This window comes from Amia ocellicauda, chromosome 1, assembly GCF_036373705.1.
Source record: "Amia ocellicauda isolate fAmiCal2 chromosome 1, fAmiCal2.hap1, whole genome shotgun sequence".
NCBI classification, from domain to species: Eukaryota; Metazoa; Chordata; class Actinopteri; order Amiiformes; family Amiidae; genus Amia; species Amia ocellicauda.
This window is the reverse complement of record NC_089850.1, coordinates 36,563,557-36,851,914: the sequence shown is the minus strand read 5'-3', so window position 1 is coordinate 36,851,914 and position 288,358 is coordinate 36,563,557. Positions and strand designations below refer to the sequence as shown.

The 288,358-nt window shown below is 41.4% G+C and overlaps 5 protein-coding genes across 14 annotated transcripts; 1 reads left to right on the top strand and 4 right to left on the bottom strand.

The window, feature by feature from the left end:
• Window positions 1-6,795: 6,795 nt before the first annotated feature.
• LOC136759057 (potassium channel subfamily K member 17) lies at window positions 6,796-17,704 on the bottom strand. Its single transcript, XM_066713872.1, has 6 exons — window positions 16,463-17,704; window positions 15,374-15,488; window positions 13,079-13,245; window positions 12,608-12,776; window positions 11,939-12,183; window positions 6,796-7,011 (listed from the first exon to the last, which is right to left on the bottom strand). Exons 1-6 carry the CDS (start codon window positions 16,694-16,696, stop codon window positions 6,796-6,798), a joined length of 1,146 nt encoding a protein of 381 aa, XP_066569969.1. The 5' UTR covers window positions 16,697-17,704.
• Window positions 17,705-17,832: 128 nt separating this feature from the next.
• Window positions 17,833-22,739, bottom strand: LOC136749283 (potassium channel subfamily K member 16-like). 2 transcript variants are annotated; one of them, XM_066703423.1, is made up of 5 exons: window positions 21,867-22,728; window positions 20,344-20,458; window positions 19,887-20,053; window positions 19,445-19,613; window positions 17,833-19,202 (listed from the first exon to the last, which is right to left on the bottom strand). In XM_066703423.1, the coding sequence occupies exons 1-5, from the start codon at window positions 22,077-22,079 to the stop codon at window positions 18,979-18,981; spliced, it is 888 nt and encodes a 295-aa protein (XP_066559520.1). In that variant the 5' UTR covers window positions 22,080-22,728; the 3' UTR covers window positions 17,833-18,978. The 2 variants fall into 2 exon arrangements, with proteins under 2 accessions (XP_066559520.1, XP_066559529.1); XM_066703432.1 differs by having other exon boundaries at window positions 18,996-19,202; window positions 19,449-19,613; window positions 21,867-22,739.
• Window positions 22,740-25,525: 2,786 nt separating this feature from the next.
• kif6 (kinesin family member 6) lies at window positions 25,526-127,119 on the bottom strand. Of its 3 annotated transcripts, XM_066703395.1 has the most exons (23): window positions 126,954-127,119; window positions 123,473-123,582; window positions 123,047-123,121; window positions 113,674-113,821; window positions 113,359-113,468; window positions 108,093-108,222; window positions 104,283-104,489; window positions 103,702-103,845; window positions 103,471-103,557; window positions 94,216-94,319; window positions 91,287-91,392; window positions 86,232-86,382; window positions 79,874-80,092; window positions 65,458-65,560; window positions 63,477-63,532; window positions 42,954-43,004; window positions 38,603-38,687; window positions 37,736-37,871; window positions 34,419-34,513; window positions 31,779-31,865; window positions 31,349-31,441; window positions 30,850-30,947; window positions 25,526-27,166 (listed from the first exon to the last, which is right to left on the bottom strand). In XM_066703395.1, exons 1-23 carry the CDS (start codon window positions 127,011-127,013, stop codon window positions 27,150-27,152), a joined length of 2,472 nt encoding a protein of 823 aa, XP_066559492.1. In that variant the 5' UTR covers window positions 127,014-127,119; the 3' UTR covers window positions 25,526-27,149. The 3 variants fall into 3 exon arrangements, with proteins under 3 accessions (XP_066559492.1, XP_066559509.1, XP_066559500.1); XM_066703412.1 differs by lacking the exon at window positions 31,779-31,865; XM_066703403.1 differs by lacking the exon at window positions 42,954-43,004.
• A 16,287-nt stretch (window positions 127,120-143,406) lies between these two features.
• daam2 (dishevelled associated activator of morphogenesis 2) lies at window positions 143,407-248,803 on the top strand. 6 transcript variants are annotated; one of them, XM_066703365.1, is made up of 26 exons: window positions 143,407-143,518; window positions 182,829-183,031; window positions 190,982-191,071; window positions 199,170-199,244; window positions 203,574-203,668; window positions 212,766-213,099; window positions 214,056-214,166; window positions 214,467-214,570; window positions 215,063-215,129; window positions 215,620-215,737; window positions 216,284-216,422; window positions 218,276-218,334; window positions 218,902-219,086; window positions 219,195-219,548; window positions 220,620-220,727; window positions 221,652-221,681; window positions 223,335-223,441; window positions 224,216-224,300; window positions 224,672-224,778; window positions 225,433-225,521; window positions 227,379-227,547; window positions 227,831-227,938; window positions 228,568-228,628; window positions 230,510-230,641; window positions 239,471-239,641; window positions 241,034-248,803. In XM_066703365.1, the coding sequence occupies exons 2-26, from the start codon at window positions 182,864-182,866 to the stop codon at window positions 241,250-241,252; spliced, it is 3,285 nt and encodes a 1,094-aa protein (XP_066559462.1). In that variant the 5' UTR covers window positions 143,407-143,518; window positions 182,829-182,863; the 3' UTR covers window positions 241,253-248,803. The 6 variants fall into 6 exon arrangements, with proteins under 6 accessions (XP_066559462.1, XP_066559453.1, XP_066559443.1 ...); XM_066703356.1 differs by having other exon boundaries at window positions 221,649-221,681; XM_066703346.1 differs by having other exon boundaries at window positions 219,192-219,548.
• A 1,512-nt stretch (window positions 248,804-250,315) lies between these two features.
• mocs1 (molybdenum cofactor synthesis 1) lies at window positions 250,316-283,794 on the bottom strand. 2 transcript variants are annotated; one of them, XM_066703313.1, is made up of 11 exons: window positions 283,445-283,794; window positions 273,136-273,271; window positions 272,107-272,274; window positions 264,848-265,012; window positions 263,288-263,349; window positions 262,537-262,648; window positions 261,534-261,646; window positions 261,147-261,257; window positions 260,834-260,954; window positions 259,225-259,272; window positions 250,316-254,561 (listed from the first exon to the last, which is right to left on the bottom strand). In XM_066703313.1, exons 1-11 carry the CDS (start codon window positions 283,736-283,738, stop codon window positions 253,183-253,185), a joined length of 2,709 nt encoding a protein of 902 aa, XP_066559410.1. In that variant the 5' UTR covers window positions 283,739-283,794; the 3' UTR covers window positions 250,316-253,182. The 2 variants fall into 2 exon arrangements, with proteins under 2 accessions (XP_066559410.1, XP_066559420.1); XM_066703323.1 differs by having other exon boundaries at window positions 254,425-254,561; window positions 259,210-259,272.
• Between the last annotated feature and the right edge of the window lie 4,564 nt (window positions 283,795-288,358).

Sequence of the window (288,358 nt, the reverse complement as noted above, 5' to 3'; positions counted from 1 at the left end):
TCTTTCTAAAAAGTTTGAATTAATGTCATCGCATGGTGTGCAGTTGAAAAGGCCAGTGGAAAAATTCCAACAGTTTATCCAACTGTAAATTCCTGGAGTTTGGTCACACTTTCAATCAACAAGTGAATGGCATCATTTCAGTCGGTTGACGACTTAATATCAAAAAACTCTGAGCCAATTATCTTTTACAGAAACAAACAAGCAGCCCTCAGTGTGACCAATTCAGACTCCCTGTAACAAAATAAAGGTCATCTTTAATAACATACTCATCATATGAGGAACACCAGAAGGTCTGCACATCCATTTAAACATGACAAATCAACAAATCATGGCTCATACACTGCTGTAGGGAATAACCGCTGTGATTGAATAAAAACTACAATCTTCAAATTTTTTTGTAATTCCAGAGATATTCCAGAGTCCCAGTTTCATGTCAATGTAAAAATATGTTTTATACTACATGATAAATGTACAGAATTTCTATTTTTTTATTTATTTGATAACACAACTTTATGATTGTATGCTTTCTTCATATGGAGATCCATCAATCAGGCACGGAAATGGTTCCATTTGTTTCAGGTTTTGAGTGCTTGTGGAGAATTGTGGTGAGACTGTACACTGTATTGATTTTGTATTACTGCACTTTAGTAATGCTTGTGTAAACTGTAAGTCACCCTGGACAAGGGCATCTGCCAATAAATAATAATAATAATAATACACTTTAATTCACATTACGCTCCCACTTCACATAAATATGCAAAATCTCTAAACCCCAAACCTGGAGGGAATTTTAATTTATATATTTACTTTAAGGTTTTATTTACTATTGGTTTGAAAATAGTATTTTTTTATTGCGTTGGGGATCAATTAAATGCTTCAAATGTTGTATTATGTGTTTACAGCATCTTGGTGTAGGAATGCTATTTGTGGAGCATGTCGTGAATGCTTAGTAACAGAGTAAACCAATTTGCTCCTGGCTTGTTGGACGTCAATGTCATGTGGTGAGCAAGTTGGGCTGAATGAATGTGGACCACAGGAAAGAACAGTGCTGGTTTTGTTTTGTAGTTGTTTAATTAAGAAACATTCACTGTCATATTGAACTTAAGGAATTTCGTCTTGTGACATTAATTAAAAAGGTTTATTAAGGTTTTCCAGAAAGGTTAGTTACTCCAAGAACAAACTTTGCATTGTGGAGGAATGAGATTTATTACAATTACAAATAGGACCACTGTGAATATGCCATCCCAAATAATATTGTCTTTGTGTAGCTGTGCAGCATGTCCTTCAATGTATGCAAAGCAACATGGTCACAATGCATGAATACAATTGAACTGCCCTCTAGTGTGCATTGTCCTTGCAAGGTCTCAGTTGTATCTGAACACCACATTTCATTCAAACCTGCAATTCTCATGTTTGGCTAGAGCAACTAACATTATAGGCACCCTATATAACCAGTTAAAAGGTTATCAAAGGCAATGAACAGATAGCATAAGGTTATCAAAATACATTTGTATCACAAAGCAAGAGATTTGTTTCCATCCAACCTCTTTTTGATCTCAATGTTTATCATGAATGCTTCTAAACAGATGTATTTTCAACACCCTTGTTTGCGGTCAGATCAAGTTTCCTCTCATGCACTCCTGGCCTCCCTAGGCCTTCCCATTCCCTTTTTTTCAGAAAATATCTGTTCCTCCTATCATAACAAAACAGACAGCTTTCATCGAGACACGCGATCAGTGCGTTTCACAATCACCTTGCTTCACAGCATATCTCTGAGAGGTCAAGGCTGAGCAGCAGAGTGCTCAGGAAGATGAAAGATGATGCAAATCAGACAGAGAAAAATAGCGCATGAGCGAACTTCACTCACGTAGTTGACTGTTTGTTTTTCGTCAGGTTTCACTGTTCCCTGCCAGCTGTGTTATTGTGAGTTAGCTGCGGTTATTCCGCAGTGATGAAACACTTCAAATTGGGTGTGTTTGTTGACCTTGACGATAGCTGGCCAAAACACACGTGACTTAAGAGCAGACCCCTGATTTTCTCCCCATTGCTGTAGCGTCCTCCCTTTCTAAACACTGTTTGGTTGTGGTATGAGTGGCCCGGGTTCTTGATTCTGCAGCATGTGTCTTAAATCTCACCTGTAACTGTAAACCCCTCCAGTCCCTCCAAAACTCTGCTCCTCTTCTTCAGAACCTCCACTGGCTAACTATTGCCACAGGTATCCAGTTCAATCAATCCCTATGCCTGTCTATCACTCTCTTTATCTCCCTACACTCACTGTTGTCCTCACTAATCTGTTGGCCATTCCCTGTTCATGTCATCCCCTGTGCCAATTACTCAATTTCCTGGCCTCCAGTGTCAGACTCCACCACCTCTGACCACTATCCAATACCTCCTGAAAACCTTTAAAACGTCCCCTATACAACTGGCATTGCAGGATTCTATTATGCAACCCACAAAGTGTTATCAGCAGTCGAGCCCTACTCAGCACTGCCCAATAGGAACGACGATCACCTTTCATTAGTTAGTTTTAGATACATACGCTTGTTTTTGTTTTTCAAGTCTATAGCATTCCCGCACACTATTATTATTTTAGGTGCATTTCCTTCACTGTATAACTCTAAGAGCAAAGAGACACAGTTTCCTCAATTGCAGTTAGATGAGAAAACCATCTCAATCAAGTTTGTTGTCAATGCCTAAGTTTACCAAGTGACATTGAAGAATGGGACCTATATTAGAACTTCATATCATTAAGGATTTATATAGGTGTCTGGTAATATGAAATATTATTACCTTCTTATAAGGAAGACAGCTTGATTTTAATATGTCTGTAGTTTAAAAAAATGCATTCTAGAGCTTAATATTTAATTAAGAAATAGTAAAGATCTAAATGCTTTCAATACCCAGATATGAGTTACACAGCTTGGACTTCAACACCATTGTTTTTTACTTTCCTCCTTCTGAATCATTACAAATTAAGATCCAGCTTTTTTCTTCAAAAAACACATTTTAAAAGCAGCGAGGATCCTTATTAGAAGGGAAATATGTTGCATATTTCCACCTGACAAAGTTATTTTCATTACCCAATGGGATAACTAACCCGTTGTCAAAAGAAGCATTTGTGATGTGACTTTAGCAGCTGGAAAGAGACAGATCAGGTTCACTAGGTGCACTAGGATGCACTATTACTACAATTGCAATCTGGGTAACTGACCCCACCTGCCTGTCCAGAGCGACAAAACTTTATTTGCCTCTTCACCACAGTGTCTGTCTGTGGAAGGGGCCGGATAGGGATCACTGGGCTGTTATTGGTCAGACCTCCAACCTTCAATCCAATGAAGAAACAGAGTAATCATCCAACAGGCAAACAAAACAGCCCAGTGATGAAATGTGCAGTCTGTTTGCCAGGCCTCGCAGCTACATGCTACCAGCTGTAGAAACCACCACGGCAAAGTCCTACATTCCTGGTGCAGAATTAGGGCACTACACCCATCCAGGAGCAAAGGCTAACCTACAGAAAGAGCACATGCATTTCAGGTCACTGCTATAAAACCTCGTGCAGTGCTATTATTTACCGCATGGACTGATAGCAAACTCATTATGCTGTGCTATTATGGTTATTGCATTCATTATCATTATCCACATTCAGTGAGAGAGTTAACCTCTCTTAAACTGATGTTGCTTACCCTGCATTTTGGTTTCACAGACCCAAATTAACACCTGTCACGGACTGCTCAGTGTTATTAGCAGAGTAGCTTTAATCAAGGTCTGTGAAACTGTAACACTTGCAGACCAACTATCCCCAAGTTCACCACCAGATGTCGCTCTTGCCACAGTGTCTTCAGTCTCTCCGCTCAGATCTACATTTCCAATTATCTGATTATTCAATTATCATCCCTGTTATTTACTCATCAAACACACCCGTTTCACATTACCCTGCTCATTATCTATAGTACTTAATCCCCTTTGTTTCAAACACCACTTGCTTAGTCACTGTCACTGTAGCTACTTTTCTGACGTTCCAGACCTGTGTTTTGCTTTCTAGTTATCGACCCTTGCTTTCTCTGTTTTGACCATCGCTTCTCGGATCTCCTGCTCTAACGTGTTTGCCTAATCGCCTGACCTCCTGCCTGTTTTACTGACACCACCTTTAGCCTGACCTCCATTGTTCCTGTTGCCGGCCCAAGACCCTGTACTCTTAATGACTGCGCTGTTCTGCTCTGCGCTTGGGTTCTTACCTCCTGTCCCCAGCCGGAGTAACAGAAGACGTAGCCCAAACATGGACCCAGCAGAGAACCCGAACTGTCACGAGACTCTGTCTGTCCAGTCTGCACTCTTATGGGCTCACGACCAAATGCTCAAAGAAATTGAGCAGACCTTGGATACGCTTGTGAAGTCTTGTTGAGCTCCTCTCCATCCTCTCCTCCGGTTGCACCGGCTGCTGTGGAAGCAGCACCAACCGCAGCGGCTCGTCTGGTCCTGCTAGCTTTCCCAGAAAAAAACGACGGTTCCCCAGAGCAATGCGAAGGCTTCCTGCTTCAGTGCTCATAGCTCTTTGCTCACCAGCCTACCTCCTTTCCTGATGACACGGCTACAATCTCCTTGCTGGAAAGCCATTCCAGTGGGCATCGGCTGTGTGGTCGCAACAAGGAGAGATAACCCGATCCCTGTCATCTTTCCTTGCATATTTTAAGGACCTCTTCAATCATGTAGCCGGAGGGAAAGATGCAGGGGAACAACTCCTAGTCCTTCGCCAAGGTGCTTCTTCGGTAACTGATTACGCGCTCAAGTTTCACTCCCTAGCAGCTAGAAGCGGATGGGGTGATTGTGCCCTGATCTCTGTGTTTCGCCTAGGTCTTCAGCCGGAACTGCAGTTGGAGATGGCCTGCCGTGATGAAGCCCTTGGTCTCGAGCCACTCATTCACTTCGCAGTTCAACCTGGACAATCTGATGAGGGCTCGAGGAAAGCACCCCACTGCCAAAGTCTCGCAACCACCCATCAAATCCAGTCCACCTCTCCAACCCGTTGCTGTCCAGGAACCAATACATATTGGTCGTACACGCCTACGATTTGATTTATCACTATCACGGAATGAGTTGCTTAATTTGGGCATGTGTGTGAACAAGCAAACACCTGCAGTTAGTTGATTTAGAACTCGTTAACAACATCCAAGCCAAAGATTGGAAAACGCCTGTGGTTGGATAACTGGGGGGAAAGGGTGGGGGATCTTTGCCTTTTTAGTAGAGGAGCTTCAAACCAGAGGAGCTTTTCCAGATCATCAGGGACACACACACCCAGGGACACATGGAAATTGGGCTTCAAGGCATTAAAAACGGAAAACAGGAGACACTTCTTCACACAGAGAGTCGTCACCATCTGGAACAAACTCCTCAGTGATGTGGTAGAAGCTGAAAATTTGGTAACATTTAAAATCAGACTGGATAGGATCCTTGCATCACTTAGTTATTAATGGACACCAAATGAGCACGATGGGTCGAATGGCCTCCTCTCGTTTGTAAACTTTATTATGTTCTTATGTCCTTAAGAGAGCACATGAAAGGGAGACTTAGAGGAAAGCTTGTGGAGCAAATAGGCAGTGAACAGGCAGCGCAAACTGGAGCAGAACTTGCGGGAAAGGCTCAGAGGAGAGCTTACGGTGGAGGAGCCAGAGAAGACAAGGAGGCTAGTGTGAGCAGGGGAAAATGAGCGCGGATCATTGAGCAGAGGACGAAAAGAGAGGGAAGGAAAGGGAAACGGAATGTAAGAGGAACAAAACGTGCAAAAATAAAATGCCAGCAACATCTAGGGGAGGAGACGGAGGTTGTAGGACGGCAGATCAGTGAACTTGAAATCCACACAGGAAGTAACACAGGTTCTTTTATCCTCTTTTGTCCCCTGTTTTTACCCACAAAAATATTGAGTTTAAGTCACTGCTTTCCTAGCTTTTTTTATGGTTTGATTGTTAGTATTTTAAACTTTCGACTTTTATCTATTTTAACCTCTTAATATCTGGCTTTTATTCTAAAGAGTAACATTTTATAGTTGGGGAAATAAGGACGAGGAAGCGTGAGGCAAGGTTAATTAATATATAGGATTTTGCAATTTTTTGCTTTTTTATATAGCTACTGGAGACGCAGGATCAGACCATTAGGCTGCAGAGCTCAAGGACGTGAACCCTCCCCTGGCAGCCCTGAAAGGTGATCCTGGTCCTGCAGCAGACAACATTTTTTTCCTTTTTGTTTTTATTTGCTACTTTACACCCTAGCAAATTAGTGGGTGTATTTTAAGTTGTTGGTTTTATGTGCCAGTTTTTAAATGATTGTTACGGGTTTAAATTCATAACAATCAATTTATTCCGGGTTGCCTGCGACAGAAGACGAAGGTGGACCCTCATCGCAGACCAGCTCCCATGTATCAACCTGGAGACGAAATATGGCTCTCCACTCAGGACATTAAACTTAGGCTTCTGTCTAAGAAGTTTATAGACAAGTGTCTTGGGTCCTAGTGCCCCTAACCACTAGGTGGCGTAATTGGCTACACATACTTTGCTGGGTGTATCCCATGACACCCATCACACTTGCCCCAAACATTCCAGAGGCCCCCCGCAAACTCAAGTTATTACTGGACTCTGTCCTTCTCTCTCGCTCTCTCTCTTGCAATGTTGCCTTCATGCCCAATTGTGGTGGGGTTTCATCAACCAAACCACAGTAACTCACCTTGCAGTTCCTCTCTTTCCTTGTATTCCTCCCCTACGAATGAATGCCATTAATAATCAACCCATCGGTTCTGCTCATGTTTTACAGAAAACTGTCCCTGTCAGTCTCCAGGTTGGCCTCCTCCACACTGAAAAACTGGAGCTCTTTGTCATTGATTCTCCAGGGGCTGATGTCATCCTCGGACTCCCGTGGCTGGCTTTTCACAACCCGAATCATTCCTAGACAGACAGTGAACTTATTTCCTGGGGTCACCAATGCTTCTCCCGCTGCCGAGCTACCCATGTTGAGAATCCGCTTCTTTCCACACCCGTGGACATTGCCTCAGAATACCACTGGCTACCACCTCATCGTTCATGGGACTGCGCTATTGACTTCCTTCCAGGAACCTCTCCAGATTTATCCTCTCTCACTCCCGGAAACTCAGGCTATGGAGGATTATATTAAGGAGGCTTTGGAATTGGGCATCATTCCTCCCTCTACGTCACCTGCAGCAGCAAGCTTCTTTTTCGTGTCTAAAAAGGACAGCGGTCTTTGGCTGTGCATTGATTATAGAGGACTTAATTTACTCACGGTGAAGTACCGATACTCCTTGCCATTTGTCATATCTTACATCGATGACATCCTAATTTACTCTACAACCTTCACCGAGCATGTTTCCCATGTACATCAAGTTCTTCAGTGTTTGTTGCAGAACGAACTGTATGTGAAGGCTGAAAAGTGTGAATTTCATCAACAACGCATCAAATTCTTGGGTTACATAATTGATATGGACCCCTCAATTCTCAGCAAGCTCAGTAGGCACTATTTTTCACTAGGTTCCAGTTTACTCTTACCTACCGGGCCAGATCAAAGAATAGAAAGGCAGATGTTCTTTCATGACAGTTTGACAGCCAGACGACCCCTATTTCCACAGAACCAGTCCTGGTTTCCTCCTGCATAGTGGCTCCTGTGGAATGGAACATTATGGACTGGACTCATAACACGCTCTCTTCCGAGCCCACTCCGTCCGATTGTCCTGCCGACCACACCTTTGTTCCGACCTCCGTTCGATCTCAAGTGCTACACTGGCTCCATTCCTCGCCCGCCACAAGTCATCCTGGAGTACAACGCACTGTAACCCTGTTCCAACAGAAGTTCTGGTGGCCCTCATTGGTCACAGATGTCACATGCTTTGTCACAGCTTGTCTGTCAGTCCCGTGCCCAGTCCAAATCATCTCACCAGCTTCCTGTTGGTCTCCTTGTGCCTCTTCTCGAACATGGTCTCACATCGCCATCAATTTTCTAACTGATCTCCCCAACTCTCAAGGTTTCCCCACCAGTCATCGTGGTCATCGTGGATTGCTTCTCAAAATCTTGCCTGCTAATTCCACTAAAGGGACTGCCCACAGCTCTTGAAACAGCTGAATTCCTTTTCCACCACATTTTCTGGATCTATGGATTACCAGAACACATCGTATCAGACCCGAGGTCCCCAGTTTACTTCCAAGGTCTGGTCTGCATTCTTCAAATCACTGAATATAACTGTCAGTCTCTCCTCAGGCTAGCACCCACAGTCAAACAGCCAAACTGAGCATCTAAATCAGGAGATTGGATGATACCTACAGACTTATTGGCAGATTGGAGCAGGTACTTACCATGGGCAGAATATGTCCCGAACTTTTTAACAAGTTCCTCTACAGGCCTTTCTCCATTCCAGTGTGTCCTAGGTTATTAGCCATCTCTTTTCCCATGGCCTGAGTAGACCACCGACTTCCCTGCTGTGGATGACTGGTTCCACCACAGCGTAGCGGTCTGGCAAACTACTCATACACGTCTCCTTCCGAGCCATACACCGACAGAAGACGCAGGCAGACCCTCATTGCAGACCAGCTCCCATGTATCAACCTGGAGACGAGGTATGGCTCTCCACTTGGGACATTACAGTTAGGCTTCCGTATAAGAAACTGAGCCCCCGATATATAGGTCCTTTCAAGATCCTCAAACAAATTAGTCATGTGTCCTACCATTTATTCCTCCCATTGGATAGCCCCCACTTTTCATGTGTCCCTGTTAAAGTCTTTTTCTGGTCTATCTGACGATTTAACTGAAACAAATACCTGAAACCATTTAGTGACATTTGTATTCTGAAAAGTTACAACCATCTGATGGAGTATTCGTCTGTGTGTGTCCTTTGTGAGGTGGGGCTGAGGCAGTGCATTTACATTCATTGGAAGAATTTGTATTAAAATATTTGCCAGTAACCTTTTCTTCCTGGTAGGCCGCCCGGTGCGCTGTGTACACAGCTTTACTGACATGTCATTATGATCTGGAGGCTTGGGAAAGCACAGCCAATGGTATCAATCGGGAAAGAAAAGCAAAATGTAGTCAAACCTGATAAACGTGAAAACAAATGAAGCAGAGCATGTGAAAAGTCTCAGGCAGAGTCACAATGGGCTGGTGAGCAAACAGGTGCACGTTCAGCTGGTTTATTTGAATGGTTTTGCCTTAAGCTTAACCCCCCCCCCCCAATACCTGGATAATACATTGCTAACAGGATAACAATCAAAACATATCAGGTCAGGAGCATGACTGTCTAATAAAGAAGCACAGGGCAGCAGTTTATTGGCTCAAGGCCTCGTCACAGTTTATTAATCAACAATTCAAGTAAATTAAAAAACTGGTAGGTAAATAATTACAATAAAATCAAGCTTATACAATTATAAGCTTATATATGTTTTATGTTAATTAAGTAGAACTATTAACTAATGAATGAATTAACTAATAAATCCACAGCCAACCTGGGCTAATGTATTTGCAGTGACAATATGTCCTAATGTTTATATGACCAGATCTTTGATTCATCCTCTCTTCCTCTGCCCAACATGCTGCTAACAGTGAGTTACAGAGTAAGCTTACATTTGTTACATTTCTGGAAACAAACAAATACACAAACAACACATTATGAATATGAATATTATATAGCCATTGGTTGTCTACAAGTCACAGATATTGCATTAAATATAATAAGTGATAATCAGTGAATCCAACAGTAATATCCATTTAAATGAATATTCATAAAATTCTACAATAAAAGGACAAAAAGACAACACAAATACAGCCAATAGAGCATACTGTGCTTTATTCATATTATGTTTCTGACTGAATTTTCAGCTGTTCTGTCACAGAGCTGTAAAAGTAATCTCTGCTTTCCTGTTAGGACTGTTCTGTGCTCAAGCATTTATAATCAGCTTTTCCATTTAGAAAACTTTTCCATGGGTCTCTGAGGAAGAGCGTTGAAGGGAAGTGTGCTTCATTTCCCCAGCCACAGATGACCCCTGCTGGCTACAGAAATGTGTGTGTATGCATAATGACACGGACTTCCAACCTGCTGATGCTGAATTTTCATCATAGCAGGATTAAAGCATGTCCATCTCTGGGGCAGTTGCTTCTTGGTTTGAGTCCAGGCTGACGATAATAAATAAGCTAGATTAATTAGTTACAACCCATCACTATGGATGTAGTGTACTTCACCTTAACTACAGTTTTGGATCTCTACTTATTAACATTTTATTCCTATCTTTAGACTTCTCTCTGAGATCTTGTTCTCTCTCTGTAGTCTACTGATTGTAATGGGAGAGTGTGTATGGTCTGTATCTTTTAAGCACGTCCGAGACTGTGTCAGGGAGTTCTTTGTATGTGTCCATTGCTGACATAAATTGTTATTAAATAAAATTAAATATAATAAATAGCATATGCCTGTAATAACTGAAAACAACTAACTAAGTTGCAATGGAAGAAAGTTCGTCACTTGTCTTTGGTTGTACTGTTGCTGTTTTGCTATTGGTTTATATCACCATCTAGTGGTCAATGACTTTTTCCAGAGATTTTCAATGTATCCAGTGCCTGCACAGTCAAACTGAATTTCTGATTATATATTGTTAAAACTCCCCATTGAGGAAGTATTTTCAATATAAAAACAAAATAAAATAGAAGATGAAATAGGAATTTATTTCAGATAAAATAACTATACTGGTCAATCGCCCAACGAAAAATCTAACTACTATTGTTTGAGTAACAGAAGTTCAGTGGATGTTTATGTCTATTTTTAAATGTAACAGCCATAATTCAAAATTTTAACCTACACATAATTTAACTAGGTAATCAATCTCTTAGTAACCAGAAAAAAGATAACCACCAATACATTTTTTTTCAAGGATTTCCCTTAGTTATCACAATAATAATAGCAATTAAGAAAAGGAGAATGATTGACATTTGAAGGTATTGATTGACAATAACCACAGTGGTGATTCAAGCTCACAATCTATACCAGGTTGGGAAATTTTCAAAGGTTTGTTTTTGAGGGCAGAATGTCAACATGAAATCCAGTTTAAAAAATCATCAGCTTCATATTCACCATTATGATTTTGTTTCTATCTCTTGCTCCTATGTTGTTAGATTGGCTCCTTTAAAGATCTATAATGACTTTCAGAAAACAACGTGCACATTTTTCTGCTTTGAAACTCTCCCCCAGAGAGTGCTTATGGGTACATTGTAAAACATGTGCAAGTTGGAATAGCAGTGATAATAACGAAGGGGGAGATCCCTAGTTTTCCGAGTTGAGCTCAGCGTCAGGCCTTGAGTCTACCATTCCTTCACAAGTTGTCCTCCTGCACGTCTGGTTCTTCAGTTTTCCTGAAGCAGATCACAAAAGAGGTGATTGTAAACGGAGCAGTGAGACAGCAGTCTGGATTCAACAGATTAATGAATAGCCTGTTAGAGCTATCAATAAAAACATATTCCCTTTATCTGGGACTCTTATTGTAGTAAATGTTTATTTACATTGGTTTCTTTCTCTGCTCTAGGAAAACTGATGTGCAGATACATCTGATGCCATCCAATCCTGCTAATGCATGACGTGGCCCTTAAGAATGCAGTAATAACATAACGTCATGACAGGACGGTCACACCTCATTGTGGTTTTTGATCCACAGCTGGTGGGTGTGAAATGCAAGGGTGTGCAACTCCAGTGCTAGAGAGAGTCATACTGTGCATTCAGATTTACATTTCACCCAGGCTCTTTACCATTTACTTAAGCATCTTATATGCCTAAATGTAGGCCTTTTTCACAACATGTTTCAGTTTGGTATCTGATGATTATTCACAGAGACCTGTAAACCCAGCTGTAAATATACATTGGGGACCATTAGAAACTGGTTTCATCCCAACCTCTCTCCTTACAACTCACACTTTTTACTTCTTGTTGGGTGTTAATGCAATCTCCTGTCTGAGTGTCTTCAACCTCTGTTCCTGACTGCTCTGTCATTTCTTTGTCTTTCCGGTTGTTCTGCCTGTCCTTCACATAAGCGTTGAATTTCTCCAGCATGTTCATGCCGTGATTGATGACCAGGGCCAGCCAGGCCAGGCCAAAGAAGATCCAGGCAGCAAGGATGTCAGCGTACCATTCAGGGTAGTTGAGTTTAGGGTTATTGACTGGAGACGGACACGGTGAAGGGGTTTATAGGATCAGAAAACAAAAAGATTACCATTGACGACAATCAAGTGTCAAGTGTCATTAAATATGTACAACTCGGCTCACATCGACTCAACTCGATAACACACAGGTCTGTCACCTTATCATAAACTGCACTTATATTATATATAGGCTCTTCAGACCATCTTTGTCATTGGATGGTCCAATAACTTCTCCAAGCTATGTTCTAAAGGATGTACCAAAGAAGCAGCTTAAACAATGAGGCTGGGAAGTGTATTCCAGAGCCCACAAACTCTGTGTGCAAAGATATGCGTCTCCTTTTTTTTTTTTTAATGAGATATGTAGAGCAACATATCCAAACCGCAAAAGTGCCTCACAGCAAAGAAAAATCATCTGGCTGTTGGAGGAAGCAGAAGCACATACCTGCGACATAGTCTCCAAAGCCAATGGTGCTGAGAGTGATGAAGCAGTAGTACATCGCCTCAGGGTAACTCCAGCCCTCATACTGACGAAACAGCAGCATCGGCACCACAAAGAATATCACCATGCCCGTCGAAATGGAGAGCGTGTGAATCACACACTGAGTGGTTCTCTGTAGGGGTGGAGAGTCACTGTCAGTGGTATTCATTCACCAAGGCTGCAGAATTAAACCATGAAGCGAAACTGAAACACACAATATTATTACTGTTTAATGTTTATGAGGATGAAGGAATGGATATCTATTAGTTTGCAGAATTACATTATTTTGCTTTGTATTTGAACATACTATATATCAGAGATTTAAAACTGAATACCTCCCCGCCAATGTTCACTCATTATCATGCACAGGCAGTGATGCTGAATAGAATAACTGGGGCCTCTCATTTTAAAGCTATGAGATATCACTTGGCTCACCCTGTAGTTGATCTTGCTGGCAATGAAGTCGCAGACAATTTCCTCTATGGCGATCATGTACTTCCCAATTCGATTCAAAACCACTAAATTGAGGGGGATCCCAAACAAGGCGAATAAGACACAGAAGATCTGACCACTCACTGTGCTGGGGCTCATGTTTCCATAACCTTCAGAGGACACAGAGGAAAGCAAATGTGAGTGCGCGTCCATCCAATCCACTGGCGGTTAAAACACCTGGACAATGTTTGCGAAATACCTAAGAAAGGATGGATTTGCATCGACTGTTGAGTATTTATTGACATTCTCAAAATAAGGATCTAAATAAATGCTACAGAGAAGATTGTTTTGTTAAGATTGTCCAGGTGTTCCCGCCATTTATATATGCAGAGATCAAGCAAAAGCCATTTAAAGGTCAAATTCAAATTCTTAAACTGAATTGAAATAACAATACAGAAATAAAAAAAATACACCAAATGACATCATGCACAGCAATTTAAACAAAACTGAAATAATGCATGAATGAATGTTTTCACAGAAAGTGAAAGTCGTTCTGTGTTTTGTCCCCATATAAGAAAATAAGAAAATAAGAAAGTTTTCAAACAAGTGGAGGCCGTTCGACCCATCGTGCTCATTTGGTGTCCATTAACTAAGTGATCCAAGGATCCTATCCAGTCTTTTTTTAAATGTTCCCAAATTGTCACTTCAACCACATCGCTGGGGAGTTTGTTCAGATTGTGACGACTCTCTGTGTGCAGAAGTGTCTCATCTTTTCCGTCTTGAATGCCTTGAAGCCCAATTTCCATTTGTGTCCACGGGTGCATGTGTCCCTGCTAATCTGGAAAAGCTAGTCTCCTCTGTTCCAGGGTGAAAAGGTTCAGGTCCCTCAGTCTCTCAGTAGGACATTCCCTTCAGACCTGGAATAAGTCTGGTTGCTCTCCTCTGAACTGCCTCTAGAGCTGCGATATCTTTCTTGAAGTGTGGAGCCCAGAACTGTCCACAGTATCCAGATGAGCTCTAACTAGTACATTGTACAGTCTGAACATCACTGCTCTTGTTCTCAATTCTACACTTTTGACAATATACCCTAACATCCTGTTTGCCTTTTTTATTGCTTCCCCACATTGTTTGGATGGAGAAAGTGAGGAGTCCACATAGACTCCTAGGTCTTTCTCATGCATTACTTCATCTAGTTCTATTCCTCCCATGTAGTGTAATTATAGTGGACATTTTTGTTACCTGCATGTAATACCTTGCGCTTGTCCACATTGAATTTCAACTGCCAGGTGTCGGCCCACAACTGAATATTATCTAAGTCCCTTTGAATAACCTGTGCTGCCGAGATTGTATCTGCTGAGCCACCTATTTTTGTATCACCTGCAAATTTGACAAGTTTGCTAACTATCCCAGAGTCCAGATCATTAATATAGATTAGAAAAAGCAAAGGCCCTAATACTGATCCCTGTGGAACTCCACTAACAACCTCACTCCAGTTAGAAGCAACTCCTCTAATCGACACCCTCTGTTTCCTATACATCAACCAGTTCATAATCCATCTACTTACATTACCCTGAATGCCTACAGCTTCCAATTTGAGGATCAGTCTTTGGTGCAGAACCAGTGAGTAAATTGAAAATACTGGCTGACTGCAGAATAGAATCTAATTTCTTCCATTACATTTTGGTTCTTTGACATGACTTTCAGTGCAGTGGATTCTTGCAGTGGTTTCCAGTCCATGCTGAGTTAAAGCCAGGTCTATTCCATAATGCATCAACTATCATGCTTTACCACAGATGTGGATGGGATTAACATTTCATTGTAGGCCACTCCTTATATTGTGTATATGAACCATTCCTCCTCCAGAACCCATAAACACAGTGTAAATATCCAGTTGGCCCAGAGTACATCATACATGTGACATGCACAGTCTTCAGTATCCACATCCATATCCAGCCCTACTGCAGTTGGAGTCTAATCCTCTTTGTTGCAGCATGTCAGCTGAAGGCTGTGAGAACAATGTGGAGATCAACACGAGAGACTAGAGTGCTGTTTCCTGTAGTCCAACTTAACAAGCCTTGTTCCTCTCTCTTAAATAACACTCTGTAGAATAACCTTTCTTACCTGTGTTAGAAATCCATTTCAAATTGAGAAACACCTTTTACATTTTACTCAAAAACCTGCACACGTCCCATCGTAATGGATCCCGGGCCAGGAGGTATACAGCTGACCCAGAGTAAGGGGTCCACTAATAGCGTGTTATGTTTGCAACAGGTGTGTCAGCCCCAAGCTCAGCCTCACCGATAGTGGTGACCACAGTCGCAGCAAACACGGCAGAGCTGGTGAACTTCCAGAAGCCATCAACCGTGTGATTCCCATTGGGGCTGATCCCATTCTTACTGGCCTGAAGGAGGACCTGGCAGGAGGACACAACACAACACACACACACACACACACACACACATATATATATAGACTGATGAATATGGGATGACAGTCAGCTGTTTCCTTTTATACTTGTTTACACGTCTGTTTTTTTTTTGTCTTCCTCAAAGCCAACATGCTGCTGCACTGCTTCTGTCTCTGCTAAGTGTTCTAGCAAAAATTGCCTTCTGAAAAGGCTTCTCAGAGCTGAACAATACGAGAATGACTGGATGAATCATATAAGGGATACCCCAAGCAGTTTACAGCTGCAGCCGCAGTCAAGGGACATGATCTAGCTGGTGCTGAATGCTAGTTTGCTGAATGCTGTGTGAGATAAACATTTGCTGAAACAGGCTCTGATCAATCTGTTGGGGAGGAGAGAGTGGTTTAAGGTCCCACTGCTGGGGCGTAGTGCAAATGTTTTTAATGCAGCAAAAGGACAAAAGGGTGAAAACAACACTTGTCGAGGCAGCAGGTGGGATGTTCTCGTCAAAGTGTTAAAGTTTTAAAGCAGTACTCTGCTACATACATTCAGTGCCAGTAGTTTACACATTAATACAATACATTGATTTATGTAACATTAAATATATATTATGCCAATAGTAAACAAACTCTTTTAAGACTAAAATTGAAATATTATTGAAATAAAAATGGGTTTAGAGATTATAACATTAATGAAGAAATTACCAGTTAAATACAAAACCAGTTAACAGCCTTAAATTACAAACTCAAAGTAAACAATGAACTAAGAAACAATGACTTCCTCCTTTTATCACTATCCAGAAATGTATTTAATCATAAAGCCACTAAAATACTAAATTTTGAACCATTTCAAAGCTTAAAAAATAAACAGCGTCAGAGTTGTTACGGCATTACAGTCAATCAAACCAAAGAGAATCAGAAGTGACCTCTGTAACAATTCTGATAAAGAGCAGACCGTTCCACCAAGTCAGATTCCACTCTTACCTCGGCAAAGCTTTCAATTGAATCCCGGTCAATGCAAGAATACTTATTCAACATCTCATTTTTCTTCTTTTGCAGATTCATTACGCTCTGGTTGTAAACGTTTCCTTCCAGCTTCCAAAAGATTGCCCCGCCAGCCATCACATAAGCCACGTAGATAATGCCAAGTAGCAGGATGGATGGAAGTCTAATCTGGGAGCATTTCTCAAATAGCCTCCCACAAAAAAGCCCAAACATGTTAGTGCTAACCAGGGTTTGGGGTGTCTCCGGTGTAAGGGATTGAGGAGAGTGCTGTACTGATTTATCTGATGAACTACAGCAGTCAAATTTGCCCCACCACGTGAGGAAACTATATTTCCAAAGGCTTTACATCTATGCAAATACAGTAAAAACTGGGGAAAATAATGGAGATTGATGGGTATTTGATGTATTTTTGGCATATCAGTAGACGGTTTCTGACTTGGTATATGTGCACCTCATGTTTCAGACACACACACAAGAAAAAGAGTATGTTATTGTATTGTATGTTATAAATGTGTAATTACACATTAAGAGAATGCATATTGCACATTTAGTGGCTAAATGCAACTCCTTAAATATTACTGAATGTATACAAGAACATACTTTGAAAAACATTTACTAAGAAAAGGTAATGCAACATGCTGTAAAAGCCTCCGGAGACTAAGCCAATATTTTAATCTCTCATTTATCAGACGTGCTTCCTGCATGTAGTGGTTGATCAGCAAGCCATTATTTCCTCATTACCGCCCCTGTCCACATTGGGGGGCCGCACACGTTATAGCTGCCTGTTGGTCGGGACACTGTGACTTGATTAATGGTCCTAGAGTGTTTATTCTAGATATTGTATCATTTCCCGTTGCTCTACTTGATTATTGATTCAACATGAACCAACATGGCAACAAACAAACTAGGGGACAGGTTTGGGTGGAGGTAAGGTTAGTACGTACAATAAAGACAGATTACTGTGGAAAACTACGGTGTTCGGGGCAAGAAGCTACTTCCCTGGAATTTTGTGAAGCTGTAAATCTGCCATGTCATACAGGAAGGTAACCAACAAGATCATATATTTCATCACATTAGTAATTGCGACGTACCCACAATGTCATTACTACACAAATACACACATGGCTCTGTGCACTAGCACTGTCATTAATCATTTGGATGTAGTACCTATATGGACCACTGATAGAGTCAGAATAGATGTTTAAATATGTATTGTGTAGTATACATTCATGTCAAATATGGGTGTGCCATGTAGGAGTGTCTAGTCTAGGAAAGGCCTTTCAACTTTAACCTCAAACTCAGAGCTCACTCAAACCGAACAACAAATAGGAGGCCTTGAACAACACAGATTCCACTTTCTCCCTGTTTTAATTTGTTTTTATAGCACAAATACAGCACAACAGTCCTTCCTTTTAAGAATTTGGATTTCAAGCATAGCTATTTAAATATAGTTGTGTCTGAAATCAAATGCGTAAACACAATCAGGTGCAAATGGACCAAATCAGAACCCCGGCATCATCAGTGAAATATGCCGTAATTCATGGCAGATTTCTATTGGGCAGAAGCATGAGACTTGTCAAACAAAAATACATTACATATTACAAAGTTTTGATTTGGTCTGGGCCTATAGCTGTCCTACAGTCTCAGAGGCCCTAACACAGCACCATGCCAACTCTCATGCCAGCATGGAAATAGGTAGGAGGAACGGTAAAGCAAACACATCAACAGGAAATTAGATTTGCCTACATCTAAATGAGGTGCAGAACGCATATATACACTACAGGTGTTCAAGTATATAACTGATTGTTAGAATAATTTTATCAACTCTTGGAATCATGTTAGGGTATCCAGGTTAGGGTAACAAAAAGCGGTTTACTAAAATCACAAATATGTTTTCAGTGCCCACTGTTTTTTTAATGATAATATAATTGTATTGTTTATATATTTATGTTTTGGTTGTTGTTTCAATTTTGGAATAAAGTTGGATAAACATCTAAGTACACAATACAAGGAGTTACAATCTGTAGATAGTTTCAATTGGACACTAGACATTTGCACAAATAGTTGGCAGCCTTTCATGCATACATTTACATACATATATAACTCACTTCTAAAAAGATTGATACTGTATGCATACAGTACAGCAGAACATGTGTGTGTAGACATTTATATATATACACACACAGTATATATACTGTAAATACTCTATATCATGTAATTATGTAAATCAAATACACCGTTTTCATAGAGCATTGAGCTAGGTTAATTTTATAGTCACAGTGTAAGATCTGTGCAACAGTGCCTTTGTCTTTTGCTGCAAATCCCAGGAGGTGCCATGTGACAGTGTGATACATTGTCATGCTGTGTGTTGACAGTATCAGCCTTTGCCCCTGAAATGTAGGGCACCCATGACATCACTCTATTACTAACAAAACCATTTACAAATCACATTTAAAGACTCTAGCCCAGAGGGATCCTGCCTTCTGGGCTGCCCCTCAGATTGCCTGCTGGATGGTTCTCTGCTCCCGGATCTTGCTTTGCTTGGTCTGTGCCCCCTCCTCTGGTGGGGGCTGGCAGGCAATGTGCTTCAGCTGAAAAAGCCGCTCCATCATGCCGGCACCCAGGTTAAACAGCAAGGCCAGCCAGGCTAGGCCGAAGATGATCCATACGCCAGCCAGGCTACGGTATATGGAGATGTAGTGCTTCTCTGGATCTGTCCCTGAACAGCAAAGACAACAGACATCAATTCCACTTCACATCAGCACTGATAACATATCACAGTAAAAACAGCTCCTTACAGCTCTTGTTTATAGATTTGATATTTGCATGAATACATCTGTTTGAGCAGAGGCCGCACACCAGAGTCTCCTCACAGTGGACTGCTGGCAGATCTGCTGGGGCTCTCTGAGTACCAGAGTCTGCAACCCCCAAATCACCCCCCACCTTGTGTTCAGGTCATACCTACGACATAATCCCCGAATCCGATGGTGCTGAGTGTTATGAAGGCATAATAGAAGCCCTCCCCATAGGTCCAGCCCTCCACGTAGCTGAAGATGACTGGGGGGAAGACCAGGAACATCAGGGTGCCCATCACCAGAAAGGAGGACATGGTCAGGATCCGCACTGTCTGCTGGAGTGGGAGGGAGACATGTCAGCAGCCATGACTGCCACAGTCCAGCTTGGCACAGCACTGCTAGGCGAGTGGCGGCGATTACTGTGGTATCCTCACAGAAATCAGGTAAAAGCAAATTAATTCATGAAAGAAAGAATGAAAAAGAAGAGGGAAGAAGAAAAATAAATGGGAGATAGAAGAAATGAAGAGAGATGAGGAAGAAAAAGAGATGTGAAAACAGAAAGAAAAGTGCCGTGTCATGGTGTGCGGGTATCTGGGGTCAGGTGGTACCTCATGCTGTCCAGTGATGAGCACGCTCCTCTCCAATCGACCCAGGTGTGCAGTCAGGCCCTTGCCCAGCTGGTTGAGGAAGGCCAGGTTGAGTGGGATCCCACACAGGGCGTAGAACACACAGAACACCTGGCCAGACACCGTGCTGGGGGACAGGTTCCCATAGCCTGCAACAACACCACAGTCAGACTGACCCTCCACACAAACCCCTACTGTCCTATAGCCTAGTAAAACCACAGTGAAGCCCCACATAACACTTTGGAGTGTGTCTGCTATTTGTGTTGTGGTCTTCACTAGGAGGAGTCTTGCATCACATCAGAAGTCGTGGTCATGTAGGCCAGGAACCACATCTACACTACTGAGGCCTCAGCATCAAGGTCTCAATACACTGAGTGTATGTGCAACCATACCAAACAACACAGCTATTGGAAACAAAGGGCTTGAGGGTCAGACTTGCCTATAGTGGTGATAACGGTGCCAGCGAAGAAGAAGGAGCTGCTGAAGTCCCAGTTGCTGGGGTTGGTGGAGTTCCCTGAGGGATTCACCCCCTTCTCCCAGGCATCCAGGATCACCTGGCCAGGGAAGGGGACGAGGGCCATAGTGAATCATCACACTCATTCATTCAACACAGGCCACTTCCCAGCACACACAGTGTAAAATAAAATAAGACACGCCATTCATCAAGGGAAGAACTGAAGATAAGCACTTCACAGACTCCTGATTCAAGAGACTTCAAGTATTCAAGTACTTTAATAACACTAAATAACTCAGAGATAAGGCTCATAATCCATGTAAACCCCTCAGTGTATCACACTCTGAAGGGTTATTAGCACTTCAGATGAAAAAATGAAAAGAAAAATACTACAAAACAAGACGTCCTCCACTAATTGGCTCTCAGGAGACAGGGATGGATCACCAACTGTCACCACTGGCAGCTTTTATTTTTACTAGAAAATGCTTATGAAAAGAGACTATAGGAAAACTGTTCGCTTGGCAAATCTGGGGGGAAAAAAGCTTATAATATAATGTCACAATGCCATACTGTTCTTAAAAAGTACCTGTGTTTTTTAATTGAAAATGAGCATACATACACATATCACAATAATAATAATGATAAATACATTAATAATAATAATAATAATGTTATTATTATTACTAAACATATGTGTTTGATTACATTAATAATAATAATAATAATAATAATAATAATAATAATAATAATAATAATAATAATAATGTCTGGTTTTACAGATTGATGACCTGTAAAACTTATCTGATCAATCATCTACAGAAATAGCTGAAATATTTTAATTGTATTTTCTTTTTTTTCCTTTTTATTTGTATTCTAATCCTTATTCTATATTCTTATTGCACAGAGTATTGACAGCATAGACACAGTGCGATAAGACAAAAATCAATGGCATCAAGTTTTCTGGAGTTTCAATGAAACAGTGTTATCGCCAGAGCAAACATATCAATAATTTCTATGGAAAACTGCATTGATTTCCCGTACCTTGCTAAATTGAATTAGAGAATCCAAAATGGTTTGTAGTACTGCATACTGTTATTTATAGCTTTCCGTTTTCATCCGAGATCATTTCTGATTGCTTTGAATTTATATTATATGGTTTATTTATTTCCTCCCCTGCCCCCACACCCGGACAGTTTCTGCTGTTCAAATTAGGTCTCACGTCTCTTATTTGAGTTTTTGGTTTGCTTTTCGTAAGTGATAATTTAGGATTGCAGAATTCAATAAAAATAACAATTACAGTGTGCTATAATCATAGTTAAAATTAAGATGGATCTGGAATCAGTTATTACTCTTTCCTTTCCACTGATCTCATCATACTCACCCTGAGCAGATAAAGGACAAACCCAGTTTAAAGCAACTGTTCTCTGACTATATATTTTGTACAGTTTTGTAAAAGTCTAATAACAACAACAATAACAACAACAGTGAACTCCCACACAGTACAGTACCTGCACAAACCTCTCCAGAGCCGGCCCATCCAGACAGCTGTAGTTTTTGAGGAATTTGAGCTTCTCCAGCTGAAAATGGTCCCGGTTCTGGCTCTCTGCCGCTCTCTCCAGGATCTGGAAGATGGTAGCGCCGATGAGCAGGTACAGGGAGTAGCTGAGGACCAGCAGGCCCGTCCAGCTGACTCGAATGCTGCCCACCTGGAAGCGAGCCATGACCCCTCCGAGGGGGATGCACCACTGGGCTGAAGCACTGAGTGGGGCTCCTCTGCTGGCTGCTGGTGAGGAGGGTTGCTCTTGGTGGAGCAAGACCAGTCCAGAGGAGCACAGCTGGACCTGCAGAATGGCTGCCCTCAGGCTAGCAGTTGTCAAAGGCCGACTGAATTGTAGGAAAGACTTGGGCACAGGAAGGACAGAAAGACACCTTTTTCTGTGCCATCTTCTCCTGCTTCGAGAACCCGTCGCTCCCACAGCAGATGACAATGCTATGCAATTGAATTTCCTGTCTTAAAAAATAAAAACAAAAACAAACAAACACACAGATCTGCACCCTTTTGTACTGCTGTTTTGTTGTTGAGGTATAGAAATATACATACAAAAAAAAACCGCTGCAGACCTCAGGCAAAGAACTCATCTCCACACACCGCAATGAGCTTCCCGTCGAGCTGCTCTATGTGCAACATTGTGGCCACCACTGCACGGGCTTCGCTGGGAGAGATGAGCCACAGCCTTCCCTGGTCTCTAGTCTAAACTCGGCTGGCTACAGAGTGCCAGGCTGCTTCTGAACAGGAGGTGATACCTCAGACAGCTCCCTCCCTGCTCGACTGCTGACCCCCACCCCTCTGCTTACCTCACTAATAAGCAGGCTCAGCCGTTGTCAGCAGAACACAAGTTAATATTTCACCAGCCATTTACATGCACCCACAAGGCACAGGATGCAAGTGTTTTGATTATTATTATCATCACTATCCTCGTTTAATCTTCCAATCATTTTTCAACTAGTTTAAGTAAAATAAAAAAGACAAAGACGAAAGACATGAAAAACCTTGGAAGAGGAGCAGAGGAAAAAAACAATGAATGATGTCGGCGTATCACTCTATCACTAAACAAATAACATTTTAACATTTTAAATGTGGCATTGGAGAGAATCTGGGTTTGATTTTCACAGTTTCCAGGACATTCTGAGCTTTTTCTTGAGATTTAGATTTAGTCACACCAGAATAAAATATAAGATACTGCTAAGTATTAGTATTAAAAAACAAAGGTCTAAACTGTTTAATGCCTGGATGCTCTCATGTTTGCACTCGGTCACACAGATGACTTGCTGATGTTCTCCAGTACTGCCTGACTAATCCCTCAAAAAGCACTGAGGCATAGAGTACCTTGGGTCTCAGTAAAGCAGTGATGCGTGTTAAAATCCAATTCATCCATCACAGAGCTCTGTAATGTCCAACACGATTAATGCACTCAGGGAGCGAGAAGAACACTCTGGCCCCTGTCTCGCTGAGAAAAAGGTCGACCTGGATGGCCTGAAGACAAGGACACAGACATTTTACTACAGTGGAGGTGCACAGTGAGTCAGACTGTTATTGAACAACACTTATTATTATTCTAAAAAAACAAATACAGTAATACTTCAATTAATGACTCCTCTCTGAGCGAGGTTTGGTTATCACGAAGTCGGAGCCAGACGTTTTGCAGATGGATAGTTTCAATTCAAAACACTAAAATAGGAACGATGCACTTCCCCTGTAAATGCAAACGAGTGGGCTGTGTCCCCATTATCTGAAGTCAATCAGAGAATGGAAGGGAAATCAGAGTACCTGCTAATGAAACTGAACAGAAATCGATCAAGTCACTGGGCGGAAAATTAGCCAAATCTGCAGTTTGATCCATTTAAAAATTGTCCCTTGATTACCAACAAACAGACTTAAGGAAATGTTATCAGTAGTAACACAAGATTGTGCCGAGTCAGGCTGAGTAGCAGATGTTGCATGCTCAATGACTAAGCTAACTCTGAGCAAATCTCCGCTCTGCTAAAGAAGCAACGAAGCCAAAGAAATAAAATGAAGCCCATCAGCACCCAGCTGTCCCTTCCTTTCCCCCGGCAGTCGATATGACTAGTCTGATATCTCCAGCCAGCTCAGAGCTAAATCAACTGGATTTGAAATCTCTTTTCCATGCAGAAATAAAATCTAAAAAAAAAATGCCCCACATATTTTGTCTCAAAAATCCAAAGAAACCAGCTTTGAAGAAACGTTAACACTCAGGATTAAACTCTGGTTAATTACCAACCACTATCAAATTGTATCTGGGATGGTGGAAGTCAGACAGGGTCAAGGCCTATTAATACTCTCAATCACTGTAGCAGCTGTCAAAACATCCTGGACAACACAGACTCACTTTTTACTTTTAACTCCTGTTATGTACACACTCTCCGTATCAAACTGAACAGTCTTCGCTGAGGATGAGATCCAGTGAGGAGTAGTGGTCAGGGCTCTGGCTTCCTCAGTGGGTTCAATCCCAGGTGTTGTACCCTTGAGCAAGGTGCATTAACTGGATTGCTTCGGTAAAAACCCAGCTTTACAAATGGATAAATAATGTGATATACTGTAAGTTGTCCTGAATAGGGGTGTCTGCTTAGAAATAAAATAAGCAGGGAGGTGGGACGCATATCCTAAACTCCTAGCACCTCACACACCTTTAGAAAAAATTCAGCCGCTCAGAAGACCGAGTTCTGCTCCCAATGCAAATTTCATTATTTAGCCAGACCAGCCTGTCTACATTTCATTAAACAAATCAGTCTACTGCAATGCAAACATTATATCTTCTTTGTACAAGCACCAGTCTTAAACTCAAAATGCAGTTTGTATATTGCTCATTTGTCCACTTCCATGCCTAGGTTTGAGCATCTTTAGATAAATGAATGGGATTGGTTATACAGAGTATCAGAGTTGGGTCCGGTTCCTTTTGTTCAATTATAATTCCCCTACAATCTAATCTAGTTCATTCTCATTTCAACTGCAATTCTGGAATTGATTTGGAATTTAATTGGAAGTGGTCACAAGACTGGCAGCTTTTAATTCAGTAGGAACTGTATTCTCACTACATTTCACTTATTTCCGAGGCAGAATGCAAGGTAAAACATTCACCATTGTACCACAATCCACAACACAAATCTCACCATATTTCTAAATCCAATACCACTGCACTAAAAATAATAATTTAACTAAACCACAAAATTATATTGCAAAGCACAACAGGCTGTAAACTTATGTTCTTAAGTTACACCTTTACTTTACTGTGAATGCTTACATGCTCAGGTTATTAATTGCACTAGACTGCTCTGAACTCTCTGCCACTGCTTTAATTGATCCAGGTCACTTTTGATGTATTTGCACTATTGATTTCTGCAAACTGTCCTCTTTCAGTTGGGCAAACAAAGCTTACAACTAGCACACAAGAAGAGATTAATTAGTGTAAAAATTATGCAATGAAAAATGAGAGGGAGCGCACAAAATGCCTGAGCCAAGAGGCATTTCTTCAGTTCATCAGCTTCTGCAGAGTGTTTCTGATGATACAAAATGGAATTTGTAAAGATCAAACACATACCAGATCACTTTTTTCTGAAGCACAGATTGTCAAAAGGAACATGGCCTTGATTTATAATTTGATTTAGATTACATTTATTTAGATTAAAACATTTAAAGATCCTTTTAAATCCTGAAAGACACCCAGGAATCATTTTGTGATGCCATCCTTCCTCTTTGCACCTTACTTCATTATGCGTTTTGACAAAGAAAGCCCATAGCAACAGCAATCAAATGCGAGTTTACCACAGATGTTTTGTACTTTGAACTTGGTTTCACTCTGGTTTTACCAAAGTTTTGTAGAAACCTCTGCACTGCAGTACATACAAACTTTTGACAGGTCCTTTTCAAACATGAATCATCTTGGAAAAAAGTGTTGGCCAAATAAAGTAATCAGTCAGTCAAACAGCAAATAAAAAACATACATAATTAAATCCTTTCCTCTGTTAAAGGGCATGCGAACTGAGTAGGCTAAGAACAAGCCAGCCAAAGAGTTCTGCTGTCTATTGAGACCTGACAGTGGTTTCTTGCTTTATTACATTTTGGCACATTTTCAGTAGAAAATAAAGAAACAAACAATAAAGCTTCAAGAGCTTTTTGTTGAGTGCCAGAGGCTACAGGGTGGATATTGCTGGAGACAGACAAATACAGTGGTGTTCACTGCAGTAAACTAAAGAGTAAACAGTGCTGCGAGGGGGCGAAGAGGGTGTCAGTACACAGTCCCCGAGCAGCCAAGCTGTGTCACTTCTCAGGATGGCACAGCAAGTTCCTGATTGCTGAAGGACAACAAGCTCGGCCAATCTTGAATGGCAGCTGTAATGACATGGCTGATTTCTCCTAGCAATGTTGATATGAAGGCGGGAGTTGAGGAAATAGAAACAGCATTGGCCTCTTGTGGCCTTCATTTGACTTTGAATTAATAGATGGAAATAAACAGTAACTGGGCATTTTTTCAGTGGCCTTTTTAGTGGCAACTCATAACCAGTACCAGATGAACATAATTAAAAGAAAGATTGGGTTGGCACCACCCATCTCGAGAGCTATTGATAAATCATTTTGTAAATATACATCTTGTTTGAAAGTTTTTTAATACATAAACATATATATCTTTTTGCAACATGTATTAATGACAGCTGTAAGCACTGGTCTCTGGACACTGCTGCAGTGCTGTTCTCGGCCTGTACACATCCCATGCAGGAGGGTGACAGGGAGATCTAACAGTACCCTGCATGGTACCGGAGCGTGCAACTCTTGGTTTTCAGTACTTCCAGCACTTTCCATAATCTGTATCGTCTGTTGATGCCAGACCTTTACTGCAGTGCGTCACCCAAGACTGGAAAAAGCACACCATACGAAAAAGGGAAACGCAGGGGAATAGGCAGAGACATCATTGATGATTGGTTGAAAACCTTTCATGATTTCCTGTCTTGGTCCACCCTGAGTGTGATGTAGCATCAGGTCACAACCCCCTGATGTTTTAACTCGAGGAGCAAGCAGATGAGGTGACATCTCTGCATAGGTCTTGACTCATCCCACACCACTCCTCTGGAGCTGCAGTCTTCTCCCTGCCGTGCCTCAGCCCAGGTCACTGAGTTCCTGGATGCGTCAGTGAGTTCGCCAGGGAAAGAGTGGAGTAGGGAAGGGACCAGGGCAGAACTCCAGGGAAGGGAGGGTTTTCCTGTTGGCATCTGAACTCTCATTTGTGGGCTATTCCTGAAGCACACCCAAAGAAACAAAACAAAAACAACATGTATTTATGCAAGACAATGCATACAAGGTTTTATTACAGGCTGTATTGATTTTATGTATGTGAAATGTGTCCACTGGTGTGAAATATGTCTTACTAAAACTACTGCCAGCACAAATAACACAGTAAAACTGCACTGTTACAAACGGCACTATTAAGGGAAAAAATGTAAGCATGTCTGCAAAATACTAGATTTTGATATTTTTCAACCTCTTTAAAATACTATCTCATAACTACTGAACTGAATTGAAACCGCAGCAAAATCTAAATTAACATGCTATCTCAGGATGTCTGGTATGTTTATATATTTAAATGAATCTCCTAAGGAAAGCTTTCATCTACCCAACTACTGACTAGACCCTAACATGGCCTTGGAGGGCTGGAAATACCCAGCACTGTTTTACAGATGCTGCTGACCTTGTTCTGATTGGGCACTCAAGAGTCACGCTTAAAGAATACTTATTGATTTTAAAACCTTTTAAGACTTTTAACAGTGTGCATGGAAACTCTGGACACTAAAAGAAGACGGACAATAAAAGCAGGCAGGGTGATGTAAACGTGTGGCAGCCCCGAATGGAAAAAGGAATCCCGAGGGAAATGAGAGCACATGAACTCTCAAAGCAGACGTGTGAGACACCTTACAAGGTAAGCCTGCTGCAGTGGCACCCTAGGATGCATGCATCAGATGTTTGCATATGTCAGGATTTCATGTGGCAAACTCCTGAACCTAAAGCACCCAACAAAGGCCTTCAGTGATCTTCACAACTGACTGGCTGACTGGGTGACTAACACTTGTTGGTTTGCTGAATTGTTTATCCCCACAGCATATGAAAGGATCTGCGATTACCACACACTTTGACACTTTACTCCTAGTATTAATCTGTGGCTGCTGAATTCAGTGATAAAGACAGGCTTGACTTCCTCTGATAGCTGCGAATCCTCAATCCTGGTCCGTGCCGAGCCCTTGTAGAGGCAGCCTGGCGAAAGCTACAGCGAACGCAAGCTAATGAAGTGATCGTGGCAGAGTGTCAGGGGTGTTTGCCCAGCGCTGCTAAGAATGACTGATTGCCCTCCTTCAGTGCAGGCTGACAGAGAAACTGTTTAAACAGCCGATTCTGGACCGGAGTGGAGATAATTCACTGCTCCCTCACTTTAAAAATAACACCATCTGTCTCTCTCTCACAGACACAGACAGACATACACACACACAGACTCACAGAAACACACGCACATACACAAACGGCAACACAGACACTCAAACAGAAACACACACACTAACACACATGGGCAAAAGACACACACCACACAGGCAAACATGGATGCTGGCACTGTGGTGCATGTAGTGGAAGACATCAAAGGCCCATGTACCACTAAGCAAACCTAGAGGCCATTAGAGGTGCCACGATAAGAGCCATTGCTCAATGTGTGTGTTCTCAAACATCATATGACAGAAAATGCTTCCTTGTCAAAACAGGATCCTTTGATGTTGAGGCTGTTGATTTACACAGGTAATGGTAAAAGCTCAGGTTTCCAAAGCCATTTCCCTGTGTGCCACGACTGACCTGCTGTTGAACCCACAGTGGAGAGAGATTTCCACAGACCAAGAATTTTATCTTTTGCATCCCACTGTCCATCAGAAAAGTATGTCTGTCAGCAGGCGTTTTAACACAACTGTGGTCCACAGCAAATAAAGGACAGTTCATTTTTACAATATTCTATGAAAGGAAGAATAAAAAATTAAATAGAATTAAACTAACTCAATTTTAAAACCCAATGGTAAATGCATGGCAACAGTAGCAAAAATAAAGCAAGTGTCACTCTGTGGGTCCTGCACTGTAGATACAGGTGGTGAGCTTCCACAGCACAGTATCATGTTAGCATGGCAGCCTGAAGTGAAAGCTGTTTAACATCTCAATGTTGCATAATAAGAAAGGCATTTTCTAACTCATGAATGGCTAGTGTCACATATTGGATCAGAGAGGAGGTGTCTCCCTTGTTATATACGTACTGAAATAAAGTAACAAAAACTACTGCCACTGCTAATACGAAACAAAAACTACTGTCCCTAACAACTGTTTCTGTTCTCCTTACAGTCTGCTGCCACTGGATCTTTCCCTCTCTGCACCTAATACTAATTCTGAGCATGCAGAGAGGCATAGTTACTTCATATATACATTTATAAGATTATTTAATCTGTGACTGTCCTTCTTCCTGCAGCACAGTGTGCTAATTCATGTCTGTGCTGGTTATATGTAACGATGTTGTTAAAAAAATAACAATTCTGCAATGTATCAATTATGGGATGTTTTTGTAGTCCCATTTTCCAAAGCATGCTGGATTGGTTTGTAAGTCCCACCGGCATGCAGAGATGCCACATTTACCTTCATGATACAAACGTAGGCTTGAACTGGTTTTAGTTAGAGATGTATTTAAAATATCTGTAAAATGTGAACAAGCCAGCAGACAAACCAGGGTGACAATGCTACATCAAATGTGTGAATATTCTATTGAACTCTTATATAATATATAGGATTGTTTCAAGAAAAACAAACAAGCTGGTTTTAATTGCAGAAAGACAAACACTACACAATACTCCTATGCTATTAATTGCAGTATTGAAAGGCGTTTATTACCCAAGTCTCTTGCACCTATAACTGAAAAGAGCTGGATCTCTGTGTATCAGCTGTTAGGTATGCTGTTAAACTCCAGTCACCTTGGACACTTAAGACAGCTTCAACACTCGACTGTAAAACACAGTGATGCATTGTCCCTTTGCCTTAGCCGCTGTTTACTTCTTACAAACAGCTTCACACACCCAAATTTCAATATATATTTCACTTAAGAATTAAAAAGAAGTGAAAAGAAAACAAACACATGAAAAAAAGAAGGCTCATTTAAATTATTTAAGCAAATTATCGAGACAAATTGGCTCTAAAAAAAAAAAAAAAGGTCAGCCAGGGGTGACTAGGAAATGGATGATTGGTCTTTATGGGGCAGGCAGCTCTCTTCTGTTATATTCAGTGCAGTGTTTGCCACACTGAAATACGAATATCGCTATTACAGCTTACAGCAGCAGCCCCTCGCCTGTGCATGCGATAGGGAAATTGTTAGTGGTGATGACATTAAAAACCAGCTATTGGATTCCAACAAGAAAGACAAGTCAACTGAAGTAATTGCCAAAAACATTAAAACATCTCCACTGGTCAAGAATAAAACCAAAGCTGATGAAAAGCTGATAATATGTCATTCAATGTGCTGTGAAGATTAAAATGGCTGTAACAAATGTCAGTAGTTAAGTTAAAGACATGCTGACAGATTGCTGCAGCAGGAGGCCAGCTGGGCTAACAAGGGCCCATTACCTCTATATTCCACTAGAGGGAGGGCTTTAGCAGTTAATGATAAAACCGCATTGCTTTGGGGTTTTTATGGTAAGATTTTAACTGGTTTAATCACAGAATCTGCAACAGAACACTACAAGGCTACTCCCTCCTCAGTTACCTAACAGTCTTATTGATACATGTATTAGTTTAATCTATTGGTTGAATCCATGGGTCAACCCCAGATGTTCTGTGACAGTTTTACACTACCCTGTTACACCACCAGGAGTACCGGACTGACAGGCTGGAGTGGATGCCGGACACAAGCTTACCTAATTTCTGCATCAGCGTCTGCCTGGCCCTGTAGAAGCCCAGGATGTCGGCGTCAACCTGCTCGTCTCCAGTCAGGGGGATGGAGGAGCCCAGAGCCCTGTTGGGCAAGGAGAGGGGAGTTTGCAGAAATCACTCACACACATGCGCTTGTCTGATCCTGACAATAACTTACGTCACTGTTCAAGAGCCCCCTGCAACCAGGATGTGTGAAGGCACTGAAGCCAGTTTCTTTCTTAAAAGCAGTGAGTATTTTAACAGACAGGACCCACAACACCAGGGATCACTTAACAATCCTCCTGCCAGCCTCCACATCTTCAATTTAAAAAGCGTCCTTGAAATCCAAGTCCCATAATCATTTCCCCCATCAATTACTGCTGCCTCTCCATTTCCACCCCTCTCTGAGAGGCACACAAGGACTCTAGTGTGTTGTGCCATGACATCACTGTGGAGACGCATTGTGCTGTATAGTGCGCTATAATGAACGTGTGACAGCATTACCTCAGCTCTGATGACTGTGAAGAAGTCCTGCTGTCCAAATTGCTTCTGTTCTCTGACTCTCTAGATGCAGAAGGCAGATGTGGTTTAAAGTTTCTAAAACAAACAAGAAAAAAATGATAACAAGTTTTAAAAAACAAGGAAGGAAGACACTGATGGTAGTTATTCTAGCACTATTTTCATTATCATTTGCCTGCTGCGTATTTGCTCATGTGATTTATTGGATGTTGCTCAAGCTCCAAATTAATCTAATTAAGAGCTGGTGGTCAAAACATCATCCACTGCAGGTCATATCTCACCAGTGCAGTGCTTTAGCCATTTCCTTTCCCCCGGAGATGCCCTTGTCTCGGAGATCTCCGAGCTCTCTCAGCTGCAGGGGGAGGTGAGGGGGTGTGAGTTTAAGCCCTGGTAATACCCAGTGTAAGAGCCTCACCTCAGATCTTGGGCAGAGGTGTAGGTCCCTGTGTCTCCCCTCCATAAAGACTCTCTCTCAGGGCCAGCTCTGGCTACTAGGGGCTCCCTGAATGACACATTAGCACAAAACAGGGCACAGTCACTGGAGAGAGCCCAGTGTGATCAATGACTAGAAGACTTGTGTGATGCAGAATCCCTTCATCCAAAAGAAACCCTGTCAAGGCCAGTGGTGCTCGGTCAGCACCAGAGGGCAGCAGTGAGCTGAGGACTACTGCTCTCCAGTTCCTCTCTTGCCAATTATAAAGGTGGTGAAGTGAAACATTTTCACAAGGCTCTCGAGAGCTCCAGCTGTAGGGGCCAGGACTGCAATAAAAACAATTTGTGGTGGTCTCACCATAGCCCCCCCTGGAAATTATTCCACATCATAAAACCACTGTGTGTTTCAAGAGTGGCTAGATGGAGGCAGGGAAGTTGGGGCTACTGGGGGGGGGGGGGGGGGTTGGGGTGTGTGCGGTGGTGGGATTCAGACTAGCTCTGAGCTCTGCTACATCGACTCCATTGTGTAAGTGAGTTTTTATAACCTATTTATACACCCTGGCAGTGAGAATTACAGGGCCACATGGACACTCTTAATACAAAACAAGAAAGACAGAAAGAATCAGCATATACTATTGGTTCATATTTTTTAATTTTGAAAATGTATTAACCTTCTCAATAGAAAATACAGTGGGGGGAACATTCTGTCACACAGCACGATTTGTGCATCATCTTCTGTTTTTGTCCATTCAGTCCAAATAACCCCTCCTGACATAGTCATGGTTGCTATGTGCTTTTCGTTGCTATCATTTTGATGTGTGGCTGTGTGTTTGGGGTCATTACCATGCTGGAAAATGAACCCTTCAAGTCACTTTACAAATATATGCACTATATATATTGCTACTGTTTTGGCAGATGGGAAGATTAAATAATAAGCTTTGCAGGCATAACATGGAAAAGGGAAGCTATAGATCGAGGCAAGTGGAAACATCTTGGCGAGGCTTCCATCAGACAGGGGATCAAGATAGGCTGCTGTTATTATTGATATATATTATAGAGAGAGAGAGAGAGAGAGAGAGAGAGAGAGAGAGAGAGAGAGGGAGGAGAGATGGGCAAAAGAAGCTATAGAATGTATCCCAAGAGATGAAAAAATGACCTACAAGACCACATAAAATAGAAGAAGATGAAATAAGATTTGGTGGTGTGACCTGGGAAAGACACAAAAGTGGAAATATCTTGGGGGGGCATCATATCAAATACATATACATACATAAAATGCTAATGCTTAACTGATGGGATGACTGAATTTAATCAATTCAAAAGTATTTTGAATTTCAGAGAGAAGCTTTAAAATTCATCATGTTCTCCTGGAAGAAGCAGTGAGAGATGATACTGCCAGGAGCTTGTTCAGCTAAAGCGCTTCAGCAGACTCCTGGATGTCTTGGATGTCTTTATGGCCCAGTGGGGACTCCCCACTGATGGACTTTAGGATGTTTTTAGTGGCGCCCCCAGACTGAGACTACTCCTTCTTCTATTAGGAAAGCTGGAGGTGAGTGATCCATTGCATTAACAGCCATGATAAAATCATCACCCCAGGGCTGATTACGAGGCGCCAGGATGCCACCTATACAGTCTGCATGCTCTCAAGACACTGGCTTAATCACTTTGCTCAGGAAAGACACTGCAAACAGAGGACCGAGACTCCCTCACCAATTTCTCATTGAAACGTGATACTGAGTTTTGGATTAAAGTTACCTTGATTCCTTAGCCAGGCATTACACTGGACCTCTTTATAGTGCAAGGAAATTGCACATGAAGCAGTCATGGGGGTGGGGTCAGAGATAAAAGTGAATTTAAAAAACTGAACTTTGGCTGTATCAGTTTCTTTTGCCTTCTCTCCAACTTTAAATTAAAATATAAATAATATTATGATATATAATAAATATTATTTATTGGTATTATTTTGTTATTCGACTGTAACATTTGTCATATTCAACAAGGAACTGAAAAGTTAAGCCGTGTATAGGTTATATACCACAGAGCACTTAAACACAAAATACAGAATACAATACAACATTCATTTAGTTTTAGCTTACGGCTTTGACCGTAGCAGCAGCATTACTAGTGTTCAATACGAGCCCTCTCACTGCCTTTTAATTTTGGGACCCTAATCAGCTGACCAACCCCAGTCACAAAATGCCTCAGAGAACAGTTCAACGATTCTCACTTTGGAATTGGCCTGCCTGTGCCAAACTGATCATCTGAGGTGACCGAAAAGAAAATGAAAGATGCATGGATATTATCACCATTCTTTAGTTTGCCATTTTTTATTCTAAATGAAAACTATAACAGCAAAACAAAATATTAGAATTACTTGTACAGACTGCCACCTCGCATGCTCTATGGTAGACTTTACAATTTCACTGTGCTCTTTTTCTTTTCAGTGAAAACAGGTGTAAACGTAGACGAGTCATAAATGTTTTATTGAATGAGGACCCCTGTGTTGGACTGTGCTGAGCTATGTGAAATTATTCTGGTGAGTTCTGTACATGGAATAAATCTATGCTAAGGTAAATACAAGGTGGAGGAGAGAGGCCTGGCAGGGTGTCAATTCAGGGCTCACCTCATGAAGGGACCACTGCTCTGGGCTCCTGGAACATCCTGCTGACGGGTCAACCCTGACCTCTGACCTGCAGCTGAGTCTTCTGACCCTTGCTCCTGATGAAGAAGAAAAATGCATCAACAATGTCAAAGACTCACTCAGTGTCGGCAGTATCCTGGAAACATTATGTACCGGTATGGCATTTTCTACATTTCTAGTCGTCTCCTGTGATATTCTGAGTCCAGTTAGAATGTAGACTTGAATACTTAGGAAGTATTTTAAAGATCAGGTGTGTCTGAGTTTTGAAATGAAAGATAATGTTCAGGCTGCTGTCATTCTTCAGCGACGTTTAATTTTTGGAGTGGGAAAAAAGCAAAAATGAATACAGAATCTATAAACATTTGTACTAGTTCTTAACATAAGTAAATTCACACAAAAAATGTAAGGTTTCTGATTGTGAGTATCAATCAGGTGATATGGATACAACAACAATAAAACAAACAACAGTAGAAATAAACAGCACCAAGCTATTATGATGTGGTAACCAAATACCTTTAAATGCTTTTATTTTGACTGTAAAGGCCAAGGTGCCCTTGAGAAGCAAGGAAATGTAATCACTGATCTGCGGGACTGTAATCTTACGCTCCCCAACCTGTAGTAATAGTGGCGGAGCAAAATGCATGCAAATCGCTTGAATAGGAAGCTTTCTATCTGTCAGGAGCAGAAGCGCAAATTACAAAAGCCCCCTTAGACCTTTTCTTTTGCATTTATCGCTTTATGTAAATTCACGCATTGGACACCACGGTTGACTGACGCCTACATGAATAAAAATCATATCTTTAAAGCAACAGTGTGTAGCTTAATTTAGTCATTACTTGCGACACATTAAACTACATATCGTCCCAACTATCCCCACATACACGTAATACAGAGGGTTTTAACCTTCCTGTGGCACAGGAGGCTGTGAAACCTCTTACACAGAATAACTGATGGTTTACCCGCCCTGGACAGTTTCAGAACGTAGCACAAGAATTTCACAGCATAATTTCACAACTTGGGATGCAGGAGGCTTCCAGTCTTTAACACAAAAGACTGAATTCTCAATAAATAATCACGGTGCTATATGCTGTGCCAAAAACTTTCTTTACCAGGTAATGACATAGAAAGAGAAAATAAAGTGATGAAAATAAAATTAATGATATCATTCTGTTCCTATTCCACAGGCCTCTGCAGTCACTCCCCACCCTTGAGGCCCCCAGCTCTCCCCGGCCCTGGCACGGCGAGGCTGGCGGTAGGTACACAGGAGCTGCTAATGAGACGTGTTTAAAAAGCTGGATCGTGGCCCATCCATTTACTGTTCCAGTTTCAGACTCCCAGAGGTGTGAAACTGACAGGTGCTGTTTGACCTACAAGTCTCGGCCGAGCGTAGAAGGCTCTGCTTAATCCTCCATTCAATCACCGCCTCAGATACAGTTCCCCTCTCTCCTGACGGGTTCAGCAATCAGGGCTGATCATTTCCCATAATGTCTGGATTAACTACTGCTATAGCGTCTGTTCAGTGCCACATGCACCGCATGGCTTTCTGGGTAGTCTACTCTTAAAGAGCTTTTTCAGTTGGCAGGGAAAGTACCTGCTTAGCATGCAATTCCTTTCCAGCATATTAAACTTGTCTGAATGCAATTTATCTTTGTAGCATTAAAAGGAAGCAGTATTTTTCAGTTATTTTGCATTTGGTGAGGGTATCTTGAGCACATGGATATGATACAACACTCTAAATAACATGATCAAAATCTTAATATAACTTCAGCTTAAATGCAATAATGACATCATAAACAAGCCCCAAAAAGCCAAACCAGGATGTTTAATACAGTAGGAACTACTGTGTCCTAAAGCCTGGCTACAGTATGGAATGCAGTGTGTGTCTGAGTGGCTCAGTGTTTATAGGTTTGGGTTAAAGTGTAGCAGAGAAAACCAGAAAAGCATGTCACTGCTAAGATCAGGGTTTTCCCCAAAGTGCCTGAGTTTTTAACAGTTTAGAAGTTGCAACACACTGGAAAAGCAATATGGCCTCTGGTTTCACTGCAGGAATTGTTGGTGCTCTCACCCCTGGTCAATTGCTCATACGCTGAACAGAAACGTCAGAGCTCAATTTGTCATGCTGTGATTCACATCCTTTTCGGATAACCCCCCCAGCTGCTTATAAGAGTGACAATATAGAGCAGCAATCATGTGTGTTTGAAAGGATCAGCTCATACTTTGAAGATTGGCAATTTCCTCTGCTGTGTTTTAAAAATAGATATGTTTATGCCTTTCTGTTCCAATTTAACAGTAAGGCAAGCACTCCCAGCTGTACAGTTTGTGAGAAATAGTCAAGATAAAAACAACTGATATATCGGGAATTTCACAAATCAGAAGCCTGTGACTAAAAACATACTTATTCAATTTATATTATGGTTAAAGAAAAAATATAATATTGTTGTTTTTAGGAATATGTGCACATTGTATTTTCTTCCATGAACAACATGGGTTCAGGAGTGTTGTGAAAGTGTTGTTTCAGGGCAATGGTTACCAAATCCCAGTCCGCAGAGAGCCAGGACAAATAACTACAAATATAGTTAAAAACACATTTCACAATCAATTACATGTTTTAAGAACACTTCAAGGCACAGACTCCATCACATGCATTTTACCCCCATCCTGCGTTACTCTTGGCATGTTCAGTTCTCGTGTGCTTTTCTTTGCAGGTTGTGCTGAGCCCTGCTGAAAGACTTCTCGGGACAGAATAAGAGATACTCATTCTGAGAGTTGGGGAAGTATATTACTGTGATGGTCTTTGCAGTGTGCACATGTGTAAAAGACACTTACAGACACAAGCTGAGGTTTGAAGAAAGCAAGATTATCATCATTTCTTACAAAACATGATCTGTCCCTTTACATTGTATAAAGGCTTGCAAATATATTACAAAGTCAGACCAGGCCCTTCAGCTCTGCACTGTGCTGAGGGACTTTCTGAGCTGCACATGGAATAATCATTAATGGAAAAAAAAATGATTTAAATAATTAAGTCATAGAAAACAAGTAGAGTGAAGATGTTCCCTGTGGGAAAATGTATTATCGCCAATTCAGGCCGACAGCCACCGTGGCGTGCAGATTCAGGAGTGAGAATCCAGCTCGCTGGTGCAGGCCTGATTTGCTGTAATTCACCGTGAAAGAAGGGAGCAGAGTACAGGCAACACACACAGGACAGACGAGAGCTGGTTGAGGAGAGTACTGACATGCAGAGGTCGTGAGTGTGTGTGAGAGAGAATGGGAGGGGGCCGGGGGCAGATAGTTGATACCTGCAGCCTTGACGCCTCCTCAGACCACCACACTTCAAAGTCCTTCAGCAACTTCAATTTGCCTCTCTTCAGCAGCAGCTGCAAGTGTTCAATCTCAGTCTTCAGCCCCTTCAGTCGGCTGAAGGTAGCTTTAAAACTGGCAAGGAGGGGATTGGGAACAGAAACAAATTACACTGAGAAGTGCAGATCAGGAAAAATGGCAAAAGCAAGCACAAGTGTTTTTTTTTCATGTCCTCTTGCACTGGATAAAAATGTTTCTGAATGTAGAAGCAACCTGATTTGAGACATGTAACAGTCTGTTGTGTTGCAGTCCACTGTTTTAGCCTAGCATAGGTCATGCTTTGACATATAGGACAATGTTGACACTCTGGACAATACAGACTGGTACTTGTATCAAAGCGTTGCCTCAGGTATACCTTTGAGCGCCTGACCCACACAGACCTTCTGAAGCAAGTGCAAGTCATTTCACTTTGGATTCCTATTCATTTTTAAATTACCTCAGATGTTATACATGCAAAATTAGTTTTCAGCTACAACAGAAGAGACTTAACTGGTCCGCAGCTCTCTAGACACCCTAAACACAGACTGACTGCACAGTGTCGCAGCACTCATCACACTGAAGTGAGAATGCTAGCTTTCACTTGTCAACCACAGCGGTGCTGATTTCTCTTCAGTGGAGATGTCATCATGCCGGTAATGGGGTGCTTTGATGTCTACAAGCACACGGATGAGTGAGGTTTTGGATTAGTGCTCCTGCTGCTCCAGGATATTTGGAGAGTTCCAATGTTAACTGGCAATTGGACTTGGGATGTGAGGGAGGCGACAATGATGCTGAGAGCACCCGTCCACCCACCCACCCTTTCTCACCTCTTCTTTTCTTCTTCGATTTGCTGACGAAGCTGCTCCTCCACTGGGTCAGCTTCAGCCAGGTCTGCAGTGCTGTCTGCCACCCCTAGAGGGAGCACAACTGCCGCATTAGAGAAGTGCTACATGGAAAAGAAGAAAACGTGTCTTTTTGCGATTGTGATTGTGTGTCTGTGATAGTGTGTGTGTGTCTGTGATTGTGTCTGTGATTGTGACTGTGTGTGTGTCTGTGATTGTGATTGTGTGTCACAATTGTGATTGTGATTGTGTGTGGAAGGGAGGCTGAAAAGGTTCTTACTTTCTCAAGGTTCTTGACTTTCACACAAATGTATTACATTTGAAATTTTAAAATACGCAACCTATCAATATTGCAGAGCGACTGTATACTCCTTTAAAAAACACACCCAAAAACACTTAATAAAGCGCATTTTATCCGATTAGGCTTCCCAACCACATGTCTGGTTAGGGCACTTCATGAGAGAAATAAATATTCATATTTTTTAAAGTGAAAGCTGGGTTTGTGCCCTCATAAATATGATACCTCGACTATCTTTTTATAAGCAATTAATTTCTACTGCTCTGACTCACCAATCCCCTGTGTGACATGTCTGGAACAGAAAATGAACTCGGCATCTCAAACCCACGACAGAGCCTATAGACTTTCCAAAGAGACATGAAACCAAGATAATACGATGTGCAATGGGACAGCTAAGTGCCCTTCTGGACTTTTTAAAGGGTAAGGCTGTGAGTCTGGTGGCTGGGGAAAACGCATACAAATGCAGTCTACAGGTATGTTCAATTTCTCAGAGTGTAAGTGGAAAAGGTCTTGGTTTCCAAGCCATTCATTTTCTGAGTTGATCCCCTGATCAGACTGAAAATTTGGCGATACTGCAGGCTACATACTCCTTTGTTATTCCAGCCAAGATGTAGCTGTTCTTCACTGACTGTTTCTCTAGACACATGCAGGTTTGTGCAATGTGAACATTTATTCTACAAATGCACAGGGTCACTTTGAAGTGTTTTTCAATCCTTGCATCATTGTTGATGCTGATGTTGCTCTCTGTTTCTGTCTGTATTTTCCAGGATTGAGTCAAGTCTCCATGTAGCCTGCTTTGCTGTCCAAGTTTAAGTACAGACTGTGCACAGTACTTATACTTCTATACAGCGATACAAGAACACAATATTGAACCCATTAAAAGAAGTGTAGCTCACTTAGACCAACAAAAAGATACTGCATGAATGCCTTGATGAACTGTCTTCAAAACCTGGCTAGCAAACAAACCTGACTCTGGTCTTTGAGGACAGAACTTGGCCATCAAACAGTTTAAAATAACTTTACATTAATGTAATTTGGTTAACATGATCACTAATATTTATAAAAAACAAACAAACAGGTCTTCCTCTGCAGAAAAAAAAATAAAAAAAATCTTTGTGTAAGCCCTTGAGAGAAGCCACACTTTGTGCACAGTGATCTGTATTTACACAGTCCAAGGATCTGCACTCATAAGAAAAGCATTTAAATATATTTTGTCATGTTATTAGTTCTTGGAAGAAAATATTATGACTACTCTGAAATGTAAATTCAGTCAACACATTGATCAACATTCACAGAGTAAGGATTAAATAAGCTGCTGGGTGTTTTCTTTTGTGTTTAGTCACAGCTGCAGCAGATTTGTGCTAATATTATGTCTTCTCTCATTTAGAGCCCTGTTGGCAGAGATTTTGCACTTTACCACTTTGCTAAAAAGATTATTCTGCACCATGCTGGTGATAGTGCAAACGTTTTATTACAGGAAAACCTTTGTTCTTCGAAATAGATGTATATATTTTTAAAAGTGCGTTGTGTGCATTGTTTGTTAATTCAACACTAATGAATTCATTGGACATAATGGAGGTCCTGCAAACAATTAGACAGGAGGACTTTAGAATATAAGTAGCTTTTAACAACTAACAGCAATGGAAACAATGGCTTTATTGTTCAGTACCAGCAGCCTCAACATGATACTTAGAGAAATGCGCAGCCAGAAACGCAGTGTGAAATCCTCACAACAACACAGTTTGCCCTCTTTTAATTTAAAGTTGCAGAATCAGGTCAGGTGTAAAGCCGACTTAAAAAAAAAAAAGTTTCTACAACCTCTTCTCTTTACAATAATTTTGAAAGCCCTTCAAATGTATGTACATTGAACAGGAGGGCTACTATGAGTACAGTGTAAAACCCTGTCTGCAGGAAAGCTTCCAGCTGGACCAGGATGAATGTCCAACAAGCCACCTATGCTCAACCATTGTGTAAGGACTGTGATTGTTGCATTCCTCTGGGTAACACAGTGCTCGACTCTTTAAACCGCGCTATAAAACATAACACTGTCACAGTAAGAGATACACAGAGCGCAGAGGAAGATGAATGAACAGGACTTCACAACACAAACAGAGAGATCGGCACAGTGTCATACTGGCAGGGGATGGCGGACAGCTGTTGAAAAGCCTCAGAGAGAGAGTCCACACAATAAACTGTGTAGGGACTGGTCTTGCTGTGCATCCCTGTGGTTTTAAAATCTGTAGATATACAGCATGTTATACACACTGGTTTACAAGCCCATCACAAGGCAGATAGATATTTTATATGTTATGAATTATAACTAAGGTTGTGCACTTCAGGGCGTGCAGCTCAGACTCCCTCTGCTGTCACACTGAGCACAGAGACGCATTTGGTCATGCACGTCCCACAAGCAAAATATTGGGGTCAAAGACTGTACAGTAAGGATTCAAACTCACAAACACCAGTTCTATGCTGTGTGAAGTTAGGTCCATAACTATTTGGACAGTGACACAATGGTCATCATTTTGGCTCTGTACACCACCACAATGGATTTGAAATGCCCCAAGAACAAGCAGGAACTAAAGCCAGCTGCAGTAGAGGCCTGGCAGAGCATCACCAGGGAAGTAACCCAGCATCTGGTGATGTCGATGGGTTCCAGACTTCAGGCAGGTATTGAAACTCACAATTTAATTCATGATTATGTTAGTTTGTCCAAATACTTTTGAGCCCCTAAAATTGGGGGGACCACATATAAAAATGGGTGTAATTACTACACTGTTCACCCAAATTAGATGCAACCACCCTCAAATTAAAGATAAAAGGCTACATTTAAAGCTTGATTGTTTCCTTTCAAATCCAATGTGGTGGAGTACAGAGCCAAAATTATGAGTATTGTGTCACTGTCCGAATATTTATGGACCTAACTGTATATGTGTACACCCCAGACACACACACTCAGCACTCACACAACTACGGGGCCATTTGGAGAGTGCAATCACCCTAAGCAACATATCCATGTGATGTGGGAGGCAACCCACTTGGACACAGAGAGAACTTGCTAACTCCACACAGGTAGATACCAAAGACCGGAGCTGTGAGACAACCACATTACCACTCACCTTATCCTAAGCCCTAATTTCATTCATTAGTTTGATATTGCTGCACAATTTTGCAAAATTATTACAAATAATGCTCTTAAAATATAACCAGAATGAACCCAAATCCTATTCAACACCAACATTTGAAAGCTAGGCCCATACAAATCTACACATGATTCAGGATATGTGGACGACATTTTGACAACGACAAAGACGTGATGAGGAGTGTTAGTGACTGGCTACACAATGAGAGCCAGTGATCTGCTGTTCAGATCGGTATTCAGTCCCATTACATAAAAACATAAGAACATAAGAAAGTTTACAAACGAGAGGAGGCCATTCGACCCACTGTGCTCGTTTGGTGTTACAAACGAGTTACAGTTTGCTAGGTTTGCAGCTGTTAAATTTTCCCCACTGCAGTCATATGTTCTTTTCAGGGATTATTACAGTGAAAAGGGCGGGAAACACTACCAATACAATGGCATATGGTTTATTTTACAATATGGTTTGGTTCCAGTTACTGCTTTCATTAAAAGTCTGCCAAGGAATGCAACAGCCTTTTTCATCATACCTCTGTATCATCACTTAATTTGAATCCTTTACTACTGTAGAGTTATGAGTCGTTACATTATTATGGCCAGTTGAAAAAATACAGTTCTGTCATCATTAGTACTTTCAAAATATCAGGGATATAATTCCACTCAATATGAATTACAGGGTTATCAAGGTCTGCATGGGACACAAGGAAGTACACACTTCATTCACAGTGCAAAATAGGAACCAGAGGCCCTTGAACAACTTCATTAAATAATACATCTTTTTTATACAATATGTTAAGAAACTGTGTGCAACACACTTAAACTGAAGGCATATTGAAGAAAAAAATCGAAGATACTAAGATTAGAATTAAGATGATTTATGTACCCTGTTTGGAACTCACCGTGAGCCACTCTGCGCATTCTGCGCTGCTCTAGTTGCCCCTTCAACTCATCTGTGAGACAGAAAGAGAGACAGAGAATGAGAGAGGGAAATATTAGGGCTGTGAATGTGGTAGATCTGACTGACACTGTCATATTAAAATGGGCAAACAAAAAAAAATAAAAAATAAAAATGTAATTATACGAATACCCCCACTGTGCTTCTCTACCCACAGTATGAATACCAGCCATTTTTGCATGACTGTACTGAAACTTTTATTTGGTATTTCTTATGATGAAAAAGAAAGAAAGAAAGAAAGAAATCGCTTTGAAGACCAAATCAAAACTTTGACCTACCCACAAATGGCAAAGTATAAACCCATACCCTATCACAGTTTATTTCACTTTCAGAGGACACTTTGTAGTCAATAAAAATGACATAGGGTACAAGTTTGTACTTTATCTGCTCTAAACCACTGAGTCTGCCATTCACCTTGGACAAGAAAGCTTTGATTTATTTAAAAATGGTGCAGAAGAATATAACTAGCAATGTTGACGCAGATACAGAGGTAAAGTAGAGGCATGTCTGACTGATGTGGGTCTGCACTAGACTGGAGGAGCTGAAATAACACAGTGATAAAAACATCTGGGCAGTTTATAGCTTAATTACTGGAATGCACATTTACACACTGCTGAACAATCACATCAGTCTCCCAGTAGCAAAGGTGTTTAATCATTTAGTTGGAAGCTTTAAGATCCTAAAGCTTTCAGCAGCGCACTGATCTATGGACACATCAGTCAAGCTGCAGTGTTGCTTGGAAGGAAATTTATCTTACCTTAGTAATATAAAAAGCTGAATATAATCTCTAAAGTGTTTGCAAATTAGTTTTAATCTTTGTCTGTTTCCCATGTGCCAGCGAAGTAGAGAATTGCTGCCAGCAGCTATTTCAGCAATGGGCATGCAATGTCTACCACTGGTCTAGCTGCTACACTGCATCCTCTTAAGGGTCTCCTCTCCAAAAACTGGAAACCACTCATCCCAAGAGGCAGGGAAACATTAAGGGTGAAAGAGAATAAAGGAGCGATGCGACTGGCAGGCCCAGGCCGTTGGAGAAGAAGCTGGGAAGTTGTGACTGCGTGCAGCACGCTGTCAGTCCCGCTGTGATGGATTGGTTTTTGTTGGCGGCCGCTTATGGGAAGGATCCAGGTCTCGGAGGTATGGAAAAGCCATGAAACAGAAAGAAAAAAGAAAGAGCGAAAGGAGAAATGTGCCAGCACCCACCCCTTCACACACACCCCCAACCTATCTTCAAAAGCCAGTGTACACAGTTTGACCCCTCTGTGAGGAAAAGAAAACTGGCACCAAAAAATATTCTGGTATGTATAACTTTTGATTGGTTAATGCTCATGTTATCCCTTAATTTCAAGCACCATCTTACAGTATTATCTGAGTAATTCCTGGCATTACTGAATGTGGGCACCCATAATCCTCTTAGTAACCTCTCATTTTAGCATCTCCTTGAGATTGACTAGGTACAGAGTGATGTATATATAAAACATAGCAATAAATAAATGCTATAGGTCCCCAAGCTTTAAACAGACCCGGACAAACTAGCATTCGGCATATTTCAGTTTTACCACACTGCTTCTTTCCATCGAGATTAAGCTTTTAAGCACACAGAGTAATGCATATACTGTAACTAGCGCTAGCGCAGATATTACCACTACTACTATTATTTATTTACTTCTTAGCAGATGCACTTAACCATTCAAATATTAACCATAACATGTTTTGTACCATATAAAAATTAAATTGTGAACATGTTAAAGCAAACTCAATCGCAGAGCTAATTGGACCCCCTATGACTGTTTAATACACACACACCCCTCTCTCCCTTAAGAATCCAAATACTCCTCCATGTGGAAACCCCCCTACCCCCCCACCATTTGTCAGATTTTCCGGAAGGATAAAGTTCTGTGCCCAGAATATTTAGTAAGATCTGGAACCCTGCAGTCCAGAGACCTAGATGTGTTTCCAGGAAGAATGATCCAAAGTAAGTGTGTTGAAAAGGTTTGGCAGTACATGTTTTTGTTCCTTATAATATGGCAAGCTATGGCTAAGACACCAGATACAAACTGGGGGTTGATTCCACATACAGAAAAACAGCATATTGTACACATAGGGCACACTTGCATCATAAATATTAAGACACTTCATTTAAATTTTTGTTTGATTGTACAAAAAGCTCTTGACTGGAAGAGACAACAGAGAAAATCCACTTGCCAAATGTCTGTAAATACAGCAGTGATAAGTAAGACATCTGCTTTGTTTGTTTATTTCAAAGAATTACTTTATTAGAATGAAAACGTGAAGTGGCTATTATTGTAACAAAGTGATTCAAGGATGATTTAAGTCCCATTATCATTTATATAGGCAGAGATAAGCACTTAACAGCAGTTCGTTTTGTAGGTAGAACTAGACAACAAAGTGCTCTTCATAGTCGACTGTTTCCAAAGACCAGCAATGTATCTACTTCACTGAACACGGCACAGAATCCATGCAAAAGGTAAAACGGTTAAAGAGGACAGTTAAGTGGTGGCTGCTTTCAGATGCTGAACATTTGAACATTAAATACTCTTGACAGCTCTTAGAAAAGTGAATCTCATCCTGCAGTGCTCAGGGGCAGGAAGTCCAGAACCAGTTTCCAGTTCAGAGGGTTCCCAATAGAGGGTCTAGCACTGAAGTAGTGGTTCAGTCAGACATGACACATGGACAAGGCATTTAGAGCTCTTCTGAAGTCCCAGGTTCATCGCATCTCGCACACATTTAAAACTGAGTAAGAGGAATAAGCTGATAGGAGGTGGTAAACACAGAGAGCTTCCCTATGAAGAGGTACTGCAGCGATGTCAGAAAGGTCCAGCGAGAATAGACAGGATACAGGGAACGACCTGGTGAAGCTGATAGATTACTGCGATGGCTTGCAGATGCTGAAGTGATGGATTTATGGTGCTGCTGTTGGCGGAAGGGAGTCCCACGTCTGTGTCATTATTATGACTATTGCATGAGGACCAAATCAATTAGATCTTCACTGGGGAGAGACAAGGGGGATGGGGGCATTCAAAACAGAGCAGCAAAAGTCCTGTGAACGGTTAAAGTTTGTAGCCCAGATCCCCCTAATGTATAGAGTAATGGATTGCTGACAATTGGTAACAGGACTGGGATGCAACAAAGGGGGTCACAGCAGGACATTTATTTTATTAATTTACTTTTCTTGATTTAAATGTATAGCCGTACTGAAAAGAAATAAAACCAACACACCATTTTAAGATTCAAGCATCTGATCATTAATGTTTTAGTTTTAGATTCCTTGGTTTTCTACATATTTGCTGCGTTGCATTTTTGCCACTCATTGAGAGGTGTGGAATGATGGCATGTTTTGGGGCGAACACTGGGCATTCTAAACTTTGAAAGTTGTAATAGTCAGCAATATAAACAAGAACACTGGTGGCTGGTGACTTTTTTGACAGATAAGGCACGTATCAGGGAAAAAAAAAAAAACGGACTACAGGTTAATTGCATTTAATAGGCCTATGTGTTTCAATGAGTATCAATACACTAAAACCAAAATGTTTTTTCTTTTGAATTAAGGTTATTTAACTGCACAATAATAATAATAAAAACAAAAACAACAACATGAAGTATAAACAGTAGCCATAATATCTGCATTAATTGAAAAACACAACACAAGCACTTTAAGCACAGATTACAGATTTGCTTAAAAAACTAAAAAGGGATGTAAAATAAAGACTAAAACAACGTATATACTGCCCATTCAATTTATACTCATTAGTTGCAAGGAACACATATAAAAAGACAACCTAAATATTGCAGAATTAATTTAACAACAACAACAAAAAGTGTGATGCCGTATGCCTACCTTACCTGTACTGAAGGTCGGTTTGCATTTTTTTTTTTTTAGTAAAACGTGCAATAACATTATGTAGGGAAACCTCATTCCTTAGTTCTGCTCCTGTGATGAGCTGTTGAAAGTGGCACTTCTTGACAGACTTTTCCAGTCACAGTACAGAATTATTTTTTGGTTGACAAGCAAACATGACCAGCAGTATAATTTGTTAGTCACGGTGCGACTTGTGTTTATGTACCCCATACCAGGACACCTGAAACTGCCTGGATTGTTTCCTGTCTTTCTTAAAAATGTCCAGCACAGGTTTTATTCTGCCCTCCTTCACAAAGACACACCTCTCTTTGTCAGATCTTAAAAACCACACTGTTTTAACTCACTCACAATGTCGTTCTGTACAGAATTCATTTTAAATGTAAAATAAATACAGAAAAAACAAATATATTCTTAACCACAAAACTGACACATTCAAGTTCAACTCTTGGTTGGTGAGGCTTAGTGCCTCATGTCCTGTTTCTAGCCTCACATTAAAAAAAAAGTATGTTCTGCACTCTGGTGCTGCGCTTCCGGGTTTCACAATAAGCTAAAAAGGGCTGCAGGTATGTGCGCAGTGTTTATATTAATGTAATAGGTTAAATAAACAACCTTTGAACCACTTTCAATTGGAGAAATAACAAGTGAACTTGCAAGACACTGTACAAAAGCCAGACTGTCAGAATCCCTGACACAACCCTGCTGCTCCTGCAAGTCTCTGCAGCAGAACAATAACACAGACAGGTGAAAAAATAAATACACACAAATGTGTGTATATATATATATACACACACAAACACATATATATATAGTCAAAATGTATGGTCAATTGAATAACTCTGGGCTGGGCAGCATTCGTTGAGGTTAAAGAAACATTGCCAAGTACTCAGCTTTCAGGTAGACGCATGGCTTTTCACTGGTAGCTTCTTGACACTACATACACTAGCAAAATACAGCACTGCAATATAGACACTGCGCAGTTCAATCAAGTCTCATTTTCTGTTTTCTTATAGGATGATGGAATTCTTACGATTTACGGTTCCAAATTCTAGACAGGAATAATCAAACAAGCCAGATGTTTACACAATAGTCCAAGAATGCACGGCATGTGTTCTGTTAGAAATAATGAAAACAAAGATAAATCTGCACAACATTTCAAAGTAGAAGAATTTTCCTCAAGTTCAGTTTCATATCTGGTTCATTTTTCCATCTTTTCATTTTTTGCTTGTTTAAGAACGTGTTCTGTTGCACTCGCTGCTAAATATGGTCTGACGCAGCTATCTTCTAAGTGGCTGGAATGCACCGTTTGCTTTACTTAAGTCCTTAGGCATTGTGAACCCCACCAAATTGTTTACATTGAACCTCCAAAACTAGCAGACCGTTTTCTGCAAACGCTTTATAATTTGGAGAACTTAATCGCCGGCTCCTTGAGACTATGAACAAATGTAAGCTTCTTCTTCATAAACACTGAAGCTCCCCAGACATATTACAAGTGTTTGCATGCTCCCCATATTCATCTTCATCCAATAATGTACACAAACATGGCTGGAAATAAAACGGTTAGGGAAACTAAAATGGTTCATATAGAGGTCTAGGATTCCTTTTAACCAGAGAACAATCTGGATAAGCTTCCTATAACAAAGCTGTTATACTACATATGCATTATGCATTTGTACATTGCTAGAAAAATATAGTGCATTATAGTGAGAAAGGTCATCATTTAGTCATCTGGGTGAATATTCTTCACCACAAAGATACCTTAAAGGGTACACTGGGAAGAAACATAGAATGGAACCAATACAAGATCCAGTACTGATTTAGTCAATTCCTGTTTAGCTGGTCTGGTGTGCACTCAGCTATATCTATTAATATCTTATTTTTTTAGTTCCTGGATTTTTTATATATTTTATAAATCCTTCTTTCACAGTGAATCAAGGTCTTATCTGATAATCATATTGTTTAGTTACTATTTCACATTACAAATCATACATTTAAAACATGTCCTAGGAATGCATTGGGCAAGTCCTTCAGTTTACAGTAGAGCTACAATTCATTTCTGTCTCAGAACACAGCACAGAGCGTTGTTTTGAGTGTAGGACCCCAGATCACTCCAAGGACTGGGGCCTCAAAGTCCCATGCTACAAGTGCACAAGTACACAATATAAACTACACAATAGAAGTTAAAACTTTATAACAACTGTTTACACGAAAATATAGACAATGGTTTTCTGTTATGTAATGTACTGGTCTAACATCCAGTGTGAGGGAACTGAACTCTTACCGGAAGGAGAAGAAATCACTTCCTCAAAATTCCTTTGCTATTTTCCAGCTCAGCAAGTCCACCTCATCCACACAAGGCTCAATTAATTCAAAGTGGCGAAGTGTTGCTATTTGGGAAGTTATTTTTTCCCCCTCTTAATTTTAAGTTGCTTCTCGTTTGATTTCTCTTTTGGTTTGAGTCTGGCTATAAAGGTGCAAGAGAGCAGTTAACTAAGGTTAACTTCTACCTATGCAAAAGGTTTTCTCATCCTTCCATAGATGCAGTGACAACAGACTGGTAGAGGAAGGATTGGGTGTTACAAGCCTCCCATGGTTTGTGGGGAAATCAATGAGCCTTAAGCAATCAGTGACATAACATAGACTGCCCTTACAACGAGCTATACGGGCAGAGACCAGCTTAGATAAAGCCGGGTGGTGTGTTGGAAGAAACAAAAGTTGAGATGGGACAAGGGGAGCTCTAGTGAAAGAATATTAGGATCAATAAACCTTTATATGATTTATCATATATGTTTTTTGAGCTATAAAGGTTTATTGATCATTTATAAATGGAATTATTCATGGTTCATAACTGTTTTATGAATTATTTAACAATCATTTATTAATGACACCGTAATATAAAGTGTCTTTAATGGTGATATGATTCTAAGGTTGTGGAGTAGGAGTAAGAGTGAACCAAAACTCACTGTGAAATGATAACACTGTATCCCATGTCGGTCATGAATGGTGTTCTTAGATTTTGAGTTTCCATACTGATTATACACCTGAAATTAAGGATGGCTTGGTTGAGTTCAGAACAATTTCTCTTGCAATAACAGCTCTTAACTGCTGAATTCAGTCTACTGACATCTACCACAGCTGCCTTCAAAACTTTATTTTTGTATGCATTGTTTTCTCAACTAATGCAAGACAAACAGACAAATAAGTATATTTGGTATCAACATTACCACACTTGTGCTAATCCACAGCAGATGTAATTATTTTGTTTTCCCAACTTGAGAGGTGGTTGTTTTTCTAAAGCAGTACAAAGCAAAACAGCAATGTTAAAATCCTTGATTGTGGCAGAGTGCTATCTAATTATTCCTATGTCTCTGATTAGCGTCCTCCTCTGAGTGACAGAAGTAAAACAGTCCTTAAGGCACACGGACTGCAAGTAGCCATTTGTGGGCTCCATCTTTAAGCTTCAGTTTATCTGCTGAGTCCACAGCTTGGCATGCATTGAATATGTGCAGCAAGGAGAGGATTTATTTCTCTGCCGCCCTGACAGGCCCCGAGCCAGAAAAAGTTTCCAGGAGAAGTGCTCTTGATTCCAGGACTATATATTTTTTCACAACACAGTTCATCCCTAATGTTTTAGGATACTTTTTATAAATGATTGGTTTCGAATGAAAAAAAGCCTCAACAAATATTTGCAAATGCCTGGGGCCAAGAAGTTAAATGTGATCAGCCACATTAATCTGCAGTAGGACCGCAAATCGCTCCAGGATAGAAGGCAGGAATAAAAAATAAAAAAGCAGAAATGAAAAAGCCTGTATTTCACAGGCAGCAGTGGCTGCATTTGTATTATTATTATTATTATTATTATTATTATTATTATTATTCCCTTTCCCTTTATTAGTATTATGTTTCCCCCTGAAGTCTTCATAGTGGTGTAATACTGTAGACATTAGATGTGCATGGTAAATTGAGGCCAATGTCCCGCACTGTATACTAATTGAGCTTGTTTTCACCATGCTCTCCTTGTGTTTAATACACTATAGTATGGCACAGCCCTTGGGAGTCTGTACTTAGAACATTTGAAATGCTATCAAAGTATAAAGCAGTACAGCACAGAGAAAAGGATAGTAAAACTGCAGGAGATCACAATGGCAGCATGGCAGGTTTGCATAAAATGTAAAGGAAACCCATGTCTGAAACTGTGAAATTACCATGTAGCGTTAGAATGTAAACTTTCATCAGGGGTCATTTGTCTTCCAGAGTTCAACAGCTGCTGCTGTCTGTGGTACAAAGAGAAGGAGATCATTGCTTCTCCTCAATGGCAGTCATGAAACTGAGAGGAGCTGAGATGCTACACCTCATGCAAACGATAGGTTGCGTATGCAACCGTGGTTATCTGAGAAAATAAGCACTGCCCAAGGGGGAGGGGTTTTCAGAGCGCATCACTGGAACGTATCAAAGACATTTGTCTATCAAAGCTGCCATCGGCACTCAAACAGGACCCGTCTGCTTCCTGTTTGTATAAAAGGTGACGTCTGCACAAAGACTTCCTCTTTTTGCGGGGGACCTAGAACTCCCACGCGACCTTACAACCCTTGGGCAGTGCTTCTTTTCTCAGATAACCACGGTTGCTTACAGAACCTATCGTTATCTTTCGAGTTAGAAGCACTGCCCAAGGGGGAGGGGTTACAGTATAATCAAACTGTCGCAAGAGAGGAGGCAGTGAGCTGGTAAGAGAGCTTGCTCCGAGGCGTACCTACTAGGAGCCATACCACCATACCCTTGGGGCCACATCCGGGTTGCCCACATGTGAAGACCGGAGTCACGCTGAACTGGGAAGAAATAATGAATAGTGTATCCACGGGGCAACAAGAACCTTGTGCCTACCGCGAAGCCTAGTAATAGTGGCCTCCTTCTCTACTAGCAGGGCTAGGAGCGGGGTCAATACCAAGACCACAACATTTAAGCACAGGGTGCAGTCTCGCACCCTGTGCTCAACAAACAGCAGGCTAACTAGACTGGATAGCCACTGCTGGATAATTCAATGAATTAATGGAACAATATACACAGCGTGGCAACAAGACCTAACTCAAGTTCCTTCCGCTGGACACAGAAGCAGCGGCCCCCAGCTGCTGGCAAAGGAACTATATACATAGCAAGGTGCAACGTGCTCTCGCTAACAACAGGAGCAGTCGTCCACGCTCAACTTAATAAGGAGCAGACAAGCTCAACTGTCTATTCCAATGAACTATATACACAGTGGTGTGCAGGAACCAGCTCATGCAACACACGCAGGACACAGGAGCAAGTTACACACTGACGACCAGGACCTAGCGGCAACAGATGCTCTCCTGATGTCAATAAATCTACTATATACACAGCGGGGCACAAGAGTAAACTCAAAGCCTCCCGCTGAATACAGCAGCAGCGGCCCTCAGCACAGATAGCTTGCTAGGGTGGGGCCACAGGCCTGCTGACAAAGGAACTATGTACAATGGCGGGGTACAGGTATAAAAACACATGCACTCCCATCTACAGAATGAACTATATACAAGTCACAGTCCGGTAAGAAGGGAAAACGGTTCTGCATTGCTTTTCCCAAGAACACTCAACCGGGGCAGACAGGGATAGAAAAGCCAGGAGCCAGTGCCTGATAGGCTACTGAGGCTCAACTGAAACACCAGATCCCCAATAGAAGGAACTGGGATAGTCACGTCCAGCCTCTAGAACCGAATAAAGGTGTGCGGTGAGACCCAACTCGCAGCTGCATAGATGTCTGCCAGTGGGGAGCCTTGAAAAAGGGCCCACGACGTGGCTACACCTCGAGTCGAGTGGGCCACCAGGTGTTCAGGCACCAGGGCTCCAGCCGACTAGTAGGCTGTGATAATGGTGTCCACAATCCAGTGCAAGAGGTGCTGCTTTGAAAGCTCCTGGCCCAGCGTCCGTGCTCCATAGGACACAAGCAATTGGTCCAAACGCCGAATGTCCTTAGTGCACTCCAAATAGCACCTGAGAGCCCGCACCGAGCACAACAGGTGTAGCCTACTCTCCTCCTCCGAAGAGAACGGAGGAGGATGGAAAGCCATCAACTCAATAGGCCTGTTGATATAGAAAGGAGACAGCACTTTTGGGAGGAACGCAGGATTTAGGCCGAAGCGTAACCCTGGAACCATCTCCCGCAAAACAGACACACGCAGGGTGAACGGACAGGGCCTGTAACTCGCTCACGTGTTTTGCAGATGTGATTGCCAACAAAAACGCTGTCTTCAGTGACGCTAATCTGAGGTCAACTGACTGCAAGGGCTCAAACAGGAGGGAGCGCGGGTAGGCCTCAGCCTGTGCACACCTTTCAGAAACTGCGCCGGAGGCTCTCCATCAATCCTGACATGACATGAGGAGATGGCAGCCAAATAAACCTTGAGTGTGGACGGGGACTTGCCCTGGTCGAACAGCTCCTGCAGGAATTGCAGAATGACACCTACATGGCAATTAACTGGGTCATGAGACTTCTCCTGACACCAAGTTTTTGAAAAGTCCGCCAGCGGTAGGAGTACTGCGACCTCGTAGAGGGAGCTCTCGCCGACTGAATGGTAGCCACTACCACGTCTGACAGACCCCAAGCCATCAAGTAATCCCGCTCAGGGGCCAGGCCCAGAGCTGGAGCAGGCCTGGGCTGGGATGCCACAGTGTGCCCTGCACCTGAGATAGCAAGTCCACCCGCAGGGGAAGCTGCCAAGGCTCTCCACCCAAGAGGGAAACCAGGTCCACAAACCACAGTCTGCAGGGCCAGCGAGGCGCTACCAGCAGAACTGTCACTCGTTCCTGCATGATCTTCTCCAGAACCACTGAGAGAAGAAGAAATGGTGGGAATGCATAAAGGAGACAGCGCAGCCACATGTGGGTTTGCACGTCGATCCCCAGGGTCCCTGACTGATCCTGAAAAGAGAACCATAGGGGACAATTTGTGTGGTCCACCTCTGCCCTCCCATAGCAACTCCAAAGGTGGAGACGCCATTCCGACACCGGGGGGCCTCCCCAAGACAGGAGGTCCGCTGCCGTGTTGGAGATGCCCGGGAGGTGATGCCCGGCATCTGAGGCTGCATCCATAGAAGCAGATGACACACTAGCCGATATAGTGTGCGCAACCAGAGACCTCCCTGTCTGTTGATGTAGGCAACCTCCTGTGCTGTCTGCCCGCAATAAAACATGACTGCCCCGAAGGGCCAGCATGAAATGACGGAGACCGAGGAGCACAGCTCGTAATTCCAGGGCGTTGACATGGAGGGCCCTGACGGACTCCCCTGTCCATTGCAGATAGCTCCCCAACCCTACTTGGAGTCGTCTGTTGTCAAATTCACTCGGTAGCGGATTGGCCCCAAGGGCACACTGAGGTTTAAATTCGAAGGACTCCGCCACCAACGGCCTTCCAGCTCGCTTGAGTGACTGTGGCGAGGATGCATCGCATGGGACCTGAACCACCACTGGAGAGGCCTTAGATGAAGGAGGCCAAGGGGGAGGGTTTGGTACACAGCCGCTAGAAGGCCCAGCAGCCTCTGGCAAAGGGACACCCTGACGTGGGCACTCACCCGCGCAGGGTGAGCATCTTGAAACGCAACACCTTGAGGCGGTGATTCAGGTACCTCAGATCCAAGATGGGGCAGAAATCGCCATCTTTCTTGGGCACAAGGAAGTATGGGGAATAGAATCCCACATGCTGCCCCAGAGGGGGCACTTCGCAGATCATGCGTTTCTCCAAGAGAGCGGCGATTTCGATGCAAAGCGCCACAAACTGCAACGGGCCCCTGACTCCACACCACGCCTCTGAAGGGGGGTGGACAGGTCTGGAACTGTAGGGAGTATCCAACTGTTATAATCTGGCCCTGCAGGTTGTCTGTGGGCATGCCAGGTGCTATCAAAGCATGTATCACAGACAGAAAAGTAGTTCAGAAATAGAGAGACTGAATGCACATTTATGCTTTCCCTTTTGTCACTTTGCACAACGCATGACTTTTATCTGAGAGATGAAAATGGTACTCCCTATCGCTTTCCTGTTGTGCTCATTTAATACTGACTGTTTCTTTCCAGCTCAAATACAATCCCTTAGTTGCCACAAATAATTTGTTCCAAACATGAAAGGGTAAAAATCCTCCAAAATGAAAACCAGATGAGTCAATTCTATGTATTATTAATATCAAGCATATGGTTTCACAGGATTGGCCTAACCATAAGTATGTATTGTTCCTCAACTTCAATGTATCATAATTTCATTCAAACATGCATTAATAATTAAAAATAAACAAAACAAGACCAAATACAATGGTTAATAAAATACATATAGAGTACTGTGCAAAAGTAAGTAAAGTAAGAATGCTTTCAAAAATAGACATGTTAATAGATTATATTTATCAATTAACTAAATGCAAAGTGAGTGAACAGAAGAAAAATCTAAATCAAATCCATATTTGGTGTGACCATCCTTTGCCTTCAAAACTGCATCAATTCTTCTAGGTACACTTGCACAAAGTCAGGGATTTTGTAGACATATAGTCAGGTGTATGATTAAACAATTATACCAAACAGGTGCTAATGATCATCAATTCAATATGTAGGTTGAAACACAATCATTAACTGAAACAGAAACAGCTGTGTAGGAGGAATAAAACTGGGTGAGGAACAGCCAAACTCAGCTAACAAGGAGAGGTTGCTGAAGACAGTTTACTGTCAAAAGTCATACACCATGGCAAGACTGAGCACAGCAACAAGACACAAGGCAGTCATACTGCATCAGCAAGGTCTCTCCCAGGCAGCAATTTCAAGGCAGACAGGCGTTTCCAGATGTGCTGTCCAAGCTCTTTTGAAGAAGCACAAAGAAACGGGCAACATTGAGGACCATAAACGCAGTGGTTGGTCAAGGAAACTTACTGCAGCAGATGAAAGACGCATCATGCTTACTTCCCTTCGAAATCGGAAAATGTCCAGCAGTGCCATCAGCTCAGAATTGGTGGAAAACAGTGGGACCCTGGTACACCCATCTACTGTCCGGAGAAGACTGGTCAGAAGTGGCCTTCATGAAAGACTTGGGGGTCAAAAAGCCATACCTCCGACGTGGCAACAAGGCCAAGCGACTCAACTATACACGGAAACTCAGGAACTGGGGTGCAGAAAACTGACAGCAGGTGCTCTGGACTGATGAGTCAATTTGAAATATGTGGCTATAGCAGAAGGCAGTTTGTTCGCCGAAGGGATGGAGAGCGGTACACGAATGAGTGTCTGCAGGCAACAGTGAAGCGTGGTGGAGGTCCCTTGCAAGTTTGGGGCTGCATTTCTGCAAATGGAGTTGGGGATTTGGTCAGAATTAATGGTCTCCACAATGCTGAGAAGTAGAGGCAGATACTTATCCATCATGCAATACCATCAGGGAGGCATCTGATTGGCCCCAAATTTATTCTGCAGCATGACAACGACCCCAAACCTACAGCGACAGTCATTAAGAACTATCTTCAGCATAAAGAAGAACAAGGAGTCCTGGAAATGATGGTATAGCCCCCCTTGAAGTTCCTTCAAAAAATGTGTGCAAGTGTACCTAGAAGAATTGATGCTGTTTTGAAGGCAAAGGGTGGTCACACCAAATATTAATTTGATGTAGATTTTTCTTCTGTTCACTCACTGTGCATTTTGTTAATTGATAAATATAATCTGTTAACATGTCTATTTTTGAAAGCATTCTTACTTTACAGCATTTTTTCACACCTGCCTAAAACTTTTGCACAGTACTGCATATATACACGTTACTCTGCATAAGTAATAATCTAAAGCAGTGGAGATCAGCAATTGTCCTCTTTAAACACTGCACACAATCTTTGGTTCCTCTAGACATGGCCAAATCATTCACACATAATTTGCAGAGAAAACAAATGTTCCTTTTCCGATGGATAAATAATAAAGGGCTGACATTTTTTTGGGGCTGCATGTCCATACCATTTGTGTCAATTTTCAAGTTATCACTCATTCTTCCCTGGTACCGCAATTGCCTTTTTAATTTTGTAAACTCACGCCATCTTGAAATTGATGCATTGATATAGCATTCTTTCACGTTGATCGCCTGTGGGTTTGTCATGCGCTCAATGTGCATTCAGTTACTACACTCCAGCACGGCAACGTCACTTTTATGCCTTTGGTATTCTGTGTCATGGTGTTATCATATGTGAATATAGTAAAGCACAGAGACAGTCTGGTAAAACTAAGGCAAAGTATGGAAAAGGTGTGGCACATGTGCTTAAAATGGAGAGAAAGAGAGAAAGAGAAAGAGAGAAAGAAAGAGCACAATAAAAGCTCCCAATAGCTTTTACTTACCGGATTCAGATTTAACATGCTTTGTGTCCATAAGAGAAGAGAGCTTTGATATGATGGTGTTTGATTCGATGTACACTGTGCCCAGAGTTGTGTTTAAAAGGGGAAGCATTTTACACAATTTTTTTGGTGGTATCTTTACACTGTGGAAGGGTAACAATAATGTTAAGGTGTACAAAGCAAGTGCATTAAATTTGCTGAAGAGCTGTAAAATGCAGAGAAAGACTAATGCTTTTTTGGACCCCTCTTTGGCTGTGTAGTCTAACTTTCATTGTACAGTTCAAGCTTATGTTAATACTAACCTACAGGTGTGAAAATAATAATGTTACAACTACTAAGAAACAATTACAACTGTGCAGGATGAGACCAAACCTTAAAATAAAAAAACAGGTAACTAATTGTTTGGTGATGTGTCCTCCTAATTTGTGCTGAGGAAATGTCCTACATCTCCCACCAATGATAGGAAGAGATGATTTGGAAAACATTGGCTACTAGAACCCATGACAAGAAACAGACCAAACAAACTGGATATACGATGTATTGTGATTGACACCAAGATAGATTAAGAGATGAAATGCCCTTTTTTCCTGAAGCCCTCTCCTGTAGCTTCTCCAGCCCCATGTGTATTAAGCACACTGGAAGTCTGCAGCTGGAGAGCTAAGAGGTTAACAGATGTTCTGCGGGACACGAAGCCGTAAATCCCCCGACATCTGGAAAGAAGATTCGGCTCCTTGTTTCGATAGTCCCGTGTCCCTAATCCAGGGAAGGCAATACATCATGCAGCCTCTGACAAATATACCTGTTCCACCACTTTTGAAAGCGATTTGGAACAAGTATTGTCCAACAGGATTAAATTCCAAACTTTTAAACCTGCCAAACACAATATGAGAGCTCAGGACCAGGGAGTGGGAGAGGGGCGCGCTGTGGGGGGACATGATGTGTATATGCTTTAACTTTCTCTTGCTGCTCTCTCTCTCTCCTTCTTCTCTGTGCTTCTCCTCCATTCTTGGCCACTCTAAATCTCCATTAACAATTAGGCACACCACCCATGCCGTTGTCAGAAGCTTGTCAGAGATCAAAGCAGCCTCTGGTTTATTGAAGACTGCAGTTGAACCACAAAGAGAAGTGCTGCTTTGTTGGGACCGAGCAAAACCCGCTAACCCAACTGCACAACCCCTGATCTGTGGCTTCCTTTACTTTAAGACATGCAATAACACGGGGGCTTATTAAAAAGCATGACATGCACTTAAATCATCTGCACACGCCACTACCAAAATCCCAACTAATACCATTTTACCACACAGCATGACACATCTGAGAAAGGCAGATTGTGCTTTTAAGCTTAAATTGAGAGGTATGCTGGCTGAATCATGGCTTGTTGAAAATGTTATAAATGATTGGAAATTCGATGTTCAAAATGCGTGTCTTAAACTGGCATAAACAAGGCCAAAAAAGAGAAAGGTTAGATCAATGGACAACTATATATATTATGTAATCATAATGATACCATAGGTAAGATGTAGTGAATGGTTAGTTATAGTGATAATACAATTGCTAGGTTGCTGCTGCATCCGTGGTTTCCATGAAGGGCAACAGTTTTGGGGTATGACTAGAATCCCTTTACCTGCTAATGAACTTGGATCAAGCTTAGATGTAAAACACTCATTACATGCATTCATTCAATTAACCTAAGCAGCTACTGTAATATGCGCTCATTTGCCTTTTATGAATGGGAACTGTTCAGGGAGCCCTGCAGTGCAGTTGGAGGTTGTGTGCAGAGAGAGATGTGCCAGAACTGCAGTCTGTCACGGACGATTCTAGTCGCCTCCCAGTCCTCTGGCTCCAGTGAAAACCACTCAGGCCACTGGGCTGACATCATTTTATACATTTCTGAGCCTAATTACTAGCCTTAGATAATTCAGTTGTTAACTGGTTTGTATTTCTGGAAGAGAAAAAAATATGCTCAGTCGTTTCACGTTGGCATGATAAAAAAATCTAATTTAATTAAACATATGCTTTAATGTATGTGTATACAAAGTTTTTTAGATTTGTATCCTTGGAACTATCTGATACTGCACATTATCCACAGGCCAAATTATACAGGATCGCATGATGAAAGCATTCATTACTGCTTTTTTTCTGTTGTTATTGAATGTAGCATAGAGACATAATTAAATATACATATATCGAATTCCATTAAAGGAACTACACTTTTACTGATGCTTCTGGTCTTTGTTTGGACTTCAGGATAAACAGACCATAAAAACACTGACATATCTAGTCTCTAGGTGAATTATGTATTTATTCTTGGCTGGCTAAAGGCACTTACATGTACTGCAGTAAAGTATTCATGTGAAGGAGAAATATTCTTTCCAAGACTGCAAAACTAAAATGTTCACACTCAGCTCTCTCATACCCATGGTACATCAATAGAGACAGAAAATAGTGTCAGCACTATGAGGGCATACATATAGCTGAAAGGACACACGTTAGTCCTCACAATCCTTGTGAGACACTTGGTGATCTGGCTCATACTGTAAGTTAGTGGAACTGGGCTTCATTAGACACATTTTTGAGGCTGGTGCTCCTGAAGGCACCAAACAAAAAGATTAGGTTATAGAAGATTGGTATCTTTTATAAATACATGTCTTGGCTTGCAGCTCTAAACTGTGATCAATGATTTGGAGTACTTGTGTATGAGCTCTCCTTGGGAAAACTGCTGAGGATGGGTGAGGAGCACAACTTGATTTTCAATGGTGCACTGAGAAGCATGTACACACACATGCACACGCACACATACACATACACGCACATGCACCTGCACCTGCACCTGCAAACAGCTTACTAATTAGTGGCCTTTCTCTGTAGCATTTACCAAGACCTCTAGTTTGTACATAGTGGTTTGAATGACCTTATCCACAAGAACTATTTGTAGTTTTAAGCAGCACATAAAGCTTGCAAAAGCTCTCAGAATGATATTTAACCCATAGTACATCACTCTACCTTTACAACATGCAAACAATTTAATTCAAATCTACAATTAGTGTGAAAGTCTTTTTTTTTTTAATAGTATGACCTGGGGCACTCTGAGTGACAGAATTGGATAGTTTTAAAAAAAGATACTACAGTATAAAGCAATACATGAAATATATAATTGTTGTACATTATGGTGGTCCTGATTAAGAGAAAAAGTTTATAGGCAAAGCTGAGTGGGATATGATTAGATAACACTTAATTTCCTGAAATTACCCCTCAGGATATCACAGATTTAACCAAGCCACACATGGAGACAGTGGAATGAGTTAAAAACTAATAAAACAAACAGCAGCAATTAGAAAGGGCTCCTAATAAAATGCTAATTAGCAGCATATGTCCTTAATTACAGAGATGAGAAAGAGGGAAGGGGGACCAAAAGTGGCCCTAGGCCACAAGTCTTCGACATTCGGGGATGTTCCAAATCAGTTTACTAATTTGTGTTATATTAGCTCCACTTTTACTGAGCAAATTACACAACAACTTTGCAAACATGATAATATCACAGTACTTTCAAGATGGCAGTTCATTTCCATGGCTCTTCTTAGCATCCATCTCACCCACGCACATTTTTCTATTTGGCTCCGCCATTGCACTGTGCCAGGAATGATGGCTCCGTGGTCAGAGCCACTGAGATTCTGCAGCCTGTGCGCTGTGGCTGAGGGAGTGCCAGTGTGGAGAGGGTTATTGCAAAAGCACATTACCATAAGCAGACATGCATGTGTCCAGTGTCCTGTATGAAAATCTAGGACAGCAGGGCATAAGGCATGATGCTTGAGGGCTGCAGTGTGTATTTTATAGTTTGATGCCAAACACAAATGGCACAGTCGTGCAACCTTACAAAACAACACGCACAATATACATGCCTCCCAGTGATACTGTTTCACAAGATGGTTTCTCAGATCTGACAGGACAGACTTGATTTCTATAGCCCACAAACAGAAACTGCTATCTAAGACTAACATACTAGTTAAGGCAATGTGTTATTAATCTCACAATCCGCCAGAGTGCAATCTGGTACCTGGAGTTTAGGTATTAAGTGCTATAAGTGAGGTATATCACAATCTGTTAAAACCTTTGAAGTTGGGAATGTTCTGGTACTAGCAGAAATAGAATAAACATGTCCATTGTTCTCTTGAACTGAGTGAATCTCTTTTGTCTGTGACTTTTTGTTAATAGAAGTAGTTTGTTATGGATTGACATGATCAAGAAACTACTTGAAGTGATCAATTCAAGTACATTAACTCTATCATGAACAATGTCTCTGATTACATAAAATGCAAACAAGACCCATGGTGCCCTTGCCTCCTGCATGAGGTGTGACCTATTCTCAAGGTACAAACAATGGAGTAAGAAGGGCTGTGTGAATTGTTGGCTAGACTTTGGCATTTCAGTGTTCGATATGATAAAGAACATGGTTCCTCATTATTAGGGTTTTTCATGATATGTGACGGAGATTATCAGTTTCCAGAAACATAAGAAATGCAAGGGTTAACAATGTGGCTTCAACATTAAGTTTCTACATGTTTTAAATAACACGCCAGTGACTGACATGCCACTCTGTGTTGTAGAGCCATGCCGTGACATTTGCTGAATGTGACAGAGCCCTAGAATCGTCTGGCCGATAAACCTTACCTGACAGGGACAACGTTACAGAGAAAAAAAACTAAATGCAGATAGCCTATGGGATATTCATACCACAAAATAAAAAAAAAAACACTTGATTCAGGCCAATAAAAAGAGTGGCGGAAGAGAGATGCTTTTTCACTGCAATGGAAAAAAAAGGCCTGGAAACAATGAGGAATGCGCTGAAAAACAAAACCAAGGTACACTAAAGGGACAAATCCCAACATAGCAAATTGTACCAGCTTTATTCCTTCATTATCACAGCTTGCACTAGCTGTGGGGGGGTGTCTGGGGATTCAGACCACGTAAACATTGCACGACATGATGCATGTTTTCTATTAGGGTCATTACGATAATAGGACATTGTTAACAGCCAATTCTTTTTTCCCCCATCACAGTTTAGAGGATAAAAAAGGAGATGGCAAGAGAGTATTATTTGTATGAAATCACTCAAAACTCTGAACTAAATCCCAGGTTTACAAAGCATACACCTTATTTTTTTAAGAGAATTCTAGGTAGACAGAATGGTTCTGTCTGGAAGTTAGATTTTCTAACTTTCCTTTATGTCTCTTCTTCAGTTTTCTAACCTTTACCTGCCTGCTCAAGCCTATAACCTGGTGACAGTAAACTAAATGCAGTGCTTAATCAGTAACACAACACATATCAATAGTTGTGTACTAGGATAGGTTAGGTTAGGATTGGATTGGATAGGATAGAATAGGATCATTCTTCCTGAAACACTGTGTACCCTGTTACCCAATTGCCAATTCATTGAAGATCATTGATTCCCATTCAAGGTTTTGTTGAAGTGGTAAACTTTGAACTTCAGGCTTGGAAGTGCAGAATTAAAATCCACTGTTAAATCAAAGGTTTCTTAAAGTGTGAAACTCTAAAATCGAGCTGTGAGAGCTCTGAATGAATTGCCCGGAAGTTCCTTGATCAGATGGTGCGTAATCATGTTATGAATGAAGGAGAAATGAGGGGCAGCATCACAGGGGGCAGAGTAGTCTGCTGCAAATGTTTAAGAGTCAATTCTTTCCCCATATATTGATTACATTTACACATACATTACATTGTTTTTTCTTAACGTATTTCATAATGCATTAATGACTTGGTAATATATTACGTGCCTGAAAACAGACCCTGCTCCCGGCTCTAAACACTGAAATGTTATGAGGAGCCTCCTGCTGCTTTGTGAGCCTCTGAGCTGCAGCCTCCGGCAGGCAGAGGCAGAGACATGGGGGAGGTGCTCTGGAGGCTTGGATCCCTTTGGTCACTGACAGGAAGGCCTCCCTGTGTGCATGCGTGTGTGTCTGTGTGTGTGTGCAGGTGTGCTTTTACTATCAACCTCACCTGACACTTGGCATTTCCATGAGCAGCTCCAACAGCACGTGCAGGGGACTGCTGAAATAAGCTGTTGTCCTCATAAGCTACTGTTTAATTTTTTTTTTTACATGTGACTGAAAGTACACTGCCCGTGCGTTTCTTATGGGTTTAACCCACCAATTCTTTGTTGAAGATAAAGGTTGTTCTCAAGCCCCACTAATTTAGAGTGTCAGATGTGTGTCAGAAGGTAGAGGTACTCACTGACTTTACTCCTGGCCACATTCAGCTTCTTCCCGAGGGCTTTGGCTTCGGCAGTCCTGTCACAGAAAGACAACAGAGGTCAACCAATGGCACAACCACCACACGGTCATCTCTACAGTAATCTGTTACCACAGCACAGCTGGCTAAAGACTGGGGCATGTATCGCAAGTCGCCAATATGCAACTGATATGCGTGGAGACTTTACTTAACATAACAATGATAACAAAATATCAATACTAGTACTCATATTGTTTATTTTGATGTCCCCTATGCTCCCTTTCCCTCGGCCCTTGACTGTGACTTGACATCTTGTCTGCACGTTTCAGCTTTTACAATCAAGGATGTAAGATCTTATATATTGTTTACTGTATATCTTGTATACACTTGTGTAAATTGGAATTTGTAAAATGTATAATGCCTTGAACTGCACTATACTATCTTATATTTTGTAAGTCACCCTGGACAAGGGTGTCAGCTAATAAATAAATAATCAGTCATCTGCAACTGTAGGTAAATAAGATCTCCAGTATAAGGAGCTTCAGTGCAAACTTGCTTTTGTAAACTATAGGCTCAGGGCTCTAGTTATGGTAGAGTGTGTATTGTTATAGCACTTAATCATACATGTTGATAACTGCTTTAAAAATCAATAGTAACATCCCACATATGTAATTTAAACTTAAAAAAATGTAATTGCACAATTTTCCTGATGTATGTTCTTGTGTTGTTGGTTTGGAAAGCTTAGATTTTTTTTTTTTTTTTTTTTTTAAGGTCAGGACATCACACATTGTTTTATACAAATCAATCAACATCAGCATTTTTAAAACACGTCTATTAATAGCTGACATAATTGAGTATTTCTGCAAACTGCAGTATGCAACCAGTCCTAAAAACCTGACTGTGGGTGAGAGTATTTCAGTTCAGCCTCAAAACCCAACCAGTCTTTGAGGCTCCAGCAAACTTGATTCAATTAACGTAAAAGTTTTGGAGATTTGAACCCCAGCCGTCAGACACACACACAAAAAAATAAAAAATACTTGTTAGTCTGGACCTCATGTTGGCATGAGGTTTACAGCCTTCAGTCATATAGGGATTCACTTCGTAATAATGGTGTATTGCTTGAATGTGTCTAATTTATAGTTTTCTGACCAATGTATTTACTTTTCAGTGGGTAAACTACATTATAAGAATAAAATAATGGTATAAGATACCCTTATCATTTGGGGAACTCATATAAGACCAAATTAAAAAGGTCAATGACATAATCTATGCCATACTAATTCAGCTCCTGTGTGATCGTGTCCATGCTTCAGAAAAGTACAATGTGGCGCACGGGCAGAGAGTGAACAGGAAAACCGCACCCTGCAGGGGGCATGGAGGACAACCTCAGTGCTTTTCATGTCACAATTACGTGCAAACTTAAGAGTTCAGGACACTTAAATCATGTTGACATCAAAAGAAGCTCTAAAGAGGAAATGGGGGAAAAAAAGCATTATTACACCCTTGGAATTATGTACACGTATTCCTCCAAAAATGAGTATTCATTTGTTTTTTTCAGTTTTTTCACAGCAAGTGTGGTTTTGGTATCCCATGAGGAGAGAGTCAAGCCAGCCACAACTCCAGACAGCAGACCAGTCTTCGCTGGAAGCTATTCCATTCTCCCGCCCTCATGTGAGAATGTATCTAGCCTGGTTTGCCCTCTGCTCTCCATCCAATGGCCCAGCATCTCTTCTCTCTTCAAGGAGAATCTTCATGGGGGGTTTGAGTCTTTACTTGGTTTGTAAAACACTTTGTAGAACTGTAGAAATACTGTTACAAACAACTATAATCCCCCGAAGTTTGAATCTCCTCCTGAATCTCTTGGTGTAGTGGATTTGTCCCTTGTTTGGGCTAAGTGGATCAGGTGCTCAGAGCTCTGACCACACAGACAGATTTGGGCCACCCCCAATACACCTCCTCTTCCCCCTTGCGATGCCACTCTCACCTCTGTTTGAGCAGAGTCTTGTTGTCTTCATAAGTGACACTGTCCTCATGGTCCCTTCTGAATATCTCGAAAGCTTCCTGACGGCCCAGTGACATCTCCACTCCTACAGGTAGAAGAGGACAAAAGACCACTGCAGGGATGCTTTCAACCAACATCAATTTGAGACTAGACCTTATCATATGAAGAGGACATACCACAAGACATTAATGAGTAACAACATCTAGGTGATTCAGGGACCGTAGGAATAAACACATAAACCAATACATTTATAAATTTATAAAATTTATAAAACACCATGTTGTCTACAGCTCTGGAAATAAAAGTGTGGGACTTTATAAGCAGCCAAGGTAAATAATCAGGCTGAATAAGAAACAGGTTTCTTGTCTGATCTCAAAAATGCACAACTCACACCAAATCACGTCACGCAGAGCACATAAGCAGCCCCGGACGGCGTGTATGGAACAGCATCCTTCAATATACTGCTCCTGAACCAACGCAGACTAGGACCGACACTGTATGAAAGAACTAGATGAGCATCAAGAGTCTGAAAGTTCTCCTCTCATTCTTGATGCTCCTCTCCTCTCCTCCATTTTGTTTCTGCATTTGTTACCCAGCTGTCGCGCATGAGTTTGGCTACAGCTTCTTTGACTCACTCAGTTAATCCCAATCCTTCAATTCTCCCCTTAATGTTCACTATTCCTGATCCCTTCCCATGGAAAAGTCTGCTCTGTAGGAATGTGGTGCATCATACGGAGGCACTGACTCACTTGACGTAACAGACCAACCTCGGCACTTCCGACAGGACGTGGGCCGAAGCACAGAGAGACAAAACAGAGCAGAATAAAGGATGGCAATATTTATTTCTCCTTGTTTTTTTAAGGTTGCTTTTGCTTGGGGTTTCTTTATACAATGTCTAGTTGATGTAATGGTATTGATTAGCTACTAGAAACCAAACAAGGAAGATGGGCACAATGGCCTCCTGTTGTCTGTGACCATTCTTCTACTCTTATGCATGTCCACAAGCTAGTCTTTAAAGCAGGACTTTGACCTGTGATGACTTGACACATTCATCTTATCTTTCATTAAAAGAGACGTCAGTGACTCTGACAGTCCAAAGCTTACAGGATATTGTTTTACTCATGAATACATTAATTAACTCCCTAAAGTAATTAAGTAAAAAATGGTTCATTAAATTAATGCTGACCTTGGTTGAATGAATGCATCACAGCAGAAAATATCTGCATCGGTTGAAGAAAAAACAAACAAAAAAAACAAAAAAACACTGTGATATAGATTACTACCTTTTCATGGTTTCCTTGCTTCAGCATTTACACAACATGACGTGAAATTCAGACAGATCCAAAGCTTCATATATCGGCTCCCCAAGCCCCTTCTTAAACTCTAAAGATTTTAAATCAATCTGTTTCAGTAACGAAGCCTCCATAACGAAAGCCAAAAGATACATTAAAAAACAGATGGGAAAGGCACACACGGCCCACAACATAACTATCTTACATAAGATATTGACAGCCATAAGAATGATGATCATTATCTCCACAATGACATTCAACTTTTCATATGTAAGATACGGCTGGCCCACTTTCACTGCTCGCCTTAATGCTCTCAATTGTTTGAATGTCAAGCAACACGCTGGTAATAAACAGGAGCCCTTGGCGAATACATATACATGGTAAATAACTGCACTATTTCAAACATATTAACTGATTAACCTTGATATAGGAACTCACATTATGATTTTATCACAAGACCTTGTTCAATGAAGCCACTTTACAGGCAACGAAAGAACAGACAGGCTTGAGGATTAAGGACAGCCTTCACTTGGCCAAGCTTAGTGCTGAAGAGGCAGTACAGCACACTTTACAATCCCCTTGTTTGTCCTTCGTGATTCATCTAATTGTTCCAGAAACTTGATTTATTTACTTTGAATTATTTTAGCAGGGAAACCAGGACTATGGAAAGAAAGAAAGAAAGAAAACAAGAACAAAGGGCTCTGAGATAAAGCATGTCTTACTCCAGGCCCTCAGAGAAAAATAAGCAGGGCCAAAGCCATGGCTAATTATATTATAAATAATCAAGAGTGACACGCCGGAAAGGCAGATGCGTTTAAAAATATATACATTCAGCAGAAAAGGATCCCAGTTAATTTGAAGCCGCTGATGCATTTATTCTGTCTGTCTGTCTGGTGCATTGTTCATTTTGCTTCTCATGCTACATGACAAGCAACAGGCGTTCAGCGGTGCACTAAGTTATGATATACTGTGACAGGGCTGAAACATATTTATCAGTACTTTATAAACTTAACATGCAACACAGCCTCAGCGAGCCTCTCGGTTTTCAGGGACAGATAAACTACGATGAGACTTTTGACATGATTAACGAGGAGGATAAAGTCCTATTCCTATTATTTATTCATTTGGCTGATGTTTTTATCCAAGATGACTCACATTCAGGAACCCATTTACTTTAAACTTAGAGGGAGCTATAAAACCCTAGAGCAAATGTTAAACCGTTTAAAGAAAACAAGAAAAAAAAATGGAATACCACATAATGGATTAAGTCATAGTATGACATAAAATACAGTACAAGCTACACTAACAACAGCAAATGAGGTTCAGGACTGGTCTTCAATAGTGGGCAGTATGAAGTAGAGTTGTACAATATACTGATACAGCTGCAGTGAGCACTTTATGTGAAACTTAGTAATCAAATATATCTTAAAAATGTAGCATATTAGTTTCTTAAACTGACAGAGATCGTGACCTGCTTGCACAGTAGTCATTCAGGGTGTACTGCAACATTAATTACTTTTAATTTCCTGTTAAAAATATAATATTGAAGAAGATGGGAAAGAAAATAGGAATGGGGTTGAAGGTTTTCGAGGCAAAAGAGCAGAACAAAGTACACAACTGGAAAATGGCTGAAATATAAAGGTTAATCTTTATCTTCATGACAGCAGAAGAGAAACAAACTGAAAATAATTGGTCTGAAGGCACACTGAAATACTTCTTCAGGATAATCATGACAGAATACCCTTGAAGAAGACCTCAGAGATCTGGATGTTGGATAAAATAGGTCTATGCAGTAAGCTAGCCATTTCCTCTTTCTACTCTTGAACAATGGAAGGATGCAGGGAAAAGTAGGAAAACAAATATTGGGGATATTTGCTTACCAACAGCAGCCACCAACCACTCCCACTCAATTAATCTAAGCCTGGTTGAGCTGACCTTCCAACCCTCCAGACTCTTGGTTAAACATAATGTTGACATGAAAAGACTCTGTATATTGGGGTGGGGGGCACATCCTAGATAGAATCACTAAACTAATGATTTACAACTCTGGGAGATTCAAAGCTATATTCAAACCTACTGATTTCATCCCAAACAGGTGCAGAGATCTCCTTTACAAACTTGACTCACAATGATGTCCAACAATTGGGCACACTCTGAAGTCGAGTGCATGAGGAAGGTTATGCTAAGAACAGACAGAACAATTGGAAATTTGATCAAACTGATACATTGATGTAACGACCTTAGACTAAATTAAAGTATTTGAATGACAAACCATACAGAATTATAGCGGTTTCATGATTCTTGCCTTTTACAGAATTGGTTAGTCAGAAGAGGATTCATGAAAACTGCAAATAAAAACCTGACACTTGGAAGAAAACAACCTGACAGCTCTTTATTCTCCGGAGATTTCCTCTGCAGGCAAACAAATGCTTTCCGCATGGTTTGTCTGTCTCCTTTTGAAGCTAAAGCCTTTGTGGAATACAAGCAAGCACGCCACACCACAGTGTCCATGAGCCTACAAATATGCCTTTGAATGCATGTGCTTGTGCTGATCATTCTTCAGGGACAGCAGACTTCCTGCTTTCTAACATGTGTAAAGCTATTTGTGGCACATCTGGGCACATACAGAGAAGGAAAAACTGTAGTGCAAATCGAACAGGACTATGTTCAGCTTCAATGTTCCAACAGTCAAAAATTGTATTCATTTACAAAGTAAAACAATCATCTTCACTACCTTAAATAGAAATGTATTGTGTATGTTTTTTTTCTTATTATTGAAACATAGATGGCAGCTTATAGTCTCTAAAACCAAAATTTGAGGTGCACAGAGAAGGGAATGGTAAAACAAGGACATCCTCTGTGCCATCCACTTCTGGATTTCTGAAAAGGGAAGGATCATGTCCTTATAGAGGGAGCTGGGGAACATCAGGTGACCAGCAACATTCCTGAGGCTGAAACAAGTGGAACTTTTAAACAACGAGAACGTCGCTTCAATGGACAATTGTAAACTGCTGTGAGAGATCAGCCATATTCCCTGGGTGAAGGATGATCAGTCGAGTGCTGGTGAAACTCTCCTGAGTACTGGTTGAGATGGCAAACATGAAAAATGAATTAATCAATTAATAAATAAATGCAAGCACAGTGGGGGCTGAACAACCTTTTCTTGTTTTAGATTTTTCACTGTTAACATGTTCCAATGTTCATAATAAATAACACACATAACACATTTATAAATACATAGGTTTCCTAAAAATGAATAAGGAACAAGCTTCAGCTCCAGAAACTCAGACTGCCGTCTCCCGTCTTCCCCCCTCTCTCGTAACCCCGATGTCTCCCGGTGAAATTGCTGTCACATGTGAGGACTGAGAGACGCTGGCTCACCACACACTGTAGCCTCCTTCAATAAAAATACTTTCCCTGTGATCGCACTCTCACCGCCCGCGCACACAGCTGCGCCCACCATGGCTCCTGTAGCTCCTAAAGATCAGCCCTCACCATTAAGAGCAGCTCACCATTAAAGTCTTTAATGTGTCCTTCAGGGTATGAAACAAGGATATGGGTTGGACTAGTTAAGTGTTTTGCAGTTAATTTGACCCAGGGCTCTGTGTACCTTTGACACGGGTGTCTGAGTCATTCTTGTTTTGTTGCTGCTCCCACAAAGGCAGCCACAGTACCAGGCCACATTCTAGACCTTCAGTGTCACAACAACTGAACTGAGAGGCCCTTGAGAAATACATGACACCTTTTTGAATGTACCATTACATTCCACATGCTCTGGATATTTAATGAATTCCAGATTTCTCAGAACAGAATGTTTCTCTTCTGGACAGAAGAATCCTTTTCTTGTGACAGGTTATTTGTCATGGCAGAATTCAGGATGATTCCCAGGTCATTTCATTTATACATACAAAACAAAGAGACAAAAACAAAAACACCAAATACCATTCTGGGCTATTACTGATGATTCCTCCTAACCCATGAGTTTAATTACATTATATTGTTTTCTGAATCTACCTAAAATGTTGAACAACAGTGCCGATATTCTTTGCCAACAGACTAAATGTTTCCAAATCAACCAAAAGCAGTGTGCCAATGTTTGGATGAACGCCACCATTTTATAAATTGTATTAATTTTGTGATGGAATGCGGTAGAAGACCACAGTTTGAACCTGTGGGTGTTTAGTCTAGACATGACAAGGTTTATAATTGATCTTCTGTTGTTCTACAAGTAATGGATAGGCTTGTCAGTTCAGATCCCAGCTTCACCAAAGACAGAGAGGGTGAACATCTATTAACAATGTGGATGAACTCTAGGTGTTAGAGGCTGAAGTAGATCACCACTGAGGAGACACTGCTGGAGGGAGAGACTGAATTAAAGCAATCATTTGGGTGGAGAGACAGGCAGAGGTATCTGAAAACCAGTCATGTGCTTCACAAAGTGTATTAAATGACAATTAAACCAAAACAATATCAACTTATATATGTTTAAATATCCCTAAAGCCTAATTTACAGTGTGCAGCATTTCATTTCTAAGTCATATTCATCATCGGAGTTCAGATGGTGGTTCTCTCTGACAGGACAGCCTGTTCTGTCTCATAATGGCACACTTTTTGATTATGGACATGTGGTCACTACCACATCTGGGACAACATCTGGTTTGTGCCATTCGGCCTAGAAGCTATAAACAAACACAATTTGCAGAAAACAAAATGCGACTACGCTGTGCCGGGGGAAAACAACAACAAAAAAAAAAAAACAGCGAGTGAATTCAAACAGGATTAACTGCGGAGATCACAGACTGGGAGGAAAGAGTGACCAAGCAAGGATAAGACAGATTTAATTTGTGGGAGAAATATGTATACACTCCTCAAGAAAAAAAGATACCAGCCAAGATATTTTTATCCCACATCAAAGCTTTTAATCTGCAGTGAACATTTAAAAGAGAGTGTGCTGTGATTATAAAATGGCTTTGTGCTGATGCCTTTTGGAGACAATGCGGGTTGATGAAAAAGAGAAGAGCCTCTATTTTTTGGGGGGGTCAATACAGTAGCTGAGACATACTGCAGGGGTCTAGACAGTGCATGATGTAATGATTAGATCACCCATCTTTCTGGTGTATCGTATGTCATGTTTTCTATTTGGCAGACTGTATTCTAGAGGGCAGAATATAAACAAGGCATTTAAACATATTTTACAAAGATCTATGTTTAGTACTCAGGACCTGTTAATGAGTCTTTGTCACGAATGTGATAACATGTGGCACCATTAGACATGTAGACTTAAACAGAAAGGACACATATGATGACCGTGTGGTGTACATGGTTAGACCACACCTCTGGCCACCTGGTCCACACAAAAGAGTTACAGCTACGCCAAAAGCCCAGTCTCCTGATGCAGGGGGCTTGAACCCTCTTCCAGGTTTAGGGGAGGTCTACACAACAAGCCCTGATAGATGTTAGAAAACTGAAGGAAATCCATAGAACACTAAAAGCAATAAACTCAATGCCAGACAGTATTTATAACACCTATACAGTCACCTAGATGATAACCAGGGAGAAAGATACTGGAGTGAGAAATGGAAAGATCCTGAAATGACCTTGGAGTGTGCGAGATCATAAAAGTAAACTTTTTCCAAGGTCCGTTGGTCTTAACCCATTCATACCAGACCTCATATCTGAGCTGATATAAGAAGAGGCTGCAGAGATAGTCAATATAAACCATGTGCTAAAAGAAACTATTGCTGTGTGTGGTCAACACATGGAAATTAACAATCCTCAAAGCAAATGAGGTCAAGACCAGTCGATAGTACAAAGAGTAAGAAAAGAAAATTATTTAGTTCAAGTGAGACAATTGTGTGAGTGACTGTGTACTTAAATTAGTTAGTCTACATCTCCAATTTACTGTTATAATATGCGTTTAGTTTAGAGTCAAACGCCCAAATCCCCCGTTGACCCATGTATCTGATGTTTGTCTCATAGAAGCATTGCAGCAGGCTCTGAAAATGTATTTCTATAAAATATTACTACTTTCCAACCAGCTGTCTGCCTTCGTTCACTCAATGTGCTTCTGATCACTTTGAATATTGTATTTTACTGCAACAAACAGACTCTTTAAAGATCAATCCAAGTCCTTCTTAAAAAACGAAATGTTACTATTGGGAAACATTTTCCAAATATGAAAATCTCATGCTAAATATATATATTTTTTAATTAAAGATCCAATTCTAACAGCTGTTTTTGACGTGCAGATAGATACAGTATTGTATGTTGTATTTTTCACCTAAATGTAACACTTATGTTTGCGCAACCATTATATCTTAATAAGTATCATTCTCTCCCAATTAAAAAAGTAAATTAATCAAGATGTACATTCCATTGCTGAGGGAGTATTTATTATATGTCTGCCTTGAAAGCAATATAGTTGATTACAGGAAGCACAACACCAGAAATATGAATGATCTCGTGCAAGATAAACGCAAGGCATTTATTTTTTATAGAACATCTTGATTACAACCAGAGATTATTTAAGTAACAGTTCTTGCAAGAAATTAACCTAAACAATTGCAAGTGACTAAGACCTAGGAAATCAGCTCTGTTCCCTGTTAAAAACAGAACATTCCTGAAATATCTATCCACAAGGAACATTTCATCACATTACATTGTGTAAGCACAATTTGTGTCATAATGATCTCACTGATTCTTATTTGGCAAAGTACCTCTTCACGTTTCTGTTACTGTAGCAAATTCCTCATTTGAAACAGGACTGTTTTTTCCTTTTGCTTTCACAACTCTCCTAGGAACAACCACAGGCTTAAAGTGAACATAAATTGACAACTAAACTGATCAATAAAAATTATATTGTTTCAACACATTCCATTGCAAATGAGAACTAATGAATCATCTGAAAGAGGTACAATTTGTTCAGTTTTTTTTTTAAATTCCAGCCTTCTGGATGTGCCAGAAGAACATTGAGTATAATAGTGCTGTATAACAGAGAATTTGGGGCCCTTGTGGATATCTTTAAGTCTGAGTGCACTGTATAAAATAAATTATAGTATATTATAATAACCCTTTTTCCCCATAGATGTACCAGTTATGTTGTGGCTTGAGGGTATTTCATCTTGTGTAGTAATCATAATGCTTGCGATTACCAGTGCCCTTTATAAAAATTAGTCACTCTTAACTATGCTGATGTCACTATAATGATGTGCACGCTCACACAAATGCACAGAATATGATCCCTGCATGAAAACTAATGATCCACTCAAGTGCAGGTATATTATTATAGGTTGTAAAGTGAACAGTATGATGAGCAAAGGGTTGCTTTCAGAATGAACAAGTGGAACAAGAGCTGCTAGAGCACCTCAGCCTCCTAACATGTCTCAGCGAGTTGGAGTTGTCTGGGTTAACGGTTAGGGTGAAGGGATAGGGTTTTATGGTCAAAGCTTGGGTTTAGGGTTTTATGGTTAGGGTTTAGTGTTTGGGTTAGGGTTAAGATTAGGCTTAATACACAGAAGAAGTAGATAACAGATAATCATTTATCAACTTTCATGATTTCTTGGTGCCATTAAAGTTTGAAAATAATGGAATAGAGAAAAGCAAAACAGAAACCTGTTGGTCTTAATCCAGAGGCAATGCCCAACACACACACACACTCAACATCACGAGAGTCAAACTCAAGTCCTGGGCCACAATGTCTTATGTGTTTTGTCTCAAACTGGAATAACTAATTTCTAAATTAATATACATATTTTCCATGGCTTATATAAATTATTTAACTGTCACTTTACAGCTTGTAACTTAAACTACGCTGTTGAATTAACATATAGTACCAAGAAAATCTTTATCGAGCCTGGGGAGACTTTCTCCCAGAAATCAAATCAACTGTATCATTCTATTAGACCAATTATGTAGCCAAAAGCTAGGTTGGAGAGATAAAACAAAAAACAAAAAACACTGACACTTCCCACTCTACACAATATAAAAAATATAGTGAAAATGAGCATAGAAAGCTTTTGGCTCATTGTTATTAAATTGTGTGCTCAGGTAGTGGTGCAGAGAGAGTCTAGTGGGGCGTTAGAAGAGCTGGACTTTCCCTGCTGTCAAACACAAAGCGATCCAGCTGTTTTAGCTAACGCAGGATACAGCGTTAATCTGCAGGCAGACAATGTCAGTAAGCAGAGAAGGCCAGGTTTACTCTCAAAGGTCAAGCTCATTACGTGCATTACAGCAAATCCCCTTTGGAGCAGGAATGGTTCTTGTGCTGGAGTGATAAACTAGGCTGCTTCTCATTTGCAAGTGCCACGTGTTGCCTGTGCCACATGAACTGCATTTGTGAGATAAACCTTCAAACTTGTAAAATGCTGTGCTAAAAGCAGGGCAGCAGATGGAGGGAATGCGGAGACTTTATTATCATTATCCATACTATTATCATAGCTGCAGTATTTTCCATTTCATTAGGGACAACCTATAATTCAATCCATATGCACTTGATCTAATTGAAAAAAAAAAAAAACATTAAAAAAATATAGATAGATATACAACAACATTAAACTCCATCTTGTCCTTAATTATACAGTCTGGAAATGAATACAGTGCCAGGATTCCTGTATGCTCTGCTTACTGTCTCCATCAGATCATTACGCATCAAGCTCAAATGGAAGGGAAACGAATGGCTGTCTGAGGTCTGTCCTGATGGTACCTCCCAATGACCTGCTCAGTTCTGCAGAAAGGGCAGCACATGAATTGCCACTTCAGTGTGTCACAGAACAGGCTGGCCAAGGGGAACCAAGAATAACCCCACCTACAGACATTATTCCTACTGGCATATTTTAGGGCATTTTTGTGGCTCTCATTTAGTAACTAATGTTATTTACTCAGCTTGTTGTTTTTTTCCACTGTAGTTCATTTTTCAAGTGACCATAATCTATTGATCTCCTAACCCAAGCCAGCTGTCTTCTCACCCAGAGAGCCTCATCAAACAAGACTAAATCCAGCTTTCTCCACCTGCTCTCAGGGGATGTGCAGGACAACATCAGGTCTTTCCACTCACACAAACACATACAGATGCCAGCACTCATACAACACACAAAACACAACATCCATGAGCCTTTCAGAAAAACAGAAAGACTTTGCCTTTAAAAACAGGGGTCAGGGAAGGAATTCCAAAGAAACATTAAAGACCTTTCTTTCTTTCATTCATAATTAGTCTCTGTGATGCAAATCATTTCTTTTCAAATGAAAGACCAAAGAATCCAGAACAATATGTCATGCCAACCGTACTGGTTTCCTAAACTGTTGGCAGTTCACAGTGGAATCACAACACCGTGGAAAAAACAAAACAGCCTCCACTTTTCACTGGGAAAAAAATAGATACTTTTCACTTGACATGACAAAATACCAGTCTTAGTGGCCTCACTTATTTGCCCTTGCCCTTTACATACAGTAATGTTCGTGACTAAGTTTTTCTGCTGTATCTGAAACAGAAACATTGAAAACAGCAGTATTGTAGGTGCTTCAGTGGTTAGTGTTGGGCAGCAGAGTGTTTCAACTGTTTCAACTGCTCACTATTAAGAGAGTTGGGCTGTGGTGTGTTCAGTGAGAAAGTGCTGGGTGGCAGTTTGTTCAGTAGCTCAGCGGTCAGAGTGCTGGGCGTCAGTGTGTTCTATTCCCTCAATGGTCATATTACTGGGCTGCACTGCATTCAGTAGCTCAGTTAGGCCGAGGAGCTGCAGAGTAAATGGGGCCGAGCACATTTGAGGTTGAGTGAGCCAGGCTGAAGTGTGGAAGGCAGTGGGCTCCAGTATCCAGAGGTTGGCCTGCTGGTATGCAATTAAGAAAGCATTTGGTAGTTCAAGATGTTTGGGGACTGTTTAAGTCTGGAGAATGAGGTGGTGTGTGAAGAGGCTTCATGTTAGTGGAAGTTATATTTGGGCAAGCTATTTAAATAACATGTTTGCGTAAGTTAGTGCTGGCAGAGGGCTTGGCAAGACGATGAAAAGAGCCTAAGATTGTCCATGAGTATGGTAATAATTAAATCTGGTCATTCTGGGAATTTCAAAGTATTTTTATGAGAGGGAGAGAGGAGTGGGACAGTTACAAACAGAGATATTGTGACACGCTTCATTCACTTCGCTACTCAAACACAAACAAACAACAACAGAAAAATGTGAATATTTAAAAAAGCACTTCGCATAGTCAGCCACCACAGAATTAAACCAGGCTCTCTGCCCAGCCTCCTGACAGGCTCTCTGGAGCTGAGAACACACTCCTGACGGCAGGCCTTCAATAAAATCATAGTCTTGACAACCCTTTGAAGACAAAGCAGAGGTCATATATCCACCTTTCAAGCTATTCTTCAGGTCTGAAAGTATACAGATATAGAGAAGAAGAAAGAAAGTTCTCTATCCATTTCTGGATTTTTTCATGAAGACCATCGTAAATCATTAAACTGAAACATCCAGCAATTAAAGTGGCAAACTTCCTGCAGGATGTTACATTGAATAAAATTAATCAGGAATCAAGGGTCTAGGCATTCACTTTGTAACAATGTTTAAGGCTGTAAGAAACACAAACTGAACAATTAAAAGTTAAGTTAATTATAAATTAAATCAAGAATATATATATCAAGAATATGCGTATGAAGTACAAACTCAACAATGTGCTCTGTGTATTATCCTAATCATGCAAAGTCTCATTATGAATAAATAATAAATAATGATGCGCCTTGTTTTAGTTGTAAGCCACATACATATTAGTATAATCATTATTTGTTTGTCTGGCACCTTTATCCCAGGTGAGTTACACTCAATATTATCATGTAAGTTACAAAGCAAATTAAAACACAGCCCAAGATACAAGTACAACACATGGGGTAACAATTACAGTATGGCAGTCTTGAAAAGCCAGCACGTACCAGAACCACGAATTAAACTGATTAGTTGCAATGAAGGAAACAATTCTGAAAACATTCTTAGGATGGAGTGTTAATTCAGGATAGACAACGAAGGGGAATAAAATGTTTAAAATGTGTTTATTTTTCCTAAACTTATGCCCTGCTATGTCTGAAAGATGTGAGATTATTTTGTTCCAGTATTAGTCATACATCTGTCTTGTACATGCTCTCGTTTTTATTTATAATAAAAACAATGTCTATGGGATTAAACTCAATTAGCATCACTACTCTCATGTAACTAGCAAACATCGACTTTCCTTCCATATTCATGAATCAGGCTGTATGCTGCATTTGTTAGTGTTTAAACCCATGTGCTCCTGGGATGTACTTGGATGTTCAAAGGAAAATATGCTTGTGGTATCAGAAGAAATACCAGAACCAGCTATGAAAATATTTCTAAGTCAGTCATCCCCAAGTCCATAGCTACCTTAAATATTCCTTTCACAGCCTCTGCAGAACAATGTTGTTCCCTCTAGCCCCTAGAAAGAGGCATCAGGATCAGCAAATAAAGCTGCAAATTAAATCTGTGGGAGTGAAGAGGAAATCAAAGTGTCCAGAAGAATAACTGAATGGTAAACAAACAGAATTACTAGAATAGCACGGCCAGTTTCAGAACATTTCAGAATTCAAAAACATAAAAGAATATATAGAAGAGTATAAGAATTGGGAAAACAAGAACCAAGTATTATCTACAGTTTCCACTTTAATCTTTGTTAAATCTGTTTTTCTTTCTGGAACGTCTCTAAGAGGACAGAATATTGTGACAGTAACATTATTTATCCCATATGAAATAGTGTTCCCTTTATTACAATGATTGACACTCTAAAGACTGGATGCCATTCAAACATGTGTTTGTTTATTAATAGCCTCCCGGTTTTTCAGTGTTTCCAGTGTTGATCTAGGCATCATTAACCAACAATGTCTCGTCGGAGGGAAGAATGATAAAGCTGTGGTCCATGTGATAAAAACTCAGAGTGAGTCAGCTAAGGAAATGCTGGCTTTGATTATTATTATAATTGGATATATTATTATTGTTATTATTAGAGTTCAGGTTTGTCATCATGTGAAGTATGTGCAAAATCAAAAACAAAATAATTACAATGAAATTTGTGATAAATTATTTTTAAAATCACAGCTTTTTGGCGTGATGTTTTTGTTACACAAATCTATCGCAAACCTTACAGGCCCATTAAACTTTTATTCAGTTCATAACTTAAACAGATGTTATAATTACCCTATCGTTTTATCAAAATATCTCTGAGTGAAACACTGTGTAAACGCTGTTTTCCCAACTCTAATCCCAGTGCTGTGAAGGATTTGGTTTGTAGGGTCTTATGTTTATCCATAGAGAGCTCAAGACACTCTCTCAATCAGCAAGACTGTAACAGGCTGTCCTCACATTCTTGCTCTGAAAGATCACTTCATCACAGTACATTGATTGATTTATAGACTTTTAATTTCGCCCTTTTTGTATATATTGTGTAAAGTTACACTAGTTAAAAATTTTACGTTTTTCCGATTAAAATGTAAAATGCTATTTTTATGGCATAGCTCAACCAATTGAGCTCTTGAAGCTACCAGTTAATGTAGAGCTCCTTGGGAAAATGCCACAGCCGTGAGATTACAGCTCCCTGTGCGCCACTAAAAACAGTCCTGACAACACAGGGGACAGATAATGGGTTCCTGTAACACACAGTCACTCCAGCAATGCCGTGACTCAACTGATGGCATTTCTCACATTCCTCATACAATAAGGAACACCCTGACACTCCAAGTGGTTTAATTACTTATGTTAAGCAAACACAGATGCTTCACAAACTTACCCAAGTGTGAGGAAATCTAATGAGTGTGTTTTTGTTTTGCTTTGTTTGGTTGCTTAACCAACAAACATCAGGCAGGATATTTTTGCCATATTTTTTAAAGCTCTGTACTTTGGGTAAAGTGATGAAAACAATACACACATAAAACAAAAAATGCTGGCAATGTCACCATCTTCAGATTAGTGAAGGAATGTCCATTTCAAACCTTCAGACGTGGACATGAAAAAAGGCTAATGTTTTGTATATTCTTCCTTTGTTGTACTTTTGATACAACTACAAAAAAAAAAAGCTTCGACAAAATATCAAAATAACACGTGTATGTGTTGTATTACCTCTCCATCTGTGCACCGGCTCGGGGGGAGTGCTGTCCGAGGAGAGGCTGCCCCTGCTCTGGCTCAGACTGGGTGACCCCCCTGACCTGTCTGCGAGCTCCACCCCCGAGGAACGCAAGGAACTCTGGGAAAGCAACTCGCCATTGGAGAGGACAGCCAGCTGGGCTGATACATCCTGGACCCTCCTCTTCTCTTTCTTCAGCATGGTCACTAGGATCGCTGGGGGAGGGGGCAGGGTTAAGGAAATAAGGACAAGTAGAAGTAAAAAGGAATACAAAAATCTTGATCTATGGATTGTGTTGCAATGAATATGTATAGGGAATCCAGAATCTAACCTTTTTTACATTTGTATCTAGTTGCCCACAATGCTTCCTTGCTATGGAGGACTAAAGCACTGAGTATGGCCATCAAAAAACAACAACATACCAGAAAAAACAATCCAAAAAATATTAATACTTAAGAGTCTGACACCAACTGTACCTTGCACAATAAAACATAATGAGTTGGATCACAAATCATGTGAAAGGAAATGAGCCAGGGCGGCGAAGAACTTGCCAAGATTCCAGGACATCATAGCCTGCATACATGTCATTGCATGATAACAACACTGCACAGATCTCCAGTGTTCAGATACCAAACGCATATGTTGGAAGGACACCAACACTCTCTCCTGCAAACACAGCATCCAAAAGTTTCAGTCACATCAGAAGATTGAGGATTACTGAAGCCTAGAAGTGCCGAGTTCTCCAGCAGCTTTCATAAAAAATATTTAATTTTCATTTGTGTTACTGATTTTGAGACACAGAACACACACATTATTTTGGCAATAAGCCCTTCACTAGCTGTCCTTTTGCCCAAACTGCACAGAATCAAATTCACTCAGAGGATGAAACAGAATCTGAAAACACATGTCAACACTCCATAGGCCTACAGAATGCAGACAAGGGAAACATACAACAGTTCAAGAAACCCATAAGTGATCAGCCACATTCTAGTGTATTAATGTTTATATATATATATGGGAATAATGCTCCATGGGTGTCACTATTCCCTGTGGCACTGAGAGGCCAAGATGGACTGAAGAACATCTTCAAATACTCCTTCAGGTAGCTCTGCTCAAATGGGGTCATGAATGGGGCTTGACTCAATGAGCTCTGTGCAGGTTAATCAATAAGCAGCACCTATTGGTCTCAGTGAACAAGGTGTGGATCTCAAAAGACACCTTACTTGAGAGAAATACAGAGAAATAATACTTTATATACAGTGAGGGAAAAAAGTATTTGATCACCTGCTGATTTTGTACGTTTGCCCACTGACAAAGAAATGATCAGTCTATACATTTTAATGGTAGGTGTATTTTAACAGTAAGAGACAGAATAACAACAAAAAAATCCAGAAAAACACATTTGACCCCTTCGATTTAGTACTTGGTGGCAAAACCCTTGTTGGCAATCATAGAGGTCAGACGTTTCTTGTAGTTGGCCACCAGGTTTGCACACATCTCAGGAGGGATTTTGTCCCACTCCTCTTTGCAGATCCTCTCCAAGTCATTAAGGTTTCCAGGCTGACGTTTGGCAACTCAAACCTTCAGCTCCCTCCACAGATTTTCTATGGGATTAAGGTCGGGAGACTGGCTAGGCCACTCCAGGACCTTAATGTGCTTCTTCTCGAGCCACTCCTTTGTTGCCTTGGCTGTGTGTTTTGGGTCATTGTCATGCTGGAATACTCATCCACGACCCATTTTCAATGCCCTGGCTGAGGGAAGGAGGTTCTCACCCAAGATTTGACGGTACATGGCCCCGTCCATCGTCCCTTTGATGCGGTGCAGTTGTCCTGTCCCCTTAGCAGAAAAACACCCCCAAAGCATAATGTTTCCACCTCCATGTTTGACGGTGGGGATGGTGTTCTTGGGGTTATTCCTCCTCCTCCAAACACGGCGAGTTGAGTTGATGCCAAAGAGCTCGATTTTGGTCTCATCTGACCACAACACTTTCACCCAGTTCTCCTCTGAATCATTCAGATGTTCATTGGCAAACTTCAGACGGGCCTGTACATGTGCTTTCTTGAGCAAGGGGACCTTGCGGGCGCTGCAGGATTTCAGTCCTTCACGGCATAGTGTGTTACCAATTGTTTTCTTGGTGACTATGTTCCCAGCTGCCTTGAGATCATTAACAAGATCCTCCCGCGTAATTCTGGGCTGATTCCTCACCGTTCTCATGATCATTGAAACTCCACGAGGTGAGATCTTGCATGGAGCCCCAGACTGAGGGAGACTGACAGTTATTTTGTGTTTCTTCCATTTGCAAATAATCGCACCAACTGTTGCCACCTTCTCACCAAGCTGCTTGGCGATGGTCTTGTAGCCCATTCCAGCCTTGTGTAGGTCTACAATCTTGTCCCTGACATCCTTGGACAGCTCTTTGGTCTTGGCCATGGTGGAGAGTTTGGAATCTGATTGATTGATTGCTTCTGTGGACAGGTGTCTTTTATACAGGTAACGAGCTGAGATTAGGAGCACTCCCTTTAAGAGAGGGCTCCTAATCTCAGCTCGTTACCTGTATAAAAGACACCTGGGAGCCAGAAATCTTGCTGATTGATAGGGGATCAAATACTTATTTCCCTCATTAACATGCAAATCAATTTATAACTTTTTTGAAATGTGTTTTTCTGGATTTTGTTGTTGTTATTCTGTCTCTCACTGTTAAAATACAACTACCATTAAAATTATAGACTGATCATTTCTTTGTCAGTGGGCAAACATACAAAATCAGCAGGAGATCAAATACTTTTTTCCCTCACTGTATTAATATAACTCATAACAAGGTTAAAGAGTGTACAAGCCAAATAGGATATGGGAGGAAAAAATAAACTGGGAAATTTAGGTGGGGGGGAAGAAGTCTATGTTTTTTAACTGCCCATTTGAGTATTAAGAAGCAGACAATGCAGGTCAGGTAGGACATTCATGAGATTATAACGCCTTCAAAACGCCAATTGTTAGCATTTCTGCCCGATAGAAATCAGTGACCGAACAGGAAAAGGGTTTAATCAAGTAAAATATAGAGAAATACATTTCTCTTTTAGTGAGGTACACAGAGCTAAACCCTATTTTGTGCTTAGCAGTCAGTTTGAGTTTGTAGTTGAATTTATTAAAGGACCACAAAGGAGCTTGTGACAGGCACTGCCAATGCTAGTTAGTGCCAATTTAGTGGTTTGTGGTGAGGGTATAGATCTCTCCTTCACCACATTTCATTAGGGTGACCTGGAACAACTGTGAGAAACCAATTCCACTGATATTCCACCCTCCTGCTGTTCGCTATTTTAAAGGCATGACCACAAGACTGCCTGTAACCATTACCCGGATCACTGATAGCTGATCACATTTCTTTTAATGAGAATGTCATTAATCTTTGTTGTATTATTTAACCCAAGAAACTACTGATACACGGAATATGAACTCAATTACCGAGATTTAGCAAATTGTAGGATTTTAGAATTTATATCGAACTATTATTACTACTACATTTTTGGGACAAGTGCAAAAAAGAGGATTTATTTATTTTAATAGAAATATTATAATCAAGTTTAAATAAGAACAACACTGAGGGTTTAATTATTTTCACTGAGCATCTCTTCAGTTCTGCTGGGAGCTTTGTCACACTTCATTTAATACTTCCAGCAAGCAGCGAGAAGACAATAAATGAGGAAAGCAAACTCCCAATCCATAAAACAAGTTCTTGGTTTCTGACACATTTTTGATTAAGCTTTCCAAAATCAGACCCACGTCATGCTTGCCAAATATCTCATCACTTTGTTTCTGGGAAATAATTACCCTGCAGCAAAACAGGTACAAAAGTCCCAAGAAAGATTGTGTTCCCCTATCAATGTGTCTTTGTAAACGATAGCTTGATTTACAGCATCACAGCTTAAAAAATTAATGAGCAAATAAATAAATGAACAAACAAATTCTAGGGCATAGAGATCACCATGGGAAATCAACAATGTCCCCAGTGGCTGCCAGTATGAGTCTGTGGAGTTGGGTGTTGGTGGATCAATTGCCAATAACAAATTGAAGTATACAATGGGAAAAGAGTTTCAGATTTTAAGTTATTTAGAAAAACAGAAAAATACATAAATACAAACTAAACAATAATCATCATCACAAATATAACACACGTCCCTACAAAGTTTGGCTCAGTATTGCATATTCTCATGCCACTCGGATCCAACTCCTGAATAAAAGCGATCTTTCTTCTATTTGTTCCTCAAAGGTTAAATTCAGTTTGTCCTCTCTCACTCAATAACAACTGCACACCATCACTGGCATTGTCTCTTTCTTGAGACACTCCAACTACTCATGTGCTCTGCTCATGCCTGATGCTGGTCCGGTATTGTTGAAGCAGTCAAACAGCAAAACCTCTCGAGTTTGATGAAATGTGTACAGTTCGAATAAAGGGGCAAAACTCTTTGAGCCAAATGGCAATAGTGTAGTCAATAAACTGTGTCCGTTTATTATGATACATATTTTATCAGACGAGAACATTCCACCCACAGAAGCAAGTGGGTGAATTTTATCGTCAGTATGTCCCACAACAGCCGCAATGCCATAGGTAATTATGAGTGTGGGTGTAAGTCTAAGTTATTCCAAACAAATTGAGATTCATTCCTGAAACAAGCGGCGTCTGTGAGTGGAGTGAGTTTTCCCCAAGAACTGAAATGATTCCAGCACAGTATGCAGCTGTTAATACACTCTCTAACCGTGCATTTGGCTTCTCATACTTTGTAAAGGATTCTAGACTTATTCTGAGCAGTTTTTTAATCATAATTGCGTAAAAGTGTTGATCAGTTATAGTTGGGCCATTGTCCTAGTTGTTATCACTGTCTGATTTTGGCTGGCAGTATTATAGTCTCCACAGGAGGTTTTATAGTCAACAGTGGAGCCTGTGTGTAAAAGGAATGTCTTACTTTACCTCTGGACAACAACATTAATTGGAAAATGTACTTCAAATCATAAAAATTAAGGTGGCTGCTTGCAGTGCAAATGTGAACTGGCATCCATCAACCAACACTGTTCCAATAGAGTTAGGGCGACTGGGTGGTATTCGAATTTACAACTTGGCAGGTACATGAATTTTAAAAAGCCTCTTCCTGTCTTCTGTTTTTCAGTACTAATGTATGATGTGTTAAAAGTCCCTAACAGTTAAGGATTCCCTGGTGAAAGGTGTAACAGATTCCAGGTGAAACGAGCCCCTGGGAGGTTTCTGCAGCACAAATGAGATCCAAAGCTGGCACCTCTGTGGGTTTATGGAAGGCAAAGCTCTTTGGACAGTAAAGGGGCAAGGAGTTTAATAGAGTCAAAAAAGGAGCTCAATTAATGAGGTGCATTACAGCTAAAATCGTTAAATATTAGCCTAAAGCTAAGGTCACACAAGAAAATGTTTTGCCCGATTTGGCTGATACAAATTTCAAAATATTGATACCTACATTGCGATGATCATACTGTGGGATGGATATAGTCAGTGACTGTTGCTCAGCTCCAGCTCTCACAGCAGAGTATACAGGCTATTGCCCTCAGCTCCCCAGTCATGTCTTCACCCACTTTCTCCTCTTAATTTTGTGGTTGTCCGCACAGACGAACGCAAACAGCAACAGTGGCGAGCTCGATAGTCCAGGTCCATGTTTGTTTACTTTTTCTCTGGATGAATCACGCGTGTTTCTGTGAGATTTGGTGAGTTTCGAGGTCAAAGATCCCCACGACAAAGGATTCCAGCTCAGTCTTTAACTGTGTCCCCCCCTGTAGTGTGCACTCCTTCACAATGCAAAATACATACATTCGGTGAAAGACGGTCATTAAAGTTGAGCTTCCAAGAGTTCTCAAAATCGGGTCGGATTGTAGAAATAATGGTATGATCTCATGAGAGACAATTAAAGTTGACTGCACACAGAGGAACGTGGAGTTGAGTACTCAACAGAGTAAGCCAAAAATGATGGAACATACTGTATCTACCCTTCTCGTTTTAATAAGATGGAAGTGGTATTATTATTATTATTATTATTATCATTAGCCTGTCTACGAAATGTCATAGCCAGTGGTAAAATGATATGTTTGTATACTATGAGTCAAAGATAGGCTGTAATTTTGTCCCCAATTACATTTTTGTGGGTTGGTCATCATGCATTCTGGTCAAGGTGTAGGAAGGTCTTTGTGTAGTTGTCAAATATTATATTTTGAGTGTCCTAAGAGGATTTTAGAAGCCATTCTCTCCCTATATTGCGAGAGATATGTATTTGACCACAGGCACACTCACTATCTGCAGTAAAATAGATAAATGCTCGCTCAGCCAATGACAGAAAAGGATACAGATCTCTTTGTCTCTCTGCTGGAGCAGCTCTCTCAGTCTCCTCAGCTCCTCAGGCATGGGTCTGTCCAAGTCCTCTTGGTCTCCCAGGGGTGGGGGAGAGGGATGCTGGTCCCTTCCACCCTGACTGGACCTCCTCTCGGTCACCATCACCTATGACACACAGTACAATGGGGTGGACTATAACATAGTAAAGGGGAATTTGGATCTGTCTCTTGAACAATAGAGAGTTACCTAGGTGAATTACTCTACTGCTATACACTTTGGTTGAGACTGAAAACAACAGTCTCTTCTTTATACAAAGGGTTATCCAGCCATGTCATTAAACCAGACATTGTAGGATCCTTCAGAAAACAGCCTTATGAAATCCTTTAAAAAACTAGTTATTAGCATTCAACGAAATAAGCTACATTGGGCTAATAGGCCTCCTCTCATTTTCAACCTTCATTATGGTCTTAAGTTCAAAAGCATTCAGATTAATGTAATAAACTCTCTCCTTGAATTTAATTGTTGCATTTCATTTCAGAATGGGAGTAGATTTTAATAGGGCTGTTTTACTGATACACACTCAACAGATGGCGATAACCAATTGTTTGTTGTTGGTTAATCTGGGTAGGATCCCCAGGGACTGTAGATATCTGTAGATATATATTTATTGGTCTAAAACAACTTAGCATTACTTATTATCATGTTAATGAGTGATGCAACACACCACAGCCCTAACTCCATGGGTGCCAGTCTGAGCTCTGGGGTACACAGGAAGGAAGATTAAAGCCTTTTTTATTTGCCATAATCAAGACAATCCTGCAGTAAAAATATTTTGATTCAATACAGTTTAAAAAAGTGAAAGTAATCCAAAATAATAAGGCATGTTTCTGTGCTTTAATGTCTTGCACTCTTTGGTTAGTCTTATAAGTATGATCTGGGAGGGTTAATTTCATTCTGGAAAGGAAACTACTTTTCCTGCATCACATACATTACAACAGTTAACCATTACGCATTATAATATATATTATAATGTATATATAAAATAAAACTTTAAATAGAAGTGGTTGCACAGTGTCCAGGGTTATTTCTGACTTTAAGAATGGAAGTCCAGCTATAACACCCTAAAAGGTAGAGCTGACGGGCAGGGAATGAGGGTGGAGTGCAGGATGGTAGGTGTCGGAGAACCGCAAAGTGTGGCCCAGTTGGAGAAGGAGGGTGTGTGGGGCAGTGTCAGCAGAATTAATCGACATCCATGTACAGGCATGAGACCAAATTACTGTGACCTTGAGCAGGATAATAAATGTACTGTACATTTAGGAAGACAAAAAAATACTAAAAAATGAAAAATCTCCTAAATCATGTCGGATGTACAAACTGAGCATGCATGCTGGACAGAAGAATGTAAACTCAGAGGGAGATGGCTTAGCCACAGAAGTACAACAAACTTGAAGAGAGATAAACTGCCTCTCATTCAGACTCTGTATGGCTCCCGTCTGCTCCTCAGGAGATGGTTGCCTGTACAGGAGCCTATACCACCTCCACCCGCCTATACCACAGGCCCTCTGCCCTCTATCAACACTGAGAGGAAGAAGAGCAGCTGTGGCCAAGCGCTCTTTCAGCGCGGTGTTGAGGGCCCAGGGGCACAGGCGTACACCCTGCACACCACTCATTAAGGTATTCCAGTCCAAAATGTGCACTTGGTTTAACGGATTAAACACATACTCACACAGGATTGTACATTGAGACTGCCTTGCCAAACTGAAATTGCTAGATACATACATACATATACAGTGCCTTGCAAAAGTATTCAGACCCTGAAATTGCCCTAATGAGGACACAGTTCCCTTTCCATTGGCCTCCACCTGTGAACCATTAAAGTTGCTGTTACATTTTCTGGATAAAAACCCTACTGCCTGGTTGATTGGTCAGGCTGTGAATCTGAAGGAAAATTAAGACAAAAGAGCATTCTACAGAAGTTGAAGTAATACAAATGCATAGATTAGGAAAAGGGTACAAAATAATATCCATATCTCAGTGAGTACAGTTGAACCAATAATCAGGAACTGGAAGCTGTATCACACCACTCAGGCACTGCCAAGAAAAGGACATCCCTCAAAACTCAGGACTCAAACAAGACTTGTCAGAGAAGCCACAGAGAGGCCAATGGTCACTTTGAAGGAGCTGCAGAGGTCAGTGGCTGGGAGTGGTGCGATGGTGCACCAGTCAACCATATCAAGAGCTCTGCATAACACTGGCCATACCATACCATCTGACCACAAAACCTTTTCTCTCATCGCAGCTGGGTCACTCTCATGCTTTTAGATGGCTCTTTTTTGAGGAACAGCTTCTTCTGAATAAAATTTTGTACACTTTTACAAATCTATACATTTGTATGACTATCTTCAACTTCTGTAGAATGCTCTTCTGTCTGATCTTTCAACAGTGGGGTTTTTATCCAGAAAATTTTATTTTCAAAAGTTCACAAGTGGAGGCCAATGGTCAGGTGATTGTGTCCTTGTTAGGGAAATTTCTTTAATCCGTGTAAACTGGGAGCTTCCAGAGCACCGGGGTTGAATACTTATGCAGCAAATATAACCAATGTCACTTTACAATAATTGATTTTGAGTTTCAGTGTTTAAAAATAAAATATTAAACGGAAGGAAATTTTAATGTACCATTTGTAATTCAGTTATAGAGAACTGGTCAGATGTCTGAATGCTTTTGCAAGGCACTGTATATGCCAAAATTTAAGTTACTGCCTCACCACAAAATAAATGAAAATGGGTTTATGTTCCAGAAATATTTTCTTGTATTTCTGAAGAACATTATGTCTGGTTCAGCAGCATTCCTTTGAAATAATTATTAAATTCCGCTTTGATGATAACTTATCAGTGAAACACGGTTCTGGTTCATTCCCACACTCTGTACTGCATGGAAGTCATCAGCCAGTATGTTTATGCAAACTATAGATGAAACAATGAACAATGCCAGATTAGAAGTGGGGATAATATTGTTCATTTCTCTCCACTAGTTTAAATTAATCTGTCCCTGTTGTTGGGATTTGTTCTCTAGATTTATTTCCTAATCACAGCCTTGCTGCCTGTCCTTGTAAATGTTCCCTAAGTTACTGTTATGAGCCGCAGCCCCATGGCAACAATACGCCTCTCTAATAGCATATTCCGCCTAGCAAATTGTGGGTGCAGATTTTTGCTCCAGTGGAAAATACTGATTCACATGATCAATCTTTGAACTAACTATAGCTACTCTACCTATGCTTTTTTAATAATATAATTCAATTTCAAAACTCCTGTGACTTTCAGAAAATGGGTGTGCAAATTAACTGAAAGAAAAAAAGAGAAAATCACCATGCTTTTTTATTTTTGTGTTCTTAGTGTGAATAAACCCCCCAAATGCATAATGCTCAACTCCTTTACAAAACAGATTAATGTGCACTTGAACTCTGTAGTCAGAAGGGGGCAGTCTTTCCTCTAGAAAGCAGTGTTGGGCATGTCTTGCTGTGTTCAGGGGCTCTCAACTGACCTTCAGAAGACATTCTTAGCCAGGTGACAGTGTGGAGAGCAGAGAACACATTATACTGTCTGAGAAGACACAGTGTAAAAACCTAATTTCCCAGCTTAACCCTCAAATAAAGTAAAGGAAATAACATCTGAATAAAATAATAATGATAACTAGTGAACCCATTTGCAGGATTATCAAACGATTACTGAACCCATTTTCTTGTTGATTTTTCACTTCTGCTGCTATGTACTCCATAACCCCACATTACTCTTCCCATGAAGTTTTGTTTGAAGCATGTCTCTGAATATTTGTGTATTCATTTTTGTTGCAATCCTGAAGATGATAGAGAGCTGCACTTATAAATAGGCTGCAATGTATTTATCCCTTCAGCCTCCCATTACATAATTAAACTATTGGTCCTCAGCTGGTGTGGCCTAGTTAGGTCAACAGACTGGAGGGAGAGAACCTGCTGACAGTTGCCAGATTGCATACTTATCATATCTCATCTGCAGATATTGCCACAACACCAACAGGAGCCCACTGATAAAAGTCTGAAAATCAAAACAGATTTCTCCACTATAAACACAGCCACACTCTGCCTTAAAACCTTAGTTACTAACAGACTCCCTACCTCCCGTCCTCTGCAATTCCAGCTGTCAAGCTTCATGTGCTAATTATTATGATGAACGTAATCAAATGAAAGTCCCCCCCCCCAAAGATTCTCCAAATGATCTCAGACTCTGCTGAGTCAATGGAAAATGACTCAACTAGCAAACCACAATGTAATTCAGTTCAACAGGTAGACAATTTTGTTATACAGTACAGATTGTTTCCCCCTTCTTAAAGCACTGAAACGCAGGGCAAGGGTCTTGATAAACTCCCCTTTAAAAGACAAACAATTACTTTAATTCTGCATGTATTTAATTCCATGTTTCCTTTCATTGCATGGATGTTGAAACTAAACCCAATGTAATTTGACCTTATTTGAGTGACACTATCCAGACATGCAGTCACATTTCAAATGTGAACATTAACACAACATTAACTCTCAGTCTAAACATGAACGCAGAATTGTGTTTAAAAGACTGGACACAGACATTACTAAATAAACAAACAAAAAACAAGCAATCAACAAAAACAAAATGTAAATTAAACAGGCGTAAAGGCTTATCACTTTTGGAACGGACTATAATAGGTTTCTCTACATTCAGTTCTAAGACCAACCATATGAAAATGTGCAGCCCTGACAGATAATGGTACAAAACACCTAGGTAGAAACATCTGTGTCTAATAACTTGGCCTTGTGCATGATACTGGAACTGACACAGACAAGAAGTATATTATTAATAACTGGCACACAATCTCTGTGGAAATACATTTTAAAACATGGGTGACTTGGAGTGTGGAAGTATGAGAGCGGATTTAACTCAGGAGACCTCAGTTTATTTTGTCCCAGAGAACAGGTGGAGGGGATCCAAACTCTGTTGAGTGTAGGGGACTGGGGAGAGTGAATGACGGGTGGGGGCGGTGGCGATTGGAAAGGGGCTCACCTTGAGCAGTTGGAAGCAGTGACGGATCTTGCGCATGTCGGCCCCCAGGTCAAGGGTGGCATCGGGTTCTGGGTCCTTCAGGAATAGCTGAAGCTGCTCATCCAGCCTGGAGACACACAGACACAGGCACTGGCACAGACATCCACACTCCCTGTGTCAGCTGGAATCTTTCTTCTACTCGCTAGGTTGATTGCAAGGTTATTTAAATTGCAAATATGTATGACTATCAAATAAGTATTCAATATGCAATATGTACGTATTTATATATGTATGTATGTAAGTATGTATGTATGTATAAATACCCCTGCTATATTAAAAAGAGCAGCAGCAAACACTATGGAAATTTCCCATTTTGACAATGGTAATTATTAGTCTTCTGCATCTAATCTCTCATTTATGTCATCCATGCTGTATATATACACAATGGCAGATTTGTTGTCCTCAGGCTGAACAAAGTCAAAATATTATGGCATCCTTTTCCACAATGTGTTAAGAATTATCACTTTAGAGGGCCAGGCTTATTTCAGACTTCAGGGGGAGTCATGTTTTAATTTGAGTGGAATCAAAGAAAAACAAATGTACTTCAACAATGCTGAAATAGTTCTAATTCTTCTATTTGAGTGAAATATATAAAAAAACAGTACCCACATGTGTCTAATGGACCATTCTTTTACCAAATACTCAATAAATTAGAATACTTTGGCCTACTAATTGATTTAAAAGCATGAGGAGAACAAAGAGGAAGAGAAGGAGGAGAAGAGAAAAAAAAGAAAGGAAAAGGCAAATTTTAGCATCATCAACAACAAGTACACCAGAAAAGCTGGAGCAGGAGGTGGGTGGCGTTAGAGGTACATGTGGCGAAGGTAAAGTGATCATCAGACTGGCCTGCCAGGGCTGCTGTCCCGGGCCCCTCCCCCGGAGCCCCTCCTGGCACCCAGGCCCTGAGTGTGGGAGGGCTGTGATGGGGAATCAAGACGCAGCTGGCTCAGTCTTGGCCGTTGGGGACAACTTAGAGCGGGAGCAACTTTTTTCCTAAATAACCGTCAGGCCCTGATTGATGGTATTTATGCAGATCATCTACCAAGATCTGAATTGGAACGGATGTTTGTGATTTCTTTGTTGTATGTGTGTGTGTGTGTGTGTGCGGTGTTTCCTTTCTTTCCTTTCTTCTTTCTTTCTGTCTTTCTTGCAAGAGCAGGAAAGAGCACCTTTTGGCATTGTGTGGCTGATGAAAATTATGTTTTTTGATCTACCGACCCTCATCTGTACCAGCTATGCCCCACTGCCCTTGCGCCCCATTCTTACAGCTCCAGGATTACCAGTATAATCGAAAGGGGAGGCTTGTCCAGAGAAAACAGGGCAAGAGGAGAGAATATTCTGAAATCTAAAACGCCACACCCTGCTAGGAAGTGCAGCATATCCTGGGCTCCTTCTAAAGCCTCACTTCCTAGATTTGGGAAGAAGGGAGGTGTTTCACAGTACAATGGTGCAGGTGGTGGTGGGGGGACACAGATAAGCAGCCTTACTGGCCAAGGAAGGTCATTCAATGATGATAAAAAGATTAAACAATAAATCAACAATCAATGAGGTAATAAAAAAAAATTATACACAAATTAAGGATCAAAGGTGTCAACACATTTCTCATTTGTTAGAGGAGTAGCACAGGACATAGTATTGATCCATCTGAATCATGCATCATTTCTCATATAAACTGATCAGCCATAACATTATGACCACCTGCCTAATATTGTGTAGGTCCCCCTTTTGCCGCCAGAACAGCCCTGACCCGTCGAGGCATGGACTCCACTAGACCTCTGAAGGTGTGCTGTGGTATCTGGCACCAAGACATTAGCAGCAGATCCTTTAAGTCCTGTAAGTTGCGAGGTGGGGCCTCCATGGATCGGACTTGTTTGTCCAGCACATCCCATAGATGCTCGATTGGATTGAGATCTGGGGAATTTGGAGGCCAAGTAAACACCTTGAACTCGTGATTCATCAGACCAGGCCACCTTCTTCCATTGCTCTGTGGTCCAGTTCTGATGCTCACGTGCCCATTGTAGGCGCTTTCGGCAGTGGACAGGGGTCAGCATGGGCACCCTGACTGGTCTGCAGCTACGCAGCCCCATACGCAACAAACTGTGATGCACTGTGTGTTCTGACACCTTTCTATCAGAACCAGCATTCACTTTTTCAGCAATTTGAGCTACAGTAGCTCGTCTGTTGGATCGGACCACACTAGACTGGATAGGATCCTTGGATCACTTAGTTATTAATGGACACCAAACGAGCACGATGGGTCGAATGGCCTCCTCTCGTTTGTAAACTTTCTTATGTTCTTATGTCACCGGTTCACCGCTTTTCCTTCCTTGGACCACTTTTGATAGGTACTGACCACTGCAGACTGGGAACACCCCACAAGAGCTGCAGTTTTGCAGATGCTCTGACCCCGTCATCTAGCCATCACAATTTGGCCCTTGTCAAAATCGCTCAGATCCTTACGCTTGCCCATTTGTCCTGCTTCTAACACATCAACTTTGAGGACAAAATGTTCACTTGCTGCCTAATATATCCCACCCACTGACAGGTGCCACGATAACGAGATTATCAGTGTTATTCACTTCACCTGTCAGTGGTCATAATGTTATGGCTGATCGGTATATATTGCATCATGATACATACGTAACTACATAAGATAGCTATAATAAAAAAGGCCCTGCTATGTTCTTCTCAGTAACACTGTTTGGCCAGGTACTGATAACAAAACTAATCAGTGAGTAGTAGCAGGGAGGTCGTGGTAGCTCTCACAAAACAGAATTGAGAAATGTCTATTCAATGAGAATTTACTTTACAGATATGAAGGTAACCTTAATGCATATAACCTATGAACATTTATATACAGGCCAGCAGGATAGGTAAGGAGTTGCTGTACTTGTGGATCTCATCGTCTGTGAGCTGGTCAGCCCTCTGCTCCCCGGTCACCATGGCCAGCTCCTCTCTCAGGGCCTGGATCTCCCTCTTCAACTTCACAATCAACTGCAAACACAGCTGGAATTAGATGCTTTTCCTCCCCTGCCTCCCACTCTGCCAACTCCCTCCCTTTCCCTTCCTCCCCTGTCCTCTGCTTGAATTTATGTGTTCCTCCTTCTCCTAATCCTTCGCTCCTTCTCACTCTCCCCTTCCCCACCACTCCTTTTCCCCCCCCTCACTGTTTCTGCCTCCCTCAGTTCCTCCCTCTCTCTCTCCCTCTCAGTTTATTCACAGTTCTTTCAGGTTAGCCATCAGCATACAGATTAAAAGCAAATGCTTCAAATTTGTGGCAGCATTTAAAAATAGATTTCAGGAAGCTTCACAAATTCAAACCATCAGCGTAGAACCTGCTTCCAGCGGACGCAAATCCAGAAGCAGTCCATCTCTCTTACATACTGCTCTCCCAAAGCATCTGCCAACTATATGTATTATTTGATTTGCCTCTGGGATACTATCACTACAAGTACAGACAGACAGCCCTTGCTCCAACTGCTTTTATTCTCCTGGTGGTCTTCAACTGCAAGGCCACCAATACTCAGTAGTGGCCAGCACTGCTACTTTTCTCTGGAAATTATTGAGATGTTAAGGAGAGGTTGGTTAAAGAGGAAGGTCCTGCTAGAGACCCCATGGGGGACTGTGGTTGGTATGGCCACACTGAAGAAGGATTTTTCAGCAGAAAGAGAGCTTCAACATTTACTCACTTTGGGCCTGATTTTCATGATTTTATTAGAGCTATTGTAGCATATGTAAAGCTTCACTTTATTTCTCAGATTGGTTGAAAAAGTCCCCCAAAATATTAATTTGAGATTACTGTAAAATAAACTTAACATGAACTGTGGGGCTTACTCATGAGTAAACGATTTACCAACTTTGGAAAACCAGGCCCTTTCACTTAACAATATTACCAGGATTATTCAGTGAAAAGTCCTGATTTTCCAAATATATGTGGGAGAAGCTTCCCAGCAGTGAAGTGCTCCTTTCCAAGTCTCTGTGTCTTAAACAGAACACCTAATCTGACCACATATTGCTGTTGTACTTTTGAGATAAAACAGAATGCTTTTTCTTAAATTGTTGTAGGTTTTTCAAGATTATTATTATTCAGAAAAGTGGGATATGCAAAAGGAAAATTCTGGCTAGAGGCTGCTTTGACATCGCACTGACGGGAAAAACGGTTTCGACCACCCAGAAAACAAATGCGGCCTGGCAAACAAACCGAAGGCTGTGCCCGTTGTAGCAATGGCATACATCAGTGAAATAAAGAATCCAAAATTCTCCGCATCCCAAGACAACCTTCCACCCAGCAACAGGACTCTCCATCTAAAAACCCTTCATCGGCAGTTGCTAGTGAAGAGGCTGTAATGGTTTTCTGCAGCGACTAAGGTTTCTGTGGTGGGCTGGAGTTCCTGGAAGAAACCTGGGTTGGGCGATCAGCATTTTAAAGCAAGAAAACCACCACAGCAAACTAATCAGGATCTCACTGCAGCGAGCACAATCCCTCACGCCCTGCAGCTCCAGCAGGAGGAACTGTAATGGTTTGCTGGAAACCTGAGGACCGAGGGCTCAATCAGTAATTTTACACAAGACTTGTTGCCGATGAATGTGAACAGTAAAAACTTTGTGATGAAATGGTCACAGTGCAACCTATTGACCTCATGTTCATAAAGTATGGACACTACTCAACCATGCTTATTGGATATCAATTTCTAATTGAATGACCCCAAATCATTTCCATTCTCCTATTGTAATTTGAATACATTATTTAAACTCTTAAAAGTTTTCCTTCGCATTATAAGAGCCCCCATTGCAGTATCTATAAACAAGCTTTGCTTTACCTCTTAGACAAGTATTTACTGAGGGCACAGTGTGAGCAAATTAACATCTAATTATTAAGATAATAAAAAGGCCACATTTGAGACCGTAATGCAAATCAATTTCTTATTTAAACATTGCGCAAAGAACTGTGGTAGAGGCTGAAAAGCATGATAATATTTTCTTGGTGTCGAGATAGCAGATTAAATCGAGTAACACTGATATGTCTATACACAGGCAAGCACCTTCTGTTCACCTGCTATATTTACCCTAGTCCCCTTGACATTTGGAGTTGGTTCTTTTTTTGTCAGCATAAACAATCTTTATGTCAAGATGTCAAATCCAATGCATTACAGTAGTATACAGGATGTAACCCAGGATGTAACTTCCATCAGAGTAATTGTCAGGTCAAGTCAGCATATTGATGCTTCAAAGAGAGGCGCTGGCATTGAACCACAGGAGACTGAGCCCTCTGCAAGATCTCCAAACAACACACTGAGATACTAAACAGCAGGGGTCATAGGGGGCCAGGCAGCCAGAGTTGAACCTTAGCTTTAACAAATGTCTTAGAATAATGGAGACTCTATTTATTACCTTAGCACAGACCAAAATATGAAATTAACACTAACTACATTTGGCACATTTTCTGATTTAAAGGGGAACTCCACAGAAAATCCATATTTTCTCAGGTTATTCTATAAGTAGAGACATATTATGTGGAGTTTTTCATGTCCAGCTCATTCTATGTACCAGAAATCAGAGATCGAAAAATATGCTGTGATGTCACAAGGGTACTAACTCCAGAGCCAAAGTCTACCGTAGGACTCTAACCCTAACCTTAGCCCAGACCAAAATGTAGACCTAATTTAATAAGCCCTAGACTAATTTAGCATAATTGCTCCTAATATGCATCTTGTAAGATCACTTCTGATATCATCTGCATTTCTAATTATAATTTAGCTTCATCAAATTTTCTATTGCTGGACTTCTTTTTTCCCCGTTTTCTTTCTAACAATTTAAGCCTTATAGCATTTGACATAAATCCCTATGTGTGAGAATTATTCCAGTCTCTCCAACAGTTGTTTTACTATTAATATTTTTTGATGTTCTTTCCACTTCCTGGTGTCCATAATGTTCTTGAAACTACACTATCAAACATAACTTGACTCAGATCCCAGAAGACCTTTACTAGTCATTCATCATTCACTCTGAATCCAAAGAACTGCATAAACTGCACTTACAGACCTTCATTTTCACACAATCACTTTCCTGGCCTGGCTGACACAACAGCCTTTCTATATTTGGACGGTAAAGAAAATAGAGCCTGATGATTTAACTTCTGTGGTCACCACTAAACGAAACTGGAATCATGCAAAGCACTGAGTCTTTGCTGAAGCTGCAGAGCCAGTGGAAACAGGCAATTCAGATCCAGCACCCAAAGAAGAAACTAATTAGGCCTTTGACCGCCTTCCATAGGGTAATTAAGCCGTGATGAGTCCTGTGGCCGGCCACATGCTGTATGACAAGATGACATCAGAGAGTCCTCACACAGCATGTGTTCGGATGGCCCTGGATCCTGGGAAAGGAGCTCCAGCCACAATCTCCCACAGGGTGCAGGCGTTCCCCTCCACATCCTTTAGAAGCTAGCAATGACAAGTTCCTGCAATCCCTCGGTCCCGTTCAGTTACAGCCTCACGCGAAGTGTGCACAAGGTTGCCTACGCAGGATGAATGACTATCCACATTTTAAAAAGTCACTATAAATAATGAAAAATAACATAAATAATTTTCAATCAGGAGCATGAATTAGATGTGTGTAGTCCCACCTACAGTCATTTGATCTATTGTTATTTTTGAAGTGTTTTGGCCTTAACCCTATTTTCGCCCTAACAACAATCTGTACCAGAAGCCTAGACAACACTAAACATTTTAACTAGGCCCATACAAGTCTACACACAATTGAGTGAACGCAGAAAAATGCTATCCTGCATTTACTAGTTCCTCTAACTCTAAGCATTATTTTATCAATAAACTTGATTTTAGTGCAAAACAGCTTAATTAAAATAATACTTGTAACCATAAGACCATTTCTACCTCAATCTGTATCCACAGTGGAAACGTATCAAGTTTCTACATTTTCTGATTTAGAATTTTCTATTTTTTCTATTTTTTCTCAAACATCCAAATATACAGTTCATACATGCATGACAACTAAACTACAAAATCTTCACAATTTAGATTCTTAATTCAGCATTATGTTACTCATACACCCAAATCAAGCAGGAGTCATGTAGGAATTTAAAAATGTCAAGTTTCCATTCCCTAGCAGTATCATCTTTCTCAGAAACCAAGTGGCTGTGCTGGACTGGCTTTCTCAGGGAGCTGTACAGTTCCTCTGTTAAATCTCAGCTAACACACCTACCGCAAACAAGCGCACTGATACCGCCACTCTTTCCTGTGTAAATGTCTTTGGCAAGATGAACCTGCAGGAATTTTAAAACTGCGTTCCAAAACATTTTCTCTGGCTGGCTCTAATAGCTCAGTGTTTGGGTTGCAGGTATGTGCTAATAAGGCTGTCTGGTCGTCGGCACGGCAAAACTCCTGAGGCTCTCAGGACTGATGACCTCTGCAGAGGGCCTTGGGTGTTTGTGTGTTTTGGTGTGGGGGGGTATAGTTTATCCAGGGAGTTTATTCATTCCCTGGGCAAAGAAGGATGTGGGTATTCATGCAGATGCAGACATCCACAACACAGCTTTAGATGAGTCATGCAAGCACCTCCAGGTAATGACCAGAATGCAGACCACAAACAAACATGCATTCCTCTGGGTTGAGAGCAAGCTGACTCTGCAAAACAGGAGGAACTCTTCAAGCACTGATCTGAGCTGGCAGAGAAACTCTTATCTCACAGAAATGAACACACTGGGGTGACAAGCCCCTTTGAAACTGGTACATCATTCAGAGGAGTTAGGTATTTTTGCAATAGTTGTATTTTGTTGATCATGATTTAAATCAATGAATAAATCATAGGCCCCACGTATTATAGAATCACACAGGACGTAATAGTATAAAATGACATGTGGCAATCCTTGAAATGTCTAGGATTACAAGTATGTCTATCGAGGTCAAATCTGTGCGAGAACAAATTATATTTAAAATAACGAAGCACAATCAACGAGATCAGCAAATTTAAAGTGAAACAAAAACATTATTCAGTAAGAAAGATGATCAATACCACTGTGAGATCATTTGTGTGCATTTAGTTTCTGCCAGCTGGATTACGCATCTTTGTATTGTGTTTAGTCTTGAAGAATTACTTTAATTCTATTGTGTTGAATTTTTTAAGGATTGCAATGAGAAACGCTGTGGACCATCAGGCTGCAGTAGCTGCTGTCCATTATTTCCCTGCTAGACACCAAATCAAATAACATGAAGCCGCAGACTGTCTTTAAAACATTTTATAATGGTTTAAAACCGGGCACTGTCTGTCAGTTTAAGCCGTTATGCCCCAGACCATAAAACAGGACTGACAAAGATAACTCGGAACTGCTGTTGGAAAGCATATTGTTTTAATTGAATTCGGAAAGTAATGGAGATATGTTTTCTCTGCCTGAAAACAGTGGATGGATACCAATGAAGCTCTTCATCCACCCTGACAGCAAAGACGTGACAGTGAAAAGCAGTGACTTGCACAGACTGGCCATCCACGGCTGAGTGAGTTTTTCAGTCGTTCCAATCCACATCCTGTATACTAGAGGTTGGCGTACAGAGGCCTGTTAAATACTGGTTGTCTTGTTGAGGCTGGACTGAGACAACCGAAATGCATTTAGCCTGTGAGAAAATGAACATTGAACCAATGTTTTTAAAAGATGAGAGGCATAAAATGAATACATCATTTTTATATATAACCCTTTCCACTGCATGACTCTTTATAGAAGAGGATGTATCAATGCAACCTCAACTTTCAGCAGGACAGCACTCAAGAAAACTGAAAAAATCTTGAATAAGTTTACACCTACAGTGAGGGAAAAAAGTATTTGATCCCCTGCTGATTTTGTACGTTTGCCCACTGACAAAGAAATGATCAGTCTATAATTTTAATGGTAGGTGTATTTTAACAGTGAGAGACAGAATAACAACAAAAAAATCCAGAAAAACGCATTTCAAAAAAGTTATAAATTGATTTGCATGTTAATGAGGGAAAAAAGTATTTGACCCCTTCGACTTAGTACTTGGTGGCAAAACCAATGTTGGCAATCACAGAGGTCAGACGTTTCTTGTAGTTGGCCACCAGGTTTGCACACATCTCAGGAGGGATTTTGTCCCACTCCTCTTTGCAGATCCTCTCCAAGTCATTAAGGTTTCCAGGCTGACGTTTGGCAACTCGAACCTTCAGCTCCCTCCACAGATATTCTATGGGATTAAGGTCAGGAGACTGGCTAGGCCACTCCAGGACCTTAATGTGCTTCTTCTTAACCACTCCTTTGTTGCCTTGGCTGTGTGTTTTGGGTCATTGTCATGCTGGAATACCCATCCACGACCCATTTTCAATGCCCTGGCTGAGGGAAGGAGGTTCTCACCCAAGATTTGACGGTACATGGCCCCGTCCATCGTTCCTTTGATGCGGTGCAGTTGTCCTGTCCCCTTAGCAGAAAGACACCCCCAAAACATAATGTTTCCACCTCCATGATTGACGGTGGGGATGGTGTTCTTGGGGTCATTCCTCTTCCTCCAAACACAGCGAGTTGAGTTGATGCCAAAGAGCTCGATTTTGGTCTCATCTGACCACAACACTTTCACCCAGTTCTCCTCTGAATCATTCAGATGTTCATTGGCAAACTTCAGACGGGCCTGTACATGTGCGTTCTTGAGCAGGGGGGCCTTGCGGGCGCTGCAGGATTTCAGTCCTTCACGGCGTAGTGTGTTACCAATTGTTTTCTTGGTGACTATGGTCCCAGCTGTCTTGAAATCATTAACAAGATCCTCCCGTGTAGTTCTGGGCTGATTCCTCACCGTTCTCATGATCATTGAAACTCCACGAGGTGAGATCTTGCATGGAGCCCCAGACCGAGGGAGACTGACAGTAATTTTGTGTTTCTTCCATTTGCGAATAATCGCACCAACTGTTGTCACCTTCTCACCAAGCTGCTTGGCGATGGTCTTGTAGCCCATTCCAGCCTTGTGTAGGTCTACAGTCTTGTCCCTGACATCCTTGGACAGCTCTTTGGTCTTGGCCATGGTGGAGAGTTTGTAATCTGATTGATTGATTGCTTCTGTGGACAGGTGTCTTTTATACAGGTAACGAGCTGAGATTAGGAGTGCTCCTAATCTCAGCTCGTTACCTGTATAAAAGACACCTGGGAGCCAGAAATCTTGCCGATTGACAGGGGATCAAATACTTATTTCCCTCATTAACATGCAAATCAATTTATAACTTTTTTGAAATGCGTTTTTCTGGATTTTTTTGTTGTTATTCTGTCTCTCACTGTTACAATACACCTACCATTAAAATTATAGACTGATCATTTCTTTGTCAGTCGGCAAACGTACAAAATCAGCAGGGGATCAAATACTTTTTTCCCCTCACTGTATACTTGTTTAAGACTGTTGCATTAAGCACCTTAACTAAGTTAAGGAGTTAACGAGGAAATCTGCTACATTTAACACTTAAAGTGAATCAACATGCAACTAGCACCTGATCTTTGTAGTATGGAAATGATTACGGATTATGAAGAAATAACGAGTGAGAGAATAAGAAAAATAAATATGATTAACTTCTCCCCTCACACATGGTCCTTTGTATGCCCAGTAGATTTCTTGCTTTCAATTCAAGCCTGACACAGAATGAGTCATATCTAACCAGGCCACAGGCTAAAGACTTCCATTGTAAGTCCACATGTGTTGATCAGTCCAGCTCTAAGCTGGGGGCTGAGCCCAGGGGTGCAGGGCAGTGACCCACGAGGCTGGATCCAGCTCATTGACTCCAGGCCTGGCCAGGAACCAAGCAGCTACAACACAATGTAATGGAGGCCTTTCTGTGATCAGTCTGCAGGATTGTCTGCATCCCACTCTTGTATTATGGCGGTCCCTAGTTTTAATTGTAGACAGAGTGTACTGCATAAGGGCCTCTGACTCAACTGGTCGGCTATCAGTGCTGATCTCAAAACTATCGTTCCTGGAAAATCATAAAAATCTAATAGAATGACAACGAGTGTGAACAAACCCCAATATCAATAAAGTGCTGTTATTTATGCCAGAGGCGTTTCTAGACTTCAAGTTTTAGGTGGGCATCGAAATGGTGTCCAGGATTGGGGTGCCGACTGTGTTTTTTTCTGGTGTTAGAGCAGGGCGGGGGTTGCCGACAGTGTTTTGCAGAGTTACTTCTTCATTCACGGATTTTTTTGCTGTATTATTTTTAGGGGAACCGAGAGAAAATACAAGGGGCGGCTGACAGTGTTTTGTTGAACTGTTTGACCATGCCGTTTCTTCATAATCGTATTATTTTTGGGGGGCTGAGAGAAAATACAGGGGGGCTGAAGCCCCCCTAAATAGGGTCTAGCGACACCCCCGATTTATAAATGTCTCTGCTATAATAATGTGTCAGTAGCTGCATCGGTATTAGACTATACACTGACACACAATGAATCAGAAATGTTGCCTAGATAAACACAACAAAGACACCTTTGTTCACGATATAAACAACACATAGGACATTGTCCTAATTCGCTACAGAATCATCATGTTTCATAGGTCCCGCCTGGTCCACATTTCACACAGATCTTCTTCAGGGTGGTCATTTGGCTGATGAATTTCCTACTGTCACCTCAGGCAGTTGGGCGTTTGGAACATTGGCAAGAGCAGCAAATTATCTATTGAGGATTTGCCTTAATTCGCAGTGATGCATTTTTGATGAAGGAGTACAATCCAAATCAGCATCACAATATATCCTCATGACTACATCCGTTACATAATATCAATCTAAAAATAAGAACTGCAGGGAAATTTTCAGTGCTCCCTCAGTGTAGTACTTCAGCACTACTTCACTCTGCCCACAATCGTCTTTTTAATCAATTCTTATTTCCACTTTATGCTCTTCAAGCTCGAAGTCTTGTGACTCTGCTCCTTATGTGCTGCTGGAGGTTTTCTATACTGTACCATTAGGCTGTACTGTACATTTCTATTAGAACTCTTTGCACTACTCAGCATCTGCAATGCAATAATATCTTCTGCTCCTTGTACGTTTCTAACGCAATTTTGGTTTAGAATGCACGTCACCCTGGATATAGGCATCAGACACTTAAATGCAGGCACAAATCAGTACAATAAATAACTCTGATTATAATATGGCTCACCAGTCCTGTGTCCAGCTCCTCGTTGAGAAGGGCTTCATTCTTGATAAGTGCCACTCTCTGTGCAAATCGACAGGTGGAGATGGACTCCTGAGAGCAGACAGACAAGAGCGGCTGCATTAGGCATTGTGAGGCCATGGAAACTCTTTTCGATAGATTTAATCTGTGAGCAAAGGGGTTTGCAATATACACAAATACAATTTTTAATCAGCCCTTCTAAGTGCTGAGGCTCACGTCAAGGTTCCTCCTTTCCACCGACACCGTGGCGATCATGGTGGTCATGCAGTTGCCGCCCAGGCTGTCCCGCAGCACCGAGGTCATCATGGAGTTGCGGTATGGGATATGGGAGCGATTCTTCTCCGACAGAGCGATGATCACCTGGGGAAGAGAGGTGACAGCAAAACACCCTGCTCGTCACAAAAAACCTCTTCATTTCAACATGAGACAAAACACCATTTCCTGATTGTCCAAAGTTTTGAAAGGATTTACTAATGACTAAGTGCAGTACACACGTTTATTATACTACTGTAACATATTTACAGCTTGTAATACTCCATAAATGGTTAATTAATTTGGAAAAACTGCAAAATTAATAAAAAATGTAAATAAAACTGCTGTTCTCTCTCATAAGTAACTATTTTATCTTTTTAAAACTAGTAGGATATGGCTCAGTACAATAGAAACATATATATGGTGGCATGTTAGCACAGTGGGACTACTGGGACCCACACTTGTTCTTGAAAGTGAAGCTATAAAGATGGGAAGGAGTGAGATAGATGGTGAGAGAAACTCTTGGAAGAGCGTGGTTCTGGTACCTGCTCCAGGTAGTGTAAGGACAGGTTGATGTACTTGGCTTCGGTGAGGAGTTGCCCTCCCACCCCAGTCTTGCCAACGCGCTCAGAGCCAGCCAAGTCCACCAGGTGCAGTTTGGAGCGGCACACCGTGGAGGAATCCGGCTCCCGACTGGTCACGTGCACAGTGAAGATGCAGTGAGAGCGCGTGGATGCAATGTTCATCGGGGTCTGCCAGAGACACAGACATAGAGGGCAGTCAGAGAACAGTGGAGCACAGATATCCCCTTATCACAGAGCAATCTGACTTTTATATCATAAATATAATGTTTGACGCATATAAAAAGATACTCTGCCTCAGATCATGTTGCACTTATATGTTTTTGTCTACAAGATGATATCAGGAAGAAAGATAAAGGACCTCATCATCTGTGGCTGGGCTGTTTTACATCACCTTACAAAAAAGAAAAGTAAGGACAGTTTTGCCTTGTTTGGTGCCTCATATTTTGGTGGCAGAATGTTTTTTTTTTTTTTCAGGTCAGGTTTTGAGTTTATTTCAGTTTAAGGAGTATTAATTAATGAGGTACTTTATGTAAAATGTCACAGGCAGAGAAGCAAAGTGCAATAATTATGAATTAAAATAAAAACAAATGTCATACATAAAACTTCAGAAGATGAGGGGGGAGAGAGATTAATTACCTTAAAAAAGAAATTCAAGTAAAGACAAACAACAGACAATGGCGTGGGTTAGCAGGACCATTCGGTGTTTAGGACAGTGTTGCTGATGAAAGAGGACTGGCAGCATTGATGTGTCCTCATTGACTAACTGTCTCCTCTCTTACCTTCCAACAGTGCAGTGCAGTGCAGAGAGAGAGAGAGAGAGAGAGAGAGAGAGAGAGGAGGCTACTCTGTTCACACCTCGCCATCTCACAGCTGCAATGTGGCCAAAGAGAGACCGCTAACCAGAGAGACACTAACCTTGCACAACGCTGGAAGTAAAAGAAAGGATTGTACAGCTCCTGATGGCATTCATAGAGCAAAGCATCAACCTGTAGAGTTGAAATGAGGCACCTGCTCACACTGCATTTTCATCCATAACTTTGGGGGTAATGTCTCTGCTTCTTCCACAGCCAATTATGACAGAACATGAACACACCAGTAATACTAAGTATTACGTCACTACTGAAGCCTTTCAGCTGAATACACAGATGAGGCAGTAAGACTCACATGGTTGTTGAGTTAGCAATTAGAAATCCAAAGCCCCAGTTTAGCCTTTGAAACAGTGTGAACAACAATGTGTGAACAACAAAAGTCCCAGAAAACGCTAGAGATAACAAAATATTTAAACAGTCAACACGCTTCAAGCATGTGGGGATAGTTTGTGTTCCTTTTTTTCACGTTCTGAGTTTTTCTCTTCTGCCAGCGTCAGCTGTTCGGATTCCTTCCAACAATCGGAACCTGGGGAGCAGTTGATGAGCGCTACGAGCAGTTCAACTCTTTTACACTCACGCTTCAAGCACATGCAGATAATGGCTTTCAATTAGCTTTGGAAACACGTCCAGCTTCGGCTGACGATTCCAGTTGCCACGCGTTTCTTTATACGATGCATTGCAGTCTGAGTTGCGACTGGGCCACAGTCAAATCTCATCAAAACAGGAAGCTTTGCTATAAACTGAAATTTGGCTTTAGAAACAGTGTGTAAGGTGTCCCTTTGGAAGACCATATCTGGTGCTACAGACAGTCCACCTACAGGCCTGATTTTTTTCAATAAAGTCCAAAAAAAAAGACTACCTAATTTTCCCTGAGATTTCCTCTCTCATGTAATCACCTTCAAGGATCGGCGTCATGTACACATATGGTGAACTGAAAAACAAAGAAGTTTATTTTCCGTAGCTAAAAATATGTTGAGCACATAATCTGGGGGCATAGTCACACAAGGAAAGACATAAATACGGGCTGGCTGGCTGACTGACTCACAAGATACAAGAGACACATTAATAAGGGAGAGATGAAGTGCAGATCCAATTGGCGAGACTGATGCACAGACAATAGACTAACACAGACACAAGATAATACTGATATCAAGCTAAGCGGCTGATAGATGGATACTGATATATTAAAAAGGATCAGCAGGCCAAACACTAGAGAGAGACTTGGAGACAGAAAGAAATGCACAATAACTAACAGGCAAAGGCAGAGAAAAAGGCCATGTATGGTATAGTAAATGGTAAAAACCTCAAGCCCCAGAAAATCAGAGACACACTCTCCGCTCCTGCCTGCAACAAAGCAGAATGCTGACATCAGACCAAAGCTTTTTGTGTTGTTGTTTGTTTACTTATAAAAATCAGTCCCACAAAAAACACCAGTGGCCACACAAGATGAGGGACCCCCGGCTTGTGCCTGATCAGCACAGTATACACCATGGCAAGGGGTGTCCGCATAAACAATAGCAGCGTTTGTGCACAGGGGTTAGGGGGACAACAGCTGCACGGCATACAGCAGGGAAGTAAAAAAGAAAAAACGGGCACACGTGGGCGGCCAGAGGTAGCAAATCAAGGGGAAGCAGATCAAAGGTACACACATCGGTGAGCCAACTTCCTGTCCAGTAACAAACTCCAGCTAAAATCCGTAAAAAGCCTCTGTGTATTATGTCATGATCCCCATTTAGACTGAATGTGTCATCTTTCAGTCAAACATATGGTTATCATTGATTTATATAATGACAAAAAAAAAAGAAAGAAGAATCTTTTCTGCTCCAATAGTGCAAACATTTAGCGAAATGCTGCTCTGGGAAGAATCTGGCATTCTGATGCTCAATTAGGACAGTTAATTATACACTCGCTCCTTGGAAAGGCAGCAGGGATTACTGATGGATAACTATCCCAAGATAGGAATAACACTGCATCAGTATGTGCTGACCTTTTCCGAGCAAGCATCTTGGCCACCCAAAATTGGCGGCTCCTCCAGACTTGGAACAGAGGGCATGCTTCTAGAAATCACACCCCAGCTTACAGGAAAACAGTGCAGGATCAGGATAGTTCACAGGATGTCACACGTTGCCCACAAAACAGTGGGGCAGCCTGGATCAGGACCTTAATTTCACACGCAATTTCACAGCAGGAATCCAGCCTGATCTCCTTCAAAACCATACCATAGAGAAATTACTTGAAAAATGCTTTTGGCAATTATCATAACATAAGGTCAGACTTACACAGCTTTGTTGCAGAAATAAAGTTTTGTCCAGTGTTTTGTTTTTCTTTCCTAAAGGCAGTTAAATTCCTCTGAAGCATAGAGTCTATGTCAGAATAAAATGAGCAGCCTGACATAAGAGATGACATTGAGATTAATATGAAAGCGATAACACCAAGCATGAAACAGAGCAGATTCAAAGAGGACCTGATACAGATTATCATGCAGAAGGTTTATATTTATACCAAAAGCTGAAAAGGGTTGTAAAGAGACTGGATTGTTTCAGCCTGTTTGGGTAGTGCTCATTTGAATAATAACTCCATAGTTACAAAAAACTCCAAAAACCTATTAAAAAGTTACTGACTGTAAGTTTCTTTATCACTGCTCTCAAAATTAGGATTTCACCATTGCCTTATTCTACACGAATCACAGTGAAAGCCTGTGAAGTGTCTTAGATACACTATACTATGCTTTTTCTTTTAAGCAGTATCTCTACAACCAACAAGGCAAAGAAAATCCACTTTCTAACGAACACTGACTGCTAGATACTGTTCTTGTCTTACAACTGAACCCATAGGCTTTTGCTAGCTGTAAGCTCTCGCCACTGGGTGTCTCAGCTGCTGCCATCCTGCCCCGCCCTCTCACCTCATCAATCATGCGATTGGTGTCCCCCAGGAAAAGCAAGTTGAGAGCCTGTTCTTCATTGGCTACCTTCTGGATTGACAGATTCTTTAGATGAATGTTCTGATCCGGATCTTCCATGATGGTGACTTTCCTGAGAAAATCAAATACATGATGATTTATGACCTTTACACCAGACAATTAAAGATAGACAGCAACGAGTCAATCACATGCCAATCATAGCATGATGCATGACTACATTATAACTAGGGCCCTGGGACCTCTTTAGACCTTACTTTTCCATAAAAAGTGGTTCCAGTTACTCAGTGAACGTTCTTCCCTCGCTTCCAAGCCTAAGTGTCTCAGCACAGGAATCACAATGTCTAGTTTTAAATGCCATGCCTGTTACGGCTTTATTAGTCAGTTTTGCTTCTACCGTGGGTATCTATCTAACTCCCCAATCTTCTGAATTTGAAGTTTGAAGAGGAATGAGGAATGAACAGGTATGCATCTCTCCAGAGGCGTCTCCAAACCTCCAAAGCACTCAAACCAGTTTTGGCAATGAAAGTTACTGCAGTCACTGTCCCATCAGGCTGCTCTGCCCTGGCGGGTGTGTCACAGTGCCAGTGCAGTTGTTCGCACTCACTCAGGCCAACAGGAACCCAGGAACAGTGAAATTAAGGGCTTTGCAGTGCCAGGAATCTCGGCCATGCTGCGGCCCCAACTCCCACTCACACATACAGCCCAGCCAGGGATTTGGGCCTGTTTACATATGGCATAATAATACTGTGGTTTATTGCCGGTTTCATAACTGCCGTTCATTACACGTACACAAACACACATACATACACAAACGCGTGCAGATGCACTCCCACAAACACAAAGCTTTTGAATCACACTGTCGAAGTGTACAGGAACGGAACACATAAACAAACACAAGAGATGGGAAAAGTCTTTAGTCATTCATAGACATGTGGGGTGATATTCATAAAACAGTAGTGCAGCAGGAATCGAATGTTGGTGCTTTAACAGACAAGTGGAGACCTTTACACAATCTTCAAACAGTGTAAGAGAACACAGATTGATTCCATGAGCACAAAATAAGGAATAAGTACTTCAGGGGATTTGGGTGTCCACCCTTTATCTTTTTTTGGTTTCCTTATTGGGATTAATTTTATATATATATATATTTGTTATTGGCTTGGTTCTATTTCCACAAAATAAATAAACAACAATCAAAATGACCAATCTAAAAAGTATTTATGAGACCAAAATTAAAGGACTGTGACTGTACATATGGTTTGAGGACTTTATTGGGTGCATTTCTCTTTTGCTAAAGTGAAAAAACAAAAAACAGAAAAATCTAATTGGACCAAAAAGCTTCATGAATCTCCAAGACAGATACATTTCAAAGCAGAGTTAAATTTAATCATCTGGCAAGGGAAATTAACACTATTAGTGCATTTGGAGAAAGTCATCAGCCAAAATTTGGCTTCTATGTTTTAAACTACTGGAATGAACATGGGCTGGGCAATAACAGTAGAAGCAGTAGTGCTGCTCTTCCACCACAAGTCCCCTCTCCATAAAAACAAGAAAGGAAAAATAAAATATTCCACTTTTCTTGACAAAGAGTGAGGGAGAACGAGAGAAAGCCTGTCATCTCCAGTGGTTTGTCTGTGTGGTGACTTCTCCTTGAAACAAGAGTCAGGCCCACGTGGTGAGCAAGCATTGTCTATTTTGAGTAGTGTGTAATTTACAAGGCAGAGAGAGAAAGGGAGAGGGAGACAGCCTTGAAGACAGAGAGATACAGAAAGAAACTGAACACAGAGAGAAACAGAGAGAAATTGAGAGGGAGAAAGAGAAGGTGGAGAGGAAAAGAGAATAAAACAGAGGCCACATATTTTAGTAAAAGCTTCCAGTCTCTAGGACTTTTCTCTACCAATACACAATATGTTACTTTAATCCTGACCTAAGAGTTCCTAAGGCTGTGGTAAAAGGCAATAGCTGTCATGGGTTTCCGAAGTAAAGGGTAAGAGTGCATGGGGATGTCTGGAGACTGCAATGTCCACCGATGGTTAGGAGTCTCCAGTGGGAGGGTGGGATTTGTCTATTTTTGTCTAACAGCAGAGGTTCTTGGATATTTCCAGTTAAGAAGAATCGATTTCTCTAGGAAAGCAGTTGACATCAGTACCACAATTTGAAAATCAGCCAAGTGACACTTTTCCAGAGCTATTGTTGAATCCAACTGGCATGTTTTATTTTTTTATCAGCAACAAAAAAACACATTGCATGCTTTTTTAAGATGTTCTGTAAAGATTTTGTGATTTATGCATAAGTTGGTTACTAAGAATCCCTACTTCCAAAGAAAGGGATCCACAAGAATGACTTCATGACTTTCATGTAACCCCCAAAAAGAAAATTAGTCTGGCATAATTGCCAATAGTAAATGCTGAAGAATTGCAATTTTCTGGAAAAAAAAGGTTTAATTAAAATCAAAAACATAAACAGATTGAAAAATAACTGAAACAGATGACAGACATTCTGAAACAGCTCATTATGGGGTTTTTTCCATCTTCCTCTCAAAAAAGCAAGACTTGTGCAACACCAGCTGGAAGGTTTAGCGTTTCTACTGCCTCTAAAGCAAACACACTTGAATGGCTACAGATAGCTCTCAAGCTAACGAGCAGAGTCCCTCGCTTTCAATGAACCCAGGCTCTGACCACTGCAACAACACCCATCAATTACAGCCCAAGTGTTCTGGTTAAAACAAGACACCTTGGGATTGAAGGGATGCCATGTGTGTTCACTCAACCAAGGCAAGAAAACAACATAAGAAACAGCTCTGCATTGCACAGGCCAACTGTAATGTTTTCTGGAGGGTTTAAGGCCACCCTGTGCATAATAAATGAAGAAAGGAGAATTAAATACAGCCTTAAACAGAGACAACTGGATTCTTGTAGAAAACCTTAATTACCACACAGTTTTACAATTCATTCCTTTCCACAACTATGCACAAACATACAGATGTTGTGTGCAAATCCCTTCTGCAGTTGTTTAGACTGATGTTCAAGAGTTTGAAGGCCAGATATGGGAAACCATAAGACCTAATTCATAATCATTTAAGTAAACAGAGGCAGGTACAGAAGGTAACCGGAGAATTGTGAAAGTATAAATATATACTTGTATAAGTATATTCTTTCTCTTGAGGTTAGCCCACCCTACCCCAGCAGTACCAGCCTTTGAGGGATCCTGAACAGTTAGCTATGACACAGCCCAGATAAGCAGTGATGTTTGGACTATTTGTTGTACATTCATTACCACTATTAATGTGTCCTACATATTCTATATTGGCCTCTGATTCCCCAGCTCTACATACTCTTGTATGGGGAGTTTTGATGTCATGCTTCTTTGATCTCTTGTAGCCATGCAAATCTCAATGCGTGACTCCCATACAGTTATTATAACAAGAATCTTAAGCACATGCAGCAATGAGCCATAATTTGGACTCCACTATGCCATTTGTTTGGTTGCAATAGAAACTCCACAAGCTCTTCAACAGGTTGTTCAATGTATGACCCCCTTTGCTTTCACTGGTGCTGATTGTCTTCGGATGTCTGCAATGTTGTCAGCACATTCACAGCTCCAGGCAGCAGGCTGACTTAACTACTTCTAGTGGAGTACGAGTTTTCCCTTTTTGAGGAAAAGGGACCAGGACCCTTGAAAAAAAAAATGGTCAGGAAACTGCATTGTCCAGAATCCACTGCTCTGGCATTAGTAGTTGGGGGGGGCGGGGGTGCAGAGCCAGGCAGTATATATATAAGGTGGCTGTGGGGAACATAGTTATGCTGTTCTTCCTGTCTTAGAAAACAAAGAACTTTCCCAACATCGCCTGGGGTTGAATAAACAACCCCCTGCTTACAGTCAGGACACTCTGACGTTTTGATTTGTAGCTAATTAGCTGAGTTGTTTTGTGATTGTTTGTTGTTTTTCCATTTATTTTATTTGTGTACAAATGCGTGTGACTGTTGGAGACCAGCCTGAGCGCCAATTCCTGCACTCCCCTGCTCAATCAAGGCTCTCTAACAGGGGTGCCAATTCTTGCACTGCCCTAGCACTAGCCTGCTGCTCATTTCCAGGTGAGAAGGTTCTTATATTTTTAGTGTCAGGGTCATACATGATACAGGGTTAAATGGATTAAAACCAAAGAGCAAACTCCCAATCCACCCCAACACGGCAAAACTGGAAAAGAAAAATAGTTTTAAAAAAAGAAGAAACTAAAAATATAAAATGCTCGGCACAGCAGGAAGCAGGCGCCAAAGTGACAATCCCATCACTTGTTCACAACATGCCTGAACCACAGCAAGACACCAAATGCACAGAAAGGGAGGGAGAGGAAAAGAGAGAGTGAGAGCAAATGGCACTTTCACAGACAGATCGAGGAGAATTAAGGGGAAAATTACTGCTTAGAATCCAAGGAAGTCATTCTCCATTCCCCCTGTGGTTTCCTAGGTTTCTGATGAAAAATCCATTCATTTTATTTAATATATATTTGTTTTATTTAATTTATTTTTAGTTTGTGGGACTTTCACCAACCCTCCAGAACAGATACTCATACATAGAAGTAAGCGGCTGTACTTATCTACAAAACTGGTACAACAGATGAAATTGAAAAGAAAATGTACGAGTCATGAGTGACACTGTTTTGAGTTTAATTTGAGTTAATTAAGACCAATGTGTGAGACTGATGGATTTGGAACATAACACCATGGAAGATGTTTTACAATCAATGTTTCCAGACTCCTAAAACAAAACAAAACTTTTGGGATTGAAAATTAACAAAACTGAAGTGACCTGATGTAAAGGTATTTGGAATTACAAGTGTGTTACACAATGTTTATTAATGATTTAAAGCCTTTAAAACTAGTGTCTGTTGATGCCCTAAGGAGATGCTGATGTAACAATAAACACAAGTATACACCTCTGGAAAAAATTAAGAGACCACTGCAATTTGTTTCTTAAATCAGCATCAGCAGCCATTCCATTCTATTTATATTTTTTATTTGGAATTTGGGAGAAATGTTGTCAGTAGTTTATAGAATTAAACAAAAAATGATCCTTTTACCCAAACATACCTATAAATCGTAAAACCAGAGAAACTGATCATTTTGCAGTAGTCTCTTAATTTTCCCCAGAGCTGTATATTGATGGTGAGATATTGTCAATGTGGAATCTTATTCTTTATATGTGCCAAATGAGCTAAAAACAAGACAATAAAATAGGAGAAACTCACGGCAAGTCCTCCAAACGTGTGACCTCGTGTCTGGGGTCCAGCAGGTCATAGCCACACTCATTGTAGATTTCCAGGTAGGAAATGTGGGTGGTGTACACTTTACTGGTGTCCTGCTCAAAGGAAGAGAGAGACTGAGAAAGAGGGCGAGGGAAAGAGGAAGGACAGGGCTGCGACACTGTGAGCTACACTCCTCCATCTCATAGTGAAGGGAAGAGAAAGGTTGCATCAGGTAGAGATGGTCACTTTGCTGTCAGCAGTATGTTACAGCTGAGACAGAGTTGAACAAAGGCAGGGTGACGGCTGGGGCCCACCTACCATGCTGAAGTTGTGGTAGAGGTAGGAGAGTGTGCGGGGGACGATGCCACGGTCGCTGTAGCGCTCCGGCCCCCCTGTGATGGTGAAGGTCTTCCCGCTGCCCGTCTGGCCATAGGCAAAGATGGTGCCGTTGTACCCCGCCAACACACTGACAACGACAAGAGAAGCAAAGGTCCCAAAATAATTAATTCACAGTACACATTTAAAGATTTAATTTCAATTAGGTGCTCTTCTTTGTAAAGAATGGATGAATATGTCCACAAGACTATCAACAGATGTTTTATTGATTTTTTTTGTTTGTTTCCAATTAGTAGAATGCAAACACAATATATAACAAAAAAGGAGAGAAAACAAATAACAAGGTGCTTAGTTTCAGAGAAGCTTTAAAGGGATCACTGACAGGGCATTAGTGACTTGTCCATATCGTGTTTCTGATTCTGAGGTAAGCCAGGGTCAAAGGTGGTCAACCTTAGACCAATCCACTTGAGCTTCAATTAACATCCCAGTCTGAACACAGAGCAACACCCTGCACTGATGGATGGAGCAGCAGTGTCCAAACACTCATAACAACCCCACAGAGGCTGCGTCCACATTCTCCACTGACAACACTGGAAATGTCCGGCAATTCAAGACATTAAAATCACTACTTATAATGAAAGAAAAGAAAACCGGTGCATCACAGAATCTCTGTCCTGTAATCTGCTTTTCAGTTCCCTGGGTTTTACAGTATCTATTTTCCAAACTCAAGTGTGCAGAAGATGTGATCATTAATGAGCAGCAATAGAAAAGGCTAAAAATGCAGTGGCCCAGTGGAGTTACTTAAAACTTGTCATGAATCACTGTGCTCATGCGGACGCATTTTTGAGACATGAATGTGCTTATATTTATATGCTTGTTTGTTTGTTTGTTTTTTCTCCACTTGAAGAATGCAGGCTGCAGGCATTTTTAAGAATAAATGTTGGACAAGCTCTTAATTCTTCCATGTGCTGTGTGACTCCGTTCTATTGGAATTATTTTAGCAAATTCCCCCCGAGGACTACAGCCATAGTAACCGATGGAGACAGAGGGGTAGTCTTCATGGGGGGCTTCAGGAAAGGGGTGGGAGTTTGGCAAGAATGTGAAAAATAAGAATCATGAATAAAGTAAAAAAGATTTTGTTTTTCCCTGCGAGAGGAGTTTGAGGCTTGTTGTTTTGTCTGTTTTTACAAAACAACAAATTTACTTTGATACTTTGGTTGGGTACAACTGATTAAAGAGCTGGGGGAACAGACCTAGAGAAACATGCTCAGCTTCCACAGGTTTTACACTCTAAGCTTTTTAGCATATGAATATACAGATTACTTCCAAATTATTCAAACTGCACAAAATGTTTCAAGCTTTCTATCAGGGCAAATCTAAAATGAAGCATGAGAAATATGGAAAACTTGGTGTACCCGTATAGTCATGTACATGAAACGATAAGGAGGTCTATGTACTATATTCACAGTGTTTCACGGTGTTGTTAACTTTATCAACAACTATTAAAAGAATAAAGCAGGAAATGCTTTCAGTTCTGCTGATAGTCTCAGTAACCCAGTGTTTTTAGGCTACAGTGTTGTGGTTAGGGCTCTGACATTTAACTGCAGGGTGATGGGTTTATATCCTAGCCGAGACACTCAACCCAGATTGTTCCAGTAGAAGAAGAAAAAAATTTAACTGTAAAAATGGATACCCAATGTAAATCACTTTGAATAAAAGTGCCAGACAATAATAATAACCATCATCATAATAATAATATATTAACTGTGTGAGAGCGAGAGACATGGGGAGAGAGGCTTTGAGGCTGGATGGTAGAGAGGGTGTGTGTAGTCAGATTACCACCACAAACTTCACACAAAAACCCAAACCATAGCCATCACGTGAAACCAACAGTCAGAATAATTCAGTTTAGTAATCTTTTACAAGGGAACAACTAGCTCACATCTGCAAGACAGCTTTGCATATTAAAGGTCAGATCCAAACACAAATTAAATTAATTTTGGGCAAACAACCTCCTGCCTTTTAATACATGATTAAAAAATAATTAACCCCCCCCCCCCTAAATGTAAAAATGTATAAAAAGATTAAGAGGTATTAGGCATATGAGACAAACAGACTCAGAAACTCTGCTGCCAGCACGTACTTGTCTACCGGAAAGTCTGCAGTCATTCATAATTTAAATAAAAAGACAACCAAACAAGACTGCCAAACTAGAATCATGTGACGTTTTAATTGAAAACATTTAACAGAAAAAAAGGAAATTAAAAAAATATAAATATAAATAAATAAATAATGAAATAAACTTTTTCAAAGAGCCCCCGCAGCCAGTTTCAGGCAGGCCGAATAAAAGTGCTGCTTTTGATTAGTGGAGTGTGCAGCACGCAGAGAGCTGACACGGGGTCGGGCTGATTTTGAATGTCAGGGCTAATGATGCGGCCTGGATGGCGCTACTGAAGCCTGGGCGTTTTCCTGAAGCTTGTTCCTGTTTACAGCTCACTCTTCCTTGGGACTGGCACAGTACTGCACGGTAGCTGGCAGCTCCAGTCTGGGTGTTTTTCCATTTGCGTTTATAGAATATAGCAACCACATCGTGTCTGACTCCACACTGAGTCGTGGTGATATTAGGAAATGTTGTCAAGACTTGGAAAGGCCTGCATGCCAATTCAACTATATTTAACCGTTGTTTTTTTGTTTTAATGTAAATTGCATTTGTATCCTTCTGCCCAGTTTTGGTTATAGCTGTGCGAAAGCATCAATAGATTTAATTGTGCTATTCTAAACTCTTGGAATAGCACCACAGGAATTCACCAGGTTTGGGCATTGCTACTGCAGATAATTTTCAACTCATTACCACTTTAGAAAAACAAAAAGAGACACTGAATGTATTATATGTATGTTATTGTACCAGGGTTGCAGACAGAGTTAAATTAAGTTATTTTGCACTTTATTTTATATCTTTTGCCATCATATAATTGCCTTTAACAACTTCTCGATTCTAATTGGTTGATGTAACTTGAGCAAATGAGCTGCTACAGAAAAAATATTGAAATGTTGACTCAGTGCGGGAGAAGGGAAGAGACCAAGTGGGATGAACCAATTGTTACAATGTAGCATCTTTAATGAGTTTATAGAGGAATCAGAGAACCTGTCTTCCTTTCTCCAACATTGGCTCCAAGTATGATTGACTGTATGTGTGTTAAATTTCACCCTGTAGTGTGTTGGTAGTGAATCAGAAAATGAATAGAATCTGTTTGTTGGTGTTGTTTATTGTATATGTTAAATAATGGCACATTACACAAAAAAGTATTTACTTTTCATGCAAAATGTTTATTTTAAAATATCTGCTCTACGTTTCTACAAATAACTGGCAGTTTTGAGGGGAAACAAACTAATTCAGTAAATGAGAGGCGTACTTCAGCTAGAATTTCTATATATTTATTAAACCATTATATTTGATAAATTCTCAATATAGTCAGTGTATTTCATCATTTCAATTAGGTATAATATTTTTATTTGACTTGTTTCTTCATAAGAAAGGATTAAGACAATGTTGGAGAAGCAAATAGAAGCTGAACAATGTACAATTAACAGACATTACCATTAATTGTGTTTCGGCAACTCCAAAAGCTGTTTAAAGATTCCAGATGCCAGAACTACATTCCTAATCTTCAGCATCTGCAACTGCCACTACATCTTCTCGATCAGACATGTCTCAAGAGAAAGGAATACATGCTGCCCATATGAAACAGCATTCTGTGTCATGCTAGAGGAAAACACTAATGATGGAACTTAACCAGTGAGAGAATAACTGTCCATGAATGTTGTTATCTGAAGTCCAGAAATAAGCTCATCAGTTTTCGCAGAGGGCAGACCCAAACCGACCCTGAGGAGCAGTCTAGTCATGCACTGACTCACTGACCTGAGTGTTATTATAGCCCCTGGTGTAAAATAAGCAGAGGAATCTGACCACATAGGCAAGCTGGTAGCTGATATAACAACCAATGAGTATCCCTACAGTTCTAGAGTAGACATCTTTCTAGTATGAACTGTCCAGTCTGAGGTATAGCTCATTAAATCAAGAGATAGTGTGGGAATGACCAGTAAACGCTGAGTCAGAGAACAGTCTAAACAGCAGCCTTATTACTAACACAATGAGACCATTGGTCCACTCATGCAATGAACCACTTAAGCCGTTTAGCTTGGCCCAACTTCTCTGAGAAATTAAATGGAGGGAAAGATAGATTCCTTATACAACACATCCACAGCTTACCAAAAATAAGACGCACACTCATTATGACAAGGATATTTGTGATCCTATTATCACACAAGGAATAACAATTCTCCATTGCAGGGGGCTCCCACAGTACTGCTCACTTACAATAACATTTATGTTTCATAGAGAGGGCATCCATGTCCACTACGGAGAGGAATACAGACATTGGGGGACTGTTCTTAGACTACTATGTATTATTCAGTAATTAGTTTATTAATTGTATAATTGATTAAATGTTTTGTTACATTATTATTTACACACACATTTATACATACTATATTTATAAATGGAATTTCTTTCAATAGTAAATTTCACGAATACCCTGAGAGTGCACCAGAGCTGTAATTCACATCTTCTCTTTTTTCGTGAGACAGAGAGCAAGAGAGAGAGAGAGGAAATTAAGAGCTCTGTTCAGATAACAAGTCTATCTGATCTCAGGAAATTCCAAGAAAATGCCTCGGCTCCTAAATCTCCCAGTTGAGAACAAACCCTTCAAAACCCTCAACAGGGCAAACGTAAACTGGCTCACTTCTCCCAGATATCTCTTCCCTCCTGCCTGCGGATTGAATGTCAGGCACGTTAATTACCTTCCATCGCAATTAGATCCCCAGCACAGTTTCCACTGCGGGGCGAATGGAATGGAGATGCATCAGCCAGGCAAAACGATGGACTCAAACACAACCCCCTCCTATAAACACACACACACACACACACACACACACACACAAACACACAAACACACAAACACACAAACACACACACACACACACACAATCTCCAATTTATCAAAACATTCAGAGTCAATTAGATGTGTGTTTAGCTAATTTACCAGGGGTAAGTGCCTGGAAAAATCAGTTACAGTGCCTCGCAGGGAAGACTAGAGGCCTTTTCCTTCCGCTCAAGGAGACAGTAGTGGAGTGTTTAATTGGCACACATGCAATGCCTTGGCTCTGCTTCGTGCCCAGACCCCTTCGTCACAGTCACAGACAGGGAGTGGATTATTGCCCGAGGAGATCCTTCACAGAACGCAATGCTTAATCTGGATTGCCCCCCTCCCCCAGAAAACCCCAAGAAGAATCAAACAAATATGCCATCCTCCCCAGTGAGGTGAGCAGCTCTGCGTGTGCCTGGTCTCCTTAATGTAGTAATAACCAGCCTGAAGGATATGCATAAAGGAAAGACTCACTCAGGACAAACCTCACTCACTGTGGCAACTCCAGGATTGCAGCAGAACACATTGTCTGAGTCAGAGTCACAAAAATATCGAATGAATGGATTAAAAATGAAAATCTGTGACCTAGAAATAGAGGGAGATATCCTAAAACACAGGGATATAGTCAAAATAAATAATAAACAAAGACATTTGACTAATTCTTAGTACTACAACGTGGTAGTTAGAAATCTAACGTATGGTTTAATTCTTCACCTACTTCACCCTACTTACTATATCTGGGGTTGTGTTTTGCTTAACATTAACATTATCTTCTACTATAAACTCACTCTAAGCTATGTAAGTTTTGTTCTTTGTAACTTTTTTTGCACTCCTATATCAATTTAGACTAGAATTATGTTTAAGAATGGGAGTTGCCTTCAAACGAGTCCAAAAAACACATACATACATGCATAGGGATAATACAAAAACCATCCCCATATTATAAATAAGAACAAAGGCTCAAAAAAACTAAATCAGAACAAACAAACCTATGTTTAGAAACACTTCATTAGAAGCAGATTTCCCTGTGACAGGAGAATCAGTACACTAGTATCATGAAGAGAGCAGTATCCTTAGAGTGAGTTTTAAAAGATTAAAAAAATATATATATAAATGTCTACCATACAAAGCCATGAACAAAGTTTGAGATTGTCAAAGAACCTTACTATTTACTAGTACTAGCTTTTACTTGCTTTGTTAACGAATTTCATTCCAGACAGGTATTAAACCACTGTGACAAAAGCCTGATGCCAACTCCAGGTTTCTAACATTAAAAATATGCTGTTCAGAAATTTTTCTTTTCAAATAATCAGACTAAAACAAAACAGATATCTGGCTTCACCCTGGGGGAAAGGGGAAGTGTGCCAGTCACTTGACAGATTATTCTGGGGTGTAAGAGATAACATTATTTATAATGATAATACACTGTAGAAGTGAGGCCGACAGGTCGAATTAGAGCTAACATGATATCAGACTTTTTTTTTGGGAGGGGGAGTCAGTTATGCATCGGAAACTTTCCACAGCAAAATATCTGATGTTGGTTTGTGTAATTTCAGATTTGACATGGGACTTCAAAGGGAGAGGCAGGGCTGCAAACATAGGCCATGTGGAGATTTACCAGGCATTCCCAGGGGGAGGAACATCAGAGAGAGAGAAAGCAAGGAGGAGAAAGAGAGTGAGGGAGATAGTGCATCTCATTTCACTGCACAACCCAACCCTGCTGGTGTCAGAAAGCCAGCGTCGTAGTTCCCTTACGCAGCAAATATCAGGCTAACAGGCCTCTCCCATCTCCACACCACCCTGCACCACATGACAGAGATCACATGCACAGTGCTTGGCAGCAAAGGGGCTGGTAGAGGCCAACAGGGCTTTTGAAGTTCTCCTTGACAGATGCCCTCTGTGTCTGTCTCTATGGGGGGAGGGGGGGGGAGTGCAGGGGAAGGGATGAAATGGTGGGGGGGCATATGCCTTGAGATTTTGCCTGTCCAACTCAATCGAGGATAATTACAGACCATGCTCTCTCTGAGAGGGTGGGACCTTGTGCGTTTCAAGGAAAGACACAATGAATAATGCATTTTTTAGCAGGCATCTCTAAATAAAGCTCGCTAAAAGATTGCATGTTTCACTGAAGTCTTTTATATCTGACATTGAGTTTATAAGGATTCCCCGCAATGAGTTTGGTTGCTAGATGGATTACACAGAAAGAATTCCAGGTCCAGGCAAGGTGGGTGGGAAGGAGGAGGAGAAAGTGTGTTGGCCAGCAAGAAGACATTTTCAAAATGTAGATTTACTGACTTTCTATATAGATACTTTGTCAGCATTTGGTTTTGGAAGACTTTCAAGAATCAGCCTGAATTTTGCATTTCAAAATACAGGAGAAGAGTCATACATGTTCATGCATCAAGTCCATCATTAGCTTCCAGCAGTCAACCATACAGTTCGTGGGAAACAAAAGGAAGGTAGCAAGGGAGGAATCCACAATTACAGTGAGGGGAAAAAGTATTTGATCCCCTGCTGATTTTGTATGTTTGCCCACTGACAAAGAAATGATCAGTCTATAATTTTAATGGTAGGTGTATTTTAACAGTGAGAGACAGAATAACAACAAAAAAATCCAGAAAAACACATTTCAAAAAAGTTATAAATTGATTTGCATGTTAATGAGTGAAATAAGTATTTGATCCCCTATCAAATCAGCAAGATTTCTGGCTCCCAGGTGTCTTTTATACAGGTAACGAGCTGAGATTAGGAGCACTCTCTTAAAGGGAGTGCTCCTAATCTCAGCTCGTTACCTGTATAAAAGACACCTGTCCACAGAAGCAATCAATCAATCAGATTCCAAACTCTCCACCATGGCCAAGACCAAAGAGCGGTCCAAGGATGTCAGGGACAAGATTGTAGACCTACACAAGGCTGGAATGGGCTACAAGACCATCGCCAAGCAGCTTGGTGAGAAGGTGACAACAGTTGGTGCGATTATTCGCAAATGGAAGAAACACAAAATAACGGTCAGTCTCCCTCGGTCTGGGGCTCCATGCAAGATCTCACCTCGTGGAGTTTCAATGATCATGAGAACGGTGAGGAATCAGCCAAGAACTACACGGGAGGATCTTGTTAATGATCTCAAGGCAGCTGGGACCATAGTCACCAAGAAAACAATTGGTAACACACTATGCCGTGAAGGACTGAAATCCTGCAGCGCCCGCAAGGTCCCCCTGCTCAAGAAAGCACATGTATAGGCCCGTCTGAAGTTTGCCAATGAACATGTGAATGATTCAGAGGAGAACTGGGTGAAAGTGTTGTGGTCAGATGAGACCAAAATCGAGCTCCTTGGCATCAACTCAACTCGCCATGTTTGGAGGAGGAGGAATGACCCCAAGAACACCATCCCCACCGTCAAACATGGAGGTGGAAACATTATGCTTTGAGGGTGTTTTTCTGCTAAGGGGACAGGACAACTGCACCGCATCAAAGGGACGATGGACGGGGCCATGTACCGTCAAATCTTGGGTGAGAACCTCCTTCCCTCAGCCAGGGCATTGAAAATGGGTCGTGGATGGGTATTCCAGCATGACAATGACCCAAAACACACAGCCAAGGCAACAAAGGAGTGGCTCAAGAAGAAGCACATTAAGGTCCTGGAGTGGCCTAGCCAGTCTCCAGACCTTAATCCCATAGAAAATCTGTGGAGGGAGCTGAAGGTTTGAGTTGCCAAACGTCAGCCTCGAAACCTTAATGACTTGGAGAGGATCTGCAAAGAGGAGTGGGACAAAATCCCTCCTGAGATGTGTGCAAACCTGGTGGCCATCTTCAACAAATGTCTGACCTCTGTGATTGCCAACAAGGGTTTTGCCACCAAGTACTAAGTCGAAGGGGTAAAATACTTATTTCCCTCATTAACATGCAAATCAATTTATAACTTTTTTGAAATGCGTTTTTCTGGATTTTTTTGTTGTTATTCTGTCTCTCATTGTTAAAATACACCTACCATTAAAATTATAGACTGATCATTTCTTTGTCAGTGGGCAAACGTACAAAATCAGCAGGGGATCAAATACTTTTTCCCTCACTGTAATATTCAGAGTCAAGGTTTATTTCTGTGTTTGGCCAGTTATTATCTGCATCTCTCTCTCTGTAATTGATGTTTTTGTTGCAGTTTTATTACAGATACAGATAACACTGCAAATGGAAGCTCCTAGATACAACACATCTCAGAACATCGTAATAAGGACTATACACATGCCCTCCACCCATACTCAAGCTTGTCGTTCCTTGTTAATATAGTCTGACTGTCACAGTTTAGTTGCATTTCTGCTTTTGCAGTAATTCAGCTTCATGATGTTCAGGGTCTGATACTCCCTGATCCTCACCTGTCAGCCACAGGCTTGGCAATGTGTTCAAAGATGTCATCCTGTTGGGCTCCTTGATCAAAAACTTTTTGAAACCTGTCAAGGCAGGACACAGATGACACAGTGAATAAACACCCACAGTGCAGCACAGTACACAGGTGCTATAGTTTGGAAGACAAAATGGATGTGTGTGGTGAGGTAGCAAGTGTGCTAAAGGATACTCTATATCAGGCATTTGGCAGCTCTGTTCCTGGAAAGTTGCACAATCTGCTTGTAATTCATCACATTTTTCATAACTGAATGAATTACTGACATGGAAGACATCACATGTTGCTACTGACTGAAGACTACAAGCCCTGAAGGATCTTGCCTCACCGGGACCATGTTTGGAGACCAGTGATATAGATTAATACAAAACAATTTTCTAGTAGTTTCCCACACACTCACCTGAACCTGTAGTTCTCCTTCTTGTTATTGACGAACCCGTCTGCCAGATCCCGGGGGACCAGGAACTCCAGGCTGCAGCCTCCTTGCTCATCATCTTCCACAGAGTAGACCTGGCAAAGACACAATCCCCATCACTCAGTACTGCCCACTCACCACACATTTGAGGATCAAATGTTTTGCAGCTGGAAGCTCCCACTTGACCATTTAATTGAATTTAAAACCAAGACAAGCCAAAAACAGTTTTTTCAGATCAAGCTTTCCCAGCCGAGGAACAAAAAGGCACTCCAGTGTGATTGTGGGTCCTGGGTTCATGGTCTTGTTCATAACAAGGTGATGGTATACGTTTTGTTTACCATTGTTGAATTGCTGACTTGTATCTTAAAGTGAGTGTTTTGGCTAACATAATTTCAAGTACTGTAAACCAATAATAATAGTATGCAGTGTCTTATATAACAGCAGATAAGAGGACTGTGTAAGTAAAATAACTAACAGATAAGATGCAAAACTATCAAATTGGTTGTACAATTAGAAGGTAAAGTAATTCAAAAACAGGGAGAATATACAATTGCCTCTGCAAGGGCGTTCGGTAATCTAATGCAATATCAGCCACAAAATGCAGCCTTGCTTTAAGAACAAATAACAGCCCAGTGTGCAGACAGCAGCTTGTGTGAGGGGAAATAACTGTGAAGCAAGTTCTTAGGGCAGGATGGAGTCAAAGTCTTATAATAGAACAACAGGATTCTAAAATCAACACATAATTCAATAGACAACCAACACCTGTAGCCCCAAACAAGATCAATGCGATCACAGTGTTTAGATTTAGTAACTGAGTTCTACTGTACTGTAGCCCACAAAGAACATAGACACCTACAGGTAATGAATTACATTAATTGATTGAGGACACCAAGCAATGCACCAGCTGACACACAAGATACAGGTCAGAATTGGGGCGATTTGCCCCTTGTGACAATTTATATATGAGCCTCAAAAGCCAACCTAGGCACAAAAAAATGTAAGCTCCAAGCTAGATCTAAACACAAAACCATTTCTAAAAATACAGAAACCACCAATCTGACGCCACTCAGAGCCAAGAAACATCCTTTCTTTGCAAATAACTCCTGTGCAATCTGTAATTTAATTGATGGAGGACAGAAAGTTGGATGGAAAGCCGTCATTTGAGTTTCATGTTTAGACAGTGATACACTATCATCTGCATAGAAGTGGAAGCTGAAGCTGATGCCATGCCTTTGAAAGTAATGTAGGATAATAAGGGGCCCAAAACAGAGCTGGGACCCCCAGAGAAGACCAGTATTGACTTCCCTATTCAACTGACATGAAAAGGCTCTGATAGATAAAAGCATACAGATTTCAAACAAAGAGCAGTGGCCACAATGCGGTACCCACAAGCTATTGAGGCACTTCAAAAAGGTATTATGATTAATTGTAACAAAAGCAGCACCACGGAGCAAAAAATTAAGAACTTGTGGAAATATCCTCTAGCAGAATAGACTCAACTAGTGACCCTTCAGCAGTTGCAGGGGTAGATTAATAAAATGAGACCCCTGTAAGATAAAATGATTACAATATTTTGGATATATCCCCTTTAGTGTCTACCAATCCAAGCTCTCACATATGGAACATATTTAATGCATTTCAAATTATGGCTTGAGTCTGCCTCTTGTCTTCAATGAATACAGAAATAAATAAACATAGACATCATTGTTCTGTACGAGATCATGGGTTTAAGCATTGGGAATGTTGCTGGACCTTAAAATCCAGAAAACCAATGCAGGCCCAGCCCATGTTCTGTAGAGAGTGATATTGACACCCTCCATATAATGCAATAATGCTCCCATTAGTAGCTCTGGTTAGGCAATAAATACTGATTTACATGGTCTATCCTGGGGGTGGAAAGGTTTTTGGTCCATAGCCCAGTTAATTTCCACTCCTGTGTCCAATCAAGCTGTTTTTGACCGGTCTGAATAGGTTTACAAAAGGAAGACAGGCCTCCAATACAGAACAGTTTAAACAGCTGTCAAGAAGAGTGGCATAGCCCTTAAAGATATTCCCCAGACTAACACTACAAAGCCTGAACACAGTCTGCCAAGCTGTCTACAGTCTGTAAGAGAGCCAAAAGCAGGCTGCAGCACAGTCATAAAATTACACCCAAGGAGTGCTGGACTGCCGCTAATCATGATTAACACTTTTTTTTTGTTGTTGTTTTGTTAAATTTAATGCTAACTGATATTTCACAGGAGCAGAAGTTTACATACTCATTTATCGGTCTGGAAGCTCATCTGAACAGTTATGCGTCTCACTGATTGACTGATTAGCTAGCAGCAGTATGGGTTATTTCATTTCTCCTGTCCGCCTAACTCTGCGATTGTTTGATAATGCTTTTGTTTGTTTCTACAGGCAGCACGAAAGCAATATGAAGAAGTCTTGCTATCAGGTGTTGACATGCAAAATCTGAACTGATGATAGAAGGAGAAAATGGGACGGTGAGACAAAGCTTTACAGCAATACATCCTGTACTCATTTGACAAGTTATTTCATCTTTCATTTCATTTAGTGCAGCAGTTCACCTGCATCGCAATGGTGGGAGGAAAGATGTGGCATTGGAGGACACTCATTCATTTGTTATATAATAAAATTAACACATTCACACTGATTTAAAAACTTACACTAATTAAAGTTATCTTACAAGAACAGAGCAGGGAATCATATGGTCTACAATATAGAAGCTCTGTGATTAATATTTGTTTTTGTGTTTGTGTGTTACTTTTCCTTTAACGCGTTAGCAATGTTGTTGTTACAATAACAAAAAATAAATAGCCTTCCTAATGATAAGAAAAAAGACAGAACCTTCTGAGAAAAAAGACAACTTGTGAGATTAATCCTGTTTGAATAGCACGAAGATGCACCAACGACAGCCTTGCATCTGACCATTGCTCGCTAGCTCCTCCTGCACAGAGGCTATATGGCCTGCGTTTAAATCCGGATGGTTTTCCTTGTAATATGGTGATTTTGTGCCAACAGTCAAAGAATGTCCTTATTGCTAAATCCAGTTCGATTACAGCAATTCATTTGATCAATTCTAAAGAAGCCCAGTTATTAATTCTGACTTTTTTTCTCAGAATATACGCCCCTACGCGCCCCTTTTGACAAAGAAAAACAAAGCACTCCCTAGGTGGCCCTAATACGCTTCCGTACTTTTAATAATTAATAACTGACCATTAGAATATGCAGAAGCCGAATGTACAGTATCTTGGACCTGCAGCTTAATAAAAATGGACGTTTCAGTAATGCAAGATACACATCCCAATGTAGTAATTAGTTTACACCTGGTCAATGAATCAATTATGTTACATATAAACTGGGAAGTAAGGCCGCTTCTGTAGAGACACGGTGGCAGAAGTCCGAGCAGAACTGTGCCGTCCGAACCGCACACGGGTTCGGCGTTCGGTGACGTAGTACTCACCGCGCTGGCTTTCTTGGTGGGTTTGACGCGGGCAAAGATCTGGATAGTCTGTTTAACCATCTCCTTTCGCTATGGGCAGGGGGCATATAAGTCGTTAAATATCATTAAAACTAAAAGTGAGTTTTCAGAAGCTCTCCCAATTTCCCTACTTGTATCTTGTTTCCAGCGGTTGCCAAGGGAACAGTACGCAGCAGCGTGCTCCCTAATTGGCCCGCGAGCTCCACTCCGGAATGAAGGCAGCGACAGAGCGCTCTGATTGGTCGCTGGGTTTACTGACACAACCTGCGAATTCTGCACTTCCATTTCAAATGCAAGGATCTGCACATGTACGCATAGACACACAACATGCCCCTTGGACAGTAATACGGTGTGCACTAATTCGATATATAACACACACAAAAGAACAGATAATTACTATAGTGTAAATACATAGGGGTCAGGGTACAGTTCTGGATGCATTTGTTTCACGTGCTTGTGGTGTAGGAAGTGAAACCGCCAGATTTATATTTTATATCTTCTATCGTTTGTAATCTTACCTGCTGAGCATGGATGTGCTTCTACTACTTCAAAAGAAACTGAACTGGTCCTCACTGGCATTTCCAGTTTAGGTTTGTTGGTAAAAAGCAACTTTCTAGGACAGTCAACTTGATCTCCACCTTCTGGAGTAAACCAGTATTACAAAGGTTTCAATCCAGGGATTGCTGCAGTTAACACCATGCCTAACTGGTGTTTTGTACTACGATTTGCAAATGATCAGAATAATCTTATTGTTTTAGACAAAAATAGAAATGTGTGCAAATCACCTAATGTCATATTTAATACATGCAAAGGATGTATTAAATGTGTATGCATTATTTCATATATTAATGTGGGTGTGTGTGTATACAGATTGATAGATAGAAATAACTCTTGATATGGTACCCTTTGCATAGACAGGGATGAGGTAGACAGCTCTATAAAATCACATGGATCTGTAAAGTTTAGACTGGCCTCCCTGCCTCTGCCTTTCTCCCTGTACAATCAGCTTGGAGGGAGAAGTGTCTCTCTGGTTAGTGGTCTCTCTTTGGCCACACTGCAGCTGTGAGATGGTGAGGTGTGAACAGAGTGGCCTCCTCTCTCTCTCTCTCTCTCCCTCTCTCTCTTCACTCAGTGCTATAAATATCTGCTTCTTGCTGATGTCACAAGAAAGAGAGAGAGCGAGTTAGAGTGAAAGCTAAGTTGGGAAGCTGTAACATTCTGTGGCTGGGCTCTGTACTGCAGGCAGCACATTGATCACTGGATTACTCACAGCATAGTCCAGGAGGGAGCTGGTATTGGGAATGCACTAAACAAAAACAGATTCTCAGGTCTGGCATAGTGTCCATCGCTGCACTGCTCAGCACTGTGGGGATCTACAGACGCCTGATTCCCCCTCAGGTTTTGGACCGGAAAGGACGAAGTGGAAGGGATCTAGCTGCTCTACTCAGAAGTCTGCTTCAAAGGTACCTGTACTTCACGTTTTACCTCATTATTTTGTATATATTCATGAGGGAAACAAATAAGGAAAGGGGAAGAAAGGAAGATTCAGAGTTTTATGCAACACCTACTTGCAAGTAGCCCAGGAATGATTCTCCCCTATGAGTTGTATTTCAATGCAATTGTATTTGTTAACTTCAAAGTCTAGTTTTCAGATTGCAGATATGATAAAGATATAAACATATATATGTATATAGATGTTTTCATCTTGTAATAAACTCAGGTCCCCCTTCTTTGGGATTCTTGTGTAAAGCAGTGTGAGGTGCAAAGGTATAAACAGTACTGATGATTCAATAGGTAATAAAACAAGTTAATATAAAATGAGTTTAACTACAGCTCCTTTTCTTGCAGCTAACAAAGAATGTTTACATGTGGATCTGATGATAAGGTGCAGTGTGTCAAAACACACCATACATCTACGCCTGTGTAGTACGAGTGTTCTGTTGCAGGAATAATGCAGTCTTTGTCCTTAATTTGTTGAAGGATACCTATTGCAAGCAAAAAATTAGTGGCGTCACTTTTCCTTGGAAAGTACTGTATGACTAATGAGATCCTAGCAGTCATATTTCTGCAATTTCTCAACAACCTGTTATGAGCAGCCCCAGGGTTTTTCAGTAGGTATAGGTCACTTTCCCACTTTTAATTTATCTTCTTTTTTTGGTTTACTGTTATCATAACACCATAATAAATAGTAGAACATGTTTTCCTAACACTAAACCTGAGCCCTGTATCCAACAAGCAACTCAAGGGGCTAGTGTTTCCATGACAGACGTTATCCAGCAAACATTTGTATGACATAGGCCATAAATATGTTTGGATGTTGGCTGTCCACAGTATAGCCAACAATAGCTTATAGTCTGCTGCCCACGCTTCTGACAATGTCTGATTTCAATTAATTTATTCAAAATATTAAATTATCAACAAAGACCCTGTTGGGATTGTTTTTTTTTTTTTTTAAAGAAACGTTACTAAACATTGTATTTAGTAGTTATACACAGACAGAGTCAGCTAATGTACAAACATTTCAGTAAGCGTGCAAACAAGTGCTGCTTTGAGATTTTGAAATCTGAGATCTTAGCTTGATCTAAGCTGCTGGGAGTTTACATATCAACTGTTTACTTGTTCCAGGCAGAAGCAGCCTGTGAGTGCCAAACCCACTAAGGACTCTGAGAGCAATCACATTTACTTCACTCTCTGATCTTCTCATGTGAGTTTAGCTTTCAGGTAATAAGAGTTAGTAAAAAACAGACCATAGCTATCAAGCAGGAGCCAGGTAGTGTTCTGTGTGGTAGTGTTGTGCTTGTTCCTTGCTGCTGGCTGGGCTGGCACTGTTGAGTAGTGCTGTTGGTGGGATAGTGTTGGGGTGTGGGTGAAGGGCAGGTATAAACCCATGGCAAGTTCACTGCAGGGTGTGGCCTGTAGTGGGAGCTGTTGAGCTGAGTTGCCTAATGGAGGACAGTTACCCGAGGAGCAGTAACCTGACGTGGTTGCATCTGCTCACAGTTAATAGATTTATCTGTCCCACAGTTAGTCTATCAAGTGTGCTGTTCCCCCATGCTCTGTGGCTACAACAAGGAGAAGGTTGAGTAGTTTCACATTCACGGTATGAGTAATGTGCATTCAGGATTTGTTTAAGACTGCCATCCCCCTGACTGATCTCTGGAACCCTGTCCTGCAGATTAATGGATACTGGATTTATAGTTGGAGCTAGAGAGGAGTTATTAATACCCACAGAGCCGAGAGCCATGGCTGGGATTCAGAATAAGCGTGAATAATTGACTGGTTTCTGTTTCTTTTTTGCTTGTTTCAGTCGTGTCATATTGCATCTGTGGGGGTTCCCTGGGATTTTCCTCTGTGTTTCCTGCCTAATTGTATTTGTCACCATTTCAATTGCCCCACAACACATTCTTAAACATGCCTTCTTCACATAGGCTTCTTTACCAATGGTCATCTGTATATGAACCCTGAAGGTTTCATCACTATCATCTCACTGTGCCAAGGGATCTTCTCTTATGCAATGTGTTCAGCATAAAGCCACATTGTGTTTATATCTAGAGCACTGCTTTGCTGTTGTTCATGTGCATTCTGTTGCCAGTATTGCGCTAGTCATGTGGTACTACTATACGGCATGTGCTATCTGTCAGTAACTGTGCACCACATCAGAATCTCACATCCCATATTACTTCCATAGGTATCAAATTGCTCCTCTCTCAGCCATTTATATGACAACCTGCATGGACTCCAACATGGATAGAATGAATTGCTCTGTATTTAGCGCATTAAATACCCAAGGGAGTTTTTACTTACATGTTTCATTGCTGTGTTTTTTTGTTTTTGTTTTTAATTACAAATGTACTGCAATGTGTCACACATCAATGGGTGTAACATAGTTTTAAAGACTTGGTCACAGTATTTTATTATGTTTTTGTCTGTAAAGCATGCTGCCGCTGCACACTCCCAGTAAGAGTGATTTATCTTCTAGAGCTCAGGAGAAAGCTATCATTAAATAAGATCCAATTCATTTATTTTGCATGGCTGCACATCGTAAGATTTATACCAGATTTACAAAAGGATATACATTATAGTTTTGCTTTCTATGCTATACATGTAAAACAGTATTGTCATTACTTCCATTATTGAACAGTCCTCTACCTCATTTTTACCAACACTTTGGGGGGGGTTGTGCTATTGCATTTTAAAGCTACTGTAGCAATCCCTGTGGCATTGCAGCTCTCAAATATGTAAGCACTAGTGTGTCTGGTAACAGATTAGAATTTCTCAGTGGTCCAGTTTCTCTTTCTATGCCCACCCCCTCCCCTGCCTTTTTATAGTGCTTACACACTTTTACTACTTAACACTGTAGACATTCCTTGAGTTGAGGATTTTCCTTGTGTAGCAGGTGTCAGAGGTCTCGTCTGAATATCAATTATATTTAGCTTGTAATACAATACAAACTTTGCATTAATTAACAGAGCTTAGAAGAAACAATGTAAAAAGTCATAAAATGGCAACATGCAAAACACAGTGTCACGTTTTCACCCCACACTTCCCCAGTTCACCACCAGAGGTCAACATCTCCCACATTCTAGATTCTGACATTCCACAGTGTACATATCCTCGTCTGACATTGGTTCAGCTCTGCAAGCCACAGGTGCCTGCTTCTCTCAGCCCTGAGTATTTTATACCCCTTTGTTCCCTCAGCTCCTTGCAAAGTCTTGTTTGCTCCTGAGTAACAATTCCAAGCCTTATTTCCCAAAGACCGTCCTGACTATTCCTCTTGACCTATTTGTCTGTTTTACTGTTTATGATTCCTGTATCCTCTTCTCTGTCGTGGTTGCCTGACTTCCTACCTATTGCCTACGTTTTGACTACGAGCTCTGGATTCTCCTGTTTGACGTGTTTGACTGTTCTTGAACCCCTGTTTATTCTCCAGCCTTGTCTATCTGCTTTATATTTTGCCCCATGCTTGGGTCTAGACTCTTGAGCTTCAAAGGGCTTCTGCTAGGACCATGACAGAAGACTTTGCCAACACAAAGGACCCAGCAGGGTTTTCAAACATCTACACTGCTGTATCAGGGAGCCCTCCTAGAAAAACATAAAAGGATCAAAAGGATCATGACTGTCCTTGACCAGATCAAACTGGGGCTTCCACAAATAGCTTATCTGTAAAAGATCCAGCAGATGTTCAATTTGTTTGCAACTCCAGATAAATGTGATCGTGATCCTGACAAATGCTAGGGGTTTCTCTTACAGTGTACTCTACTTTGCCCACTTGCCCTCTGACTTTTCCAGTGACGTGGCTAGAATTTCCTTCTTAATTATACTCCTCGCTGGGAAAGCTCTTCAATGGGAAGCTTTCCTATCGCACTTTAGGGATGTTTTTAACCACCCTGCAGAAGGTAAGGAGTCTGTGAAGCAGCTCGTGCAACCCTGTCAGGGTTCTTCATCTGCAGCTGAGTATGCAATTAAATTCCACAAACTGACAGCTCTGAGCGGATGAGGGGGATTGAGCGATAATCACAATGTTCAGACAGGGTCTCAATGCAGACCTTCAATCTGAATTGGCCTGCCGTGATGAAAACATGGGGCTCGAACAGATCTTTCAACTCTGTCTGCCTTGATAATCTCATGGAAAACAGACAGCAGGGCTTAACGTCTGATTCCCCATGTCAGCAACCCAGCTCATGTACCTCGCCCATGCCTATTCCTGAATCTACACTGGTGCTGCTTGGCCACACCTGTGTGTCAGTTCAGGAGAGACAGAGGAGAGTGCAGACACTCCTCTGTCTCTATTGTGGTCAAGCAGCTCCATTTCTTAAGAAATTCCATGTTCGTCCCGGTCCTGCCTGATTCGTTTCTGCATAGAGGGTTATGTCCTCCTATAACCAAATCCCAAAGTATCATTAGCGTGAAGCTTACATCAGGTCCCAACAGCTTTTCTATCAGCATTATTGGACTCTGGATATGTAGGTAACTTTATTCACTGCACCACAGTGAAGCGCCTAGGCATTCCTCGTCTTCCCTATGCTTTCATACAGTACTGCCTGGGATTTATGTAGTCTATTTTGATTCATTACAGTGCAGTACAGTACAGTTCTTTGTTTCCTGCTGGAAACAGGAAGCATGCTAAAAGAAATAAAGTTAAAACAAAAAATAATAATAACACAGGCATAACCCATGACTCCTTTGAAGATTGTGTCTTTTCTATTCCAGCATGTTCTCTATTTTCAGATTCATATTGTCTTGTGTTCAGTTCTTTCCTCTTTGCTGTTTTCTGTTAAAAGCTCTTTGGAAGCAACCGGGTCCAAGAAAGCAAATTTATTTTTATTTTTAATTTTTTCATGTTGACATAACCCTCGGCGACAGAGTTCAGAGGATTTGGGCTCCATCAGTCTGTATGTCTGTCTGCCTGTGGCAAGCTCCCAGTTTGGCAGATATGAAAGAACATTTCACTTCCCAGAACAGACATGTTTTCTAATCAAGCGCACACCAAACCTGTCTTACCATTCAGACTGCATTCTTTCAGCAGCACTTTACGACTGTCATTTCTGCTTTAAATTCACAGGTAAATTCAGTTTTATTTTTGAATCAGGAAGTCATGTGACTTTCATGGGTGCTTTCCCAGTCACACATAGGACTCATATTCACAGTAGTACTGAGAACACAACGGATCCCTTCAGTATCACTCTGTTCTCATGTCGAATCCCTTATCTTGCTCTCTGTCTGTCATGCAGTCCTTGCAACATTTCAGTCTAATGTGAAAGCGAAACTAATACTGTATACTAATAGTCTTGGGAGGAATTTAATGAGACATCTTCGATAACAATCATACTGATACAAACCATTTTTTTTCAGTAGAATGAGACAAGTTTATCTGTAATTCTGATTTGAGGTAATGGTTGTGGTTGTAAAAGTAGCCCTCATCTTCTGAGTAATATTGGCTTAACATTTTTAATTCGGGCAGTATTCTACTCGGAGGGAACTGATGTTTGTGGGGGGGGGGATTTTTTAGGAGGCTCTCAAATATTGCTTTAGTTGTGTTTTCCTTGGAGCCATAAAATCAAACAGACTTCCAGGAATCTGCTGCAGAGTTCTCAAGCATGTCACGGAACAGAAGCAAAATCAAACACAATCAAACTCCATAAATGAGAAACACCTTTTTTGTGTTAATTCCTGATGATTATATTTAAATAGGCCTACTCCAGTTCAGAGATGAATCCCCATCCTACAGGACATCAAGGAGGGCTGGATATCAGTGAATGTCCTCCAGAACCAAGATTCAGTTCTGAGCAGGACAGAAACCCACCAAGAGAACAAACATTTAATAAAGCTGTTCTGTTACAAAATGCAATATGCAGTAGTATTTATTTTCATCAACTAGAAAGAGACATTATTATAGTGATATTATTATAGTGCTGTATAGTGTTTTTTCCTCACCAAGAGAATACTGTGTTATTATTGAATATATTCAACATAACAACATTGATTTGCTGATATTTGTGTGTGTGTATATGTGTGTTTTGAAATAAATGCATTTCTCAGTGCAAATTCCCCACATAACAGCTGTATAACCCCCTCCCTAGCAACCCTGGCACTACCCTAGCTCTCTTCTACAGAACAAGCACAGTGACACCCTCAGGTGTGTTCATAATCCAGTTTGTGACAAATGCAGATATATATTTCTTTAATTCAAATATATATAAAATATATATTTTAGGAAGAGCCAAACCACTGTTGGTTAACCAGCAACTAAGGCTTTCTCGGTTTACTTGCTTCAGTTCAACAAATAAGAAAAACATGCTGTCTAGGCTTCACATCTGAAAAGTTTGAAAGCTAATAGATGTTTTATTTTATCATTATATTTCATTAATCTGTTCATTTAGAAGTCATTTGTGGGTCTGGGATGTTCTGCATTTTGTACCATGATTATTAACCTTGCTCTGTGTCTCTGTCTAGTGTCTATCTATCTCCCCTCCCAGACTCAGTCCTGTGTGGCAGTGCAGTCTATGTGATGTGAGTTATTTAGACGGAAGGAGGTTCAGATCTGAAGACTAATGTGGTGGGAAGATTTTGTTTTCATTTCAGTTTTTTTTCCAATTTTGTGTGGATTGAATTATTTTCAAAAGAGTACCAAGGAAGAGGTAGTTAACACACTATATGTGCCTAGGGTTTCCATTCCCATCTCATGTAATATTTTCTTGTCCAGTTCCTGCTAGTTCAGCCTGCACTCAGTAACAACAGACTTTAAAAGCACAGCACAGCTTTCATTATCATTCATTTACTTATCAGTTACTTATTCTTCCACTTTCATGCATGTATATCAAAATACTTTACAAAGAGAATTTGTGCACCATAAAAAATAATTAATATCTGTATTGTGCTAGATGTACAATATTAAGTCTGATATGAGGCAAGAAAGCAACGTAGAAAGCATTTATATGGAAATGAAAATATGACTACCCCAAGATTTTGCACTCCCTCCAACAAGCATACATCTCTCGTGTAAGATGAACACAGATCGAGATCTTTACAGCATTAGACACAGACACTGCGCAGTGTTCTGTAATTAAAGGGTGAATTCTATCCTCTTGAACCCTATCCTCTTGGCTTTCTCAGTTCAGCAGTCTGTGCTTTCAATAAAGAAAGGTTTTTCACTCCAGCATAACCTATTCCTTATGCAATCTGTTTTGTTTTCCTAAAAAAAAGGGAGGGGGTTAGATTTGACATACGATTCAGCATTTTATTAGAGTATGAAATGATTATCTCTTGCAGAGCAGTGCTGATTTAACTTCACCAGAGGACAACAAAGCTCAGAGGGCACATTGTTCTTTATTACTAGTATTGTTGTCCATTACTGCATTTTTGTTTTGCCTTGTCAATGACCCTTGGGGTGATCTATTTACGAAATTACTGGGGCAGTGATTTATCTTACAGTGTGTGAGAGTGCCTTGAATCTGAGCCACCTCATCTTCTTCTGGTAGCGAAACACAAGCAAGTCAAGCAGACTAGCAGGAATTTTCCATCCCTGTAGCAACAGGTATGTGTTGCCAATTTGGGGGTCAGTGAAACCATCCAACTGCAGGGTTTTCATTGTGTTAAACAAGGGAAGCATGGCATCTAGGCATTGTATTGCCTTCAGAATTGAAGAAACCCTAGTCTCTGAATGGGTAGTGTTTTTCACCTTGCATGTCAAACAATTGGCAATAGAACATATTGTCTATTAAAAAGTATTTTCTCAATACTGTCTCAATACTGTGTCATGTCTTTGTTGTTGTGTATTATGAAAGCACAGTTAATCTGGGATTTACCCTGGCTTACCTTTGTGCCGTTTAAGGCAGGAGGGGCAGGCAGCCTGTGGCAGTGCTGAAAATTGCAGATGAATGTGTTACAGCCGTGTGTCTCTATAGTGTGGCTTATGTGCCACTCACAGCCAGTGGAGAATGGTTAACCCATTCACAACTTCAAACACTCCAGTGTTCAGTCCATACAGATACAAGGGGAATGTTTCTACTCCGGTTTTCACCAGGGTTACAGTGGCAGATTCAGACGGAGACAGAGAAAAGAGAATGAGGACAAGGCTTCTTTGCATGCAGCTGAATTGTGTGGGTGGCTGGGTATGTGTGGCAGAATATATAAAGTTACACAGGTATTTTTGGCAATACATATATATATATATATATATATATATATATATATATATATATATATATATGTCTTTTGCAGGCGACAGTCTCTGTGTTGGTAGCCACTCTGTGTCTGTAATCCAGGGGGTGCTCACACAAAGCAAGGTCGGTTTTGGGGTGGTCAGTCAGTTGTCTTCACTTCCTCTCCCTGATGAATGTCACTTGTTAGCACTCCTTTTCGCACTCCACACGTTCTCCTGCAGGTACTTTGCCCTGAGTGCCGTAGACAGCTCTGCAGGTGAGTTCACCGGGCTCAGTCTGGCAGGTGAGTGTCGTGGACTCTTCCCCGTTATGTGGTCTGAAAAAAGGGAGGGGAAATCGCTTTGTCCAGAATTACCTCCCATTGTGAACCACTCCCCACACAGTGCCACAATATATATATATATATATATATATATATATATATATATATATATATATAATACATACTAATGTGAACTTACAAGGAGAGAGAAACAGACAGATAGAATATCGAAATAGATATAGGATGGCTGATACATTTAATAATCTGTAGACATGTACATATTTTCAAGTAAATTAATACATATTACAATCCTTCCCAATGGCTCCACAGCAGGGTAATACAATGAGCTGTTTGAAATGTCTTTCTTAAGCAAATGAAAGAGCCCAGCTGAGAATTCATATGAACTCCTTGGGATGTTTGGCCATGATTATAAAACAGGGCAGACATGATTACAGCCAGCAGGCACTGGGCAGCATGATGTGCTTTGTTTGCCTGCCAACATGTTGTCAGCGTAGTTCACAACCAGGAGCACAGATGACTGCCCCTCTGAAGACATTGTTTACTTAAAAAATGTCTTAATGGGGAAAAAGGTAGATTATTGTATTGTCTGATTTATTGATTGATTGGGAGGATGCAGTCTGCAGAATAATGGCATTCTGCCAGCTAATGGCTTTTTGTTTGTGTTTTGTTGTATGTTTTCTGTGTTGTGTAACGATCACATGAATCTGAGGTGGCCAGGCTGAATAGTTGCTGCAGCGACTATGAGCACTATAGAGAACATCCAGCTGGCCTCCCTCCACTCCCTCCACATTTCAGGACTCTAACTTTTTTCCCATTTTCTGTTCATGAATTTGGGATTAAACAGCTAATCTTCGCACCCACCCCCCTTCATAAAACAGTGAAAATCATGAAATTACTATAGACAAATCCATGGGACAATGCACTGCACTAGACCACTAATTTGGTGCTGGTGTCACACGGACTTCATATTCCTTTTCCAGTTTAAAATGAAAATGACATTTTTTAAGCGTCTAGGTTGTAATAACAACAATCAAAGTTGTAACATCTCTTTAAAAATGTCCTGTTTGGTGATTATATTGGCAATCATTAAAAACATCACAAAAATGTCTCAAATACCCTGTGCAGAAGTGCGAACCCCTTTTCATCCTTCTCCTGTGGAATGCTATGCAAACCATCTGTGTAAATAAGTCCCTCACTGTGCTTCAGAAGTAACTGTTCATGATTTTTTTTCTTTTTCTACTTTTTTCTCTCACTGTGTGGAATTGTAAAGTGTGTTTTTCCCTTGCTGCGTATTTATTTAATGATCAGGACAGTAGTAGAATAGGGTGTCAGCTTGTCTAGGAGGTGGCTGCTTGTGCAGTAGATGGCATTATCTTCCATAGGCCTGGTGTCTTGAATAGAGAGAGAGTACAAGATTGGTGCATGTTTTTAACTTGGGAAAGAGTGCCCTGGAGTAAAAGAGGACTCTGGCTTTCAATCTGTCCAGGGCTTGTCCAACTCACAGCTGCCTGTGGTTTTAAATTTGGTAGGTGGGCATGGGTGGGCCGGGTTGCTCCCTTTTGTTTGGCATGTGTCTGCCGAAACAGACTTGAGCCCTGAGCCCAGCTCTGACCGCGCTAACTGTAGGGTATAAATAGCAGCCTTGGTTTCAGGGCCTCTACAGAAACTCCAGCCACTCGTCAGGGGGAAAAAAGAGAGAAAGAAGGAAAGACAGAAATAAGTTGCCTGTGACTACAGTGGAAGAGTTAGTGGAAGCAAAACCGAACTGAAAGCAAGCTGGCTGCTCGAAAGCCTCTGCGGCAAAGGGGAGAGCCGTGACATTAACATCAACACACATGTTGTTATGGAGACATAAGATACCCAGGAAGCTGAAAAATGATCCCTTCCTTTATATTAGGGGCACCAGCTGCCAAGTGGGCAGCTACTGTCTGGCAGCTCCTTGGACAAGAAGCTGCTGCCGCTGCTGCTGCTGATGTTGTCGCTGCAGCTGCAGTGCAAACGCAAACTGGGTTGGGCAGGGTTCTCCCCCGGGCCCAAACCATGGTCCCCGGGAGAGCCACAGCCCTTCGCCACAGTCCCATCCTGCATCTGAAGAACTCCCTGCTCTTTGCATATGTGATGTTGATTACATTATTATATTTAACATAATTTAACATAAACCTTTATGTAAGATGACTAACATGTTTATACAAACATTAACTACATATATACAACATTACCATGGTAACAAAATGCCTGTGAAAAATTAATCCACACATTGCAGTGAATAACATTAAAGTATTAGACTGAGTAACACGTGTAATCTAGTCAGACCTGTCTTCAGATCTCCGTGACAGTTCTGTAGTCAAAGTATTGAGAAATAATAAAGCAAAGGGAACAAATCAGTGTTTAATTTAGTTTTTCAACTGACGTGTAATATTAAAAAGTTCTAGAAGCTATAGAGACCTGGAAGTTCTCGTCTGAGGTCATTTCTATGACAGCTGTGCCACTGATGCTCATACCCCGCGATCAATACATCGTTTTTGTGACACTGGCAATCACAGCACACTCCATTGGGTCCACCATGACTGACCAACCAACTCGTTTGTCAGGAGAAAGCAGCTCGCTAAAACCAAAAACATTCAATACAAAAATGTATCTGACTTTGAGGGTTGCAGTGTGGTCCTGGCTGCATGAACAACTTTTATAGATCTTCTCAAGGGCAACATTTATGCATGAGATGGAGTACTTATCTATAACAGAGATTAAATGAAAAACATATGTTGAGTGGACTGGAATGATGAGTGCAACACTTTAAACTAATAGAAAGGGGAAAGAAACACTTCCACGCAAGCGGTATGATCTGATGCTGGTGATTTACTGCGCTTATTACACACAGATGAGAATTGCACAGTCGCTGTTTGAACCTTGACAGAGTTTTTGTTTCAAGAATGGAGTTTAAATCCTTCTTCGCATTATATTTAAACTGAGATTACATCACATAGTTTAGTTCCTTTACAAAAGCAGGTTCTGCAAATTGTCCTGATTGGTGTTGCAAATCTGTTTATATGGGCTTTAGTACTGCTCACCCTCATCAGCATCACTCAAGGAATGCAGATATTGTTCTTAAAGAGAAGGTTTATTGTCATTGGCACTCTTCAAAAATAACATCTCTCTACTCTTGTAATGCAATGTCCACAGATGTGTCAGTGCCTGGGTCAGGTGTAGATGATGCCCATTTTTGCACCATGTCATCAAATTTTGAAAATGTCATTGTATGGGGAACACTAATGGGAGAGTGACTAGGTCTACCATTTCCTTTTAAATTTCCACCTCCTTCCCAAGATAAGTCTCAACATGACCATAAACCATTCTTACTGCCAAGAGAGGAAGAGGGCTTTTTTGACAATCCTATAGTTGCTCCTTACTCCTCAGTGCCAAGATTTTACATGTGGTTCTCCTTCACAAGTGTGCTAGCCTGCATGCACGCTGTGTGGAGCTTTGGCCTCGTGTGCCAGAGCTAGAGAAGATATCAAGGATACACTTCCGGTAGTAAGTGGGTGAGCCTTCATTTAGCTGCTTATATACTGGGTTTGTAAACTATCCGTGGAAAGATCCTGGCGTAATAGAATAAGTTTCCCTCTGGAGAACTGCCTCCACAGGGAGGAAGTTATGCTAGGATAAGACCCCCCCCTCTTTAGAATGATGGAAAAGAGCTTAACATTCTGACAGATTGCGGTAAATTCTGTTTATGTGGAACGTGGGTTGTATTACATGGTAGTTGAATCATAATGTCATGTATACTTAAAACAATGTAATTGCTAAAACAAGTTGAGGTGGATGAGATGGGGGCATGTAAAGGGTTAGGGTTAAGGTTTGTATTTGGTAATTATTACAGTGTTCTTAATATGATATGGCTAACAAGTATGTTAATTAACAGAAAATGTGCTGGTATATTATTACCATTCAAGAGAACTTATCTAGTGTAGAGAGCACGTACCTCAGGGTGTAATTGCCCCTAATGGGGAAGTTGTCCAAGGGGGAATTCATTCTAGACTAATTCCAGGTCGGAAGGTAATGTAAATGAATGGATAAAGGGAATAGAATACGTACATTCTGGAACAGACAATATTGCATTAACAAAGATGCAAAGTCCCCTGAACACAAAGGGAGAGTGAGTTTAAAGGCATTCAGGAGAGAAAACACGAGACTCTTTTTCACACAGACTGGTGGGGGCCCGGAACAAACTCCTCTAGTTGTTGAAGCTGACTGTGTGGAATTATTGAGGAATAATAGACTTCAAGAGATTCTGGGGTAATTAAGATATATCTACCAAAAAGAGCTCAACTCGTGTCTATAAACTTGCTTATCTTATCTTATTTTATGTCAATTGATGTCAGAGGTCTTTCCAGCAGGTGTGTTTGTCACATTCTAGTAGTAGGAACAGGTTTGCCAGTGTTCCTGGTGACCTTTGCTGTGGCATTAGCTTTATCCTCCACTCTTTGAGCACATGGAGTTTTAATGCCCAATTACACCTGGCATTGTCACAATATTAGATCATTGTTCTCCAAGACCAGTCTAACATGCAGACTCACGCTGTGATTGTTTTAGCCAGTGTTTCAAGGGGGAGGTTTATGTACCATTAGCACGCTGTCAGATAAAATAAGTTACAAACTGAAAATGATGTTATGATCTGTCGTCACACATTCCGAGTATATTCATTCCATGCTAATTCTTTCAATAAACTTCCCGTTCTCATTCAGGGTTTTTTCTCCACCAGCTCCCATTTTCCTGTTTCGTCTGTATTTTTGTTCTCTTATTTGGGATAAATTCATTAAAATAAATACATACATACATAAAAACAGTTTCCCCGAACTTCATAATCCCTGCACCTCCCAACATTCCCCAGCAGCCTTCCAATTATAACATACTTGAATTGGATAATTAATTCAATGTTCTCCAATACTCTATGTAATCCAACTCCACAAACGATTCTGCAAAAAGGCAATGTTTTGTAGTCTGCACTGGGTACACATTCTTTCAGTATATTTTTCATGACATAGTGAACATTGACCTTCTTAATTTAAAACAATCACCCCTGTCTCTTAACATAATTTAACATTGTTTGCAAACAGTGGGATTGGATATAAGGACTGTAAGCACACAGGCAGGTTTAGTTTATGTTAAAGCTTAGTTACTGCGTCCACTTTAAAGGGATCTGAATGCAGTCCATTGTAAGTGGTTAGTGACATATGTTTTAATCTCTGGCTCATACAGTCCTACATAAACATGAGTAATAGAGAAAAAATTGTGCCTCATTAGACTGGTTCCAGCTCCTATGGACAATCAGATTTGATTTTATATACTGTATCATCTTTTCACACTGAGTACCATCTCAACAGGTCCATGTACAATTGAGTTACAGTGGAATCACAAAGCAACAGTGACATAAAGCTTCAAAGTAATTACATGCAGCTTTACATACACAGCTACAGGATTAAAGTGGAGGCAGTACATTGTTAGCATTAACAAGTAAGTTTGGCAATGTCCACATAGCAGAACATGTCTAGTACAATTGCAATACATGTTAAAAAAATAAATCAAAGAAGCAGCAAAAAATAAACAAGGATTTGATGTATGTGAGGGTCTGACTTTGTGTGCATGTGACAATGTTGTGTACAGTATATTGCTGAATATGTATTAATTGCATGATAATATGCAGGTTACTGACAGTGTGCATTTGTAGGCTGGTGTAATCATAGTAGGTACGTGAGTGATAGTTTATGACATATTCCTTCTACGGCTAAACCGATCAAACAGTGGAAATAGTGTCCAAGAGTATTTAGGTTGTTTTTACACCTGGTTTTATGGTTAAGTTAGCCTGTTGTCAGGGGAGAATAAAAGGTGAGACTCAGTTTAGTCTCATTACTTACATGCTGTACCTGCTACAGCTACCTGCTATTATACTACAGCTACTAGCCTAACTTCCTAACAAAAATTCTACTACTTCTAGTTGTACTCCGCCTACTACTACTACTGCTACTACTAATAGGCCTTATATTATTCCTTCGATAACTATCACTGATATTAACCTGCACACTACTATTACTAATAAGTCTGGTCAGTTGCGATTATCCCCACTGTGATGTGTCGATCTCGTTGTTTGCCTCGACCCTGAGCTGGGGCTGTGTATTGGGATGATGGCGTGAAGTGTAGGACAGCTGGGGAACTCGTGTGTGTGCAGGTGTAGCAGGTGCCAAGGTCACCTGAGCTGTTTGGGCTGGGTCTGGCTCCATTGCAAAAGCAACTAACAGATTATCACCAATAATGCATACTGAAATCCTGGTAAAGCATTGGGAAAGGCACAGGCAAACTCTGAAATGCCTACAGTGTCTGTGTCTACTACAGTACCAGAACATAAGCTGCGCCCTGTGCCTTTAAGAGGGATTTGGTAGGCGTGCAGCGTTTGGCCGACCTGCCTGGTGCGCTGCCGCTCTGCTCTGCTCTCAGTCAGTCAGTCAGTCAGGGCTGACACTCTTACTACCAGCGCCGGGGACGGGGACACGGGATTACAGTACTTTGGCCGGAGCTCCCATCCATTTTACCTGAAATGAAACCAGTTGGTAAGTAGAAGAAATCAAATGCATGAATAAAAAAACACACCAAAAAACAGGGCTCTTTAGAAATAATCCATGCAATGACAATTCAGACTGAAAATGCAGATCAGGTCTGTGCTTTTCGCTCAGGTGCAGAGGTGTGTACTGACCAGCAGTTGCAGTGTAATCAGGTGCTGTGAAATACAGAGTAAATCAGTCCTTTGCATGTTTGTGGCACATTCCTGCACAGTGCGGAGGGATTCGCATACACACAGCATATATATATATACATACCCATATATATATACCCAGCATATAGACTCTTACTAATACTGGAAATGGAAAGGACGTTACAGTGGTTTGAGTTGTATTGTAACAGATTAAGAATTCATAAAACACAATATACATAGTGATGTGCCTATATAGATATAGATATAGATATAAATATGGATAGATTGAGTGGATTTCCAATTGCATTCATTGCGTGTTCTGTACAAAGCCACACATATATGTACAATTGAGTTTTTTTTTTTTTTTTTTGGGGGGGGGGGTTATTAGAAGATGAGACATTGAATAATATAAATAAATATTACTGCCTCTTTTTGTACATGTTTCTATGCAGAAGGAAAACTTGGTGGTGCAACATGCGGGTATCAGTCAGCGCTCATTTCTAACTCAACTCGATTAGATACAATTCTCCAATCCGTTTGTTTGGGATTTATTAATGCACAGCTTGTATGTTATGGTTTCACTTCTCGCTGGCGTTTTTGTTGATATATATATATATAATAATTCTTATTTTTTTAATAAAAAATATATCAAAACATTGCTGGGATAGTTAGACTGTAAGGAGAGTATCTTTTTGCTGTGTGCGGTTGTAAATGGATTTTGGACCCCCACCTTTAGATTTGGCTGTGCCCTGCCCATGTCTTGCCTGCTGCAGTGCCAGTGTGCCAGTGTGCCAGTGTGTCAGTGTGCCAGTGTGCCAGTGTGGCAGTGTGGCAGTGTGCCAGTGTGCCAGTGTGTCAGTGTGTCAGTGTGCCAGTGTGCCAGTGTGCCAGTGTGTCGCTCAGGCTGCTGTTATTTCAGGAGCGTGTTTCTGTTATTTTGAATCTTTTTTGCGAACCCTTGTGTTCTGACACTTGCCAGTTCCTCTTGCTTTAGACAGAGGGCGCTGCTGCGCCTTAAAGGTACAGCGTGCATTGATCTGCGTGTGTTTGCACAGTGTGCTCTTATTCTGACCAAGAGCCATTCATCCATCTGTCAGTCTCGATTTTTGCTCTCTCTCTGGCTCTCTTTCTTTATAGACATATATACAGTATAAGTGATATCAAACTCATGACGCTCAATTTTACAATGGTATCTGGTGACTGCAGTTTAAAATATCAGTGACATTGTAACTTTACTTTTATTCGGTTCAACCCAGCCATCAGTGTTCATAATTCTTCCTGTAAAAAATCTGACTTTGTAAAAAGTCATTAAACACTTTATTCAGGGCACACATATGCTGTACTTTCATTAGATTCGTTATCTCTGGCGGTTCTTCTACAATGAATAGCAGTTTTAAACTTCATTTTTATTAATTTAACTGAAACAATGTAGAGACATGGTGCAATCAATCACTGAAAGTAATATTTATACTGTACTGTGTGTATATCATATATTTAATTTGCAACTTCACCCACGCTTATCTCATCTTCTTGAGTATCTTGTGGAATCCACAACTTGCCATAGAAACATGTCTATTCATGCCCTCCTGTATTTCTTATTACATATCATAATGTAGACTAGATTAATATGGTTACCTGCATAAAACTGAAGTAAATCCTGATTTACTACAAAGCCTTGTTCTTCTATGGCAAAAGACTTGCCTTAAATCAGAAAACGCTGCAGAATTTGCCCACAGAATTGTGATTGTATCATGTCATGGTAGGGAACACTGATTGGACGCTAATTGGAGCTTTTTGGTTCCTAACAGGTTAAGTGTTGTGTGATCATATGGGTCAGCCCAATATCATTACAGAAGATTAAAGATAAACAAACCAATCATGATTATGGACGAAGGGATTAGGACAGATTACTGCATGGAAATCACTTTTTAATCAAAATAAAGCTTTTGAAATTAAGTTATTTGGAGATTTTCTTAAATGCAAAGTAGATTTCTGTAGGGAATGGCAATGATGGTGAGTGCGCTAATGACATACCAAATACACCAAAATAAGGTTACCCAAAAGAGGGTTTTTACAGTTTTTAACAAAAAATACTGATGGGGAAACTGATGGGAAAACAGATCCAGGCAAATACAAACAAAGCACCAGCATAAGAGTCCTCTCTTCCACACACCAAACATCACAGATATATACAGACGGGTGACATAAAGTGTCCCAGTAAGGTGGTGGGCCACTACAAGCCGCCAGAACAGCTTGGCACAGATTCTAAGAGTCTCTGGACTCTACTGGAGGGATGAACACCATTCTTCCAAAAGATATTTCCTCATTTGGTGTTTTGATGATGGTGGTGGAGAACACTGTCTAACACGTCGGTCCAAAATCTCAGTAGTGTTCAATTGGGCTGAGATCTGGTGACTGCGAAGGCCATAGCATATGATTCACATAATTTTCATACTCATCGCACCATTCAGTGAGCCCTCGTGCCCTGTGGATGGGGGCATTGTCATCCTGGAAGAGACCACTCCCATCAGGATAGAAATGTTTCACCATAGGATAAAGGTGATCACTCAGAATAACATTATTTGCAGTGATCCTTCCCTCTAAGGGGATAAGTGGACCCAAACCATGCCAGGAAAATGTCCCCCCACAGCATAACAGAGCCTCCGGACCCCCTCACTGTAGGGGTCAAGCAGTCAGGTCTGTACCGTTCTCTTGGTGTCGCCACACATGCACTCACCCACTCGTTGAGAACATTAGCCAGTTGAGCGTCTTTGTGACTGAAGCTCCTGCCATTTGTGCCCCAATAATGACCTCTCTTTCAAAGTCACTTAGATCCTTTCCTCTTCACATCTCGATCCAAAATCAGCATTTTTATACATGCCACAGAGCATGATAGGATGCTAATTGCTTAATTGTATCATGCAGTACACCTGTTTGGAGGCATCTGCATTCGTTATGTTCCTCCACTCATTTATTCAGGATTTTCCTTTAATTTGTCACCCGTCTGTATATGTGATGCATCCTTCTTTGATTGGCCAGCAACAGGCAGACTGGGGACCAATGAGGACAGGTAATACACCCCCTCCACAGCAGCAAATCACACCGTGCAACCATTCTACAACAAGCGTGCAGCGTACTTGTGTGCGCGCCACAGGATTTCCATATGTTTGTGCAATCCAGAGCCCTGTGTGGAGCCCAGCATAAACGGATGGGAGATGGGGGGGTGGGGGGTGATGGTGAGAATCAGAGAGCTGTTGTTCAGAGGAAAGGTGCTGAGGCAGGGCTCTCTCCCGGGTCAGATGTTGTGGTTGGCGGCCTCTCTGCCCGTCGCCGGGTAAGGTGAGACGCTGGCGTCTGCCGGCTCTGGCTGCCAGATCACAGGAGTCAGTCTAGTGGCGGGGCTGGGGTTTACACTTGCACATACACACTGGCACGTACATACTCATGGAAGGAAATGGAGACAGGCATGTGTGCTTATAGATTAACGTGTACATAAACGCTGTCCAGCACATGCAGTCAAACACAAACACATGTAACCCTCGGTATGGACATATTCATATATACATACACAGGTCTATCTTATGTTCAGCTCATAGAGTTCAGGTCTTAGCATTATAAAGGAAACTCTGGGGACTCCTCCGGCAAGTAACAAAATAAATGAGCTATCGTGGCAAATAATAATTGTAACTCAGAAAACTCATAAACAAAGTGTTGGTTACTCAAGGGGAAATAAAGTTAATGGCTGTGTTTATTCACATTACAATGTTAGCTAGTTTATATTTTGCACACCCTTATTCTGCAAATAACAAACTGATTGCTCCTGTTGTTTTATTTATCCAGATAGGGAATGCTGTGAGCAACAGCATGTTCCCTTACTGTGTCAGCACTGCTGCAGCCACTGGCAGGGATGTCGTACTCTGACTTTCAGTCTGGCAATAATTATGCACATGGTACAGTATATACAGTGTCTTATGGTTTCTTTCTCTTTTTTTAAAAAACACTGCACATAACAGACCCCGGCCAGCTGTGCTTTATTACTGCTTGAGGTGAAACTAAAATTTAAGTGAAAATGAATATTTATTTATAGGTTTTCAGTGTGTGCAGAAACACTGCTTATCTTTGTTTCCTTTTTTATTTCTCCGTCTAGTAAAACTTGTTCGAACAGCAGGGCAGGTACTCTAGAGCCTAATTTCCAATGCTGTATGAGCTTTGGCACACATCTCAGTCTTGATACCCATGGCATGACAAAGGACAGCCCGTGTTGAAAGATACTGAAGGGGATTTTCAAAGTCTTTTGCAGCAGAATCAAATTTGCTTCAGTTGTATTATTTATCATTGGATACTTGTGATGGAAAATAGGTTTATTGGGTATTAATAAGTGTGGAGCACACACTTTTATAATAAAACTTTCTTCAGTAAGCTCACAGCTGGAAATAAAATCTGGAACATTTTTACCCTTGAGAAGACAGAAGAGCATTTCAGGTTAGCTGGATTGAGTCAAGAGGTTCCTGTATTGGCATTGACTTTCCACTGTATTATATTGTGTATTATTAGCCAGTGTTTGACAGACATGACAAAGTGTATTATTGGTTCATTCAAGGAGAATACTAACCAGACAGTCCACAAAATGACACAGTCCATCCATACTGATATAGACCAGTGGGAGTGACCATAGTTGCATAACAAACAGTGCTGTGTTCTTGTAATGCTGTACCTCATTCTGAACTGTAGGTTGTACAGTTTTCAGATCACTTTCATTCCCCAACTTTTGTCATGTTTGCTCTGTACTGTTGAGCATGTTTTGGCACTGCTTTTGGTTTTATTCACAGATATCTTGGACTTGTCAGTCAATATCCTTTGCTGATTGGTCGAGAGACACTGGATCTTTTATCAAGCTCTGTGCTGCGGAAATTGAGCAGTGCGGCCCTCCTTTTTCCACATAGCCACATTTTCCATTGTGATGCTTATAAGCAGGTCGGAAGTTGAACCCAGCCTGTGGGGGGCGTGTGCAGGGGTAATGTGTGGGGGCTGCCTTGACACACCTGAGTCTTGACAGCAGCCGGAGCCCTGCCAGCCCTTTTGTAGCGCCAAGCAAACCAGGAATGCTACCCGAGTATTCTCATTTAAAATAAAGCATTTGGCTGCAGCTCAGGGCTGGTCTCATCCATCCGTGGAGTGATGTTTCCGATAGCAGCCTGTAGCATTTCCGCTGGAATCACACCAGCCTCTCTCTCTCTCTCTCTCTCTCTCTCTCTCTCTCTCTCTCTCTCTCTCTCTCTGTCTCGCTTCCTCCTCCCTCTCTCTTTCCTCTCTCCCTGCCCCTCTCTGTTTCTATCATCCTGCTGCCCTATCTCTGCAAGCATTCCTCAGATTCATGGGCTCTGATCAGTCGTTAATCATCAGGGAAGGCAGCGGGAGGACGAGGAGTCAGCGCACGGCTCGAGCACACTGCCCGGTCCCCCCTCTCGCAGTGCCTCTAGTAAATGTTTAGTCCTCCACAGCAGTCATCCATATAAACCCAGCACATTCACTTCTAGCACTCCCAACAGGCAGTCTGTGGAAAAGTAGCTGAAACAATCAATTTGGCTTTTGACAGCCATAAAGTTGATCGTTGAGTCATCTTGTAAAAGTCACCTGCAATCACTGGCTGCAACTTTGTAGGCCAAGAAGACATTTGAAGGAGTATGTTTTTCCCTGATTGACTTGTCTGGTGGTAGAAAGGTGTTTGCTGGTGGATTCGAAAATGCACTGGCTTTTTTCGGTGGAGTCAGTGGTCCCAGGAGGCTGTTACCTTATCTGCATTGCCCCAGAAATCATTTTTAACACCAGACCAAGATTAATGATTCTTATTCACATTCAATGAGGTCAATTGGATTATGAAAGAAGTACATTGATTTGTAAGCACTGTTTCATGTAGGCTATTGGCACAGAGCAGTAAAACTCCAGTGACACTGTTACCACAACAAACCAACAATGTTTACGGAGCAGGTTTATAAATGGAAATGAAAGCAATGTTATAAGACAGGCTGCAAGGGCTGCAATTCTTAAGCAACCATATAAACCAATACACTTTCCATACGACTGTCTTAACGAATAGTACAGACCTGTATATGCTGTATACATTATAGTTGGCGCTATTCTTTTCCCAGTGTCGCTGTAAGTGCTTTAGCAATAATGGATTGGAGCATTTCCCAACTTGTTTTGCATTCCTACCAGTTCCCCCCTGCCTTCCCTCTCAATGACCTGCTTGTTTCGGCCCCAGCTCCCCCTTGTCACAGACAATTAGAGCCCGTCAAAACACGACCAGCCCCAGATCAGCCTCCGAGTGTCCCCCACCTGGCTTGGGTTTCATTCTAATATGTGGCCAGTCTGTTCTGGGCGCGTGTCGCATACTTCAGTACAAGGGTATTCTTTCACCAGGGAACTGGGTCACATATGGAAATATTTTTCGCACAGGTTTCTTTCGCTGGCTCCTAACCTTCAGTCGCTCATGAGGAGTGGCATTTAGTAGCCAGGAATTAGCGGTGTACGTTCGCCGCATCCTTACACTAACACCTGGAAACAGCCTCTCTTTCTGCTGCTTCATTCTGCCATCAGTTTAAGCACTTACCCTTCTTGGAACTGGGAACTGAAAGTTGTTTTTATAAAAGGACATTTTATAGTAGCACACTTGCAGAAAGAAAAACAAAGTAATTATATTTTCTTCTCCATTTTTCTGGGCTTATCGCTGTGGGGAACAGTCACAGAGTTGTCAATTGTGAGCAAGAACTCGGAGGTATTGAAAAATCTCACATGGTTGCACTCGCCTGTTTAATAAACTAGCATCCTGTTTCTTAGAAGGGAGCAACAACACTTACATCAGTGATTTTGAATTGTTACAGTGGTGGAACTGGATGTAATAAACCGTCTAAAGGGCTCTTTTATTTTTTAATGGTGGTCAATGTACCATAAGCCCTAAGCTGCACTGCAAGCTTGTCATGCCATTAATAAATGCAAGCTAAAGGATTCAACCGAATGGAAATGGATGCTTTGCAGCTCCAAAGGGGGAATTTTACTCTAACTGTCGCAGATCAAGCTCAGTAGGTTAGTTTGAGGAGCACACATGATCCACACAGAAAACTCAGTCCTGGTTTCTGTTGCATTTCCTAACCGTACTGCCTCCCCTGTGACATCTAACACTTATCCACTCACTTTCTCTGCCTGTGCTTCTCTGTATGGACTACTTGTGATACTGCTTGCACACTGGGATTCGCAGACTCAGCAGTAGTGGTTTAGAGTTTGAAGATTCACCTGAAGGCACTGAGCAGCCTGGGGGAAAATAGGTTTTCAGACAACTTCCATTATAACTAAACCAGGTCCCTGCATCTGAGACTGCTGCCCCACTCTCTTCCATGGCCCCTGATCGAGACCAATGAAGGTCATACAAAAAATGTTCTGTTGCCGAGGAATGTCAGCTATTTTATTCAGTGGTTGACTTTATTTTTACTTCTGTACCGTTAACCAGTATGATATGAGGCTGCTGTGTGGATTACATCACTGGTGACTGCAGTATACAGCAGCAGACACTATACAGTGTATCAGTCAAACAACACACTTTTACAGTGATAACTAACAGTGGGCATTCTCAACATTTTTTCCTAAACGCCCCTGCTGCTGACCTCCAGCTGGACCTCCCTGTCCTGGTCAAGGCTCTTCTGCCCATCAGCTCCATCCATGGCAGTGAGACTCTGAAGAGCCGGGGCACAGAGTTGAACAGCTTGAATCTCTCTGAAAGACATTCCAGCACTTATTTATAATACCGCAGAGATTTCTTCAAAAGCAGCTCAGGGGGGTTTCATTTCTATATAAGGACATTATTCCTTTTCTGAAACCCTCAAAAATGAGTTGTGCATGGATAAAGCCCAGTACTTTTCAATATATTCGTGTTTTTTTGTTTTTTGACCAAAGAAGAATAGTTCATCTTCTGGGCTGCTAATGTGGAATTTGGCCTCAGACTTGGATTGAATGATAAAGGACTCGGTTAAGAGCTTAAATTAGCACCAATTTATCATGGCTGCAAATGCTGGCTGCAGAGGATGCCTTGTTTTATAGAGAAGGGGAATTTCAAAGGTGACGTTCTCCATGCAAGCATCACAGAAGCCATCTGGTGGCCCTGATGAAGATTTCCAGGGGATATTCCAGCTCCCTGCTCAACAGCACAGCATGTTTAATCATTGAGGCTGTGCTTCAGTCGTGACTCACTGGATGTGAAAGAACTGCATTAAACTAAATTACATTAAAAACAAATAATAATCCCAATTTACACATGGAATGGAGTAAATTAATAAGTTACATACATTTGACTTATTGCTTTGCTGAGGGAATGTCAGCTTGGCTATAGAGACCAGGCCATCACACACTCAGAGACACCACCATAAGATATGAGCCAAGGAGCTTCTGCACAAGTGGTGACTGGGGAAGAGGATGGACGCGAGCATCACAGAAGTCCATAGTCCATCAGCTCTGTGGGATTTCATTATATTCTGATGCACACACACGCTACAATCCGTCTACTGGTCTCCGGCAGCATGGCTGTGCAGAGCTCAACCGCCCAAGAGAAGCTGGCCTGCCGAAGAAGACAGGGTACAGTGTGGATTAAATTAAATTATGCAAGGTCATTTATCCTGGGGACTCAGCACAAATCGACACGCTGTAGATACAGGTCATGTCAGCCTGCTTTTTCATGGTACTGACACCTGTAATGAGTTATTTATATCCACTGCCTCGAGTTATTTATGGGGCTGCTCTGTTTTCTTATGGCTGTTTGTGGCTCATTGGTCTCTCCCAGGTTGCCTGTAGAAGACAAATGGCAGCTCCACATTGGGGTTTGATACCCGAGATTTGTTTGGTGGGACAGTGCCCTGCTAATGCACAGCAGATGGGCCGCTCTGTGGGAACGCTTGCTCCCTGGTGCAAAATTGATACAGCCATACTGCACTGCTCTGCTATGGTAGAGAGGCAGAAATGCAATGGTTTGCCAGCTGTACTAAATCATACTTTAGTTGTGCAAATACATAAACGCCAAAACAATTGAAGAATCAAGATGTGATACGGTTTTATAGCCGAACCGGCAACCCAAACCGTGCTGTATTGCTTCTGCACGCTGCCTTCCCATTATGGCTGGTTTATAAGCCACTTTCCCTTAGATCAACGGTGCACAAACTGCAGTCATTGAGGGCTCTGAGGTTTCCCAGTGCAGGAAGGAGGTGTGAGGCTTTGGGTCTTTATGTTTTCAGCAGCCCCCTGCTCCCCGCGAGGCTCCCTGCAGATGGAGGCCGTGCTCTCGCCCTGCGCGGCTCTGTGTTTGTTTGTTATATTGTGGGAAAATTCCTGCTCGTCCGTGAGAGCCCTGGTTCTGAGCTGGCGTTCCCAGGAGCCTTGCGAGAAGAGGCTGTACTCCGCAGAGCTCCCAGACCAGGCTCTAACTCACACTCCACTGGACACTGCCGGCCTGGCACACACCCTAGCGCTGACAAGATCGTATTTTAGCACCATCTATCTGATTGTTACCACTGCCAAGGCTATGTCATTGTCTGAACCTGAAGAGGTACAGTGTAACTGGACTGGGGGAGGAGCACAACATTTCTTTTCAGTTCACTGTAAATTATTCTCTGTGATCTGACCCCCCCAAGCTTTTGTCTTTCCATGGAACTCTATTTTTCCTTTAGAATTGCTCAGATCGCATTTCAATAAAATTGTCACTGAGAATCACCAGTGAGGAAAAAATGCCATTGTAAATGTGCATTTTACTGCGATTCCTGTTTGGCGGAGTTATCTGTTTTCTGAACTGTGCTCACTACGTCAGGGCTTTCACTATTGTTCAGGTTAATTTTGGGGACATTCCATGGCAATTAAGTCACCCCCTACCTTCATATTGAAAGAAAAATGTTTTTTCAGTTACCATTCAATTATTTTCCTTGATCTGGCCCTAGGCTGGCATAGCATCATCATTAAAAACGGTTTCCTGGAAACAGGAACTGTAGGAACCGAGGCCTTTTTATTGTGATGGTTCTGCTCTTAGTTTACTGCTCGCTGAATGAAAGGACATGATCCTATCTGCATCTCACTTCGCCTTACAGTAAATCAGATAATCACGATTAAATCCTTTATTTCAGAGAGGAGAGTCCCTATTACTCACAGGCATCTTTGTTGTTTTCTTTATAGGAACGGAGCCTAAATATTTCTGTTGTAGCCTGCAGAAATACAAATATTTCTGTAATTTAATTTGGTTTATTTGTGTGTGAATAATGCAATCCTAAATCTGTGGCCTTACATTCTGTACAGTTCCATCTTCAGTACATGAGCCTCATCTGGTTGTGTGTTCGTCAGCAGGAAATTATACTTTGAAGAACCTGCTGGATAAAATGCAGCACTCAAAGTTTCAAACAAGAGTAATCTAGAAAGTTTCTTCAAAGGCTCACAACCTACTGAGGTGGATATATAAATGTGTGTATAAATCATTCACAGTTAAGCTTCAGAATGTGAAAAGGTGCACAGGAAACATGGACATATAAAATAAAATATATATAATAAATCACAATTCACAATGCCCATTAAAAATGCCTTCTGGGATCTTCATTTCATTAGGGTCCTTGAACTGAAATTATCGATTGGTCATGTAAGCATTACACACCAAATTACTCTCTAGAAAAGAGACTGACTGCCAATTATAAAAAAATTATTAGCAATGATGAGGAAGGCGAACTCCATGCTTTCCTCACAGGTGACCCTGTTTTCATCCTCCAATTAATGAGATCCAATTCCCAAACTTTCCTCTATATGCATTGTGTGCCAAACAGAGACTGTTAAATTCTTCTCCTTTATTTATTATTATTGTCTTTATCCATAAAAAGCTTCCCTAATCCTTGCGCCCGAGCCAGTGTGCATTTTTGTGTGACTGACTCTGGATTCGCTTGAGGTAGCATCTTTCCAAACATCATAAATCACCCCCATGTTATTACCTTCCCCTGCCCTGATCTGCTTCCATCTGCCCTCAACATCACAGATATCGCAGACCTGCACAACACGCTGCACTTGGGGTAAACACCATCAAATCTCCCCTTATTATACACTCCAGTTGCTGCTGTGTCGATCCACACAACATCTGCTGCACCGTATATGTGGCCCTGGGATCTGCATGTCACCACAATGAGTCAGTGAGGGAGAGGTACAGAGAGGCAAGTGTCACAAAACAAGCAATGCTGTTCACTATGAAGATCAAGCATTGATGAACCTAAGCAATGTCTCAGCGAAATGTGTGTCTTTTGGTGACCTGTACACCTTGTAATTTGTTTGTCTTGACAATAAATTGGATGACCCTAAAACTGTGCATGTCTCTGACAGTGCTGCACTCTAAAACATTAGGCCAGCTGAACTGTTCAGCTGTTCAGCTGAAGTGTTCAGTGAGGTATCTAAAGAGAAGAATCAGTTTCCAAGTCACATCCCACAGCTCAGATGGCAACACGCTTTCTCTGAGTGTGCGACTCTGCCAGGAGGAGGACTTGCTATGTGGATGTGTGTGTAGCTCTCGGGGGATTCTTCCCAGTGCCAGCGGGGGGTGGGATTAATGCTAGGATGTGCCGTGATGTTTGAGTCGTGTCCTTCACATCACCTAGGCTGAACTCAATCTGTTGGGACAGGGATTAAAGTATTTGCATGCAGTGTTTCAATCTTTCAATTCACATCTGAATATTGATAGTGAATATTTTGCCCTGTACAAAATAAGAATTGTAAGCAAATCTACATCAATCCTCTTTTACACACACAGATATATATATTCTAACATTGAATTTCAAATATAGGACACATTTGGATGTCCCCTCAATTTTGTATACATGTACATTTAAAATTAAGGGACCAGCTTCTCGTCAGACCAAATCATGTGGACTGGCAGGAAGGGAGCAGAGGGACAGACTCCCCGGGTTTTACGCACATTCCAATGACTATTTGAGACCCGAAAATATATGTATTAGACCTAATTAAGGAAATTAGCTGAATAAGCACATTATACATCACAGAAGTTGCATGGGAACATCAAATAACTGCATTTGGCCTCCTCTGCTGTATTGAAGCCAAGACCCAGTCTACTCTCACATGAGTCATAGTAATGGGCTTTTTTGGGAACCATGGTAAGTGCTTGCATGAAGTCTTGTAATTGTACTTTGCTCTATGTGTGGCGACTGAACTGAAGCAGGCTGTTTACCCCATCCTGGTTATTTTAGAAAGCCCTGCAGCCTTTTACACTCGTGATCAGCGCTTGCAGAAATCCTTCTTGCTCTGTCTGCAGAAAGGTGACCACTGACACTAGTCGCAGTGTATCAGGGCTCACTTTGTACAAGAGCCTGTCCTCATATTTCAAATTCCATCAGGAATCAAGCAAAGTTATTTTTAAACTCCTCAGCTCCAGCCCTGGCTTGGTTCAATTTGGTTTGACTCTGTTTGTTTCGCTTAGCTTTAGAATTACACAAGCAAACTCAAGAGAAGCGCTCATCATAGCTCTATTCTGGGTCCCCTGCTCCTTAGCGTGAAAGCCATCGCCCAGACACTGCTTTACACAGCCTTAACTTTAACTGATACTTGTCAGTATCAAATCTCAAGTTCAATTCTCATATTTCCCTTTGACATTGATAAGTAGTAGAAAGTTTGTGTGGCAGTCAATTAATTATCTATTGAAACCTAAAGTACTCATGACAAGGTTTTCTCATGATGCTGCTCAAAGACTCTGCTTCTGTTTGATTTAGTGGAACCTGACTGACACTCTCTGCTTCACTCTCTCTAGTGCCAAAGCCCTGCACATTAGCATGGATCCCTTTGCCCATGTGGTTGTATTTAAAAAACAAAATCAATCTCATATACCATCCCTACATATCAGTCTGCTCTTATAGGCACCAGAAACAGCCCTACTGATTGCATCTGATTTATTTGATTTAAAACTTGCTTTCATTTGCACTATGCTGTGCTTTGGCATTGAGTGTGTGAATGATATTTCATTGCGTGTATAGTTGTGTTCTTGAAGATGTTTTATGAACTATTAATTGAGAAGTCTTACCAACTTAAAATCATTACACTTTATTCGTTTATTTATTGATTTTACTTTATATTATTCTTAGACTCATGGTTATAAATATTGTCCTTTAAGTTGAATGCCGCTAATAGGTATTTGAAAACCTGGATAATTAAATGGCTGTTTTAACGGGTGTGTTCTCTTTAAGACTTTCTTGCGTCTTCCTCCTGGAACACTGGTTCTATGGTGCAGGGCCCTGATTTGCTGCCAGGTTACTATAGAGACAGGCCGCAGTACATAAACTGGGAGATGTTTGGGGAGTTACGGGCCACGGAGCAGGAAATCTCTTGCATTCTTTATCTCTGACCCTTTGGACTTCATTCAGGCCGCACAGAGAAAAAGTCACTTCGTTATTATTTTTGTCTGTCTTGTTTTCTCCCTCCTCCGTCTCCTCCTTCTTTTTACATGTCCTTTTCTTTCAGGCATCGACACAGCTACGTAAAAGCAAGGTGTCGTTAAGAGAGGAGGAGCCCTGTTGCATTCATCCTCGCAGCTTGTCTGTGAACAGCAGGGAAATTGAACTCGCTGGCTACATTTGGTAGCTAGAGGAGGTCTAATCAATGCATTATAAGTCAGTTCCGATCATTGCCTCATTTTGTTGGGCAGCGGTTGCCAAGATCAGTAAAGGGAATGCTTGATTTCTGGGAAGCAGTCGGGCAGACACTGCGGTCTGGTTTGTATCTGAAGCATTTAAAAATGTGCTAACTACCTGGATCTGGCTGCCTGGAAACAGTCCCCACAATAAGAGACCCTGGTCCATTACAAACCCAAACTGTCTGAAACCTATCAAGAGACGTTAACCCAGGGGAGAGGAGGACAACCATCAAGATTAGACTGTTGGGCATTTAAGGATTCTCTCTGATATTAAGAATGGGGTTGGTTTCCTTGGCTGAGCTACAGTAGCTCTTGTTTGTACAGATGGGCCTTGGAAACATGGTAAACCAGTGTCTTTAGCTCAACAGTTACATAATTGAAGTGCTTCATATAGTATAGACTGCTATCTGTTATATCTAGGGTTTTAGGTATTTTTGCAGTCCCTGGGATCCCCAGTTTTATCCCTTTATCCCAAGTTCTAACAAGCACCCCACCAAACCTTCAGTGGTAGCTCACTTACCATATAGTGTGAAATATCAAATGAATTGTTGCTGAGTGCTGTATATAAACATGCAGAATATACACTGAACCCATTGAGACACTAACCCACTCTATTATGTTTCAAGCACAATGTTTCTGCTTCCCCGCTTCTACAGGACTGGCCACCGATTTTGTCCATGTTCTTCAATTCCATTTAGTCTGGAGTAAGAAGAAGAAACACTAGCTAGAATGAATTTGGGATTTTTGCTAAAGCTCGTCTAGTATTTATGTATTTTTCGCATGACCAGTGGATGTTGGAAACCTTCAAATTCTTAATCCCGTAACAGATTAAGAAAAACAGATTGCACACCACTTCCCCTTGTGACACCCTGTGTTAACTTCAGAAGGAGCCCAAGTCAAAGGTTCAGGACTGGTCTATGGCTGACTGTTTGAATCATGACACTCTTCGGTGTTGGAGGAGATTTGTGAGGGCTGGGGATGGCCTGGCGCCACACGCCTCTATATCACAGGCCTGTAGGGTGCTGTTTTGGCTGCACAGTAGTCAGTAGAAGGTTAACTACCTGCCATACAGTACATAGTTGTACTCGACAGACAGAGTCAGGCTGCCCAGCATTACAGTGTAGTCTGGCTTGTTGTAAATGGAGGAGAATCATAAAAATGTTCAGTCAGCCTGGACTGTGTAGGAATTACAGCCTACAGCCTTCCTCGGATATATACATTATACATTATTTTATTTATTTATTTTAGACTGTCGAGTGACTCTTAAAAAAATATAAATCTGTGGGTGTCATTTTATATTTATAGTGATTTAAAAGGCTAAAAACTAAAACACTTTCTAATTTCGGCTCCTGTACTTCTGCGTTTTTGTACAGTCTCAGACATTTAATTTTTTTTTATTAATTTCCATTACAATCTGTCTGGCAGAGAGACAGTGTCCTGAGTTAGGCTAGAGTTCAGAACTGTAAATCATAGCTAAGGGGCAGTGGCCTGTGGGATAAAACACCTTAAGTTAAGTTTTCCCTTAGTTTTTCCTCTTATGTGCTCTTTGAACGTGTGTGCTGCACAAACACACTGAAGTCAATACTTTCATTAAAGATACAGATTCTGTACTTAATATGTACATTACCCCATATGTACGGGGTTTATTCCATTGGCCCCAGGTCTAGAGCATCAGATTTGGACGGGAGTTAAGACTGGGGGGAATTTTTGCCTGGTATTTCTTTCCCCTTTATTTAATTGTCATGATATCATTGAGATGCATGCCAGCTCAATCAAGTTTTTTTCCTCTTTTGTCAGATGGACACAATTAAAAATCAGCTGCAGGTTACATTTCTAGTGGGTAATTACAGCACTGGAAGAAGCACAATTTTTATAACAGCTCATATAGCTTCATATCCAGTTCAGGAGACACTTGTAATAGTCTGCAGTCTCTCTTCACACAGAGAGTTGTCACAATCTGGAACAAACGTGATGTGGTTGAAACTGAAAATTTGGGAACATTCAAAAATAGACTGGATAGGATCCTTGGATTAGTTATTAATGTACACCAGACAAGCCTGATGGGTTGAATGGCCTTAACTCGTTTGTAGACTTTCTTATGTTTCTTATGTTTCTATGTGTCCTTGTACTGGCTTGCTTAACTCTAACATCCTAATCCAGGATTGCTTTGAATACCATTGAGTGCTGTAAGGAATCTCTGTGTCTGGACTCATTGTGGAATATCAAGGTCACAGTTTCACCCTCAACGGCAACCCAGACATGTGAGAAGGCTGAAAATAGCCTCCTCTGTAGAGTGTCCTCGGATTCCCAAGGCCAGCTTATTCCCATTCCCCACTAACGGTAGGCCCAGAGGAAGATTAAAACATTTTCCCTTTGATTTTGTTTAACCAACCACGGTGATGTGCCGACAAATCTCCCGTCCTGGCAGGCAAAGAGGGATTCTGATTTTCCTGTGCATCTAAACACTCCGATACTCTTATGAAATGATTATATGCTTAAATGAAACAAATTAAGTTTTGGTCTCTAGGTTTTAAGTAAGTCATGATTTCAAGATACCAACAACAACAAAATGTTTCCTGCATAGTTACACTAAAAACGTATCTGATATAAAAGCAGCATGATATCACATCTCAAGGTCATTGTCGGCCATTCTGGCTCTATTACAGCCATAGTACCGGTCATTATCCTGACCTCAGGGCAGTTAACGTGTTAAAAAATACCAAAATCATTATAATGTAAAAAGAGAAAACAAAGAAAGAAAATAATAATAATAATTTCTTGATAATTTACCAGTTTTGGAATTTGGAAAACAATTGCTCTGGTGGAGTTGGATACAATTATAGATCTCATCCTTTTGTCTGTGCTGTATTTTTGTCTTTTTTGGGTGAGGAGGGAAGGAACGTTACTCAGAGACGTAGACTTTATGGAGGAAGATTTCATCTAAGCCTTTCAACATTCAAATAGGGCCAGTTTCTGTACAACATATTGCCACATCGGTCTGTTCCATTGTTGGGATTTCTGTGTTTCTGAGAGCTGGGCAGAGATGTCTAAATAATAATAACACGAGCAGATTCTTTCTGGCTGGTTTAATTTTAGATCAAGTTCTGAAAAGCTCCTGTGGATGGAACAGTAGCAGTATGGTCACAAACACCTTCCCTTGTTTCACATTAATCTTCTTCTGCAAGGAAGGCGGAAGGGGACATGTTCTGTAAACACTTTATACAAATACACTTCCTTGAAATGTCCAGCAGGCCCCACAAACAAACATGCCACTACTGATTTGTATGGTAACTAACAACAGAAGCTGAGGTTTAAGCCTTCTTTATTTCTCATACACAGGGTGCAGGCCTTGTTATGCACCTTGTCTTTGGGTTCCTCTGAGTCACACTCCACTGGTTTTGAAGTAATCCACACAAATGCATTTTTTACTGAGAAATCGCTCACCCTGAGAAACTTTTTAATATGATATAGTTATTAACAATACTTATTTGTAGTTGATTTGTTTGTCAGTCTAATGGAAAGAGTACCTGCTGAATACAATAATTTGCAAAGTTACCTTCCACAGATAGAAAAGTGTGGGCGCCCCTGCTTCAGACTTCATGTCCAGTAAGCAAGCGTGTGGAGGATGTCTTCAGCTCCAGCTTCCCTAAGTCCCAGAGGGAAGCACCAGTTGATCTTTGAGGGCCACTTTACACTGGAATGTTGCTTATTCCTGGCATTTTTCAGTTTTTTACCATTTTAGGTCCTGTTAGTGTTTCTATGTGAGGGGAGTTCAGCTTTCAAAGGCTAAGAGATGGCTAAGAGAGATGATTAAAAACAAGCATGGGGAATTTGAGAGTTGTATACAGAGGAATTGTCCTGTTTTGTATACATTTTTGGACGCTTGTCAAAATACGGATACTTGCAGTAAACTGTAGGTGCATGGTGGCATACGATTTACTTGATGAATACTATAAACTTACAACAGAGTCCTGTACATACATGTTGGAAGTGAAAACTATAAGGGAGGCTACAGATAAGAGGTCAGTCAGTCTATCACGCCAGTTTGGTTGTGTATTCAGCCAACATCAAAATCATGTCACAGCCTGAAAGATACTAATACATCAGGTTCTGCAGCATAATTAGTAAGTTGTTATTGTTATCACTAATGCATCTGACTCACACCTCTATGTAAAAGTATATTAGTTAATAAAGCATACAGATTTATAAGAGCCTCACAATTAAGTGGTGGAAATAATACATCCAATAGTTTACACAGTGCAGTCAAAGAGATTAAAACCGTTTATGATGCAGACTTCACAGTAAATGAGCTGCAGGAATCCAATACCAATCAGGAATTTGTCAAGAAAACGAATTAATTGTCTCTGGAGTTGAACTTTGGTTCAAGTATCACCAGTCCAGGTATTTACTCAGCCTGCTATCTGAGGCTGTGTTGGTGTGTGAGTGCCGATGCTTTGCCAGGCCCAGCTCTCCTGCTCAGGACGCAGACGGATTCAGAGCAGGGCCTGGCGAGGTGACGGTGAGGGGCGGGTCGGTGGAGCAGGGAGTCGGGAGTCAGTCTGCCGCAGCTGGTTCCAATCCACACGGCTAAAAATAGCCTCGGCACAAAGAGCTCCCTCATTTCAATCAACCCAGCCAGCCCCCCAGTCCCCCCCAAGCCAGACCTGGCCAGGAAAACCTCCATTTATTTTCGCTGCGTTCCTTTTTTTATTTCTTTCGTTTCCTTTCTTTTTTTTTAAATGTTGCTTCAGTTCTTTCCTTGATCCCCTACTGTATAGTAAAACCTATAAGGAGTGCAATATATAAAATCCACAGGCAAGCCGTTGTTCGAGGGGCAACTTTATAGTGCCGATCTTACATTCAGCAGATTGTGTTTGAGAGAGACGTCTTGTCCTGCAGCTCTGTGGCAGTGGCAGCCCGGGAAGTTCTATCCCTGCCTGCCATGACTGATACAGGACTGGATTGACAAATAAATGAATTCCCTTTATTGACATAGTTGACTCTAGTATACTATGATATTACCGCAGTAAAGAGAAGCAAAATGAAATCAAGGTAAAGCTTGAAGAGATATAATAAACCATGACCACAGAAGTCCATGTTAAAGCAGCATACAAGCATAATGCAACCATGCACACCAGGGACAATGTTCCAAATTAGTGTGGTAAACTTCATCTGTTGCATCTTATATTTTGTTAGTCGCTCTGGACAAGGGTGTCTGCTAAGAAATAAATAATAATAAAATAATAATAACAAAGTCACTAGTTCCTTTAGTGAGTTTGAAATACAGCCAGTGCTGTATATTCCCCACGAACAGCATTACCATAATTCATAGTTTTAACCCCGAAGTCGGGGATGTTGATATAGGGAGGTTATCCGGCAAATGTTTTGTTTAAGCTTTTAATAGAAATGAACAGATGGATATGGGGCATGCAGGGTTTATATTTGTAATTGAAGTAAAAAGTGACATCCTTTGTGTTCTGTTTTTAAAGTAATACATGACAGAATTATATGTACATTGCGATTTACACACACAGATGGCAGTCCTCATAAGTTATCACACTGGGTCAGACTACTCACCTGTAATGCATCACAATACAATTTCAGTCATGAATGTCTTCTGCAGTGCAAGAAGGACACTTCTACCCTAGCCTTAACTCTTGAGTTGTGCTGTGGAAGTCAATCTGAGGTTATGAAGCATCTGTTCAGTAGCTCAGTGTTCGAGTGTTGGGCTGTAGTGTGGAAAGCAAGGTTAGTTTTAAAATAATTTGGCAGTGGTACAGTAACTTTTGTTCCTCTGAGTTTACAAAGAGCTGTAATGAGAGAGACACAGCGAGCTGAAATAATGCACAGCCAGTGTGAAAGTGGATTGAAATAGATTGGTCAGGCCATCTGAAACTGTAAACAGGAAGTATGTTATTTATATTTTTTAAAACTGAATTGAGCAAAGTTTATACAGCACAGAGCTGAGGCCTTGTGTGACAGGGGCTGTCCAGAAAAACTGAAGCTGAGGGAACCATGAGGAACAGGAATGTCTAAGAGTGGGGCGTTTCCTTTGGCTTTCTCTGCACAGCCCTTACTTATGAAATACCTTAATGTGTATGAATAGATCACTTAGTTACATTTTACACAGGTGCAGGGTTAAAATAAAACTACCTTTTCTCAAAATAGTTTTTGAATGAGAGATGCTCATTTGACTTATTCTGCTTTGAACAATCTCATTAAGCTACTTCTTCTAGCGAATGTGTCTCCTCAACATGTTTGACCCAAAACTAAAGAACTGTTTGAGTGGAGACAAGCATAAAGACACCAGCACTTCACCTCCCCCATGCCTCCTGGCTGTAGTTCTCTTGTTTGAGCTTACTGTCACACATTTTAACTTTGTTGTTGTAAATCCTATGATGTGTATTCTTAGCATTTCTGGTTTTGTTACTTATGTTATGTTATTGTCTTCCTGTCCAATTTTTGAAAACCCTTCACAAGGCATGTCAGTGTAGGGTTTCATAGTTGCACATAACTTTTTAAGTTTCAGTGTTCCCATTAGTAAGTGAAGCTATAACTTTCAATGACAAATCACTGTTCTGAATATAAATAATTACATTTAAAGTTTGTTCATTTAACACTTTTATCTGTCAGACAGTCCATGCAGAAATTTACTTTTTTTTGTTGAATCCCAGTATAGTCACACTGCTGAGGCCCTGCTGGATGTCATGTATACCCAGGGTGGCTGTGTGAGTCTGAGAGGTCACGAAGTCACCCTGGTGTGGGTCCTGTTTTCACCTTGTTAAGCAGCAGGGGAGACCCCCTTTATACACATATGCAAACACTAGAGGTCGGAGGTCACAGGGAGCTGACCTCCACACCTGTATCCTCGCACGCGCAATTGCCATCAGTCTGGCTGTGCTGGGCAACTGTCTGGCAGATGTTGCTTTGAGCAGGAGAGATCGCTGTCCAGATGTGTGGGCCCTGTACCGTGCTACAGGGTTTGCACCAGTGCATCAGAGTTGTTTGAACTGAATAAGCAGTATTGTTATTAGACTAAGGGGGACAGCAGACACATAGTCTTTTATATCACTATGCACTGAGTTGTCATACGGATGCTGAATTGTTATAGTAATTGTGATCTTCACAATCAAATACATCATCTTTATTTTAAACCTGGTGCAAATTGGGTCTTCTGCTATTTTGGTTCTGTAAATCTCCCATAACTGTTGATTGTTACTGCACAGGAATAGCCTTAAAAGGCCAATTATTCTGGACTGAACAGAATGAGAATAGGTAACCTCACACACACACACAGGCAGAATCACTTGGTCCTTTATGTAGTGAAAAAACACACTGAAATAATAAATGTACTTTTTTTTTAGTCCAACTCAAGCTGCGCTTGGAGCAGAAGCCCCAAGACACCACTATAACTCCAACTGGAAATAATAAAGCATCCTTTTGAACAGCCTCATCTGGAAAAACAGCTTCCTACTCACCTGTGACAATTAGCTAGGCAGCCTATGAAATGAGAAGACCATAGCTTCTCCAGTCCCCTCAATAACATGCTCATATTTATTTATTTATTGAGAACATTGTCCTTTATTATTGTGTATCAGCATCAGTAGCTTCATTAAAGACAAATAAAGAATAAAAAAAACAAAATTAAACTGATCAACAGAGCTGCGCTCATTTCCCTCTTCTGCTGCAGATTTGAGAAAAGCTAGTGTCCATGTTCGGCTCTCCTTTGGATCGGTGTCAAAACAGACCATAAATAAAATACTGTTTCTTCCAGATCTTAACAGTCTGTGCAGCAGCTGCTTCTATCAGCTGTATACTTTAAACCTCAGTGAACAGTGTAGAGGAAACATGTATTGGGATATAATTCCAAAGTGTATACTGTGTATGTATGCATGTATAACAATTAAAGTGTTAAAATTAAAAATGTCAGTGGGCCGGACACACTGCAAGAACACATCAAAGATGGACAAAGGAAGCAATCTGATGGATCAGAGTTTTACTTACAATTTGCTTAAGTGAAAATCCTCTGGGCAACACACTGTACAGTAGGTGACAGCTGTGAGGACAGTGCATTCTTTGTGGGAAGAGGCAACACATGTGAGGGCAGCTAAATGACCTTTGAACCTGTCCAGTCTGGCTGTGTGACAAAGAGGTCATTGTGTGTCATCTCCATATCCGTGGCGGCTGCCTGACGCATTCCAGGAGACAAACGCAGGACAGCGAAGTCATGGTTAATTATCAGTCACACAGCACTGAACACTTGCCCGGGAAAAAAAATGAATGAAAGGACTGTGAGTAATCATAAACTCATTACACTGGTGGCACACTCTCAGTGCGGCTCTCGCACACTCCACGCCTGCTGTAGTGCTCCAGCACCCTCGCTGTGCTGTACACTGACCCTGGATAAGTATTCATTTCCAGGACACTTAGGCTTAGACCTGTCATTTATAAGCTGTGAATGAATCCATATGCTGGCATCTGTCGGTATACTTCATCATGCTGTAAGAGAAGCAGCCACTACTGAAACTCATCTGCCTGTAAAAAATGGATAAAATGTTTTCTGTAATTCACGAGTGAGCTCCCACTATATAGAGAGGTGTTTCAGATCATTTCAACACCACTATTGTCTTCATCACACGTAGACTGTATTGTTTCAGTGTTTCAAACTACTTTTCTCAGCACAGAATAGTAATATTTTGGTTGTGAAGAATAGCATTTAAAAAGGATATTGCTGGCCGACTTGGAAAGAATTCAGAGATGCAGAATCATTCTTTATTTGAAATGTACACCATGTACAGCCAGAGTAAAGGACAAGAATCTGTGAATTTGGTTTGCGTATTCAGGTTTCCGAAGGGCACAGAGAGAGTCATCCCTGGGGAGCAGTTCATGTTCATGTTCAGTTGAAACAAGGAACTGAGGACACAAGTGGAAATTTAGTGCAGGTGCCTCTAGGACTGGAAATTGGCACGTCATTACACAAGTCATGGGTACACTGGAACAAACTACCTAACCATGTTTTTAAAGCTAATTACCAAGTTGTGATCTACAGTTAATGTGAAAGGGCCTGTTTTTTATTGAAAATTATATTGTAGGTTCTGAGGCATGTGACAATTAGTTTAGTGGTCTGGGGGAACAGGGGGACTATTTAATGGGGATTAATTGTATCCCAAAACTAAAAACAAAAATGAGTTGAAGAGTAAGATTACACCTCTTAATAGAATCTTAACAATCCCATTCCTTTCAGAAAGAAATGCATTACATCACATGCAAGTATTTCAGAAAGAGGCACAGGCTGATGAAAAGAGGTTGTCCTTGGATAGGTCGTTTGCCGGTTGCAGAATTAGGAGCTAATTAGGTTATTTTCACAACAGAGTTTTGACTAATCATTTCAATTAGCAGTGTGGTTAGGTTGCATGTTGTATGGATTAAGGCTCCTTCCTGGGCACAGTGCTGCGTGTTCCTCTTGCACTGTGTGTGTGAGAGCGAGAGAAAGAGAGAGAGAGAGAGACAGAGTTGGAGCAGGAGAAACGATGGAGAGACAAGAAACGGACAGGTGAAAAACTATAAGAAGGGCGCTAGTGAGATGGAGAGAGGCAGAGAGAGGGAGGGTGAGATAGATAAGAGGCTGATAGAGAGAGGCAGAGAGGAGGGCGGAGGGCTTTGGGGGCGTGCGAGAGCTTGCATCTTGAACAGTTTGCTGCTGTGTGCCGTGCTGACACTTTAATCACTTTAATTCCTTGTCTGAGTGGTGTTTCGAATTGAACAGATTGATTAGGGCTGCTGAGAGACTGCGGGTGTGAAGGTGCTTTGTGAGAGGGAGGGAAGGAGAGGTGGAGGGACAGACGGGGCACAGTAGAAAGGAGAGGGAGAGAGAGAAAAAGAGAGAGAGCCTCATCAGTTAAGCAAACAAACTGTGATAACAGCGCTGGGGAGAGTCTCGGCGGCGTGTGGCTGTCAGGGTGCCAGACCGGCTGGTTCAGAGCCAGGGGCTGCACTACGAGGAGCTGCAGCCCTCCTCCCACAGACCCTACACAGGAGAAGTGAGAGCACATGGAAGAGAAAACAGCATTACTATGATGGGACTCGGTACAAGTCCCTGCCACATTGAAATGAGCAGCCTTGTCTCAAGATAGGTGTATCCGCCACCAACGCACACCTGTGTTTGGCACTTTGGCCTACAGCACTGTGCTGGGACTCATACGAATAGTCACACGCAAGGCTGATTTTTATACCAAGGGGGTAATTATAGTTATACATAATTATATATAATTATACAGTAAGTACACACTGGAATTGGATTGCAGTGCACCTTGGCTTCATTTAGTGCAGGACTGTTCTTTTTTTAGAACACCCCTAAATCTGCAATTTCTAAACACTTGGAACTCATTTTAGTTCTTGACCAGTTAAGCAAATCCCTTTGCTCAGTAAATGGAAATCTTGAGGGCTCAGGATATCCACTTTTTACCAATTATGTTTAAATTACTGAATTTGCCTGAACTCCTGCTTATTGCATCTTAAGTTTGTGTTTCCAAGTCTTTGATCAATTGATGATTTTAAAGGTGAAATAAAACAAATGGTCGACCGGGACTCTGCCCATAGTGGTGTCCTCTGTACTGCAGTGAGCTGATGTGCGTCTCTGTGTGTGTGAGTGCTCTGCTGGCTCCGAGGGGTCCTGTGTGAAGCTGGATAGCTATGTGGCTCTCCAGGGAATGGTGGAATGGCCTGTGTATGTGTTTTTTTATGAGGTGTGGGCCTAGGCTGTCGTCTACGCGGCCGGGCAGGTCTGATGTCAGTCCCTCCCCAGGCCGGAGGTCCTCTGCTCATTCCCACACTCGCCGCTGCTAACACACTGACCTCATGACTACAGCTTACGGCACAGACTAGACACAGTACAGCACACATCCCCGCCAACCCGGGCCATGTCAGGATTTTAGCACAACCAAGGTTTTTTAAATTGTGTCATTGATGTAATAAGTAATTAGTCAATCAATACAGAGCTCACTGATCCTAAACTCTCTTCTGGATTGGGAGTTTGGTTCTGGGATTTGGCATCCCTGCCTCTCGATTGTGCTGTAGAAGTGCAGTAGGGCACTGTTGTTTGCCAGTATAGTTCTGTAAAGAGTTTGCACTTTTAACATTATGTACACATTTTGTTTTGGTTTTTTTGGTGTTTGTTTCATCAAATGAAATTGGGATTTAACATAGTGTTTCAGATGAATGGTGATTTTAAAATTCCCAGAGTTGTTTGAAATTCAGTACTGTATTTAGCTAATTTGTTTAAGCTTGCACTACAGGGAATTATACCACTATAATATAATAAAGGGGAAAGTGTATAATTTTCATGTTTTTTCCATTTCCAAGCTATGATTTAAAATATAGGAAGGTTTAGCATTGCTTCATGCCCAATTTATTGATGTATTTATTTACTTACACATGAGAGAACCCTCTGAGAGCTGGATCTCTTTTCCCGGGAATTTCACTCAAAGCAACAAAAACAGGACAGAGTAACCCTTGGCCAAAACAAACAAAATGTAATATAGTATGAAACAACATATCATAAATCATAACCATAGCATCACTCACCTCAATCAATTGTGGAATGCATTGGCTAGGTCATTAAAATAAAACAGTCCAACAGCGATAGCAGATTTTCAGTCTCAATTTAAAACTCTTCTTTTTCCATTGTTTATATATATTTCTCATTGGAATGTTCTTTCTTTGTTTTGCTTTTTCCCTATCTGTTCGAGCAAACCTTTGACAACAGTAATTCTATGAGCAATACCCAAACACAGCCTCAGATACAGGCAAGTGCTCTCTGAACAGGTGATGGAGTATGTGTGTATTTGATTGATGGTGAGAGTGGGTGGTTGTCAGGAGATTGTCAGGCCAGTAGCTTCTTTTGGCTCTGGGACCTAACTTTAAGCATAATTAACCTCCCTGGCTGCTCAATCCAGACTGCTTTAATTGATTCTGTTTGTTTGCTTTATTCCTTGATTGCACTGGCTCCCTGCAACACTCCCATCAATCAGACCTAATGGAGCAATTTGTGCTGTAGCACTGGACTGGGCCAGGCAGTGTGGAGGGCGGCAATGTATATTCATTACAGAAGCAGCAGCCACACAACAAAGCTAAAGCAGAGGAAACAGACCAGCTCCCTTAAATCTGACACATTGGTCTGCTTTCACCACCCTGCAGCTCGTACATTTTCACTCACTTCTGTCATTTTCATTGAGAACAATAATGGCGAAACATAAATTGGTGAACTGTGCTCAAGAGTACTTATCTCAAGCTAAGGCCGGCTAGTGATGTACAAAGTGGCTGGGAGAATCCCAAAGGGCCAGGGGGTGGTGCTGTCAGGATTACAATCTTAGCTCTGGTGCTTCTGTCGGGACACGACAAATTACATTATAGGCAATCATGCAAAACTCAGCAGCATTGGAGTAATGGCAAGGAAGTAAATTAATGTATGTACAGAATTGCTAGAGGATGTACTGATGCTGACAGGAGAGCAATTGAGATTGTTGAGCTTAGCGTGTTCTGTACGCCAATACCACAGACTCCCTTCACGCATGTACTGCCATAAAAGTGCAGGGAGCATCGTTTGCCAGGACTGGAGTGAGCCAAAGACCTCTAACTCCAGGATCCTACTGTCATCTTCTCAAAGTCCTTCATCTGTTCTGAGGAAAAAGTCTCTTTCTGGGCCCTAACAGAATAGTGCTGGTACGGTACCTCCTGCTCTAATTAATATTTCTGTATCCTATGCTTGATCAGTGTGAGATCCAGTTTTGCCCGACTCTTCAGTGTCTTTCCGGGTTTTCTGGCAGATGTTCGCCAGGTATGGAGAGGTAATGGCGATTGGTCCCTGAAACTGCACTTATGGTTGTCTTGTGGTTTCTATGCCGACCCAGCTCTTTGCTAATTACTAACTAAACCCTTCATTGCAACCTTTGCTTCATTAGAGCTTTCTTACCTGTGGACATCGATCATTAGTTTAGAAATTTGCACTAATAGCATTATATCAAGTGCTGGATCTCAGAACTCTCGGTTGAGTTCATTGTTGTCCAGATGTCTGAATGTAAGTGGTTGGGCCCATGTAGAACTAACATATATTGGCAGTGGAATTAAAGTGGAATTGTCACCCAAATCTTGACATGCTTAAATTACAACCTATTAAGATTTGTTTCAACAGCTAATAGGGGAGCATACCTCTTTAAGCCAGTTGTGTACAGACTGAACACATTTCTATGTGCTTTATGGTTTGGATGCAGTATGCTTAAACTAGAATATTTCTGAAACCATGGACTGAGTTCTGAAAACAGAGGGTTTCATAAGCCCAAGTAATTAAGAGCCGTGACTAAATGAAAACCAGAAGACTCAGGAGGTTCTGAGGAGTGGGATTAAGACTCACTCGAGATTTTATATCTTATATTACAGAACAAAGCAATTTACACAACACATTATTTTCAGCTTTTGGAATCCTCTCCCCCTCCCTTCCCCTCCCTTCCCCTCCCTCTCTCTCTCCACCAAAGATACTGAATATATATGTGTGCGCGCATGTGTGTGTGTGTTAATCTAATGTGCTTCAGGTGGTGTATTTTTTGTTATTATCATGGGCAAAACTGATAGGAGTTTTGGAGCTAATTGTTGCAATGTTATCAGGACGCTTTCTTACACTGTTTTTCTGAGGCTGCTGAAATGCTTGTGGTTCCTTGAAGAGAACTGAACCGATTTTCCTCTGTGAATTGTGGGATTCTTATTAGGAATTCAAAAACGAAAGAATGTTAACACATAAAGGAAGTTAGGCTTATCATGCCTTTTCTGTTACTGTGATCCTACTTGTCCTACAGTCTGTTTCTTGTCAAATCTCCCAGAGAATCATCATCTTTGACATGGCTTACTCAAACCCTCTCAAGCTCAACCCTTTTCGTGTAAAGAGGGAATTTTTGTCTTCCGTCTGTTTTGCATCTTGTTACCTTGAGTGGGTCTTGCACAATGACACTTCACCCTCCACTAGTGTATGGTAATTCCTTGCTCTATGTTCTATCATTTAGTATATGCCACCTTACAAGGTTCATTCAGTGAGACATTTCTGTCCTCTTGAAGAAGGTCAACCTGAGTTGCTCAGTAGAAAATAAGAGCAAGAAAGCATAAATGAAAAATGAGGAAAAACAAAATCACTTGTCAGTTGTTCATTTTTTACATCCATAATGAATGTGTGAACTACTTTCCTCCGTTTGACTGAAACAGTGCAGTGAGATGGTGTTTCTTTTCTTGAAGATTTTCTCTTTCTGTCTTGCTTGGCTTTTTTTCTTCCGTAATTTAAACCACATTACTCTGCGGACTTTCAGAAAATATCTGAACGTACACAGTGCCAGAAAAAGACATGCCTTTTAAAAGCATGGTTGAAAAAGAACCAGCAACACAGACATAAAAAAAGATGCAAAGACCGATGGGATGTGTGTTTTGCATGTTGAGAAATAACAGCTTGAGATCCTTCTACACGGCTTCATCTGCTCTCATCTGTTGCATGCTAGTTTATAAAATAAGGTTAAGAACTAAAGCCTCTTTCTTTTTAAATTTCTATTTGAAAGACATGCTTTTGCAGAAATCTTTAGTAACCAGGCAGCAGATCTTTTCCTAAGGTTCAGTCAACATGCACCTGAACACTTAATTCTGTGCTTATATTTTGTGTTCTTTGCCATTTGCCATTTGAGTATATGCTGTTCAGTCCTGTACTGAATGAGCAAGTGCCTCTCATCAATAACCTTTTTTTCTATTCTCCAGTCCTTAAACATAAACTGAGGTCTGGTGGCATTAAGTCTAAGCTTAGATGCCTGGGATTTCTGTCTCCTTGAACCACACACCTTCTGAATATGTCTACATATCTGGGTAATAATGCACCTAAAGCAGGGCATTCCTGAAAAAAGGACAGAACAAAGTGCCCTAAAATGAGAAAAATAAAAATCATAATGAGGAGAATGAGTCCCAATTAAGTGAACATATCTTTAGCCAATTTCAGGACAACGCTGAGTGTACCCAAGGACTGCTGCACATGCTGCTAAACCTACCAGAGCAGACACAGAGATATTATCCTAAGAAAGGTGACAGCCAGGCAGTGTTGACTGTCCTGATCTCCACAAGAACAGCACTGTCAGGAACATTTTCAAAAAGGCTAGGCAGCTATTTTGAACAAATGATTATAATACAAAACTGGCCACGCTATTATTATACCAAAAAATTCTGCGGTAAAGTAAAGACTGAATTACTAAATGTACAGGTGCTACATTCTGTCCAATAAAACCTCTGCAATCTAATGAATACATTTTACGTAAGTGTTTGTGCTTTTATATTTTAATTAAAATTTCATTATTTTTAGTAGAACCATAAAATAATAATTATTATTTTATATATATATATATATATATATATATATATATTTAAATCAATTTTCAATAATACATCCAGTAGAGTTGTGGTTATATATTCGTCTAAAGTAACAGGAGTTGGCTGCAGGCATTTTAAATAAAGATGACTTTTGCTTCCTTTGTGATTGCAGTGTATGAGGAGCTCTTTGTAATTCAATTCAGGGGGCTTTAGAGGACTATTTTAAAGTTGTTAAAATGCACTTATTACCCATACACTGCCTATAATGGTCTCCGATTGGCATTCCGGGCATTGCCCACAGGCCTCGGGCCTCATTTCCTTCCATCAGCAGCTGTTGACCTCTGACCTGTGGAGCTGGTTCAGATGAACAATGTCTAGTGTACCCCCAGTCTACTCCATTCCTACCATCGCCCCCTGCCACAGACTGTGCTGGCCAGCCTGTAAAACCCACGGCCTGTCAACGCTGAGAACACAAGAATTTTTACACCCGATCGAGTGGAAGTTTGAAGTCTCCTTCTGGCATGTCCTTGTGTGGAGACGTGACTGGGCTGTCTTTTAGTTTCATTTTGAAAGTCATCTGTTCCTTATTTCACTGACTGTAATTCAGAGAGCATATTTCAAAGACACTCAACTTGTTTTATACTTTCTTGCAATAATAAAATAAAAGAAGATAATGATTATTATTAATATTATCATAATTTTGCAGCCTTATCTTTGTCCAGTATACTTTACCCAGTTATTTTACCTCTGCATTGCTGGTCTGTGTGACTGTTTGTCAGTGTCTGTGTTTTTCAGTCAGTATGTGTGTGTTCTGGCTTCTGCTTTGTCAAGTAGACATCATCAGAGCTTCACCTCCGCAGAATACAGTGGGCGTAGCAGGCAAGAAGAGAGCTTTTTCTGTATTATCTGCACTTTCCAGTCACAAAAGTTGTATCTCCGTTACAAAATGTCAGAGCTGTAGCAAGAGATAGAGTAGAGGATAAGCATTATTTTGTAGGCTTTTTCCAAGTTCACTCTATATGCAGTCAGCAAAATTTCTTAATAGAATCAGAAGTTAAAACTAAATGATATTTTAGTTTTAGTTGATGTTGAGGCTACACAAACTTACCATTGCAGTCCTAGTGGTCTGTGTGCTGGAATGCATGACGCCTCCTTTACAGCTAACATATTAATAGCTGTAATTGCAGAGCTCTTTTCTATTTGGGGGGCAGGAGTGGAGTGGGGTCTACCCATGTCTGGAAAGTGGGTCAGGACGCACTGACAGCCTGTCACAAAAGTCAAGTGTAGTCAGCTTGTATTGAAGAACCCTGTCCTAATAAACATCTGCGCTATTCAGGTCATGGAGCATCAGAAACTAATCTCATATTTATTAAATGACTTTTATAGCAAAGTGAACACGAAACCTTGGTATAAAAAAAGGATTGCTACTGCAAAAAGCAGCTATCAGGGCGTGGCAGACATTTGTGTTTGGCTGAAGACTTGGTGCACCTTTCCCCATTTTGCAACTCTTCTCTTTGTCCACCATTATTGTAAGCTTTCATCAAATCCATAGACAACCAAGTATCACTTTCTTTCTATTGGCGTCTTTATTCTGCAGATGTTTGTGGAACAGGAAAGGAACTTGTTGTTAAGTATTGTTTGGATTTCAGTCATGCTCAGTGTAACGAGCTCATGATTTCAACCATGTGTTACAAACAAGTGTCTTTCAGTTTTCTGCAGATTTTGAACCAGATTGACTCCATTTTGCCCATTTGTTTTGAACAGGGGATTTGCATCGATTGATGTTGCAATACTGTGGAATGTAGAGAAGCAGCAGCTCTTCAATGAACATCATAAATAAGTTTATATCAAGTACTGAACAATCAGCAGGTTTTAATTCCTTTTAAAGAAGTACTGGATCAAGCATTGGGTCCGGAGGCAAACCTAGGAAATCTGGCCTTCATGTTCAAGTGTTTGAAGTTTAGAATTATCTTCAACAGATGCTGAAACATGTTTTTTTTTTTTGGTAAACATTGAGAAAAGTATTTATTCTGAACATTGTTACAGCAAAGTGCTGTTTTCTTCTTGGAAGTGATTTTTGCCTGCACTGTTTAAAATATATATTTCCCTGAAAGTACAGCATAAAGTCCTGTATTGCTTGTAAAAAACAAAAAACTATGTATTCTTATTATTAATAATCACAATAATAATGTTTTGAAGTACCTCAATGAATTCCCTTGCCTATTTAATTATTCTGAAGTTTTTATTGATTTGTTTTGTAGTAAGTAGGTCCACAATTGAATCAATCTACACACAAAGCAATGCTGCTGTTTTAGGGGGAAATTATCCTCATACACAGGAATGTAGGAATTTTGAGAGAGAAAAACATGTCTGACAGATAAATTGTACATTTTCTGGATAACTTCTGCATTTAATTTTCTAGTGGTAACACAGATCAGTTAGGTTGCGGCCTATGTGTAATCTTTAAGGCCCAAACTGCCTTAGATGGTGTGTTAATAGGGATGGCCAGCTGGACGTGTGCTCTCTGGAGTTTAACATCTGTAACGCATTGTCATGCAGCAGACCTGTTTCTTCTCCAGCAATTGAAGTTTGAGTCCATGTTTTTTTTTTCTTCTTGTGGATCTCACCACCCTGCTCTCTGCTCTCGCTTTATATGATAGAAAGGCAGAGAGACAGCCACAGAGAGAAGGAGGAAGAGAGAGCAAGGGCAAGGATCACAGTGAGGAGTGTGAGAGAGAAAGGTGGAGAGTTTCCTCACTCTGAGCTCACCCACTCAGACGCACGTACACACTCTGGCACCCTTCGGCTGGCACGCCCTTGCCATGTCCCTGCCCTGCACACACAGCAGCCCAGGGCCCTCACACTGCAGGAGTCGTGCACAGGGGCGACTGAAGGAAGCAGGGATTATCAGATCCATGGGAGAAAATCACAGCAGTCCAGGTTTTGCATTTGTTTTTAAAACTACACGATTTCTGCATTGAGGCTAATACCCTCATGTGTCATAGGATTTAGTATAAACAGGGGTATTAGTGTTAAAGGGCTTTAAAATGACACAGGGGTTCATTGAAGATTCAAGGAAAATTTAAAAATATATATAATTGTTAAAGGTTATTGTTGTATAATATAATAATAATAATAATAATAATAATAATAATAATAATTAACTGTTTTCAGAAAAAGCAACCCCTATTATCCTTAAGACTGAATTAGAGGAAATGGAGTGGCAAACTGTAGAAGTGAAAAGCGCTGCCCCATTGTGGCTCAGAATAGTGTGCAACATAAAATTGATTCCCCCAATCTCTTGCTATAAATAACATTTGTAGAAGAAAGCTAATAAATATAAGCTATGAAAATGAATAAAAGAAATCTGAAACTTTCCAGATATGACAAGAACATTTGAAATGAATCTACACTTTCCTGTCTCCTAGTTTGCGAGTTTTAATTTTTCAATTAGGACTGCAACATGGTTCATCAATAGAGTCTGTGAATAGTTCATGAGCTAAAGACTGAGGAATGTGGAGTGCTGTTTATTTTAAGCTGTGTTTATGCAGCATCTGCCAAGACTGCAACATGCTGTATTCTATCTCATGTTAAAACAAACAGACGGGAGGGTTCCCACATGGAGGCCAAGTGCATTCACACCAGCAGGGGTTAAGTATGCTGGAAATAGCACCCGCGTACTGACCTCCGCATTTCACTTTATTTTATTTTGTTTTCTTAAAACAAACGAGTTAAAGCAAATGTCCAAAAATGGACAAAGCCCATGCATATACATGTGTAAGCAGTATACATAATTAATAGGATATTAGTGCATTCTTAATTGTTTTATTAAAAAAAATTAAATGTGGCTCAATTGTTATCCACATCCTGACATGGCATATAGTAATGATTTCCCTGAATACATCACTCCTAATTGCTATTAATTCCATATTTATTGTATTTTTTTAGCACAAAAAGTAGCTTACGTTATATAAGTGAAATTGAATTTTGTAAACATAAATCCCTAGAAGGCGCATTGCTGTACAACAATGTTTTCCTCCCAGGTAGCCTTTAGTAAACAGAGTCTGTAGATAATAAGAGAATGATGTTGAGCTGTAGGGCACAGACAATGCTGGTTCATTATTAAATGAAGTCAACATGAAGCCCAAGAAGTAGATTTTATAGTGGGTCACTGATCTAACTAGGGCCCTCAGCTAAAATGCAGTTCAGAGGACATTGGCTTGCTTGTTGCCTTTAGACTTTGGCGTCCTGGTGTCTTAATTGACTGGAGTGACAGAAATGACGTGGGTTGAATCAGAGTGTGAAGTAAGAAAGAGCCCATTCTTCTAACACATCTTAAAAGTGACCTTGGCGTCCCACTGAATCGGGGGGTTGTGGGGGCTGTGACTCAGCTCACAGGCAGCCTGGGGTGACGGGGGCAGAGTGGGCTCTACACAGCCCCCTTCATGTGTCTGATGTGGGTGCCTGGGGGCCAGGGGGGGCTACCCTCTCTGTTCCTCAGGAAGCTGAGCTGGGGTTGCCTTTCCAAGTTGCTCCCAGTCCTTTGGAAGTCAAGAAATCGGCACTTTGTTAGCTGTCCTGCCTAACAGTTCGCTGGTGTAGAAAAACTGTATCAGACTATAGTAAAGGTGACAAATAAGAGGAGGTGATCAAACGCATAGTATGGTAATCCAACTTTGTACACAAGGCATGTGCCAAGGCTTAGAGCAGGATGGACAGCTACATAAAATTGGGTTTGGTCCTGGTCTTCATGAAGTGGCTGGGGATGGTGTAGCCAAAGCAAGACTTTCTCTGTCTTCAAACTCCTTCTGGATGTTATGATTGTAGATCGATGTTATGAATAAATAAGTGTTTTTTACTCTGATGGGGGGGATTGGGGGGACTAACTAATGTATAAATCATTTCCCAGCGTACAGTAAGTGTGTCAGCAGCTACTGACAGAGCAACTAGCATCATTGTAGCCTCCTTTTCCACTGACCTATTTCTCAGTGCTGCTTGGTGCTATGATGACATGAGAGAGAGAGAGGGAGGGAGGGAGGGTTGTAGGGGTTGAATGACAAATGGCAGGAGCTCCCCCCACCTCTACCCACCATCCCTCTCTCCCTCAGTCATTAAGCACCACAAAGCTAGTGAACTTTACTTCCTGCCTTGGGGCTTTAGTTTCAGTGCTGTGCGGCTGTGTGTGAGTCTGTTTGTTTGCTATTTTGTGTGTGTATGTATGAAGATGTGAATTTGTGTGTTGTGGGCGCGCGTGTTTTCTGAGTGTGAATGACTTTGCTTGAGTGAGCTGGTATGCTTTTTTCTGTGTGTGTCCCATTACGGATGAAGTTGGTCATCACAGACTCTATTTTCCTGATGAGAAAATTAATTGGGTATTGATTTCTGAACAGGCTCCATCCTGTGAATGCAGTGATGTTGGACAGTTTGGGTGGGGGTTGAATTGATTAATTAATGTATAGTTTTTTTCATTATTCTTTATTTGTATTTTGTTTTAGTTTCCTGACTCCAATTTAACACCCCACAATCCCCAGAGTTTTCTCCTAGTTTTGAAGGTGATTGGTAGATTTTGCTTCATTACTTCAGTTAGCAGAAGAGGTCTCTTCTCAGACAACCTCTTTAGTAGCTGTCATCTCAATTCTTGCTAGCTGTCAGTAATGTGCAGCAGCATATGCCAGCTTTGCTATTTATATGTGCCCTACAAATGCTTTTCTTCCCCCTGTCAGTGTGGATAGTGGCAGGACAATGTGATCATATATGCCTTTGATTTAGGTAATTTCTCACTTTTATCACACATTACACCGTGAGGGATTCTATCACAGTGTGATTCCTGGAATATCAATGCATTTCGCATTTCCCGGTGTGCAGACAGTTAAACACGGGCTGCCATGTGCTGCCGAGCCTTCAGGACTGACAGCTCAGTGATGCGACAGTGTACACAGAAAGAGAGAGAGAGAGAGAGAGAGAGAGAGAGAGAGCACTGTCATTCACTTATTCTGCCTGTATGATAGCAATGGAAGAAAAAAGCAACTAAAAGAGAGATGGAAGGGGAGGAGGGCAGTTTGAGAAGGAGGTTAATAGAGCAGTCTGCATCATTGTGACAGCAATGACTGCAATTAATGTTTGTCTGTACTAGTGTAATACAATCATAAACAATGGATTATTTATACTCGAAATAGAACGAAGCATTAAGACTGAGGCAGCCCATTTTTGTGTATCATTACCCATCTATTCAGAAGGCTGTACGTTTGGTGTGCAGGGGTATCTGGATACTGTCTTTTGAGGGCTTTGAAATTTTAGCAACAATAATTATAATAACAGGAACTGTTACCACATCATAGCTATTGATGGACATTGAAAGTGATCGCAGCATCATGTCAAGGATGATATGAAAATACATGACAGTGGAAGTGTATTGGAAAATGATCACATCCTGTTAATTCCAGCTCAATTATTTTATTTGTATTTTTTAATGGTGCATGTTTTATAACAGTACTGCACAATCCTCACAGTTGTCAGGATGCTATAAATAGCATTTAATCCTGGATGTCAGGTTGTCTAAACTTAATAGGCTCTGTGTGGTCAGGCATTTACAAAACATTATTAAAAGCGTATGTGTTCACTTCCTTTAGAATTTCTTATTATCACTGATGTGTGGAAGCCTGGATTTAAATAACATTATAGGCCTTGTATTCATTCAAGTGTCACATGTTTGTAGTTCCAGGGCTTTTGTTTACCTTTACACACATCATACAGTTAACTCCCATTGAGAAGGATTGTGGTATGTTACCTTGTGCCCTTAGTAAGAGTCATGTACAATAGGGTGCTCCTAGATATACAGGTGCAGGTAAAAGCTTACCTATACAGACAGTGACATTCGTGTGCCAAAAAACATCCTGTGTCGCAGATCATGTGAGTAATGTTCTTGATTCACTCGTTTGTACAATTTGTACTGACATGATTTCCACTAACGACCCGATATCTTCCGAAATGACCACTTTTAATTGAGACAGGAAGAGCAATCAGTGCTTCGCCCCTGTAGCTCCTTCTGGCTTACAGCTGTGCAAAGAAGGGCCTATCTCTTGGCACAGTCATGGGCAGCCTGGCACTGGCCCAAGGTCCCTCCTGTATGGTTGGTGGCTGTGTAGCTTAAATGTTGAAGTAGGTGTTATCGTGTTTTAGGAATGCTGTGGACAGACAGGGATGTGCAGGACTGTCAAGGCTGGGGAGGGCTGTTCAGCACCCCAACTGAAAATGCAAAAAGTACTGCAAACATCACAGTGTATGAAAGAGTAATAAGAGAGGCCATTCAGCTCATCAGGAACAATGTATAGTTTACTGACCCATAGACTCAAAATGCACAGAGTTTTGAAGTGTTTAGAATCAGAGCTCTATAACTTTATTGTGTAAAACCTTAACAACACAGATCTGAACACTGCCCAGAAGGTAATACTAAATATATACATGTAATGGTATGTAATTTAAATTTAAATCGGTTCTCAACTAACTGGGTAAATTGTTCATGTGCTTACAAATGGATGGGGGTGCTGTGAGTGAAATGTACTGTAATCAGGCATGTTGTTTCAGGGTATAACAGCCAAGGACAACACCCGGGCACTGCCACCCCAGTGCTGACAGTTTGCTGCAGACGGCACCTCCTCAGCTTCATTCCAGCAGCACCGCGATATCAGGGGAATGTGTTACCTCTGCGCCCAGTGTTAGGATGTGTGAGAGGCGCAGTCTAGCACACTGGAAGACCTCTGCACAATCTACTGCCATCATTGGCGAGCCTCAGGAGTTTAGCTGCTGATTATCTCAATGTGTTATCCCTTGAGAGGTGTGAGTTGCATTGAAGGCATTGGTCATGCGCCACTCCATTCAGTGTACTTCCTTTTATTTTCTCTCCGTCTGTGAATTCAAGCCCCTTTGCTTTGGAGAGGGGCGTGTTCCTCTGCTTCTGTCTCAGTTGGGGACATATTGTCCTCAAACACGTGAGTTTCAGTGTGAGTGACGCACCCTGTCCATTCTCTCTTCTGGTTGCTTCTCATTTTCCAAGAAGCAGAAGCTTAATTACATTCATGCCCAGGCTTTGTTTAACCTCAATAAAGACACAAATGGGTGAAATGTCCTTGGGGTTGTATTTCAATGCACAGTCCTGGCCTCCCCCCATACGCTCACACTGTTCCACTGGCTGCACTCCATTAACTGTTCTGCACAGGCCTGACTGCCCAACACCCGGGGGCACACGCGCCCACCATAGCCCGCTTCATCATTCACTGTTCTCCGAAAACAAACACATCAGTCACATCTGAGTGGAACACAGAGCCCCGACTGACTGGCCACTGTCTCTGTGGGAATGTCTGGATAATGTCGTATCTCTTCAGAGCTGAGCCAGTCACTTTGAGGGCCATCATGCCAGACAAGCCTCTCTAACAGTGTAACAGCTGAAGTAACCTATCCATCTCTACTGTGACCTGTGTTGTCCCTTAGTTAAAAGACTTAAAATGGAGGTAACTGAATGTATCCAAGTAGTGACTATTCTCTAGAACTGTAATTCTGAGGACATGCAAAACAAGACATTTAACTGTTTGTCAGGCGGCTTCCAGACCTTGTTTGCAGTAGTAATATCATGCACAGCCCACACTGACTAGACCGTATGGGCTGATTGGAGCTCTTTGTGGCTGAAACAGTGTGTCTTTGTCGTCAACGCTGTGTACCAGACCGCTAAATGGGCTCTTGGTTCCTGGTGGCTCTGTCAGGCTCTCTCTTGTCGCTGCCCCTGCCTTCCCTGTCCTCCCATTGTTGCCTGGAGCCACTCTGACACAGGAGGGATTGATAAAAGTGCAGAGTGCCCAGTGGTGCCAGCTTGTGCCAGAACTCATACTGCCATTTGACATTTTTTAAGTATTTAACTGAATTTCATTTCTGAAAGTCAGTAAATCATAGCCCTTTTTTCTCCCTTTAACTGGGAATGAAAAAAACAAACAAACAGGCTCACAAAAAAAGTTGTTTTGAGCTGGAGTGATTGCGTAGACTGTAATTATATCAAAGCTTGTTATCAATCTGTTTCCAACATCATATAATTACAGTAGGTCATGTAAGTCACTGTGGTAGATGAAAGAGCAAAGGACGGGCACAGATGTATGAACATAAAACAGCATGGACTACTGATTCAAAAAACAAACAGTTGATAAACTAAACCTTGTTTTCTTGTTTTATCGCAGCACTGATTCTGTTCTGAGTTAACACCCAACACCCTCAGTAGACTACATTTCTGACAGGATTTTAGAGCGCTCACGAATACAAAGAAACACTCAGAAGTTCCAACATAACTCTTCATTGATGGATGTGTTCTCACAACTGTTTCTATGCACATGATGTAAAAATTGCCCAGTTGTTAAACATAATTTCCTTTCTCTGGTTTATGTCATTACAAGAAGCTGTATTTTTTTTTCATTGTCTCTTTCTCTGGTAAAAATAATTATATTGTATAAACAGTGGAAAAGACTAAATTTGTGTGTAATTGAGCAGTGTCTTTCTATACAGGGGGCAGTCCAATACCATCTGTCCCGTCCCGGTTAATTTCAGTTGAAGGATTTTGGCAAAACTTGCCAGAATTCTTGACCAGTTGATCAGTAGTTCAACTCTAGAGCTAAGGAGCTTGTTATAACTGAGCTGTATTGGACTTCCCCATCTGCAGTTGGTGGTGTTGAAACTGAACGACTCCCTGGAATGCCTTCCTGACAAGATAAGACTAGCAAAATCCATTCCTTCCTACACCCATTTGATCACCCATTTAATTAAAGCAGCATTTTCTTGCCAGGGTCCCATTCATAGTGTCTGCTGAATCACATGTTTTATTTTGAAAGAGATCAGCCATTGAGGAGTTTTGTATAGAATATGCCGGGCTGTGGCTCCTCCAGGACCAGTATTAAGCATCACTGTGGGGGATTGTACCTAACTGGTATTGGTGGAAATGCATTCTGATGGATTTATGTGAAGGAGTCCATATAAATATAATCTTGATTGACTTGCTGAGTAATTGATTTCATAATTGACTGATCATTGTGATTCCCTTCTTGTCTCGCAGATGATGCCCCCTAGATAGCAGGCCTGCTGGAGAGGATGCCTCCCAGGAAGCGGACGCGCCCCACTCTGGGGTTCCTGTGCTGTTTCGGCAGCAGCGAACCCCCAGAGATCAACCTGAAGGACAGTGTACCCCTGCAGCTGCTGGAGTTCACCGCGCCCATGCCCCCTGCCGACGAGCTGCACGCCCGCTTCTCTGAGCTGGTGGTGAGTCGGCTGCACCGCCCTCCGTTGGCCTTGCAGTGCTCTTGTGTACTCTGTAATTCATCTTTGTGGTTTGTTGTGCTTTCAAAAGATCATTGGCTCAATTCCCATCCCATACCCCCACCCTGTTTGAATTGAGCCAGGGGGTAGCTGCAAGGGTGGGTGGGGGGGTGGAATGCAAGGAGTATAATAGCCAGGCACTCTTAAGAGAGTGCTTATTGTCTGTAACTACAGTTGTAGGGAAATAGCAGTAATCTAAAAAAAAATGTTTATTTTACACTACCTTCATAGTAAAATGTGCAACAGCTTCTCTGAAGAATCTTTTCAATTCCAAAGAAAGCATCCCAGGCATGTTTTAAAGATTGATTTGTCTCCTTTTCTAGCAGTTCTGTTTCTCCTCCATACATACTGCAAGTGACTTCTTGACCTTTTGGATGATCGTGAGTTCAGTTCCAGTAATTATGGGTATACTGATCCAGCAGACACTGTAACATGAAAATCGTCATGGTTTTGTGGGGAAGCGTGCAGAGCACAGGAGCAAGGAGAGACATGCTTTGCTAAAAACTTTGTTTTCCCCCTTTTAGCTAATAGGAAGCAGTCCATTGTCAGGCTAATCTGGTTGTGCTTTATTAGCATGAACCCAGATGTAAACGGAGCAGTGTTGTGTTTGTATGAACTTCAGGGATCCAGTCCTTTTTTGGAACTGAAAGTCCTGTTGTTCGCATAGCACAAGGTCAAACAAACTGTTCTTCTGGCATCATTGTGGAAACGCATATGTTGTTCTGAGCTCTTTGGGAATACAGGGCTTCACTGGCACACACAGTGCCCTGGAAAAGCAAGAGCACACTGGCTCACACCAGCTACCCCTAATCGAACCGGTGGAGATTTCCCACAGCCTCCACCTGGCTATCTTCAGCCAGGACCAAACAGTTCCAGCTACATTCCACACATCAGACTAGGCGAGTGAGTTGACTCCAGTCTGGCTCCATTGTGTTGTCTTTCTCTTTTTGTCAACAGTGTAATGTTTTCTTTTAAGTTACTTTTGTATTCTCCCACTTTACATTGCCCTATTTCAGCTTAACCTCACTGGTGGCTGAAGCGCAGTTGTGAGTGAAAGACAGATGAGTGGGATGGGTGTCCTTGTATCATCCCTCCATCTTGCCACACAGATCCTCTCTTTGCCCTGTAGGAAGCAAGCTCAACGAGAGTTACATTACTAGAGACAGAGTCTCTGAGGACAAGACAGCCAATCCATTGTGACTAATGTTCTTGCTCATTTGGGGGCCTGTGAAGAATCTCTTTCTGAGCCACTGTAAAAATCCACCTCTATTCATTCAGCCTAAGTATTAATCTGCCATTTCACATTGAGCCCAGCTCTGTCCAGACTTATTATGAGTTTTTGTGACAGATTGTGTCAAATGAATAGATTGTTCCTCCCTGACATTTCTGGAGCACAGATGTCAGTGTAGCGCCTCCTGCAGGTCCACAGATGGCATAAACCACTTGTTATGTACTGGCCATGCTGCAAAATCTCAGCTCCTCTATCAGACTTTGTGCTGTGCCAGTTTAGAACAGCATCGTTGTGGGGTTATTTTATATTCCCTGTCACATAAAGCTACACTGGATTGTTCCTAATAATTGTAGTTATCATTAAGCTTCTTAGCGGAATCTCCACTGCCTTTGAGGACCATTTTAAAGTATCAAGGTCTAGAGAATCACAGCAGAAAGTGGGCTCTTCCAGACCTTCAGAAGCATTGTGTGGAGGGAGCAGTCATCAGAGTTGCTTCTCTTCCCAAAGTGTAACTAGTGAAGGCCCAGCATCAATTAAAACTCTGCGTTTTTCTGGAGGGTTGTGCTTAGTTTTGGGTGTTTTAATGGAAACAGATTACATGAAAAATAAAAAATAAATAAAAAAATAAAGCCTGCCATGCATATGGTAATACTTAGCAGGATCACGGCAGCCGCATGGTTGAGAAAACAAAACGACTCGGAGCTTATTTATGGTAAATATCTCGGCTTAACTGGAGTCTGACAAAAATATCAAGGCGAGCAGCCCACTTGAAAACACTGGCTCTTTGAATGCAGAGTTCTTTAAGGCAGAAGAGGGATTATCTTTTTCAAAATTTAACTTCCTCATGCATAATTTATAGGCGCTTTGATGGTTGTTCGGCTGCCGCGTAGCAATTCGAGCAAACGTGCCGCCCGCCTGCCGCGCTCTGCCTCTCGCTGTACAATAACACAATTATGTCTCCACATTATGTTTCCACATTAATAACAGACTGGACGATTGTAAATGTGATTCCCTTTCATTATAGTATTGATTCCTTTTTATGTATCACTCATTCCTTTTTAGTAGAGTGACATATCTGGAACATAACTCGACGCGCAAACGACTACCTTGCCGTGTTGTGGGAGCCGTTTCACAGGGATCGTTTGAGAAGCAGCTTGCAACCAAATGAGTTAACGTGCCTCTCCCTTGTTTGTCACCATTCTTATGTTCTTGTGCAACATTCATATTCATGACTTTTCAAGTGCATTGAAATCTGAGTGTTTGTATAATGCAAGTAGCAGTCTCCACTAAATCCAAAATGCCCTTTGTGTTTACAGTGCTGTATAGTGCTCTAAGAAGCTTTTCCTTGGTCTACCCACTACAGTGTGACTGAGGTCCAGGATTAGGGAACCACCATCACAACCATTTGGAAATGGGAGGTTGCATGAGTGCCAACAAGTTTACATTAGAAAAATCAAAAACTCACAGCATGATGACAGCCCCACAAAGTCAGTGAGGCACAAACAGTTTGATTTCTGCTTGAGTTATCGCTCTCTTGCACATTAACACTGTCTAGTTTGTGCACTGAAAGGTATGTACTGTTTGCTCTAGCACATCCAGTATAAACACAGAAAGGAACACAGAAGTGATTATGGTTTCATGCAGAAAACTAAACATTTCATCCTCCATGTTTAGGACAGAAATCAAAAATGACCAATGAGAAAAACATAGGACCTCGGAAAGTTGACCTGATTCTGCCTCAGATCTTTCCCATAAAGGCTGTCAGGTACTCCATTAAGAAAAGGCCTGTTATAAAATTGCCAAATTCATAGAAATATGACGTGCAAAGACGTACTTTCAGCTACATCTGGCCACATTTAAAGTTTTTTTTTTGTAACATAATGTTATTACCCTGATATCAATCATCTGTAATGTTTGATTGTAACGTAATAATAATGCAGCCCACATCAGGAGGTATTATTGTGCAGCATTAATTGATATGATTGATCAAATTATCCTTTATGACATGGTGCACAGTTCTGGAAAAATATGGTCAGCTGTTTTATGAATACATTTTAGTATATATATATATATTATTTTGCTTATGTATGTAATTGTATGTGTGAGTGTGTGTGTGTGTGTGTGCGTGTGTGTGTGTGTGAGAGAGAGAGAGAGGGAGTGTGTGTGCACATGTTTGGACAACCACCATGGTAAAGAATAACAATTGACTATTTGTTTTAAGATTAAAGTCAAGAGGGTCGCTTAAGGACAACAGAGTGACACTAAAACTTATTGCAGTGTGCACTGTTTGGGGGAAGAGTTGTATTGGAAATATAATCCGTGCTGGTTTAATGGAACAGCACACATGTGGTTGCCATGTGTCTGAATGTGCACAGTACCTCAGCCCAGTGCCAAGTCTGCACTGGCAATGCCATTATAAACCAAGAGCAGGGTTTTGGAAAAGAGGGGGTTTGGAGAGAACATCTTTTTTCCAATACACACACCCAGTAAATTGTCAAGTAGAAGACTGTAGGATAAGAAATACTTGTGACGATATACTTGTTTTTAGTGCAACCTTACAATGATGACAGCCTGCACATTTTACCCTTAGTACATATTTCGAGGACTTTATGGCTTACACTCCAAAAGGTGAGCAAGGGAGAGGAGCTGTAAACCCTACCGAAGAAGCTACACATGTGGAGACTGTGGGGGCTGCTTCAAATATCTCAACCTTTGTTCTTTCTTCTTTAACCAAAGTTTTTAAATAAGATCCAGGAAGGAAGGACAACTTTGTTTTCGCCTTTTATCTCGCCCCCTAAACATGGCTGGCAAACACACCCTTCCCAGCTTTCTGCATTTTGCATCCCTCCTCCACCTCAAACACTGGCGTTTCTGAAGCCTCTTGGCTCATTCCATCCAGTCGGGACTCTGGTGGCCAAGTTCCCATGGCCAGATGAACATTCTCTCCATTAAATGATTCAAAACAAAAAATATTCATCCAATCACTGTCCTTTTGTTTTCATGTGTATGTATATATAAATAAAGAATAGTCACTATTGTTCATAATAGTTTCCACATCCTTTGCAAAACTTAATTTTTCTCTCAACAAAACCGGAATAGTCACCGGATTCCCCTTCACTGGTCCGTGCTGATTTGTAGACTGGATGGTTCCTCAGGGAGACTGAAGACAAGGCCAGTGAAGGCTTTCATTATGGCTCAGTATAGCTCCTTTCCCCCATTTAGGATACCCATTTTGAACGTGCTCTCCCTGATATCGCTCACCTCCAAGAGAGAACACAGAGAAGAGATGGGTGTCCTCTGATCCCACTGTGTGGCCAGATCCCTGTGTCCCCCTGTGAAAGTCATCAGTGGGATTTTTGCTAAACTGTTGAGCTCCTGAAGGACCCAGCTCCAGCAGTGATTTACATCTGTTCTCCCTGTCTTCTCTTTAAGTGTGGGGAGATTGTTTCATATTTTTCTTCCCCTAGCATGCCAGAGCTGAGCTCTCTTCTAGGGTCCCAGGCCAAGATTGGCAACATGGCGTGGTCAGGATTGCACCCGGCAACTTCCTGACACATCATTAGGGAAGTGCTGACTGAGCATCAAGTGCCAAGGAGCGTCCTGACCTTTTTGTTATTGTCACACCAAGTCAAATATTCCATTGGGCAGTGGCTCAAAAATCACTATTGAGTTGTACACATGACTTTAAAAAAGATCCAGATGTCAGGACAGTATCCTCAAAGAATTATATAATTCTATAATTATAATTTATCAAAGAAAGGACTGACTATCTTCGGGAACGCCTATGTAAGCTGACCTTGATAGCTAATTTGAGAGATACTGAGGAACCCTCTTTGGAAGGATGAAGTTGTACACCATTTTTTGTTGAGGGGAGAGGGGGAAAGAGGTTGCAGACAGTGTAAATTGGGACTAAGTAAGTGCAGGTGAAATTTTCCCATTTTCCACTGAACCTTTTCATGTCTGTTGACGCTGCCAGCAGCCAAGTAGTTGGGTCTGGCATCCTGAGGCGCTGTACAGAACAAGTTTGTTGTTATTCTACACCTCTTGCTCCCTCCACCCCACCCCCAGCCACCGGTCAGTCACAGCTGTCTCTCTGGCCTGCACATTGATGGCAGCTTCTACTTCCTCTGGGTCCCCAGGGGGCTTCATATGACTTCCTGCCTTTCCTTCAAGTGTTGCTGTGTCCTTCCTGTTCCTCCCAGAAAGGACAGAACTGGAAGGGCTTGAGAGCAATCACCTTCCTGTACTCTGATTTCTCTGTCAACAACAGAAGCTCAGGCGCACACACACACATACACACACACACACACCCAGGCACACTGTGATGGTTTCATCTACTTCTGAATGTCTTTCTTTCCCTTTTTGTCCTTTTTAATTGTCATAGCTAACCCACTTTTCCTGTCTCCGATCTCTCTTTCTCTCAGTTGTTTCTCATTTGTCATTGAATCTCCCACTGATATCTCTCTTTTTTTATATTCCATCTTTTTGGTCTAACCCCCACACAGATTTGTTTTGCCTTTGATCTTCTTTTAGTGTGATAATTTTTTCGGTCCTCCTTTTTCTTTGCCTTCTCCTTTCTTTCTCCAGTCATGCTCCTTTGCTTTCTAAACTCCACATATCTTTTGCTCTTTTTCTAATCTCTCCTCACTCCTCTCTCCTTCCCTCCTGCTCTCTCTGTCTCTCTGTCTCTCCTAGCAGTGTTATCAGCAGTGGCACAGGCTTAAAACCCAGATTAGTGGCCCTGGAGGAGCTGCTGATATTAAAGTCAGCTTCAGAGATGCTTTATAAACGTTTATCCTCTTCCTCATCTTTCTGCACCACTGCATTTTTTTCCCCAATCCATTTTTTAAACCATAGATTTTTTCCAACCTACTGACAAAATTACTTCTCTGTGTACCAAGCTGATACAACCTAGTGCCCGTCTACTATAATGAGCTGCCGGAGTGATTCCTCAGTCCTAACTCTGTATTGAAGTCACGGTGTGGAGATTGAACCGGTATCGTCCAGTAATAGTGTGGACGCTCTGTAGTCATAGCTACATGATTAGAGTTACATCATATTTCTTACCTGCTTGGGAGTTTATTACAATATATGCATGTTTTACTCAGTACAGGTGCTTCAATCATGTCCAGGCACATTTCTCGAGCAGCTTTGGGTGAGGATGTTAATTTGATTAGATAGACAAACCTGCTCGAGTCTCAACAAACCACATAGCCTCTGAGCTGAATGAGAGTACAGCGCTGATCTCTCCTTACTTTCCAAAGGCTGTAGTAGAGTAACTCCGTCTAATCAATTCCAGTATCGATCAGTGTGGCTGATTGCAATGAACGACCGACACCAGTTTCAGTGCTGAATGTATTGATTCTCAGACCAGAAGTCACATGCCTCTGCCATCCACTTTTATTATTGTTATCATTTGAGTTTTATTTATTTGATTTCAGTCCAAAAATGTTGAAGGAGAGAAATAACAGTCGCTGGAAAGGAATATTTTTTCATCCTGCGCTGCAGGTGTATCAATATTTATGTAACTTCTGTGAAGTCACAGCCCTGTTGAGCAGATACCTTCCAGAGTTTTAACTCTGTAGCTCCCTGGTAAGATCGGCTTAATAAAACTCTTGCAATAAAGCTCTTCTCTCAGGTTGTGCTGCACTTGTGACACCTCAGCCAGGTCCACTGGGCCTTTCGGAGACTTTTCATTGCCACACTTGGCACTGCCGACTACACCTCTGTGTGCTGGCTTCAGCTGTCATTAAGATTAAATTAAATTCAGTTCAAATACAACAAGAGACAAATCAGCAACGGAACAAAAGGGCCCGCCTATAATCTGATCCCCCGATTCAATGCGGAGATTATGATCTGATTTCTTTTTTCTGCTCTAATGCAATCTGGATGTAGAGCTTATGCTTGCCTTATCTAAAATCAAGTGGGACTTTATTCTGATAAATGCTAGGCTTTCAATAAGTGCCCCTTATTGAAGTGAATTCCAACGCACGGCTTTATTTTGAGAATACAAATTGTAGTTAAAAAGGAAGCCCACGATCTGTGAGGTGGTAAAGGGCCAGAAAGCTGTACTCAATAGAGTGATCAGTTTTCAGCTTTTGGATTTGCTGCCATTCAGCGTGTTCATTTCTCAGCAGTGCATTTTTTTACTGTGGCAGGTTCAGGATTGGACATTAACAAATGGCTCAGCCCAGGTGAACATCACAACCTTCAGTCATACCTGAGCTGAGAGGTGTATAGTACAGCTCCCTCCTAGTTCTGTTCTGTTCTCTGGCTTGTCCAGTTAGGAGATGCTATCTTACCTCAGCTGAAAGTACAGAATATTTCTTCATGTGATTGCCAAAATATTTTTCCCAAAACAGGTTAACCCCCTGGTCTAAATCCAGTGCGGGGATTACAACCATAATATCCAGACACGGATTCCCTTTAGAGAGCATGTGTGATGTATACACTGAGCACACCGCTTCTGCTGTGCTTTAGACAGGTGAATAGATAGATAGGTATATAGATTCCTTAATTTAATCTTTGGGCTAACTCATAGTTTCTCCTCAGGAAAGAAATTAGCTGGTCTGGGTTTGCCCACTGGGGGCCCAGTGTGGAGACTTTTTGTCTCAGTATGTGCATTTGCCTGACTACCCTCTCTCCCCTCTCTGCTCCTACAGGATGAGCTGGATCTCACAGATAAGAACAGGGAGGCCATGTTCGCCCTCCCAGCCGAAAAGAAATGGCAGATCTACTGTAGCAAGAAGAAGGTGAGTCCTCATTTTCACCCAGCCTTATTGAGCCTTATTGAGCAGCTTTGGTTTTAATTCTCACACCCTACCGAACTTGTACATGTCCAAGTCTAGGCAAGCCAGGGGAAAGGGGAGAAAACATGCCTTCAAATTATCTTGAAAATTGCTGGAAAACAATTATATAATTTGAAATAATACAGGCAGAGGAAAGACCTGCACTCACTGTGGCAAAAGCTCAAGGAAACTTGGTCTAATAAACGCCACTTTATTTTTATGACTTTGATAATAGTTGCTGTGTAGTGACTTTAGCAGGAAAACTTGTAATGTTCAAACGCCGCAGCTAGGTGTGTGAAGATGTAGATGTGTGGTAGTGTAGAGACAGCGAGGATCAGTAGGTTGGGAAGGTTGAGTGTAAGTCTGCGACTGTGCAGTTTTATGGAAATCAGCTGCACAATGAGGGACTCCTGGAACCCGTATGGTGGGTTATGATCTGAGATTACTTCAGTGCTGGCTGTGCTCCTGCTACTGACTTTGTATTTCATGCAGACGCAACATGTGGCTTCGCTTGCAGGCCCATATATTTAAAACTCATGCTGGTGAGGGAAATAAGGCCTGTCACGTGGGGGCTATGATAAACAAGGATCTCTTGAACTCAGACGCTAAGGGCAGTGTGACATGCAGAGCCATCACACAGTGTTTTGCTGTCACTGGTGGTCACAGTGCAGCCAAACACCCAGACATCGGAGCACTGAGGCTTCTCTGTGTCTTCGAAAAAGATTTACGACTCCATACTCCGCTATGAGTGAAGAAAGTAAATTAATATTGAATGATTTTAACTGCTGCTGGAGGATTGACGCTGCTGGGTACTGGGTATGGCACAGGTGTGCAGCATTCCACATTGCATCTTCAGCACTTAATAAACACTGTTCAGAACACTTTAGTGACTGGGCCTTCAGGATAGTTAACCACTGTCCCGGTTGGTTTTTGGTCTGGAAGGAAGGATCTTGCATAGTAGTGGGAGGCAGCCTCCAGACTGCAGACGTAACTCCCAAGTATCCTCAGAACAGTTTTTATTTCCATTTAAAGTTCTAGTCAGACCCCTCTGGTCCTTGTCTCCTTGTGTCTCTGTCTGTGGTCAACCTCCTCCAGGATAATTGAATTTTAGATAGCAGATTTAGACAGTTTCTAAACTTCCAAAAAAATGAAATTAAATGAATGCATATGACCTTACCAAGTCATTTCTTTTCTTGGCATGGCTCACGAGTCTGCGTTGGAAGCAGAACCATTCATCATTTTCAACTTTAGCAGTCTAGGCTGCTTGATGTTATCGGTTGTGACAGTTCTTTACTTAGGAATAAACATAGAGCATAACGAGAGGATATCACTGAGAAACTAAAGCAATTAGACTTGAAGCTGTAGAGAAATTACCAGAGGTTTTCAGAATAAAGTTTCACTGTTTGCCATTTCACTGTACTGTAACTGCAGCAAACGAGTGTATAATTTCTTCTTTGGCCCTAAATGACTGTGCCAGATTCACAAAACATACACGCCCAGGGACAGAATCCACATGGAAAAATGGATCCTCGTTCAGAATCGGTGTAATCAAGACTGCCTCGCTAAAACTCTGCTTAAAGAGCAAGACAATATCTATGGGGAAAAAAGAAAAGAAAAAAAAACATTCCTAAACAAACTCAAAGCATATGAAACATGTATTTGCAAATGAAACATACATGAACAACAGTTTTTTTTGTTTAAATGTCAAGTGATTTTTCACAATGGGTTTGCCAAGAGTAAAGCAAACCTTGTGTACATTTAAAAATAAACAATATCGGGTGTGTCTGTTGTATTTGTGAAGGGTGTTGATCAGATAGCTCTAAAAGCTGAAGATCTCTCAAAATCCACAGTGCTGGCACAGCAAGGACAGGTCTATTACCCTTCCTTACCCAGCCAAAGTACAGCTGGCATACAGCACATCTAAAGGAGACATGCCACAAACTCACTTTTAGCAAGCAGTGATGAACAATATAATAAGTATTTATCACGTCAAATAAGCAGGGAAGGCTTAGAAGGATGAAGTGTTAATGAAGTGCAAGCATGTCAGGAGCTGGCACTGCTATCATCAGCGCATAGCTGTCTCTGCTGTTAATTACTGTACCTGGCCTTGCTAGTCAGAATGGATGCTCTCACAGGTGTGACTGTGCCAGTGGAAGTGGCTTACGTGATTTTGCATCACTGAGTTGCCTGCAGTTGGTTGACTGACTGTAAAGTTTCCAAAGCATGCTGGGCTAAGGGGATGTCCGTGCTGTGCTGAAGGGGCTGCTATACACCCACCAAACTCATTCTGCCGGCTAGAGGCTGAGGTAAATTACCGCCAACCCTTATGAGGCAAGGTAATCTGGCAGTTTTTCCCCTTGATTTTCCTCTGGTTTTATCTCCATTTGTGTGACACTATGATCAGGCAGCATGATGGGAATGGTGCAACCTCTGTTTTAGTGCCAGGGAAAGGAAAACTGCATATTTAAATATAATCAAGCTGTTATTTGATGTTAGGGGGCGATTTATTATTTTTAATTATTAAATAATGACATCATAATAATGAAAAGATTCACTCCTGTCATAGTGGTTTGTATTGCATTGTACAGAAATACTCCCATTTGAGGCATTCAGAAGCATTACTAAAGACCTGTTTTTGTGACATGTGATGAACCCCTCACTGCATGGGTGAGAGTGCATTTGTAGATTTGTGCTGCTGTTTCTTAAAGGTGTGACTGTGAATGTGCCTTAGACCTGGGAGCTGTGCGCTTGGCTCTGTGGATTAGATGAATGGGAAAATTATGTGAGCAGCAGGTTGTTTATAGTTGTTCTATATATACAATGATTTATATAGTGGCACTCCCATGTTTACACATCCCCCTGTCTTAAACCAGTTTAGTCAACAGGAATCGTTACAGTCTCCTCTAGGCTGAATCAGTGCGACAACAAAACAAAAAAACATGTTATTGTTAAATAAGTGTAGTTTATTTAACTTAAATGTATTATTAAACTGAGGATTAACCAAATAACCACTTCAAATCACTGTCTACATTCCATTTAATAAATGTAGTATGTATAATTTATTAGCTTTCTTGTAAAAGGAAAGGGGTACGGGAAATCTCAATCAATTTAGGTTTTAATGTGTGTGACTGGCTTATTGGGGTTTATGAGTATCAGAGAACACTGCTGGACTATTGGTGTACAGAAGCTGTTTGTGAGTTAAAAGTTTCTTAGTGTTCTTCCGAGACAGGAAGAGAGGAGAAGGTCATGAATTATGAGTAGCAGATTTCAGTGCTGCAAGATGTTTTCCCAATAAAATAGGAGCAATTAAGTTGCTGGCATTCTAACAGTAAGAAATCTGTAAGCTAACATAATTATGTGGAGAAGTTCATGACAAGACCGGCGAGCTACTCATTGGTATCTTCCAGTCACAAGACCATACTGCGCAGAATTTCCTGTGAGGAAAAAAAAGCATGTTAAGAGAGATAGCGAGGGATTCAAAAGTTTCAAAGTAATCTCCAGAGTAATTTTCCTGGCACATGCACTGCAGTCTACTAAACTATGTTTAGGAAACACAACAGAATTAAAAGATAATTTTAATCTATTCCCTGAAAATAAGTAATGCAAACAGTATATATATCACCATTACCATCAGCCTATATTGATCCACTGATGGATGAAGGCCTCCCTGTCACGCCTGTTAAGTTTATTGTTTAATCTTTCTATCTTTCATGTGGTCGTCTTCTCTGTCTTTTGGTTTCCATTCAATAGCTTCCTTTGTCCATCTTTGATCTGTTCTTCATGCAATGTGTCCAACTGCTTGCCATTTTAACATAACATATTTCATATTTCGTTTGTTCTCGAAATAGAACACATAACCCTGACCCCTGAAGCAGGTTTTGAAAGTGGGTAGGTGGATGGATATACATACATCTATAAACACATGAACATTCTGATGTTCTGAATTCCAAAACCGAGTAGTAATGCTTGCACAGTAATAAGGAACAGCTTTATAAATACTTTAGATATAAAGACATCATTCCATATAAAGATGTGTTATTTAAAAATCTTCTGTCACATTTATAGTCTGCCTAGACTTCATAATCACCATTCTGTAAAGGTCGGTATTATTTATCACAGCCCATTCCTTTTGTACCCTCAAAACATTCCTGTAGCTGACACTAAATTCCCCATAAAGAAACTCTAATTCGGGCCGGAGATATAGTGTGGTAATTCATACATTAGAATTTCATCAATCCTAATATCCACACACATGACACACCATGTGGTTTCTGAACCCCCTTAGATATCCCAGGCTGGCTTCTGCCAAGAAAAGAAAGGAGGATTGCTTCTCATTGCAGTTCTCAAATGAAGAGAGAGCTTACACATGCTCAGTGAGAGCTACATACAGCTGTCAAGAGAAATGTTGGTTGTCTCAAAAACAGTTCCATAGACTGTAGGGTGAAAAGTGAAAATAACAAGCATATAAAATTGATTGGAAACATTTTTGTAAGTATACCCTGAACAAATTTGCAAGGATCTGAGTGAATGAATGGTAGTGAAAAGATAATACGAAAGAAAAACAAAGAGTAACAAAATGCAACCCAAAGCACAAGCTGTAAAACTCATAATATACAGCTCTGAAAAAAAATAAAAATTAAGAGACCACTTAAGAGACCACAGCAAAATTATCAGTTTCTCTGGTTTTACTATGTATGTGTTTGGGTAAAATGAACATTTTTGTTTTATTCTATAAACTACTGACAACATTTCTCCCAAATTCCAAAAAAAAAATATGAATGGAATGGAATGGCTGCCATACATGTAGAGATGCTGATTTAAGAAATTTGCAGTGGTCTCTTAATTTTTTCCAGAGCTGTATGTCTGAGTCCATGTTCTTATGCTGATTTCTTTATTTAAGTTTTGATTGCCGGGATGACCTCGGTGAGACACAACATCTTCATGGCACAGGGATGTGCACGTTCTCTTCTTAGACAGCAACATGATCCCAGATGTGCATATTGTTGTAAGATGAAGCTGGTGATTACCCCGAGAACAACTCAAGAGCTCCCAGGTCACTTTATAAAGCAGTCTCCTTGCTTTTTCCATAAGCGGCTGGTGTATTGCTGTGGGTTTGGACAGCTGGTGTCTCTTTGCTGGCTCTCACACTACCCCATGAGTTCAGCCAGGCTTGGGGAACAGGGATAAAAAAAAGAGAGAGAAAAAAGACAGATCCACTGTAAACACCAGGTCCAGCAGAAATGTCCTGTTCTTGTAAAGAGGATCATCTGGTCTGCCAAAACACTACTTTGACAATAAAGAGAGGCTGGTGTTTCATATCAAGCTGTTATTGTCAGATGGAGGAGGGGTGGGGGGGCAGTAGGCCGCTGTTGAAGTTGGCTGAAAAAGTGCCGTACTGGTTGTGCAATGTCGATCTCTTTGGGTCATTTTTCTGATCGCGAGGGTGATGTTAAATATGCTTTGTTTCGAATTCCACATGGATTTCTTAGATTCCTCAGCACTCAAAAGCCTAAGCCTTATGAATCATGGATGGTCGTTTTGGTTTATTTAAATGATCGAGTTTCTGATCTGCATGCTTTCACTCTGTGCTTTTACAGCGGTAGGACAGATCTTCCCTGTATTACACATCTTCATGTGTAGGCTATACAAACACACACACTAACACATGCACTGAGCCCACAAATCACAGCACGCACCCACACACACTGGTCCCATTTAATCTGATTCAGTTGCAACAGGGGTGTCAGAGAGGAGTGTGTCTGTTGCTCCAGTGCTCTTGTGTCCAGCATTCCTGTGTGCTTTTACAGAGCCAGGACACAGCAGCAGTGTCTTCTCCCCCCTTCCCTTCCTCCTGTGCTCTCTGGCCCACTGCTCTCTTCACACAGCGGCCTCTCTGTCTCCTCTGTTCGTTTGCTTTTTCCATTTTACCCAATATACAAACTGGGCAGAAGAGCACTGAGAGGCCTGTAATACAGTAGCAGTGGGCATCTCTCGGCGAAGACTGCTCCCTGATTCCTCTTCTGTAATGATCACCCATATACTGTAGTACATGAATACTTATATTGATGTTCTGGTGATGTTATTTTGGGAATATGGATGAAGCATTTTTTGCTGCTCTTGTCTTTGTGTAAATGATTCCAGCTTCTAAGCACTCTGAGGTGCTGAGTGACATTGATTCATATTTAAAAATATGTCTTTCCTCTCCCAGGGCTGTGTGCCTGTAATTAACTGGTTTGTCATAAGTGTGCATGTGTTTAATTAATGTCACATTCCAAATTACAATCTTAGTGAATAGACAAACCGTTCAAGCAGGGACACGAGGGGAGGGGAAAACAGAAGTCTCACACTATCTCTCTGCTTCTAGTGGGACTGTGCCACTGGTCCAGGGATGCATGTGTCCTACACACCTGTCAGGGTTGCTGACTAGTAGAACACAAAGCCAGCAACCTGAGGCAGGTTCCCTGTTCCATCCCGTTGTTTGCAGTACAGCTTCCCATTTTTCTCTGCTCCACTTTCACACAAAGACAAATTTTAAGGTATGAAGGACATTTCATTATATGCAGGGATCATATATTTAATTAGGCTAACACAGCACATTGATACAGAGATCTGTGCAACCTCGACAACCAGAAAACACAACCACTGCAAAACACCAAGCACAAAACTGAGTAGATGCCTATACTTCTGTATCTGGTTGCTTGGCCTTGTGCATCCCACAGTGTACTGATGTGCTCAAATCTTATGGAAGATTTTTATATAAACTGTGGGGGTTGGAAACACCCTGGGAAAGTACAACTATAGATCCATGTTTTGGGTCAAATCAGCCTAAGCGGTTCGAACCACTATCATGGGCCCACAGCCAACCGCCTCGGCAACAACAAACCTATACAAATAGTCGTTTCCAATGTTCCTCAATGACACAAGCACATGTTCTCGCCAGGAGGTGTGAGTGCAGGGCTGGGCTGCGGGGCAGTGTGGAAGTTTGAGGCCGCCAGTCTCCCTGTTGGTGGCCCGCACTTGGCCAGAACATCCCCATAATTCAGTACTGTTTTATCTGTTTTCAGTCTCTTTTGTTTTCCTAGTGTGTGTGTGCGCATGCGTGTGTGTGTTTTTATACTACTTCTCAACTCTATTTGACTCCTTGGAATGGCTGGAATTGCCAAGAACCAGTAGTTTTTGCGTTTTGTTTTTAATTCCATTTTTTTTTTTTTTTTTTTAATAGCACAAATACCTTAACTGTGCTGGGGGTTGGATACTGTGAGTGCACTCAGCTTTTGAGCCCAAAACAAACAAATCACACTTGTAAACACCTCATATTTGCCCCCCAAAAATGTCTGCAGTAGACTGTTTTAAGTACCAAATTAAATTGTCCGAGAACATTTTCCATTCCATAAACTGTAACACAAAAGCCGCCTACCACGCTGATAGAGCCAACCCTTTCAACTCTTCTCCAAAACCATGAACACAAAGTCACATACATGGAACTTACAACACATACAAGAACATTTTTAAGATCTGAACAGCTGTAGGAATATGGATAGGTATGTCTGAAAAATATTTGTTCCAGAGGTTGTTCAATGATAAAGTATACATTAATGAGGAATTGGTCATTATTTATTTGGAAGGTGTCTTTGTGCAGGGGAACTTGCTGTACAGAGATTGCAATCAAAAAAGAATGTGTTACGTGCACAAACTCATTTTCACAACAATGTAGTGTTATTAAGTGCTTTACGAAAACTTTCCAATTCTGAATATTGGATTGGCAACATTTCACTTTAGAAAAATGTTGGGTGAAGAGTTGTATTGTGAAAGATCTATTTTGTGTAGAGTTTTTTGTACGGAGTCTGGATGGCTCAGAGATTACACTGAGTGATGGAGAGATGTACCCATTTTTAACCCCATGCTCCATTTCTGAATTTGATCCTGCTGTGGGGAACAGCAGGGTGGTAAGCAGATTATTACAAGTGCTTTGTTTACTCCTGAAAATAGAAAGAAAAAAAAATCTCTGCTCCTCCCAGTGCAGCCCTGTGTGCTAATGCTTCTCTCTGTGCTGTCAATGCAGGAGCAGGAGGATCCCAACAAACTGGCCACCAGCTGGCCGGACTACTACATTGACCGCATCAACTCCATGGCCGCGGTAAGTCACATTTCCCAAACCGTTTTCACCTTAGGGTGTACAACCCTAATCCTGGAGAGCCTCAGGCGAGTGGATTTTACAGGTCACCCCTTAAATCGTGAGTTTACAATAAAGACTTGGAAATATTTCATTCTGATTGATGAAACAGGTTGGTGTTTTTGTGAATTCAGTCATTTAGAGAACTCCTGCGTATTATTTAGACCTCGAAGAAAGATATCCATAAACTGAACAAGTGACTTGCTTAACATGGGTTCCCAATCCTTTGATAGAGTGAGATAGGGTTCCCTTTTAAACTACATGGCCTCACAAGGACCAGGATTGGGTAAACCACTGCTTTAACCCATTCACTGACCATGTCTGCCCTTTTCACACATTTTGGCCCTTTATTATTTTGACTCAAGGTGATATTCAGAGTTTTTGCTACAGAGAAGAATGCACTCCCAGTTTCTGAAAGTTGAAACATATAGGCATGGATGACACACAGACACACACACACATATGAATATATATTTAAAATACTTTGGGAATGTTAGCTTAAATTTATTTGGAGATGCATTAGAAAGAGTGGAGCAAGTTTGGCACTGGAGCAAAAAGCTTTGAAAGTCATCCTGAAAATGTGTTGGGGGGTGTGATGTCAGGAGAGTATACCTGAGGTGAAAAAGAGGCCAGAGAACTTAAGGAAAATACTTGCTCATGAAAGTGTTGGCTTAGTGCTGGAAAGGAGAGTGATCTTTGATGGATTGGGAATAGCGCCCTCGGTCATGGAACTATCCTTGCTTTTTTAACCAACAGCCACTATAAAGCGTTTAATTTGAAGCCCTCTATCACAGCCCTCTGGCACATCTGAAAGAAGGTAATCATCATGACTAACAAAACACAAGCGCTCTCCTGTGTTTCTCATTATCAAAACAATAAAACGAATAGAAAAAAGAAACTTTGACATGTGCAGTATTTATTTTGATGGCTTAAGTTCAGAGCCTGCAATGTACAGTACATCCAAAAGCTGAGCAGGAAAAAAAATTACAGATTTCAGAACAAAGTGTTATGAATGTATTTTTCCAGACATCAAGGCCATTATAATTAGCAAGGGGATGAAAAGAACAAAAACAATGATATTTCTTTTCATATGTAAATGCACTGCAGGCTGGAGTGACTTTAAAGGGTCACAGTATTGGTTACCAGCTATGGATTGCTGCCATTGGCTGTCCAGCTGTAAACACAGTGAGAAACTGTACGAACGTCCACAAGTTCAAACACAAGATCATCAAGACTACCGAAAAAAGAAAACTCAGTAGTTGGAAACAGGTGTTTTAACTTCTGTTTTAGAAAAAAAAAAAGTACCACAGAATGGAAGCATCTAACATCATTTGTAGATGATACTATAATAGGTGGCTCAGCAGATACAATCTCGGCAGCACAGGTTATTCAAAGGGACTTAGATAACATTCAGTTGTGGGCCGACACCTGTCAGATGAAATTCAATGTGGACAAGTGCAAGGTAATACACGCAGGTAACAAAAATGTCCACTATAATTACACTATGGGAGGAATAGAACTAGATGAGAAAGACGCATGAGAAAGACCTAGGAGTCTATGTGGAGTCCTCACTTTCTCCATCCAAACAATGTGGGGAAGCAATAAAAAAGGCAAACAGAATGCTAGGGTATATTGTCAAAAGTGTAGAATTTAAAACAAGGGCAGTAATGTACAGACTGTACAATGCACTAGTTAGACCTCATCTGGATACTGTGTACAATTCTGGGCTCCACACTTCAAGAAAGATATCGCTGCTCTAGAGGCAGTTCAGAGGAGAGCAAGCAGACTTATTCCAGTTCTGAAGGGAAAGTCCTACTGAGAGACTGAGGGACCTGAACCTTTTCACCCTGGATCTGAGGAGACTACGTGGGGACTTGATCCAAGTCTTCAAAATCATGAAGAGCATCGACCACATCAACCCAGAGGAGGTTTTCCAGATCAGCAGGGACACACGCACCCAGGGACACAAATGGAAATTGGGCTACAAGGCATTCAAAATGGAAAACAGGAGACACTTCTTCACAGAGAGAGTTGTCACAATCTGAACAAACTCCCCAGCGATGTGGTTGAAGCTGAAAATTTGGGAACATTTAAAAATAGACTGGATAGGATCCTTGGATCACTTAGATATTAATGGACACCAAATGAGCACGATGGGTCGAATGGCCTCCTCTCGTTTGTAAACTTTCGTTTGTTCTTATGTTCTTATCTAATCTGTATAAGTCAGAGTCATGGATGTTATCTGAATCGTACTCGAGCAAGTTGGAAAATCTTCCAAGATGGTTGAAGTGTTTGTGACTGTGTGTAAAGTTTCTTGGAAAGGCGGCAATAAGACTTGCTACAATGAAAGACCTGTCCTGTGGTTTGAACTAATCTTTGGAGACTGAAGTGTTAGTCAGGCTGTGTAACATCTGTTATATCAGGTGCAACATTATCTTTTGCAACAGAAATAACGGGAGACTATAACTTTAACATTTAATAGATTATTTATTTTTATAGGACATTTAAAAAATCCTAGCTTCAATTATGATACATAAACTAGCATAAAGAGAGAAAATGGAAACTAAATAGCATACATGAAAAACAAGATTATTCCCATGTTGTGCTCAGAGCAAACTCTTGGGTCTCAATGCACTGCAGTGTGATGCATTAATAGAGCAGGACTGGGCTGCTGTAGAAGGCATTGTTTCCATGCCTTCAATTCCAATCTGTCTTTATTACCTAGAGACCCCATTAAGAGCCTTGCCTTGCCCAGCACAGCACTCCTCTGCCTGCTGATGTTTCAGAAGGAACGCAATGTGTCGCGGCTGGACTGAAGCACATTGTGGGAAGCTATGTGGTCTTTTCCCCTGTGCTTTCTGGTATTATCACTGGAAAGTATCCTGGCTAAAAGCTTGACAGCCTGGAGAGATTGTATTATGACTTCAGACTTTGAGTTCAACCAAACTGAACTCCAGGGAACGGCTGGTAGCTGCATTACTGGCTTATCCAGCAACGCTGACTCAGCATAGCCAACGACTTTGTGGGGAGGAAACGATGGTCGCGCCATTAGGATTACATTGGCCCCATGGCATTCATGAAACACATTCTGGTGGCCATAGTTCATTGTGAAAGCACTAGTAGGAATGTTGAACCTACACCAACATTGTTAAGTTACACTAGGTTAAGCCAGGTGGTGCTTTATGAAGTACAACAGTAATGATTGGTTGTATATGTTGAATCATCACTAGCCCAGGCACTACTAGCCAAAAGCAACCAAACACCGGCCAACTGGACTGGACACATAGCTCTAATCCAGTAGGCCGTGGTTAGCGGGGATTACTGTTTGGGAGAGAATTGAAACACAGAGCCGGGGAGCAAAGCGGACTGGCAAAGGTAATGTTTAATCCCCATGAACAAGAACGTACATATTAATTTGAAAAGCAGGAGCTGGAGATTTTGCAGCTTGCCAAGGATATTAGAGCCATCTGGACAAACGGAGCCAGACCTCCAGATGAATGTTATGACTGAAACATCTGCAGGATTTAACATTGAGAGGACAGAACAGGCCAGGAGGACTTGAAAAGTGTGCTGAACTCTGCAGTTTCCTGCCATCATCGCTGACGGAGAGTGCACCTTCTATATATAACCTTAGAGAACTGCCAGACTGTCTTTATTTCTAAGGTGGTTTTCCAGACTGTTCTTATTACAGATTGTTTGCAGTAAATTAAATCAAATTAATAAGCAGCATGTGCAAATGCATCGATTCCATTACTAAGAAAATGGCTTTTATGGTGCATTATCTACAATTTCTGTCAAAGCTTTATAGAAGCACATGACTACCTATATATAGGATCAGATTAAAACCAATGCTAACAATAGCACTCTCTGATGCAGAATCGGTTCAGGATTTTAGATTATATGTCCCTACTTACTCAGTTATAAAGGCTGCAGGTTTTATGTTAAATTTGAATCTTTTAACAATAATATTTAATTCTTAATATACAAGGACTGACATGTTGGTTTCCCTACTAACAAAGAAAAGCTGTTTCACTGGAGTTTAAGCATTAACTTCACTGGACATCCAAAACCTCAGTCTGCATCATAATAACTCTGTCAGACACTGCCTCCAAAAGTAAGCTGTGAATTGAGTAAAAGCCTTGGTGGGGATCAGACTTTGGCATCATACTGTACATCAGGCTTACATACAGTGTGTATTCACTTGCTCTGAGTATATATTATATATAAATGGTGAATGTTCATCATCTTCTCTTAGCCTGTGTTTAAATGAACTTGTGGCCTCTGTGTGTGTAGATGCAGACCCTGTTTGCCTTCGATGAAGAGGAGATGGAAATGAGGAACAAGGTGGTGGAAGACCTGAAGACAGCTCTACGGACTCAGCCAATGAGGTACAATCTTAAATAACATAAACGTGTTCGCTGTGCAATTGCAATCCTGCAGTTACAAATGCCAGCCACCGGGTGTCACTGCACAATGGCTGGAATGGGAGCAGCAGGCTGTGAAACTCATTCCTGGGATCCTGGTTGGGGTGTGTTTTGTGACTTAAAAAACAGCAGGAAGCCATCAGCCATCCGTTCTGTAGAACAAAAGCATAAGAGCACAAAAAAAACTTCAAAAGCAGCTTTTTTTTACTAAGAAGATGATAACTTGTTTCTGCCTCCAAAAGGAAAAAGTTTCAGTTAGAAAAATAAATAAATGAATGTATCATTTTTAACTGTTATAGTCTGGAGTCAGTTTAACTGTGGAGCAAAACACTTTGAAATTCAGATATAAATATATCTCCAGCAATGATGCATCCTCCAGAGAGAATCCAGCAGCCGTGTTTCTGTGCTCAAAGGCCTGGTCTTTTTCCCTCCATGTGCACAGTGATGAATGTCTAGTCAGGTGTGGAAGGGAAGTGAAGGAAAGGGCTGGACTGTGTTTGTGTACGTGTGTTTGTAAGTGTGTGCGTGCGTGCATGTGTCTAAGTCAATATGTTTGTAAGTGTGTAACTGTAACCAAGTGCGTGTGTCTGCGTTTTAAATAGCCTCTCCGGCTTCCAGGCGCTCGAAAGCCATAGCTCTCCGCAGAACTAAATAAATCCACACTAATGGCAGCTCTGCCAAAGCAGGAAGACGCTGCAGGAAGTGAGCAAGTTAACAAACCACTGCCTGGAAAGCCAGGCCCTCAGAACACAGGCGCTCCGTGATTTAGTTCAGAAGTGTTTCCACTGATTTCTTGGACCGAGTCTCCACGTCTTTGTCAGGTGTGCCCCCTGTGGACTCTTCTGAAACCTCACTTTAAGCTTCTTATACCTCCAGAAGCACAAATCACCTGATTAATGACACACCATGATCCAAACAGCCTTTTATTTCATTTTTAATATGTTTTGAGAGGATTAAATATCAACAAGTCTAACAAACTACATGAAACTATCAATGGTAAAATCAAATGGTTGATTAATGATTAGTAAACTTTTACACAACAATTACACAAAACGCCCAGCTTGGGGTTCAGGCCTTGCAGTTTTACTTTTCCTAAGAGAGCAGGCTCCTTACCTCCCTTCTCCCCCTGTATTGAGAGCTCTGCGCTGGGCAGGTAGGTGACCGAAGGGCGGGGGTCACTTAGAAGGAATTCAGAATAAGAGACATCAAATCCCTATGGCCAACACAGGACTCACAGAACAGGGGGTTTATTACTGAATATTACACTCTGCTAAAACTAATGAGTGAACAGGATTATCTTTTACTTAATTATTAAGTTATTAAATTTCAACACTATTAAATAAATAAACTGTATTTTACCAAATGGGCTAAGTTTTTAGTCCTGTTGAAAAACAAACACGGTCTTTGTCTGCTCTTCTCCCAATGGCCAGAGCAGCTGAAAATCTGGATCAGTTCTTTGCAGCAGGCAGTTCTGTGTTATGTGAGTGTATCGTGGAAGAGAAATGCTGGGGGTACAACACCAAGCAATACCAAACTCAAATCCATTTGGTGGTCCATGGTACAGAAGGAAGACCAGCTAAGCTTTCTGACCAGAGAGTTTAATGGATAGAGTCACTTAGAAAGAATATGGAAATGCTGACCATTCTAGTTAAACACACTCAGCAGCGGAATTTTATTTAATTCATTATTTACTTTTACGGGCATACTGTCGATTGACTGGTTGCGGGACACAGTCCACTACAGTATGTTAATGGCATTGAGCAGGAGGTCCATCCAGCTGTTGACACCCATTTTCCTCTGTAGGTCTGAGTTCAAACACAGCTCACTTCACGGGGGCCATGCAGGCAGAATGCCCTTCAAATCCCATTACAGAGTCCAGTATAATTTGTTTAAGGTGTGTTGCACAACTATCCAAGCTGTTACTGCTCTACCATGATTGATGAGGTACTACTATTTCAAGTACTGTCCGTATACTGTCTCTCATAAGCCTAAAGAAAGCCAAGCCAAATTTAGACTGTGTCCAAGTACTGCTAGATCCACAAAATGCAGTGACTACATGAATAATACTCAATCCTGCAAACATTTTCCAGGTACATGTTTTTTTGTTTTTTTTCTTCATTTGCCTAAGGATGTTTGTTGTAAATTGTTGCCTAGTGAAGCTGTTTCTCAAAGTAACTTAAAAGCACAGACACTATATTCAGGGCATTTTGCTTGGAGTAAATTGTGAAGTCCTAGTTTGTATAACCCATTGGAGGGTGTTCATTTGAGATGGACATGTGCCACGAGGAAGGGGAGACCTGGAGTCTTCCCTCCCACAGCTTGGAGTCGGTGCAGCTCGAGTGGGAGCAGGTGCATTAAAGAGGTGCTAATCCGCTCCTGATCCCTTATTGGAATGTGCATTAAAATTAAGACACAGGGAGGCTCTCGGCCCACACATGCCTTCTGTTAGTCAGTGCATACAGCTGGGACTGTCCCTATTGATTTACAGCAGGAGAGAGCTCTTCTGAGCCATGTAGCTGGCCAAGGGAACAGCCGTGCTGCAAACACACTACACGTCAGCACACTGTACCACATTATACTGAACTACGCTACGCCATACTGCACTGCACCACATTACGCTACACTACACTACATTACACTACAATAGACTGCCTGTCCTACACTGTGCTACACTGCAGTACACTGCACTACGCTATACAATGGTACACCCCCCTCTACTACAGTACAATACACTACACTACATAACACTATGCTACACAATTCTGCATGACTTCAGCTTTTCCCTTTTTGGATATAAATAGTTGATTAATTAAGAAAATAAAAAAATAAAATCACGAACTCTGGTGTTTACAAACAAAATACCTGGAATTATGTTGGATACAAAGATAAACATAGGAGCTTCTGAAAGCTCTATATTGGATACGGACAAATCTTACAAGTACTTACACATGTATATAGAATGTCCACTTTCATTTCATAATCCTATAAATTGAGCGATTAAAGTTCAGTTACGGTCCTTGTAAATAAATGAAAACCTGACCCCGTTAACATGTGATTAAACTGTGTTTAGCGTTGTGCTGTTTGTGCGCGTGTGGCTGATTTTGTGTACGTGCCCATGCATGTGCAGTTGTGTGTATGCATGTGTGTGTGTGGTTGTTCAGTGTGCATGTAACATTGCAGCCCAGTAACAGAGTGCACCCTCTATCTTGTTATCTCAGCCCTCTAATAGCCTGGCTTTGATTCCTTCCTTCCTGCGATTTCCCCTCATCACTGTCATGTCAGAGTAATAAAGGGGACTGTGACTCTCCCACAGGTCCCGACTGGGAGGGGGTACTGATTGAGAGACAGGCAACGGGGACGTACTGCCCCCTGTTTGTCATCTCATGTTGCTCCTGTCCAGCGATGAGGAGCAGTTCCACAGGAGAAGGCTTAGTCTGCAAAATGCAACCACAGGGGAAAACATCTGTGACTAAATAAACTAGTGACTGTGTTTTCCCTCCTGGATAAAGTGCACAGTAACACAAAAGCCCAAAGCACATTAGCGTGATGAGCAGAAGTAATGCTAATGACAGGTGACGTATGTATACAGCAAGAGCAGTGGACATTTGGAACAAATAGCAAATTGTGCCAGTGAAATCGTTGTCATCTCAGGAAATGGTTTGATTAGATTCCTGGACCACTGGGAATAGCAACAGTGTCCTGATGTACCCTCCCTCTGTCGTACATTTTGTCATGGTGGCCTTGTGCACTTTTGCTTGACGGTGTAATGCATATCGCTGTTCATTCGGCATTAGTAGTCAGTTGATCTTATTTGATTGTTGAACTGTTGGGTTTATCATAATTAGAAAATGGAATAGTAATTTTAACCGTAATCTGTGTCAGGTGCAAATTAAAATGCTAAGCATCAAGTCTTTATGGGCATTCTCACACACTCCTAGTTGGCAATGGAGTGTAAGATTATGTTTTTGGAGGGTAGGGCAAGAGGAATTAGAGTTACACATGTACAAGGCATGCAGCATCACATTGTATTATCATCAATGCGAATGTTGATTCAGGGAGTCTGTTGTGTCACGGAGATCTCCTTCCCTGGTAGTCTGTTAATCCACGCAGATGAGGCACAGACAAACAGAGAGAGAGAGAGAGAGACTTGTGAATGGCAGCTAATTCTCTCCGATTAATGTGTTCATCTGCATAGTCAGAGCCGAGCTAATCTGTGCACTGCCTTCTCTCCCTGCCGCTCTGCAGCTCAGCCTCTCAGACTCCTACTAAAGCCCATGAGCTTGACGTGCTCTATGACAAGTCAGCTCTCTTAAACCACTAGGAATGCCTTATGGTCACCATTATTATTTATGACATTTAAATCCATGAAGAAGCTCGAGAACTCTTCTGGATTATCATGTATCTCCACTGCATAGTGCACATATTAAATCTATAAGGTATAAGGTATTAAAAGCTTGTTTGTCATTAAGTTTAGGCTCTCTTCTCAACACAGGATGATTTTGCTATATGCTGTCATTAGTTTCAGTAGGAAATTAGTGTTAATGAATAGTTTTAATTTTTGGGGGCAGCATTGTGAAGTATTTCTGATGTTTCCAATGACACGTAGAGGGGTTACAGCACTATGGGTGTGTTTCAGGCTGCTGTACTTTGTACTTCGTTCTCCTTCACTCTTCACTATTTCCCACAGATTTATAAAGCATGGTATTTTATTACCTTTAGTTATGGACGCAGAGATATCAGGAACTATTCTGAACGCACAGTTAGCACCTTTTAATGTAAAAGTGCCCGCTATAATTAGAATTTAAGAACAGAGCTGCTAAAATCCTACTGATGTGTTCCCGTTTTAGGATATGAAATTGATACTCTTCTCAGTGATTTGTACTTTCTTGACACATGCTGATTCCATGCATATCTTTTTGTATGCCATGGATTTCCAGTGTGTAAGAAAAGGAGGCTGGAATATTGACCAATGTTGTCAGAGTGTGTGTAAATCATCCAGTTCTTGAAATAAAAAATAATAAAAACTTGTCCCATAAATTCCTCCAAGCCCTGAGCATTCAAGGTAATAAACTGCTTCACGTTGATATAGTAAAAGAAACAGACAGAAACCCGCAAAGCTGCAGCCTAAACCTCTACAAACTCTGAGAGAGTGTGACCCCACTGAGTGTTTATTCGACACCCACCCCCCAGACTCCTAAATGTGGTTTGTTTTGGACACAGTTTAAAAGGGCTGGCAGAGAGGCCGCATTCCCTGGGCTGTTTTCACCAGAAACAGGCAGCCTGGGACCAGGAAGGCCGGCACTCTGTGATCTCTGCAGTGCTCCAAGTCTGGGTGAGGGGTCCAGAATCTGTAATTACACACCCCTTCATGGGGGCTTTCATCCCCTCACACAGTGTTTTTATAGGTTCAGGTGAATTGGCAGAGGGGGAGATGATAGGGGGACACCCCACACCGTGTAGACTGACAGGTGTGTGTGTGTGTTTGTGTGTGTGTGTGTGTGTAGCAAAGGGGTCCCTTAGGAGGGTTTGCCATGGTAAATTTGCATGGTCATTTTTCATTATTACCATGGGTTTCCTCTGCGTTTTTCCGCCATCTGGTTCGCTTTCAGTACAATTTACTACACTAGGCTATGATCATAGCATAATTTACCGCAGTAAGTTCTCTTAGGGGTCATAATACACAGCACTTACAAAGCAATAACTCAGGCGTAGCATTGTTTTGTCAAAGTCTAGTGCTGTAAAGGCCTGCGAAAAAGTATTTTCAATTCTCCCACAAAGGGAATACTAAATTGGCAGTCTATTTCTCTCTCTCTCTCCATGTCTGTCCTTCAGTTTGTCTGCATTGCTTGGGTACTTTATTGAGATCCATATCCCCTGTTGGTGTTTTTATCACCCTGGGGTTGAGAGAGCAGCACTGTGACAAATTGTCACAGAAATAGAGGGAGGCGAAGATCTACCATCATCTGTAAGGAAGATTGGTAATGCATGCCAAGCAGGTGACACAGAAGCAAGGTCATTGTTATTGGGAGCTTACGGCAAGAGATAAGTCATTATTGAGCAATAGAACAATAAATACAAAGTGGTCAGGCTGCTTAAGCTTAGCCATGCAAGACAGAAAAGAAGACAAGTAAGGTATGTCATTTCTGACACCTGTCTGACAGCAGGTTAAATTAAAAGCAAGTTCAAAATGAAGTATCAGCTTCAACCTGTGTATATGACTCCATCCACCTACTACTCTCCAGTCTTGTTCAGGCTAATCACAACATTATGTTTTAGCTGTGCAGTAGTGAATATATATATATATATATATATATATAAATATATTATTGATTTATTTTTCATGGACTGTGTGTATCGGGTAACATTCCCCTTAAATGTTACAGGCACTTCTGGTTAAGCAGTGCTTCGACTGCTTCCAACAACCTTTCCTCTGTACTTTACAGTACAACAAAAAACATGAACTATGTTTTGTCATATTTTAATAAAAACAAGGTTCAGCTGAAGGAGAGATGAAATCATTCCTCGTGGCCGGGTGCAGAGTCGGGTCAGAGAGGCTCGGCTGCTTTTGGAACTAGATCCCAGTGGAATCCACCGTGGAATCAAAGCCGGAGCAGACGCATGACAGCTCCTCTCAGTGCCGAGCCAAGCCTTGGCAATGGCAGCCATTCTATTAAATAATAATGCAACGCAGAGATGCACAGACAGAGAGTAATAGTAACAAGCGCTGAACTCCAGTTACAGGGCGACGTTCTGCCTTTTCATTTCCTTTGTCATCGTAAGACCCGTCAACAACTGTCTCGAGTCGGCTCCCCTGAGGAAGCCCAGGCTCAGAGTTCCTCTGTCGCTTATGGTTCCCAGAGTGCAGCCCTCCACTATCGCTAAAGGACAGCACCTGAATATAGTCTGTCTGTCTGCACTCATCAGCCTCAGTTGCTCTTAAACACAATGTACTAAGACCCGTCTGCCCCCTTGGCCGAATGTTTATATTATATTACATTATATATTTTATTTGGATTCCTTTATCCAAGGTGACTTACAGGATTTGCAAAAGACATAAAAATAAAAAAATGACCTCTACAACATTTAACCATTTTGATTTGATTAATTAAAATTGGATGTTTAAGATAGTATCATCAAATTCAATACTATTTTAGCACTTTAATTGAATAATGCTGCTGCTAATGGAACCGTATAGGTCCGTAAATCTAGCCCTGTATGTCAGATAGCAGATTGTGTCCAGCTTTGGCCTGCCATCTGACTCCAGATGAGGATGTCTCTGTTAACACCGCTGTAATGCAGAGCCTCCACTGTATGGAAACACACGGCCGTTCCCCACTCCCACTCTCCAGCCCAGCTGTGAAATATGGATGTTTGTCAGGGATGTGTTCCACTGTGATTTGTTTTTGCAGAAGGCCAGTGAAAATTTCACACAGATCTTAAACATTTCCCTATCTGATTTAGGATTCTCCTCCTAGCCAACATTTCCTGGCACTCTCTTCACAGTGTTTATGCTGCGTGTGGTGAAAGGTTGTGTCTGATGCTGTGAATCTGCCTGCTTCGCAATCTCATTGAGGCTCAAAATAATGTCAGAGGCATGAGAATGGAGTGCTTTCTTATGCTGTAAAGTACAGACCCATATGACCTCTCTGTAACAGGGCACTGTTAACTCAGCCTCCCTCATTGAAGAGCTACAGCCAGGAGCCCACGTTTCTCATTGGAGTTATGTATCCTACTTATCATGACCCCAACCTTGTCAAGCAGCCCACGGATTAACAACCCCATCATAAATACTGATAACTAACCAGCTCAAGACCAATATTTCTAAGCTGTTAGAGTTAAAGCTATTTTACTTCCCTATTGACTATCAGCTGTGCACCACTGTTGATCAAATCCAACTACAGCCCAAAGCCATACAGAAGAAAGGTCAGCCATTGATGGTCCATCTATTGTATTATCTGAGCAAGGATTGTTTTCCCTATCTTTCTTTTCATACTAAAAGAAACATCTAATGATTACAATTAGGCATGTAGGTACTTGCTGCTTCCTTTCCAATGCACACTGCTCATTTTAATGGTGAATGTGGATCATAATAAACCTCAGTGTCAGTGCTTAAATTTGTGATATTGAAGAACATTGTGAATGGAAGTTGGGGTTCAGAACAAACTTAGAGAGGGCAGATCAGCTCTCCTCTCTCCTCCCAGTGGAAGAATAAAAGCCCTAGTGCTGTTATTTGACATTGAGAAGATGCACTGTGTATCCCAGATACAGATACAGGCAGTGAAATGAGTCATGTCATATGGAGAACAATGCAAAGCACATAAGTTAGTCCTATAATTTACATGTCTAGCAGAAGACTGCATTTACAGAGAGCCAGGAAAGTAGCGAGGGAGTGTCTGAATCCTGAACAATGTCAAAACAATGCATTTCTTATAATTCACTGTTATAATTCATGTTGCATTTCCCATCTTTCATAACTGACATTTAACCTCTGAGAAGAATGTTGCTAGCCATCTTGTCCTGGAATGGTTGAGTCACTCTGCTTTGTTCTGGACAAAGAACTCACAAAACAAACACAAAATAAACTGTCAAGAAAAGATTGAGACTGGTCCCATCCCATCCCATCCAGCCACATTCAGACACCAGGCATTCACTATATCTGATCTCACCTATATTCACCTTTACATCATGTTTCCAATGTAGATATCATACACAAGGCAATTTTGATTGTAGCTTGTCTGTCTTATTTATACCTCTGAAACTGTTCTAGGTGGCAATTTAACCATTATACAAATAACTCCAAACTTTTTCTTTAATACAGCAATATAATTCAGCATCAACTGTAGTATAAACACAATGGTTTAATGTATGGATATGGTTTAATTAAGGTCTTATGGGGAAAAATAAATAAATTGTTTAGATTTAAGTTGAGTCATCATTCAGCCTAGCTAAATCACAGCATGTCCTTCAGATGTACTGAAAGCACTGGTCATATGTAATGCTGTATGTGTTTGTGTGTGCGTGTCTGCGATGTTGTGTAACGTTCTCCCCTTTTTCTGGGCAGGTTTGTTACACGCTTCATCGAGCTGGACGGGCTGACCTGCCTACTGAACTTCCTGAAGAGCATGGACTACGAGACATCAGAGAGCCGCATCCACACCTCAGTTATTGGCTGCATCAAAGCCCTGATGAACAACTCACAGGGCCGTTCCCATGTGCTAGCACACCCACAGAGCATCAGCATCATCTCCCAGAGCCTGCGCCAGGACAACATCAAGACCAAGGTGGCCGTGCTGGAGATCCTGGGGGCCGTATGCTTGGTGCCCGGCGGCCACAAAAAAGTACTGCAAGCCATGATCCACTACCAGAAATACGCCGCCGAGAGGACGCGCTTCCAGGTTAGAGGGTTAACAACTCTTTATCAGATTCTCTTCCCTCGCACCTACTACCCACTCTCCACTTAAAAATATTTAAATATCCAACACTCTGGAAGTTTTAACACAACATATGTGTTTTAGTCATGATTAGGGGTTGGGTTACAGCAGGGGTCCCCAACAGGTCGATTGCGAACCGTCAGCAAGCACCCCCCTCCTCCGGGACTGAGGACAAAATACCATCAGCAGACCCCCCACATTCCCCTCCCGCCCCGCCACTGGAGATCACCATGGAGATCCTTACACAAAGTAGCTCTCATGATAAAAAGGCTGGGGACCCCTGGGTTACAGTGAGGATTATGTATCTTGACATCGGTCTCGGCTGTAAGGCGTAAGACAATCCCTGGGCAGAAGCTGGTATGGGAGCTGTAGCAGGATGGCTTTGGTAGATTATAAGAGCAAACTGTGTTGACACTGAGCCCTGTGGAAACAGCTCCATCTGGCCTTTTCAGATGGAACTGGGAATTACACTGGTTAATATGTACCCTCCAGTTAAACACCATTCCATGGGCCAAATAGACAGACTTTAGGTCAGCCAGCCAGATAACCATTCAGCCAGCTAGTCAGCCATCTCTCAAAGCCACTCAGACTGGCCTTGGGCTCAGCTTACTCACTGGAGGCAGGGAGAGTCAAGATTCAGCACCAGATTAATCAATAACTTCAACAAACCCACCAATCGCAACTTGCAATTGCTTGACTTGAAGCTGGCTTCCTGTTTGCCAGATGCATCAGCCCAGTGGAAAGTCAAAGTTAAGTATTGATTTGGGAATTAGAGATTGGTGAGTGGGTGGAAGTGCTGATTGAATTTCAACTCCCAGTCTGAAATAATATTCTGACAAATGCAAAGTACCAAGGAAGAGTGCTATGTCTTGAGGAAATCTATTGAACTCTGTGGTGATTAACTGCCTTTGTCTCTGTAGACGCTACTAAATGAGCTGGACAGGAGCACAGGGCGGTACAGGGATGAGGTCAACCTGAAGACAGCCATCATGTCCTTCATCAATGCTGTGCTTAACGCAGGTGCCGGGGAGGTGAGGACTCTCTTACTTCTCCACACAATCCTATCATTTATCAGTATTGTTCATTTAGGATGATTTCTAAATGAAAATCATTCTGCCCCTGGAATCTCTGCATCCATATTTTTTTTTTCCTGGTACACTTTACATTATTTTTGCTTTTTAGTACTGCAAAGATAGATCATCACAGTCCCTGTTCAATCTATAAGCCAATAAATATGTATCATAGAATCTCTGCTTTCCGCAAATCCTGGAAAGCAACCCTCCACCCCGATTATTTTGTGTTAGTCTTTGACCCTCTGTGTGTTTCTCCAGGACAATCTGGAGTTCCGTCTTCATCTCAGGTTCGAATTCCTGATGTTGGGAATTCAGCCAGTGATTGAAAAGCTGAGAGAACATGAGAATGCAACTCTGGACAGGTAAGACACCATTTGGGTTCCTTTTTATAAATAAAGAAGAAGGGTGCTTAGTTATTCAGTAATATAAGCCACCCATTCATTTATGAAACAGATTCTTTTTTAGCCTGTCTTTCTGTCAGTCTGTAGGGACATTTAATTGTGTTCCTTTAAGTTTAGGAGTGGGATCAACAGAGCCAGCCCCAAATATTACTTCAGACTGAGGAATTGGAGGTTAAGCCAAGGACAGCAGGCAGTGATTTAACCAGACAGGGAGAAATTGGATGTGGCTAGGGTTGCCTAATACATTGAACCCACCAAACATTGTGCATGCAGAGTCCTAGGAGCAGTCAACCGCTGACAGCCTTCCCATTTTTTAAGCAACGTTTCTGATGTTAAAGCTACTTGACGACTTGCCTTTTTTTTTAAATCTAACTACTAGTGGGGTCTGAAGAGTATGAAAGTTCCAGAGATTGCTGTCTGCCTGTCAGTTTCAGAAATGTTTTCCTTCCGTAGGCACTTAGACTTCTTTGAAATGGTGCGGAACGAGGATGACTTGGAGCTTGCCAAGCGCTTTGAGTTGGTGAGTTTCTTGGTCTGTTCCCCCCTGGCCCTGGGCAGAAGCTGGTAGGAAATGTTAACCAGCAGTTCAGTGGAATCACATTGAAGCAAAAAAAGTGAACTATTTGGAAAGCATGGAGAGATGAGTTACCATTGCTCTTGGTGCTGTTGTCAGCGCAGGGGAAGTTAGGGTGGAAAAATTGAGGTTTGGGTGAAAGACTGTGGATCCTGAGGAGGGTGGCAAGTACTGCTTCAGAGATGAACAAGAGATGAACAAGCAAAATGTCTACAAATCCTCAATATAAATAACAAATCAGCATTAATTAATTGAAGCTGTACATATATCAGCCGCTTTTCATGAGCCTTGTTACCATTCAGCCATGTTCTACTAGAACTCATTACATTTGATGGAGATAGGCAGCCTGAGAGACATACTGCACCGTGTAGCCTCACTGTCTGGCTCTTGAGGAGCGTACGCAGTAAAGCACAGTGGGATGATTGTGTTTTTGCAGGTGCACATCGACACTAAGAGCGCCAGCCAGATGTTCGAACTGATAAAAAAGAAGCTGTCCCACACAGATGCCTACCCCTACCTGCTCTCCATACTGCAACACTGCCTCCAGATGCCATGTGAGCAATCCCATCCCATATTGTCTCTGACTAGCTAATGACACTGCACTATCAAGTGTGTCCGACCGTGTGTCTACAAAGGCACTTAAACACTGTACGAATGGTAGAGAAAAGAGCAGTGCACATTGTCTGACTACACCACTGTCTAGTGCTCCCTGTCCTTTTATCAGAGGTCCCGTCAAGTGCCAATTTATCCAGTCTGTAGCATCTCCCAGCAGGGCATCTTATTTTGTCAATTCATTGCATTTCAAAGCATTTCACTGTAAAGCACTTTCTAACCCCACAGTGGTGATGTGGGTTCTGGCCCCAATCAGCTTTGGCAGCATACTGACCCAAAAATAAAAGACAAGGATAAAAAAAATCTACAACAGAACAGTGTATTAAAATATAGCCCTAGGGGTCAACTAGATGTACGCCTGCTCATTCTTTTTCTCCGGCTCTGTCCCTCTCCTGCACTCTCTTTCTCCTTCTCTCTCTCTCTCTTACTCTCTCTCTGTCCCTCTTCCCGGCTCTCCCTCTCTCCCTTCTCCTTCCTCTCTCCTCCAGACAAACGAGGTGCAGGCAGCCTTCAGCAGTGGCAGCTCCTGGACCGGATCCTGCAGCAGATTGTCCTGCAGGACGAAAAGGGGGAGGACCCTGATGTGGCTCCTCTGGACAACTTCAGTGTCAAGAGCATCATCCGCATGTGAGTGCAGCCCCCTCAGACCCAGCAGCTGGTCTCTGCCGCTGCCTCCATTCTTACACCATGTTTGTTTTGTCAAACTCATATTAAGAGACACATTTACCATTAGTGAAAGAAACACAAATCACAGAGGAGGTCTCTAAGATGAAAGTGTAAATGTGCACAAGAATCCCAAATTTTAAATACGGCGAATAATAATCTGAAGCTGGCCCACATAAAACCTCACCAGCCAAATATATGTAGATCAAAACAGTTTGTTTCATCGTTAAGTTATTGCTATTGCAATAGCCTTTGTGGAACTGCACGAAACAAAATGAATACCCTGGTCCCAGCATACAGACAACATAGAGCTCAACATTGGCGGTGACATTTTCAGTCTGACATAAAATTTACCATGGAAGGAAGTGGCAGTTTTATTTGCAATCACTTAAAATTCTATTACGTTTTAATAAAATAAATTACAGTCGTAATGACTGTAATTTATTTTATTAAAACGTAATAGAATTTTAGCCAGAAGAGTAATCAAAACAGTATGATTCCATAGACTGTCTATAACATTAATTTTCATAGAAAGGATGCAGGATCAAAGAGAATATTCGAATCACATTAGCTCTGACGAGGTCTGACACGTTGAGACTTTCTTGATATATCTGTGAGGAGCTGTAAAACGAGACCATATCATTATTATTTTTTTAAATCAAGTAATTCATTAGGAAAGGAACACTGGGTTATAGTTAAAATATTGTTCTAATTAGTCTCAGTTTTGTTTTTGAGGTTACAGTTTCTGTGGATTTTGAGCATTTCAATGTCCAATTCTTTTTGCTTTAAAGACCCATAAAGTGCACATTGGTTTACTGTGATGGCACAGTTGACACTTCCCACCGCAGATTTTATTGAACCAGGAAACGAGTTATTCTGCACAATCATTACCCTCATTATTGTCTTTTCCCAGCCTTTTTAGAATCAGATCAGACTTAAAACCAAAATTACAAAATTGCTTCTGTGCCTGCTTATCCCTTATTCCGATAACCAAAGGCAGTCAGACCAACGTAGGATTTGCATTGTCTCCAGGAGAATTATAAGCTAAGGAAATCTACACTAGTGGTAGCCCACCATGGTGCAGATATCTGTATTGGCCTACGTGAAATCTGCTTTGATGACAATATATCTCTCTAATTGCAAACAAGCACTGTGCGATGATTGTATCATGCTGCGTAGGTCTCACAGCCCTTAATTGTGGAATGTACCTCAAAAAGGTTGTACAGCTTAATCAGTAAGCTGGAAATTATAAAGTTATTTCTTCCCACTGTAGAGTTACAGGATTTCTGAAGTAATTGTGGTAACACAACATTGTGTATTAAAACATCTCCATAATTCCAATGTAATTATTCATGAACTCATACTTTCCTGCTGAGGTCCTGTTGAATGCACGGGAAGTAACCACACATTTTGATGATATGTTACTCATGTTACTTATTTATTTGTGTTATTTCCCTTATCCTACATGACTTAATTATGAGAGACACATATTATTGCATGGTACCATAACTGTGAATGTTTAAAAGAACAACTGTATCAATCAGCATACAAAACCAGGAATGGAAAATTACATATCATATTTTTTAACATAAAAATCTATTTTTGATTTAATTCACAGCACATGAGTTAAATTATTATCTCAGATCATACCAAATTCATGGGATCCCTTGTTTTTATGTAGATTGTATTTATCTGCCAAAAAAACTAAGAATAATGTAAACAGCCATTGTATACTTTGAAAGTATTAAGTTGATTGTGGAATATGTGAATGATAGTAAGTATGCTTTGTGGACTAAGCTCTTAAATCTGTCTGACAGGCTGGTGAATGAAAACGAGGTCAAGCAATGGAGAGATCAGGCAGAGAAATTCAGGAAAGGTAACTGTCTACCTCTCTCTCTCCTTGATCATGTTGTGTGGACAGCACCCTGCTGTGTCTTACAGAGAACATGCTGACAGTTTCCATCACACAGTACAGCTCAAGTTTAATAAAAGCACACGCCCCCCCCCAACAGCACTCAGTTGATGTGTTGACTTACATTGATGGAAAAATGCATTTTTCCCAGTTTAGATAATTGAGATTTTTATCAAATTTTTATCCTTTTATCAGCTGGACTGTCAATGAGGCATGACTTAAAAATAGCACAAACAAAGGTAGCTGAGAAAGCAGAAGTGTGTGCTGGATGATTCTGTAGGGGAGTTGTCATGCTAGGTACACATTAATCTCTCCCTTCTCCCCTGATCTCCCCTCCTCTTCTCTTCTTCCCTTCTTTCCCTTGCTCTCTTCTCCTTTCCTGTTCTCATCACTTCTCATTCCCCTTCTATCCCCTTCTCTCCCTTGCTCTGCCCTGATCTCCACTCCCTTTACTTCCTGTTCTCCTCTTTACTCCCATGCTCTCCTCCTCTCCCCTGTCCTGCCCTGACCTGCCCTGCTGTACCCCCACAGAGCACGCCGAGCTTATGGGTCGGCTGGAGAGGAAGGAACGGGAGTGCGAGACCAAGACACAGGAGAAGGACGACATGATGAGGACGCTGAACAAGATGAAGGACAAGCTGCAGAGGGAGGGTGTGGAACTGCGCAGCACCCGGGAGCAAGTGCTGGACCTGACCTCGCGCATCAGCCATCTGGCGGTGAGAGGGGCGGGGCAGGATGGGTGGGGCAGAGGGAAGTTCTCTGGCAAGGTTTTCTGTCTGTGTTTTCTGACAGTGTTCATTACCACTTCTTTCCTCTCTCAGCAGGGCGGCAGTATGTCCTTCCCTTTCCCGCCTCCCCCTCCTCCCCCGGGTGACCCATTGGCTCCTCCTCCCCCTCCCCTGTTGGATGGATTCCCTCCTCCTCCACCCCCTCTACCCTTCTCCTGTCCGCCTCCTCCACCTCCCCCACCGCCACCTCCTGGAGGACCCCCTCCTCCCCCCGGAGCTCCCCCGTTTTTCTGTGCTGGGGTCCCACCACCTCCTGGTCCTCCTGGCCCTCCTGGCCCTCCTGGCCCCCCTGGACCCCCAACATTTAACACAGCCTCCACTCTGCGCTCCAAAAGCATCCCCCAGCCCTCACACCCGCTCAAGTCTTTCAACTGGAGCAAACTGGGGGAGGTGAGTGTGTTGCATTGCCGGGGAAGAGGGGGAAAAATGTTTTAGGAAAAGGAGGAAACTGTAAGTAGAATATATTCATGCAACTAATTAATGCAATACATGTGATTTGACAACTCTGTGATAGAATGTGTTGTTTCAGTTATTGACCCTATCAAATCACTATCAAATATAATTTAAAATCTGAGAATTATGTCATTTTGTCTTCAATATTTAATGGAAGCAAATTTTGTCATGATGTTTTCAGCGAATGTGAATATTTGGTCTCAGATACTGAATATGCTCCTTTTCTTTCTTGCATTCTTTTTTTACTTTTATTAAGGGGTGTATCTGAAATACTTTTTTTTATGCATCTCATACCCCTACAAGTGGCCCTTGGCATGTATAGGTCCTGAAAAGCCAGGCAGTCTGCCTGTTTGTCTTTGAGATATTGCCTGGGGGCTCGGGGCAGTCTGGGATTCATGAGACCCTAGGGGCTTTGAAGAATGTGACAGAATACTTTCACAGAGGGGAACCGCAAAAATATTTAAGAAAGAGAAAGATACATGGGAGATTGTTGTTTCACTTGTCAGCTACTCTGTGCCACAGGAATCAATGTGATTTTTATAAAAACTTGAACTAGATGATATGTGAAGCTGTAGCTACCAAACAAATGGCACACTCTGCATAGGCTGCAGGAAGGTGGTGTACAGGATAGCATTCTTTGCAGTCATTCATTATTCATCCTGCAGAAGCAGAGAGGTTTGCAACAGATAGCGATGGAGTAAGTGCTGTTCAAGTTAATTTCAAAGACAGGCCCTGCTTCTTCAAATTGTCAAAGAAAGTGGCTTATATGTATGTTCAATCTTCAGTTCTTTTTTTGATATGATAAGAAGATGATCTATGCCAATGGTTCCCAAACTTTTCTTAATTTCATCTGTTAACGTGGATTTGAGATGAATGTGATAGGGTGCAGGACAATATATGCTGCAGAGCTCTGATTGGGGACCACTGATCTGAGCTAATATTATGGTGCTGCCCCTCAGCTATTCAAACCGGCTGTAAACCTGCACCTCGTGTCCCCTCTCTTCTCAGAACAAGGTCAGTGGCACTATCTGGCAGGAGATCGATGACCTGCGTGCCTTCAAGATCCTGGACCTCAAAGACATCGAGAAGATGTTCTCTGCCTACCAGAGACAACAGGTACTGGAGCAGTGGCCTGCGACAGAGCAGGGACTCACACAGCTGAGAGACACCGGCTGGCGTCTGGATTGCAGTTTTGTTGTTATTGTGTGGTTGTGTTTTTCTGATGTTGCCAGTGAGAAACAGGCCATCAAGATAGCTCTGATACAAATGATGGCCAATGACAGAGGGTTAAGAACGCATGGAATGAATTGCCAAGCCCTGCTGAAGAAGCTTGCCGCCGAGATTAAACCATTTCCTCTATAGCCAAAGGGGAATGTGTTTTGCTACAACTCCTTATGCCACAAAACATGATACAGTGCTTTAAAGACAGACCAATGGTATTATATTTATTTGTGAGTTTGGATGGAACTTGAGGTTAGCTAAAAGCCTGGCTGTTGACTAGCATCAGTGGACAAGTCTTTCTCTCTTGGCTGTCATAGCTGCTGTAGTGCTGTAGAAGCATGCTGTAGTAGCTGCAGGGGGGGGCTTGCAGTGTCCTGACTGACTCATGGACACACCCAGAAGAGAACAGCACATGGGTGGTGCCATGTAGAAGCTTGAGGTGTTCCTCTTTAAGACATACATAAGGCATGCATTGATATTTACAATATATCCCGTATGGCCACTTAATGCATAGGACTCCCTGACTTGCATCCTCATGCAGTATGAACATGGCTATATAGAACAAACATACCTGTGTGCTTCAGTAGGAGTGTCCCACTGCCACAGCGAGTGATGGCTCTGAAACAAACAGGCCTCAAGCTTATGCTTCTCATGCTGCTTGCCTCCATTTGATTATGTGGAAAGCCATCCAGAGCTCTGCAGTCCCTCCGCTCTATGTAGATATCTGGCCTCCTGCTCATGTAGTTTTGGCTGCTTGAGGTATTAATTTCTGCATGTGTTTCAATTTTGTTTTCTCTGTGCCTGTGGCTGCCTCAGCAGGACCTGCTCACTAACCCCTCCTTCAAGCAGGTAAGTGAACTGTACTGTGACCTTTACCCCACGGGGGACTGTCCCTATGCTGTGTCCGTGAATTGAGCCTGTGTGTGTCTTATGTGCTTGACTGCCCTTGTAGCATTTTTCTGAAATGCATCAAAGGTAATATGTTTACAGTTCAGTACTTAAGAATAGCAGTTAAAATGTGTAATTGTAGACAAGTTCAATGCATTCCAAAATGTTGTGTATTTATTTATTTTTTAAAAAGCGAATGGTCTTTACCATTACCAAAAGGGCGTTTCCAGTTTCTTTCCATGTTCATTTACACTAACTTTCCAGTTCCATTTATAGTCAGCTGTGAATTGTATACATTTTCCGTCAATCAGTGTGTGTGTTATACTTTTTATTGAAGTGAAGTCACCATATCGTGACAAGTGCAGTTTACCGGTTGTGCCCTCCACATAAACACACGTGCTGCACACAGAACATCTGAGAGGCCACTCCATAATTACTGCAATGTATTCCTCATCATCTCCTTTTCAGCAGTTCATTACCCCACATTACCCCTTGCACTCATATCGACCAATGAATGTTCCCAATCAGGATGACATATTTAGTGCCGTGTGTTTATATTCATGTAAAACAAGGACATTTTGCAGGTCAGTTTATTTCAGTTTAATCCTCAATAAACAGCCTGCAAGCTGGCTACATAGTCCTGTTCGAGTACATGACCCCTTTGCTGTGTAGAAGTGAATTGTGCGTCACTGATGTGATTATTGTATCTAGTCAGACTAGCAGCCTCTATAAACTAGAGCCAATTTTATGGAAAACAGCTTTAGCAATATAACTGCTGCACTACAGGAACATTGGGCCTGGTTTTTGGAAACATGCTTAAACTCAGAGGTATACAGGTTCAAGACCAAGACAAATTGTTTTCTCAGGTTGGTGTCCCAAGACACCCTGTTGAAGTAGGGCTGGGAAAGTATAAATTCCAGGTTTTCAAATCTATTCTACTGCAAATCCTTGGCACATCCAGCTCTTGAATTACTGGCTCATGCAATTGTGACTGAATATCAAATGTTAATATCAAAGGTATACATAGGTTAATATGCTTTTTAATAAAAATGAATGTCTGCCATTGAAGCAAACATTCCATGACCTTCTTGCACAATGGCCATCAGAACTAAAAAAATAAGGAAAATCTCCAATACTCAACTGTTGCTGTTTGCATATCTCAATTCAAGAGGGAGGATTTTCCATTCTAATCTTCTGTTTGAACAGTTGCTTACTGAATCCTCAAGCACATTTTCCTGTTGCTGGACCTGCACATAAACCCTTTTTATGAGTTTGCCTGATATCAATAGCAAATTCTGAATAGTGTACCCATTGTTTTTATTGGAGCACACTTGTTAAAGTGTCTTATTCATTAGTACAGCATCAGTGTCTTACCTGGGATCAGACCCCATGACCTTCCTATCATGAATCCAGGACCTTAAGCACTACTCCACACTGCTGTGCTGGAGACTGCTGAAATATGAGGCAGTGAGCTGGTTGTGGCAGGACCCTGCAGTGCCCAGTACTGGACAGTGTGTTGATTGTCTGCTCCCTGGCTCAGAGTGTGTCTGTGGTTTGTGGGAGTCTTAGTGCTTGACTCACCCTCTATACTTAATCATGTGTTGCCTCTTGCAGAAGGAGACTGGCTCTATAGACGACCTGTACCTGACCACCCGCAAGGTGAAAGAGCTTTCAGTCATCGACGGACGCCGCGCACAGAACTGCGTCATCCTGCTGTCTAAGTGCGTACCTTCAGCCCTGTCCCACCTGCCCCCACTCTGAAACACATTCCTTTAAAGAGCTCATATCCCCATCCTTCATCGTGTAAAAACAGAATAGTAATATCAGCAATGGACCAGACTAAACTTGACTGCACATATCTCACTCTAAATTTTTCAATTTATCGTGACTAAAATAAGGTGTTTTCATGATATAGCTTTTTGCAAACACCCTAGGGTAGAGTAGGGGGTTCAAACAATTCTTGCCTCTTTCTGTTCTGTACAAATGATCTGGTTGCTTTTGCTTATACATGCCCTGGGCAATGTTTTATAATGAATACAGCCCAGTGTTTCTGAACAGTAAGGCAGTGTCCTCGGTAAGTTCGTGATCACAGTTGAGCACTAATGTAATGGAATAAGGATGTGTTCAGTTAGTTCATATGTGAAGCTGACAGGGTCTGCTTTTGTGCAATTCTTGTTTTTAATTATCGGTGCAAGGAACTCCAACTGTTTACCTTGCTAACCAAGCAGCAATCCATTTTACCAGTGAACATCTCGATAGGAGTGTGAAAGATTAGAGGTTAGATTTATCTATATTAGTGGAATAGAGTTTAAGATTTATAAGTGTGCTTTTAACGGATATCACAGCAGCCACGTTGTTTGTAGAGCATTCTATGGTGGATCAATAGGAGAGTTTAAAGAATGTAGCAGGGTGTTCAGCTAAAATAGACAAACCATTGAATAGGTTATTTCTTTTAACGTGCATTCCAAGTTTATTTATCCTGGCTTTCCCTGCAGATTGAAGATGACCAATGAGGAGATCAAACGAGCAATTTTAGAAATGGACGAACAGGAGGAGCTGGCCAAGGATATGCTGGAGCAGGTACTGCATTCATCTGCTGCTCTCCCTGTTACAGAGTTCAAATGAGCGGCTCACCAGCCAGAGCAAAGCACCGAGCATAAAATGGAGACTACAAAAACAAATCAGTTTATGGTAGCTCAACCACATGCATGTGCAAGAGCTGTTGCAGAGGACTGGTGTTTTTATCCCTGGTGCACAAGTGCTATGGGAAAACTGGACAATTGTGTGGTTTCTTGGCACGTTCAATTTATTACAGTTTGTGCCTCTGAAAATTCAAAATATTGTGAAAAATCTATTGTGCCTAACCGGTCTCTGTGTCCTGTTTCGCTCGTGTGTCCTGCCTGTCCCATCTTTCCTGCCTATTCTGACTATCCTGCATGTCCGGCTGGCAGCTACTGAAATTCGTCCCTGAGAAGAGTGATATCGACCTGCTAGAGGAGCACAAACATGAGATCGAGCGCATGGCCCGGGCTGACCGCTTCCTGTATGAGATGAGCAGGTAAAATTGGACACCGGCTGGGATCCCCACATCTCCCCAGGACATTTCCCTGGATTCAGGTCTCGTCTACAAGGGAAGCCCAGGGAGTGGGAATGAGGCCAAAAAGAAAATGTTGTAACCCCATTTAAGGCAGCGGTTTCAACACAGCCCCAGAGTTGTATATTGTGGATCCTGTATTTAGTGATGTATTTAGCCCAATATTAGGCAGAGCTTAAAAGTCCACAGGATGGTTCCTGGATATGAATAAACATTATTACAGACATATTCAAAGTGTAATTGTCCTGTTTGCTGTCCTGATGGAATTACTGTTTGTTATTAGTTACAGTACTTCATTTTTTTGTACTTTATTATTCCACTTTAATGTTAATGCATGGTTTTCATTGTCTCATTGGCCTTAGAAGTGCCTTGTTGATTCTGTGTTAATTGCTTATTTTCATGTTCAGTAAAAAGTGCAGCCTCCCCGGCATTCCTACCAAAAACGATGAGCTCCTTCTGTGTTTGAAACAAGTCTCATTCAGAAAAGATCCTGACTTTGTTGTGGGCAATTAAATATGAAATCACTGTGCAGACCGCAAAAGAGGATTCCTTTGATATGACTCTTCCCTAGAGGCTACCCTGGCTGCCCGCCCCTTACCCTCTCCCCTCTCTCTGCAGGATTGACCATTATCAACACAGACTACAAGCGCTGTTCTTTAAGAAGAAGTTTGCTGAGCGCCTGGCAGAGATAAAGCCCAAGGTGGAAGGTAGGATACCAACTTCCTGAGCTCTAGAACTGGAAACCAAGGGACATTGAAGGATGGCAATATTACCATGGATTTATGGGTCATTTGTCATAGTCATGCCAGACTAGATATCTAGATGTTATGCATCATTTATCACAGATCTAAAATGATCCTTTTCCGTCTTGTTTATGAAACGAGTTCCTTTAATTTCAGGGTTTCATTGTAGTGAATTACAAAGTGAAGCTGCAGAAGAAATATGACCTCTTACCAAAAATATGTTGCTACAGATCTGCATAAAATTTACATATATTAAACAAAAATAGGAAGGAGGCCTGAGAAAGGCCCTTAATGAGGATTCTAATTAATTCCTCTATTGCAGTTCTCCTTTGTGGGATGCAGTATGGACAGCTTAGGTTTCCCCCTTGTTGTGGGAGTGTGTGTGCGTGCGTGTGTGTGTGTGATATCACTGTTTCTGAAACCTCCAGTGAAAATAAAGAACGGGGTTACCAGGGAAGCTGTTTTGGAAAGCTGGCAAATGTTAAGAGACGAGAAACTTTCTTATAAACACTGCCGAGCAGTTCAAAGGCCCGGGACCCCGTCCAAAAAGCTGGGCATTAGCAGTGTGTGGGGGGGGCAGGCAGGGCGCTGACACACACAGGCCAAGAAAGGAGAAACATATGGCTGAGGTTTCCAGGCCATCAGAGCAGAGCAGAGAGGAAAGATCTGCAGCCCAATGCTCATGGCAGGATAGCTCATAGGATTCATTCATGCTTCTAATGGGCCCAGTTCTGAACAGCAGGCTAATTCATGTGCCTTTGAAGCCTCTCGCCATTAAATGAGAACTGGTTGGCAACAAGCCTATGTGAAGCCTTTCTGTCTTCACTCAAAAAGAGCTCCTCATCACCGAGTGTCTTGTAGTATCCTGCAGATTTTATTAATGCAAGCTGTTAACAAGCCTTCGTTCACCAGAGACCTCCATCTGAGTTTTTGGTACAGCACAGTACAGCAGAGGACAACACAGGACAGTACTGTACAGACTCAGAACCAAAGTGCATCTTTAGTTGTGGAAGACAATGCGTAACACAAAGTTACTAATATTCAGTGTCCAGTTGTAGAATTACAGCTATGTTTTCAGTGGCATTGCTGCTAAAGGCTGATATCGTGACTTAAATTCTTTCAATTGTGAGCTGTCAATGAAGTAAAAATAACAAAACAAAACATTTTCTCATCCACTGGTATGAATCTGACTTCCATGGAATCAATTCCCAAAGGAGTGCTTCAGAAAAGGGACAAATTGTTATTGTCTTCTTTTATGGGGCTTCCTTGCTTCAGGCTGCAATTAAACTACTAGCCTCAAAAATGTAACCCGTAGTTAAATAATACCCTGTGAACTTTAAGAAAGTAACTGAAACAAGGTTCAGTTACCGTTCACGACACTGCGTTCACAGACACACCAGCGTTTTCTCATTTCGTCTCAGCAATGGAATTTCCTTGAAGAAAATTGAGTTTTGTTTTTCTTCCTCCTCTTTTAAAAATAAGTAATAGAAAAAAAAAAGATTTGTCATTTTATCCTGACATTAACTTTCTCTACTTCTGGTTTCCTTGCTGCACACACACACAAATGCACATGAGAAACAACAGGTTGTTTTACCTTTTCACATGTTCTTTCAGGAGCCAATTGATTCTAGACCCTAGAATCAAACAGATTCACCAGAGATAATGTTGTTTCAGTATGGATATCTTTAAGGATATATTAAGTTATGGTTTCCCTTCAATGTTTCTTAATATCTAGTTGGCTGTGTAAGTATGTGAGGGCATTCTGTCAGACCGTCTTACTCTCCCCCTTTCTGTCTGTCTGTGTGTGCGTCTGTCCGGCAGCCATCTTGTGTGGCTCTCGGGATGTGATCCGCAGTAAGCGTCTGTCTCAGGTGCTGGAGGTGGTCCTGGCCTTCGGGAACTTCATGAACAAAGGCCAGAGGGGCAATGCCTATGGTTTCAAGGTCTCCAGCCTCAACAAGATCGCTGACACCAAGTCAAGTATAGACAGGTCAGCTACTGGACTATAAACTTTTATATTCTGCAAGGGGAGAAGCTCTAGAAAAATTAAATTAGAGAAACTAAATGTCACAACTGGTAAATATTTACTGAGGTGCATCTTACTGTATATAGAAATTTGCATGTGATCTTTCCCTCAGTCACCGTGCGTCACTCAACATGCACTGACAGATGAGATGAGAATTTCAAATGTGCCCAGCAGCTATAATGACACACTGCCTCAAAGGTGGTTTTGTACTCTGATGGTCTAGTGTGCGTGTATGTCTTCCTTGCAGGAACATCACTATGTTGCACTACCTGATCATGATCTTCGAGAAGAGCTACCCTGACATCCTGAACATCCAGCAGGACCTTCTGAGCATCCCCGAGGCAGCTAAAGTCAAGTGAGTGTCAGTGCATAGGTGCAGTTCACTGCCCGCAATGGAGGGGTACAGTCCTTCTTGCAGGTTTTCAAGTTCAGATAAAGAACTGTAACCGATTGGTAACTCTGATTAATTACATCATTAATGAGGTTAAAGACCAGAATGCCCTGCAGCCCCGCAGGAGCAGGAATTAATACTGAGTTAGAAACTGACATATTTAGCAGCATATTAACAATTCCTGCTACAAAGACAAACATTTAATCTATCAGCAAGTTTTTCATCTTTGAAAAAATGTACAAGGGATTTATTTTTTGAAATGCCTATTTGACATATTTAACATTAGTTAAAGGTCTTGTACAGTTCATGGCTTAAAATATTATTTTGAATCATGGTACACTACCTATACAGTATTGCAGTCTGTACATAAATATTTAATTATTCCAATTATTCAGACCAATTAAGTTACTGGAAGTTTAATCAGAACAAATGGGTCTTTGCAACCCCTGCTTCAGGACACCTTCAGAAATCCCATGCAGAATGTTCCAAAGTCCTGCTAGATTTTGAGTCCCATATTCTCCAGATTGTCTGCCTGTGTCCTGCAGGGTGGGTTTTTTGTGTGCTGAGTGTGTTGTCTTCTATCTGTGTTGTAGCCTGGCTGAGCTGGAGAAGGAAGTGTACAGCATCAAGAGTGGCTTGAAGGCTCTGGAAGCAGTGAGTACAGCTCTCCAAAATGTCTGACTTCTGACTCAGTAGCACTTCCCTCCCCAAGTAATACTCTACCTATTCTGATGAGGTTTGTAAATTCAGGGTGGTACCAAAACAGATTTCCCCAGTGCTTCATGTTAAGATGTTTTATAGTGGTATAAAAGATTTGTGGTTTTGATTCATGGATTGATGTCAGCAATTATTGGAATCTAATCCACAGTGCATGCAAACGCTCAATCCTTCAGTGTCATCTGTTTCCTGTCCCTATTCTGCAACGAGGTCAGTAAGGACAGCAAGAACATGGAGTGTATTCTTCCCATCCTTAGAGCATGGCTGTACCCAGCCTCTGAGTTATTAACCCTTGAGAAGCTGGAGGAATTACAGTGCCCTCATAGTGCACTGAAGGAGTGAGACAGTGTGAGAGTGAATTGAAAAGCTCTTTGTGGCCAGAGAGCAGCCAGAGGGAAGATCAATAAAATCCACTTACCATCACATATGCCATGAGCATGAAAGAGCTACCCCCCACCCCCCTTATACCAGGACACCAATGCCCCAGTGCCCAGGCTGAATCTTACTCGGTGGCTTGTCAGATCAGTTCAGCACAATGAACAGGAGCGGCCAAGCACGACACGCAAACATACGTACACATGCACACAGCTCCCACTGCCTGGCCCTAGGGCGGCTGTTAGGCTCTGAGCTCCTGTCAATAAGGCCGGGAGAGCAGGGTTGCCCAAGAGCTGGGCATGGTACTCTAATGAAGAGGCTAATTCACTTTCCATCTCAGCTGCATTGTCACACAACATGAGAAATGAAGCGTTAATTCGAAACAGATCCATCCAGGCGTGCTTCACAGCAATTCATATCCAGGGTCTCAGCCAGCAGTGATCTACAGCAGGGAGGTAAAACCCCTAGTTCTTGGAGTGAGCACAGCATGAACTGGGCCACCCAATGCAGGGCAAAAAACTGACAGAATGCATATTATTTCTAAGATCTCTAAAGTGCCAATTGCAGGGTGTATAGCAATCTAACAATGCCAGGCAGAAACATTAGGCAACCAAATTCAGCCTGGAAAAAGTAAATGATTGTGGGCTAGTAGGTAGTGTAGTCAGCTATTAGTAAGATTGGTTCATTCTTTGTTTTGAGTGACATCTCTGTATGAGAGCCACTTGTAGGCATAAGAGCTGACGTGTGAGGTGTTCAAAGACACACTGAAAGATGGAGGATCATAACAGGGTGATGAGGAATGTGAATGAGGTGTGAAAGACAGTTTTATGAAAATGCATCAGCTTGCTTCTGTTTACCACCACCAGGTGTTCCCCTGTTTAACATGCCTGACAGATGTGTGTCCCGTCTACGACTCTGTGTTGATGTGATGTGGGCATTTCTGCATGCAGAGTTCACAGCCAGCTCTCACTATACAGAGTGGAATTTGTAACTCACACGCTTGCATTTGGGGTTTTTATGGCCTCATTTGTATGTGTTTCATGTCTTTTGAAACTGAACCACACAATCCTGGAGCACAGCATGCTGGAGAAGTGCAGCATTTAAAAAAACAGGTTGCATCCAATTGTTCATGTTTTGTGATCTTCTCGGGAAGCAGAAATATCTCACTCAGACTAAGCTTGTTTGATGTATACCATCAGATCTGGGATCCAAACCTCTGTCACAGACACACTGAACCACACAGCCCCAAAATAAGCAACACACAAGCCCACTCCGTGACACTGCACTAAATCACTCTGCAAAAAAGCGAAATTCCTCCAAATCTATGGGAGTGATGTCACTGTAACAGGCTCACATCCACCGTGAGTTTTGTTTACCCTGACTTACAGGCCTGGTAGCCCTGTGTGCAGATGTGCTAAGTTGTCACTTTTGTGTTGTCTGCAGGAGCTGCAGTACCAGCAGAGCCGGGTTCGGGAGCGAGGTGACAAGTTCGTGCCAGTGGTCAGCGACTTCATCACAGTGGCGAGCTTCAGCTTCTCAGAGCTCGAGGACCAGCTGAGCGAAGCCAAGGACAAGGTACAGCTGCACATCCATGGCACCGAGACAGAGACTCTTGCTCACACACATGCAGGAGCATGGAGATAAAGCCTCTTTTTTTGGTTTAGGTGCATTTCTTGCGTTTGTCTGGTTCTGTTTGGGATACATTTCGGTGTATGACTTTGAAACAAACTACAAGGCCATGCACTTTTCAATGTATACAATGCAGTGACATATCAACCTGCCTAGCGTATGATCGGTATCCTTATGAAACTAAACAAGCAGCCTGGTGTCAGGATTATTAACTTGTACATAGCAAGACTGACATTTTTGACCATGAGAGGGTTTGAATGCTGGTTGCCCATACTGTAAAACACAGCCGAGCTTGGATTTTGGAGGATGATTTCAGTGTGATATGAAGTTTGGATAATCGCTACTGACTTCAGTGGCAGCCCGTAAAAAATGCCTAAAGTCCTGCCAAGCTTGTACATAGCCAAGCAACAGGCAACCGTGAAAGGAGAAAAAGAGAGACAGACAGAGAGTGAGAAAAAGAGAGGGAAAGACAGAGAGAGAGAAACCTTTGTATGTAGCTGCTCTGTGTAATGACTTAAACATCCCAGGGAAACCCGTCTATTTGTTTTACTTTTCTTTCTCTCATTCTTTTTTTTTCTGAGATTTATTTCTCTTGAATGGTATCCCAACCTTCCTGGCATGCCTACCCATTTGGAAACATAAAAGGAAGCCATTTTAACTCCCTGAGGGGGGTGGTGGTTGTTGTAGGGAGGCGTGTGGGGGGTGGATTAGCTTTCTCATCTTTTCCAATCCCTCGCTCCTCTGATTTTCATGGAAAGTGTGAGGGAGGGAAGGCTGGGAAGGGTGTCAATGAGAGTCAGTATTCAGGACACAAGAGGCTGCCTTGACTACAGGGCTGGCTGTGGGCGGCCCAAACCCCGGAGAAGAGAGGAGGATTGTCTCTTGACATCACAGCAATGCTCTACTGCGACTACATTTTGTTATTACTATTTTTTTAAGTTTCTTTCTTTTCAAGAGAAGTAATCCCTATAAAGTCAATGTCTACGTCAATGGAAAACCACAAGCTCAACCTTACAGTTGCTTTTTGAAAACAAAAGACATCTTTCCTGTCCAGAACCTATTTTTTCCTTTCTTTCTTTTCTTTTTTACAAATATATTAGCTTGTTATATAAATTAGAAAACACCAGGATTTCCTTTCATGAGTCCAAAGGCCTGTTGGGTTGATTTAAAATCCTCATCAGAAGGCCTAACAGACTAGCAATGAGTGAAGTGTGCGCTGTCAGAGCGGACGCCACGCTCTCAGCTCTGTGATGTTCGTTGCCGTGGACATAGCAATTGCTATGAAGCTGTAACGGAGGTGCACAGTAATGCAGTTCATTGAAACTGAATGGAGAGCAGCTATGAGAAAACCGATTTAATAGAATGAGCATGATGAAGCAGGAAAGACTATTTGAAGGACTGGGGCTTTTGCCATAAGATTACGACATCTGAATTAAAAATAAAATTAAAATAGTTTGGGACCCAAACACTCAGCCTTCCATAGATAGATAATTATGGCTGAAGATGCAATACAGTTAAAATGACAGGAGCCTTGACTTCTGTAATTTAATTTTGTTTTTACATATATTTATTACTTGTGGGGTAATGACTGTGGGATTCATGGTGTAATCTGAAAGAGCGCTTTACCAGATACCAGAAGCTTAATCTGAAACCCCGGTTTCCCATTTATAAATACATTATATATATATATATATATATATACATATATAATATATACATATATAATATATACATATATATACAGTGAGGGGAAAAAAGTATTTGATCCCCTGCTGATTTTTTACGTTTGCCCACTAACAAAGAAATGATCAGTCTATAATTTTAATGGTAGGTGTATTTTAACAGTGAGAGACAGAATAACAACAAATAAATCCAGAAAAACACATTTCAAAAAAGTTATAAATTGATTTGCATGTTAATGAGGGAAATAAGTATTTGATCCCCTATCGATCAGCAAGATTTCTGGCTCCCAGGTGTCTTTTATACAGGTAACGAGCTGAGATTAGGAGCACTCTCTTAAAGGGAGTGCTCCTAATCTCAGCTGGTTACCTGTATAAAAGACACCTGTCCACAGAAGCAATCAATCAATCAGATTCCAAACTCTCCACCATGGCCAAGACCAAAGAGCTGTCCAAGGATGTCAGGGACAAGATTGTAGACCTACACAAGGCTGGAATGGGCTACAAGACCATCGCCAAGCAGCTTGGTGAGAAGGTGACAACAGTTGGTGCGATTATTCGCAAATGGAAGAAACACAAAATTACTGTCAGTCTCCCTCGGTCTTGGGCTCCATGCAAGATCTCACTTCGTGGAGTTTCAATGATCATGAGAACGGTGAGGAATCAGCCCAGAACTACACGGGAGGATCTTGTTAATGATCTCAAGGCAGCTGGGACCATAGTCACCAAGAAAACAATTGGTAACGCACTACGCCGTGAAGGACTGAAATCCTGCAGCGCCCGCAAGGTCCCCCTGCTCAAGAAAGCACATGTACAGGCCCGTCTGAAGTTTGCCAATGAACATCTGAATGATTCAGAGGAGAACTGGGTGAAAGTGTTGTGGTCAGATGAGACCAAAATCGAGCTCATTGGCATCAACTCAACTCGCCGTGTTTGGAGGAGGAGGAATGACCCCAAGAACACCATCCCCACCGTCAAACATGGAGGTGGAAACATTATGCTTTGAGGGTGTTTTTCTGCTAAGGGGACAGGACAACTGCACCTCATCAAAGGGACGATGGACGGGGCCATGTACCATCAAATCTTGGGTGAGAACCTCCTTCCCTCAGCCAGGGCATTGAAAATGGGTCGTGGATGGGTATTTCAGCATGACAATGACCCAAAACACACAGCCAAGGCAACAAAGGAGTGGCTCAAGAAGAAGCACATTAAGGTCCTGGAGTGGCCTAGCCAGTCTCCAGACCTTAATCCCATAGAAAATCTGTGGAGGGAGCTGAAGGTTCGAGTTGCCAAACCTTAATGACTTGGAGAGGATCTGCAAAGAGGAGTGGGACAAAATCCCTCCTGAGATGTGTGCAAACCTGGTGGCCAACTACAAGAAACGTCTGACCTCTGTGATTGCCAATAAGGGTTTTGCCACCAAGTACTAAGTCGAAGGGGTCAAATACTTATTTTCCTCATTAACATGCAAATCAATTGATAACTTTTTTTAAATGCGTTTTTCTGGATTTTTTTGTTGTTATTCTGTCTCTCACTGTTAAAATACACCTACCGTTACAATTATAGACTGATCATTTCTTTGTCAGTGGGAAAACGTACAAAATCAGCAGGGGATCAAATACTTTTTTCCCTCACTGTATGTATGTATATATATATATATATATATGTGTATATACATATATATATATAGATATATATATATTTTTTTTTAAAAGAAAGATGATAAATTGAGAAACGGTTTCTGCTGAAAATATTCGTATATTCTTTGGAAGAAAATGTTAGCCAAGTCCCAGGAGACAGGATGCCAGGTTTAGAGATTTCCTCCTGACTGACACCTAAGACACAGCTCCCAACCGCAGGTTGAATAGAATGAATATGAATAGATAAATAGAAAGAAGAAAATAATGGCAAAAGGCAGAAAATAGGACAATGAAAAGAACAAGAAGCTGGAAAAAAGATATGGAAAGGCAAGAAATCAGACCAGAAGAAAGAAAGAGACCAAGAGGAAGTGAAAGCAAAAGCTCTCCTCCAGCCCCCCCCGCTCTGCCTGCGCACTTTGGAGACGAGCAGAGTGTTTGTTATTTCAGTCTGGGCTGTGTTACCCTCGTCACAGTCCCACTTTGGGAGGGGGGGGGCAGGTAATGGTAGCAGGGAAAGGTGGGAGATTGGATGGGTAAGGGGAAAATATTTGCCAAGGAAATATTTGCCCACCAGCCCAATTTTTTATTTTCTCTGGGAGTGGTTTGATTTGAGATGAATAGTTTGTTGTTCCAGACTGTGTGTGTGTGTGTGGGAGGGGGTTCTCACTCAGGAAACTGGCCCTGGAAAGCTGGCAGTCAGTGTGGCATGGCCTGGGTGCCAGAGGATGTGAACAAGAGAAGAGCTTAAATTGGTGACAGCTGTTTGACAAGCGTCAAAAAGGCTGCTAATGCACTTGGAATCTGAATCTGCTCCCCAAACCCCCCCAAAACACATATACACCGCTCTTTACCCGAATTGTGAAGTACACTTATCCCTCCATTTTATAATTTAAAAAATATCTGTATCCCCCTTGATATGTGCAGTATGATTATGTCACTATAGGAAACTTCACACTGGTTTGTGAGCTTGATATGCAGAGACTAATTCACAGAGACCAGTGTCCGCAGAAAACTGCATTACAGGTTCTGTCACAAACAACGAACTCTGAAAATTATTGAAAGGCAGATGAATTGGCATAATTATTAGTATTTTGCTTTAGCATATATACTGTGCAGTATATATATAATTTATTTATATTGTCTTGTAAACCTGTAAGAGAATAACCTGCTAACACTAATACATGATATTGGTTGTGCATTAATTGCTTACTGTACTGTGAAAGCAGTATTAGTTAGTTTCCTTCCAAGAGCGGACACTTCTGTTTGTTTTAATGAACAACGCATGAGGCTTTTTGGCCTTGGCGTGAACATGTGGAGCTGATAGGGCTGATTAATATGCAGTGGAAATGGTGGAAGTGCTGACGCAGAGGGAAAACGGACGGTGTGAGGTCAGAGGCCGTTTATAAAGCAGTTAATAATCATTAGTCTGTAATACAGAGTGAAGAAAAATAAATACCCAGTCAGAGGGAGAGAGGCTAATGTGTCTGCAGTTGCACTGGGCTGCTCTCTGGTGAAAGGCACAATGGTTTTCTGTGACACTTACATACATACATACATACATATTTTGTCCTATTTTCAGTTTGTTTCCTTCTTTTTGGCAGCATCAATGTTTCTAATTTAAGCTGTAGTCTAAATTAGTATGTACTCCCAGCTCATCTGAATCCCTGAGGATGTTACATCAGTCAAGTGTGCTGTAATTAAAGGCTGTGTTATTTCTGACTAATCATCCATCGAGGGGCTTTGGCAGTGATATCCCTCTTGGAGGAATGTGATTTAGAGACAGTGACGAACCCTTGTACACGGATGCATGGGGAGCGCAGTCATGTAACTGTGTGAGCATCACTGTGTCTGTACGGCTGCCAGTTCCCATCTCTGATTGCATACTTAAGAGAAGACTTATGGCTGTCCATTTCTTTAAAGTTTCCTGGAATGTAACTGATGCACCATCTGCCACAGTTATTTGTTTTTAAGTCTGCAAAACTTGTAAACAGTGCCATAAAAGCAGGAGCTGGTAGTTTGGACCTGGTGCACACATTTGTACATAAGATCTTTGCACCACGGGGGGTAGAAACATGACTGGAAATCTGGACAGCCTCACTGTGTGCTTTCGTGTAATACAACTGAAAAGCCGATCCTTTCTTTGTAAAATTTAGTTAGCTACATAGTTAGCTATTGTGAAGTATAGCCACACCATATGTCTATCTAAATATGAGTTTATGACTGAAGTTTGAAGCTGGCAGTCCCTGGCAATCCACACTTTCTATCAAGTGTGCTGCGATAGCAACATACGGAAAGCAAAATCATCACAAAGAATCACTTGGGAAGTGTTGGGTGCTGTGCACTGCCCTGAACAGTGAGGTAGTGTTTATTGACTGAGCGAGCAAGCGAATACAGAATAATGACTGTGAGCGAGCTGGCTTTGCCTTTTTCTTTTTCGGATCGTTGTGGGTTGGCACTTCTTCTGGGTTCCCTTCCCGAAACAAAATATGCCTTTGAGACAGGCAGGGTGGGGCACACCACACGAGCGCCTGGCACTGACACTGAAGAGCAGCTGGCAGCACATGAGGAGAGTTGGCACAGGTGACATAGGACTGGAATCTCTTAGCCGGTGGAAGAGCTCTGTACTGCGCTGTAATCGAACACGTGTGTGTGTGTGTGTGTGTGTGTGTGTGTGTGTGTGTGTGTGTGTGTGCGAATGGTGAGTTCTCATAAAGCCTAAAAAAAAATGTATGTTGGTGTTTGCAAAGAAAACAGGTGGCAATTATGGCCTGGGTCTGTGAGCTGTAGTGCTGAGAGGTCGGCCTGTGCATGTAGAACACCCAATCCTTGCGATTCTACATGCATCGAAGTGCCTAGTAGAAGAAAATGTTATGCAATTGAGGCGAGTGGGGGCCACCCCTGTAGCGCCCGGAAACAAAGGCATATGCATTGAACCTTCACAATATAGCCCCCCATTGTAGTCTATGGAACAACTACCACAGGTCCCCACTAGAGGCATAAAAACGCAGCTTAATCCTATGCTTTCCCAGCCCCCCTGAAGCTGGCATTCACTCACTTCAACCTTACAAACTCACAGCTTCCAGGTGCCGCACATGGCATGCTTTAGCCCACGGGCTCCGCACCTCCAGAAGACGCTATTCTCTTGCTTTAGCCTTGTTCTCTCAGTTCTGTGTGTAACAGCTCTGCATTAGTCGCCTTTCATTTGATCCCATGGAGAGGCAAATGGTTAGGCTACATTTTAAACATGTGATGTATTGAAGGAGCCTTTATTTATACATGTGTGTATTTATTTATTTATATAAGACAATGTAATAGAATGAGGACAGGTTCATGCACTTTGTATGGAAACTAGGCACCACCTCCAGAAGCCGCAATACACCTGATTCAGCCTTATTTCTCTCAGCTCCCAGTGGCCGCACACTGCATGTTTTAACTGTCCGGATCAGTGCCTCCAGAAACCCATATTGCTTTATGGGTCACTCTAGTCTTGCATTTGAATATGATTATTAAAAAATACATAAGGAAATAATTAAATTATTAATTACATTATTATTATTATGTAGTTAAGTATCCTACTTTGCATATTTTACATATCATTGCCCCACGGTGTTTGTTTATATAACCGAATTGTCAAGCTGAGGATGTGGGGGGGTGGGAGGACATATCACAGAGTGGGGCGGGGCGAATTATCCATGACAGGAGGGGTGGGGTGTGGACGAATCAGTAGCAGCTTTACAACAGACTCTGGAAGGGGCACAATCGCAACGAGGGCATATATATATATATATATATATATATATATATAGGCTATGTAGTAATTTAAATGGTAGCCCATATTTCAGATCATTTCACAAAGATAGAACACCTCAGAAAGTTATTTTTGAAATACCAATAATTACACGAATGCATAAAACATTAAAATCAGCCAATAATTACATTTGTGAATAACTAAGTAGTGCTCCTCCACCGTTTAACCCTTTACACCATAGTAGAAGTTCTCTCTCTCTCTCTTGATTTTTGATGTAACGATACATGTCTATATATCTATATAACTATGTATGAATCTATTTCACCTCATGCAATTATATGTATGTATTAATCTCTCGCTCTCTGACTATAAACAGGGTGTGTCATATATCCCTGACAGATGCGGCCCAACCAAAGCACGAGGCGGTTCCGTTTCCGACCCAAAAACCAGGCCGCTGTCCTCGCGCACATGGACGAGCAACTTGTCATGGAAACAATGCCTGATGTGTCAATCAGTGCAGAATATTCGACTTGCATCATTATACTGCATATTATATTGATATACAGTGAGGGAAAAAAGTATTTGATCCCCTGCTGATTTTGTACCACTGACAAAGAAATTATCTGTCTATAATTTTAATGGTAGGTGTATTTTAACAGTGAGAGACAGAATAACAACAAACAAATCCAGAAAAACGCATTTCAAAAAAGTTATAAATTGATTTGCATGTTAATGAGGGTTTGTCAGTGGGCAAACGTACAAAATCAGCAGGGGATCAAATACTTTTTTCCCCTCACTGTACTCTTGAAAGACACAATTGGGCATCAATGGTAGAATTTGGATGGAAACAAGGTCGTGCAGAGGGGAGGGAGGGAGGGCAGGGGCCGTTACTAGCCACTGCTGTTTCACCTGGGAGCTGTGAGTTTGTAAGGTTGAAGTGAGTGAATGCCAGGTTCTGGGGGGCCAGGAAAGCATAGGATAAAGCAGTGTTTTTATGCCACTAGCATTGACCTGCGGTAGTTGTTCCATAGACCACAGTGGGGGGCTATATCTTGAAGGCTCAATGCATATGCCTTTGTTTCCGGGAGCTACAGGGGCGGCCCCCACTCACCTCGATTGCATAAAGTTTTCTTCTACTAGGCGCTTCGATGCATGTAGAATCTCTAGGATCAGGTGTGCAGAAGCCCTCAGTGGTAAATTATATAATTTACCCTACTGCTGAAATCAAATTAAGAATATATGAAAATATTTAGCAATCAGCTGGACAAAGTTATGCAATGGAAAGGAAGTAAAATGTCCAAGGCAGTGTAAGGGCTTATACATTGTTCTCTCTTTCTCTTTCTGTTTTTCTCTCCTTTTAACAGTGCCACAGCTCTGTTTGTCTTTAATCTGACTTTCTCAAAGTATTTTTCTCTCTCTCGCTCTCTCTCTCTGTATCTCTTGGTGGTTGACGTCAGAGTAGCATTTCTCCAGTCAACAACGTGTATACTGTTTTCTTAGTTCCCTTCCATCCAAGCCCCTAATTTAATTAATAACTTCCTAAACTTCCCGATTTAATCAACACATGTTCCTGGTCTTCTGCTGTTCATGATTCAAAGAGGCCTCTAAAAGACTCTGTACTATAGCACTTCATGGGCCCAACATTGAGTACCTCTGGTCTTAGCTATTTTCCCTCCTTCTCTTTCTCTGTTTCCCCCTTGTCTCTCAGTTCACCAAGGCGCTGAGGCACTTTGGTGAAGAAGAGGGCCGGATGCAGCCGGACGAGTTCTTCGGGATTTTCGATACCTTCCTGCAGTCGTTCAGCGAGGCCAGGCAGGACCTGGAGAACATGCAGCGCCGAAAAGAAGAGGAGGAGAGGAGAGCACGTATGGAGGCCATGGTGAGAGAGAGAGAGAGAGAGATTGACTGGGACAGGGGGAATATGAAGACTTTTTTTTTTATTTTCAGAAAATGCAGCATTCTTAGCATAGTGGAAAATACTTTATGAACAGGACCCACAGAGAGAGAGAGAAAGACAGAAGCACGTGGAAGGATAAGAGAAGAAGAAACAGTGATTGAGAGAGACAGCAGAGAGACATACTGGGAAACAGAAGCACCGGGTTTTAAAGATATATGGCATCATGACATCTCCTTTCTGCAATCATTATCTGCGACCTTCAGCTTTCATTACCTCCTACTAGATTCCCAATCTCCACAGCGAGCTGTCCTCAGCCAGCAGCCCTGCAAACTCTGACACAACACAGCCACTTATCCGTGTGATTCCCATGTGAATCATGGGAATGCTGCTCCCAGAGCGATGGAAGTCTGGGAACAGTTTCAGGCCCATTTAATCAGCAAAGACACAGCTTCTCACAGTCACTCAACAATACATAGTGCCAGGTAGTAGTCTCAAGGCTCACAGAGTGATTGTCACAGCATGACAAATGGATCGATTCCCTGGACATAACTTTAGATCAAGATGCTTCAGGGATCATTCAGGGATTGCTGTCATATGAAGAGGTTTTGGAAGACCGTTTTGAAAGTGTGGGAGTAGAGCAGTCTGCAGTAACACCTTACACAGAGAGGATTTTGGATTGCTTTTGTGCTTTTCCCTGCAGTGTAGTGTATTGAAGTCTGGGAACAGGACAGGACAGCATTCCTTCCTTTCATATCCAGACTGCAAACTGCAAAAGCTCCCCCGCCTCTGCCCTGACTCACACCACACAGCCCCCCCACACAGCACAGTCTAATAAACTGGCTGTAAAAATGGTCAGAAACAGTTCTGCTACTATCAATGGCAGCTCTCATATCACTAATGTACTGGGGTCTGCTGGACTGCTAGATGGGCTGAAAGAAAGAAGCAAGGGTATGAAGCGACTGGGTTTAATGCACTGTACTGACAAAAGTCATTTGATTACATAAGTTTTTTGTTTGTTTGTTTCCATTCCAGCTGGGATGCTGCAGGTATGTCAATGTATCCTAATAGGGTAGACAATTAATTTAGCTGGCAGGGTGTATCAGTGGTGTTGTACAGTACATTGCAATGATTGCTGCCCAAAGCCATATATGTATCTACAGTCCCTGCAGAGAATGCTGTCCCTTGTTTGGCTTAGAGCCCTGGAGTCCTGAGGTTCAGTTCCTGCCTAGAAGTCCCAGCAGCAGCCTCATCTTGACAAGCAAGAACATATTACTCTGTCCAATAGGATGGAGCCAGATGTGCTCCTGTATATTACACCCTCAACCTGACTTCCTATCTGTCTGTCTGTCTGTCTGTGTCTGTGTATCCTCTCAGCTGAAGGAGCAGCGCGAGAGGGAGCGGCGTGTGAAGAAGAGCCAGGGAGGCAGTGTGTCGGAGGAGGTGGGCGAGTTTGACGACCTGGTGTCGGCCCTGCGCTCAGGGGAGGTGTTCGACAAGGACCTGTCCAAGCTCAAGCGCAACCGCAAGCGCTCGGGAAGCCAGCTGCTGGAGAGCTGCGGCCGGGAGCGCCCCGTCACCAAGGTCAACTATTGATCGCCGTGGGGGCAACAGACTGCCTAGGGGAGCCCCCCAACCCCACAACACTACCCTCCAACCCTCCCCTATAGCACTAGGCCACCCCCTCCTAACACTATGGCAGTCACCACCACCACCCTCACCCCTTCCTTGGACTCTCATTCCTGCAGCTCAGATAGTAAGAGTCAGAGAGAGAGACGCACAAGGATGAGGCCCAGTCCCAGAGAAGACAGTCACTGCCTGAAACTGGAGCCAGAGGGGCGGGAGGCTGCATCCCAAACTGGGCTGCCATTCTCTCTTCCATTTTTTTTACTTCCTTACTTTCTTTTCCTCTCAAAACTGGACTCGCAAAAGTGCCGACTGGACACAATGGTCACTGAGAAAACCTAAACACAGACAAACAAGAAAAAAAACAAGCAGTGGCCCCCTGTGTCCTCCCAGAGTGCGCTCTGTAGCTGCTGAACACCTGAGGAGCATCAAATGGCCTTCCCTCATTTACAGGAGTGGAATACGGGAGTTTGGTAACCTATTGGAAGCGAATCCTCTTTTCTGCCTCCTCACCTCATTTTTTGTTTTATTATTCCTCATCTTGCATACTCATCGAATTATACCACCCAGGATGTCCAGAGGGCAGTGTTCCTCTACGTTCCCCTGTTCTCTATGGTCGGGGGGTGTCACAGGCCTGCTCACTAGCTGTGGCAGGGCCTGACAAGGGAGCACTTCAAAAGAAGCAACATAATTTAATTTTATGTGGCACTTTTCAGTGCAGCTAAGGATCCCACCGTACTTCAAAGCAAAGCTCCAGCTGGGCTTATATGACCCCACCTTGAAGAGCAGCCGACAATGCTAAATTGTAATGCAGCTGGCACTCTACAGCACTACATCAAATAGCGCTTGCAGCTTTACTAAAACAGCCCAGAATGGGACCGGGGCTGCAGGAGGGAGGCGCTGGAGTTGGGATCGATCTTCCAAGTGCCTCTCCTTCTACATGGTTTCTCGGGGTTAAGGATTTCAGGATGAAACCGGCACTGCTGAGAAAAAAATCTAGAAAAAGAAAAATGAAAATGCCAGGATTATGATGGAAAAAGGGTCAAGAGTTTGTTTTTTAATCTCCAAATGAACTAGTTATATAATAAGAAGGAAAAAAATATTAGAATTTTCTTACTGGCATTATCCAGTGCCAAAGCAGCAAAAAAGTACAAGATAAATACAAAATTATAATACATAAATACAAATAAGATGCATTTATATATTTATATATAGAAAAAGACATGCTAACCTTGAAGAATTCTGTTTTGGTTATTTTTTTAATGTGGTTTTTTTTAGTTTGTTTATTTGTTATGTTTTTGTTTGTATGATTTTTTCCCACATTTTTAGTATTACTGTGTCCATTTTGTCAGTGTTTGCCCACACAAGAGCTCTCTCCATGGCCTGTCAGACATTGGACTCTTGTTTGCACTGTAAGTGTCCATCATAAATCTGCTATGTCTCACTTGCACCTGGTGGATTTACCCCTGTTCATCACAGCATCGCTGATAATTTTTTTCATGCCACTTAAAGACTGGATTTTTAAAAAGTATGCCAACACAAAACACCTCTAACTGTCTGTCTACATGAAAAAACTCACAATCGAGCCCTTTCAGACTCAAGAGGAGTTTGGTTTTATTTTCATTTTTCTGCCACTGCAGATTTGGGAAGAAAGACACTATCACAAAAAGCACACCAAGAAGAAAGCAAATTAAAGAAACCAAGAGAATAGGGAGAATATTAAATAGTATTACCTGTGAGCACCTTGTAAACACAGCTGTGTGAAACTATGGCAGCCCGTGTCTCCTCACTCACCCTCTGCCCGCCAGGCAATTCAAGGGACTATCAAGGACGAGATGCGGCAGCCCTCTTATTAATTAGTTTTCTTTGAATATTTTAAGGTTATTACTATTTTTTTGTTTTGTTTAAATCATACTTGCTTAACCTGGACAAAGGTTGCTTGAACATTGGTGATCGCCTGGTTTTGGAGTTGCTCTGGATTAGCAGGGGAGTGACGGAGTGTGTGAGGGACAGTCAGAGGGCTCAGTGAGCGGCACATTTCCCAAGATGCTGTGCGTTGTCTGGGCCACTGCAGGACAATGTGTGACAGTCTGTTCTGCCTTAAAAGCAGACTCTTATTTGGGACTAAAGACTGCAGAGGATAATGAGCATTCAAAAAAACAAAAAAAAACAAAAAACAATGACAACTACCCAACAAAATAAAACGAGAACCAATCTGGGATGAAACACAAGAGGAAGAGCATTGCACGCAAAAAGAGTTCAACTTCAGAGGATTCAAGCCATGCCGAAGAAGCCGGGAATGATACAAGTCTGGTGACGCAGTCTACATAGCGGATTTAAACAGATATAATGAAGGCTCATCTTATTCCATCATCAGCATGTTGTGTGTACCATTTTTCTTTTCTTTTTTTTAAAAAGCTGTTACAGTATCTAAACAAAAACAGAATTATTTCAGTGCTCCTGGATGAGGGGGATTTCAACTAGTCTTAACCTTGGGAATGGAATGCCCTCTTGCTTCTGGATTTTTCTCTCATTCTTGTCAAAAAATGATGGTGTGAATTGAGCAGTCATAATTGTGCAGCTTGTTTTTCTAACTAGCTGGTGAGCTTCCAATAAAAATCATCTCCCAGACACACAAATTCTCACACAATGCCCTTGTGTCGTACTCTGTACAATTCCCACAACCGAGGGGGAAAAATCTCTCCAATGCTGCCATGGGACACTCATGATTAACAGATTGAAGACTGACATTTGCCTGGGAGGTGAATTCATTGAGAACGTTCACTTCTGTTGTGTAAAATAAACAATAATGTAATAGTCTGTCATCAAGGACTGTGGCTGAAGGGTCAGAGGTCAATTCTGGGCTTTAGTGAAATATTAAGTATAAAAATGTGATCATGACTAAATAATGTGATTGTTCTTCACTAAAATGGTTCAGAGAGCACAGCACTGGTCAGCCAGCAGTCTGCATGATGAGCTTTTACAAGGAGACTGAAAACAGACACACTTTCGTGGTAATCCTCATGTAATCCTCATGTTAAACACAGACGTGAGTTCAGATGGGGGTGAACTCTTGCTTGGCTCTGATGTGGAAAGGGATGCTTTGAATGCAGGGAGCTGTTCAGGGATGTACCTCTCGTATCTTATGTTTTGTACTGTGGTGAATTATACCATTGCTATTGGAAAAGTGGTAGAATCTCAGATTGACAGCTAAATTAGCAGCCTTAGTACTGTGCTCATAGCGTGGCATCAGAAAGCTCCAGAAACAAGTATTAACTGGTTCCCAATGACTTTACTAGACAGAGGGGACATGTAAACAGTGTGTGATCACTTTATACTAGAGATAAAGTTTTGTTTGAAACCCATGCCCTTGGCAGAACTTCCAAACAGTGCAGGCCCTTAAATTTACTGATCCCTATCCAGTCCTTTTTTATATTTTTTATTATGATTATTAGAACAGCACAATCTGCAAGAACATATTCACTCACTCAAGTCATTCTTCAATGGTACATTTGCACATGTTTTTATAACCAGTAGGGAAATGTCTAAACACTATGAAGAGAAAATAAATTATATAATAAATAATAAACATACAAAAATGACGGGCTTCCACTGTGGTTGCAACTGAACCGGGTAACTGTGCCACTGGGCTCTCTGTTCCCCCTTTTGTAAATATACCACCTCGGATCACACACTCGGGCCTTCCTTCTCACATGAAGCACCTGCATGTGTTGTCTGGGCTTATCCATCGTCAGAACGGCCACATGCAGGCACTTGGTGAACTGGTCCATTTCTCTAATAAGCTATTACCACTGCTTGCATCTACTGTAAATGAGAAGAGCTGCGGATTTTAGAGTCTCCCCTATGGCAGCATTTTCACAGACATATTTTGAGACATAATGAAAGCTTTCCACCCCATAACCCGTCATTGTATCCCTGGGACACAAACCAAAAACCTGAATTGATTCATTACAGTCATGTTGAGTCGGGCCCAGTGTTTTTTGTCATGGTGATATGGCAATAGCCACTTTTTCAGTATTATTAAAGCACTTAGATGACACCTGCAGTATGGTCTAATAGGGCACCAGGAGAGAGATTCTCTGAGACCAGGACACTTGTGTCAGTGAATTTTCAAACCTCTCGCAGCCCCTTGACTCTCAGTGGGCACTGCGATGCAATGGCACGTTTCTTTACATGGTACTGGGCAACACTTTAAGAACAGAGACGGACATCATGGGGAATTTCATGTTCAAAAGCAAGTGGAGAGCACTTCACTGTGAAGGGCTTGGCAAGCTCTTCTTGACTAAAATCACATACTCACTACATAGATCTCAGTGTACTTTACTTTAACTTCTGCCATGTTCCAAAATAATGTAGAATTCAGCTTGAATTCACATGAAATGAAGACTGCTTTGATTTTGATTGTTGTACAAGGAGACCTTGCATATTTCTATTGACTGACCCATCGCATTTAAAGCTTTGCCCTGCGCTGCAGCTCTGCAAACATCTCTGCCCGTTCTGTGAACACACTGCAGCTGCACCTGCAAAACCTGAGCACACACTCCGGGGCTCTTTTTTGTCGGAGCAACAGAGATCCCCAGGGAAGACAGAGGGCTCCCAGCCTATCAAAGCCACACTGCACTTTATAAAGAGGAGCTCCTGTGCCTGGGAGCGCTCTCTACTCTGAGATCAGCTGTGCCTCCAGATAGCCGGGCCATACATGTGGCTGACCACCATCAGCTGTAGGGCTTCTACTGTGAACCGCGGAGGTGTTGCTCATTGAGCCAAGAGAATTGCTTTTGGTCAGGCATTGCTTTTGGCTGGAGCTCATGACACCAGACCACCTCTGTTCTCTGCCATTTCAGCATCCTAAGCAGTGCAGTACTCAGACACAAGGCTTGCCCGTGTGTTACGAAGCAGAATTCATTTGAAAGCTTCTAACCTGCTTCAGCCCTATGGTGCTGGTAACCTGGGCTGCCCTAAAGTGTACCGCCTGCTCCGCAGTGCACCTACAGCCTCACAACTCTGTGGTAACCTGCCCTTCAACGTCAAGCGTAGCCCATCAGGTTGGCTTGGCTCAGCCATCCCCACTCAGTAAGAGAAGCCCAGACTGACACCTGAAGGGCTTAGGGGTAGCTCTGTCAGGTCACTGAGCTACACCACTACCATACTTCTTCAGGTAATAAGTCCCATAACTCAATTTTTATTGTCATTCTTATTAATATTATGCATTTTGTTTTACCTTAAAGTGCCTATTTTTCTTACCGGTACCTTGCTGTTGTTGTTGGTGTTATGTGTATTGAAGCTCCTTTTAATGAACCCTTAAAAAAAAGAAAAAAAAAAAGAAGCAGATTTAGTTTTAAAGGGGTGCAACTGACTAAAGAGTGAACCGATGCCATTATGTTGATATTGAAGTCTGCCGTTGATTATAATTGTACGGAACTGTTCCTCCTGCCCCCTCACAGACACAGGCGCCCGGCACGGCACGGCACGCAACAATCTGCCAGTCCTGTGGGCTGCCATCAAAGCCACATCGCATCCGTTCCTCTGCACAGAGATGTATTCTAGGTCACAGCCTGGAAAAGATTTAAAAGGCCTTGTGGGTGGAATTAATGTGCATTCTGGAAGAATACAGGGGGTGTTTACATGACCCTTTTTTTTTGTTATTATGAGCGGTTGTACCTGGGGGCTTTTCATTATGTCAAGTAAATTCAGATTTATTATACTGCAATGAACATGAAGCATCAAGAGAATTTCATTTTATTTTATTTCCCCCCTTTAACTGTCCCTCAAGTACTCTAGGTGGGTCGTATAACTGTAGATGGCACTGGAATAGCTGGAGGAGAGAGAAACCACCCCAAGCATGGAGGGATTACTATCTTTAAGAGATATATAGTCTTGCACTTACCCTAACACGACTATGTTTTCCAAATGAAGCCTTTTCTGATTGTATGAAGCTAGGTAGAAATTACGCTAACTTTTTGGCAAGATTTTAAGCAATAATTTAAGTCCAAATTAAACCGTGAGATAGGATGAAATGGCCTGAAATGCAAGGGATCTTTTTAAAAGGTATTAGGGAATATGCATGTAAGCTAGAGGAGGTATGAAACATCTTGATTATTTGGACAATCAATAAAAAACAAAGACATACAAGAAACTCTTCTTTCATGGAAACTGCAGTAATAATGCAAAAATTTGATCGGCATAGTTTTTCCTCCCCTCTTGACATTAGCACATGGCCTGTTATCACCTGAAGTCAGTCAGCTACTAACAGTCAGTGATCTCCGAAAAAGGAGACTATAAAGTCTAAGGTTTAAAACACACCTACTATTTTTTAAATACTAGTCTATTCACAGTGTATTAATTAATTAACTGAACCAGTTAAATAATCAATTAACAACCTATAAGTATGTAAAGCAATTGATAAGCTTGTAAGAAAACCCAGCTTGGAAAATGTAGGTAGATACAGAGTTAGAGCTGGCAGTGACAAAGCCTTAAAACATTCAAGTCTTCATTTGGTCTGTTCTTTCACAAAGCTAGATGTGTAGAATGAGTCGCTGGGTTTATATGAAGCAATAATTGGCTGTGTTTATGCTACTTCGATTGTGAAAGAAATACATTATTGCAACTTGTATAATCAAGAAAGTGCAGTGTATGTGATATATGGCATCCAGTCTGGTCCACAACATGCCCAGCTGTGGAGGTATGGCTGGTACAGGACGTAGTTTCATGACTCCATTGAGAGCCCACTTGTCTGAGTTTTACAAGAAAGCTTAACACTGAATCCTGCTACTTTAATAGTTTACAACATAACAAACTCTTTTAAAAAAAACAAGGCTATTATCCCTTGTTTTAATGTCTACTCTATTTCACACTCTTGTCATACATTGTAGTGTACAGAGGTCATCTGAATGCGAAATTCATTTGAGCTACCAGCCAATTTCAGTGACAGGTACGTCTGAGTGCTTGTAATATTTTGTGTGACCACAAGGGGGAACGCAATACAACAACAACCACTATTGTTTCTCTGTGGCTCTGAAGTAATTGCAATGGGAACAATCTATAAAGGCCATATTTGATGTATATACATATTAAGAAAAGTTGCACCCCTTTAAAACTGGCTGTATACGTTGAAGGAGTCAGTGCTGGTAAGGGTTATTTTTTTAAAACAAACTCTTATGAAAGTTGTACAGTTGTTGAACGTTTTGTACACCATTCTAGTTAAGGAGATAATAAATAAAAAAGTTAAGGAATGTCCAATTAACCTGTAAATTGTACCTCTATTTATTTGCCTTATTTAGTTTGCTATATTTTTTATGTATACACGGCATTATGCTAAAAAAATGTTATATATATATGAAAAGTATAAATATATATATAAATAATTATAAACTGTTGTCTGTATTTGTTGGTCAGTTTCAAAAGTATTAGAATGAGCTGTTCAGAATCCTCTTGTTTTGCTCGCCTGGTTTTATTTTGTAGGGTTACGATAAAATAAAATTTGTCCCCGATGTCTCACAAGCTTGTCTGATTTTTTTGTTTGTTTGTTTGTTTGTTTCATTTTGGTACAACAACACCTTTCATGTTATAAGTACTGGACAATGACACCAAATATAATTACTTATTTTAACAGGGGAAGAGCAGAGCATTGATTACCATCCAAGAGTCTGATACATAGCATCTCTTTAAACTAAAATGCAAAACCATAATGTTCATGAAACTCCCATTCACATAAATAATGCTGTGTGAAGGGAATGCATTTCACCTATGACTTGGTTATATATGAATTATAAGCTGATAACTCCCTTCCCTTGTAACACTGGACCTAACTGCAAGCTCAAAGACATTGTCCCCCCAGACTATGTTACTTTTGAAGTTGCAGCTGCCACAGGTTGTTCCCAGTGGGAGGTGTGTGTTGGGGCGGGGGGGGGGGGGTGATTAGACCCTAGGGTTGTGCAGTGTTAAGAGTGAGGGGTGTGGGGACGGAGTGGGGACAGGCCTCGACCCTCAGGCGCCTCTCCGGAGCCCCATCTCAAAGACATCACTGGCTCCCCTCCGCTGGGACTAATCACTTCTCCTGCTTTAGCCCCTTTGAAGTCCCCCCCACCACCAGTTTCCATTGTTCTCAGCCTAATTAACCAGCTCCCGGTTTAGCATTGCTTCCGTTTTCAGTCAAGCTTGGAAATCAAAACACCAGGCTCTGAAGAAGTGGTTAATAATTCACTGTATGAAGCAGAAGCTGTGCCACTGGCGAAACTGTTTCATATCCAGACTGGGAGGTTTAAACGTCCATTTCCACTGGACCACTTGTACTTGACCCGAGGGTGAATGCTCACATCACTTCCCCCACCGGATCACTAATCAAGATGAGAATCTCTTACTGATATGTGGTCTGCACCCATGTGTACAATGCACTTTGTTTGTGTGCATTGATATTTTTAATTGGTTGTTTTTCGCTAGATATTAGAGTCTCAATTTAAAAGTGCAATGCTGCCCTCTATTGTCACAAACGACACACTACAGGACACAAGAGCTTCAGAACCAATTTTCTTTGCATGAAGCACTTTCCACTTTATGGACGACTTTGTAAAAGCCCAGTCTTTAATGTTTGGCAGAAAGTGATTCACTCATTACTGAATTGAAAGAGGATGAGCTGGTTGTTCATGTATGGCCAATGAATCCCTCCAGTGCTGCTGGGCGCTGTGCCAAACACTGCAGAGCATCCATTTATTTCAACATCTTTTATGAGGGAGGACTTCTCTAGGGATGTAGTAGTAAGAGAGAGGGGAACAAGTGATTAAATCACCTGAGGGAGGGAAAAAATAATTGTTTCCAACTTTGGGAACTTTCTGGACTGTTTCAACTTTTTCATCTGTCTGGAATTAAAGAAAACAAAACATCCTGAAATAATTCAAAGCAACAAATTAATTCAATTGATCAATCATCACCTAAATAAAAAAATATATTTGAGACAAATACAGTAAATAAATCAGTTAATATGACTACTGTTAATAATAAATGCAAACTAGTGTATGCTGTATTAAGTGCAGTTTAATTTCACTGAGATATACAAACAGCATTGCAAATCTAATATTACAGTAAGGTATACAGTAGCATAATGTAAAAACACAGAACATACATTTAAACAGCTTACAAATTCAGGCATACAATACCTTTAGGAAGCTGCCAAAGGGGTTAGTTCTTGTGTGATTATTGTTGTTCTGGATGCTAGATGCTGCCATTGACACCATGACACAAATATAACAATATGACTGTAAAGAAGAAAACCTTACTGAAATAATTCTAGCCCTGAAATTGACCACTGTTAAAAAGTAACAAAAACATTGAAATTTCACGCAAAATACATAAAATTTAAGCCCCAACCCCACCGTGCACATACAAATAAATCAAACAAAAATTGACATTCGCGAGGTTTCTGATTGGTGTCAGTTTAATAAATTGTGAAGTGGTAACAGCCTGATCATCAAGCTGCAGAAGCTGGTTTTCTACAATTTTCAAAATTAATTGTAAAGAAAGATTCCCTACTTTTTCAGAGGTTAGTCATGTGAAACAATGGTGTTGTTTTTGGGGTTGCTATGTTTTCTTGGCATTAACTTATATTGTAATGAGCTACAGTCTTTGGAATGGCTTCTCATGAAAGGTGACGCACAGACATAGCACCACTGGCCGTGTCTAGAGGAGAGAGAACACAGAGTTAATACAGTTAATACAGAGAGCTTAGCTTATCAATTACTGGGCTTTTAAATGAGATGTGAAATTAAGGGGGCTGGATTCTTTAAACCGAGTAGCCCATTAAATGTAGTTGGCGAACAGCTGCCATCTGGGCGATAGATTGATAGATAAAGCACTGATTAAGCCCTTAAAAAAAAAAAAAATGACCAGGGTACAGAGGAGTGAGGGACATCTTCAAATGCAATTTAAGAGGCTGGTGGAGAGAATTTCGGAGAAAGGTTTTGTGCAGTCTTTAGATTAAATGAACAAGCTGGCACAACGAGAGGAGGGAGGGAGGCTCTGCAGCCACTGCAGCACCCAAGTCAGGCGAGTCTGTTCTGTGATCTGGGGAAAGGCGCTGTTCAGCACTGAGCTGGCACATTGAGCTGGCATATAAAGGCCCTGCTGTTATGTTGCACTATACACACTAAAATCAGCTGAGCGATTAAGCCCTGACACAGGGGCCTGCTAGGAAAAGGGTCCGGTCGCTGCATAAGGATAGGGGTTACGGTGAGTCCAACCAATCAAATTCAATTCCTGTTCTTTAAACACTGACGTTCATATTTTAATTCCTCTCAAATTAGGCTGCAGTGAAATTCAACTAATAGGAGGTGACTAGTTTACTTATTTAATATTTAAGATGATGCTTTTGTTTAATCTTTTTGGGATCAAACTGTATTTGAAAAACTAAAAAACTTAAACACACTAGGCCCTAACCAATTTCATTTGAAGAATATTTTATCCTGTAGGATTTAGGTACTTGGGGGGAGGAATGCAGGACCTTGGCCCTCAAGGATAATAATTGTCAGCTAAGGCCATCATGCAAGGGAGAGAAAAAAAGAACACAAACACCTTTGGCGTGGACAGTGCTCATGTGCCCAGAACACAAGGCTTTTACAGCTGAAGGTATGAGTTGGAAAATGCTCTGCACTGCAGTGGTGCTATAATCCCTCCCTAAGGATAGCAGGCCATGTGACCATGATCTGGGCTCAATAAAGGAAGCACATGGCCAATCTGTGAAGCTGCTGTCTGTAATTAAAGATGGAATAAGGAAAATTTTAGAATGCAGTTCTAGGAGCACTTTTCATCCAGATACTGATGTGAATACCACAATACAGCACAGGACGTGGCACAAACAACGGCATAGGAAATTACACTGCTGGAAATGTATACAGAGAGAGCATGCATGCCTTCTGATTAAGTGACTGTGTATGCATGCTGATGAAGGTGTAGACCAACATATCTCTGTGGGTGTAGTATTTCTTCTGTTACATCCTTCGTTATTAACTAAGTCTCCCAAATCTCTCATCTGCAGAACTCAAAAAACCCTACACTGAAGTGTTATGAATAAACGGAAGCCACAAAAATCAACTTGAAACAGATCCTGTATCACCGTACCCCTCTGAAACTTTACTTTTAATGAGGAATGTTGCAAGACTTTCACAGTCTGCTGTAATGTGGAACAACCTGGAGTCTTTGTAATTAGCTACTATCTGAGCTCTGACATGGCACAGAAAGTCAATGGATTAAAGGAAAGGCTTCACAGAGCTCCAGGACGTCACAGTACAACTGCACAGCAAGATATAGTATATCTCCAAGATGTAAGAAGAAATTGGTCACTGTTTCTGCCAATCCATGGTGGCTCTGTCTAATGGAAGCTTATATTTCCCTGGAGATGTTGCAGTGGCCAAATCAAACCAACATTTTCAATACAGAGGATTTTTACAGGAACCCCACCTCTAACACCAAAGTGTGCACACAGGGCATGACTTTTGCATCAACTTCACGTGTAAGACTGTGTTTGAATTGCATAATTCGATTTCACCCTCACCCCATCACAACACCTCTTTGTAAACCTTGCCATGCTGTATCCTTTGAGGTAATTACTATACAGTATCCTTTGAGGTAATTATTACTATACAGATAAAACCATGTGACTGGATTAGGAAGAGAGTTCAGGATGTAGTAAAGTCTAAGCAATGGTATGGATGCTGATTCACAGGGAAGGGCCTTTTATAAGCGATTTTCACTGCCCTCTCTCGCTTACTATGTTCTGTCTAGGGTTCTCTCTCTCATCCATGTCATTGGAGAACAAGTCTGAGTGACCTCATTCTACGGTCTACTGTCACAAGTGCCTCTGTATCTCTGTGCCTAACCCTGAGAAACACCTAGGGTTCTATCTCATTCCCTCTTTCTCCCTTGTCTGGCGTCCCTGTAACAGGAGGCATGTAAGTGCCAGGGGTGGGGCGGTGGAAGTCTCCCCTTTGACCCCCTGTCTTGCTGAGCAATCTGATGTCCTGGATTGTGATGTCGTGCGTGACAGCTTTGCACATGTCATAGAGGGCGAGGGCGGCGATGGAGGCAGCAGTCAGGGCCTCCATCTCCACCCCGGTGCGGCCTGTAGTGAGGCACGTTGCCGTGATAACAGCGCACCACCCAGGCTCCACCAGCTCCAGGGAGACAGACACGCGGTCCAGTGGCAGCGGGTGGCACAGTGGGATCAGGGAGCTAGTCTGCTTGGCAGCCATGATCCCTGCAATCTGCGCCACACTCAGGGCATCCCCCTTGGCCAGCTGGTTCTCCTTCACCAGTCGGAATGCCTTTTCGCCTAGGCACACTGTGGCACTGGCTATAGCAGTGCGCCGACTGAGGGGCTTCCCACCCACATCCACCATGGAGGCCCGGCCCTGGGCATCGGTGTGGGTCAGCTGGTCAGAGGCTTCATGGCTCCCCGACGTCGTCAGGTACCTTCTTCCCAAGGTGTTAGTAGCCAGCTTGGGTTTGACTTGTGTTGTGCGGGAGCTGGTTTTGTCCTTGCAAGTCCATCCATGAATCGCATTTATAATACTACTGTAGCAATACTGCAGAACACCATCTTTGGCATTTCTAAGTGCTTTGAGGGGAAAGGGGCGGCCAGGATCTTGTCTTCCCGCCCTTGCAAGATAAAAACAGCCACCCTCTCCCATCTTACTGGGATTCTCAGTGAAGTCAGTGCTGGTTTCTTCAACACAGAAAGGGCTTTCATCCTTCCTGAGGTGAGCTCTCAGGCTCAGTCTGTTTGTGCGTGTGTCTGACTTGGCTTTGTCAGTTTTCAGGCAGGAGCCTCTGTGGACCCCTGCTGTCAGTCTGTCACCTTCACTGAGTTTAATACCATGGGTTTTACTAAGATTTATGTCCTGGTCGCAGGGTTCTGAGCTCAAGTGAGCTCTGTCATCTGGCAAACGTGACAGTTCCTGGGCCCCACGGGTGTGGGCAGGTTCAGGACGGTCATAGCCTAGCAATTGTGTAGACATAGAGGAGATACTGCTTTCAAGGCACTGTGTGTCTTTCTCAACCTCACGGTTCCAAAATACACAGGAGTGGAACAGTCTCTGGGAGGTCAGTGTGGCGTGCACTGTGGGGACAATGTAGTGGAAGTTGGGGTTCAGACGCAGTTGAAGGGCAGCAGTCTGATGGCGTGCGAAACAGGTTGGCAACGTCTCCTCAGTGCCTTGGAGACTAGAGCCAGGGTATTTCTGCAGCAGCCAGGGCCTTTGGATCTCCTGTCCTGAAAGAGAAAACAAAAATAATACTAATAATAGGTAAAAAAAAAGTCTGTGACAGCATTCGTCACTGTATATGGAAATATTCGTTTTCTCCCCCATTTAAAATCCTTTAAATCCATATCCTGCTGATTTGAATCTGGGCAATGCTATAGCTGAAGATGGCTCTGCATGCATTTGGCGGTTTTGTCATGTGCAAACCTTGTAGGGTGTTACCCCAAAAGACTCACAGCTGCAATTGCTGCCAAAGGTGGTTCTACCTAGTAATAGTAATATCTCACTCTGTGGGCAAATCTGTCTGAGGCGAACAGAACATTCCCTGTTCTTTTTCAGAAATCCTTTCCGAAAGCCACCTGTAAGTCGTTTATTGCCACCACCAAAAACCCTGTTCCTGGTGCACAGTGCTGTGCGCACCACCCACGGCTCTGTCCCAAACCCACACTGCTCCTCTAGGACAGGAAGCTGCTGCAGGACAGGACCCCACAGCCAACATCTGGCCAGACACTTTCTCTGTGCCTTTAGAGTCAAATCCACTGATGCGAACCCTGGGGACGCCACCCTGCTCTTTTGCACCCCTACCCCAGACAAAGCGCCAGCTGATCTGAAGCCTATCCTGCCAGCCCCTGAAACAGGACCAAAGCCTTTTCTAGTTTGGCTGCCTCTTCCACAGCTAATAAGAACACACAAGAGGTTCCCATTTACACCCTTGGCATCACAGCGTTTCTCAGACATGTGGAAAGTCAGACGGCTTCCAGCCAGTCTCATAAAACACAGCTCTGAAAAGAAGGACTCGTTCAATTTGCTGTCTGTGGAGGCCTGGATGGTGGCCATCTTTTTCTATAACCCTTTGCTTTTATTTTTTCCATTTTGCAATCCTCTCTGGGTAATTGGTGTTAAAAGTGTAGATATTTAAACAATTTATGGAAGATATCAAAATAATAATTATTGAAAAGTTTACCAATAAAATAAATAAAAGCACCCAAAATACAAATATATCCTACAAACAGATTTTTGTTTTTATTTAAAAAATACCACAAGTTCCCAGATGTCATTAAGCAGCTGAAAATATATTCTGTAAATTATATATTTATAGATGTTGGTTTGCTTTTGTTAACACTGCAGCATTGCATTTAAAAATGTACACATATACAGTACTGTGCAAAAGTTTTAGGCCGGTGTGAAAAAATGCTGTAAAGTAAGAATGCTTTCAAAAGATTCATAGATGTTCAATGTTCATAGATTATGGGTTAGTTTCACAGACCAAAAGTAGCACAAGTCATGGACTACCCTTTTGAAGGCAAAGGGTGGTCACACCAAATATTGATTTGATTTAGATTTTTCTTCTGTTCAATCACTTCGCATTTTGATAATTGATAAATATAATCTATGAACCTGCCTAAAACTTTTGCACAGTAATGTATATACAGCTCTGCAAAAAATTAAGAGTGATCTCTTAATTTTTTCCAGAGCTGTATATATATATATATATATACACAGTGAGGGAAAAAAACATTTGATCCCTTGCTGATTTTGTACGTTTGCCCACTGACAAAGAAATGATCAGTCTATAATTTTAATGGTAGGTGTATTTTAACAGTGAGAGACAGAATAACAACAACAAAATCCAGAAAAACGCATTTCAAAAAAGTTATAAATTGATTTGCATGTTAATGAGGGAAATAAGTATTTGACCCCTTCGACTTAGTACTTGGTAGCAAAACCCTTGTTGGCAATCACAGAGGTCAGACGTTTCTTGTAGTTGGCCACCAGGTTTGCACACATCTCAGGAGGGATTTTGTCCCACTCCTCTTTGCAGATCCTCTCCAAGTCATTAAGGTTTCGAGGCTGACGTTTGGCAACTTGAACCTTCAGCTCCCTCCAGAGATTTTCTATGGGATTAAGGTCTGGAGACTGGCTAGGCCAATCCAGGACCTTAATGTGCTTCTTCTTGAGCCACTCCTTTGTTGCCTTGGCTGTGTGTTTTGGGTCATTGTCATGCTGGAATACCCATCCACGACCCATTTTCAATGCCCTGGCTGAGGGAAGGAGGTTCTCACCCAAGATTTGACGGTACATGGCACCGTCCATCGTCCCTTTGATGTGGTGCAGTTGTCCTGTCCCCTTAGCAGGAAGACACCCCCAAAGCATAATGTTTCCACCTCCATGTTTGACGGTGGGGATGGTGTTCTTGGGGTCATTCCTCCTCCTCCAAACACAGCGAGTTGAGTTGATGCCAAAGAGCTCGATTTTGGTCTCATCTGACCACAACACTTTCACCCAGTTCTCCTCTGAATCATTCAGATGTTCATTGGCAAACTTCAGACGGGCCTGTACATGTGCTTTCTTGAGCAGGGGGACCTTGCTGGCGCTGCAGGATTTCAGTCCTTCACGGCGTAGTGTGTTACCAATTGTTTTCTTGGTGACTATGTTCCCAGCTGCCTTGAGATCATTAACAAGATCCTCCCATGTAGTTCTGAGCTGATTCCTCACCGTTCTCATGATCATTGAAACTACACAAGGCGAGATCTTGCATGGAGCCCCAGACCGAGGGAGACTGACAGTAATTTTGTGTTTCTTCCATTTGCGAATAATCGCACCAACTGTTGTCACCTTCTCACCAAGCTGCTTGGCGATGGTCTTGTAGCCCATTCCAGCCTTGTGTAGGTCTACAATCTTGTCCCTGACATCCTTGGACAGCTCTTTGGTCTTGGCCATGGTGGAGAGTTTGGAATCTGATTGATTGATTGCTTCTGTGGACAGGTGTCTTTTATACAGGTAACGAGCTGAGATTAGGAGCACTCCCTTTAAGAGAGTGCTCCTAATCTCAGCTCGTTACCTGTATAAAAGACACCTGGGAGCCAGAAATCTTGCTGATTGATAGGGGATCAAATACTTATTTCCCTCATTAACATGTAAATCAATTTATAACTTTTTTGAAATGCGTTTTTCTGGATTTTTTTGTTGTTATTCTGTCTCCCACTGTTAAAATACACCTACCATTAAAATTATAGACTGATCATTTCTTTGTCAATGGGCAAATGTACAAAATCAGCAGGGGATCAAATACTTTTTTCCCCTCACTGTATAAAAAAATATATATATATATATATATATATATACACTCACCTAAAGGATTATTAGGAACACCTGTTCAATTTCTCATTAATGCAATTATCTAACCAACCAATCACATGGCAGTTGCTTCAATGCATTTAGGGGTGTGGTCCTGGTCAAGACAATCTCCTGAACTCCAAACTGAATGTCTGAATGGGAAAGAAAGGTGATTTAAGCAATTTTGAGCGTGGCATGGTTGTTGGTGCCAGACGGGCCGGTCTGAGTATTTCACAATCTGCTCAGTTACTGGGATTTTCACGCACAACCATTTCTAGGGTTTACAAAGAATGGTGTGAAAAGGGAAAAACATCCAGTATGCGGCAGTCCTGTGGGCGAAAATGCCTTGTTGATGCTAGAGGTCAGAGGAGAATGGGCCGACTGATTCAAGCTGATAGAAGAGCAACTTTGACTGAAATAACCACTCGTTACAACCGAGGTATGCAGCAAAGCATTTGTGAAGCCACAACACATACAACCTTGAGGCGGATGGGCTACAACAGCAGAAGACCCCACCGGGTACCACTCATCTCCACTACAAATAGGAAAAAGAGGCTACAATTTGCACAAGCTCACCAATGTGGACCGATTCAATTTTTTATTGGTAGATGATGATGGTAGATGGTATGATGGTAGAGTCAGAATTTGGCGTAAACAGAATGACAACATGGATCCATCATGCCTTGTTAGCACTGTGCAGGCTGGTGGTGGTGGTGTAATGGTGTGGGGGATGTTTTCTTGGCACACTTTAGGCCCCTTAGTGCCAATTGGGCATCGTTTAAATGCCACGGCCTACCTGAGCATTGTTTCTGACCATGTCCATCCCTTTATGACCACCATGTACCCATCCTCTGATGGCTACTTCTAGCAGGATAATGCACCATGTCACAAAGGTCGAATCATTTCAAATTGGTTTCTTGAACATGACAATGAGTTCACTGTACTAAACTGGGCCCCACAGTCACCAGATCTCAACCCAATAGAGCATCTTTGGGATGTGGTGGAACGGGAGCTTCGTGCCCTGGATGTGCATCCCACAAATCTCCATCAACTGCAAGATGCTATCCTATCAATATGGGCCAACATTTCTAAAGAATACTTTCAGCACCTTGTTGAATCAATGCCACGTAGAATTAAGGCAGTTCTGAAGGCGAAAGGGGGTCAAACACAGTATTAGTATGGTGTTCCTAATAATCCTTTAGGTGAGTGTATATATATATATATATAAACTATTCTGGTAAATATATGTATTATTTTGAACATATTAGAACAGAGATTATAGTATTTATTATAAATCATAGTAAGAAATTTAAAGACGCTTCAGTTGCATTTTTTTTTTTTTTTTTATATGAATTGCCAACAGAGTCAGCACCCCTACCGTTCTGAATAAGAGCAAGGCACCTCTAATGAGCACAAGCAAACTCACTCCGTGTGCCTTATGTCGAGAAGGTATTGACATTTAAGCGTCAATGCTCTGACACGCCAATGACAGTTGCTCTTACTGACTTTCCTAATCATAAAGCCAAAAGTTCAGTTACGTACTGCTGTGTCACCCACCGATCAGGATCATGGGGCGGTTCTTCATCTGGGAGATGTTGAACATGCCTGGGAGAGGAAGCAAACAGCAAGGTTACTTTCCACTTCTCTCCACAGCATCGCTCACAACACACAGCAGGGCCTCACCTCATGAGAGCATTTCACAGAAACCATCTGCAGTCTAGAAAACCATTTACAAGGCAGGAAAAGAAAAACAAAACAAAAAACAAACACACCAACTCATACAAACACACAGAACACTGCGTTAAGATGTGTGGATTTAAACTTGCCTGTGACTCCACTGATTTCAATTGCTTATTCAATTAAATTACTCAGAATAATTCAATTTCAGGTGAGGATGAAGGATGTTTAAAATTACAAATGCCAGTTTCCACTGGCAGACGTGTCCTCCCCGGATGCTTAAACAGGTGTTTCCACTGGGTTAAACATCTGGACGGTTAGCTATCTGGTGCCAGACGCCCACTGAGGAAATACTTCGCTTTCAGAAGTGGAGATGTGTGCTTGACTTGTAGACAGACAGGGAAGAGATCAGATACATTGTTTTATTATAGCAGCATGGAGTGAAATCCACATACAGAAATTACTGCTTACTGTTAATATGCAAGTGTATTAAAAACTTGGATTTCACAGGACCCTGGTGCAGTGCTGTCACTAGTTAAAACTAAACCAAAGGATAATAATCGAAGCGGTAGCAGACTATTTTATTAATATTTTATGAACAACTGGACAGTGTTTCAGGCTGTCGTCCTGTGGATGGCTTGCAGGTCTAAAACATTAAGGACTGGTTTAATAAATGCGTCCATAAGTCCATAAATGCCATGACTGAAACGTGCACACTTTAGTTAAATTATAACCGGCTATATTGTAGCTGCTGTTACTGTATGATTAATCTTGAAATGTGTGCATTTTGTTTCAACTGTAACTTGCCCTGTTTAAGGACGTCTGCTAAGTAAATTAAAATAATATGGCAAGAAGTGTTGCAGTTTGTAGTTACAAATCTGTAGTAAGAGTAATAAGTTAAGGGAGTCAAGATGTGCCATTTAAAATACGTATCTACTAGCACATATCTTGATGATGATTACAATAATAACAATAACAATAATAAAGAGCAAATATTTATTTCATTGTTGCACATGGAAACGTTTTCTTATGGTAATGTAATGCTTGTCTGAATATAATGTTGTCTATACATGTTTAGCTCTTCCTATATCTCTTAAGTGTACTTATTACACGGTCTCCAATCATGTAAAGAATATAGACTAAAATAGACACAAAAGTCCTTTCCACATCAGTCTCTATGGCTCAGTGTTGTTTTCTGTCTTTGTTTTAAAACAAAACGCAAAATGAAACCCACAATCACTCTGCTCCTCCCACAACAGGGGACGGACTTGCTACAATGGCCTGGTTTTACAAAAGGCTCTGGGACGCGTCCGGCACGGCATGGCACAACACGGACGCTTAAGCCAGTGGAACCGAGGCAAAAGTGTCCCCGTCTCTGCAAGAAGGGACTGTATCTAAAAAGGCAATGGCTATTTCCGTGTCACTGCGTGCTTCTGTGCTGCTCTGTCTCTCTGTGGGGCATCACTGAGAGGCTGAGCTCAGCTCGTACCTGCGTGCTGCTTCTTCTTCCGGCCCACGGCGGCCCCAATGATCTGCAGCAGCTCCTCCTCGGAGGCTCCGGAGCGCAGACAGTCCCTGAGAGACACCTCCGCATTGCCAAACAAACACACCTGAGGACACGGACACAGACACAGACACAGACACAGAAGAGTGGGTTGGTGCAAGTTCAGGGCATTGTTGTGTAAGGGGACAGGAGCGTGTGATAAGGAGAGCGGTGTGGCATGGGGAGGTCAGCGAGTGACAGTGGGTGGGGAGGGGGGTGTCTCATGCGTGACAGGCAGAGGGTGCAGGGCAGGCTTTACCTTCAAGTTGCCATCGGCAGTGATGCGCAGCCGGTTGCAGGATCCACAGAAATGTTCTGACATGGAGGTGATGAAGCCCACCTGCCCCTGGAAACCCGGCACCTTGAATGTCTAGAGAAGAAAAGAGGAAAACAACCCAGGAAAGCATTACTTCACAGCACTGAGAGCAGCCACGGGTAACCAGCCTGGCACACTGTCAAAATACAAGATTTCAAAGTCAAAATAAATCAGCTATTCATGATGGTAAGGTGAAAATTTAGAGACATATAATATACTTTAATGCCTGTTGGACTTTGAATAGCACTGCCCTGTTGTAAAGTAGCTTGAGGTGATACTTCCTAGTCTATAAAATACAAAAAGTGATCACTTGATTGACGGTGTTCTGACCTTGGCTGTGTCAGTCTGTCCTGCAGGCAGCTTCTCCAGGTCAGGCCAGTGTTGCCGGATACGGTCCAGCATCTCCTGGTAGCTCACCATCTTTTTGAAGTTCCATTTGTTGCCTAGAAAACACCAAACCAGTCCAAGGTTTCTCACTACCTAGACCAAACCTGTCAATTTTCATAACTTGTAGCACAGTTATTCTGTATGCAAAGAGCCTTTTTAATCACTCTGACATCCAGACATCTCTGCACCTGTGGCTTATTAGCATCAAGTCTAAGCAAATACATCTAAAAAGACTTGCATAACCTTAATTTATACAGCGTGGCTTAGAGAAAGATTAGCATAAACTTACAAAGTATTATCACTGAAAACTCCCTAGCATCTCATTCTGGAGAATATTTTCAGAATTTCAACTTTTTTTTTTTATTACTTAGTAATTTTGGAAAGTTGACAAATGAGATCCAAGTCTATCAGGAATTCTACTTTCTCTCTTCATAGAACTGACATTATTGAGTAACGAGATTTAAGATCTAACCTAGGCAGATCTTCCTTTTGATTTTTCCCACCTCAATTAAGTGCTTATAGGGATCTGAAATCTTTCTTTTCATAGAATTCCAATTCATTTCAGGGACACATTAAGGGATGAAAAAATTCCAGCTGTATAGTTTTAAAGAGACATTTGTTCAATAGACTCTCTCAAGTGTTGCTTTAATAATTTAGGCTTTTACACAGCATAAGCAATTGAAACCGCATGGACTGTGCACAGTACAGTGAACAATAAGCACATCTCTAATAGATCGGCGGTGAAGGCTGCAGTTTAACAGCGAGATGCCATCCTGCAGTTTAGGAACAGAAACAGTGAAGTAACGGAGGGTTGGGGATTGAAGGATGTGCTAGAAGTTAGATGTGCTAGAGAGTTCAATTGGGTGAGTTAAGGTGGAAAGAGGTTGTGGAAGTCAGGCTAATAATCAAGACCCAGTATTGGCCATGGGGGTCTGAGGTCACTTACCGTCAAAGGGCATGTACTCGATGAAGCGCACCTCCAGCGGCTTCTTCTCTGTCAGCGCGACAAAGTCCAGCAGCTCATCCTCGTTGAGCCCACGCATTACCACGCAGTTCACCTGTGGACACAGGGCAGTCAGAGGCAACTCACTCGCTTGTACAGCCAATGACGCGAGTCTCATGTTGAGTGAAGGGAAGTCAATATGGCGTATTCCGGCAGGAGAGATGGAGGCAGAAACAGCTGGTGCCATGACGGCTTCCCCTCCCCTCTCCACATGCATGCGGCAAAGATTAAGTGGCGCTCGCGTCACCCCACTGATCCTGAACTTAGCCTTGCCAGTCACTGCATCCGCCTGGCTAAATAATGCTGAATGTTTACAAGTTGAGCAGACATCTACCTACTTACCATTTGTACCTTAAAATGTGACTTTTACTTAAAAAAGGAAAGTAGGATGAACACGACTAATTTTCCATAAAGGTTCATATAGTCCGTTACTTTTATTATTATTATTAGTTAGTTCTCAGCAGACTTACAGGTGTCACAAAATATACACATTTCCCACATGTGTATAACTATGTTACATACAGTTAGGACACAAATGTCATCATTTTGGCTCTGTACGCCACCACAATGGATTTGAAAGGAAACAATCAAGATGTGTTTTAAATGATGACAACTGTGTCACTGTCCAAATATTTATGGACCTTACAGCATACCAAGACATCACTCAAACCACTGACACCAATGTGCATCTTACCTTCACGGGGTTGTAGCCCAGCTCAAGAGCTTTGTCAATTCCTTCCATCACTTTGTGGAACCCTGATGGGAAAATTCCAATTTTAGAACCCAGTGACATTCCCTAAGGAGACTTAAAACTGAAGGCAGCTGTTCTTAGCTAAAAAAAAAAAAAAAAAAACAACAACAAAACACTAACAAACATCTTTACACAGAAATAAATCAATATTATTATTTTTTATATATAATTTCAGCACATTGTTGACCAGTGAGTGTTCCTTCCACTTGGACCACATTCTCTGCCCTGATTAAGCTGAAAGGCTCTTGTGCACTTAGTCCATTAGCAGTGCCACGCTAGTCAGATCAATCTTAAAAGGTTCAGGTGCAGTCAACCTCATGCATGACAGGAAACAAAAAATGCCAAGTGACAATTTCCCTTTTTCCAAGTTCAAAACACATTGGTTTATGAAAGCTTCCTCTTAAAGAGTTACTTGAAAAGAAATGGTTTGTTAAAACAGTTGTATTTAACATTCAATATTCCATCATCTGAATTTATATAGAGAATAAATAAAAATAAGAAGAATAAAAAAAAGTCTGTTACTGAGGACCTGTGACCTGAACACTGAGCTGGAAGTCATACCCAGCCCGCTCACATTCACACTGATACCCATCTCACACACTAGCAGGTGCAACAGTATGGGATCATTAGAATTTCTTAGTTTGCAGCAACTGAGAAATCACACACCTGGGGAGTTCAGAGGTCAGAGTTCAAAATACTCCTCCATATTTACACTGTTGCCCCCACTCCCCCACGGTTGCAATCTTTGCTGCGACTCTAGGAGGGTTTAGTACACAGAGGGATGTGCTTGCATTCGTATGTTAGCTCTCCCTTACAGCTCTGGAAACTGCAGATTTAAAATTAAAAAAGGCACAGCAGCTTTGCATCTCTCTTTGATTCGCTCCGAGCTTCAATCACTCTGAGACAAGAGCGCTCCTACAGCACCCTCTCGACTATCTGAAGTTATTCGCAAAGACCCGTATGTCATAACCATGGAGGTTCCAGATAAAGCATCCGATTCTTTAATTATTAACTTGAAGCTCCAGGGCTTCTTGCAACCAAATGTATGATCTTGATAATGTCAGGTTGTTGACTACTTTCATGTCTTAAAAAAATAAATAAATAAAAAATAGTAGTAGTTTTCTGGGGTTTTATCCAAGATTTAGAAGTTGAAGCTCTAATTGGTGTGAGTGAGAGCATTTTAGAGACTGAATAATAAGCCACAATACATAATCTTTTTTTTATGGTAAGATCTATTTTTAACCCTCTATATGTTATCCACAAATAAACTTTTTTGCACATATATTGAAGAATAAACATAGATCTTGGAATAAAATTGTAAATTCCAAAGAGATGGTGGATTATATAGATTAGACTAAAATATACTTGAAATGCATCATATATTTGAAGAATACAAGGTTAGTAATACAAGGATAATACATTTCTACCATATATTCTAAATATAGGATCGTTCCATATCAGGGACTCTGTTTGTCCACTGTCTCGTCTCTGAGAGTGCCCCACCTTTCCGCCTCACAATGAACTCAAACTTGGCGGGCACCAGAGAGTCCAGGCTGACGTTCAGCAGCCCCAGTCCTGCCTCCTTCAGGCTGGGCAGCAGCCGTGCCAGGTTCATGCCATTGGTCGTCACAGCAATGGTCTTCAGGCCTTCCAGTTTGCGTAGCTCAGCTGCAGGAAGAGAGAGGCAGAGACGCTTAGAGATTGGGAGAGACTGTGAGAAAAAGTTGACGAGAGGGTGAGAGAGAATGGATCAGATTAACAACCAGAGAATGAAGGTGAGGGGGAGAGGGAGAAGTTGAGAAAGAGATGGGGCCTTGAGAGTCTGGAACACTACTAACAAACCCCAATATACACTCACCTAAAGGATTATTAGGAACACCTGTTCAATTTCTCATTAATGCAATTATCTAACCAACCAATCACATGGCAGTTGCTTCAATGCATTTAGGGGTGTGGTCCTGGTCAAGACAATCTCCTGAACTCCAAACTGAATGTCTGAATGGGAAAGAAATGTGATTTAAGCCATTTTGAGCGTGGCATGGTTGTTGGTGCCAGACGGGCCGGTCTGAGTATCTCACAATCTGCTCAGTTACTGGGATTTTCACGCACAACCATTTCTAGGGTTTACAAAGAATGGTGTCAAAAGGGAAAAACATCCAGTATGCGGCAGTCCTGTGGGCGAAAATGCCTTGTTGATGCTAGAGGTCAGAGGAGAATGGGCCGACTGATTCAAGCTGATAGAAGAGCAACTTTGACTGAAATAACCACTCGTTACAACCGAGGTATGCAGCAAAGCATTTGTGAAGCCACAACACGTACAACCTTGAGGCGGATGGGCTACAACAGCAGAAGACCCCACCGGGTACCACTCATCTCCACTACAAATAGGAAAAAGAGGCTACAATTTGCACAAGCTCACCAAAATTGGACAGTTGAAGACTGGAAAAATGTTGCCTGGTCTGCTGAGTCTCGATTTCTGTTGAGACATTCAGATGGTAGAGTCAGAATTTGGCGTAAACAGAATGAGAACATGGATCCATCATGCCTTGTTACCACTGTGCAGGCTGGTGGTGGTGGTGTAATGGTGTGGGGGATGTTTTCTTGGCACACTTTAGGCCCCTTAGTGCCAATTGGGCATCGTTTAAATGCCACGGCCTACCTGAGCATTGTTTCTGACCATGTCCATCCCTTTATGACCACCATGTACCCATCCTCTGATGGCTACTTCCAGCAGGATAATGCACCATGTCACAAAGGTCGAATCATTTCAAATTGGTTTCTTGAACATGACAATGAGTTCACTGTACTAAACTGGCCCCCACAGTCACCAGATCTCAACCCAATAGAGCATCTTTGGGATGTGGTGGAACGGGAGCTTCGTGCCCTGGATGTGCATCCCACAAATCTCCATCAACTGCAAGATGCTATCCTATCAATATGGGCCAACATTTCTAAAGAATGCTTTCAGCACCTTGTTGAATCAATGCCACGTAGAATTAAGGCAGTTCTGAAGGCGAAAGGGGGTCAAACACAGTATTAGTATGGTGTTCCTAATAATCCTTTAGGTGAGTGTAGATTATAACTAAGGAAATCTTCAGTCCTCATAGCAGACAACTAATTGAAATAACCATGCAAGAGAATGCATTTACCCCACAGCCAACTGTTCAAGGGATAAGCAAAAACAAGAAAACACTTGTCTAACATTAATCTACAGATAACAGACAAACAATTAAATTGGCATTCCTTGTCACATGTGAAAATGCCTTTGGTCAGGAGGTATCAGTTACAGGACAGTAATGAATTGTAATACCGTGACAAACAGCTGAAGTCAGGTAGCACAAAGTTTCATCCTAAACATTACACCACAGAGAGATGCCTGTGTGACCAGAGTGATGGTGAAGGGTTAGTCAAAAGGACAGGCATCGCCAAGGCAGCCAAACACAGCTAGCTGAGCACCATGGGACTTACCAAGAAACACACAAAAACTCAACACAACCCATACTAAAGACATTTTCTGAGTGTAAATGATTGATGAGTCCCAATTACAGTATCTTCTCTCATGGCTCATCCAGCAGCTGCACACGTTCAGCTTTTTAACAGCTCTCCCACTGCCCCTCACCAATTTATTTCCCTATTTCGGTCTCCCTTTCTTCCTGACCTGCATCTTAAACTTTTTCCCCCAAGAACAAGCTCTGTGATAAAGGGATCTAAAGCCCCCTTGCTCAAGGGGGTTAGGAGAAAGTTGAATGTATCAATTAAAAAACTCTTATTCAAATTAAATACAGGGCAAGGAAAGAATGAAACCTACAAGAGGTTCAGGAGGGAGCTGGATGTTTCAGTCATGCATTCTTTACTGCTATGTGTCTGTCAGAACTTCATGCTCCATCTCCCTTCTGGTCCCCTCATGTGATTTATGGTTTTCAACTCTGTAATATTTCTGGTGGCTGGCACTTTCTCTGTTAATGGGCCCGCTGAGCTGTAACAGCCAAATAGATGAGATTGAGTGTTTCTCTTGGGGAAATAAACTAAGGTTCTTCATTCAAAACTACTATGGATATAAAAAACAAAAACAAAAAAGTTTGCTATCAGCCAAAAACAAATCAAAAAAGAAAACAAAAGACAGAATTTATTAAACTCTAGAGAGATCACAGCTGCATCTACTTCTCAGTTACTCTATAAATACTTTTTTCTTTTTAGAGTAAAATGTTATATTAACACCAATATGCTCTTTTAATTAAATCCCACGTTTCAAGCCAAAACAATCCTTGCATGCATATATTTTTTTTTCTGTCAACACAATATGTCCTGACACTGGTGACCTTGGCTGGAACACAGACTGCCAATTCTGACTAACACAGGTGCGATACAATCTGCAGGGAGAGGATGTGAACTTCAGTGCAGACCGCAGACCACACGCATGGAGCAATGCAGCGAAACTGAACATGATGCAGCTCGTACCGACATCCTGAGCTTGTATCATTCCCAATCAAAAAACATCTAATCTTGACATGACTTAGATTCAGATTAAACTTGCATCTAGTGAGTTTTTCCTCAGCCAAATTAAATGCAGGTTTACAATGCAAATATAAGAGGGGTTATTTATTTATCTGTAGGTTCTTATAACAAAAAAGCAGTATTCTTAAAAGCAGTTCGAGTTGCTATTATAAAGAGCACCCTTTCCTGCGATTCAAGATTCTACACGGTGAATGGTCCATTTTCTCTCGTACAGAAGTCTAGCTGTGCACAGGTCACTGCCACAGCATCCTGAGAGCATAGGAGATAGGATTGCAGCTCTTATCTCTCCTCACACACAGCCGTCTCCATTCCTGTTGCGAGAGGAAACGCAGTGAACACACATCACCCGGGGGGACTGATTTGAACGAGGGAGGTTCAAGTTTTACTCTAGAAAAATTCTAATTTTTGCTGCTTTCCCAAATCAAAGCATGTATAAAAGCTTTTGAAGTGCATTTATAGTATGTAAGTTCAGGTTTCCTGTTAAATCTCTTTAATGAGAGTACCATATGAATTGCCCTGAATATCCCTGATCATCAGCCCTCGTCTTCTAGGCCATCTACTAATTTTATACGTCATTCTACTAAGTCTTCAATTTAATTACTACTATCCTAATTTCAAACTTGAATCCCTTTCAGTTTTTCCTTTTTCTTCACTTAATATTTTTGTAACAGTACAAGGAGACTGAATGCTTAAGTTGCCAGACAGTAGAACTGGCCGTCAGATGTAAATAAGACAAACCAGGACTTTCAGGTAACAGTAGTGTAAGGTACAGACTAAACCCACCTGAGACAGTAATGGTTTTATACTAGTTGTATTAAATCTGAAGAAAATGTATGCTGAAATGATTGTTAGTCTAAGTTTTAATTTGCTTTTCTCCACTTCTGTCAGAGCTACTGCAAAACAAGCTGAGCTGCCTTCTTAGTGATCAGACTGCCACTCAGGGTACAATACATCCCCCATGAGCAGCCAGATGAATACAGAACCCATTAATTACATTTTGTCAGAGTCCAGAGATTTTGTTAATGAAATCTTGTCCAATCCTACCCCATGCTATTTGAAATGCAAGTGAAAGTTTCTTATATATATATATATATATATATATATATATATATATATATATTTTTTTTTTTTTTTTAATTATTATTATTATTTTATTTTTTTTTTAAATAGGCCAAAATGGAAGTCACAAAGCATTTGATTAAAAAAATATAAAATAATTGAAACCTATGGAGATTGACTGCTTTTGCTCTTGTTGGCATGCATTCTAATTAGTTGTGGTTATGCTCCTAAAACAGAGGTGAGCAAAAGGACCTCAGGCCAACACCTTGAGTACTAACACACAGCTGCATTTCACCTTAGTGAAGCACATAGGTATCTAAAGTAAATATAGGTAGTGCACTGCAATTAAACAAAAAGTGAAGCATACAGTTTTAACATAATTTCATAGGAACATGGCAGGAACGGTGGCAATCCATTATTTCTGTGGTGCTAGAATTAAACAGAATTTAAAAATCCTTAACAAAAGCCTTTGAGCTTGGTACCCAGAGACATTCTCCCATTTTAACTTAAAATGTTTACAAAAATAAAAATACCCGAGTTAGAAGAGACGCGACAACAGCTGCCACATGGTAATAAAACTGATCATGATGGATCCAGTGGACACAAATGGCCTATATCCACACAGGCAGTTTATAATGAAACTGAAAATAAGTGGACAGTCTCAAAAAGTAAATTACTATCAAAGGAAAACTACTCAATATACTATATCAGCAGGCAACATGTAATGGATTAGAACAGTCTGTCTGATCCATGGCGAGGTAGAGGTAACACACACATTGGAAGGGGTGGCAGGACACCTGATTACAGTCACTTATAAAGTAGCAGAAACTAGTCAACTACTGATACCAGCTAGAGGGCTAATGAAAATGTACAGTCTACCCATTTTATGAATGGATCGTGTCTTCAGTCTGCCACACACTCTGGGAAAAGGTGACACCTGCTAATGCACTATAATCAAAATATGAACAAAATACATTCATATCAATAATAAAAAATGTAGGGGGGGGGTTTAGGCAGTACCATGAAGCATTGTGGGCTCTGTAAAACAACCACATAATTAGATTAAAGTAATAATGCCTCAGTGCGACAACTAGGTTGACATCAACAAATGTGGGAGGACTGAGAGCAGTCTTCTCCTTGGTTTCTATAAGAGCAGTGGCCAACTTTTCTTCGCTAAAGCTTGCTTTTTCCTTTAAACTCTGCTATCCCCTACCTACTTCACTGCCACTCAGACAGAGTTTAATAGCAAATGATTACTGAATGAGATAACTTAATCACATTGGTTTTGGACAGACTCAGTGAATCAGCATCCACGCCATCCTTAGTCCTCCACTACAGCCCTGTCTAAAGCATTCTCCAGAAGGCACGCACAAAAATAAAAGCAACACACAGTATACTTCCACTCTGCCTTCACAAAATCCAAGTAAATTCCTAAATTAATAAGCGAGGTTCATTTATTTTTTATGATTGTTCATGCAGTCCTACACAAGGCTTTTCATCAGTTTAAAACAAAAGTGCAATTCTCCAGTTTATATAACGGTTACATGCAAGCCAAGAATGAAAGCGAAGTTTACGTACTTTGTTGCAGTAAAAAAAAATAGCGAACGTTAACGTTTGAGTTTATGCAGTGATATTTTTGTGTAACGAGTCAACGACATCAGTGCTAATGCAACTAGACAGCTAACTTTTGTAGTATGGTAACAAATAATATATAACAGATTACTCGCCGTATGAGTTTTTTTAACGTTTTACATGATGGTAGCTAGGAGCTAGCGAACGTTAGGAGGTTTAGCAATGGTAATGCAGCGAACATTTTGTCAGGGGGATTATACTGTACAGTATAATCGTAAATCTAAAAAAACTACTGACTTCTAAATCTTTTGTAATCATTTTTGTATTACTTCAATGTTAATTTGGATTCAAATGTTTTTTTCTGACTTTATGTGAACGAAAAGACACACATTCGCCCGTTTTCCAATGGAAATAGTTACATTTCAAAATATCACTGTCCTGGTCACAAAAGCAAAGTTTGTGGGGAATAATAGCCATTTTCTATACTTTTGAGGCATAAGCAATTAGGAAATAACACTTACTACCCAGGAACAAAAATTGTGTTACATAGTGTAATCGGTATCGGCCCTGAAAAAAACATATTGGTCGATCCCTACTAGAAACCTCTGCAGAATTCATTTGAGAACTAATTTCTCTGTCATGCAGCTTGAAAAAAGAAAAACAAAACAGAGCACAAGGCTTAAGCACATGAGAGAAAGGTGGCACACCGAGGCAGAGGAATCTGCTACCAGCTATTACAAGTTCAGCATGATGTTACTTTTCAAAACATATCTATATTGTTAAGTGGCACAATTAATTAAAGTTGTTTATGTGTTTGGCTTTTGGGGATTTTAAGACTGCATTCATCCTTTCCCTTTTGTTCATTAGCTCAAGTTTGCAAGCCTCCTGCAGATAATGCAGCACAATTGCTCAAGTCTTTTCATCTCCATTCCGGCTCTGATTACTAAACTGTGCAGGGAATATTAAAGACACTTCACAAAGCACACAGCTGTACGGCATTCTGTGGAAAAGGTTGGCAATATGTCCTTGTTTTGTGCTTGGTTTTCACAGGCAATACAACTGATCTGCAAGTGGGACAAAGCTAGTGTTATCAAATGAAATTCACAAGAGGGCAGCAAAATATATATCTGGCTCGACATGCATACAACTCTGGATACACTAAAGCAAAGGCTCAGAGCTTTAGACTTCTTTAGGGTACGTCTAAATGCCTAGTGGACCAAGCTTATTGTGCCACGGTCATAAAGCCTGGTGGACGGTATATGGAGGCAGCCCTGCTGTACTCAGAAGGAAAGAAAGGAAGCAAAAACAGACTGATGGAAAAGCAAGAAAAGCACAAAAATCCAATTCTGTCATAGTCCTGAAACTTAACACTACTTATTAATTAGAGTGGTGTGTAGAGACTTAGATGGCACAACTCCATCTAACTGAAAATGTAAAAGAAAAAAGCACATGGTCACGGCTCCTGCAGAAGTCAAACAACACAGAAACTTGTAAAACGTCAGTCAGATCACAGCCCATGCTATTGAAATACAGAGACACACATAGAGGGAGGCTAAAAAGCAGGGAATTCTGAAGTCAAGGTAACAATCTCGTCCTGCCCTCCCCACCCTCCTCACAGATGATGTGGACAACATCGGGCCGGATGAGAGGCTCCCCCCCGGTGAGACGGATCTTGTCGACGCCTTGCTGCACGAACAGCCCCGCCAGCGTCAGGACCTCAGCTGTGGACAGCAGTTGAGAGCGCGGGGTCAGAGCCACCCCTTCCTCCGGCATGCAGTACTGACCTGCCAAGACATACAGACTTGGTTACTGCACAGCGACTGCAAGACACTCACACACACCATTTCTGTACAGTTTTACACACAAACACACACTGGGTTGATAAGAACAGACAGTAACATACCTAGACACTGTTACTACACACAGACAAGGTTATTGCACACAAACTCAAAGGCATTGTTACTGCAGATCATTTAACACACACATATACACATACAGACAGAAAATGTTGCTGCTGACCAGTATCGGTACACAATGACACTGTTACTGCACATACTTCATTTCTAGTCTCAGTGTTTTAAGTTAAAAGTAAAAGACAGAAATACCTAGAAATGAACACTTGTTGCTGGCTAATATATACATATATAAGTGGTTGTACAGGTTTGGCACTGGAAAACACTGCATTACAGCAAGGTATCCTCACTGTTGAACTACCTCAAGGCCGAGCGCAGTCCATCATGTACTGACTGCCGGTGCACAGAACAGGCTAGTCCTACACTCTCTGACTGCTAATGTACACCCTTGCTTCTCTACCCCATCCCTCTAAGCCAAAAAACAATCCCTGTCTGCACACATGGTGTATGATGGAATGGAGCCATGGGCTGAGACTCCCGGGATCCTCAGAACAATTCTGGAGACTTTTCATCCATGAAAGAACCAGCCCTGCACCTTAGAAACTAAATCACTAGGTGTCCTTCTCCCCACCCCTTTTATATCATCTGGTTATGCGCTCTTGGCACAGTACAATCACAAAGAAGTTTAACTGCACTCCTCAATTCCTATTCTTATCCCATCCCCCTCGCCTGCTCCCTCCCACCCAGGTTTACTCCTAAGCTAATGTCCCACGGTCCCCAATGGATACGCACAGCGCAGGTTGCACTTCTCGGTCAGGGAGATGCGCAGGTAGCTGTGCTGCCGGCCAAAGCCATCAGTCAAGAAGGCTGAGAAGGGCAGGGGGTCTTCCATCAGCATCCTCCTCCGGCCAGCAGGTGGTACCAGCTCCTGGAGAGTGACAAGAGAGGGGAAAGTCAGAAAATCGTTCCACTGATTGTTTCATGAGATGGTTCCCTTTAGTCACTGGTGGATTGTGCGAGAGTTGGGCGCACTGTGTGGGAGCTGGTCCTACCACACCAAACTGTTGTTTCAGAAGTGGACAATTCCACTTGTTTTGATGGTGCACACTTATAGATCAGTCTGTATTTTCTGTATTATTTAGCATGAAGAAAAAAACAAAAACAAAACTGTACCAAGGACCTCAATTGCTGCCCTGCTCGGGACTCTCGGGAGCTACAGTGCTTTCAGCTCTCGGTCTGACTCCCTCAAGACAGCTACCATGTTAGTTTTAATTGTATTACCATGTACATGAGCTGAGCCAGCAAGACACCACGCTGAATTTACATTACATCCATTACAGAAATACACTTTGCGACGTGGGATTTAAAAGCTTTTTTCGAGTTTGTAGACACAAGGTTTAGCACAGTCTATGTATTTTATAGATCATATCAGAAGTTTTAAATGCGACTATCTGTGACTTACATCTTAATTTCAATAACTTTATTATTATTAAGAATGCACAAACAAATACTCCAGGATCTGTCCACTTAACTGTTAACAAACCTTAACTTTGTAACTTCTTAGCTTGTTATTTTCTGTGCCAAAGAAGGTTAGCAAAAGCAAATGATAGCAAGGGAAGGTTTTAGGCAGGAGCACAGCATTTTGGTGACAACTTAAGGGTAACAGTCACATGTGAACACATACTGCTGAAGAGTTTTTAAACTGACAAATGAAGATTTAATTTGTGTTCTCTTCACCATTTACTGTGGAAGATCTCCAAAGTACACAGTTACAGAACAGCAACTTGCACAAGAACATTATTTGGAAACAAAGCCATTTAACCTACGTACTGCCGGGAAGGAGCGTTTCCACTGAACAAGCAATTAACGTCATTGAGGGGAAATGCCAAATTAAACCAAAGGGCAAGAAAAGCCATGCAAGCCAATCAGAAAAGATTGACATGTTTCCCAAGATTCCCACAAACAGAGGCCAAGCTTCATCATTTTCAGACCTAGTGTTTCTAATTACTTTTTACCATCTCTGTCAGCCAAAGCAGTACAAATAGAGGCTAATGACCAAAACATCTACCACTGCTAACTTAGTGCCATTGTTTTAATGTTTTTTAATCACTATTGATCAGTTGGTTTATGGTTATTGCTCTGCATTGAAACTTATTTTAAATTAATGTTATTAACAACACAAATCATTGCGAGTTAAACTGAAATTCTATGGTTATCACTTATTGCTTCTACCAGCCTCATGCTCTAGAGAATGTGACCTTGCTCTTACTATACCATACCATGCGATGTTCTTAACCGAAATAGAAGTAAACATGGTCTAGACTGTAACATCGCTGTAGCCTAAACAAGCTTACAAAATAATAGACACGATAAAGAAAAACACACAAATCCACTTATAAGGTTAAAACACACACACAGTAAATTTGATTTAGCTCATATGACTTTTATATAACCTGAAGGAAAGGGAATTGCTTTCCATGTAAGCTTAGTGTTGGGAAATATCCAGAAATACTTGATCTGACGATTATCCAAGTGCTCTGATCTTCTTTCAATTTAGTTTTTTCTTTATTTTTTTTGACGGTCCACAGCTTGCTCATTACAGGACCTAAGTTACAGGTTGTTAAGTCCCCATCAGTGTTTATTTTGAGTAAGCATCCAGGTGCTGCCCCCGAGATGCTCCACACAGAAACAACAGCACCTTTCATTAGAACAAAGTTTACAAATGAGAGGAGACCATTCGACACATCGTACTCATTTGGTGTCCATTAATAACTAAGTGATCCAAGGATCCTATCCAGTCTATTTTTATAATGTTCCAACATTTTAAGCTTCTACCACATTGCTGGGTAGTTTGTTCCAGATTGTGACAACTCTCCGTTTGAAGAAGTGTCTCCCGTTTACCATCATGAATGCCTTGAAGCCCAATTTCCATTTGTGTCCCCGGGTCCGTGTATCCCTGCTGATCTGGAAAAGCTCCTCTGGTTTGATGTGGTTGATGCCTTTCATGATTTTGAAGACTTGAATCAAGTCCCCACGTAGTCTCCTCTGTTCCAGGGTGAAAAGGTTCAGTTCCTCAGTCTCTCAGTAGGACATTCCCTTCAGACCTGGAATAAGTCTGGTTGCTCTCCTCTGAACTGCCTCTAGAGCAGCGATATCTTTCTTGAAGTGTGGAGCCCAGAACTGTACACAGTATCCAGATGAGCTCTAACTAGTGCATTGTACAGTCTGAACATCACTGCCCTTGTTTTAAGTTCTACACTTTTGACAATATACCCTAACGTTTGACGCTTCTCCACATTGTTTGGATGGAGAAAGTGAGGAGTCCACATAGACTCCTAGGTCTTTCTCATGCATTACTTCATCTAGTTCTATTCCTCCCATGTAGTGTAATTATAGTGGACATTTTTGTTACCTGCGTGTAATGCCTTGCACTAGTCCATATTGAATTTCATCTGCCAGGTGTCGGCCCACAACTGAATATTATCTAAGTCCCTTTGAATAACCTGTGCTGCTGAGATTGTATCTGCTGAGCCACCTATTTTAGTATCATCTACAAATCTGAGAAGTTTGCTAACAATCCCAAAGTCCAGATCATTAATATAGATTAGAAACAGCAAAGGCCCTAGTACTAATCCCTGTGGAACTCCACTAACAACCTCACTCCAGTTAGAAGCAACTCCTCTAATCGACACCCTCTGTTTCCTACACATCAACCAGTTCATAATCCATCTACTTACATTACCCTGAATGCCTACAGCTTCCAATTTGAGGATCAGTCTTTGGTGTGGAACCTTATCAAAAGCTTTTTGAAAATCTTAGTATATCATATCATATGCTTTCACATGATCTACAGCTGCAGTTGCATGTTAAAAAAAATTCTAATAAATTAGTAAGACATGATCTGCCTCGTCTAAACACATGTTGACTATCTCCAAGAATATGGTTTTCATTAAGATGCTCCTCTATTTTCTGTCTAATAATTTTTTCCAACATTTTACAGGTGATGCAGGTGAGACTGATTGGTCTGTAATTTCCTGGCTCAGTTTTGTCCCCTTTCTTGTGGATTGGTATGACATTTGCTGTCTTCCAGTCAGTTGACACATCCCCTGTTCTAAGTGTCATTTGGAATATTTGAGTTAGCGGCCTCTAAATAATTTCCCTTATTTATTTAAGTACTGTTGGAAAGATCCCATCTGGCCCAGGTGATTTGTTTGTTTTTAATTCTGCTAGTCCCTTTAGTACCTCCTCCTAATTTATCCTGATCTCTCTTAGGGTTTGACTGGACTGATTGTAAACCTGTGGCATGTTATCTGTTTATTCTTTTGTAAAAACCTCTGTGAAATACTCATTTAGAACATTTGCCACATGTTGTTCGTTTTCCAAAATACTTCAATTTTTACCCTTTATCTGTTTCACTTTCTCCTTTATTGACCGCTTGCTGTTGTAATATTGAAAAAAGCTCTTTGCATTAGTTTTAGCTCCAAGAGCTATGATTCTTTCCATTTTCTTCTTTGCTTTCCTGATCCCTTTCTTAAGATGTCTTTGCAGTTCAACATATTCTTTGTATTTTGTTTAGTCTCTATCCCTTTTGTATGCGCTATACAACATTTTCTTTCTCTTGATATTTTTTTGCATACTCCTATTAAACCATTTTGGACAATGTTTTTTGGTCCTCAATTTCTCCTGAGCCTCAAGTAGTATATTCATAAAATATAACCATCCATTTTCAACTGAATCTGTATCCACTGTGCTCCAGTCTACCTCTTCTAAGTGCTGCCTCATACCTTCAAGGTTTGCATTTCTAAAATTGTAGATCATTGTTTTAGACTTGGTCCTTGTTTTTTGAAAGAATGCATCAAAGCTAACCATATTGTGACCACAGTTTGCCATTGGTTCTCTAACTAGTGTCCCTCTGACTCTGTCTTGGTAATTTGAAAAGATCAAGTCAATGCATGTGCTCTCCCTGGTTGGTTCCCTGACAAATTGAGTTAGAAAGCAATCATTTACCATCTCAACCATTCCTATCTAATGGTTCCTATTATCTATCTAATTTGAGTTCTTCTGCCTTAATGTCATTTCTAACATATAATGCATATAATACGAGCATTTTCCCTTTGTTTTCATTCCTTACAGGAACATCTCCCATTGTCAGTGCTCCATGGTCCCCTGGTCCCCAGTTTAAAAGATTATCAATTACTCTGCACATACGCTCTCCCAATGCATTAGCCCCTCTTCTGTTTAGATGTAGACTGTCCGGTTTGTACAAGTCCCATCTATGCCAGAAGAAAGACCAATGCTTCATAAATCTAAAACCCTCTTCCCTACACCAAGATTTCACGTGTTAAACTTTCTAATCTCTGCCTGTCTCCCTTTCGGCACGTGGTACCAGAAGTATTTCATAGAAAACTACCATGGAGGATCTGCTATTCAGTTTCTTTCCTAACTCCTTAAATGTGTCTTGTAGAACCTCTGCCCTGCCTTTTGATAAATGCCTGGTTCAACTTTAAGTCTCAAATGAAGATCAAGAGAGCATGGCGACCATGAAACACAGCCGGTGTCTCTTCCTGTCCTAAAAAGCATGCAACTCCTGTTTCTCCATTGTTGCACTGCACAGAGCTGAGAGAAATGCCACGCAGGTTGACACGGCATGGAGTCCTGTAATGAAGCATGAACACACACACTTTCCTGCTAAATGCAAGCTGAGAGTAAGGATCAAGGTTCTTCTTTTATTTTAAAAATGTGTTACCTAACCCCGTGTGCAGCCTGGGAGTACTGATGCTGTTCTTAATATTCAGATTTCGCAGTAATTTGATTGGCTCAAATGCCTTTCTGAGCAGATTCTGTTATTTAATTAAACTCTGGAGACAACCGTTTCCTCCTGCTCTCCCCACCCCAGTTGAAAGAGCTTCTCTCTACACAGTATTATCAAAATTTAGCTTTGCTTTCCTAATCTTTACTTTAGTTTTACCCCAATATACAAGCCTTATAAGAGTGCAGGCTGCTGCAGGATCCCTGAATTATCTAGGTTGTTGCAATGCAGAAATGAGAAGGGGAAGAGACTGAGCCGTTGCTTGACAGGCCCTCCCCACCAGGCCTCAGAGAGCTGACGGATGCTAATAAGGTTCCCTCACAATCACATTTTGAGAAGTCACTTCAGAGTTTGCTGTAACACTGGAGTTACTGAGAATGGCACATGATAATCGAAGACAGGGATTCTCAGCTCCACTCCTGGGGCTCCTCAAACACTAAATCTTTTGATCCGACCGGCACAGACTAGTTTGTTTTGCACTCAATGCTGCTTTTGCAATGCATGCATAAACCACTGACAAACCCTTGTTTATATTCAAATGTGGGATTTGGGGAGAAACTCTGATCTACACCTTTAAATAAACCATCACTGGTTTTGAAATAAAAAATAAAAACAGAAGCAATCTTGGCCTATCCCGGCTTGAAACTAGGCCATCTTTGTATCCTAGGGTACGCACCTGTAAGTGACCCGACGACTGGGAACAATGAAACACCTGGGGCTGGTTGCAGACTTTGTCTTAGTATGATAGTACAGAAGTCACATTTACGATAGACACCGAGTTAAAACCATTGCATAAAACAGTCTTTCCTTAGACTGGTCTTACTTAGTCAATGTGTGCAGTCTATAAAAGATGGGTAGAGATGATAGAAGAATATGCTAATTTAGTAAAAGGAAAGATCTGCCTGGGACCTCCCTAAAACTTAAACGCAGCACAGTTTATTATTATTATTTATATCTTGGCTTATATTATTATTATTTATATCTTATCTAGGGCGACTTACAGGATACAAGAGCAAAACAAAAGTGATCAAATACAGTACAAAATTACAATCAGGCATAATACAAATTACTGGTTCGAAATTACAGAAGTGCAGGTAAAACAGGCAGGCAGGCTTTTTGAAACATTTGGGCAGGGGTTTCGATGTTTTGGGATTGCCGGTGGGCAGGAGAGCGGAGTGTGTGAGAGCCAGTGGGAGGCCATAATCTCAGGTGAGCAGTTTCAATGGAAAGACAGATCAATTACCCTGAGGGTGAGGAGTTAGCTTTTCAGGATTCATCTCAGTTAGTCTTAATTCTTATGCAACTGGCTAACTTGCATTAAAACTAGTCTATCAGATTAAGACTAGTCTGATGGTTTAGACTAGTCTAATATAGTTTTATGCAACCAGCCCCTGCTGCTGTACTAACCTTAAGGGGTTACGGGGAGTGAAACATGTTTTTACACATAGGTCTCTGCTATTGCCAGCTCTGTGACAATAAAAATTAAACAGTATTCAGATCAAATACGGGAGGGGCGAACTTCCTGCAAAGGGGAATTGGGGGTTTTGGGTTTGAATATCCTTGATGTAATGTTTCCTCACTAATCAGGTCCCTCCCCACATCCCCAGTTTCTCAGAAGTATACAAATCCACAGCACTGGGCACCAGTCTTGTGGCATAGCCAATAAGTCTTTCTTGGGGTCTGTGTAGCTTACAAGCTCATAGGCATGTCTACTCTTGTAGCTGCAATTCAAAATGTGAAGTCTGAATGCATGCATTACACAAAGACAACTGAATTTCGTGTAAGGAAAGTGGATAGTAGTCCAATAGGGAGAAATCAGATTTCTACGTCGGCAACAGAAATTACAGATTTACAGACACACAAAATTGCACTGAATCTGTTTTCCCCCCAACACTGTGAGAGGCTTTTGAATCTGAAATAAATAGGACATGGTTACTAAGGCATCAACCCGCTACCTAAAAACCTCCAATATGTATTTCTGTGGATTGATGGAAAACACCTTTAATCTTTTGCTTGAGTGTATTTCTTCTCTTTGGAGTAGCATGTATTTATTTATGGACCAGCTGTGCAGAGAGCAGAAAGAAGGAAGCTGAAAAAAATACTGAAAGGCCACACAAACAGATCTATAATAATGTGTGCCTACAAACAGATAGCTCTCAACACAACATACTGCATCAAGTGTCAATCAAGTCTTATTTTACAAAGTGCCTTGTTCATGGTGAGCTGTAATAAATAATCTACAGGAAGCTTGTAAATTAACATGCAAGTAATGTTACAAAAAATGCATTATTACTTAGCTTCTGACAGCCTCAAAGATGTATTGACAAAGGGAAGGGAGAAAAAGCTTTTAGTTATAATGATCCAAGTTTTTGGAACAGACTGCAAACTTCTCATTAGAGATCCAGACCCAATGGTTCAGAGTCCGGACTAAAAACTCACTAAAAACTAGATCAGGGGCGTCGCTAATACAACTAAAGTATCCAAGAATGAAGAAGTAACTCCACAAAACACTGTTAGCACCCCCCCCGCCCCCGCCCCCGCCCCCGCCCCCGCCCCCAAGTCAGCACCGCTGCCCCACCCCCACTCTTACACTGGAAAAAAACACCATCAGCAGCCCCCCCAATCCTGGACACCTTTTCGAAGCACCCCTAAAACTTGAAGTCTAGAAATGCCCCTGCTTTAGATTAACCCCAGATCTTATGTGGTCTTTTTTAAGTACCACTTCTCATATTTATGTTTTTTTTTTATTCTGTTGTTAATGAATTAATCTGTAATGTATGTTTGTTGAGTAATCTCTTATTTCCCATTACACAAGCAGAGTTACTTATTTCCAGCAAGACCAGCATCTCATTATTTTGGTGAACCATTGTATTCGCTTCTTTGTAAAAGTTGCTAATTTGTAAGTGTCGATGTCTTATAAATTGTTCTTGTTGTTCTCAAACATGTTTTTGTTATTTGGGTACAAGGCGAATTGTGAAGCCTTCGATACAGTGCTCAGTGAAAGGGACTTCAGAAATAAATAATCTTAACAGAGAGATATTAGAAAAGACAGAGGCAGCTCTGTGAACACACTGGAGCTGAGAAAGGGGGAGAGGGAGGTTCACAGAGACACAGAGAACACATGATCTCCCTTACAGCACACCGTGTATTTATATGCAGTAAGAAGTATTGAGTTCTACAATGAGAATGCAGTGCAGCTACAGTAATGTTGTCTAAATATAACCCTTGACCCATGTCTTACGAGAAATCTAGAGTTGGAATTTGGATGAGGCCAGCGATTGTGATTCAGCTGATCAAATAAATAATCAGGGCCAAAACTGTGAAGGGCTTAACAGATGGGAAGAACAGTATTTAGAGGATTATAAAACTGACTGGTAACTGATGTAGACCAGCCAGGCATGAAATAACACTTTCTACCACCAGTTACAGTTCTGGCTGCCTTGTTGTATATAATATGGACCCAGGTAATATCCTGTCGGAGCTACATTCATCTCACTTGAGACCAACTCTGTTCTTCTTGTACAAATCACTTTGCAATAAAGAAAGCAAGCTTCGGCGATTAAGTTAAAGATACAGCTGAGCTAGCCACAGAAAAGGCAGACGGTTACTTTAACAGAATAAACATGAGTGGTATCAGAGGCATGCTAACAAGTAAATATTAACTTACAGAAACCTGTATACACCATAAGGCAAACTGTACTGGACAGATGAACTCACAGGAGACCATGATAACATAAAAGGTCAAGTGTTGCATTAACTTTTAGGAGGCTTTTGTGCATCATAAAGTTATATAAGCTGATATACTCTAACAAACAGGATGACACTGGAACATCATTCATGGTGTTGGTATGAGTATTGTACGCTTTCTCCAACAGCTCAGTAGATTCATGTTCAATTACAGTTAGAGTGAAATCTAGGCTGCATTCCACCTGCAATTTATTACTAAATAAACATGTTGAGTTATGTACAGGATTGTACAGGATTTACTGGGATAAAGAGGGAACTAATTAGGACACAATGAATAGCATAACATTAGAAGATTAGAATGCTTTGATTAGAATTCAGATCGGCCGTGCCTGGTCAATATTCTGGGATGCAGCACCTGACCTACATTATGGAAGTTTAAATGCTGACTGAAGTCTCCTCCCTATTAAATCAAACGAGAGCACGTATAAATCCGTCCTATACATCAATCACATCATCTCGAAAAGCTTTCACATCTGGTAACGCACACCAGAAACATTTGAAAGTGAAACACACGGAAACATTATCTGGGACGGATGCGAGTACATGAAAATGATCTGGATAGTCCTGTTATGAAAGCTGTGCCACAAAAATGTTACATCATTGCAATGTTTAGCGGGGACTGTTTAACGCTTCAAACAGCTGCTTATTGTGCCTCTGTGCAGACTATTTGCAACTGCTCTTAAAAGGGTCTGGAAAGTGCATGATCACTGAAGAGCCATGTCAGGTGTGGCTCAGCAGAGCTTTCTAGCTGTGAAATATTTACACATCCTGTCAGATGAAGACACAGAGGTAATCCCCCCTTCTGCATAATATCCACGAATTACGATCTGGTGCTGCCCAAACTAAGTAAATCAAGTCTCAAAACACATACAAATGAACATGCACGGTTAATGCATGCGGGTGGCATGTGAACAGTAGTAATCCGACGCTTACATGGACTCAGTCAGTCTTAACTTTTGTTAAATGACAGCTACCCAATGTATCAACTTTGGCAAGCCTTTACATGGCAACAGCCAAACGTCAGTATCTCAAAGAGCCACCGTGTGCTATAAAAACAGCAATATTTAGCTAATAACATCTGTATGAAGGAAAGACTCAAAAACTAAACACACCTAACGGTTCACCACTTGCAAAGCACCCCAGCGTTTTACATTCAATTGAGGAAAATAGCCTATACATATTTACACCGATGAGCATTGCTGCATGTTTGAAATGAATATACAAACTGCTTATGTTCACTAGGTATAATCATAACACACTGTGCATTACATTAGGCTTATATTTCAGACTGGATCTTCTGATCATATTACGCCAGATAGCTTTTACACCTCTACGATAGGTCGCTTTCGTGTAGTGCAGATTTCCGCGGTTCTGCACAGACCTGCACTGCTCCGCCAATGGGATCGCTGCGATTCTGCAGATGTGCGCAGAACTGCGGAAATCTGCGCAACAAGAACACGACCACAAATGCCAAACAAACAGCGCATTTTCCAGGGTGCCCGTGAGAACTTACTGTAGCCGCTCTGTGCATTGAAGCTTTCCTACCTGTTCATTTTTTGCTGCGACACTAGTAGTAGCAGTAGAAGTAGCAGCAGCTCTTGGGTCCGGCACCAACATGTCCATGTTCTTCTCTTCTCGGGTCGCACCCGAATACGAACTCCGCATCTGAGCTGGGGAACAACAGCGGGCAAACTGTTTCGAAAGCCCCGGTGACAGTGACAGCGCCCGGGCCCCCATGTGCGCCTGTCCGGTCAGGAGAAAGCGGCAGCACTTGCCTCCGTGCATTGCCATCGCTCTCCGTGCGGGTTTAAGACTCCTGGCAGAGAGAAAGCCGTACATTGAAAGTGCGAAAAGTGCCCGAGTCCTCCTGCTCCGCGCAGCGCCGCCAACGCATGCTGGAGGCACATGCGCCAGTCAGAGCGGGGGACGGGAGGGACTGGCAGTCACGGCAGCCAATCAGAGAGGGGGCTTGAGAGAGTGACAGTCATGGCAGCCAATAATTTCCATTCGCTGTTGGGGGGGGGGGATATCGCGCTGCTTCCTGGGTAATGTATTTTCCAAATCCCTATTTCCAGTGACAGCAGTGGGAGGGTCTGCTGTAGACTGTGCAGAAGTTGCACATTTCAGTCAGTTTCTCGGCTTGTAGTGGGAGAAGTGAATTGAGCGACTTTATTTCTCATTATAACACTGCGCCATGAGTACATTGAATAAGCTTTACTTATTGTGAATACTTAAATGGAAGATGCATATATGTACATGTATAATGTAGTATAAAGATATTACACATATATGACATTTTAAATATAAATGATTAATTCATTAGTGTGAGTAGGACATTTATGAATCCACATGTTAGATTACACATTTACTTTATAACTAATAAGACTCTAATGACACCAAACTACAGTTTGCAGTGTTTCCCATGGTACACCACAGTGACCACACTATTGTATTATTTATTTCATAGCAGACACTACATAAAGGAAGTATCTCTATATGTTTTGTTCTTGTCCTTGTTGTTGTTTTACTGTGTTATCTTCCTTATACAAAGGCCTTCAGCTCCTACAAACCAGAAATAGATCCACCTTTTGCGTAGTGTCATAATTTCAGCGATTTAAATATATTTTTGTCTTATCTATAATTAATCTGCACCTGAGAACATAGTCTTGTTTTCTTGTAAGATCTGACGATTTACAGCAGATGCCTTTACTGTAAAATACAATTAATTGCAAGTAATTGCAGAAATTCAATCATGTTAGCAAAATGTATTAAAAATGTATTCATTTGTTTATTTTATTAAAAAGTCACTCCAGTTTGTACATTGACTTGGGTCGTTATTTTAGAAAAGTTACTGGTTACATCAGCTCTTTCCCTTCATCACACCCTGTGGACCGCAGCATAGTTGTGGCATTTTAAATTGGAGCATCACCCGAAGAATACTGATTTACAATCACGCCTCCCTAAATAACTTTACGGCTGTGAATGATTAACATGTTCAGAGTAACAAGGTCACGCACATGTGCAGTTTATGTGTTCTGTGAGCTGGCTGGGCGGGGCTCTGATTACCCATGTGTGGCCGGCATGGTCCTGTCACAGTCTGTACTGGGCTGCACATTGACTCCATGCCCTTTGGCACGGGCCAGTCTGCTTGAAGTGAGTGTGACACCTCCATGCTGGCTGTACCTTTCGTGTCACATAAGTCTTCCTTTTCAAAGTGCGAGTGCCAAAAAGAGCAACAAATCATCTCCACTAAAAGACCTGTGATGCCAGGGGTTTGAACACTCTTTCAAATCAGATGGAGATTTGTCATTGTAACAGAATCATCTTACACACTATGAGCCCAGTCTCACTTGCATGCATGTAAATGTGGGATGTAGAATTTCCTGATCCATCATAATAGAATGGTGTGTTCCTCATATAACATATACCTTTACCCCATACATGAACACCCTGTCCTGGCTCACAGTGCCTACAGTTCATGTTAATCATGTCAAATTAAACAAACTATTGCTTCCATTATGTAGCACGCGATAATGATAAAGGCTGCTGCCCCTACAGAGTAAACCAGGCTGGTGTTTGACAATCAAACCTTTTCCTGACACTGCAGACAAGCCTCCACTACAGCTAATCTCTCAGCCCAACACGTGAGCTGCTCTTTCTGTATAAACCGATGGTTGAATTGGTCAATGAATAGATACATTGACTAACTGATGTTAAATGCATAAGCTTCTCATATTTTGAATTTTAACAATGTCTGACTACTTTATTGGAATCACATGGTAGGACAGTATCCTTACGGCCTACAATTAGATGTTTTCGTAGTTCCATTTCCTATATTGTTGTCAATTTCAGCTAAGCTTCAGTTTTTTTTTCATTGTTTCTTTCTTTCTCTCTATCTTTAAGTTGCTTCTGGAGGCCAGTAGTATCTGTGCCCACTGCAATCATTGCAGTTGTCCACAGCCTTATTAAAAATGCACCGCTGTCAGGATGATGGAGGTACAGAGATTGTTTTAAGTCTGTGACAATGCAGAATACAGAGATGTGCAGGTGATCTGTGTTAAAAAAAAGTCTGTACAAGAATATAAATTAGTAGAGCTCTCTCTTTAAAATAAAGGGAACAATAAACAGACTACTTGTAAACAGCATATTCAATGTATTTGAAATAAAGGAGCTATCTGACAAACAATACATGCAGTTAGGTCACTCCTCAGTTGTTCTTCTTCAGCAGCTAGAGCCATCACATTTTGACAACTTTGCTATCAAAACCTTATTCTGACAGGTTTCTGCTTCAGTGCTATTTCTATTGTACATTTTCTGTAGACAAAAATGATAACTATTTAAGTTGCATCACTAGCAAGAAATAGGTCTCAACAGGACAAAATAAAGTTGGGTGTTTTAGATTTAGTCGTATTGGTTCAGAGTGTAATTCAACCCTGACTTTAAAACAGAAGCTCTAGGGGCAATATTCCAGTTTGGCAGCCACTAACTCCTGCATTCATCTGTGTGAAACAAAAAGAAATTGCTCTTTAAGAGACTTTTCCGTTCAGTAGCAGAGATCGGGATGTGTTTTCCATGTATTGTGTGTCAGAGGTCCGCAGTCTGCGATCTGAAGTTCCAGAGTCCAGGGAAGACTGAGGGCAGGAGAACTCACATTGTCAACAGAAATTATTTCTTGGACTGACAGACATGTCAAACCCATCAAATAACTACAGCAAGAAAGGCAAAAAGAACTGCACTGCCAAGTCAAAGTCAGATGTCACTGTGAAACTCCTCGGCCACCCCTGTGAGTTCAGCCTGCAACAGTGAGTAAAGTTCAGAACATCAAATTCTTTTTTTGGTTGCCAGCACAAAAAAAAGGACTTTGTAACACTTCAAAAAGTAGTGAAGAAGGGTATCATACTTGCCAGTAAGGGTACAAGAAACAGATAGCAAGATAGCCCCTCCCTGTTTATTGCCTCTGATCCTTTAACTCTGAAAATTTGGTCAAGGAAAGAAAATACATTGATTCTTCATCATTGTCTGTATTTTTTTTATATTTAGCATCAGTATTGCTTTCATAACCCTTGATCAAGGAAGACGTGAGTGTGTGTTTTGTGGGTGTGAGAGAGTGAGGCCTACCCAATGAAATTAAATCCACCAAGACAACAATCTGAGGGCAAAACATGCCAGAAAATGTCTAGTTTTCCAATTAAAGCATTTTGGGAATGTTGAGCTGAACATGCATAACTTTTCAGAGATGTCTTTTTCTTAAAAAAGAAAAAAAAAAGAAAACAATACCTCCAGTTTCAGCTTTGAATGGATTTATACTCTTTTTGCCGCTGCACAGCATCTCTCCTACCTTTGTTCTATGGGACAATTCCTCTCACTGAATCGTCTGGTCTGTCAAGTTCTGCTTGAATTTTGAAAATTACTAATAATAATCTCCATACAAAGGCAAACTGACAGATGAGATTAGCACGCAAGCTGATCCTTTTTTATTATTATTAACAGCAACAGTACAACAATAGTGAAACTGGTAAATCTGTTTAAACCAAAAACAATGCATCCCTTTAGTGTAACCCTTAATTAACCATTTATGTGCTGTTTATTTCACAAGCAATTCAATGGCAAATATTAGGCAGTCGCCTGGGTTGCCAGAATTCGGTGTCAAAACGGAACTACATAATAGAACTTTAAAATAGAATTGTCTCAGAATGTCAGCAAAACCCTGAGCTGCACTATAGCGTGCATGTCATACAGACTACACAGTAATAGCCTGATTAACATGTGACAGCTTTAGTCACGGTGTGCAGGATGGAGCTGCTGAACGTGACAAACAGAACTGTCATGACTAGTCATTTGCATTCAACCAGAAAATGCATACATTATTTATTGTTGCATGTATTTATTTATTGAAGCACTTTACAAAAACATTCAGATTCTAACAGCCAGTCTTCTTACAGTGACAATGCAATAACTGTACAAAATGAAACCAATAAAAATGCAATAAAATAGGATCGGAGAATGATACAATATTTAGTGACTCGATGAGATCCTTCAGCCAGTTAGATGTTGTATTAAAAACCACTTTGCTTTAGCTTCAGCTGTTATGGCTGGTAGGGTTTGCCCTGGCGGTTGATTTCTTAAGTTCATTGTTCAACAGAGCATTAGAATATCACCAATACATTGCAGTTAAATGCAGCAAAACACAAATAGTTTCTGTTCGGGTTTATTTTTGAGTTGATCATGACAAGGGACACACATTGCCCTCAGGGAGCTGTGAAATGCAATGTAAACTCCAGGTGTTTTTGGAGACGGAGGCAGGCATTGAGAAACGAGGGAGTACATGACAAACTTGGGCTAGAACTGGCTTTAGGCTTGCAAATTCAAAAGTCACCTAAGAATGTCATTGAGACTGCAGAACTCCATCGGTGGGACTTTCACTTTCAGCTTTTTTTTGTTTTTTCAGTTTTATTGTTT

Excerpts from the sequence above, each read along its gene's own strand:
- LOC136759057 (XM_066713872.1), bottom strand. The coding sequence starts at position 16,696 with ATGTTTGGGCTTTTTTGTGGGAGGCTATTTGAGAAATGCTCCCAGATT. Across the intron at positions 15,489-16,462 it reads CAATTGAAAGCTTTGCCGAG|GTCCTCCTTCAGGCCAGTAA; the intron begins GTAAGAGTGGAA and ends TCCTCCTGCCAG. Across the intron at positions 7,012-11,938 it reads CCCAACAAGAAGTAAAAAGT|AAGCGGATTCTCAACATGGG; the intron begins GTGAGTTGTAAG and ends GGGTGTGGAAAG.
- LOC136749283 (XM_066703423.1), bottom strand. The coding sequence starts at position 22,079 with ATGGCTCGCTTCCAGGTGGGCAGCATTCGAGTCAGCTGGACGGGCCTG. Across the intron at positions 20,459-21,866 it reads CTCTGGAGAGGTTTGTGCAG|GTGATCCTGGATGCCTGGGA; the intron begins GTACTGTACTGT and ends TTCCCTGGCCAG. Across the intron at positions 19,203-19,444 it reads ATTCGGGGATTATGTCGTAG|GGACAGATCCAGAGAAGCAC; the intron begins GTATGACCTGAA and ends TTTGCTGTTCAG.
- kif6 (XM_066703395.1), bottom strand. The coding sequence starts at position 127,013 with ATGGTTAAACAGACTATCCAGATCTTTGCCCGCGTCAAACCCACCAAG. Across the intron at positions 123,583-126,953 it reads CCACCAAGAAAGCCAGCGCG|GTCTACTCTGTGGAAGATGA; the intron begins GTGAGTACTACG and ends TGTCTTTGCCAG. Across the intron at positions 104,490-108,092 it reads CCAATCGCATGATTGATGAG|ACCCCGATGAACATTGCATC; the intron begins GTGAGAGGGCGG and ends TGTCTCTGGCAG.
- daam2 (XM_066703336.1), top strand. The coding sequence starts at position 182,864 with ATGCCTCCCAGGAAGCGGACGCGCCCCACTCTGGGGTTCCTGTGCTGT. Across the intron at positions 213,100-214,055 it reads CCGAGAGGACGCGCTTCCAG|ACGCTACTAAATGAGCTGGA; the intron begins GTTAGAGGGTTA and ends TTGTCTCTGTAG. Across the intron at positions 219,549-220,619 it reads ACTGGAGCAAACTGGGGGAG|AACAAGGTCAGTGGCACTAT; the intron begins GTGAGTGTGTTG and ends CTCTCTTCTCAG.
- mocs1 (XM_066703313.1), bottom strand. The coding sequence starts at position 283,738 with ATGTACGGCTTTCTCTCTGCCAGGAGTCTTAAACCCGCACGGAGAGCG. Across the intron at positions 263,350-264,847 it reads GTTCATTGTGAGGCGGAAAG|GGTTCCACAAAGTGATGGAA; the intron begins GTGGGGCACTCT and ends TTTTCCCATCAG. Across the intron at positions 254,562-259,224 it reads CCGCCCCATGATCCTGATCG|GACAGGAGATCCAAAGGCCC; the intron begins GTGGGTGACACA and ends TTTCTCTTTCAG.